This window comes from Vanellus vanellus (assembly GCF_965231255.1).
Source record: "Vanellus vanellus genome assembly, chromosome: 4".
Classification (NCBI taxonomy): Eukaryota; Metazoa; Chordata; class Aves; order Charadriiformes; family Charadriidae; genus Vanellus; species Vanellus vanellus.
Window position 1 is genome coordinate 3747254 of NC_138909.1, and position 288358 is coordinate 4035611.

The window sequence follows — 288358 nt, forward strand, 5'->3', positions numbered from 1 at the left end:
CATAAACACTAAGGCGGCCACAGAATCGTGCAAACTACAGCAAATGTTTCTAAATACGGACCTATCGATACAAGGTATGTGAAAAATCTTATCGGCGAAGTACGGCATAAACAGTGTGCAACCGGGCCCTTGGGAAGGGCAGCTAAGAACTAACCAAAAGACAAACTGCAAAAACAAACACTCTGCTTTTCAAACTGCAAATCTGGCTCAGAAGAAACTGCATCTGCATCTCTGACTTCTGAATTCAGAGAGACAGCACACGGTTTCCAATGAGCAAAAATCACAGTTAACTGGGAAATTAAAACACAAGCACGAGATCAGCAGAAATCACAAATTTATTAATCCTTAAATATATCAATCATTTACCATTATGGCAAGAAATATGTACACTGTGTCCCATGGTAAACTGCAGTGTTCCAAAATGACAGAAGAGAAGTGTGTAATTCCATTGTGGTGGAGAGAACAAATCACAATTTCCTCACGTCTTAGTGTGGAAGACAAACTTGGTCTACAGTAATACGTCAACACCACATGCTATGTTAGAAGTATAAAAAGAAAAAACCACCCTACACCTAATTTGTTAATTTTAAATACAGTTATGCCACTTATAGCCGCTTCACAAAAAAAAAAAAAAAAGTAAAGAAATTAATGAGAAAAAAAAAATGAGGCCATTACTTTTTCACAGATCCCATTGGCAGGTTAATATGGCTCAACACATTTATTGTAGATGCTTATTTTAAATATATATTGTTTAAAATCATGTAGTAATTATCAGAGAAGCTTAAATCCACCTACCATACATCCACTAGTAACAACATCAAAATGTTTAAGAACTGCTTTTGATTAGTAATCAACACAGAAAGGTGAAATGGTACAAATTAGGAAGCTTTCCCGTTTTAAAAACTTCAGGCTGTCGCGTGGTAAATTTTTCACCGCTAAAAAGGACATTGACTGAGATATCATGCACTATACAGCGCTGCAGAGAACAGTTAGCCCTGTTGGTAATAGAATAACTCATGAATGGAAAGAAAATAAAAGAAATGACCGATCCTTGTATTAAAACCGGAAGGGAATAAACCTACGTGTGTTTTCACAGCAACGTAAGGGAAGCGAAAATAGTCCCCGCAGCAAAGTTTGGGTTCCGCAGTGACGCAGCGAGCGCTCCCCGTGCGGCGTACAGGCGCTGGCACCGACGGACCGGGGGCCAAACCAAGTCGGTAACGCTGCAAAAATTGTTGTCCTTGACACTGTGCACTGCGTGAGGGTTTTAAGAAACCAAGGGCAGGTTGAGGGGGGAGAAAAACCTGTGGTAAAAGCGGTAAGAGTCTTACTAGAAAACTGGTGTATCCACAATACATTTGCAGAGGAGCAACAGCAGCAGTGTAAAGAAAGTAAACTCTTCATACTAAGCTTTTAAGGCCTAATATTTCTCGAGTATATGAACCACACAACTGGTCTACAGCTGAATTAAAATGTTATATTTTTTTAAAGCCTCCTTAAAAAATTTACAGTATACCCTAAAAGCGATAAAAATATGTCTTTCCCTGTTCTTCCATTTTAATCCTCAAAACCTGCCCCTCAATCATCACTCAGTTCCTCACAATTTTTAATTTTGCTTAATCGTCCAATAGAAATTTTCAATTAGCATAGTAAGAAAACAAAGGTAAAGACTCAAAAGAATAAAAAAGAAGCTGCTGGCTCACCAGAACCGTGACGGTTTAATCCTGAAGTGACCAAGCCAGCAAATGATGAGATTTTTCCAGTTTACACAGACTAATAAACTAAGAAGGCTTCAGCTGGTACAAAGCCAAGATATTATCACTTCCACATTTATCAGTGATTTCGTCCATCTACATGCTGTAATAAAAACCTGTTTTATAGTAACGGAGCTGCCAGCGGAAATCCTAACCGTTCCTACCAGAACCAAAGCAAATCCTGGGACTCAGGGGAAAAGGAGGAGTCAAAAAACAGTTCTTAAAAAAAGAAGGTAAAACATACTTTTTCTTTTTTTTTTTTTTTTTTTTTTAATAAACAGGGTATTTTTTTAAAGTTGTCTGTCAAAACTTGGCATAAATGGAGAAAGTGACAAATGTATTCTGTATCTACTGCTGTCCATCAAATATTTCTTTTTTTTTTTTTTTTTGTCTTTTATGCCTTGTTATTCTCTATTTGCATGGAACATCACCTTCATTGAAATGTCAACAGTGTACAGATGGAATATACAGCAACACGGTGCATCACAAATGTGTTACATGAAGAACCTTCACAACTTCATGCACTCAGAAACATGCATGAAGAGAACGGGATGGCCAAGATGGTAATCAACCAGGTGCGTTGGGTACAGAAAATGCAAGAGCGGCACCGCTGATATTTTTAGCTAGGAAGAAGAAGAAGAAGAAAAAAAAACAGATTGCCATTACTGAAGTAACATCACCACCAGATAATAATACATGCTCAAGTTTTAGCCAATACTATTAAAAAGAAATCTTCTCAAGCTCATTTAACACAATATTGTGAAGAAAACCAACGGAAAAAATAACCCCAAACGCTCAGGCAAAGCATTCTTTTATATTTCAAACTGCTTTACAGTCATTTTCCATCTTTACAACATGCCAGAGTGGCTGTTAGAACAACAAAAGGAAACTGAGGCAGGAAGCCAAAGTCCCTTAACAGATTTCTTAAAAGAGGGAGGGCAGAATTCAGATGTGAATCTCTGCGTTTAACTTACTTCCTCGGCATGTACGTTACAGACACTGCCACAGACCGAGATTCTCACACAAAAATTGAAGCAAGTAACAAGGAAGGATCAGATGTCATTTACATGCAGGACATGCTAGAGCCATATGCAGAGAGAAAACAAAAGGAACGTGTAAGCCAGGAGTTAACTAACTGGGCTTATAATATCATTTGTATTACCGTAGCATCTAGGGGCCGAAGTCGCGATTGGGATCCCGCTGTGCTAGGCACTGTACAAACACAGAACAAACTCTTTACTTAAGTCTTCCTGCTGGTTGGTATTTAACTTAGGAAAGCGTAAGAAGGTGTAAGGTGTGGTGAGTGAGGGAATTGAAGCCTGGAAACCTCAGGTCTGAATTTAGGTTTGGGAGGCAGTTTTAGGTCCTATAGCCCTTTGACTGCCCATATGAGGCAGGTCAATTCTCTGTGTGTGTCCAGACACGGTTCTGCCGGAACACATTAGCACAAGTGCTTAAGAACATGGAATACAGAGAAAGATACCCTACCCTCAGTCATTGCGCTCAGAGAAAAACAAGGGACAAGACAGAAAGCAAAATTTCTCTCGTCTGACTTGCAGCAAAAACTACAAATAAAATTTATTTATAAACAAAATATATATTTGTGCTCATATTCTTCTCCAAATAAATTACCTGCTAGAAGAAAACACTTCCATATACCTACAGCTACCAAACAGCTCAGTTCTGCCCTTAGACTTATGCACGCTCCTTACTGTAGTCCTGAAAACAAACACACTACTGAGCTTGTACAGCAACTGATTTGACATAATCTGGGATACTACGTTTGCAAAAGCTGATCACAGCTACAATTGCTTTTGCAAGTTTATTAGATTTGAAATTCTTCTTCAGACATTATCTGTAAGGCACTTTTTTATTATGGAAGTGCCATTATTAACTACTATGTATTGGTAATAATTAAACAAATAGCTGTAGAGTGTATAAATTTCAAGTACGAGGAAAGAAAGGAAGGATAACCTAACAGTATTTTAATTACATTTCTTCTGTAGTTTTCCAAAATGGAGTTACTGGTGCACTGCTCCTCTGACTGGGAGAAGTAAAGGTGAAGTTCAAGGCAGTCTCAAAGACGGTCAGGAGGGGTTACAGAAGGCAAGTTCTGGCATGGCGCTACCTGTGAATCTACCAGTTAAACTGGAGAAGACGGGGATTAAAGAAAGAATATGTAAAATAACTAAAAGAAAAATGACAGTCCTTGGGCTGAAAGGGGAACTATCAGCCTCGAGGAGACTCGCTAGTCTTTGCCGATGACCTGAGCACAAGCAGTAGGACTGATGTCACGTACCATGCTTACGCTTCGGTGGAAGGCACTATAAATACAAAGGAAAACAGGAGTATTGCGCAAGAAGAACCAAAGAACCTTGAGGGCTGGGTAATCCAGAAATGGTACATGTAATAATAGGAAGTACGAAGCTGCATGCTCAGCAAAAGTTTCTATATACTCGTTGGTTGGAAACGACAGTTGAGGATAAATACATGGCTGACTTGGATGATCTGCTGATGTGATGAGGACAACAAAAGAGCAAAAATCGTGCCAGAATGCAGCAGGTGTGGCATTCTCAACAGGGAAAAGAAGGACATTGTGAAGTTAAATCAAGCACTGCCCACAACTGTACACGGTATTTCAGAAGAACCCAAGCTAATGAAAAGACAAACCTCAAACTAAAAAAAAGGCAGCAAAGAGCTATTATGGTAGCCAGGAAAACGGAGATCCTATCAAAAAAAGCCAACCAAGCTAGCGTTGTTTATTCACTCCACGAAAATAGAAGGTGGGAAGTGATCTAATTAGCCTTCATATAAAACAGCTCATGTTTGCGTGCCTATCCCCAGAACAATGATGAAATAAGAATAGTCAAGGATACATTGAATACAACTACAATTTAACCCGGAAAGTTAAGGTTTCTAACCATCAGACCCGTGAAATTTTAGAACAGTGATACGAGCAAGTCCCAGAAACTCCTCTGAGCTCAAGATGAGGGTTAGGTAAAGGATTTATGTGATGTTGCTGCCAGTGCTACCATGGGGGCTGCGTATCTAGGGCCCATGCTGCAATCTCAGAGCATCCCTCCTTAAGCCTTCGCCATGCTTTAAAGGCTTTGAGCCCCTACTCCTCCCCTGTGACCTTTCCAGCTGGGACACCCTCTCGCAATCCTGAACTCTCCTCTGTCTGACCCCAGAGGCTCAGAACCGACACAGACACAACCCTGCAGTCTCAAAAAAAACCCCTGATCTCTCAGCTTCTTCTCCTTCCATCCTTAGCAGTCCCAGAAATCCTTATCTTTATCAGAGAGCATGAGCAGCTGTAAAGAACTGACATGGCACGAATACTGAATAATTGGCACTGCTTCTGAGGGGTAAACCTCAGATCTGTGCCTATGACTGCATTCCCTTGCCTGAAGGGCCAGGAGTCGCTCTGCGGCAGCTAGTCCCTTTGTGTTCCAGAGGAACCACCTCTGGTGAGCACTTGTAGGAGCAGCACGTGTCACGGCAGCCCATCACACACGTACGTGTTACGTGAACTAAGTATTGAGGCACCCGTTACAACACCGTGCCTCAAAAAGAGCTGCTATAAAGTCTTACTGAATGAATTATTACAGGAATTATTGGGCAAATTCTATAATCTTCCATGAAAAGAGTAATAAGATGGCTATTTTTTTGCCTTCTGCTTTTGGTGTCTAAGAGTAAGTGTCATAAATTATCTTTTAACTTTAGGATTGTTTCCTATAAAAACAGTTATGTTAAAAAATATTATACCCCCCCAAAAAAGACCCTTCTCAAAAAACAAAGGGAAAAAGAATCCCAAAGGAAAAGATTAAATAATTCTCTAGTCCAATTCACATCATTCTGCTATAAACACTTAGGCACTGGCATAGGTGAACCTGTTTCCTTTACGCTTTCTGGCTCTACACATACCCAGGACAGAGCCCTTGACACAACACTCCTTTATGAAAATATCAAAAATCAGCATAACGCTGCACTTCAAGAAAATGTAGCTACTCTTTCAATACTATCGGTTTAAACACAGGCAGTGCAGCTGGAATGTGAAAAACAAAGGATGACATGCTTCCTGCTCCCACTGGTTTCACATTTGTAAATAAAATATAATAGTTATCACTAGTAATTGAATTAGTTTCTTCCTAAAAAAAAAAAAAAATTAAAAATTAATCCCCACTAAAGTTTAACACTTCATTCTATCGTGTTTCTTACTTCATCAAATACTATTTGATATCGAAGAACGGTGTGGCAACAAGTAAAATATGGGACATGACAAAGTTTGAAGGATGAAAACTAAGCTCTTATCCTCCACGCCAGGAAATTCAGCCACTTTTCACGTTAAGACACCTCACCCAAATGTAATTATATCCTACAGAGAGGGCGTGCACCTGAGCCAAGCAAGGCCTATACTAATTAGCTGCCTAATTTGGAAAGAGCCTAACCTAAGCCAGAAGTCGGTGAGGTTGGGCTCTGAGGGACACAGGGGCATGAGCGAAGGCTGCAAGCAGAAGAAAAGCAAAGGAGCGGAACAGAACCTCCTGAAGAAGTCGCGACTCTTTCTTTTGTTCCTGCAGCTCTGAGCATGCTGGAACGTACGCTGCCGAAAATCTGGCTGAAGGAATTGAGGTTGAGTGGTGGCATGACTCCGAGGGGATGAGAGGGCACGCAGAGATGCCCGAATGAACAGAAGAAGAATGTGACAGGTACTCGTATGACTTAATTTACAAAAGTAAATACATAAACTGGCTCAAAAATCAACTTGCCTGAGTAAGTAGAGGTGGTTGGAAATCAAAAATTACTCAAACAAATATTACTCAAACTCCAGTTTTTCAGAACCATGATACTTTTTTCTTTGGAACTTTCTGGTCAGCTCTAACAGCTCCATGTGTCCTATTGCTTGTTATGTTTTTCAGGTTTTCCTGAAATTCTATTTCAGGTTTTCCAATCCTGTTTTGCGTGACTTGTATCTAGCCTTATCTACACGAAAACATTTTGCTGCTCTTCAAGCTGTCAAGCTCAGGGACTGAGTTGGATCAGTGGGCATCACAGTTGAAAACATCAACAAAACCAAGCATTATTTTTAAAATATTTGCACCCGTGCTATATGCACAGTACTGAATATAATACACACCACATAAACGACCACAAGAAATTACGCTATCAAGAGGATGGTTTCAAAGTTTTTAAGGCCAAAAGCAGCTATTAGACTCTCTGGTTTGACCTACACGGTTTAAGCTTGTGGTCTGAATTGTTTCTTACTTGATAGGTACTGTTGGCGACCCTGAACGGTGAAAATGAACATTCTGCCATTTCCCATCACGACGGTGCCAGACCCGCGTCTCCTCTGACTGCATCGTCTTTGGCATCCCGCTCCCATCCATGTACTGCGTGAGCCGTATATATGCAATGCAAGCAGCATCGTCACCCACAAGGTGGACATGAGGATTGAGGATAATGGTGTGGATTGGCTTATTACTTTTGGATAAAGCTAGGAGACAAACACACACACAGAGGATACATTGAATTTTCTCTATGTAAGCCAAAATAACTGACCTCACCCCATTTTACAGAACAAAAATCTCAAGCTTTGCAGATACAAAATAATAATTATTGTTTACTGATAATCACGACTGACAACCAGCTCAAGTACGCTGTAAAAATGAGCACAGTCACAGCATAAAGTATGTCTTCCCCTTTCCTATAAGGAAACCAAGCAAGTGTTTAATAGTCCGTATTATTTAATCCATGTACATACATGGATTAAATAAAGTGGGCACCACCATCTTGAGTATCCCAATTCTTCAGTTTCACTGCTGTGTCTAATGTCTAATGACATTTGTATTTAGCATTTTCAGTTAAAATAATTCAGCTTTTACCTCACTCTTGTGACATATTTTATTAAGTGCCGATATCTATGTAAAGTAAAAAGCAGCAGTAATGAAAAGAAACATTTTAAGGAAAAATATGGAAAATGCTGTTTTGGAGATGGAAGAGAATTTAGGAATACAATAATCGCATTTCATGCTCAGACATTTCTCAGAAATTACTGGATAAAGTGATACCTTCATTTGCAATATTTTATTTCCTTTTGAGTCAAGTCTGTTCCAAAATGGTTACTAACATTACATGACCCTCTAAAACTTTATTAGATCCACTCCACGGCTAATTTTTCTTTCTTATAGCTGACATGATTGACAGAAAGGGACTACATATATTGATGTGTTTATATATGCGTATATATATATACACACACTCCCCAATACAAAAAAGACAGCTGATGAGATCCTCAGCAGTACAGACTGAGTGACGACGACGTCTTCCCCAGTATCCCCAGTACATCACATACTCACTGGAAGTGCTGACTGCGATCACTGTAATCACACAATTTAGTGACCTTTCTTTCATGTCTACTCACAGCATGATTTTCTCTTTTCCCCAATGGGAAAAAAAAAAAAGTATAGGTCTGAGAATTACTTATCTATGGTTTGTTTGGTTTTTCTTTTATACACCTTGACCTTCTCTTTCCAAATACCTGAAACTTTCCTCCGCTATCCAATGTGCACGTGAATGAGCGCAGCAGAAACAGGCCGAAAAACACATACAGCAGAGCTCTGGAAAAAGTAACACTCCCTTCCCCTGCCCAAATCAATTAGCTCCCAAAGGAAAAAGCTAATTAGACCAGAGAAACACAATCGCAACGAACAGATGAAGATTCACAGAGATGAAAAAGGAATGTTTACCATTTTCAAAGTAAAACCGGTGAAAGTCCATCCCTTCTACTAGATTGCCCAAAGCTTCAGGTTCAAAAGATGTAAGGCCTGGATCACAGATTTTTCTGTGGAAAAAGGAAATTCTGTAATAAACCCACGTGGTTATGTGACACAACTTTGGAGAGATTACTTTTAAACTGTTTCCTTTATTTCCATCGGACATGTTACTTACCTGTGCTATCACACCAGAAAAGAATGGAACTTAAATGGGGAGAAGTAATGGAGTTCTGGTTTCACCTAAATTCATAAATTTGGCAGCTCACTTTGGGTGGACTAGATTTCATATAAGTCATCTTTTGGTAAAAAAAAGACTGCCAAAGGCCCCACAAGTCAATGGTATTACAAGTAGGAATTTTTACTTGTGACTCTGAAAACTGCTTCCCTGCAATCCAAAGGATACTTTTTACATCCTGCATCATTATTTAAGCAACATTTATATATATTTTTTTTGTACACTGCAAAAATTTCGATAAGAATTTGGAATAAGTTTCCACTTGACAGCTGTGCCATAAAGGTTTTAATGTGATCGCACCAAACTAAAGTTTAGTGCTGGCAAGTCTTCAAACAGGACGAGCAGTGTCACTGTTGAACTGTGAGGCTTGTGCTGCAACAGGATAGAATCCATCCAGAGAAACACAGGAAAATTTCATGGTTTTTTTTTTTTTTTTTTTTTTAGGTAGGAAAAAATGGAATTGCAGCTTTCCAGAGAAAAGCTGAGAGAAATCAGTCCACTTTCCCCCAGCACAGTGCTCAGTAGAGGCTGGTGGAACCTAAATTCCACGTGGTCTTTCACACTGTAGAAGACAAACGGGATTCTAGCTAAGATCAGTGTCTATGGACAATAAAAAATTTCTGTTAAAACAGGCTTCTGGTGTGTTTTCTGGATTCTAAATCACAAACATGACTTTACTTTCGTACACCAAGACAGATCACTGCATATTTTGTGTCAGGATTATGGTCCTGTCTCGGCAGAGTAGTAAATTGGATTTACGCTAGCAGCTCCTCCGAAATTGGCAACCAGGCTCGTGTAAAGCCGGGGCAAAGCAGCAATGACCACGTCTGGTGTTTCTTGGGGGCATCTGAGAATGAACTTCAACAATACGTAAATACAAACACACGCGCTCCTATATAAATATGCGTATTTACATATACAGTGTCAAATACATCAACTCTCCTCAATCCTTCTGAAATGAGAAAACTTACGTGTAAGCTTCGAAGTCCCCATTGTTGATAGCTTCAATCAACTGCTCAGTCACCTTGATGATCTCCTGCTTACGAGCTAGGGAGAGATACAAATGCAAGCTATAAGACGGAAGGCGAAGTGGAAGGCGATGGCTGAACGGCTGTCAGAAGCACAGCCGGAACAAAAGCATTCTGTCGCTCCCCAACTGGCGCAATGGCCACTGCTCTGCCTTTTCTATGACTGAGGGACGCGACGGTAAATTGCCGCTTTACGCTCTTTTGGCTTCAGTGCGCTCCTGTATTCATGAGGAAATTAAAACACGTGACAAGATCAATCCACTTTCCTATCATGCTTTTAATCGTCTTCTCTTCACTGACCGATCTGCTGTTTAAAAAGCAAAACCAAACCAAACCCAAACCCCAACTCTTAACTTCAAATTAAAGGGAACTGATTATTGCTCTACAAGCGATGCTCTAACGTTTCATATACACACGGGGCCTTTACCTTTTTAGTCTCTGATGCTGATTTTCAGGAATCTCTGTGACACTTGGGGTTTTGCTTTGGCCAAATGTGTACGTTTAAGTAAAGATGAATTTAGCTTTAAGCCTATAATTAAGACGGCCTTGTGCAAAGCTCGCGGATTACATATACTGCACACGCATCCAGGCAGGTCTAATCACAGCAGTGTCTTTCAGCTCCGACTTCTCTGACTGCGCCTGTCCTTCACTTGGAAAATGCTTAATGTATCTATAGTGCAATAAATCTCTATTACTACAGTACGTCTACTAACTAATAATAATAAATGCTAAATAGTAACAGAAGAATAATACATTAAAAGCAACAAGCAGAATATGTATTTCTAGTAAGAATACGCAAACTCAACCAGTGTTTGCATACGCCTCCAAGGCAAAAGCATGTGAAACAGGTTTTCCTCTATCTGTCAGTCAAGAAATAAGCTCACAATACAGTATTTGTTAAAGTTGATAGGAGTTACCCTAAAACAGTGCAGAGTAAACACATTCCTGCACAGTGGTATGGTTATTACTAACCCCAGTTACTCCAGGAGGGCAAGGTTTGAGAGACTTTATCAAGATGGAAAATCTGACTTTGCTTTGAAAATGGACTTCTGCTTTTAAAATCTTGGGTTTTTTTTGAGGAAGAGAGGTTCACATTTTTGCACTGTATATTCATTGTTTGGTAAAGTTTGACCTTGTACTGATGAAGTTCAACCAGAGCGGCATTGCTCTCAAATACAGATTTTTGTGAGTTTAATGCTAAATGGGTAAGGGAGACAGATTTTACCAGTGTGTTTGCAAGGATTTAACTTACATTCAACTCCTTATTAAACCTCAGAAAATCGATCTGGAAGACCAAGCTTGAAATAAAAAGAAATGCAAGCAGCCAGGTTATAGTAGCTGTCTTGTGCAAGCAGTAGTTGTAATTATCCTGCACCCTCCTACGTGTGGACTAGACTACTAACACACACACACACACACAAAAATGCTTGGAATGTTAAAACCAAAGTACTGGGAGAACTCACATTCTTCAAAAAGAAAATGTTGGGGAGCACAGGTACAATGTATGTCTCAAATGCTGTACCGCAAGAACTGACATCGTGGTGTTAAAAATCATAGAATCGCTGAGGTTGGAAAGGACCTTAAGATCATCAAGTCCAACCATTAACCTACCCTGACAAAACCACTTCTAAACCATGTCCCCAAGTACCACATCTACTCTTTTTTTTAAACACCTCCAGGGATGGTGAATCCACCCCCTCCCTGGGCAGCCTATTCCAATGTTTAATAACCCTTTCAGTGAAATTTTTTTTCCTAATATCTAATATAAACCTCCCCTGACATAACTTGAACCCATTTCTTCTCGTCCTATTGCTTGTCACCAGGGAGAAGAGGTCAGCCTCCACCTCTCTACAACCTCCTTTCAGGTAGTTGTAGAGAGTGATAAGGTCTCCCCTCAGCCTCTCCTCCAGGCTAAGTAAACCCAGTTCCCTCAGATGCTCCTCATAAGACTTGTCCTCCAGACCCCTCACCAGCTTTGTAGCCCTTCTCTGGACACGCTCCAACACCTCAATGTCCTTCTTGTAGTGAGGGGCCCAAAACTGAACACAGTACTCAAGGTGGGGCCTCACCAGTGCTGAGTACAGGTGGATGATCACTTCCCTAGTCCTGCTCGCCACACTATTCCTGATACAGGCCAGGATGCCGCTGGCCGCCTTGGCCACCTGGGCACACTGCCGGCTCATATTCAGCCGGCTGTCCACCAACACCCCCAGGTGCTTTTCTGCTGGGCAGCTTTTGAGCCACTCCGCCCCAATCCTGTAGCTCTTCATGGGGTTGTTGTGACCCAAGTGCAGGACCCGGCACTTGGCCTTGTTGAACCTCATACCATTGGCCTCAGCCCATTGGTCCAGCCTGGCCAGATCCCTCTGCAAAGCCATCCTACCCTCAAGCAGATCAACACGCCTGCCTAGCTTCTTGTTGTCTGCGAACTTACTGAGGGTGCATTCGATCTCCTCATCCAGGTCATGATAAAGATATTAAAGAGAACCATCCCCAGCACTGAGCCCTGGGGGACACCATTTGTGACCGGACACCAACTGGATTTAACTCCATTCACCACCACTCTCTGGGCATGGCCATCCAGACAGTTTTTTACCCAGCGAAGAGTACACCTGTCCAGGCCATGAGCAGCCAATTTCCCCAGGAGAATGCTGTGGGAAACGCTGTCAAAAGCTTTGCTAAAATCCAAGTAGATAACATCCACAGGTTTTCCCTCATCCACTAAGTGGGTCACCTTATCATAGAAGGAGATGATCTTCAAGGTCCCTTCCAACCCAAACCATTCTATGATTACAGAATATGGTTCCAGCAAAGTTTCTCTGGGCAGTGCTAGCAGAGCTGTATCTGCTGACCTGTCCATGGGATATAAAATACGTTGATCAGGAAGCTCTCCAGGCCAGCAAAGTAAGTCAAGGAGATTACAGCAGTATCACTGGCTCAAAGCAATCGCTGTCCAACTCCAGCACTAGCCTCAGTTCTTCCAGTACATGTGGAAAAACTTTGCTGTTCATGACACAGACCGTCAGCAACAGAAAGATGTTGTCAAATCATCTGCCTTCTAACTCATTTACCAATTTCTCTACAAAATCACAAGCACCACGTGAAACTGTATGTGAAAGCAACTACACTACTCTTCCCTTTCAGCAACACACGAATAACGACACACGTATTAGAAAATCAGATTTCTTCTTATTTAGTGATCTGATTTGCAATCTCACTGGCAGAAAATGACTAGGAGCCAAAGACAGAGATGGAGCATAATTTAGAAGCTAGAGTTCCAGAAATAATTTATGCTGTGTGCCAAACCCTCCGCCTTGTTCTCGGCCCTTACTCGTTTGAATGCGAGAGTGGTTGAGGGAGGTGAATATCCCCGCTACTCCACTCTGGTGAGACCCCAGCTGGAGTACTGTGTCTAGATTTGGTGTCCTCAGCGCAAGAAAGACACAGACCTGTTGGAGCAAGTCCAGAGGAGGCCACGAAGATGCTGCGAGGGCTGGAGCCCCTCTGCTGGGAGGACAGGCTGAGAGAGTTGGGGTGGTTCAGCCTGGAGAAGAGACGGCTCCGGGGGGACCTTAGAGCCCCTTCCAGTATCTGAAGTGGTTACAGGAAAGCTGGGGAGGGACTTTTTACAAGGGCATGTAGTGATAGGACGAGGGGGAATGGCTTCAAACTGGAAGAGGGGAGATTTAGATCAGATACCAGGAAGAAATATTTCACTCTGAGGGTGGTGAGGCGCTGGCCCAGGTTGCCCAGAGAAGCTGTGGCTGCCCCATCCCTGGAGGTGTCTCTGCCCATGGCAGGGGGTTGGAACTTGATGATCTTCAAGGTCCCTTCCAACGCCAAACCATTCTATGATTCTATCGTTATGACAGAAATACGAGATCAAGAACAGGCAGTATGGAACACTCAGTAAGATCAGACATCAAAAGAATAGTTAAAAACCTCAGTAGCCACTGTGATTTTACACAAATCTCATACTGATTATTTTGGGGTATCTTTTTTATCTTAGCATTTTATACTTTCTGCGTAGCCATGCGTGTGGGTGCAGGGAGACAGAGTACAAATAGAGACCAAAAGCATTTAAGTGGATAAATACATTGTCTAGGAAGCAGAGGTTTAGCCCGGGAGGAAAGAAGAGAAAGGAGACAGGGAACTGGAATACAACAAGCATTTGGAAGGAGATTGGAAAGCAGCGTGAAGCAAAACGCAGCTACGACTCGGTGGCCGCGTGAATCAAGTCAAATACTTGTGCTTTTCCTTAGGGCAAGGGAAGAAACAGGGAGGGCACTGAAGAGGAACGGATATTGGTAGGAACAAGGTCCTGCTATTGCAGACAACATCTGACAGAAATAATTGGTGCTTATTAAAGTGGTAAGAAAATGACCAAAATTCCATTATAAATTTGATGGACTCCACGTAACATATGCTCTTCCAAATCTCCAGTATCATTTCCCATCTAAACACCCATTACAAACTACGCAGGACAACAAGCGGACACAGGAGGCATGAGGGAAGAGGCATCTGGCCAGTTCCCATCTGCCAGATAACCGTTGCTTACAATCACCATTTTAATTTTTTTTTTTTTTCTTTTGATCCAATAGTAAACTTTGCTTGTATTCAATTCTAGGAGAACTATGCTGTTTAACATACAGTGGCAATTTCATACTATTAGAATTTTTATTTGATGTGCAGTAAGAACGTCCTAAATAAACATACTTCAGCTTTGGTTAAAGCCGGCCAGAGATCCGTATGCTGTCGCACAGTGTGATCAGACAATCAGACCGAATCAAAATGCGCTGTTTCTTTGGCGTTATGAGCTGTGTGTATTACGGCTGTCTTATTCCCTCCCTTTAAATACCATCACGTGTTCACGTGCAAGGAATATATCTAATCTTACGGCATGTAAGAGTTTCTGATAAATGACAAAAAAAAGACACAGGAGAAAAACTCAAAAATTGTAATGGGATTCTGGTAAAACTGGTTCAGCTACTTTGTCTAAGAGGTGCCAGAAGTGCCAAGTGAAAAATTAAAGCCTGACCCATCTATACTGTCTTAGAATATAGCAATGGCTGCAGATAGTACAGCGGAAAGCTGCCACAAAATGGCAAACTTGAGTGGGAAAGATGGCAGCTTTTACGTTCTTAGCTCAGAATACGGGTAAAGTAAATCCATTAAAGAAAAGACCATGGACCTACTCTCTAAATATAACCTTTACCCCTGTAGGGACAGTGAGTAAAGTCAGGAAGGTATCAGCAGTTCAAGAAAATACGACCCCTGCTTTGGCAAGCGAGTAGGTGTATGACTAATACAAAGGCAGTTCAAGCACAAATATTATGAAGAAAAGCTATAAAAAGACCAAATAAGAAGAAAAGAAAAGAACAAACCAGAACATTTCCTGGCTAAAATGATTTCTGCAGCACTGCTGTAGTCCATATGGTAACTTTAAATGAATTATTAACCTCTACCTACATTGCACTACTTTTTTTCCCTGCTCAGCTACAGGGTGGGGATAATCTTTCAGAGTTAAATAACACCTTTAACGCTAATAAATATCTAAAGAACACAAAATAAGCAAGGACACCATTTATTCAAAAAGCATCTAAGACTATAAATGCCTTAAACCCACCAGGTGGAGTCTCACAGTTAGTGAAATCAAGTATCACAGGGAAAAAAAAGTACAAACCAGCAGCAAAACCTGTTTTTCTGGGAGGAAACTATGGGGCTTTTCTTCCCTTCCTGGAGCCCCAAGCAACGTTTGTTAACCCAATCTATGAGAATCACACAGAAATGACCGATACTTTGCTATTTGAATTGCAGAGAGAAGGTGTAGAAGAAAAACGAGCTGAGGATACGTGAAAATGAAGTGTTCGGAAATACACGTACCAGAAACTTCACGTTTTGTGAAACACAAAAAGGAATCTCTGGTAACTGACTGACCGCCATATTGCCCATGAACTTTTTCAAAACCGGCACCAGGATTTTTGTTCTCAGTATAATAATTTAAAACACCTTATGCTTCGTTCAGATACTGGAGTATCTTTCTACTGTTATCAATACTCTAGATGATTGACTATGCAATTACTATACTGGAACAGTTATTAACTACGCCCACTGATCTTACAGAAGTAGGAATACGCTTTTTTTATTGTTCTTGGACATATTTCTTTTAACACTAAATAACCCTAGGAACAGTCAGCATATTAGCCAAGTATAAACCCAGTATTGTTGGTCTTTCAGAAAACAGCTCATCAAGTAAGCGCAGTGCAGGCAGCGCTCGCAACAGAGCCTGTGAAATCCACAGCAAAGACAAAATCACCTTCATCTTTCAAGTAAGACCCCAAATCAGGGAATGGCGTACCCCTGACTGCTGTTTGCTTTGAAACAGTGTGATGAAATCCCCGCTGAGCAGTAAAGCACCTTTCCAGAAGAATGAGGTAGCCTGCTTACAGATTAGCACACGAACTCCAAGATGATTAACATGATTCTGCTTCTTGCTCACGTGTTGTTTCTCCAGGAAAAAAAAAAAAAAACACCTTAAAACTTTTCAACTCAGTACTCTCAACTATATTTCTTGGTACACATCAGACTGGATTAATCTCACAACGGTTTGGACATGCATAAGCACAGACAAGTGAGTTTGTTCTCTCAACTCCCCTCTCTTACAGTCAATGGAGAGAAATAAGCACTTTCAGGGCACGATTCATCATATCCTAAAATAGATATTTGAGACAAGTGTGACTCATCTGACCTATCTGCGTTGACTAAAGGGAGTCTAGACAACTAGCTCAAACAGAGCTATCTACATTGTGGAGGATGTCTGAATCTGGGGAGACAAATCCTACCCATTGTGCTGTCATTTTAAAGCAGTAGAGTCCTTACCAAAGTGGCACTGGGCTGCCGAAATCGAATGGCACGGTATGGGGGGCCCTTGCTTCATTTCTAATCTGAACATCGTCCCAACTAACAGCAATTAGGTGGAAAGCACACAGCCACCGATGTTATTTCTAGACTCTGAAAATAACCAAAAGTTTGAAAAGAAAGAGGAAGAGACTAGAAATTTTATCCTGTGCTGTACAATGAACTCCGGCCACGTGGATGTCCCAGATGTCATTCAACTTTACAGCGCGGACTGCTACCCTAGAAGCAGAGGAATACAGCAAATGTCACAAAATGGTTTTCAAAACCATTCTCTTCACACCGCTATGTGAAAAATTCTCTGCTGACAACTTCTCTTACAATTCATTCCACAAATATTCCGAGGGAGTAATTTCTGAGAAGAAAATAAAAGAAGGTGCTGCATGCACAAACGACTGATTGCATCTCAGATCTACACAAAAAACCCCCTCGCCCCTCAGATGACAAGGCATGCTCCGGGGGACTTCTCATTCAACAAGTTTATCAAAATTTAGCGTATGTAAGATCAGAGCTTTTCTCTCACCCCACCGTTTGACCCGAAACTTTGATATGAACTAAGACATCTGAGTTGTCATCTTACACATAACATCTCCTTCCTAGCGCCTGCCGATTCCAAAGATTCACTCTGATTCAGCAAATTATGATACGGGTGGACTGTTTGCAGAATTTTTTAAGGTATCGACTGTCTTTCACCTTGCTGAAAACCTGTAAACCTGCTACTTTGCCTAATCAGAAAAATTTAATTCATTAGGCACGCAGACAAACATCTGAAAAATTATCCCAGCACTTTTCCACCCTATATTGACAAAAAAAGATCAAACAAAATGAATGCATTGCCTAATTAAACCTTTACCAGAATGGGATCTTAAGCAACTTGTCACATGCCCTCCATAGTTGCTTCTTATTTATATGAAATTAATTATTTCTAAAGATGCTCTCTCCTCTTGGAGCTACCATACAATTACACTAATATTTATACTCCGAGGCAAACGTTGGCAAATGATTATTTCATGACAAATCACGTACAGTCTCAGAACAAAGCTCTATCATGGTCACTGCACTTACAAGATACTGCACTATGGTTTTTCAACGTGTTACATTAACCATGGAATCTGGCTGCTGTCTCAAGAAATGATGTTTAAAGTCTTGATAATGGAGACATTAACAAGCTTTGCCGCTGAGCACATTTTTATTTAAACTGTGCTCCTACCTAATCCCTCTAACAATTCAGAGAAATCTTGTTGCTGTCCAATAGCGTTTTACAATGGGAAATCAATAATAACCCTCAATTCTACACGTCTTTCCTTTTAAATAAGCTTTAAAAAGCAATGAAATGTGTTGGGATCATGATGATGATGATGATGTTAATAACAGTAATAGCAGCAATAACAACAACAATAACAATAATCATCATCATCGTCCCCAAGCAATAATTCCAAGAAATGTGGCATTTGCCTATTTTACTCATAGGCAAACTGCGTTACCTTTAAAAATATATTCCTCAATACCTCAAGCACCTAGGGCTGGAATGGAGGTGGTTTTATTCTCCAGGACCTACTTTAACTATATGATAATCCTTCCTCAGCTTGTCTTTTCTCAACACTCCACATTTACATCATCTTTCTCCCACGTCTGCGACAGCAGATTAAAACCTATCCAATTTACCAGCTAAGAAAACAGTATTTTTCTTGTTTATAATTATGATGTACACTGATAATTATAATAACTGCTACTTAACAACAAACAGAGGGTAAATTCAGTTTCCTACTGCACAGAGATAACACCGTAGACTATTTTGGCTCCTACCTTCTTGCCACCGTGCAGTCAGGACATAGCTGTCAGGTACAGGTTTTCGTCCAGCTCATCTTTGGAGCCCTCCTCATTTCCCAGACACTTTTGATGTAAAGAAACTGCACGTGCCACTGACCACCACCTCCCGTCCTCAACTTTGTAGTCCGACTTCACGGTATAGTTTTTTTCTCCTAAATTCTCAATTTTGCTCTTTGAAAACGCTGACTTGAACTCTCCCGTGATGTAATTTAAAGCTCAGAATCACTTGAGCCTATATCATTGTCTCCAGCAAGCCCAGTAACTCCCGTGTAGTTTACCACAAAAGACTCAGCAGTATTAACTTTCACTGATTTTTTTAATGTTGCCCACTGCTAGCGAAAATTATTCATTTCTAAAGCTGTTTGTGGCAGTTTTCTTTCTTTCTGGTGAATGTACCTCTGCCAAATGTACGCAGCTCCAACAGCCTCTTTATAGCACTACTGCAGAGACCTCTATAATGGCTATCAGTATTCCGAAACAGACCGTTAGACCTATCCCAACAAAACTCCGCTTCAAAACGATGTTGGCACAAACGCATCTTCCGTTAGCCCCACCGGCAGTTTTTACCCTAACAGCCTATCGTGTTCCTAATGCCTTCTCTCAGCACCGAGGTTCCTTTTACTTGTACTTGAATTAATCCTATCCTTGGTAGACGACAACTACTTTTGGTTTTTGGAATTTTCTCACGCCACAGGACTGCTGAGTCCTATTGAACGTACAGCTACAGAAAACACAGCGTATCGCGGCCATTTCTAAAATCATATTACACCAGAGTCGCACATTTTTAAAATTAAGTTGAGGACAGGTGAGGTTACGGGGACATTACAGTTCCTTTGGTCACTAAACTTAGTTATTTAATGAAATTAAATATTCACGTTACTGGGAATATTTAAATATACTCGTTATTTTGAAGCATCAGAATGAAAAAATACGAGCAAGTCTGGTACATATTCAGATACTGGGTTAACTTCTGCTGTTTCGCCTACTGGTGTTTTGGCAAATTCTAAGTTTCTAATCTGTCAATCACTTAAAGAAACCTGAGTTGGTAGGCTAACTACCATATGTAGCAGTACCACCATGTCTCCACCAAGGAACTTTAACAGAATAGTTTCACCTAATGCTTTTCCTGCCTCAGAGCAGATGGTTGTTTAATTTGATCATTGTTACATTCCTTAGACCGAATTCTATCTGCACTTTTTTAGAGGATTTTTGAGAAGTCTATTTTGTGGAACAAAGCATCAAAGAAATGTGCTTGTTTCTGAAGCCACAGAATGAACAGAATAAATACAAGATTGTTCACTTTCTTAAAATATCACTGTATATACGTACTATGTCATTTCTGCACCACACTCTTGCAGGGAAACTAAAATAACCTGCTTTTTTTTTCCAAGGAAAGCGGTATTACCTGCTGTGCCTCTGTTCCTAAATTTGGTAACAAAATTAGTAATGAACATTTATGTTTAAACATTAACGGTGCAAGGTCTTGGCACTATTAACTACCCAACGAAGCAGGAAATGTGAGGCTGCAAGCACTCGAAACTGAAAATGTTGGGTACGTACTCGATTTTCTGGGGATTTATACTACGGACGGAATAAAAGCCTTATGGCACGTGTTACTGATGTGTTAGCTTTGAATGTTATACAGGTCTTTCTTATTAATTCCTCTCTTCTTTAAGGTTCTGTGCAGTTTGCGCCGTCGGTATTTGTAGTTCTAGTTTGATGTATAGTCATCTATATATTGATATAGGCTATCCCGCTCCTCCCTTGGAATGAAGCCTCTCTTTCGACATTACCTGTCAACACCCATGACTGGAGGCAGCCCATCATCTCGGGGACTGATTGCCTTCTCACCTGCATTAGTTGCACCTACCAAAAATTCCACTCCAGTATAAAATAAGGTTGAGGCCAATTACACCCAGCCCGTTTCCAAGGGCACATCTGGATCTCGCCTTGACCAGTGCAAACGCCCATTCGTAGTACCAGTGCAACTGCCCTAACGCACATGGGATGCGGGATGAGAATCCCGCAAGCAGAACCTGCGTCCCTGGGAAGTCATTCCCCATTCCGACTCACGAGGTCCCTCCACTCTATGGAGAATTGCTAAAGTTAATTTATAATCAAGAAACGCATCTACCCAGGCCTTTTACTTTCTAGCAATTCACAAGCTACTAACACAAGGCCGTTTTCCTCTCATATTTAAACTGCTCAGACATAGTCTCCTCACCCTAAAGATTTCCTTTGCAGTTAATTGGTCATTAATCGTCATGGATCTCCTCTTAAGCAAAGCATGAAACTTTTCAGTTGTCATGAATCCCTGCTGCAAGCTAACAGCTGTCACAGCAGCTTGCAGGTTGGTTTATCAATGGAGATGCTAAAGAATATAACTTGATGACATACACGAACGTAACAGGTAATTAATCTGGAGACCCCATCCAGGATCCAAGCCAGAGGGGAGAGTGAAATCTATCTCTAAGTTGAAAACCGCTGCAAAGATTACCTCTGCAAGACACAACTTTCTGAAATGCATACCTATTTATACTGCTGTCACAGCTGGCAATAGTATTTTTACAATTCATAAAACCGGGCCAATAAATAAATATCTAAAAAGATCTACTCCGTTCTTCTGCAAACCCTAAGAAAAGGTCATTCCTAGATCAGACAGATCACAGAACTGACCTTCTTTGTACTACTGTCAGGTGATGGGGAGGGAAGAGAAGGAGAGACAAAAGAGATCATCTGAACTGATGAGTCTCAACTTACACAGCACAGAGGAAGGAGTGGAGTGGGAGAGCTCAGACTCAAGCGAATGACTCTCCAAGTTTGCATTTTTCGTGGACTTGCCCGCTGAATTGATGGAAAGAAACACAACATATGAACAAACAAAGATGAAGAGGTAGAGTGTGATCAGACTCCTCAGCAGGCACTGGCAGCAGGAGCGGCCGCTGGGGCACGGCAGGGGTGGTGACCAGTGGGATGAAGAAGCAATGGAAGAGGAGGAGTGGCGTGTGGAACATAACCTCTCCATGTCACCCTCCTTTGTGAGAGCTGTATGAGGGTCAAGTAGAGGTGAAGGGAAGAAAAAAAAAGAGAAGGCCAACAGAAAAATAACGATAATTCAATTACAAGCAGCGAGAACTTATAAAATCTTTGAGCAGACAAACAATGTTAATGACGTACTTTTGGGAGGCAGTGTGGGTGCCCAAGAACAGCTGCAAAGGTCGTAGCCATAAATGACTCTGTTCAGATGCCAGCGCAGATTTATCCCTCTATCCAGTACTGAGGTATACAGGGTTTTGGAAGAGCTTTTAAAAAAATGTTCTTAGAAATTTGAAGGTTTTTCTTCAGGAAAGGATGTTCCAAATGGATTAGTTTAAATTGGTTTCTTTCTACTGTTAAATAAAATTAAAACAACAGGTATGAAATGAAATAAATTAGCAAAATATATGAAAATTCATGCCTCCTGAATGGTTCATGTTTTGAAGCAATGTACCTTACTGATGTGTTAAGTAGCACAGATTAGCCAGAATTTACCCAATTTGTAAGTGCCCTGTAACGCAGCAATTCTTCCCATCAGGAATCGTCACTCTTACTAGCGTTTTCATCAATTCATTTCCAGGGGCAAAAAAATACCATGAGAAATCTGGATTTCCCAACCACAATGAATTTAACAACTCGGCTTTATAAAAGCCTGTGTGCATTGCTGGCAAAAATAACGATGGTATTCTATGGCATTATTGAAAAAAACGTATCCACCTCATACCAAAGAGATGCTGCCCAAGGGTTTCAGTCTCATCACCGCAGGAATGAGAAGTCCCGCAAGCAATCCCAGAAGGCGGCACTACCTATTGTCCAGTTTTCCATATGTTCTTCTTGTCCACTCCTTTCCTTATACTCCTCTCACTGTCATGCAGATAAGCCCGTGATCAACGGTTAACGTCAGAAATTTATGTCAGCAAGGAACCCTCAAGTCATCTCAGACTCCAATTCTAGAATTAGCTTATTTCTTGAATTATTACAGCCCGCTATTGTTTGCCAAGCACTGGGCCTACTAAAAAAAATATGTTCCAGTCCTAAAAGTTGTAAATGCGTACATAGGCAAGGCAAAGTTACAGACACTAGGATTTTCAATAAATAACAAATCACAAGTAAGCCTGATTTTACTGATTTCAGGTTAAAATATCTGCCTTCAGAAGTGAAAACGGTGAGATCCTGACACGAGAGAATACTTTATGCATTCCCTGACAGATATGAGGTAAGAATCTGTTCCTAAAAACACATTTGTGACAGCTGATTTAAGACCTTTTTTTTTTTTTTTAATTGCTACCTTTCTTAATGAATCACAACATTCGTAATACTTCGTACAAACATGCACATGCACACACACACTCCCACAGGGCACACAAACCCCCAACTGTGCTGGAGATAGTATATCCCACACAGACTCACATCATCCACACAACTTTAAAGAGCCAAATCAATAAAAAATAAGAAAACCACTTGATGCAGAGCTGAACGTTTTAACTATGTCTGGGCTGGTGGTCTGTAACAAGGAAAGAACCTTGTACGTGTTTGTGTGGTCTAGGCGTGGTTTTAGAATAACTGGAGGAAGAATGAAGTGCACAGATCGCACACTTCGGCAAAGAGTCACATCCCATCCCCAGAGGTGTCCAAGGCCAGGTTGGACGGGGCTGGGAGCAACCTGGGCTGGGGGGAGGTGTCCCTGCCCAGGGCTGGGGGTTGGAACTGGATGATCTTTAAGGTCCCTTCCAACCCAAACTATTCTATTATTCTATACTGCAATACTATAAAATGCATACTAATGTTACTTTGCAATCACAGAGTGGCATCCCCGTTTCCCTTCCCCTTTGCAGGAAGGAGAAAGCCTCTTCCCATGCTGCCAAGAAAAACAAAAAGATTTTTAAGGTCCTTGATGACCTAAGGTGGGGAACATTCCTTCTAGATCTCAAATTTGGTGACAAGCATCATCTTGAGCATACACAAAAGGACCCAGACAGCCAATAATCAGAGAGAATTCATTCTGCTTCCTCTGAAATCCATCCATCCGGATCAGTATCTTGTCTCCAGCTGCAGCCAGCCGCTGTTCCTGACAAGAGAACAGCTTCCTCACTGTTGTCCTAGAAAATCTACATCCAGGAAGTCAAGTTTGGTGAAGGGGGAAAACACCTCTCCTACGTGCCTTGCTACAGCACGAAGCTTGAGCTCGTAACAGCTGTCAGGGTTGCAGGACTGCCTATTCCCTGCATCATTCTAGAAATTACACCCTCGGGGTACCGTTAACTTTAATTTATAATAAAACAATCTGAAAGGCAGCCTCCGGTGGAAAGACTGGAAGTGTGAGAGGAATACTAAAAAGCGAAAACCAAGCAAGCTTGCAAGCAATTAACGACGGGGAGGCTATATTTGTTTTTTAAATAAACTGAAGATGAAATCCCCGTATGCTGGAATAAGCTGTGCCCCCGGGGAAGAAGGTGGTGGTACCACCGGGTGTTAGGCCACGGACCCGATGCTGGAACAGGTTATATCGTCATCACCCCAGATGTCAGCAGTCCAAACCGTCGTTCCCGGTGGGGAGGAACCATCCCGCCTTCCCACCAAAGCAGGTAAAGAGCAACACCCCACTTGCTCTGCTGCCTCTCCTGCAAGCACAGTTAACATCTTTCAGCTCCTCCTCCTCCTCCAGTCTCCAAAAAATCGGCAATGCCGTGGCTCTCTCAGCGGGACAGCCTCAGCTCATCTGCCTAGCTCGCTCGCTTCGTGCCCTTTGTACCACTAGCACGTAGCAACGGGTCAGGAACCTACAAATCACAGAAAACTTCACCCAGTAAACGTCTGACATCTGCAAAAGCAAAGAGACGGACACGCTCAGCTTCTCGACTCTCAGACCCGCGATCCTCTTTTCTGGTTTGGGAATAAAGTACATCGTGGCCATCCAATCTGAGATACCACAGAATCACATAAAAGAATCAGGTGAAAGGATTTTGCTATTGTTTTTCTTGTAATTGTATTCCTGAGATACAATTCTGTGCGCTGAGCTTCAGAGAGAATGTTGTAAAACTCCCACTGTTATAACATCACGCGACACCACCACGCGGAGGCCCTATAATTAAATTATTCATTTAATGAGGTTAGTTGCTAAACTACACATAATGGTTCGAAGGAAGAAATACAAAGTGTTACGAACAAAGGTAAATTACACTGTATTTTCCTCTGCATCAGCTGCAGATACCTGTAATTGTTCTCCAAGCCATTACTCCGCATTAACTCAAACCGCTATCAGTAGGTTGTTATTTAAAGTGAGCGGGTGCTGCCTGTTAACGCAGCCAAGATTTTGTTCAAGCGGAGGTGAAATGATTCGCTGAAACCCCTGAGAACAAAGCGCCAGCATCAGTGACTTAATTAGAGCTAAGCGCAGCTCATACCGCACTCTCGGTGACAATTTACAGCCGCGTCGCCACTACCGGCGCGGAGAAAAATCTCTCCGCCGAGGGAACACCAACTATGCAAAAAGTAGAGAAAAATCATTGCGGACTGTAGATATCGGCCACTACACCAGCCGAGATCCTCAGCCTTGCCGAAAGCAGCGCGCCGAGTGGCAGCGGACACGGGACGCTGGGCTCGGCCGTGACGTAAACGTCCCATACGCAGCATCGCATCGAAATCTGCGCTTCCAACACGGCGCCCCTTGGCCGGCCGCCGGCGGCGGGCTGCGCTTTCGTGCCGACACTGGCAATTCACGGCCCCGCCAATAGCGGGGTTTTTTATCAAACACGCAGAGCACCCGTTCCACCCTCAGAAACAAAGCACCACGTATTTTTCATACCACGCTTACTACTTTATGTTGGAATCTCTTCTAAATTCTAAAATGCTCCTCGGCTCTTCAGAGGCCAAAGAAGATTGAGCAGGTTCAAGTCTGTATTTGAGGGCACAGCTTTGCCAACACAAGTTTTTAACAGTGACTCGGGCGTTCTGTCACTTCCAACGTGAAGCAAACCCCACGTTACAATGGTTGACTAAGAATTCGCTTTTCTCTTCCATTTCCACATTTTATCTTTACTATCATCTCTGGCCTGTGTTTCACTGTACACATAACGTTCTTCTTTGAGGCTGAAAACCAGTCTTTTCTGTGAACCGGAGATACGCAAACCTAATACTGTTTTTTTTTTTTTAAAAAAAACTTTGTTTTAAAACACAATGTTATTAAACTAAGTATGAGTAAAATCACAGTATAATATTTAGAGGGGGAAAAAATGGAAACAAACCCGGTATCTGTGAAGTTACAGAACTAATTTTATAAAAAAAAAAATCGATTTTAGTTTTTTAAAGAATAAAAGAAGATTAAAATAAGTGTATGGACAGAACAAAAGAGAAACGTGAAAAAACACTGGCATCTGAACAGAATAAAAATTAAAACAGTGACATAAAAAAAAAAAAGCAAACCCAAAACACAAATGCATGCTAAAAGTACATAAACTAAGTAAGGGTTACAAAGCACTGACTTACGCAGATTTAATCTACTACTATTATTACTGGAGCTAGTATCTTAGTTAATAAGCCGTAACTTTATATTCCTCATTCCAAAACATCATGGCAAATGGTGTTTTGGGAAATGACAAGTCAAAGCTAAGTCGGAAACATGTCAGAAGTGCGACAGAAGGTAATTTCTTTTAAACAAGGAAAAATATTATTCTCTCTTCAGGTTCATTAGGAGTTTCCGCGTTTAATGACCTACTGAAATACATTCACGTAACTCATGTTATTGCTTCTCCAAACGCTTCAAATTTAAAATCGTACCTTTCACATCCTCATCTTCAATGGTTGTATTGGAACTCTCTGTTGATTCCTGTTAAGAAGTAAATATAAGCAGAATGTATAAAACAAGCCGAGCCTTATTTGCGCGCCTTTGGAAATGACAGTTAGTTACAGATACCATGCAAAGCCTTGAAGCAGGGTGGGATGGAATTCACAAACAAATGGTCACACACCGATTAAGACGTTTCCACCCAAAACCGATGTCAAACATTGCCATCCTCTACAGTAGGGACCATAAATACATTTCCTGCTGTCTGATGCTTTGACTTCACAGGAATGTAAAGGAAACTTTTGTTTTTTTCTTTAACATCTGACTGTACAAAGTCCATCTGAAATGCTGTATGAATCACCTCAGCCAAGCAGGAGAGCTTGCCGTTTTAAGCTTAGTGATTAAACCAACTGTGCAAAATCAGTCATTCCACTCCAACTTCTAAATACGCAGACTTGCGCCTGCTACAATTTACAACCCTTTTTCTACTGGTATGACTTATGCGAAGTATATTAAAATAAAGCCTCCCAGTGATTTTAAGATACTGGATCAGGTTCTGTCATTTTTATGCAGTTTTTGTGATTTAAAAAATTTGGGGAAGGAGATGGAGAATTGATAAATAGATGATAACAAGTTTGACAAACTGAGGTATCTTTGTAGTTGTAGTCTTCAAACGACCAGTCGTGTAGAGGAATGACTCATCTATCAGACAGTTTATACTTAAGCCACCACACTGTTAAAAAGGCAAGGGTTCTGTAACTCAAGTCTTTCATGAATTACCAGAAACATGAAATATTACGGGCAAATTCACCAGGGCACTGTCAAATCTAATAGCTACGGTTTTAGAAAGCCTCAAAGTTTTTAAACTTGATTTTTTTTATCTTGAAAAGTAGAATCAATATAATATTTTTTTTTAATTCACAGCTCAATAGAAAAAGGATTAACCTGTCTATTTTTATAGGAATAAAGGATTTATGGATTTTATAGATTTGAAGGATTTTACAATTAAATAATAGAAGGTAAATTTGACAGTGCCCTTTATTTAGTGTGTCCTCACAAGGCTGAGCCGAAGGAATGTTCAAAACGGTTAATGCATTACTTAGACCTTAAAAAAAAAAACCAAACACAAAACACATGTGCATCCATAAATAAAACTACATGAATTAATTCACAGGCAAACAAAACTGAACAAATCACCATGCTTTTCCTGAACTGGCTGGTGTGAGACGTTTCGCTCTACACAGATGTATCATGCTCTATCACTTGAAGTATTAGATCAAGTACTCATGAGTAAACAAAACCCCCACACAAATACAAGTTGTAAACACCATGCACAAGCTCACACGGCAGATGTAGCCTGTAATATCGAAGCATCCACTCCAGTTGCCATACTATAACGATCAGTCTTTCAGACAAATTTAGGAGTTAACTCTCCGCGTTAAGTGGTTTGCTTGCCTGCTGTGACCTTTTGGGACATTGAGTATCTTAATTGCTACGATGATACAATAAAGTCAAGTAGATGTAGTCATGCCAATATTTTATCTGGGTTTTCTGGTCTTTAGTGGACTTCAGCGATAAAGATTAGACTAGCGTTCAAACACAGGCTGTCTGTTGCCTAGGAGTTTTGAACTTGGGGAGCCGAAGAAGTAATAACATGAAAATAAAAGCTCTACGTTCGACAGATGCAAGGGACATGAAGGGATGGGATACACCAGCACAATACACGCCATCGGCACTTTCATGCTTGAGAAATGTCTGCATGCATTATTTTTTCCACTCGGATTCAATCCTTCTCATATGAAATAACCACAAGTAGTTAAGACTACATAAATGAAATGTCATTTCTTTAAGTCAACGCTGTAAACAGTGACATTTATGTTGAAGAGTAAATTCTTTCCAGGAAAACTAGGAACATGTGCTATATGTAAATGATGATATTTCCTGGCCTTTTTCAAGTCCATGCATGAAAAAAACAAAACAAAACACGTTTTAGGAATCAGCTGCCAAATGCAAACATCACAATACACAAGAAAAAAGAAAAGAGCATGAAGAAAACGTATTAAAAAAAAAAATCAAAAGACCTCTTTATCACTTGAAATGTTAATTTTTTTTTTTTTTTTTTTTTGAAACTGCTCAGTGATGTTATGGAAGAAAACCAAAGTCCTGTGCAAAAGATGTCACAACACGGTGTATGCTGCGAAAGAGCAGATGGGATAAACTGAAATGACATCTTTATCGAAGGTGACGACTGCAGATGAAACTCATCAGTAAAATCTCACCACGCTCTGACAACAGCGTTCTTTGGTTTTATTCAGACCGCAGCATTTTTGGCTGAAAGGAGAGCGAGCCCCCCCCCTGCCCCGGTCCCCGGTCCTGGTGGCATGGGGGTACTGAACTCTGCCCATCGCTACCGATTCCCCCCGGGAGCTTCGGCAGCTCAGCACTCAGCGGGACGCACGGAGCAGGTGAACGGAGATGAAAACAGGCTTGAAAGACACCAGGCGTCAACAAAACTCAGGAATGAGATTTTTTTTCCTTGATACATTCCTGGAAGGGCCCTATTTTGCTGTGGGACAGCGGATGGAATGTGTGGTGTGGTAAAAAAAAAAGCAAGATGGAGTTGATTCTTTCTGAATACCTTATTTCCATCAGGGTTGTGGATTACTGTAGTTTGGGGCTCCTGAGCGAGAACAAAATAAAGAGAAAAAGAGTTCCCGTTGGTAAATACATTCTCGTTAGCGTGAGGGAGTGCAAGAAGAGCCAGCTCACAAATGCTGAACACTGACAAGAGCTAAAACAAACGTTAACTGTTGCCAGAAGGTGAAACTGGATGTTTTTAAAACAGATTTCCTCAACAGCAAGCCAGCAAAAAAAGAGCACGTCACCTAAAGCAGCAGCATGCAGAGACCTTATTCATGACCCACGTAGACAGGGCTTTGAAGCTCCGGAGATCTGCAGAGGCTCTCTTTTGCACAAGGGCATAAATCACCTCTTTTCTTTAAGCGTGTTTGCTTGTATTAGTATTAAGTCATCACATAAAAATACAGATGAATTGATAAGGATTAAGGGCGGGTTAACCACCTCTAAACACTACCGTGTTTTGGAAGATGTGGATTACAACCAACTGCTGCCCCGGCAAAGCAGCATAAAAGCAAGCGAGAGAGATCTTTGCGTCATTTTAATTTGCCCAAATCCTTTTCCTTTAAGAAAACAAACAAACAAACAAAAAAAAGATTAAATAATCTTTGAAATGGCAGTTAGCCAGCACGCTTACAGCGCAGACTTTTGTGCACGGCTACATCTGGGAACAGACCGCCGCATACTCACGCACAGAACCTGTTAACCGGTCCTTAGAAATGACTTTTGCAATGTATGCAAAAAAAAAAACCAAACCAAACCTCAAGAGGAATTATCCACATTTTCGAAGCTATACATGCAGGCACACGGGAAACAATACCTCACAAAATTAGGTACTTATGCACCGCTGTTTGTATTTGTGAGCCCCCGTGATACATGTATGCCTAAGGAATAGGAGCTACTAATAAAAGCAAGACTGCAATAAAAACTCTGATTAGTAATGTTTTCCTAACAGAGCTTATTCATGAGTAATGCCTCCTGCAGGTTTAAATGTGAGAGCAACAAGCAAAAGTGTTTAGCACTAGATGCCTCTCGATCCTAGTGAAGACTTGCAAAGTCCTGCTGAGTTTTAGGAAATACGGGATGAAAATCTGAATAAGGTCTATTTTATGGTAGCCTAGCAATAATCCTGTTAGCTCTCCTTGATATCAATACTCATACTATGACAAAGCAGAGAAAATAATAGAGCTTTTTTTCTTTTTTTCTTTTTTTTTTTTTTTGTGTGCAAACGGTTAGCATTAAAAAGATGGAAACAGTCATCAGGCAAAGAGCTAAGAGCAACATAAAGCGCATTCTACTCACTTTCTGGCACAGCATGCAAAAAAATTCCACTACGGTTACAAACGCTACGACTCTACCGCATCCAGCTTCCATGTAACATTTTCTATTAATAAACACGCTCTAATGGACTTCCTCACAAAAAAAAAAAAAAAGAAAAAGAAAAGAAAAGAAAGCATAATTCAAACAAAAAGATTTTTCCAAAACCTGTTTTTAGAAAGCAAACAGAGTAAATGCACGAAAAAGCAAGAAAAGAAGGAAGAACAAACAGAAGACAGTCAAAAACTTCAAGATAGCAGGAGAAGGAAGATTCCAGGTATACCAGCGCCGGGGTAGGAATATTTTCCTTGGGGCTGGTTACCACGTTCGTTTTGTTGTTTATCTGTAGGTATGCAGAAAATAGAAACAGACAGGCCTTAGAACTGGCGGTAGGCACCGTATCTATATCTCTCTGTATAGAACATCTATATACAGATATAGATATCTATATATAGATATAGATATGGAAATAAAGAATCACAGAAAGATGAACTTATGAACTTGAACGAATGCTAACACTAGATCCGATAGCTCGCTGCAACTCCTCCAAACATGCTAGCTATGGCTTTTCAGATGCGCTATACGCCGGTCTCGATAAGGTATAGATGACTTCGGCCGTGACACTTAAAAGAACAGAGCGCCTTTAAGCAGCAGCTAATCACATACATGAAGCATAAAGAATTAGTATAGGTTTGGAGAAAGTCCTAAATAGCCATTGCATTTTCTTGACGTGCAACAGTATTAAATAATTGCGCCCGGTTGTTCTTTATTGCTAATTACCTATCACCACCATGAATAATATTTGATTATTCACAGCTCTCCAGAAACCTATGGATTTGTTGTTTTTTCTGGGAACAGATTTGAATAAATATAACTGATTCCAAAACTGAATAAATACAACTGATGCTAGAAAGAGACTGGTGCCCCTTTAGCTTTTTTTTGGTGTTATTTTAGGCAAAAATGACCGAGAGCTGTGATTCTTTGCCATCTCAGGAGCCCTGCAGTAACTGCGTATCAGCCGTTCAACTTTTGGTACTACAACCCGAAAGTGGAAGGTTTCACACTATCGTATCTGTAGTCTCACTCCACAAATCAGTACGTCTTATCTGCTTCGCTTTGCACATAAGTCATCATGTTAATTCTTAAGCTTAGCACGGTACTACACCTTTACAAGACTTTTGGCTTTGACTTATAACAACTTCTAATTCAAATTAAACCGTTTAGCAGTAAACTTAACGGTATCTGATTCTTTAAATCCATTTTTAAGATTCAGCTTTCATAAATACAGTGGTATGAAAAGAACAGAAATACTAAAAAGAATGTACCGAGCCACTTTTTACATGCACTAAGAAGCAAGATTAAAGTATAGTAAAACTAGTTTGAAATATGATTTTTTTTTCTTTAACAATAATTAGGAAAAAAATATTACGTACATTTGGGTCATGTCTAATTTTAACATGAGCAGTCCGAAGCGGCATGCAGAACTGGCTGTATAGATATATATCTTGTCTGGAAACACTTTGATCAAAAAAAAAAAGTTCTACTGAACCTCCTTATCAGGGTACTTAATACTAAATGCACAAAACAAAGGAAAAAAAACTTGGAAATTGTTGAGTTAACGGATTTTTGGTAAAATTTAATTGATTTCTTTATTTAAAGAAACAAACTCTAGCATTTTCGGGGTCAAAATTTGGCGTTTTTTCTTTTAAAATAAGAAAAACCTTTCTAACCCCATTAGAAAATGGTGCTATGCTAAGTAACATAGATGAAAAGGCATAAAGAAGGAGGAAGCCCTAGAATGGTGGACCAAACGGAGCTGTGTATGAACCACCTGACTCCGTAGTCTCAGACGAAGTACTCGGCAGCTCAGCCACGCAGGCTGACACGGAACAAGGGCAGAGGTTGGCACCCCTGGGCACGCTGGTGGAGCTTCGTGTCCTCAGCAATTTTCGATGATTGCTTTGCTCTGGTACAGGTGCGGCGGCTGACTTGCGGACTGCAGGAACCAAGCCTGCAGTTGAACTGAATCTTACTTAGAATGTGTCGAGATTATGGAAATGTCGACAGGATTTGCATTAATTAACTACAGACTGCAAATTTCCTTATCTTAACCAGCACTCAACTGGCTTTGAAGAATATAAAGTCGTCTCGTTAATGTCAGGAACATTATCTCGACACTAAATGTTATTCAGTAATATCTGCGATAGGAACTATTCTCCCATATAGAACAAAATGATTTTTCTTTGATTTAAAATCAATGTTCACGGTGCTGTACAGCAGGAAGATGAAAAACTGCGTTGTTGTTTTTTTTTTTTTAACAACAGTCTTTCTACAGAAATTGTCATTAGGAGAAAATACGAGTCATTGTTGAGTTCCAAGTGTTTAGTTTATGCCCCAACTTGGCCTAGTTATTGCCAAATAAATTTCATTTATCTATTCACAATTACAGCCATAAGTTGCAGGGGTGTCCGAGCTCAAGACAGGGAGAAAATAAATACCTTTGTGCATAAAGTCATTCATGGGGAGCCATACGTATTAGCAAGTATTTTATGTATCAACTAACTTGCTTTGACATTTATGGGACTGCGCGATGGGCAAAAATTGAACTCCTTACTCAGGAAAAAACTTGAAAAAAACCCAAACCACCCACGTCAGTAAATCAAATTTCTACAGGAGAAATGTGGAGTAGTGAGAACACATACAACGCTGCTTGACGGCATACTACGTCTTCCGAAACAAGAGAAAAATCACATATCAAGTTGTATAACTACAAGTTTGTATTTTTATGGCAGCGTAGTCATCAAGAGACTACGAATAAAAAGGCCCTAACAAAAAGCAGATAGACATAAAGCAAAAACACGAGGAAAGAAATGAAGATTTCACCAGATTTCATACAGTCCTATTCAGTAGTAGCTTAATACAAAAAATAAAGCGATATGCCAAACGAATGCTTGCTGTTGAATACATAATGAAAACGGGTTAATCAAATTTCATTTCCAATTTTGCCTGAGTAAGGAGAGCAGGCTTGGGTCCGTACTCCCTTGGTGAAAGCCCTACAAAAATAAACAATATCCATTACAGCTACTGCTGAAAACTGCAGGAAATATATTCAAAACTTCTTAGGAAGATACCGAGAACACAGCATCCATTAGCACAAGCAGTAAGAGATAATGTAATTCAAAATACAGTGATTTCTTCTGTGTCAACAGGACTTGGTGAAACCCTTTGAAACGGAGAGAAAACAGCAATAAGCCCGTACGCTTTCTCTCACAGAATGTGTACATGTGATTTTATTAATATATGAACACACATGGTGTATATTTTGCATATATTTTTAACAGCAAACGGAAACGATTCCAAAAGGAGTGAAGGATTTTCACACGGAAGTTAGTCTGAACCTGAACTGTGCTTAAGCGGTGACCTTCCATTTGTTGCGAAGAAGGAAAACTTTTCTATCACCGCCGCGCGTGTCAAAGGCCACTCTGTGGGGTCTGACAGCAGCGCAGGACAGACACACAACCGCTCCACACAGCTGGGCACGACTCTAGAATCACTACTGCTCTTCTGGCCAAAGATTATAAAAATATTTTAAGAAACAAAAACCTCTCTCTTGGGCCTTAACCTTTCCCGTGCTACTTGTGTGACGAAAAGCTAAAGCACACCTCACGTCTGGGATACATACGAGGAATGTCCCCACCGCGCCTTCCCGGTGACCCTCACGTGGACGCTGCTACCGCCGATCCTCTGTCACTGAAATTCTACGTTCCCCCAAAGAAGAGACCATCTACCTGTGTAACTACAAGCCTGCTCAGACCTGACCAGCAATTTTTGCTTTTCGGGGAGGGCTGTACTTCCCCAGTGAAAAGTGTGGATGAGGGATATTCGCCTTCTCGCTGCCGGGACCGGCTGGGACGTGACAGCTGATCACCACCGACCTCTCGAAAGGTCGAACCCGTAATAAACAGGAATAGAGAAAGTTGCCGCGTGGGACCACAGAGGCCAACCGAATGCAAGGCTGGAGAGTGGGTCGAGGAGGAAGAGAAGTTATTGAGGCTGACGGTCAGCTGGGACATTTCGTGACAAAGCCCTGCGCCGTGAAGGAGGTTAGCTGGGAAACTCTAGTGCGGAAAGGCTGTGAAATCGGTTATTTTTACTCCTGAGCATTTAGCACAGCATCTCGCTCTACAGCGGCTCAAGTAAAGCTATGCTATTTCGCTGTGCAATGTGGTTTGTGTTACATTTTATGATATTAATACTATTAGCTTTTCAAGTAAGGAGGTTTTAAAAATTAATAGAAGGCTGTTATAAGATGACCGTTTTGTTACTGTTTTTATTTACTAAGGACAGCTGCATTGGCCAATGTTACATCTACTTTTTTTTTGTTTTCGTATGTCCCCAGGTTAAAAAAAATAAAAAAAAACCTTGCTTTAAAGAACTGCAGAACAATTCACTGTGGATGGCATATAGCAACCGCAGGCTTAAAATTCACAAGGTTGTACTTTCAAGTCTTGCAGCTTCTCACAGTACGTTAACAAAACTGAACGCAACTGCTTGACTTCTAAGTGTGAATGTTTCACAGAGGAAAAAAAAAAAAATAAAAAAAATCTGTCGATAAAGATCCTCACCATCATCTGAACACTCGAACTGGACTTCCTTTTCTGAATTGACCAGTCAGAGAGAAAGGAAAAGAAGAAAATGTGACTGGTTGGATTTGAAGTATCAATGCACGGAGTACAGTATATTTCTGTTTTGGCTTTTTTTTTTTTTTTTTTTAAATAAGAAAAAGACAGCTTAAGCTGTAGGAAGGGGTGGAAAAATGCTACGGATTATAAAGTATCTCAATAACAGAAATGACAAAAATAGACTTCCCCAGATTTACTCCCTTCGCTCCACATGACCATGCAGACAAACAGCAAGACACACAAAATGTGCTGAACACCAAAATATCATAATCCCAACAAGTGTAATTTAGGCAAAATTTTGGCAACAGTTGTTTCCAATATTATAATCAAAATTGAGATATAACGAATACCATTGTAGACCTGTAGGAGGAATGATATTTAAAAAGGAAAAGCTGGTAAGATAAGAGTACATAAAATTTATGTATATCTTCCACAATGAAACCTGTTAAGGGTTTTCCAGAGGAATGACAGGGTAGTACTGACTGTGTGCTTCTCCACGGAAGTAGGATATCTACTGCTTGGCAGTGAGAAGCACTGAAATCGTAGTGTACTCACTTCAGTTTAAGTCAGTCTCATGATTTTTTTGACAGGAAAAGCGTGCGTATGTGGGAGAACAGGAACAGATATACCGTGAATCTGGTATTTAAGTATACAATGTTTTGTTAAAGCAAAAAGTTAAGATTAAATAGAAAATTAAAATTCCGGTCAAACACAACACGTCTGAGTAAACACACAGAGCAGAGAAGACTATCTTTTGAATCATATAATGAAAGCTCGAGGCACTTATTTTAGTCTTCAGGGGTCCTCCGAGAAAAGAAATATAGTATTTTTCATTGCTGAGTGATATTTTTTTTTTCCTGGCTGTTTTTCAAAGTATTTATCCAGAACGTTCATTTGTGAAGCATCTCTCCTCCTGCAGGATCTGGTGACACGAGAATAGGAGCTCTCAATCACGTATGAAAGCTGCCAAAATGTTCCCTTCTTGGCAAGGTCTATTAGTCAGGACGAGCTGATTTGTTGAGATAGTGAACCCCGCAAGTTCTGCCAAATATAGCAAGTACATCTGGCAGAAGACACCTCATGTGGAGCCAAGCCTACCAGTAAACTTTTGGTCTTCCATGAAATCAAATGAAAAGCCAAGGGGAAACACAGAGGCAATAGAGCTGCAGATAAAACACTGATGCCTAAAAAGCTAACAGGCCCACCACCAAACCATTATTTGTATTCATAAGCTAATTAATAACATTGGGTCATTAATGACACAATCAGCCTTCATTAAAATAGCAAGACAAGCTTTTTTTCCCGTAGCTTTATATCTTCCACTTATGAAATAAATATTTGCAAAACAAGCATTTTATTTTTTTTAAGCTTCACCTACTAACTTCAATCACTTCAAATATACAGTAAAAGAAGCACTCGTTAACAAATTCTATAAAGGAGAGAAGTTAACAAGAATCAATTCTAACAACTGGCAGAAGCTACAGAGAGGTGGTGACTAATCAAGTATATTTTAAAGCGCGCGTTTAACCTACCTTAACTCCATCCGGCTTTTTCAGCAAACTCTTGGCTGCTGCAAAACGAGACAAATAAGTTCAGTGTCAGGTGGTTACCCCTGAGGTCAACCGGCTGCGCAGCCAACCCCCGTTGCCTCCCAGCCGCAGATACCTTTTTCGGCTTTTATTTCCTCCTTTTGTTGCTCCCAGTGTAGGAAACGAAATATTTAAGAAACTACAAATACTCAAGATGATGATACATCTCTTTTTCCGCTGATTACAGCGGTAGGGTAGCTGCACTTGCACAAGGAGAGACCTCCTTGGGCGGCACAGAGGAAATGGAAGCGGGGTGGGTTTAAAAGCAGCAACTTTGGATACGTTGATTTTTTTTCAGCTGCGATGTGTTTACAGTATTGATGGGGGACAGTTTGATACCACTATGAAAAAGTACCGTGCTGATGGCGGGGACTGGGACCCAGCATCTCTAGAGCCCGTTAGCATCTTAATGATGCTGTTAATACGACAGTGACATAAAAGTCACCTACATCGGATCAATAAGGCACCTACAGAGCGTCGTGGGGTATAATACAGTGAAAAGTAAACTGGGTTTTAAAAAAGCACCTCTGAGCAATGGGGTCTTTGGGGATCTCCCACCACAAGAGCATCAGTCACCTTGCGTGAAAGGTCGGGAGAGTTGCAAATGGGAAAGGAAGAACAATCTGCTAGCGAAGTGTTGCACTGGGGGAGCGCTCCCTAGGAGGTAACGATGGCCCCTGGGAGGCTTTGCTTCAACTTCTGACGAAGCAAACCTGTTATTTTCCGAATCATGTCACACGCCGATCAAATTTCATCAAAGCGGTGGGGACTACTGGGCAAAATTTCCCTTGCCACGTGTTAGGGTTTAAAAAAACCTTAAAACCAGTGCCAAGAATGGGGCCAAATCATTCCAAATTACCAAATCTGGAGGGCTAATGTGCCAACAAACACACTGCAGCTCTGACCCTGAGAACATCTGCAGCAGAAATACAGGCTGCAGGACCTACCACATTCAAATAAACTAGTCACTGAAGCGTAAAGGCTTCAGGACTCACTGCCGCAGACTTGAAGAATAAAAAATTACAAAACAAGCCGGGTGTTCTTTGGTTTTTTATTGTTGTTTATAACCCGATCTTCCTATCAGGAAGTGCTCCCATCTTTACTGCCATCCTCTTTAAAAAAAAAAACAAAACAAAACTTCAAACCCAAACAACTGGAGCCTGCAAGCCTAAGGTTGCTCAAACTAGCTGAGGATATCGGGAGCTATTGAGTATGCGGTTTAGATTTGAAGTTAATTTTTGGCTTATTCTCTCGCTACATCTGCTCGTTTAGCTCTGGTTCAGAGTACGGAGAATGTAACATCACCTCGGAAATGGTAGAGAAATAAATAATGTCCTTTATTGTGTTGTTCACAATAAAAAAACCTGGAAAGTGAAGCCAGGTTAATGTTCAAAAATTCATTAATATATCACCCCTCCAAATGCAGTTTATTAATTATGGACGTCAGCCAACACTACCATTAAAACTCTCACAAGGCCCATGATTCACAATTAAAATGAACAAAAATAAATTTGCCCGTATTATGCAACAGGACCACTGCATGTTTTTGTTTATGGAAACATGTAAATTAATATTGACATAATAAATCGGTTTGCGCGTATTTTTGAGATGGGACACAGCCTGCTGCAGTGTGTGCTTACAGGACCTGATGCAACACGGCTTTAGATTTTACACCACCACAAATATTGCGGGCGCTCCATTAACTTCAGCAATTCATTTAGGGAAAGCGAAGGGGAGGAGCTCTTTCTGAAACCTAAGGCCAAAAAACCCAGAAGTTCGTTGCTTTCGAAGCCCATTTTATACCATTAGCCCTTACAAAAATATGGGAAAACATAAATTAAGACTTATAGCCCGCTGTTCATAACTTGGCCCTTTTTGCTAAATTTGTGCATAAAACTTCCGAGTTCTTTTAATGGTTAACAAACATTACATGTTGTATGTAGACAATTAAATGAAAGCCAGTAAAACGAGGGCACCAAAAGCAGTAAGTACAAGTACTGTGTTTATGGCATTGCCCGCGTGTCCTTCGAAATGTGCCTAGTACGGATTATTATGCAGTATTTTACGTTATAGGACATATTCCGTACTCAACTGCCTTTGTCGGTTTTGGTTTGGAATGTATTTTTAATAACGTTTTGATGCATCTTTCTTTAAGCACAGATACTGCATACAAATCAACTATTTGAAGAATTTGCAGTAGCAAAGCAATTAGCATATTCTAAATTAAGCCCACAATGAAAGATTTCTTGCAACTACAAGCAATAGCTATAAATAAAACCTGAGGCAGCGCTAATAGGCCAGAAAGCAGACGGGAAAGAAATGGTGTTGTGACAACATGTAGAAATTAAAAGTGATTCAGGACAAACAGCAATTTTGATTTAGAAGAGAAAAAAGATGTTCCTTTCACGTGCTGAGGGTCTTACCTCACAAGAAATACACATTCCACATAAAAGGAAGAAAAGAAAAAGGAAAATAAAACACTTTTATAACCACATCGTTATGGACAAATGACCTTCAAAAGCATGCTTTGCAATGAAATACAATGAATAAACAACTTGAAAAAATAAAATGTCACCAAGGAAAAATATGGGTCATTACCGTGTAAAACAGAGATGATGGGTGAAAACAAAATCCAAAACAAAGCCAAACCCCCTGTTTGCTTTCCACGCCGAAATACTCTTTTAAGATTACTTCAGCTTTTCTTGGTTCATGAAAATTGAAATTGACCCTTACATATATAGACAGTGACAGTTATGAAACGTGATGAGAAACGATGTCTTTGTTTGATATTTACTAATAATTCGTATTTACAAGATATGCAGCCTACAGCATTCCTACCTTTAAAACGAATTGGCAGATATTGGAAATTCATTAAGCATTAAACCAATTTTCTGTAATTTACAGAAGCGTAGTCTTCTGTGTCACAGGTGTGTATCAACTATAGGAACTTACCTAAGAAACTGTTTTTCAGGCACTATGCAAATTGAACGAGTTGCTCTTGCATTCGTGATTATGTAATTTATTTTGGATGATTCAGTGCTTATTATTATTCAGAACATGCCCAAAGCACTATCATGTTTTTGTCTGCAAATTAATTTACATTACACTCCAACAGTTACGTCACAGAGTAGGAGGACATGTAAAATGACTGATTTTTAGATCTGGTGTTCTTTTTCACTAGTCATTTGAAATCTCAAATGGCAAAACGAAAAATTCAGCATAGCATCAAAGTTTTGGCAATACTACTGTTGAGGACAATTCCAACTCTACTAACAGCGAACTTATTTTAGTTTTTCCTATTAAAATTTGTTTAGTAGAAAGACGTAAATCTCCAAGGATATCACTATCAAATTATTTCATAAAGAAGAAACATCTCCTGTTATATCAAGCTTGGCATTCGAAGAGAAGGAAAAGAAGGACTCATTTTACTATGTTTCTTACTCCTTAGCAAAACAATGAAGAAAGAACGTGCATTTATTATTATTATTATTATTATTATTATTATTATTATTATTTTTAATACAAGATGCAACAGAATCCTGGAATGAGATTTCAGGTATATAAAAATAAGTTGTTTGGTGATACTTATGCATGTGGAGCTATAGGCATTATTTTCAATTTTCCTCCATCAAAACAGACAGGGGAACGCAGTCTTTTAACAGGTAACACTAAAAAAGTCAAGAGAAGGAACTCCCACTCTACTAAAAAATTAGACTGTCATCTACAAGAGGTTCTATTGGGCCCAAAGAGTTTAAATTCTCTTGTTTGCTTCTGCAAAAGAAACAACTTAAGATATATCATATTTAGATGCTCCCGAATAACAAAGATCTTTCTGTACTAATAAATCCTAATTAGATCTTAGTCATCACAGACATGAAAACATAAAGACCGTATTACTCTGGAGCTCAATGAACATACCTGAGAAATTTCTGGTAGCCAGCATAGTTGTCAAAATGGCCCCCTGTGTACACATACATTTTCTCAAATTAGCATCACACTTGTGTAAAATTCTGAATGTGAACATGACATAACAAAAAGGAAAACACACGTGTAAACTACATCAATTACTAAATTAATCCTAAAAGAATGGATTGTCTGCGTATTATCTATCATATGTGATGCCATGAGTGCATAAATTGTAATTTAGTCTTAACTACACACCTACCAGCAAGCCTGATAATCTCAAATATTTACCATTTTTGAGTACGTAATGCGTGAACCATGAGTGCTCCCAGGCACAGTAACTGCCAGCAAAATACACAGCTGGATACGAAACAGACTTTACTAACGTGCTTAGATTCTTTTTTAGGTAGGAAGAGGAGTTTATTTGTAATGTGCTAATTAGAAAAGTTCACATCTGCAAAGTTATCCTGTCTGGTCAGGAGAAAACAAAGGATAATCTAAAAGAACAACCTTAAGGCTTTTCCTTCAACGAAATATTTTTAATGTGTGTAAACAAAGATGACTGTTGTTATTTTTAATCCAACCAAATTATGCTATGTTCTGTTCACTTTTGTGAAAAGTTTAAGATCCTCGCGTTCAAAAGCTGACCATCTATCTAATAGTTCATTTAAGCATAATATTAAAGGAAAAAATTTGCTTAGGGACCATTTGTTTTACACATGGAACACAAGCCAAGGTACTTTCCTCTTTCCAAAATTAGCCACTCCTTCTTGCAGAAGTTTTCGCTCTTACCTTTAGTTTTCTCCTTGCATTGAATTTCTTCAAGCAATCTACAGTCTCTTGTCTGTGCATCATAGAGGCAACAGTAGAACGTTGCTAAGAGAAGAAGAAAAAGAATCATTTTAACGCACCCAGGCAGACATCTAGCATTTTATTTACTCTACAACATATGCATTACAACCCACGGGGTGCAAAACTTAGGCCTTTCATTTCTACCCTGTCTGACTATGCCTTTGTGCAGGTTTCTACACATTTGGGGAATTGCCAAATCAACAAAACCAAGGTCGCACTTTACTCAGGCTTCCCCACGTGTAAAGTCCTCTTGAAAGAAACAGGGACTAAGAAAACCACAAAATCTTAGAACTTGGGTTACGCAGTATAATAATCAAAGTAATACACTGAATGATGATTTTGGAAAACATCTTTTAAAACAAGAAGGAAACTTTTCTTCACCGTTAGTGATATTACATGAAGTACAGCAGCAGAAAAACTTTCAGAGAAAGTTCAGCGGGACTTGCATTTTCCCTGAAGCTCCACCTAATCTGCAGCCTACTGGAGTGAATAAAGGGTTGGGAAGCAGCTGTACCGCTCCAACGGTATCACCCAGACTACCCGCAAAGTCAAAGCGTAGAACGTGCTGCCAATTAGAAAGTAGTCCTGGATCCAGTAAGAGACAGGCAGCCTCTGCTACCTGCAAATTGGCTTTTTAAAGGTCCCCTAATTTCCTGCCTTTACATTTCATGCTTATCGTAACGGTTATAGGGAGATGAAGACGTAAAGCATTATCTAGCTGAAGATAACTTTCTTGTACATTTTTTTTTTCCTCTCATAATTTAAAATAAAGCTCTGATTTTGGAACTTCTGCACCGCAAAGTCAAGGCAAAGGAGTTCGCTTCTGCAAAAATCGTATCCCAGGCTGAGACCTCGATACATGACACTATCGACTGTATCTGTACAATTACAGTTTTACACTGCCTTAGTTACATAGCTGCACAAGTACAGACAAAACCTGTCCTCTGAACACCTTCACTATATGCTGAAGTAAACCGTAAGCTGATTTGTCTGCCAAATGATCCTGTCAAATCTGTGGAAATTACTTACACAGATCCATGGATGCTTTAGTGCTTCTGATGCTGTGATACGTTTTGCTGGGTTGATGGTAAGCATTTTATTGATAAGGTCTTTTGCTTCAGGAGTCACTGTATCCCATTCTGGTGAGGGAAACTTAAAGAAAAAAAAAAATACGTAGGTGTATATTATCTTGTATGATCTTAACACAATTTTACCTAAGTATTTTTATTGATACTATTTCTGTAAGATTAATTGCTAGCACAATTAACCAGTTTTAAGGGGAAAAATGCAATTTACCAAAATTAGAAAAGTGTGAATTAGCCAGTTTTATAAATACTGTTTTTCTCCTTTACTACTTTGACCTTTTATTTATTGGTTCAAATGCACAGCATTCCTATATTTACAATAACACGATGCCAACTGAAATTCATAGAATAGAATAACCACGGCAGACAGAATAACAAATGCCAGTCATGACAGGCATATAGTCACACAGCACTTAATACAGTCCTAGTTTCTCTTTTATTAAAGACAAAAATAATTAGCTTTCTTATTCAAACTCCTTGTTTGGTTTCTTTCTTTGTAAATCTTAATGCTAACTGGATAGTTACAGTATATAAATCCAACTAGTTGTCAATTAACACCTTCCTGCTCAGTAAAATATTTATACATGCACTCAAAAGCCTCTGCTCAAATAAAAATGGCATGAAAAAAACACATGCCTTAAACTATGATTACTTGTTCACTAGGAAGAAGACTTGACAGACCGTAAGTCTATTTTCACTAAAAGGCCATAGCGTAACAACTCCCTTTCCAGTCATCATCCTCCAGCACTGGATTCAAGTAAGAGCTTCAAAATTACAAGGTTCTGTCTTTTCCTCTTCATCCTTCACAAATTACTTTAATCTGGGGACTGACAGCCTTCTGCCTGTTTAATGCGATATAAATGGATGATGTTGCAAAATTCACAATGTCACCAAATCACCAGTTCTTACTTACCAACGGTTGTGATGCTTTTTGTTGGAATACATGTAGTTAATGCAACTATTCCTGTTGAAAAGCTCTACAGCAGCTCGTATTTCCAAAAGCGGGCAATACAACAGCATCGAGGTGTGTATTTAGGAAGCTTAAGACTTCTTCAAAACAATTTGGAACAACCGACTGGTTGAAGTGATAAACCACAAGGAAAAACACAGGCCCTTGGGAGCTCACAGAGGTCTGAACAGGCTCGAAGGGATAACACAAGCTTGCGTGATTTACACAAGGACCAGACAGCGAAAGCTTGGAGCCACGGGGAAATTAGACTTAAATTATCATAGGACGTTCCCATTCCAATAAGGTTCATGTTACTCAAGCAACATTTACTATGTTGAGTGGCTCATGAAGATAACCAATACAAAAAAGATTTAGGAAATAATTCTAATGTCACTTTTCACTCTAGAAAACTCCCATTTAGAGTTACAATTATAAATAATTGAATAGACAGAGTATGGTACGTACATCATAAGCACCAGCCTTGATCTGCTGGTAAAGCCTGTGCTGGTCTTCATCCCAGAAAGGAGGATATCCCACCAGGAGGATATACAGAATGACACCTGCAGAAAGTTCACAGTGGCATTAAGTGATTTTAAGAAAAAAAAACCCAGAAATTAATTTTGCATCTGGCAACCATGTAAAACATGGTTCGACCGTATTATCCCAGCTACTGAAAAACACTGACTGCTGATACTGGAGAAAATAGTAAATATAGAGTTCGCAAGATAACCTCCTATGCGGAACGTGGGCAATAATGAATATCTGACACAACATCAGATCAGGAACACTGAAAATGTCTAGCTCGCTGGAGAAATATTTTTCAATGATCACGGATGTTCTAGGAAAAGGCACTTTTTAACCTACCGTTTTATCATGGTGTGTACTGGTGTCTGTAAGATTTCGTTTTAACTCATCTCACGCAAAGAAAATTTGGGCAACTCAATTTATCAGTATAAATAAACGGTCAGTAGGAAATTAAAAAAAAAATCCATCTGCTAGTCTTACAGAGATGATTCACTAAAGAAAAGCGCCTTCATAAATACAACCAAATAAGCGTGGGTAGAAGTAAAATAAGGAAACCACCAATTGCTCTCAGGCTGGTAGCTCCCTCTTCCCAGTACCTTAAACTACACCATTTCACGAACTGGATGATAAAGTAATTGCTCCGTACTCCACAAAACATTTAGTTTCACAGTTTAAAACTGCAGTTCTATTATATTGGTCAGATCTGATTTTATGCTGCTTGTGAACCAAAACTAAGGGCCAGACCACAGTATGAGCTGTTATGTTGTCTAACTAGTTAGGCACCGTGTGCCTGCAGCTATTTTTTGTAATACTTTGTGAAAGTGCGCTGTGTAGACATGGCCAAGAACGCCGTGGTAACACACCTTCACGAATAATAATAATTAAAAAAATACGAAGCTAAAAAGACGAGATGACCTCCTCTAAAAATTAATATTGAATTTTACTAAATACGTATTATGTGATGCAGAATGGAATGTATTCTGGGAATCATCTCTCTCCCTCAAAATACTTTATGGTGGACTGAACGTCGTCCTTCAGAACAATTTCTTACCACATGCCCACATATCCACAGGTTTTCCATAAGGATCTTTTCGTAACACCTCTGGAGAAAGGTATCCCGGAGTACCAGCAAAGCCTGTCAAAAGGCAAGGCAACTTAGTCTCAAAAGCTGTACGTGTTCCAAAAAAAATCAAGTAATTTTCATCTCAGCCCACAAGACATTATTTCCCAAGCCACTGACCACTAACTTCTTCGTTTTGAACTTTTCTTTTTATGGCAAATCACCTAGAGATAACAATAACTCCAGGTTCACCAGTGGGGTCAAGGATCTGGTGATGGTGCCACAGGGGAAGGTGTCCAGAAAGACTGCAAGAGAGCCAACGAAACGTCTTTCCTGACTTCTGCATTTCTCTAAGTTGTAGAGAGACATCCAGTAGTGAGGCGCAAATACAGCTGGCTCGGGGTGAAGGCCAAAAAAGTTGGGGGGGGGGGAGGGGGGCGTGGGAAACATTAACTGAGTGATCACCCTTGGAGGTACTAATTGAAAGACAGAAAATTCACACCACACATACCAAAGACTGTTACCGGTTTGGTTTTTTTTTTTTGATCATTAGCCTAATTTAGGCTATTTTAAAATAGCCCCAAACTATAAGAATCAAGGCTGTAAACGTGACTTGCATGGGACTTCTCGGAGCCCATCAGCTGTCAGCTGTGAAGACTGTTACCACACACAGAGTACTTCCACTGACGTTTACGGGGAACTCATTAACAAAATAGAGGGGCAGCTAAGCTACAGTATCCTAACTATAAGGAGCATTTAAGGAGCGCTGTCCAGTCTTACGGGAGGGCAGATTTCTGAGTGAACACCACGTAGGGCTAGATTTAAAAAAAGCTTACGATCTCTCATTTAGAAGAAAAAAAAAAGAAAGTAAAAACACTGTTCAAATTTCTTTGCACAGGGGCGGAAACTCAATTCAGCCAATGCCAGACGGTGGCAAAGAAAACGTTGGGAGATGTCCAGGATTACATTTCACAAGAGCACAACCGGCTATTACTTGGTATGAAGACCACCAACTCAGGGCTCAGCCTTCGCTGTTCCTATTTCACCCAGCTACTTCTAACACGATCTTTCCACTGCAAAACTCATTTCCATTAAGTCGTTCCACTTCTGCAAACCTCCTTGCAAAAAGCATCTCCGAAATAACCTAGCCTTTAAAATTTGTATGTTCCTCGTTCTTTATTCATTACCAGCAGCGCCGCTTTCCCTTAGGAGAAATGCGAAATGTAGGTATAAACGTAGACTTATTCTTAGGACGCTGTAAACGATAAAAACTTAATGTCCAATCGCACTGTGTACTCTTTCGGTTAGTACATCTCTTCTTTCAAGCGTCTTTGCCTAAAATACGTGCTTGGGAATTCTTGAAAGGTGAGAATTGGATGGCTTTCATGAAGTACCGCATGTCATTTCTGAAATACCACACTGGATCCCACAAAACTTGTGAGAGATGGTGATAATGTACAAAGCGTACAGCTGCAGAAAAAGGAAGCCTCTGCCCTGCAGCTGGCAATCATTTTGGGGCGGGAGGAGGAAATGAAGGGACACATTTTGTATATTCTACTGAGAATATAGCTAAAATATTTTCACGAAAAATAAGCTTGATTTTTGCAGTCTCCTGATACGAGAGCTATGAATTGTTAAAGAGTACTATCATACAGGAAACACATCTTAAGCTCCTTTGAGAAGCTAAAAAATATATGCTCTAAGTAGCTTTAAATAGAGTGATGTTTTGTATCTCTTCTTGGCTGTAGTGCTCTACATTAATATTTTTGTTCATTTTACAGGGGAAGTAAAGTTGTCTCGACTTTCAAACTTACCATAATAAACATTACTGTGCATCACTTGAAAAGAAACTTTAAAGCGAAAATAAATATAGTACTTAGCTAACTTCATCTCTTGATGAAGATACAGAATGGGTCTAAACAGAAATAACTGGTATGGTTTTAATACCTATTCTGATGTTGTTTAAAGCAGCAAACACAGAAGAGCACATGGTCATGACTTCAGTGAAAAAGAAAAAATAGTCAACTGTTATTTACCAGGTAATTCTATAACAGGTCAGAGGGATCCCAGTACGAGCCTGTGCTTTTCAGAAAAGTATTGCTAAGAGTAGTAATTACTTCAGCAAAAACAACTCTGGAAACTGTCTGTGCAGCGTCTAGAAAGGACCGCATCACCTTGTACTCCGATCACCGCGTGATTTAAGTAGGTATCCAGAGGCCCAAGACAAATGCTCAACTTTGAACTCAACCTTGTTGAGTTCAGTGGTGCACGGGCACACGAGAGCGCAGGTTGCTCAGCCTAAACAGCTTACGGGCTCAAAACCCTCTTATGCAAAGATTACATATATGCTTAACTTCATAAACGGTGAGCATGTCTCAAGTCAAACCCGCTTTGAAGGTTAACTACCATCCCACAACATAAACTTAAATTGAGACAGAGAGGAGAGATGTATCTTGAGCACACAGCAGAGGAGGTCACTGCAGTAAGATCTGCCCCGGGCTTCCACCGCCCCCCGCCAGACATACAGCCTCTCAGCACCACTCCTGCAAGGGTTCCAAAATAAAATGGCAGAATAAACCACGTTAGGTTAAACAGCGCAAGTTGTCCGCTTTTGCTAACACGCCTCCCTTCGACTCAAGAATGAAAACTCAAAGGAGCAGACCGGTGAGAAGACAGGGAGAAGGTGGCAGCACGGGGACAGGAACAAGCAGCTGAGGGTAAGGACAGGGCAGCAGCCTTCTCCTCCCGCACAGCCGGATCCAAAAATACAACCTGCATTTAATGCAACTAGCACACTAATTCAGCGAAGCTACTTTCAACGACTTTAGCGGTGCGTATTTCAGTCCGGGCTGCAGGGCTGGACTTAAGATGAGATACAACTAGGACTAAATCCGGCTACCAGTGAGTTAACTGCAGTCCTTCCACTGACTTCTGCCAGGGGGCAATGAGTCACCTGCCACTTGCCCGGTACATTGAACACCTGCACTAGCAGGGTGGGGTGTTGCAACTGAACCCTCCAATGCTTTTCTACAAACAAACAGGCAAGGAACAGGTTTGGTTTACAAACGCGCAGCCCAGGAAAGTACTCCGTTGCATCCGAACAGGCAGAGCTGTAGGTAGTTTCCCGCTGAGGCAGAGCCGTGGTTTAAGCAGAAAAGCGACCGTCACACCAGAGGACTACACCCAAAAAAAAAAAGAAAAAAAAAAAAAAGAAAAAGAAAAACATACTGATGCAGAGCTATAATTAGAATCAGAGCACGCCATGAGTCACTAAGTGCTGCAGAATCCAGTGGAAAGCAGAAAAATCTTCTGGACTGAAGCAAGAAAAAGTTCAAGATGTCGAACACATCTGAGTGTGTGTTTTGCCTTGGTAACGCAGCCATAAGACGAAGGCAGGCACTCAGACCGTTACGGAAAGGTTTTGCAGAAGAAGTTCCAGAAAAAGTACAGAACCCACTAGTCTTATTGAATACCACAATTTAAAAAAAAGAAAGAAAAAAAAAAAAAGAGCCACACTAGACTACTTTCTTTCTATTACCTCGCTGCCAGATTACCTCTTCCTTACATACATATTTTGAAGACATTCTGTTCCATCTCCTTTCTATCAAGTTCAGCACAGCAATCCTCATGACGCTACGAGTCTAAACCAAGCACTTCACGAGAACCAAATGACCAAAAAATAAAGTGCAAGATTTTACAGGGAATTGCAACCTCCAGTGCATCATCTGCATCCATACAGATGCATCATCTAGGGAAAATATCCCCGAAGCCAAGTTGATTCTGCCGATTTTTTTCTGGAGATGCTTCCTGTTTACCTGATGCTTTTGTCATTATAACCAATGACTCGTGTTTTGTCTAATTTCTATGCCACTCCTTTTGTACTGTGTATTTGTTAATGTGCAAGAGCAATCTCCTCTGTCTTTTGCGGATTATTGAAATCCATTTATATAAAGGCTGGGATTTAAAACAGCAGGCTGGCTTATAAAGCTACCAACATATGTCCAACGGTACTGCCTCTGCATCCACACGTAGTTATATCCTAGATTTCAAACACTCCAATCTCTCAACCCGCTGCCTGCACAAAACCCTTTGTGCTTCTATTCTAAGCTTTGACAGCAAGCTCACAATCACTTTGTTCAATTTTAAACTGCGTTTTCTAGCTGCTGTAAGTGAGAATAGGTAGCTGCTATAAATATTTTATTCTGTACTTTTTCCCTCTTGGGATTTACAATAAATTGTGTCCTGCACTTACTTCACATCCGTCCCAAGAGGGTGGTATGTAAGAGAGACTCATCATGTTTGTACATTCCTATTATTTAAAATGACCAGTATTAAATCTTTTTCACCATTTTCCTTTGGGCATCCGTTAACTGTAACAAACAATCTGTAATGAGCTTTTTTTTTTTCTTTTAAATTAACAAAAAAAAAAAGGAGTACTTTACAGTGGAACTGCAGAGAAGTGCATAATATTTAACTCACTGCCCCCCATCCTCTCATCATCTGAAGCGGAGCATTGTACAGGACACTAAGATACACCGCAGGTATGGAGCCCGGTTTGCACTGTCAGGTGACACCCCCAGAAGGGCAGACCCCCGCCCTTTCCAACATTTCATGAGCGGGAATGAAGCACAGAAGGTGGTCACATGCACTCATGCGGTTTGCTTCCACGCTCCCATACATCTCTGTCACCTTCACCACCAAACAAGCATACTCTTGATCCCTTCCAGGCGAAGACAGTGTTTTCAAGATCACTGAAGAGGCTGAGAAACTCCAGTCCCAACTTCAGAAGATGTCTGTAAGCTGTGGATAGACAACCCTTTCCGGACTACTGTGCAACGTTCCAGGTGCTTTTAACCACCCTTCACCATCCTGGGTTTATTATCTACTATGTAAGTTGCTTACTATATTAACGATTGTACCTTTTTAATAAGCCAGCTGATTTTGACCTCAGTGGGTCAAAGAACAGTTTTGCGAACAGTTTTACTTGCAGGTGTGAAGGGGCAGCCACCTCTAGGACAGCAATATGAAGAGCTGGGACAGGTCACTTGTACTGTCACAGGAAGATCTGGATGTGGGTGACTGTCTACAGCCGCAGGTACTCACCCCCCCCCCCTTTTTTTTTTTTTTTTTTGCATTCAAGTCACATTCCAAAATGCTTCAGAATTAAATTGTCAGGTATTTCCAGCTGACAGACAACTGTTCAGACAAAGTGTTTTGATGGCTGGGCGGGTACCTTCAGCAGTATTAACCTACGGTCTCACTCCTCAGGCACACGAGCACCTGACTGGAAACCAGCCGTCTCCTTCCCGGCTCTACACCCCTATTTCCTTCCTCTAGATACACAGGGGAAAGCGGGGGAAAAGGGGCTTGCGTGCGCCCAAGTCAAAACTTACTCGCTGACAAAAGCTAGGACAAGCCAGGAACCAGAAAACCTAAGTTTCAGGGACAAGAAAAGTCAGTGGCACTCGGACTACATGCAAAAGGTGCATTTGTAAAGCTATATTTACTAGAAGCACGAATTTAAAAACCCTCTCCCTCCATCCTACCTCGTACCAGTACTGCTGTGTTGGCAGAATCCCCAGTATGAACACGGCTGTGCCAACAGAAGAGACCTCTGCCCATTTATTCTAAGTGGTTTGGTAAGGTGATTTACCTTTGCTAGTGAAGAGGAGGCTATGGGGCAGAGACACTTCTTGTCTAAGCGAGCGCCGAGATTTGGAAATGTAGCCACGGGTCACTTTCGAAATCTTGGTGGTTTTTTTTTTTTTCTTTTTCTTTTTTAAACAAATAGGTTCTGCCGCCAAGCTCTGTTTAATTCAGTGAGAATTACAGATAACATTCTTCCTGGATAAAAAGGTCTAAAGTGTAGCCCCAGCTGTAGAGATTGAACTATGAACAAAACACCTCTTAAAGCTACATATCAAGTCGCCGCACAGCTCTGCGTTTTACCCTAGGGTGAGAGCTGGGCGGTTCGGGAGGCTTAACGGCTACGCTGAATAAATGGCGAGAAAAAACCCAAATATTGACTTACCAAACCAAGCCTGTTGTTCTCCTTGGACTTCTATAGCCAATCCAAAGTCCGCCAGTTTTACTGCTGCTCCCTTGGATTTGCTAGCTAAAAGTAAGTTCTCAGGCTTTATTCAGAGAGAGAAAAAAATTGAGATGAAAAGATAAGTAAATATATTTTAGACAGGTTTTCACTTTTTTTAGTTATGGTAGTCTGGAAAAGAACAAATACTTAGAGGAGTGAAAAAGACAAAAAAACCCCACGCGTTTTCTCCATGAAACTGCAAAAACTGCACTTTCCATTCCTATTTGGAAAGAACCGCCAGGCCTGTAATCAGCCTGCACGATCCCATGACAGCAAGACTAAGGACAGTGTGCAGATCGACCAGATCACATGGAACCGCGACACCTCTCTGTGTGATAGGACAACTCGGAGACTCCTAAGAGCTCACTACCGGAAAAATGCTGCAGAAAAGCCCCCAAAAGACACAAATTCTTTGATCCCCGATCCTATGCAGTTTGCAGGATTAGGCACCTGTAACTGTCAAGCGTAAATATGTTTTGCATGACAGCTTAACAATAACAGACATATTATTATATTTGTATTTAGAGGGCAGGTGTATTTACATTGCAAATCTTTCAGCTTGCCCACCTTTGTGCTTGCGGAGAACCTATGACAAATAACGATGCAAGTTTGCAGAAGTTCCCACTTTGCTTTTCTTTTTTTTTTAGGGTATGTTGGTCACGTCTGAAATCAAATGCTACGGTACACTCACACAATTGAAAGGGAAGGGTTTGAACACGACACTGGTGTTCGTTCTACTGTTCATAATGTGTCCTCTTAACTTCACGTAGCAAATACATCAAATGCAAATTGTCCAGCTAACTTTATTCTATGCACCTTAACCTCTTTTTAAAAAAATCCCCAACTTACAAAATACAGAACTACAGATTATTTCAGAGAACTCTGACCGCTATAGTATTGTCTTGCCATTTCTTTCTTTTCTACATCCATTATTTTTTAAAAAAAAGGTTCTGTTCTACATTTACATAATAACCAAACCTCACTTCCGAGGGTATTGCTGTGACTCTCCCAGAAGGAATTTTTGGAGTGATCTATAACAAGGGAATGCACTATTTCCAGTCTGGCACTGGGGACCCAATCCTGCAAACTCTTTTACGCATATTTCCTTTTAAACCCAGCAGCAGCCATACAGGTGTCCAAGGGACTATTTATGTGATTACAGTTAATCCCACACAGGTACTGAGCTTGGAAACAATTAAGATCATAAGCTTCTTTCAGCAAAGGCTATCTTTAATACATCTGTCAAGTATCCAGCAAAATATGCTTAAGCCTAATTAACACCTCAACCACTGTGACACTTCTATTAATTAACAACACAACTGGCCCCGACAAACTCTTTAGTCTAAAGGTGATTTCTTCCCCTCTCACCAAACTGTAAAGGAACATTTTTTTCAGCAATTTACAAACACCATTCTCTCACTCATCCCTTTGTTGCTATGTCGTAGAAAAGACAGTATTAAAACCCCTTCATCAGTAGTTACTTGATGAACCTTCTATTTCCACATTTTTTTTTTAAATTGAGACTAAGGCCTCGCAGAATAAAATATAACTTTTCTATTCACTTCAATTATCAGTAATCAACTACAGTCTATCAACCACTGACTGAACAGCTGAGGACTCTTCTCTAGGTTCATCAACACTGATGTCAGCAATGTCACGCTGCTTGTCATTTCATTACACTAATTTCACCACAATCCCGTAGTTCTCGAAGGTTTCCTATCAGAGGGAGAGAAGTTTACAGTTAAGTACTTCCCGGAATGCACTCCTTATATAAACCTCTTAAAGCAAGGGATGATCCCATTTGGTTGTGACCTTCAGTGAGCCAAAAGCAGTGAAATGCCTCACCCTCTCGGTGGAAACACAAGCACTAACCTACCAAGCGCGTACCACTTCCCAACACCCGATCCCATTCGAAATAGTAGTTCTGTGGTTTCTGCTGCTGAGGATCTGAGGATTTTTGGCTGTTTGCGTTTTTTTTTTTTTTTTTTTTTTCTTTTCCTTTGGGATTTGTTTTTTTTTAAATTCCATTACGTGTCTTTGCTCTGCCAGTCAAAGTGCTCTGCAGAAATGCCATTGTACAGGTGAATGTGTTTCAACAGAAGCTGAAGCAGATTTCCCGATTTACTCCTGTGCCAGACACCAGCCTTTTGGGCAATGGTTGTGTGGGACTATGCGCTTAAACAACACGCAGCTGTCATTTCGGGCTGACGAGAGGCATACTACATAATTAGCATGCATTAACTTAGAATGACTGCAATTACTTGGAAAACATTAACAGCCCAGCGCGGGGCACTCAGGACTCGTACTTTGGATTCAATAGTGTCACCTTGTGTCACCGGTAGACTGGCTGCAGTCAGGCACGTAGAATGGCACTGTTAACGACTAAAATGACTTACAAATACGTTAACATGATTTATGTGTTATTTTTTCCAAAGTTCTTTAATTCTTAGAGCTCCAGTATTTATGCCTCTGTGTATTTTTCCTTGAATATAACTAGAGCATTGGCTTTTTGGGGGGAATGTATTGAGAGGGTCATATTCATAGAGCTTCACAAAAGCAGCAATGCCGCTGACTGCCAAGAACCGGAATTCCTACCGGGAAGCGCGCTTTTACCACCTGTTAAAGCCAGACTGCCACTAACAGGTTAATTTTTTCCGGATCTAGGACCCACCAGCACCCTGACTTATACCAAGGATTACAAACAGAGCAGCAACAAGTGCTTCCACAGGTCCTAAGAGGCTGCAAAAGCTACGCTCCGTTTGCTACTAAATTACACTAAAAGGAAAGTTAAATAAAACGAGATTGCCCAAAACCTCCTCCTCTCGTTGCCCTCCCCGCCCTCAAACGTGCCATCAAATTGTGGTCAGAGTTATCGGGGAAAAAGAAACCCATCAAGTTTTGCAGTTTAAGGATCCACGCCAGGCCATAACCACCTTCTACAGGTCTTGCAGTTCTCATCTTGGGCCTCGGCATCTTCTTTTTGGTAGAGAGAGTTCTGCTGGGATTTCTCCACAGTTTTTCATTTCACTCTTTGGTTTTTCTCTTTTGCCACAAAGTAGTCACGGAAGAAGGACGGTCTTCCGCTTCCTGAAGTTGTCACTTTCAGAAGTGAACCCGGGTACTCCAGCTTGGCAGACGCCTTTTTTTCCTCATACCGTTTCTCCTAATTCATCCTGAATTTGCCAGGGTAAGAAATCCACACACGGTTTGGAGCAGGGAACAGCTGGATTTAATGCATTTCCAAAGAAAAAGCTACTTTGCGTGAATGTATGAAAAGTACTAGAAAGCATGCCTTGTTCTATCAGCTTGCACAGCTACAATCCCTTTTTCTCCAATTCCTTTTCATGCTAGAAGCGTAGCACTGCGTGTACGGTGAGGACAGGAATCGCTGGAGCAGCTGCACAAATCTGACAATCCCTTCATTTAAACTTGTTCCGTGTTATCCGCCTGCCACGCAAGATTTACGGGTTGGATAAGAGACTCATCAGCCTCCTGTTGTACAACCGTGACACGGGGAAATCCAGAAGCACAAAACGGGGAGAGAATTTTGTGTATGTCTTTGGAATCCATCATGCTCTCTGAGCTTTCAGAGCGTAACCCTTTACGTCCCTACAGGACACCAACAGAGACTTTATAAATTCAGACAATGACTACAACACTTGTTTACTTGGGAGTGGAGGATGGCAAGGAAGATGACGGCATTCTGGTTCCAACGTTATTACTAATGATAACCACCAGACAACTCCTATCCTAGGAGGAAACTCCAGCTCCCCATAACTCACTCAGAAAGGAAAAGAAGAGACAAAGAAGCTGTGCCAGAAGGAATTTGCGTGTTTCACTGCCTTCGCCCACCCGCCATTTTTTCTCTGCCTTTGTAAAGGACCTGGTATTTCAGACAGTGCACTTCCATTTGATTGCTAAATAAACAATCTTCTTTTACTTGAGGATCTTGAAGCCCAAGTGCCCAAATTAAGTCCTCTCCCTTATCCACACAGCTAGTTTCCTACCATCTTTGAGACAGACTCGTCTCCCTGAGCTTCCCAGTAAAAGATGATCTTTACTTGTTTCTTTCCATGCCAACATGCTTTAAACGCAGAGAGCATTTCCGCAGCAGGTGTCTCCAGCCAGTTGGATAGATGTTCACGGTTAAGAAAGAGGCAACACTCTTCTTAAAACAAGACTTTGCTTTCTGAAGCGTCTATCCCAACGCTACCATTTGTCCAGAGGGAACTCCACTCCTCAGGTGATCATGGTGAGAACACAGTAGAAATTCCCGCTTTCTAATGATGTTCTGTAGCCCAGCCATTGTCTGGAGGAGAGAGAGGTCTTTGTGCCAGCAATCCCACAGCAGCTGGCCTTTCATCACTAAAATGCGTGACATGCAAATGCTAGTGTGCTTCCCAGAAGCACTCCCAAGTTATGCTGATGCAAGACGGAAAGTTCCCCCCACACCCTGCCCCAAAAGCTCTGGATGACAGAGAGGAAGAGAGCATATTGAACGAATAGACCAAATGCCTGAAAAGCAACTCCTGTTCTCCCTGGTACTGACAACGGTTGGACTTGATGATTTTAAAGGTCGCTTCCAACCAAAAGGATTCTATGAACTTGATGATCTTAGGTCCCTTCCAACCAAAAGGATTCTATGAACTCGATGATCTTAGGTCCCTTCCAACCAAAAGGATTCTATGAACTCGATGATCTTAGGTCCCTTCCAACCAAAAGGATTCTATGAACTTGATGATCTTAGGTCCCTTCCAACCAAAAGGATTCTATGAACTCGATGATCTTAAAGGTCCCTTCCAACCAAAAGGATTCTATGAACTCGATGATCTTAAAGGTCCCTTCCAACCAAGAGGATTCTATGATCTTGATGATCTTAAAGGTCCCTTCCAACCTAGACGATTCTATGATACTATGACAAGAGGTGCCAGCAGACTCTGATGGACAATAAGGTATTGGCAAGCCTGTAGCAGATTTTCTCCAGTGAATGTTAGCGGTTTGTTCTTGTGCATAGGTGAAACGAAGTTAAAAAACCAACCAAACAAACGAAAAAAAAAAAAAAAAGGGAGAAAAAAAGAATAAAAAAATGGGGGAAAATAAAAAAGAAAAAAAGGAAAAGCGTTTACATTTCCACCGGTGAAGGCTGTGTTTGGCTAGGGTTTGCTGCTCTCCGCTCTGGCTGGGGAGGGCTTGGCGGGGCAGCAGCACTCACCTTGAGGTCGCGATGGACTACGCCCATCTGATGGCAGTGGAGCACAGCCTCCAGGATCTGCTGAATGCAATGACTGCATGCAAAGACCAGGGGCGCGGGTTAGTGCCCAGCGTGCGCTGCCCGCCCGCACGCCCGCAGCCCGGCGCGGGGCCGGTGGCGGGGGCCGGGGGTGGCGGGGAGGGGACCGGGGCCGGGCGGGCACCGCGCTCCCCGCGCCGCGCTCCCGTGCCGCACCGCCCCGCGCCGCTCAGAGCACGACGGCCTCAGGCTGAGGGACCCCGCCTCGGAGACCTGCTTGTTTTAGGGGTTTTAATTTGGTATTCTTCTTCTTCTTTTTAATTATGTGTTTTAATAAAAATTGTCAGAAAAGCATACAAATTTTGCCAATAATTCGTTGACGGGGTCGTATTAAATACTTGGCATGCTCTGTGCTTTTTCCTCCTTTACTCAGAGGCATCAGAAATTACAGCGGCCGCTGAGGCAACAAAAAAGTACCCCACTCCAAGCGAGGTGTTTTAGGTAAACTATTAACTTCTCGCCGTCCAATTTAGCCGGCAATTAGCATCACTTGCCTGAGGGTTCGTCATACTCTAACGCAGCAGCGTGCGACCGGTTTGTTCTGCGACTGCAGCCCGGGGTCTCAGAACAGAAGTGGCGTTTAAATCTGCAAGCTGACATACATCACAGCCAAAGTTCACCTCCATGTGCGTACACAGCGATACATGGACAGCCGGAAGAGACCACCAGACACGTTCGACAGCATGGGATAAATCCAGCGCCTTGGAAGGAGACAGGTTTTTTTTTTTGGCAACCATTCCCCCTTTTGCCATGATGTATATTAGGCCTGTAGACTTGCAAACTGGAAAGAGGCGTCATGCATTATTTTGTTCGTCTAGTTGTTTTGAGGGTGAGTAGGATAGGCAAGGGAACATTGCAGACAACCCACCCTCTGCCCCTACCCAGCGGAAAAAAAACCAACCCAAAACTCTTATATCCAATTGATGGGCACCAGATACTGACCTTCAGGTCTCTGTGAACTATGCCATTTAGATGACAATGATTAACACTTTCTAGAATCTGCTGTATACAATGACTGCAAAGATACAAGGGCAGAATGGAAGGGAGAACATTTTAAAGGCACATAATCACATTAAATACAAAATAAAATAAAACTTAAAAAAATTATAAAGAACAAAACCAATTTTACACCTCCTGACAAGTCTCGATTGCACATTGAACTGGAACAAAACAATGTTGAATATAGAGATATTTCCAGCTCTAACACATCCAAAAACCAAAGCAAAACAAAAAAGAAAAACCCAACCAAACCAAACAAGACAATTAACGTGGAACATACGACAACTACGAGACAGAATTATTAGACTGTATTTTCATTCAGCAGTGTGGAAGCTTTTTTCAGTTTCCAAAAACTGCTATAGGAAAAACAAAGTGGAGGCAATAAAACAATTAGTGATATGTTTTGGTTTTTAAAATTTTTTACAGTGAAGTTAACATTGCAACAAGCGCTAAAACAAGAAAACGCTCAGAAATGAAATGATATGTGGAAAACAAATGAAACAAAGAAAGTCAAAAGCTAAGGAAAAGCAAAACATTTCTCATCTTGAATCTGATGGTTTCTTAAAAACTATTAGTAGCACAAAGCCAAGTCATTCAAAAAGGTGGCATACATTTTCATTTAAAATATCGTCAAGCACTAGTTTAATTAGGAGTCACTCATGAAATGGAAATCCACATTAAAAATGTAGACAGATGTTTTATTTTGGTGCTTTGAATAATTCAATTAGCACCTGTTTTCCCATGCCCAGGTTTGCAAGTTTTGGCCACCCTACACAATGCCAAAAAGCACAACTAAAGTATTCATCTTTTAGAGCACCGGAACATTTTCAGATGTTTTTCGGCACCACAAGAGCTTGTAACTTTTTCTTTTAATAGATATCCTTGTGGCAGAAGTCAGTGACTGTAAGTCATCCACAGTAGTCAAGGGCCACGGATTTGATGCTGCTCATCCAGAACGTTTTGACCATGGAATTCAGAAGGAATGGTCAGAAATCAGTAACTGGAGCCCAAGCCTGAAAACCCTTTCTTATGCCAGTAGTTCACAACTCATTGAACTGGACTGCTTGTACGAGTAACGACTACTGGCGTGAGTAAGGGCTTGCAGGAGCAGACCAGCAGTACAGTCCTAGGATAGGCATCTGTAAAGTCCGTTAACTATTTCTACAGGGATACACACACACAGGCACTATATATATAGATATAGATATATATATACACACGCACATGAATATATATATAAATATATAAAAATACAGAGATGCACGATAACTAGGTATTTCACTTATTTGGTCAAGTTTTTACTGAATATATAAAATGCATATATATATCCTCTCTCTATATATATGCATAGCCCCTTCCAATATGTCGTAATTCTAGAACAGAAAAAAAATCATTGCAATTTTTCCTTTTAAATCACAAGTATCTTAAAAAACGCACAATGACACCATATGCTGGCCTTTGGCATCAATATTAGAAATTTTGCTTGAATCGCAGCAGGCACAAATTCATTCAAAAATGTTTTAAACATAGCCCCTCTCCTTCCACCTCACCTAAACGACTAATTTTGTTTTCTTTTCTACAGCATGTTTTGCTATGTGTCGTTCCACATTTAAAAGCTTAAAGCAACGATGCTTCTACCATTCCTACAGAAATTAGTGAGAGCAATAAACAGTGGAAGCTTCCTAATATGCAGTGTAACTTCTTGTTTGTTCTTTATTATCCTACCACTGTCGTTAGGGACACTTAATGCTTTCCGGTCATTTGCCAATTAATTCCAAATATAAATGAAGAACTGAAAATTATATGTACTAAATATGTTATCAGTGGTGGTGTGTGATTACGAGCACACAAAAACATGAGGCTTCTTTAAATTTACTTTGAGATAAATTTTCTGTGAAGTGTAGTGATAGAACATATTTTCTTTCAAGTAACTGACTGCAATGTTTAAGATTTGTAATTATATGAGAATACTTAAGATTTATTATTATATGAGGGCATACAGATTCGGAGATGGAAAAATGGTCCTGATACTTTACGTCAGCATGCAAATTATGATAATTGTCAATTTATTCTTCAAGTTTTTCAACAAGCACTTGCAGAAAATTGCTAGAGATTTCAAATTTGAGCTCAGACTATGAGATGCACAGTATAATTGCTTGTTGATGAAACACAACAAAAATGTTCAAATATGAAATTAGTACTTCTGGACCAAGAACAAAAATGGTATTTAATGTAAAATTCTTTCAAGACCAATGTATATTTCAAATTTCGATCAGCAAATGTAAGAATCCCTATAAGATACAGCTGAAATGTTACTTCCAGCTTTGCAGAGGAGAAAATCAGGTAAGATTTTAACAACTTCACAAGTTTACAAAGTTTTTAATAAACGGAGATCAATTTCATCTCTTCCAGATCAGCAGACATCGAGACTTCACACAAGTTCTCCACCACACAGTCGTGAGCTCAAAACGCCAAAGTGTGCCCTTCCAAGTCTAGGAGAACTCTAGCAGAACTCCAAGAGTCCCACAGGCTGGGCTAGTGAAACTGATGCCAAACACCATGAGATATTTAAGTCGCTATCCTAGAATTATTAAGGGAAACTTTAGAAAACCAAATGACTTACCTGGCATCTGCTTCACTATAATATTCTCTTGCAACTATGTCTTCAAACAATTCACCTCCAGTGACTCTGTTCGAAAAAGCAAGATGGGAAAGGAGATTTCAGAAGTGAACAAGTGCATCTTAAATTAACTTGACAGGAAGAAGTCAGAGAGAAATAGCTGAAATATTTGTACAGAAACGCAAGAGGTCTTGACCAGCAAGGTGAAGGAACTAAAGTGGAAGGTTTGTCCATCCAAATCATTACGTGAATAAAAAGGATGCGGGGGAAGAGCAATCATAACTAGAGAAGGAAAGCAAAGAGCAGCAGTTTATTGGGCGAGATGCCATACGTCGGTTAAGGATGTCAAGAGTAAGCAGTACAACTACAAGAACAAAGGGAACTGACCAGCCAGGAGAATTGTGGCCGAAGTTCAGAACACTTTGGGATAAATTGAGAACTGCAATGTAAGACACGTAAGAAAGGAGAAAACAATAACGCTGAAGAGGGAGAAGGGTCTTTAAGCATTGGTCAAAACAACCAAGGTGCACTCGTGTGCCACAGTGCTTTTTGTGCTTTTGCTAGAAGGAGCATTACTGAGTTGGAAGGAGAGTATCAGCAGAAGCGGAGTACCTTAATCAGTTTAATGGCAGGGTTTTTTTCCTAGAAAATTTTCGGTTATCGTTGTTGAGAAAGTAGAAGCAGTTTAGCGAAAGTGCCACTTAAAATAATTTAAGAGGCATTAATAGTACGAGGGAAGAACTGTATGATCCGGAGGACCAGTAACAGAAGCAACCGTGCCTGGTTGCTTACTTAGGATTTCATTGTACAACCAGTGGTTTAATAGTAGGAAGTGGTTAAAAAGAAATAAAACCATGTTGTTATAACCCAAAGATGACAGTCCAGAATGAGTCACCAGCAGGACGCTGCCACAGTCTTGGAATACATTTGAACTAGGGTGACAGCAACGTCCTTAAGTACAGCAGTAAAATCCCTCCTCGTATTGTATGCCGTTCTGGCCGCTCACGTTCAGAAAAGGGAATCGAAACAGCAATATGAGCAGAAAATTGCCACTAGGCTATCCAGTCACTTACTCACCGTAACTTCGCAGAGAAGCAAAGTCACTTTAGCTTGGCGAAACAAAGTTTAAGAGGGATGAAAATAAATACTGAAGACAAAGAGCACAAAGCGTGGTCTCCACGGAGGAGCGTTGGAAGGGAAAATATTGGTACATAATAACTAAGCATACAATACCTGTGAATAAATATAAGGTTAAAATCCACAGAAGTTTTCTAACAATCATAAAACTGGTGTAATTAAACAGGTTTTGGTAAAGTAACCGAGAGAGGTGCTCTATTTTTAAAATGAAGATTGATGAGCTTTTAAATAGAATCATAAAACTTGGCTGCCTGTGGAGTGGACTCAAAGAAGCTGGAGGGACTTTCCTGTACTGCACTCTTAACGTTTCTCTTTTATGGCATACACTGGTGTACTTTCACAGCTAAATGCAAACGTGCTGCATCGAACGGCTGAAAACAGACGCGAGCCTTGAAAACGCACAGGCTGGGGAGTACCCAAGCGCTGACCAGGGCACCCGAGCACAGCCTCCACAGAGAGGATGCACGAGTTAGTCCGATTCCTGCTTTCCCAAACCTTGATCCTATGAGAAATTAATTCCTAGATGGCAGATCCACGTTCGTATTTCACGACCGTTTATGAATGTAATGAATTTTCATATAGCGCGTGATATTCTCAATAATTTGCAAACATAAAAACGAAGTGGGCTACAAGGTGCTTAAAGATTAAGCCGCTTAAAAAAAATCTATACTACAATAAATACAATTACTACTGAATACAATTAAGTTTAATGGGATTAAACAATTAAAAGTAAGGATACTTGGAATCTCCAATACCATAACATTCATTTGCACATCGCTGTACTAACAGTGCATTGTAGATCCCAGTTATTCCGTCACATTAGGCGACGACAGAAATGACCTGCTCAACCCCCAGCATAGCTCCTTTCCTCGAGAAGGCCAGTTGAAGAACTTTAATTTCATGTTTCCATTTCCATTTGGGCTACATCATCCTTCTTCTGAGTTAACACCTTACTGACTTTGAAAGTAATCACTTTCAGGTAACAGAATGCTATTTTGTACGAAAGTCTGCAATAAAATCCGGAGGAGGTAAAATAGCTGGCTGCCTAATTTGCATTCTCTTTCTTTTTGCCTTCTACCTTCCAGAAACTGACTTTGGTTGCTGTAACACAAAATGTTTGATTGATGCATATTTGATACCTCCTTTTTGCAGATATATTTGTCTACCACAGTTCTGGTAAAGAGGAATAATTCTCACTTTGTGATGAATGAAAAAACAAAGCATCCTTTGATCTTATTCTTCCCTAAAACACTCATTTTTGATCTAAGCCAAAAAAGAAAAGAAAAAGCTTTTGTCATCAAAGTGTGTTTCCGTGGGAGAGAACACCAAGCTGATGCTTGTTCTTCTCAAGCATTGAGGAAAGAAGTTGATATGCATTCTTATTTGCTGACACTAAATGTTTGCTTGGAATTCATAACCATTGTTAAACGATGGAAACATAAAAGCAAGAACAGAGCAGGCGAATTTCACTGACAACCAAACAAGCAGTCAACAGTTCCCATGCTCTGTCACTCCGATGGATACATCAGGAATAACTCTCAGGAGGCAGCTAAATGGCCATAATGAAGGAAGGTAGCACAGGGGACCGAGAGGCCAGAACTCACCTGCACCTCCTGAGCCTCTGACTCCGAGAAGACCATTATAGCTGTGTTAGTGGCCTTTGCTCATTGAGCGTGCAACAGCCCTCTGTCCTCGCAGCAAATAAAGGTCAACTGCATCACGATACAGGATGGCCAGGTTGAAGGACACGATCCTTCCCTCCCATTTGGCACTCCCGAGATCACACCTGGAGTACTGTGTCCCTTTTTGGGCTTCTTGGTACATGAACGACACTGATATAATGAACTGTGCCTAATGGAGGGCCACCAAGACGGGCAGAGTTGGAGGCACGTGGAGAGGTTGAGATAACTGAGTTTGTTCACCGTTAAGGTGGGAAGGCTCAGGAGAGATCTCATTGCTGCCTACAACTCTCTAATGGGTGGATATGCAGAGACAGCACGAAAGGCTAAAGACAAGCAGAAACACCAGAAATACCAAATAGATGTAAGGATTTTTCTTCCTTTATTCTTATCATAGTTATTTACTATGCACTTGTTGCTCAAAGAGGTGGTGGAATCTCCATCCTTGAAGATGTTCTAACCTTGACAGATCCCTGAGCAACCCGATTCAACTGGACCTTGTTCGAGAAGGGGGTTAGACCAGACAACCTCTGGGGATCCTTATCGACCTACGTTATTCACTGATTTTATAAATAAAGAACAGAGCAGTTACCAATAAACTTTTTATACTCCATATAGTTTAATACCAAAGTGACTACAAAGCATTCTACCCCTTATTAGATGTCATTTTGTTAGGTGGATCTTTTTCCCCTGTGTCTTCAGCTATGAAACACAATGGCTAGGGAAGGGCATGAGAAATCTATCATGAATAAAGACTACACACATAGAAGAGAACCTTAGTGAGGAGGTTCTCCCTGCCTAGTGAAGGCCATGACCTGAAATGAAAGTGCGATGTCCTCTTTGGAGGACGCACGGCTCTGTGCTACTGCTCTGCTACCAGCAGGAGCTGGTAAAAAAAGCCTCTGCTGCTGATCACGCTGGTGTTTCCTCCTCCTAGCTTACATTTCTTATTTCTTAAATTGCTTTCATAACGAAGGTGCACGGAAGCAGGCTCACAACATTACAGTGGCCATATACTTTTTACTTTTAGCTGTGACCTTTCTACTTCTGAAAAAGAAAGGTTCAGGCACTTACCCTATGCATAGATCGTTCTGCAATTAGGCTTTTTTTCTGGGTATTTTTGTTTCTTCTACACAGTACACTCCCTCCACTTGGAATTCACCAGCAACACCAGGGTTGTAAATGTGCCAATTGTTGCGTCTCATCGAGTGCGTTAAAATGGGAGACACTGAGGAGAGAATCTCATTGACTTGCACAAGAGAGTCTTCAAATGCTACAGATGTTTCCGTTCAGATACAGCAATTAATGCTGACAGAATTGATTGGATTTGAACTCATCTAACATCATCATTAACGCTGAAGACAATCCTATTCATGCTTAGCGACTGAAATGGGCCAACAGAGAGACGCAAATGCTAACTACAGTTGCCTTAACCAGTAAGGGGAGTAAGAAACTTTGTGGAGTCCATTACTAACCTTACCATTCACACTTTATTGACCTGCAAATCACTTCACTATAGCTACTGAGAGAAACATAACAGGAGGAAGTCCTCTGCTTGGGAGAAGTATCACAGAAGGCTATCTTAGTTAATTTTCTAAAATACGTAGGAGCCATCTCGGTAGATCAGCGAGATGCCTCTTTTCCTCGGCAATGAGATCTATAAGACCTTGAAAATGACAATTTTGTGTTGTCAAGTGCAAAACAACTGCCATTGTCCAGAATGACACTGCCAGGTACATATTTCAGATGGGGAGTCAGCAACCAAAGATAAAGTATATATATATATATGCCAATACTTCAGCGCATCTGCTTCTCTCATATGCAGGGCTCCTTACAGGAACACCGCAATACTGTATTTTATCAGAAAGAACATAATTCGTTGTTCAATGTCCAGTTTTCACATGGATTTTAAAAGACTTCCAGCTTCCCATTTTGACACTAGAGCTCTTCACCCAAATGCACACCTCTAACAGAGTACATTAATCCCTTTTTTTCGTCCAGATAAAAGCACAGCTATCACTGAGGTATACAAGTGAAGCAAAAGGCTTCTCCTTCAGATCGCAGACATCTCTATGACATTAATTCAAAAGAGGTTATTAGAAATTCAAAATAGAAAGTGACAATGATTGGGTAGTTTTTTTTTTCTGTTCACAGAAAGGCACTCTTCCTCTTCACTTTCTTATGTGGGATGCAGTCTAAAAGAAATTTCTAAAGAAACAGTTGTACTGAATCCCACACAGTCTGAAAGAAATCATTAAGATAATGACATAACGGTATGCGTGGGTGGAGTGACAGTGTTACACCACAGTCAGGCTCCTGTTGAATAAAAATTAAATAAATAAATACAAGCATGCACTTGGCCTTCATATTGAAGAACTACATATGGCACCTTTTTTTTTGTGGCAGCTCTTTTATGTACATTTAAACGAGCCACCAACCCACGTATTTGTAACTGCAGTAAAAGATGAAGTTTCACTAATAAATAGTATTAGTGAGCATAATAGCGTATAATATAAATAGTATTGGTATATAGTATAATATAATAGCATATAATAATAAATATAATATAGTTAGTGCTTTAAGCAATGTCTGAGTCTGAATGAAAAATTACCTGTGAACAGCCCTCCTTACTAATCAGGCAAAAGTTCTTCAAGGATGCAACACGCTGCTTTTCCAAAGACAACTACTACCAGTTAGTACAGTCACCACCTCTACCATTCAGATGTTTTCTTTTTTTGCAAAAACAATTCATTTTGACAAAAAACCCAAACCACATCATTAAAACGTAAAAAGCTGCATGTATATACATATATGTGTATATATATGTGTGTGTATATATATACATTGAGGCCCTCTTTCTTTGAGGAGGATGAAAAACAAAATCATGTGGACTGTTCTAGATGAACAGCAAACGTTTGAGTCTGTTCTTATGTTTGTCCTGAATGGGACTGACGGGGAAACAGAGGAAGTTCCAGACAGCGCAGAATGCTTCCTGTAGGATCTAGTTTTCTGCCAAGACGGTATCTTTGGGTTAGGTATTAATTTTTATTGCAGAATGGAGGCTTCTATTTGTTCTGTTACTGCCGAGATCTACAACTTTGAAGTTGTTCAAATGCCTTCTAGTTCACATTGCAATCAATCTCCTGAGATACGCCTGGCATAATATATTCAGTTTAAGGCAGAAGCGGACTGACTGCAATTACAGCCTGCCATAGTTTCTAACAGGACAGTAGTACAACAAAACAATAAGAATGCCTCCGGTTTATAAAAGGGATATTGTCCCTAGAACTAAAGAATTCTGCATGCGCTTCTTGGAAATGTTCAGGATTAAGAAGATTTTTCCAAATCCACATAGAAAGATTTCCTTTGTAGCCCTTTAAAAAAAAAAAAAAAAGGGCAAAACAAAGCCCAGCGCATATCAGAGAACAAGTGTGCATGTTGTGCCCTGGATCCAACAGTCAGAGCACTTACCTGGGATACATACAAATCAGATACAAGTTCCTGCTGAGCCCAGTTAGGATTTGAGTACTGAACCCCGAATGCCTTCACTGCAGACAGACTATTTAATGTTTTTGTATTGCTAGTCTGAAACCTAGTCCCAAAGAAGTCTTCATGGATTTCTTTTAAAAAAATTAAGCCAGAAAATAAAACAGGATGTAACCTGAACATGAAAGCACACCATTGATTATGGAAGGTCCAGGTTGTAGCTTACCTATGCTGAATGCAAATATTTCAGTTTGTATGCTTAGAAAAGAGCTATTTCATATTTCTAGGGGAAATAACGTATTCTCATTCTAACCAGCAAAACCATGTTAGGCTCTTGGGGGTGGGGAGGTGTTGTTAGTCAAAACCATAAACTGCCCTGGAAAAAACTGCAGTTGAAATACGTAATTTGACTTAAATAAGTCAGTTTTGCAAGACAATTCCTAACCATTCATGTTTGCCCGTACCCAGAATCAAAAGCAGTAACTTTTCAAGTGAGTAGAAAAGTTTGCCTGTCCCAGGGAAGAATGAAGAACATCGGTGTCTCTTTTTAAGTTAAGAGTCTGAGACATGTAGTTGATATTGTCACCATCCCTTCTTCCACTAAACAGCCTTATCTGGAACAGACACGCTCCACATACGCACAGTCACTTCATGAACAGTTCACAGACTGAAATTCCTGAAGTAAAATGGGAAATAGGAAGGAAACTTCCTTTCTACATGCTGGGTATTTTACATTCTGAATGGTGTCAAAATGAACTGTTCAATATATCAGTAAGGTATCAAGCAGAAATAAAATACTGAAAGAGTCTTTCCCTGTAGGAAACTCAGGCTTACCTTTCAATCCAGCAACGGAGATTTTCTGCGGGAAACTGCTCTTCCACACATTGTTTTGTTTTGGGTTTTTTTTTTTTTTTTTTTTTTTTTTTTTTTTTTTACAGACACTGGCCTACAGCAAATTATTTTTTCCGAGTCGTATGTTCGCTTGGCTTTGGCAGATATCACGCAACTTTTACTTACATATACCTACATTTTATATTAAAATTGACTTCAACAGTGGCCCTGCTTATTCAAAGTTTTTAATATGGAATTCTTGCAGTGTCACTTACACATCAGTTCTTGCACATGCAAATGACCAAATACATTCCTGTCCTTCCAGCTCTGGTTACATCTCTTTGTTCAACTCACTGCACCAGAACCGTGCTTTTATCTTGTATTTACATCTACAAGTTTGAATACCGCATCCCCCAACATGCTAAATGTAGGCAAAACTCATACTTACAAGTCAAAGACTAAGTAATGGAATCCTTCTTCTGATATGCTGTCATGAAGCCGCACTATTGAAAGGGGGGGAAAAAAAAAAAAAAGATAAACACCAGTCATCTTTTTCATGTCTTTAATGTCTGTCTTTGATTTGGGGGGAGAAGGGAGGATTATAATTCTACTGCAAAGCTGGTATTGCATCTGTGTCTGTTCTCATCTGTGGTGGTTTTATTTTTTTTAATTCTCTACCCTCAGAACTGTCTTTTTCGTAAGGTGAGATAAACAAAGAAACCAAAAGACCGCATGTGTGGCTCATTGTACAGTTATTTTTAAAGGACCTCTGCTGTTGCTGTGCCACAGAAGAACGCTGCAGTCATTTCCGACCACCTCCTTGGATCATGACTAAACAAGTGCTAAAAGCACAGTCAGACATATATCTTAATATATTGTATTAATATGATTCAACTCCCTTTTTCCTAGGCAGAACCTACAATGAATCTTTTAAATAGCATACACAGGAGTCGCCAGTCACTGGACTTTTATCATCTTAAACAGCATTCTTAATGTCATACAACTATTTTCTCAGCAGCGTTGCACCTTAAAAGTTGCAAACAAAACAAGAGGGGGGAAGAAAAGCCACAATTAATCATACATTTCAGCAGAACAACAAACTTTAAGGGCTGTGTTAAGAAGTTTCATAATGAGACAATAGATGCTGATTTTGAAAGAGAAAGCCTCATTGCAGACTAAAAGCATTTGACTATACTGAAATAAACGAAAGCAAAAGTGCACATTCAGTTAATAATTCAAGGTCCTTTCTTAACTAATAATTAAAAAGGAACTTAAATTAAAAATAAAATCACTGTCTGCAGTCCCTAGAGTACTTTGCCCTTTTTCAGTCTCACCTTCTCCTTATTCTAACTTTTAATTAAATGTCTTCAATTTTAGTTGAGATAAAACAGTCAACTATTTAAACAAGTCAACTACTGAGACAGTAACTAATTTCACCGCAACGCAGTCAGCTGCAACCGTATAAAAATACAGTACATCTCCTGTTGAAAGCCACTGGAAACATCTTAATAATAATAGTAATAATAATAATAATAATAATATATGCTTGTAAGTGAAAAATGAAAAAGTTGCACGTGACTTATTTATATTCCCCTTAAAAAAACCCAACCCAACCAACCCCAAGCTGCTCATGCCGTCCCTATCAAACAAGGACAACTAGGTAATAACCAAATCCATATCACACCACTGAGAAAAAGTCTCCCAGAAGAACAACTCAAGCCTTCATTTCTTATTTAGACTCCTTAAGCAAAGTAAGAACACAACCATGAAAAAAAAGAGGGGATATTCTGGGTATACTAATATATCTGTAAGACAGAATCCATAAAATACCGATGCCCTGCACTCATTCAGACGTTGTACCCATCTGCAGCGTATTTTTGTGGCGGGATGTCTGTGCATGGGAGGCCAAAAAAAGATCAGTGAGAACCGTGAGAATGGCAAACTTATCCTTACAGGTTTAGTTAGCTTCGTTGAAAGAGTATTAAACATAAGCCTGTATTAAACATAAGCCTTAATTTTAAAAAGTTTTACATTAATTTATGAAAGCTGACAGCTAAAATAAATAAACCTCTCAAACCCCAAAACTAGACGCATGTGAAGCTGCTCAGAGAAATGAGTTCGATGAAGAAGGAATTCTCTCACTGCGCATCTGATGTGTGCTGCAGTGGTGAAGGGTGTGCTGGTTGGAAACTTGTTAATAAGGAATACGGATGAGAAACCACGAGGGAGCTCAAGCCTCTAGAATTACAAAGCGCATCAGTCTGAGAAAAAAGAAAGCTCTGACTGAAAGGGTGGCAGACTTCGGGTAAGAAAGGCTTTCCTTTCTCAAAAAAAAAAGGAGAAAAAATAATTGTCCGGCATCAAACAGCTCCATCATTCGCTTCCGTCTCTTAACAGACACTTCTCAGTGGGGTCAAAAAGGGAATAAGCTATCTTCCTGCTCATATTTCTATTTTTATAGATATATATTTCCCTCTAATCTTCTTACCTGCCACTCACTTCAACCACATGAACGGTGAACAGTCACGAAGAGATGAACCTACCGGCAGATCGATGCCCACCAATCTACGCTGAATTTCCACAGTGGCACCCAAGACCAGAGCTGAAAGACCAAAGACCGGGACTCCCCGTGCAGGAGGGGGGAAGCAGCAAGCGCCGGGGGGTTGAGAGCTCGGCCGGGTAACTGCCGCTCACTAAGCCACCCCGAAGAGCGATTTCTGGAAAGACTTGCCAGAAGCAAAATGATGTGATGCCTAGAAAAGAGTCATTAGACTTTCTGGTGCTTGTCGCAGCCAACAAACAGCATCCAAACCCCCAGGTCATGTTTACATACACCTATGGATCCATATGTAAAGTTTTCCCCGAGAGTGCGCTTGTCAGCTGCAGAAATTCATTTTGCATTTTAAGAACTGAAATCACATCATGGTAGAGCTATAAATTAAGTCCTGTGGTCTTTCTTAGTTATTTTAAATGAAATGGCAATTTCCAAAGCTAATTTTCCCACAATACACGAAGCTCTGTCAGTAGTTTGATCCAGCTCATTATCGCTTATAGAACCAACCAAAAAAAAAAAATCAGGGTACCCTAAAACTGCTTTGCGTTCAAAACTGAGCCGATGAAGAAAGTGTGAAAGAAAAGGATTTTCATATTTCCCCAGATGGCAGCTTTATGTGTTAATAATTTTTTACACAATACATGACATTTTAAAAAAATGAAATCAAATAAACATGACTTTTTTACTTAATAATATTTAGCCCAGGGAAACATCTTGTGTTTACACAATACTGAAGAGAAAACCAGCTCTTGGCTGACTCACTGCCCAGAGCTCGTGATGATTCAGAAGAGCCAAGTAGGTCTAAATCAGAATTTGTGGTTTTGGCTGGTTCTACATTCTAGATTTGTCTAAGTTTTTACGAAGTGCAAGCCTTGAGCATAAAAGACCAAGCTAGTACATTGCTGCCAAAAAAAAAAAACCAACCCAAAAACCAAAATCAACTTTCTTTCAGGTTGTGTTCTTTGAGTTGAGATTTCAATACTCCCAAATGTCTGAGCTTTAAAGCAAACCAATGTGAGATGGGACAGCAAGTATTAGCCTCGAGCAGTATCCTGAAATTTCTAGCTCAGAAGAGACCCCTAAAACATTTGGCTTTTGAGTGCACTACTTCGTGCTGCACCATCAAAGATACTACTCATCAATGAGTGCTCAGAAACGGGATTTAGTACAGACCCTGGGGTCTATCACAGCGATGCAACATAACCCTAAAATAGTAAATTTTGGAGTGCAGCTGGTATGTTTTGCATATGCCTCTCCAAAGAAGTTCAAAACTTTTTAAGATTTAATACACAGCAAATTATACCTTTTGCTAAAAACTGCCTGTTTCTGAAATAGATTCATAAGAATTCAAAGCACGGTTTTTCTGTGAACACTTTTTTTGGATTCAAAGCAGCATTCCTCTCCTCGCTGCTCGCTAACAGCACTATATTCAGCCAGGCAGAAGCCTTCATATTCGATTTCCCATATCATGTAGGGATATTGAGAACTACCAAATACTTCTGGTGAGGCAGAATATTTGCTGCCAACTGCTTTCAAAGAGTTCTGAAGCGCGTAAAACACACAGATTTTTGAAACGTCTTTAGAGAATTTAACCAACGTATTAAATCTTAAAATTTAGAAGTGAAATCCACCTTTAAAATATTGCTTTGGTCTTAAAAGCAGACAGGCTTGGCTTGAACTCGTGGCTACAAACCAATCAACAGCTTATATTCATACAGACTTACTCAGTTTTCATGGTTCACTCCTACTGCTCCGGAGTGGATTTGCTAGCAACCATCTGAAGCAAAGGACTGTAATTCTTTAATTACCGCTGTATTTTTTAAACACGGAATGACTTTCTTACACACATTCATGAGAAAGTCACCTCCTAGGTAAGAATGAAGTCAACGTGAACCTACAGTCGTTACGGCACAGTTGTAAAACTGTGACCCTGAAGTGACAAAGTCGTAGGAGAAGAATAAGCTGCATTTCATTGCCTTTGGTTCAAGGCAGTAAAAAACCCCTCTCTCCCTTTCTTTTTTTTTTTTTTTTTTTTTTTTTTTAAATAATTTTGTCTCCCACTTCCCACTTGTACTGCTAGGAATATCTCTCGTTAAGCCTGCGTTAAATCCTTCATATTTATACAGACTGAAATAAACGCACTAGTACAGCTGTCACATATAGCTATCAGCAGCTCCATACAGAACAGTAGCATATTCCTACTCTGTTGGAGAAGATAAATACTTTGCCCACCACCAAAGAGCATATCAAAACTAGAACCAAAAGTACAAGGTTTTATCTTGGCTAGAGGCACCTCTCATAGCCCTGGTACTAAGCAGACCAGCACGGCACCATGTGAGCGGGCTTCCAGAGCTCCACTGCCTGCCTGAAATGGGAGGTGCTCTCACTTTGTCACATCCTTTGCTAGAAGAGGGCTTCTTTGTTTAGTGGCGCTGCAGAACCATAGCTCCTTTCTGACTAGAAAAGGATTGTGAGTCGAGATCAGAGAATCATAGAATGGTTTAGGTTGGAAGGGACCATAAAGACCATCCACTTCCAACCCCCTGCCATGGGCAGGGATACCTCCCACCAGCCCAGGTTGCTCCAAGCCCCGTCCAACCTGGCCTTGGACACCTCTAGGGATGGGGCTGCCACAGCTTCTCTGGGCAACCTGGGACAGTGACTCTCCACCTTCACAGTCAAGAATTTCTTCCTGATATCTAATTTAAATCTCCCCTCTTTCAGTTTAAAACTGTTCCCCCTCATCCTACCACTCTACCCCCTGACCAAGAGTCCCTCCCCAGCTTTCCTGTACCTTTAGAGACTGGAAGGCTGCTATATGAGATGACGGACAATGTTTTTTCTCAGCCTGGTGGGGCTATTTCCTTTCTAGCCAAACTCTAGTCTGACATGTCCATGGGGATATCTTCTTCCAGGATCACATTCTTTCTTTTTCTTTCCTCCCAAATGTCTGAATCATAGAAGTGTGACAGGACAAATCCTTCTCCGAATCAGGATCACATGCCCCTGATTGTCTCTGGAAAGGAAAACGGGTGGAGGCAGCCAGGGAAGATCAAAACTGCCTTTTGGCAAGTGGTTACGTTGGCTCCTTCAGTCAGTTCAGACACAGTTTTATGCCAGTAAATCTGCTAGGTGAAAATCCCAAATAAGCATGGGCAAAGGAGAAGAATACGTGAAGACAAGACAGCCGGACAACTGGGAGGTAAAGGGTGCACAACAGCACGGAGCCAAGTCCAGCACGGCCCAGACTTTGCTACTGCATTCTGCCTGCGACTCACCTTTTTGCTGGGAAAGACAAGGGATGTCGTGATGACAATTTGAGAAGCCATTCACAAAGTTTAAGAGGTGACTCACTACAAAAAGTATTCACGCATTCATCGCAAGCATATATAGTTCTCTACACACACGTATCAGGCAGGATTCAGGCACGACAAACCAAAAGGCAGCAATTACAAAGATTATTCATCCAATATAAGAACTACCATCAGTAACCCACACTGCAATTCCTATTTCTCCAGAGGCACAGAAAGCATTCATCAGAAGAAAAAGTTCCACTTACCTCTTTTTGAAAAGATTTAACAACCTCTGAGAACAAAGTTGCTGCTCTTCAGCAAACCACTTGGAACGCCTGATAGGAATCCAGGGAGCACACAGCTCCTTCTTTTGGAAAAATACTATAAGCCCACAAAAGATCAGGAGTATCCCTTTGGCTTCAGCACTGATTTTCACCTGAAATACTTTCCAATCACCACTCTGCGATAATCATTACAATCATTTAAGGGAGAATTCCTATTAGCTGTATTAGCTTTGTATTTAGCCGTTAGTGTGGGCAAGCTCCAATCAGATTGAAATGTAAAATCATCTCTTTTATTTGACTTTTTGTGCTGAACTACAGTATTTTGTGTCTAATCTAGAGAAAACAGCTTGATATAGTAGCCAAGCAACCTTATCTCCTTTCTGAATTTCTGTCTTTAAAGAAAAAAAATCAAAATATGAAAATCAATGAAAATCAAATTCTTCCAGGTTAAGAAGACAAGTCAAACGGTAGATAAAGTTAGCTAAAAATTCTTCAGGATAAAGATATCTAATCACATCTAAAACTATTGCCTAAAATACTTACTTTTGTGAAACTGCTGAAGTGATAATTTTGATAATCTGCTATCTAAATTAGTTCACATTACAAAGGCAAAATATTTGAGAAGATAACTTCAAACAGAAGTCACGGTCTGTGGTCAGTGCAGCAGTGGCACAAACGTGCACGGAGGGGTCAAACTGCCTGAGTGCCGCTCATTAGGGAAAAGTCTTTCCATGCAATCCTAATCATCCTGTTCCTTAATAGAGTATGGCAAGTGGTAACGCAGTTAATGGTAATGAAGTTAAAGACACTTATTTTCCTTTTGGTGCTAAAGATGGGACTCCCAGAGGCATGAATCCTGTAACTCTGTCGAGCTAGATGCCTCAAGTTAGTGTGCTGTTAGGAAGTTATAGGGCTCATTCGTCTCTAGTACGGGTTTAAAATGGGTTTGAAAGTCATAAAAGCATGCCATAGTTGCTGAAATATGTAAATTATTTCCTCAAGTTCTGGCTTCCCTGCACAAAGAGTGAAATAAAGGGAGAGATGTGCTTTCCATCCATTTCACTTCCAAAAGTGTATTAAAGTCTTTATGCAGTTCTTATGCAAATCACTCTTATTAGGAAAAAAAAAAAAAAAACAAACCTAAACCAAACCTTAAAAAATGAACTTAATTACTTACTGGAAGGAACTTAATGGAATGACTTCACTTAATGTTGGGCTTTCTATGAATTGGTATCTGCCTGCCACTAGGTATGGGATAAGCTGTGCCATTTGAAAATAAAGAGGTAAACCAAAAACTGAAAAAAACCTCACTGAAAAGGTATAACCAGCTATGGTTTTTAGGTCATATTTGAACCACTCCATTTTCTATTTCAAAACACTTGTCTACAAGCATTTTCTGCTCTCTTGTCTCTGACGAAGAATGCCTCGCGCTCAGCAAAACCGCTTGGCTGAAACGTGGAAGGTCTGCAGTGGCTTAGTGCTGTCAGGACTCAGATCTTCCTGCAGAGTCACCCTTTGTCACCTTTCCTGTTCTACTAAATAAACCACGTTGATGAGGGATAGAAAATAAAGCTACTGCTAGAACTTCCATCAGAAACTCACACGGGGACCAGTGCAGAAGTCATTACAGCAGTGGCAAGAACTGAGACCAAAGGCAAAATTCATCCTACAGCTTTTAGCCTAGACCCCAAGCTAAAGACGCTTGGGATCCCAAGCTAAACACGATAAACACAACACTGCCTACAGGAGCAGAGATGCAAAAGCTTGCGAACCACTGCTCAGGAGTGCTGCTGTTTGCACGGATCAGACATCTGCTGCCTTCAAAAAAAACCCCATCTTCACTGCAACCTCATTCTCTACACCTCAATGCTCCACATTTTTCCATCACTGTTGCTACTCCCTCTCTTTTGATGCACAGTATAAATAATCTCTGCTGAGCAACCAAACTCCTTCAGTCAGTGGTGCGTAACACAGTCACGACTATAGCCTCCAGACATTAAACTGGATACAAACCAACCCTGCTTAAGTCCACACTGTAGTTACTGCTGTGGCTACAGCTCCCATTTTCTGCAGCTTAGATCCTTCTTTGAAAACAAGCAATTATAAGTATCAGTCAAACCTAGTAAGAAAGCTGGATAAATATTCAGGTACTCGGCACTGAATCGCTGCCACCATTCACAGGAGCGGAAAGCTGATCTATGACCACAGAAGAGACCACACAGACATACTACTGCCTGTACGAGATGAAGCACAGTCGGCAGCTGTGTGGAGCAGAGGTCCACGATCATCTCCCCAACATAAGAAGGACACGGACCTGTTGGAGCAAGTCCAGAGGAGGCCACAAAGATGCTCTGAGGGCTGGAGCACCTCTGCTGTGAGGACAGGCTGAGAGAGTTGGGGTTCTTCAGCCTGGAGAAGAGAAGGCTCCCGGGAGACCTTAGAGCCCCTTCCAGTCCCTAAAGGGGCTACACGAAAGCTGGGGAGGGATTCTTGATCAGGGAGTGAAGCCATAGGAAAAGGGGGAACGGTTTTAAACCAAAAGAGGGAAGATTCAGATTAGATAACAGGAAAAAATTCTTTACTGTGAGGGTGGTGAGACACTAGCACAGGTTGCCCAGAAAAGTTGTGGTTACCTCATCCCTGGAGGTGTTCAAAGCGAGGCTGGACAGGGCTTTGAGCACCCTGGTCTGGTGGAAGTTGGATGTCCTTCTCTATGGCAGGGGGGTTGGAACTAGATGATCTTTAAGGTCCCTTCCAACTCTAACCATTCTATGATTGTGTGATCTGCTGAGCCACAAGATGAGGGATGCCCAAGTCACGGAGCAGCACCTGGCTCTTGCCATGGGTGATAGGCCACGTGCCTCGCTGTGGGGGGAAGTGTCCTCTTCCCCTTGCTCACCCTTCAGGAGCTCAGAGTCAGAAATCTAGGCAGCGCCGTTAAAGCTGATTGCTCCTTATGCTTATACTTCCTCACATACAATACTATTCTTCTGAGACCACGAAAGCCTGGGGCCCTCTATAATAAAGATGCTCAGTTACAGTAGGAAGAACTTTGCAAATATTAATAAGAGCCATTTCCTAACAATCTGAAATATTTAGAGGCTAATCTGGTAAGATTAGTAGAGCGGCAATGCTCAAGGGCAGCTGATTTCTGAAAGACATTAAACATAGAGTGATGCTTTGCATATCTAAGAAAATAATCCTCCCCCATGCTGTTAAATACACAAGCGGTATACTGTAACACTTACCATCATTAAATGACTATGCAAGTCAGCAGTGCTGTGGATGCCATTAACAGGTCTCTATTCAGCAATAGTGAATGAAAACTATATAGCTTCCGAATTCATTCAAAAGATAAACAACTTTTTATGAGAGTGCAAATTCACGGCTATTTAGGGTCAACAACTTGAGAGACAGGTTCCTGTTAGTCTGCATGTGTAGTGGTACAACGAAAAATGATGGGAAAAAATAATTAGGCAATTTAATATTTGGAAAGACTGCATTTGTCCCCAAGGCACTGTAACAGTAAGCGTTAACTAGTATGAACAAAATGCCATGTAGTATAAAAATACTCATTTGTGACCAAACCCCTCCCCCATCAAGGCCCTCACACAATGAACTTCTGTATTGTGATTAAATGCCAGGAATAGTTACATTCACGGCCTTCATTAAAACCCCTCAAGTCTAATGCGTGCTTCGAAGTCAGTTTGCCAAACTGTTAACTTCAGTAAAAGATTCTTGCTACCCAGAAAATAAAAAATTGTTTGCCGAAGTTGATGAAAGACCAGATTTTGAAGTGAGACCGAGTCAGTCCAGGTACCGCTATCAAAGCGGATGGCCTCAAATTACCAGCTCTTTTGGCACGATGAGACTCTTGCTTCATTCCTGCTGGATGACGACTGACAGTTTAACCAGGTCATCAATAACGTGTTGCGGGAAATGTCAGGGAGAGAGGAAAAAGAAAGAATGCTTTAGAAAAAGTATGTGATCAGAGGAAGCTACTCCTCCTTTAGGCGTTTACTAAACGCCCTAAACAAACCCAAGCAGCTTCTCAAGTCTTAACCAGCGATGGGCAAGCACAGCCAGACCCGCAGGTCCAGATTCTATGTATGCTGCAGGCACTAAGTGCTAACAAACGGAACTTAAAAAGACAGAAACCAATTCAGCCTAAATGTCAGAAATCTGGCTGCTAAAAATTAAACACCCCAAACAAAATTAACTAACTAAAAAAAAACCCCGTAAACAGGTATTCCAAAACATATCGTTCTGTATTAGTGATCTCCAGGGAGAGTAGCTGTAATAACTCTGTCACTTTTTTCTTTAACCAACAGGTTTTTGTTGCTTTTCAGTGCACATCCGCACAGAAGAGTACTGTGGGGAGAATTGGGTTTGTTCGGCCATGAGAACAGAAGGCTCAGGGGAGACCCTATCACCACGTCTCCCTTTTTACAGCGTGGCTACGGAGAAGATGGAGACTCCCTTTTTACAAAGGAGTCACGTGGAAAAGATGAGGGGTGATGGGTACAAGTTACTCCTGGGGAGATTCCAGTCAGACACAAGAGGAAAATTTTCCCCAATGAGAACAATCAGCCGTTGGAATAATCTCCGCAGGGAAGTGGTGGATTCCCCATCGTTGGACACTTTTAAGATTCGGCCGGACAGGGTGCTGGGCCATCTTGTCTAGACTGTGCTTTTGGCAAGAAAGGTTGGACCAGATGATCCCTGAGGTCTCTTCCAACCTGGTGTTCCATGATTCTATGAATCATATCCTATATCCTTGAAGTTAAAAGGAACAGCTAGATTTACACAGCTTTAATTATTCGTATACCAAAATAGCAAAATTGTATATAATGGTTTAAAAAAAGAAGAGAGTACTAAAATGTACACCTGTCTCTTTACGTCTTCATTTAACATATAATCATGTCACTTACTAGAAATCCTGTATTTCGGGTTGCACTAATTCCTCTTTGCAGTTAAAGCCCTGACTTTGTAAGTTTAACAAGATATTTTACAACACAACAAAGCCTTACCAATGTCGTCAGATTAAGCCTTACGAGGATAGCTGCACAGATTAAAAGAAAGTCTGACATAAATTTTTGCTAAAAGCAACCTGATGTCTCAGCTGCCAGTGTTGATGCTTTAAGCATTAACATTTTTTAACCATTTTAGCATTCATCAGAACATGCAAGAAGAGGAATAATGACAATCTGCACAAGAATTTCACCAAGCGTCAACTAATAAAAGGACAAGCTGTAACATAGAGATGTTATATTAATTATCATTAACAGGTTCAGAAAACAACGCAGCATACTTTAATGGAGGGAATGCAATTTGCTTCATTTTTCTAAAAGCAGGGCCTAGTTCTCAGGCTAAAGCAAGTCGTCTTTAAAGACCAGCGCTGACGAAACTGCCACAATGGTTGGGCAGTTTATCGATTGCCAAGAGTACTTATGCAGTGACGTACAGCGTTTTAGCAATTTGAGAAACCGAAGTGGTGGTAAAGATCAAATGAAAAACCACGTGAGATCTGCTCAATGCACGGAATTTAACATCCTAATTAGGACAAGCAAAAGAGGCTATTAATCCCTGCTGGAAAGATACAGTCCTGTATCTTTTTGATAAATACTTTTGCCAAATGTAAACGTGGTAGAAGAATTGCCCAATTGTCAAAATTAGGCTATGGCCCTTTTAATACTTACTGTGCTGGCCAACATTGAAAACTGATCTATGGAAGTGATATGTAGGACTTACATCTCTACAAATTTGGATGTTGGGGGGGGTTTAATCACTGGGTGGGACACAGCCTCCCTTCTCGGCTCTTCTCTCTTAAAACACATTAAACACAGAAACACAAACCATTTATATAATCACCACTCAGAGAAGTATGTTTGTTTATTTTCGCAATACTCCCCTTTCATGAGGGCTAGGCCCCAAGGTATTTAAAGGCATCAGCTTAAGAAAACAAAGTCATTCTACTTTAAATATTTTAAACAAAAAGGAAAACAGAAAACTGTAATCCTGTGGCATGACTCAAGAAGTACCACAGAAAAGAAATGTCACCTGCTCCACTTGGCCCGCGCCAAGCAGCTTTAGACGGGGTTTTCGAAGCCATTAGCACTGTACTTCAGGCACCTTTAGTAACCATCAACTTTCAGAAAACCTAGGCCAAATTCTTTCAGTCAGTAGCAGCAATTACTATAGCTAAATTTCCTAAAACTTTTCATTTTTAGCGGTTTTTTCAATTTTAAAAGCTTGTTCATTAGTTTATCAAAGACCATCAAGTAAAACCAAAAGGGGATGACTGTGTATTGAAGGTAACTTAGTAAAGTTCTTCATTTGAGAACTGTGATAGCTTACAGAAGTAAGAAAACATAGAAGATAATCTTCACCGATATTTATGTCAGATACAGAATTTTTTCTAACAACTGAGCAATAATTCAATTCTTGTATGCGATTTGAATTCAACGACCGCTCCTATGTAACTATCCTAACAAAGAATATTTGTAATTAATCTGAACTATTGATTTGACCAAGGGGAATACTGAAAAAGTACTATTTATATACACAGTCATTGTTTTTTGGTCTCGCTATGCTTTAGGAGAACAAGGGCTGTAAAGTTTTCAAACAGGTCAATTCTGGCAGCCGGAGATAACTAATGCGTGAAGCTATTCTCCCCACGATTATCTTTCAGATCATTGTACTACATCTGCTTTGTAACACTATGGAAATGCAGCAGGGTTCAAGAACCAGCTCTATAGTCTGATGAATATATTAAACACACTGTAAATTGCCATCTTGCTGTTAGAAACCGCATGCGAATTTACCCTAATTGAATTAGTGAAGCTACAACAAACATCTCGCACCCCTCTCTCTCCAAAGGCTGACTGAAACCTTCACATTCCTGCCCACTTCTTCCCCACAAGATGCATAGAATTTTTCATTTTACTAGTAACACTAAAAAATAATTTTCGGCCTGCAAAAATGGAAAAAAAAAAATCCAAACCCCAATACTGATTTAAAATACAAACATTCATTTTGTTGAAGGACATATTTTCAGATTTTTGACAAAACAGGCAGTTTCTGTGTAAAGCAAATATATTATGGAGAAAAAAATGAAACTCAAATGTTCTTGAACTCATTTAGAAGAGCATCCCCATCACTTTGGTGGAATAGGTTCAGTAACGTTTGGTAAAGAAGATGCTTGCAAATGAACTACATTTGTGAGAAATTTAATAAATGATGATGTAATGGCACAAAGAGCAAGATGGGCTTTTGTTATTTAATGCAATGCAAACCTTAATTATTAAGGATTTCATTTCCCCCAGCTGTGATAAAAATGTCCACAGAAAGTATTCCACTTCCTTGTGCCAAGGCACTTAATCACTTCAAGAACCTGACCAGAACAAAAATCTGTAACAAATATGCTCATACAAATAAACACGTGTAAACATTTGCAGAAGTCCTTTCCATATGGACTACATCTGTTGGGGAAAAAAAAAAATAAAAAAAAAAGAAATTTTGCATGCAAACTCATTTTCCTGTTGTACTTTTATATTCCATTATTCCAGTGGGTTCCACAGATAACAGAGCCTTCAGACTACTGGCAGCTTCCATCCATCACCCCCATCCCAGCGACCCAGTTACACAAGGCTGTAGCTCTGCAGTGAGCCAAAGGGGGCGACAACTCGGATAGTCACATCTTTGAAACCCCCCTAAAGTCACTCAGAAGAACGTATATACGATGGCAGTTCGACCCGCTATCTTCATCAAAATGGTCTCTCTGATTTCTGCATAAAACATCTCACAACGACCCACAGGTCACTAAGCCTATTAAATACACTTCCATAGCTGCTTCTAATGTAAGTGATAAGAATCATACACACAGATATATGTTTTAAAATCACATTATTCATCCTAGATGTAAAAAACTGCACTGCAAATTGGCTTTTAAAAGTAAATAAGGAAGACTAATTATCCGTGCGGAAACAAATCCGTGATACTTGCGATTGAGGAATCCCAGCAGATTTCATTTCCAGCTATAACAAAGAACCGGAAACATATTTCCACGAGGCTAAACTTTGGAAACTTTCCCTTTCCTACAATACTTCCCAAACACGAACATGCTTTTGGAGAGGAAAACCTGGAACAAAACAAATTTTACTGCTAAACCACTACTGTGTTAGGGGACAGAAAATACCTCGTTCAACTCCCAGTGACATCCCACTGCCAACTGGGGAGAGTGAACTCGGGGGGGGGTGGGGGTGGGTGTGTGAACCCTGTCTGTAGGCTGCTGCTGTGGGGAAGCTGGACTCCGAAATGTGAACGCGCTGGGATCTTGCTGCCCATCACTCAGGGCAAATCTTCCAGACGAGGAAGCAACAGCCCAGCCATGTGCCGCTTCGAACATCCCCGTGCGTCTAATCCTTGGGAACAAAGGGCTTCTGAGATGTCAGAAGTTCAGCAGGTGACAGCACAGTGTGCAAGGAATGCTCCTCTTGCTCTTGACTGTTGTGGGGATGAGGGTACAAACAGCCTCCTAAGCTCTGGCCTTAAATATATGTTAATATATGTTAGAGGCTATGCATAAAATAGGTTGAATGTAGTTTTTCAATAGATACATATACATGTCAAAATTATCATTACTTCATTACTGTTGTGTTGATCTCCCAATAATAGAGAAGTTCAGAAAAAGCTGCTACTGTGCTTTGGTTTGTTCCCGCCCCCCCAAATCATGCTTAAGACCTTCAAGTAAATTATGAGTAACTATAAAATTCATTTTACCTCAAGCTGGAATGAATAACCTTTTAGAACGGAAACTTTAATATTCCTGTTATTACAAAATACAAATGGATTACAGAGAGCCGAAAGAGACCTCAACATTATTTCAGCTCCCCGGTTTTCCCAGTGGGAGGACAGAGGCCGAAGGAAGAGCCGGCTGCTCCCCAGGCAGGGACACCCCAGCCCCTGCTACCACCGGAACAGAAATCAAAATAGCCCCATCTCGTTTGATCCATAAACAAATCCATACCTTAGTTGTGACCAAAAAAAAAAAAAAAAAAAAAAAAAAAAGGATTTAGTTGGTTTACTCCATTTTCTCTTTGCCTTTAAAGCTTTAGCTTCTTTTCAAATAAAATTGTCTTGCGGAATTCTTGCCACCCCTCTCAGTGGGAATCTTGCCATGCCTCTCAGTGGGAAGATGACAACAGAATATACAAAGAAATTTTATTTTCCCTTACTTCTTACTGGAGACTCTAGAGTATTACAAATACTACTTGTTAAGACCTTTGTCTACAAGAGAAAAATGCTCTAGTTTATGCTGTGTTGTTCGCATAAAACCAAAGTTTATGCTCTCTTAATTCAGCTTAAAACAAAATATCAGCTAATTTAAACTGAAACAATTTCCCAGTTTACAGAACAGTAGATAGCCAGAAAAACATAGTTACATCAGTTTAAAAATAAATCAGCTTTTGATTAAGTTGGGACAGCTTTTATATACAGATAGACCTAAAATTCTACTCCCTACGTAGTAAGTTTAACATTAAGTACCAGTGTGCTAAAACTGTTACATCAAATGTAACTCCTACTGCCAGCCCCTCATGAAAGGTTAAAACACATTTAATCTTTATCTTCGTGGACAACAGAAATCAGCGTGATCTTGAAATATTTCAGATCTGCAATGAAGATCGTGCATTTGTATCATTATCTTTTCTGTAAGACAGGGAAGTTTAAAACACATGAATTACGTTATAAACGTAGTCACACTTTTTAGTGAAGTGGTTATGAACATTAGACAGATAGATCTGAGCTGATTTTCTGAAGACCTACACGCAATGATCTTTCTGCAGCACGACCACCAGCAGCGCACACCGATTCAATCAATCACCATAGGTACCACCTTTTGAGGTCATTTGGCATTTAACGACTATTTAATTTGGGAACAAGGCAACCAAATCACTTATCCTCTATTCCAGGCACTAAGACAGACTCCAGGCACTTTTGCTTGCAATACTAAATATCGGAATATGGCATAAAAATGGTGATATGAGTATTTTCCCAAATTAAAACTGTAAGTGAAAAAAACCCACAACAAAGATACCCAGTCAACATTATACCGAAATTATTTCTTGATTATGCTGTTTATTATTTGAATGTGTGAGATCAGAAAATGACGTATTCTGAAGCCATGGCAGCATTTGCAGGCCATGGACCCGCTCCAGCCCAAAAGCTAGTTCTCAGACAATAAAGCCGACTTCATGGAGGAGACCCACACCGCTATTAGAACACATATAACCTGTCATTTCCTTAGGAAGCCCTTGAGCTGCCATGGTTGGAGACCAGGGAAGTGTTCAGGGCAAATATTGCTATGCGCATCTCCACATCTTTCCCAGCCTTCCACAGCTCCACACCAGCCAGACCGGCTTTCGATCTGATGCAAGGCAGCCGATCCTACACATCTCGCACAAGCAAAGGACCAAATGCCAACAGAACACTCCTACCTTTTCAGGTTTTGCAACTGTTAGTATATCTTGCTACCTGTATTTTGAAGATCATCCAGTTCCGACCCTCTCCTGCCATGGACAGGGACACCTCCCCCCAGCCCAGGTTGCTCCAAGCCCCGTCCAACCTGGCCTTGAACACCTCCAGGGATGGGGCAGCCACAGCTTCTCTGGGCAACCTGCCCCAGGGGCTCACCACCCTCAGAGTGAAAAATTTCTTCCTGGTATCTAATCCAGATCTCCCATCTTCCAGTTTGAAGCCATTCCCCCTCTTCCTATCACTACATGCCCTTGTAAAAAGTCCCTCCCCAGCTCTCCTGTAGGCCCCCTTTGGGAACTGGGAGGCCACAATAAGGTCTCCCCAGAGCCTTCTCTTCTCCAGGCTGAACACCCCAACTCTCTCAGCCTGTCCTCCCAGCAGAGGGCCTCCAGCCCTCGGAGCATCTTTGTGGCCCTCCTCTGGACCTGCTCCAACAGGTCCATGTCTTTCCTATGTTGGGGACTCCAGAGCTGGACACGGTACTCCAGGTGGGGTCTCACGAGAGGTATTGTCTTCCAAGTGAACCGAGGCAAAAGGAAAGATCTTTTTGCCCTATTATCATTTCACATGCTGTATTTTGGGGAATGAACCTATTATTTTCCTATGTTACACATTACCACTGTAAAATTGGCTTCTCTGTGCTCTTATCTGATAGCTTTTTTTATATCTGTGCATGAAAACAAAGCTAAAGCCACTTTCATAGGATCAGGACCCCGAACTCTGTGCTACTAGCTTTGAGGTAAATGACCTAAAATGGATGCAACAGACCTAAAACATAATTCTAATCACACCTCCGTCCCTGGTGTCCTCTTTCACAAAGATCGGTCCAGAATATCCTGAACGTGAGCAATACGCTCAGCCTGGAGACCAGCTCCGTGCACGCCGCTGCAGTCTGGGGTACATAGAACTCAGACCGTTCCTTACAGGTGGAAGAGCTGATCTCCTCCAAACAAGCGGCCGGGCTAGAGCTTCCCGCAGAGCCAGCAGCTCAGAAAGGGAGGCTTCCAGCTAATGTTGACTGGTTCAAGATGTTTCCAGAGATTATTGACTTTGCAGAAATATTTCTGCTGCTACTTCCCCCTCTCTTAGCTGGGCACGATTTAGCACACAGCAATTACAGATAAGTATTTTCATTTGTAATTGTTATAGTTACAGCATGTTTCCTAGGGCATGTCTTTACCGCAAATGGGAACATGGTGTAGAGCTATCCAAACTGACTTTAAACAAGCTGGTGTGTGCACCTCTGTTAATTTAATTCTATCAGCATGACTTATTTAACCTGCTGTTTGACAACAGCAAAAATCAAAAAGCAAGCCAAGGCTTCTTTACACTATGCCACAGGTCACAGGGAAGATGCAAAGCAGTCCGTTTCCTATACTCACTACAAATCTGAAAAGGCAGACTGTGGGAAAGGTCTCAAGGAATAAAATCAAGGTTATGGAACTGGTCTCTTAGTTCTAGCTATCTGTATGATGCTGCCGACATCCATACAACGTCAAATGTAGTGAACAAAAATCTGCCGTAACCTAGATAACCAAATGCTTCTGCAATTAATCAAGACCACATAAAATAAGCAGAAGCTTTCAGTAACTTAACAGAGCGTAAGACTCAGAGATTCAAAGTACTGTACCAAGACAGGGTGTTTCCATAATAATCCCACTCCCTCTCTGTCCACTGGGCTGAGCGCAAAACCATCTGTATTATTTTCTGAGTGAATGTGGCTTCCCCCTCTATCAATTAACTATCGCAGTAAGTCATGCTACCAGAACTGCCGACAACTATAAATTACTATCATTTTCCTAACGTGCAAGTTTACAAGCGAATGATGATCCCACATGACTGAAAGGGTTTGTTTTACAAAAAGCAGGGAATGCATATTAAGTAAACAGATGACAAACTTGAGGCTTATGATGAGAAACTGCCATTGTCTTTTAATCACAGTCTCACAATAAATGGAAATTAGAGAGTTTGTCCTGTCCCACGGGACCATTAGTAAGATTGTAATTAGCTCAGTGACAACCCACATAAACTTGGATGGAAGAGAAGCTGCAACAGAGAGCTGGAAGCCAGTCTGTATTCACAAAACCGGACTACTAGTTGCAGTTGAAGCCTCTCTCTAAATATTCCTCCTACTCAGCACATCCAGTAACTCCCAAAATATATATCCTACAGAAGATAGCTGGAAGCCATTCAGCTGCAATTATGACTTTACATCATCAACCAATTCTTTCCCAGCAAGACTTCACAGCCAAATTCAACATAATCCTAGCAGTGACACTATCGACATTGGACCAAGGATAAACTGATGGAATACAATTAAATAACTCTCAAGGTCACCTGGTAAATAAATACGCAACAAATAAATTAATCGAAAAGCACTGCTTGGATGATACAATTGCTGAGGCACACGAGTGCTATTCACTGCTGTGCAGCACAAGAGCAGAAGCTGTGGATTTGATTACAATACAATACCAGAACATCTTCAACATACAAGTATCAGGAACAGAGTGCCACGCTCGGCCCAGTGTGGCTGTAATGAGAAGTTGGGTGTATTTAAGGGAGACGGACATCTAAAGGACAAACTAAAATTAGAAACACATTCCCATGGGCAGTCCATGAGAATACTAACACTCTGGTGAAGCCACTAAAAACAGAACTTCCAAATTTGGAAGGTGACTGGGAAGAGAGAGGTATCATTAAACCCCTATCAACTGGAAAAAATCCCAGATCAGCAGTTTTGTAGGAGTAAGAAAGCCTTCAGTGCAGAAATCTGCAAAAACCAGACCGAAGCGAGCAATCACAAGGTATTTATCCATTGCCAACGCTGGAGGTTAGTGGTATTTGCAGGGTGGGAGCATTCACTCTCAGTTGCAGCATGCGAAAAGCCGTGAGACCAGCCCAGCCAGCATCCTTTGATCTGCCATGGCTCGGACACAACAGCCTCCCATCACCACACAAAGCCAATTTGTGACTTTTTAAAGGCAAATCTTTTGAAGGAGCGAGGAAAATCCTGAAGGACAGCCGAGATACTTGCTACAAGACAGGGGACGGTTAGGGGGACAGCTGTCAGCCTGGAATGGATCGATTCTGTCTCCTCACCCTCCATCAGCCAGGCTGGCTCCAGCCACTGGCACACCGCTGCCATGCAGGGGGACAGTAAAGGGTGACATCCCGGCAGAGCTACGGACGTGCCAGGCTAAGCAGGCAGTCCTGAGTCCTGATAAGGACAGACCTGTGGCTACTTAAAAAAATAAAAGTAATAAAAAAAAAAAAAATAAATCACCATTTTGCTGTGGTAAGTAGTTTACAAGAGAATTCCTCTTTGGAAAACACAGACGTAGACAAGAAGTCCTTCAAAATCTACAAGTTTTCGATGATTTTTGTGAGATGTACCATCCAGCAGTCTCTAGCAGGCAGTTGCAGTCATCGCTAAAATCACCACAAGTGACCACAACCTGAGCAAGGAAAGAAACTGAACTATATGGTTTTTCCTCTCTCGTGACTTCTCCGGAACACGACAGTGGGATAATTTGTACTGCCACTACTCATCAGGCGCATTTGCATAGAGAGAGCGCATGCCCTGGCTCTGTGCTGCTACACAGAGAAAGAGCCATGGACTAATGTTCAACCAGCCTCCCGCTATCACAGCGGCACACAGTTTCACTGTGCTCTCTCTTCATTATCTTCTATGGGAAATTTTACATTTTCAGTAAGAAACCAGCTTTTCCATGTGCTCTTCTCAGTATATAACATCCAAGATGTTATAGAATTTCTTACTGAATGGGCATTCCATTGGTAGAGATGCAGGAGATGCGTATGAAATGCAAAAAGCAAGAGGAAAAGGGATTTCTGCACGTGATGCGACACAAACAAGTGCAGCCTATAAAATGTACTGCCAAACGCACACCTTGCAACCAACTAAAAACTGTATTCCACAAAGTCAGGCCCCGTGTCCAGTTTTTAGTCAAATTACACTTTCATTAAGAATTTACGTCACAATATTTAAACATGAAAGTGGATGTATTTTTAAGAAAAGGACAAAAACATCCTAACAGGGATGCAGCTGTATGCAGGAACATCCCCTTTTCCCCCCAGTACCCTGTACTGATCAGCAGGAAAGAGTTAAGAGAACGAAACATCGCAAACGCCGTGCTCCTTGCCCTAAACTCTTTTTTTCTGCAGCACCTTACCCAGGAAAGCATCTCAAGAGCAGACTAATGCAACGCTCAGATCTCAAGTTATGAGCATGAAAACAGACCATACCCTGAATTACACTCTATCTTGTGCCTTCAAAGTAAGCTGTGACATTAACTTTTTACTTCAGCCCGGTCTAAGTACTGATTAGGACAGCTTAATTTGTTGCTAGCTAATTATTTCCCTCTGGCTGTCTCCAGCAGACTGGAGGGGCTGGCTCGGCTGTAAGAAGGGAAGGCTGGAATGCACCCCGCTCCTGCCACCGGCTACCAGCGGGCAGGCTGTCGAGATGGCAGAGATGGTCTTCTCCATGGTGCAAACGGCAAGATGAGAGGCAACAGACACATGCTGGAGTATGGAAAATCCCAGCTAGGCATAAAGACACGTTTATTAAATTATTTATGTTGACAGGAAGGTGATCAAAGACTGGAGCAGGGCCTGGAGTGGCCATGCAACCTCCTTCCCTGGAGATTCTCCAAACTCAGCAGGACAGGCCCTTAGTAACCTAATTTTACTGGACATGGCTTGAGCAGGGGGTTGGGACTGGATAACCTCCAGAGATCCCTTCCAACCCACATGATTCCATGATTTATGATGCTCTTTTTTCAGGGGGCAGGGTATGTAAGTAAAGCAAGATGTCTGGGCAGATGGGAGCAGCCCAGAGGATCACCTCTCCTAATGAGCTTCCTGGGTTTGGGAGGGGAGCTAAGACATTCCTAAGCTCCAACAGCACGCTCCCAAAGCGCTCCTTCCAATTTATGATCGTTTAAATCGAAACATGAGCTACGGTCCAAAGTCAGGAGACCTTCCTGTCGCCTCTCGCTGCTCCCAGCTCAGATCGCCAGCCTTCCCCCATTCCTTCACTCAAGTGCTTCCTCCTCCCCACCAGTTGTGTCACCTTTCCTCCTTTCCTGTTCTCTGCCCTCATCTCTGAATTCATCCTTTTCTGCACATCACAGGGAACTGAAGTTGGGACAGCAGAGAGGAGAGGTCTCAGCTGGGACTCAGCTCTGAGGTGGTACAAACAGGCAAACACTTTCCCCTTGGAGAGACCTTCTCCAGAAGCAGGCACGTTCCCATTCCTCCCCCAGCCTCCCCGCTGGTAAGGGTGACAGCCCACCCTCCTTGGGGTAGGTTGCCAAACGCTCCAAATTTCAGAGATTTAGGCTGCCTGGGAAACAAATGCTGCCCGAATGATAATTCTCTAGTTTCTCTCGGGAAAGGGAAGAGGCAGAGGCGAAAGTGTCCCACGGAGCGGGTTCAGCCCACAGCCACAAATGTCAAGGCCGGAGCTGGGTTTATAATGGAAACTACCCAACAACCCTTTCACCGCCCATACAGGAGTTGCACTAATGCAACACCCATCCACGCTACTGAAATATACTGTAAGCTTTTTTCAGTTTGGGTTTGGGGTTTTTGTCCTCCCCCCAACTCAAGTAAGAGGTTCAGGGTATTTTTTTCCAGCATTTGGGTATTGATCCAAGAACCGGTGCAGAATTCACCCATTAAACCGTCAACAACGTCGTCTGTACAAAGCAAAGGGAACAGAACTTACAATATCCCCTAAAAATGCTCTAAAAATGTCTGTGCTAGCTTTACTGAGAGAAAAAGCTTACTTTAGCTTAAGTAGGAGAGATCTATGTTTTTGGAGGAAAGGGTCCAGAGGAAAATTACATATTTGTGGTTTAGCTGGGAGTCATGATGTCTATCCGTATGCATAACACGTGGTTGCAGAGTCATAATAAACAAAGCTTTCAAACAACAAAAAAAAAGTAAGTTCTCAAAGATTCATCTTGTGTGTGCAAAAAGAGCAATTCATTTTAATCTAAGCTTATTTATACGGTTCTTGAAGTCAGCAATGCAATTAAGCAACCCCTCCTTCCAGAAAGCCTACGGAGAAAGTAAAGCAGGACGAGAGAACGAAATACGAAGGGGAAGGGTGGCAGCCGCCCTCGCGCTCACCCCCTGCAGCAGGTTCCTCAAGAGAGACATTTAAATTCCACTTCCCGTTTCTGTGGATTACTCCCCTTTTACATTTAAGATGACTGGCTACACAAGCGTAACTGACTTTATGGGAAGAAAAAAGTGTTTAGAGGAACCTGGACATGCTATGAATAGAATTTTCATGCATTTAAGAAAATGTACAACACCGGCTAGAAGCAGGCAAGGCAAATCCTTCAAGGTCTGGTTCGCACTTGATTTATACTTTATCATTACCTATTTTGGTGCAAATTACTCATATACTTTCTGGGGCAAAAAAAGACAAAATTTGTGGCAAATCTTAGTGAAACCTCATTTCCTCGGTATATTATGGATGTTGCTGCAGTTATGAGGGATATTACAAGCAGCAATGCTTCGCTCGAGCTACAATAACCTTGTCCTCCATTAAAAGGGAAGAGAATTAACCTAGTGTGGCAGAGTAGTGTCATTGTCTCTAGTAAAAGACATTTTCATGCTCCACAGTAACCCAGAAGAGTACACCTACAGATTCAATGCCGCTCTCACCAGAATAAAAGGATTATGCTGAAACCGAAACAGAGACAAAAAAAAGCCCTAACACTGAATAAAGCTGCCTTTGCGCTTCTTCGCTTTCGCACTCAGACAGCCCACATTATCTGACACTTCATGTGTTACATGTTGAAAATTACTGACATGTTGATTAGCGCTCAACAACTTACAGTATTTTAACTACGGTATTTTTGTTTTTTCGTATTTCACTCACTGTTAGGGCTGCCAACAGCTCTACAGAAAGCCCAAATTCTTACAACATCAGAAGTGAAAACTTTTGGTCTCTTCAGCTTAAACATCAACCAGGCATTCACAGCAAGGTCACTAATTACGAGAGATCAAATGCACAGTAATAACAAGAACTGTTGAGAATGAGAAATTCTGCAGAAAAGCCAGTTGCAACAAACCCCACGCTGCCCTCCTTGTGTCTTCTTGCCTGGTTCAGTCTCGTTGCAGTACATTTAATTTTATAAATAGCTACTACGAAACCAGCTTCTGTTTTCTGTTGCTGCACTTCGCTATTCAGCTACAACTGAGTTTAAACACTGCATGTTATTTTATAATCCTCGTTAGATTGGCTTTTACATTACATACAAAATCGTATTATATCACTGGCTTATTTGGTTTATTGATGTTTTATTTTAATTCTTTCCAGGACTACGGTTCACTTTATTCATCACAGAAACTACAAATTTAATTAATTCAATAGAATGGATGAGATTTGAATTGTGGAAATGATCGGCTCATCTAAGCAATAAAAATAATTAAAGGAAGCAAGATCTTCTACAGTCATCGGTCCCACAGATTTCTGGTTTCTCTACGAGCTAAACAAAAGTGCTTTTATATATATATATATAAAATCTATATATTTTATATACATATAGTTAATATATTCCCGAGGAACATGTTTATTAAGCATAAATTTATATAGCTGAGGATTTGTTTGATTTTCCCTGCATCAGCAAAGAACCGTTATTACCTTTTAAGTCTGTATTAATATATTTTTAAAACATGAAACCTGAAATTAAGCTCAGAAAAAATATTATGCTAGAGAACTACATCCACCAAACCTGAACAGGCCTGATTTTGATTCCATATCTGATTTACACAGTAACCTAACTCACTCCAGCTGAGCTATTCCCGACTTTGCCACAGTAAGTCAAAAGAAATTCAGAAGGGATTTACTAAATCCACGTTTGCTGCATATTAATAGTGTTTCTCTTCAGATTCTTGTGAATTTATGGGAAGTCCCATGCAAAACACTTGGTGAATATAAAACATAAGGGACACAACGTCTTGCATGAAGGACACAAAACCCACATATCCTTAATCACCCTCTGCCCAGAAAGCACAAGACAATATAAAGTTTCTTATTTTTCCCCCCACGTGAAGGATTTAACAAATTCTATGCTCCTGTTTTGTGTTACTGTGGGGAGAGATGAGAAAACCCCCAAAATGCAGGCTTTTCCTCCCTTCCTTGAGGCATAAGGGCAGCCTCCTCAGTAAGTAAGAGTTTGGGTGCTATCAATTGCCTCAGCAATTAATGAGAAGATCCCAGCTCCAAGTATGGCAACCTGAGCAGACTGCAAATAGACGCCAACACATTTATGAAATCACTTTAGTGATTTGTCTCTTTTTTCCCGGTGTCCCAGACTGCCCTGTACCTAGTCTGTCTCTCGACCTGCTGCAAAGCCACCCTTCCTTGGGAAGATGCCGCTTCGTATTCCTACGTGCTAGTCCAGACATAGTTCTTCACAGAAGAAAGACTTCTTCCCTCCAAAGTACGGCCACTCGTGCTGGCCGGCAACGCCACAGCTCCACAGGAGGTTAGGCGAGCGCATCTGCACACAACCAGCTCCGGACTATTAGAGCTGCCGTTCTGCTTGGCAGTCCTACTTACCTCGAAATATCCTGCCTCACAAAGCCATTCAGGGACAACCTGTCCTGCTGCCAAGAGGACTTCATTTATCACCTGAAGGGCCGCCACATGTCAGTAGAATCTGCTGTGGCCTTTCGGGAAGACTCAGAGTCAGACTTGAGCCTGATGTAGATGGCTAATGGATCCTGTCTGCCCGCCGTTATCTTCTATACCCTCTACAAAGCAAAAGGAGGAGACAGGAGCAGGCAGGGGACGATGTGCTGTAATGAAGCCAGATGTGTTAGCGCTGCCACATGAAAACCAGCAGATTCTGGTTACTTATGTGATACTACTATGCTGCAAGTACCATTTTGCTGTGTACAGCTTTTGACAAGTGGGAATGTAAAGACAGCAGAAGCCTTTCCAGGAGCTACAGAGAGAGATGGTGTAACTCTTGAGTTAGGAAAACACTACCCAAACTCAGCACGAACCCTGCAAGAGCAAACTCAACCTGGGGAAAAAAAAAAAACCTATTCTTACCAAGTTTGAATGAGCAGTTTTCCAGACTGGGTCATCCGTTGGGACCTCATAAACCAAAATTACCAAAGCAGGCTCTAAATCAACATCAAAAGTAATACTAAGATGGAGCGACAACATCACACAATCAAAAATACGTGGATTACTAGATTAGAAATCAGAGTGGTCAGAGGATAAAGGCCAGAAGACAGGACAATGAGAGTGGATTTCTTGGTGAAGAGATGATTATTTCCCTTACAAATTTTCTTTCCAAAGTACGAAATTAAAGAATTGGAAGCATTAGTACACGTCACAGCTGCAAAAGCAATAGTTACACAAGACGACCAATCCTTCATGGGTATTTGTTTAGCAAAGGAGGTAAGCTTTTAATATAACTTGACGTGTAATCTTACAAAGCAAGAGCACTGGGTTCTCCAAACATTAAGGCTTAACCTATATTTGCGTCTTTCATTTTAAACTCCCTTACATTAGCAAGCTGTAATAAGTAAAAAAAGAACACACATGGATGTTTTTACAGTCATCTCATCACGGTAAGAACCTGAGAAATAGAGCAATGCTGAGAATCGAAGTACTGCAGCCCAGCACAAGCTGTTGGAACTCCAACTAACGGAATTTGAGTTATCTTTGCTTAGAAATTCCTACCACGATATAACAGAGGCAGCAGGCCAGATTACTCAAGAAATGCTGTAAAAGGAGAAAATACCAGTATTGCCAAAGACTGATCAGGAAGAAAGGACTCCGACCCCCCATGAAGTTTCCTCTCAAGTTCAGCTAATGGATTTTGCATCATTTTAATTCTCACCGAGACTGCAGGAGAAAGGACTGACAAGAGCATACAGAGTCCTGAGCAAGTATGCCTCAATGGAGTACTGTTATACAAAGGAGGATATTCCACCTTCTTTCTTATTTTTGCTTGTTTATCAGGATTTTTTTTCTTTACTCCTCTTAATATCCTCGGGCTATGAAGGAAACAGAATTTTACTGCCACTGCAGACAAGGATGTTTACATACCTCTGAAGCATTCCTGAGTAAATAATTTTCTACAAATAAATAATAGCGATGAAACTCCTCCCTCCCATAAATAAAAAGTTACAAGCTGAAATAGCTATTGTTTGTAATTTTATGCTTATCCAGAGAAAAAGCATACAAGACGAAATGAACACACGTTTTCTTTTAAACACAAAATTCAGCAGGGCTCACTTTCCACTACCATTACTTTCATACCAAGAACTGAGGTGAGAAGAGGTAGAAATCACAACATAAGCAACGAGTATTGCTAAGGAATAATTGTAGGTGAAAAGGATGAGGAAATCCTGTTTTTTTTTTTTTTAAACAGACCTTCATATATACATTACTGAAGTGGGAAACGGATTTGAAAAAGGAGAACAGGAAATACTATTACTAACCCACTTTCCTTTTAGACATTTTTCCTACAGCATTCATTAGGCATCATGACTACATAGTTGGATAGGGAAGAAGAAATCATGGATTTCTTCACATTAAAAAAAAACACTAATAAAATGGAGAGATGCTGAAACACTAACTGAATTAGTTATATGCAAAGCAGTGTCTGGACAGGGATATTCAGCTTTTTTTCTGGAGATATATTTGTACATGAAGTGAAAACGTCTTCGTCAAGGAAGATTTCCATGATGCTTCTGTGCTGGATATAAACACAACCAGTAAGGACTGTCCAGTCGCCTAAGCACTACAGAAACAGAATCATTAACTTTCAGTCTTTCTTCAACAATATTCAGTTTTCCAAAACTAGTGGCCTGTACACAGTTCTGAATACCAGGAGTATGTACACCTCCAGTAACAGGCAGTTTTAGTATAAAGCTTAAAAAAATATAATCCACACTTCAAACCAGAAGACATCATACCCCTAAGTCAGTCTCATATTGTCATTGCCAAAACCCTAACACCTGCGTTTAACTTCATCACTATAGTCATGTTTCTTTTCGCCTTTTTCTTGGATAAATAACATTTTCTGGTTATCCTGGTAGAGCTCCTCAAATCACCCCCTTTACCTCGACCATACTTAATTGACACGCGGATGCCAAAGCTCAGCACAGTACTCTAGAAGTGACTTCTGTTGGCAGACACAAAATAAATACTACTTTCCTCTTTCTGATTGCTACTCCCATACATCTGAGAATGGTATTTCCCCTGGGTGTTCCGGCATCCCAATGAGATTTGTGTTCAAGGAGTTATTTCCTGTCACCACAGGCTTTTCAGAGTCACTGGGTTCCAAGATGCAGGCACTCCTCTTTTAAGACTGACACACATTCTTTGTTCTTAGATACGCGTGCTCACGTCTCTTGCCTGTGAGGCTCCTTAGTCCCACCATATCAAACAGATACCTCTTCATTTTTCTTTTCTTTTAATCTGCTGATAAAAATATTGAATGAGAGTTCTTTAGAACTCCGCCACAGATAATCTCATCATATGAGAACTACTGTCTTCCATTTTCATTGTGGTTATCTGTTTTCCTAGTATTGCTAATAAAGAATATGCTGATTTTCCATAATAAAAAATTAGCACATAATACAGCAGTAAAACAAATGCCTTACAGAAGGCAGTTGACTCTAGTAGCTAGATTCATGACTTCATTAAAAGGATATCAAGTGCACTTGGCAAGATCTGTTTCTGAAAATAAATAAATAAATAAATTTGCTGCTTCTAAAAAGCATTTTTCAAATGACCCGTATGCTTCTACAGGCTTAGCTATGCATAAATATATGTATCCATATCAAGCAATACAACATCTGTGTACCAAAATGAATTATTGTGGATTTCTTCAATTGGTAAGGATTCGGAAGTGCCAGAGAGCTGGATTTTGATTTAGTTAGCTTCCCTTCCTGACTCTGGTCTAGTCAGAATAATCATCAGCAATTTAAATTTTGATACATGAATTTGGAACTTGGTATCTTACCCTAGTTCAAAATCATTCTTTCTGTAGAAATGCCTCATAGATAATTTGGATGAAGAACTAAGCTCCCTCTATATTCACTTAAATGCTTTATTTGTGAACATTCAGTATATACATTGATTCCTGAAATAATAATCTGATGTCATAAATAATTCCAAAAAGGCAGCAGAAGATATGTTTGTTTCCTCTCAGTTTTTTTTTTTGTTGTTGTTTTTAACATTTCACAGCAACTACTTGGGGAGATTCAAATAAAGAACTGAAACAAAAATATTTCCATGTGTCCCCTTAATTTCCAAATTTCAGAGTTTTATCCTTTTGAAAGAAAGCGTTCTAATTTAGTCTTCTGTTTTTTCCCCATATGCTGTGCTTTTCCACATCTTTTGTACAAATTCTACATTTTTTTTTAAAGAAAGTAAAACACTCACCTCCAATTTCAAGACGACTCTGCCACTACCAGAGGAACTTCTGAAGTTTAGTGTATATGAATACAGACTAAAATTGAAAGTCTTATCTAAATGTCATCCTAAGATTTCCTAACTGCATAATGGCACTCATTAAATAAAACCACCATCAAATCAGATATGATATGGATATAAAAATGGTATTGTTGGGAAGCTGAAAATAGGTATGTTGATTGTTAAGAAGTTTAGTTCTGAATTCTTTCTTACCCTGATGAAATAACTAAATACTAAATATTTTTCCGGTTAGGTACAAACTGGAGACCTACCTTGGAAATACAAAACCAGTCATCTGTAAAAGTTTTTGATAATTTGTTATTTTCTCTGGAAAGATAACTGGAAAATATTTCCAGTGGTTTAGAATGTGTTTTAAACTCCGTTTCTCCAAAGCAAAAAAATCTTGCTCATATGAAAACTACAATGTGTTTACTCAGGCTGAAATCTCAAAATGCGATTCAGCACAGCTGTGCTGCTTTAAACTGACTGGAGGGAAAGTACGAAAAAGGTCACTAAAAAGGGCTTTTCACACTGAAGTATCTGGTACGGTCTTAAGACTTGAAAGATAATTAACCAAAGAGACCATACAACACTCTAAAAAGGAGTACTATTATACGTGTGTTATCTTAGAAATAAAGTTAACCTGAAACCGACACCTTTACACCAAGTCACCTTTAGAAGGGAGACAATCAAGCTAACTTGCACGAAGAAAGAAGAGAGAAAGGATTACTGAATTCTAACTTCAGAAATCTACTGCCCTGCAACAAACACGTAATTCAAAAAGACAAGTAACTAAAAAAACCTACATTGGAGGAAATCAAAGAAAACCACTGAGATAATCTTTGAGAAACCGTTCAATCAATTAAACTAGATTTCTGCTTTCCTATAGAGATTGCATTTGAAAAAATTACTTTTTATATTTTTCTTCTTCATTTTCTTAAATTATACATACTTATTGTTAACATAAGCTCCTTTTCAAAAAATCTTTTATTTTCTGGGCTATTAGAAAATTAATCTGTGGCAGTAAATTCAGGAGAAAATATAGATGAAAAGCATGAATTCTATATTCATGGAACTTGCTTAATATTTTGAAACACATACTCTTTGGCATGCACGCAGTGGATGTAAAACTTGTTTACAAGGGTTAACCTTTACTGTTTTGACACATATAACACACGCTATGATCTCGGCTGTTACCTTCCTCGGTTATACTTCCCTTTTCGCTATTAGAGCTTTCTAGCGTGATGTAGAATTACCCAGTAGAAAAGACTTTTTAAAAAAAGGGATGTGACAGTGACCTAAGAATAAGAGAGTCCATTGGGTGCAGGCAGCAGGAGCCCAGAATGATTTCAGGGCTAGCACTTAGCTGGCTGAGGCGATGGCTGCAGGAGAAGGGGTGAAGGAGAAGGTTGGCACCCGGCTGAGGTGGAGACTGCACGGCATGTAAACATAGAATCACAGAATGGTGTAGGTTGGAAGGGACCTTGAAGATCGTCCAGTTCCAACCCCCTTGCCATGGGCAGGGACACCTCCCACTAGACCAGGTTGCCTAAGGCCACGTCCAACCGGGCCTTGAACACCTGCAGGGATGGGGCAGCCACAGCTTCTCTGGGCAACCTGGGACAGTGTCTCACCAGCCTCATAGTGAAAAATTTCTTTCTGGTATCTAATTCAGATCTCCCCTCTTCCAGTTCGAAGCCATTCCCCCTCGTCTTATCACTACATGCCCTTGTAAAATGTCCCTCTCCAGCTTTCCTGTAGCCCACCCCCTTCAGATACATCAACCTCTTCGGCCCCATAGCTTACCCGATAGGACTTCAAGAGTTACCTTTCTAAGTTTAGAAAAAACTTTTCTCGTTTTCAGACCACATTTATGACCTTTCTCCAAGAGAGAAACCAGATACAAAGTGGCCTTCAGTCCAGCAATTATGCAAACAAGAAACTATTGTAACCATGCTAATTGGAACAGGTTTTTTTCAGGCTGGCAGAACAGCTGACAGTAGAAAGTGAACGATGACAGAATATAATGCCTGCTGCCAAACCCCGGCGTGTTAATTCATTAAAATCTTCTCTCAGGCACATCTAGAACACGGCATCTTTTCTGAAACAGCAGAAGAATTTGTCTATAATCCTTTGACTGAATCGTGCACCTTGGTGTGGGTCGCCATGCATGGAGCTTGTGCTGACTGACAGAACCCCACATGCCTGTCACCAAAGCTGTCACCGCCTGTCTGCATTTCAAGTCATACGTTCACAAATATAGACACTGTACGTGGAATAGCTGGCCTGCCAGAGAGGACCTCGATGACATCCTAATATTGGTCCAAGCTACTCAACAAACCAAAGGCATGCCATCGCACGAAATCAATTTAGACATTTGTTTCAACTGAGTTCTTCTGTGCACTTCAGCTCTTCCACCTCATCAGTTTATTATTGGTTTTTATTCATCTTCCCTGGCTTGTTCAAACTCACGGATATCCTCTAGTGACAGCAAGGCACAGGTAAGCGACCCTAGAGTCAGACTGGCACCGTCCGTGCAACCACTGCTTTCCATAACTGCAGAAGAGCTGCTCCTCCTCTGCACAACGAGCTGTACATTCCCTTGTCCTGCATCACTTTACAATGCAAAAATTGTGGCTGGGATAAAATAACACAGATAAGACTATTCTTCCTCTTCAACCAAATTTGCATGTGAAACCTCTAAGCCTTTGAGACTGCCTTTTTCAGAGATTTGACATTTCATTTTGAACTGTGGGATGTTTGTTTTCAATTTATGATTATTATTAAAAGGAAGGAGCTGATTCTTTCCCAGGAATGTAACAATTATATTAGCCAAAAATGTCAGGAATACCAACATTACTATTTTTTCTGACAACTTTTAAGATGTACATGGGGAAAGAGGAACGAGATAGATGGGAAAATCCCCCCCTTCCGCAGAAGTCTCAGGTACAGCAAATATTCTTGTGATAGAGCAAATATTCTTGTGATAGATAACCTTGGCATGTAATTCAGTGTTCGAAAAACCCAGACACAACTCCTTAAAGATCAAGGTACTTTTCTGTTTCTACTGCTTCTAAAGCAAGGAAACAGACACCCCTCACCCCCCCAGGTATCTTTTTTTGCTTTCCAAAACGCTTGAGTAGAAATAATACACCTCTGGAAATAAAAGGAGCAGAGCTTTCTGCATCTACCTATCTTTTCTACAGAAGAACAGAATCTCAAACACAAAATAAACCATGATAAAATAAGCATTTTGGTAAAAACAACACTAACTCCATCGACATTGGTCTGTCTCATTTTGCAACATATGCTGTTAGATGAAATTCTTCTGCAGGTCTCAAAAAGCCATGAGCAGTACTGGAAATAACTCCTCCTACACGCTGCTCAAAAAACCCCCAAACACCTGGCATAGACAGCTCATTGACGGCAGGGCAACAGCTCAAAGGAGATGAGAACAGAACATGTTGCTTTAGGTAATCTATTGGGATATTACATCCCATAGCAGAATTAGAAAGGAGCACTGCATTATAAAGAAATACTTTTGCCTGGTGCTATTTCCACTTGGCTTCTCTGAGCTGCTATTTGTGTTTGTTACTTTGCATTTTCCCTCAATTTTCTAACCTGATATCTACCATATAAAGCAATTGAATGTTCCTACCAATATTGGGATGCTTCAAGAGGCGACAGATCCTAGCTTCTCTTTCCAGTTTCTGGTGATCTGCAACAAAGGAAAGCAAAACAGTTGCTTTTAGTATGATGATTAACGTAGTTCAGTGTATTTGCTTTACAGAAGCAAAAAAACCCCCATCATCTGATACGGTCTTTAAAAAGTACCTCCTTTATTTAGATCCATTAAGATTTTGCATTCAAACTGTTTGTGATGTTGAATTAGGTTACTGCATCCAAGCACTTTGTTGATGGACTACCACAGGCACTGTTCCATTAGAAAAATCAAGCTGCCAATTTATCGGGGAGAACAGGAAACATTCATGCCACGACCTGTAATTATCAGGCAATAAACCACGTTGCGACATTAATCAAAATAAGGACAACCTGAACCTCTAGCGTTGCCTTAAATCCCACCTGGTAACTGCTTTAATGATGCCTAGTGCACCAGGTACACAGCTCGACAGGCGGCAGCCCCCCGACAGAGTGCCACCGCGCGCTCCCACTGCAATACCAGGCTACAGCAACTTCTCATAACTAATGACCAACCATTATTATTTTCCCAGCAGGGCTAATCTGTCTCTCAGGCTGATTATTCATTAACCTGAAGATGCCCTGAACATGTAGGTCCAGGTGTACCATCTGGTGGCTCCCCCCTCTCCCGGCCAGTTGGTTCTTTTTAACCTTTGGGTAGAGCAGCAGGCTGTAGGTCTGAACTTGGTCACCACCGAGCCCTAATGACACTTCTGGAGTTAAAATACTACTGCTTAAGCTGTTTTTCTTTTTAATGTAGCTCCAAACACCACCATTTATAGTACTACTTCTGCTGCATTTTGGTTAACATCAAGTAATATAGAACTTGTTTTATATAATACATATGAGAGTGTTGGAGGGGGATGCATAAATTATTTATACTGGCAATACCTGTTTAGTGTCGAGCAGTATAAAATACACACAGGTAACTCGGGTAATAAAATACATAATTTGGTGATAATAAAAATAGCCAGCTACTGCCTACTGTAATCCTGTATTTCCAACAGACTTCCAGTGCATTTATCTTCACTTTCTGCAACACAATTTCTATGGCTGCTAAGAATGCTAAGCTTTTGTCAAGACACAGAAAAACAGCACAGATTCAATTTTATAATATTAGCTAAAAATATTTTTTCACAATTAGAAGAGAAAGAAACTGTAAAATATTCTTGGAGATAAGGCTCTTCTAGCTCAAATTTGATATCCAAGGATATTATAATAAGCAATCCTTCATAGGGACTCAAACTTCAAATATTGTGCAACCACGACACTCTGCAATCCTAATTATTCGCATTATGTTTGAGAACACTCCTAACAACTGAAAGGGGAAATTCTTAACTGTCCTTCCACCCCATAAAAACAGTAGTCCGCACAGTAAATTTTGAGTTGAATAACCAGCAATTAGAGAAGAGAAAAAAGTTTAACCTATAAAAGAGTATTAGGTGTCAAAATACTAGAGCAAGAATGAAGATACGTGTTTTTGCAATGCAACTCTTAGAGATCTATTAAGGTATCTGTTCTCATAATGCCACCAGTGTAATTAAGCCATCTTTCCAAGCCACTAAAAATCATAGTTCCTCTGATACCAGTTTGACATCGCAATCTGTTGGACATGAGTCAGAATAGGGTTGAAGGAAAAACTTGAATCCCTCCTCCCAGGTGTCTGAGTACGTGCAGCAGTGGGATCCTGACACCCTCCTCCGAGCTGGTGCTCGACTCCACGTGCTGACTCAGCACTCCTCCTGCTACCTTTCCCTTCTGCGGGAAGTCCTAGAATCATAGAATGGTTTGGGTTGGAAGGGACCGTTAAAGGCCATCTAGTCCAACCCCCTGCTATAAGCAGGGACACCTCCCACCAGCCCAGGTTGCTCCAAGCCCCGTCCAACCTGGCCTTGAACACCTCCAGGGATGGGGCATCAACCACCTCTCTGGACAACCTGGGGACAGTGTTTCACCAGCCTCAGCATAAAAAGTGTCTTCCATATATCTCATCTAAATCTCCCCTCTTTCAGTTTAAAACTGTTCCCCCTCGTGCTGTGGCTCCCCTCCCTGATCCAGAGTCCCTCCCCAGCTTTCCTGGAGCCCCTTTAGGGACTGGAGGGGGCTCTAAGGTCTCCCCGGAGCCTTCTCTTCTCTGGGCTGAACAACCCCAACTCTCTTAACCTGTCCTAACATACCCTGTTCAGGCCGACCACAATCCAGAAGCTTCTCCTTCCTAAATCAGCCAAAGGACTACAGGAAGACTTGCAGCCACATTTAAGCAGCAGACAGTTACCAGGCTCTGTGGAAAGGGCACCTCCAGCTCTACTCTTTCCAATCAAGCATTGGGTGCTCCTCCTTTTAGAGAATTTAGATGACCACATCCTATGCATCTTCCCAGCAGGCTGGCGGCTCAGAATTACTTTAATATCTTACAAAATTACTTATATATGCTGGTTGTTCCAGCAGCTTCGACCACTGAGGACTAAGCTGGGACCTTGATTGCTGTTTCTCCTGCCGTTGACTGTGTTCATCACCAGTGGTCCTGCTTCAGCAGCCTGTCAGCACAGTGCACGGAACAATCGGCTCCTGACAGCAGGCACAACCTCCTAACTGTGATAATGATAGGAATACAATGACCAATAGTAACACTTCCAACCCTTTGGCATACTGCAGTGCTTATAAAAGTGATGACGGCTAGAGGAATATATCAAAGACTAACTTATTGATGAACTGCGGAAGCTGGGGTTGGGGTGCTGTTTGGTTGTTTTGGGGGAGTGGTGGTGGGGTGTGTTTGTTTGTTCCTAAAAACTCGGGCAGGATCCCAAAGGTTTATGAATATAGACCCAAGTGTCACACTCTGGCAAAGCATAAGCCTGGAACTCTGAAGATAACTAAGAGCAACCAAGCTGACCTCTAGAAAGTGCCATAATACAGCCTGAAGAGCACGGTCTGTAAATCAGAAAATATAAAGGCTTATTTAACACAATCAATAAGACGGCTCTTGACTACCGTGTTTAAAAGCACATGGGGATCGAGGGAGAAGCTGGGCAGGAGAATCCTAACCTTCTCCTGTAGCAGACGTCTTGGGTGTAGCATGCACCCTCACAGCAGGGAGACACATGGCAGACAGCTCCAGGTCCGAAACATTCCGAACCAGTTCCTTAAAGCTAACCTCACACCAGCCCAGGAGAAGTGAGGCAGACTGACCTACTTCACATATATTTGGGAAGCAAACTATTAAATCATATCAAATAGTAATAGAAGAAATAGATTAAGTCTCCAGCTCTCCTGACAGACCTTGACAGCTTAATATCAAGTAATTGTCCTCAATTAATGAGCATTATTTTTTCGGTAATTCACTTCATCCATCCAACTGTTTGAGGCATAATCAGTAAAGACTTCAGTAAGCACAATTAATGATGTCAACAGAGAGGTCATCGACAAACAGCAATGAATTGGAATGTGAGGAGTCCTCTAAAAATTACAGCTGTACTCAACTACATCAAGAAATGCTAAACTAGGACAACTTCAAGAAATAGGGGAGGGAGGCACACATTGTCATTATCCACTGAATTTCGTGCGTTAGACCCAAGCAAATCCATATTTGTGACACAAGCACTACTGGAGCAGCTCCAGCAGAAGGGATACTAGGAGAGGGATGCCAAAGCCCGGCTCTGAGAGGAGCAGAGTACCAAGTTTCACACACAAACTGGCTGGCAACCCACCAGAACAGACCTGAAGCGTAAAGAAAAACACCAAAAAAAAAAAAAAAAAAAAAAAGAGGTGAAAACAAGCAGTAACCATAACTGGATTGCTCAGAGACATTATTTTATGCAGAAAATATAAGCAGCATTTGTATAGGGCTTTTTCAAGAATCAAGAGAGAATCTAAATCAGAGAATCACGGTATGCAAGAATAAAGAGACAGCAGAAATTATATTTGGTATGAGTGTCAGAGAAACATAAAAACATCCTGGACACAGCTGTCAGTAACTATTACATACTATAATAAGCAAACAAAAGAAATAGGAGGACACTGATAGAGAAATATCCAAAGAAATTTCCAAAGAAAAATAAAGATAAAGTAGGCACTGATTCAGTAGTAGAGATTAAGGCAAGCACACAAGTTCTGCTGCTCTGGCAACTCTCCACAATAAAGGGAAAAAACAGTCGCATTGCAAAATGTCAGCCTCTACAGGCAGAATTATTAAAAAAATAAATACAGAAACACATAGAAAAATATACTCCCTCAGAAAAATCCGAGTATTCAGTTTCTACATTGCAAATCTAACTTAATATGTTGACAAGAAAAAAATGTTATCTCTTTATTAGAAAAATAAGCACTATCCTGCAATACATTTGAAACAAGCCGGAGTAATAACTTTTGAAGGCAAATAACACACAGCTTAAGTGTCTTTAAATATCAATTAATTAGAAGGGAGCTCTGCTGTACATTTTCCCCTCTGTTAGGGATGCTAGTCTCATAGTTTTTTTCATAGTTCAAAAATACACAAATAAAACACATAAAAAGCTAGTAGCTTTCATTCAAATCATATCAATGAAGACATATTTTTGAATACAATATTCTTTGCTAAAAGAAAAGTTTCCAAGACTTTTTGAAGCCCAGAGATGTGCAGCATAACTCAGTTTGTTTTCTCTATAACAACTGTACTCTTTTAAATAAAGTATGTGAATATTAAATTATAAGACTCACTATGACGCAACTACAGTAAGTGTCACAAATTTCCCAAAATACTAATTTTGGAAAATACAACTGTTTGGGATGTAAAAAATATGCTACAATTAAAATACGGTGCTTTAACCCTTAAATAAAATTATCATGTGTTGCAACAATTGCACAGTAAGGTTAGTTCTGAAAATACTAAGAAATGAGCAAGTTTAGAAAAAATTGCTATGGATGACAACTCTTAGAGTAAGCAATTTAGCATCAGATGTTAGAAAATTAAAAAGCTCAATCCTTACAGCAAAGTGTCTGGGTAGTTAGATATATATGTTTAAAAGAACTACAACAACAGATTTAAAATAAATATTAAAGGTAAACCCCATCTTTAAAACAGTCAGCACTTTAAGTTTGTAAAACACTTCTTAAATCTGGAGGAAAAAAAAACAAGAAAGGAAACTTTGTTACTTTTTCTGTAATTTGTACTTCCCGGTATTTTCAGTCAACTGTAACAATAAGAACAATTGAATCACTTCTACATACATTAACAGTTCTGATTATTTTTCTATTCTTTTAAGAAATACCCAGTCTGCTGCTCAGAGGTATAGTTCTTGAGCTAGTCGCCACTTGCCAACTGAATTATCATAATTCTCCATGCGGCCTCAAAGCCTATACCACCTGCATGAGAAAATTTGTCAGCTTAACCCTCTTCTGTCTTTACTTTATTGCTAATTTAAAGAAACAAAACATTAAATTTCAGAAATTCAAAATACAAAAAAAAAAAATTTAAAAGTAGGCAAGACAAGCTCAAAGTTCTTTTATAAACTTAATCTCTTCCACTGAGGTTTTATGTTAAGATTTTTAAATTCAGTTGCAGCAAGTCTGAAACACAAGCACAGACATATACAGTTACAGCTTCTTAATGCCCATCAGCTTTGGCTGTAACTTAATCACGGCTCGACCAATTGCCATATTATACACAGCACACAGGGAGGCGATCTGAAATGCAAACTAAACAAACCTTGTTTTAGAAGAAAGATGGAAATACGATCGGTGTCTTGGGGAAAAAAAATAAAAAATAAAAATCAAGGGACTATTGGTCATTTGAGACAAGAGGTCTGTCTCTGGTGCACCACCAGCACTAGTTTAAAAGGCTATTCTGCATTACCTCAACCTTTATTTACGGGATCAGCCAGCATGGCTACAAACCTGGAGGGTGCCTGAGATTCTTCGACGAAGTGCTAAATACATCCTATGTCGACTCTTCAGGAACACCGCGGATATAATGCAGCACTTCATCTCTGATTTTGCATATAAACACTTGGCATTTCTTTGCTATTAACTACTATACCAAAGCTTCTGAACTGATGCTGTATATGATTAATTTGTCACATACACTAAACATTTTCGTCGGTCATTTAATTGTTACCATGCTACGCCCACAGCGAGCAGGCAGGGACCACCCTGGTAAGGCAATCTCGCGTACTAACCCATACAATTCGTGATAGAAACGTTCCTCCTGCTCTGATGGGCAGGCAGTAAATTAAACAAGATGAAAAAACCAGACAGGTAAACATCACTTCACAATTTACTAGGGGAAATAAACTCTCAAATGACAGAGCATAAACTAGATGGAGCTCTTTCATTTAACCGAGAACTTTGCAAGTCTAAATCTGCAAGATTCTGGCAGCCCTTGGCTCCCACTGATGTCACCGAGATTTTAGCATCAACTGCATAAAAAAATAAAGGGTATCTGCACACGTTTATGTACTGACATACTCTGAAATGATGGTCACTGTAACAGAACAACGTACTTCAGTCATTCAACTACATAAATTCTCCTTGTGTACTGAACTTTGTATTGCTAACTCTGACGCTTCAGCCAGCGCACTTCTCTGAAAAAAATAGCTTTCCATCTTAAGTTAATAAACTAATACCATTTCTTATAGAAGAAGCTTCACATTGTAAGGCCTGCCAATGAAAAGCATATTTTTGTAAATCGCAATAAAAACATCTTACTCAGATATGCTGCTGGAGGCACTGCAATGTATGAAGGTTACATCACCACCATTATTATTATTATTATTATTATTATTGACTGCATAATATTCCCAGATTTTCACCCCAAACTTAACTAGCATACTGACTGGTGCCAATTAGGTGGTATCTGGTGTCACGTAAATTATAACAATAAGCTGCCTGCATTTACCTCATGAAGTTGCTTGTGTCACAGTAGTTGTTATTTTACCTGTTACAAAAGGAAATGCCAAGTCAATGCAGATACCTCCCACCACACCCATTGGGCCATGCGGCAGCAGAAAGAGCATTAAATACTCCCCGAGTCAGGGGTTTTAGCAGACATTAAGGTTCAGAAGATCACAGCTGCACTTTCAAAGAAATAAACTGATGTCAGGTGTGTCAGAAACCTTCTGAGTAACTCTGCAGTATGTAAGGTTTTTTTTGTGGGGGGGAGGAGGGAGGAACCAAATGCAAATGTAACCTCGTGGGGTACCCAAGATAATGACTCTCCTTTGAAGTCTGCATGTTTCTTCTACGTGTTTCAGGAAATACTACGTTCTGTCCTTCCTCCGCTCAGTTTATTTACAAGTACATCCAACTGCAAACACTGTACGTAAATATCTATTTCTGTTACCCTGTTTTCAGCCAGGTTTCAGTTACTGGCGATCCGAAGGTGAATGTCAAAGGGCAGGTCCAACCGAAATACTTGGAGCGCTCAGCTCCCAACCACGTGAAGTGTGAGAAGGTGCGCTGCCGCACCAAGAGCTGATTGGGAAAGAAAAGTCCTGCCACGACGAGTGCAGCCAGAGAAATCACCTAGAAGGCAGCAAAATCCCATGAACGATGAGAAAGTTTGTGCCAGCGCGTAGTGTAACATGTTCATGCTACAACAGCATCAGAGGAAAAGCTCTAAAAACAAATATATTCGATGGTAGGTCACTTACTAAAAAAGAGAATAGGCTAATTCCTCTCATCCTTCATCAGCTAAAACTGTTCACCTGTCAGCATGAAAAGGGAAAAATGATTGTCAGTAAGAGGAAGCCAAGCTTTAAAGCCAAACATACAAGAAAACTGGAACACGCGAGTACATTTATATACTTGCTTCCTTTGCTCTCCTTTAATTACCTATACTTGATTACAAAAAGGTCTCCTACACTGTCTACCTAAGAAACCCCAAGAAAATGAAATGAAAAATACAACTAAGCAGCTCAAAAAGCAGCAAAGCAAATGCAGAAGAAGGAATGCTCTATAAATTCTAGACTATTTTATGAAAGCAAGTCTGCATTTGTGAACAATGGCATCTGCCACAGCAACAGCTCGTTATCAAGACTGGAAAAAGATCACAGCCTGGGAAACACTGATACAATCAGAAAGAAGGGAGCAATCAGAATAATACAGTTTTATTAATGGAAAAAAACCTTGCAGCCAGCTACAAATAACTTTAATGTGACATGTAGCCAAGAAAAAGAAAAAAAGGCTCTAATGCACCGAACCATGAAAAAATCAGCCTTCACAATAACTAATGAAATTCTGTGAAACCTAAACCAGAATATGGATGTGTAAAATTTGGGGTACTGACAGACTGTATGATTGTAAAGACCTGAACTAATCCTAATTCACATGATGATATTCTAATAGAACAAAATCTCATATTACAAGTTAGGTCATCTGCTTCAGAATATTTGACTGTAGAGAGTTTATATCAGGTAGGCAAATAAAGTAACAAATTGGTATCAAAATGTAGTTTTTTAAAGAAACTTACATACATAGACTATACCTATTTCTTAGACTAAGTCATAATGCATTTTATAATTGAAGAGGGATATAATTAATATCTCCAGCATAAATCTCTTCTACTCGTGTCATGATTCTTAATCTGAAGTGCTGATCCTGCACGACCACCCAAATTGAGCTTATCACCACGGCCGAAACGCTTACCACTAACCACCTATCCACATAAGCATCTAAAATTCAAACTTCTCCAAAGCAAAGCCTCTTTCTAGCAATAATCTGTAGTAACTTTTGTGGTTTTCCTGTTGGTATTTCATTATTAGAGCTTGCAGTCCACAGCGAACAATGGAAGTGCATCTCCCCAGTATTAGCTTTTATATCTTTAGCCCCTTCCGTTGTCTGTACATTTCTCCCCCCCCCCCCCCCCCCCCCCCCCCCCCCAGTATTTATTGGATATATTATTATTCAGTGTGAGATGATGTATGTTTTCTCACGCAGCTTGCTTTACCTTTCTGAGGATGGTCTCTACGAGCTGCTTCCTACTCTGTGCAATACAGTGCAACACTTTTCTTTTTTTTTTCCATTTTTCTTTTTCTTTAGAGAGCTAAACGAAGAGAAAACAAAGAGCTCGAAGTCCCCAGAGGCTCTTCAGATCGCATACCTTAAATCCCACCCCATGCCACCCTGGCCCTGTTACATTCTCCCATGGAAATCAGAAGATGACTACAAAAATTCTGTCAACGGGATGTGCTAGGACACAGCTGTTCTTTCTCTCTCGCATTAGTGTTATTTTGACTAAAAAAAAATTTTCTTTTGCTCACTCTACTTCACAGGAAAACAAAGCTCCTATTAAAAGGAAACCTTGCAATGCATTAAAATCTCTCTCTTCGTGCTTTTTTGGTTTCTATTAGAATTTAAAGATTTGTCATCGCAGAACGCAACCTCTGGGCAGTAAAATCTCACCAGAATAAGAGAGATCAAGAGACTATTCCCTGAGACAAAAGGTGCTTAAGGTCCTTGAACTGATAGCGAGCCAAGCGTCAGAGAGCTCTGACCAAGCCCTTCGGCAGAAACTCAAGCCGTGCTCCACGTAATTTCTAGGCAGTTCAGTTGCCAGGTAGGACCTTACCCACCCAAACCTTTTAGCAGTTTCTGGGCTGTGCAAAGACATACCTAACACCAGGTGAAATTTAGGCAGGTAGCTGTTGAGTGGGCATTTTCATGGGCACAATGTAGGTGTGAGGCACTCAAGGTCTGCTTACACCCTATGTGATCTGACCCTCGCTTGCTACACACAGGAGACTTGTACAATTAAGGGTTTAGAACTTAAAAAACAGTTTAGCAGGTCTGGGAACGATTCACTGAGGAACAAAACCTTTTCTTTGTGGTCCTCTGTTGTACGAGAGCCAGATTTTTTTTAACCTATGTGAGGAAGGGAGGCACGAAAGTGGGCTGTGACTCCTCCTACAGACTTGCGCAGGGTGTAGTCATTGACACACCTTCCACACCACGCAACAAGGACACAGCTCTTAAGGTCTCCCACCCCAGACTGCAAGTACGTGTAGAGCTGCTAATAGACTTTCAGGCCAGGACCTCTCCTGCTTTGCACGGGTTCCCTGTATTGTTCTTTTTTATTAAATGATTCAAAAGAATATATCTTGCCAAAGTAATAGTTCTGGGGCCGGTCACAAGTTGCATCAACACCATTAAGAGTCAAGAAAAGGCAGATTTACCGCCCTCTTCCCAGAGCAGCGGCAGAGCCTGGCCGTACGTGGGAACAGGAGACAGACCACGCTTTCTGATGGGGGTTTTCCAAACAAACCTTCCTCTCTCACTTTTGAGGAAGAAAAAAGGACTGGCTGGAACAAGTCTACAGATGATGTTGCTACAATGCAGTGGTACAGATGAAGTTAATCAAGCTCTCCCTTGAAAAATGAAAGTGCTGCGTGTAGTAAAAATATGTAACATTGAAATGTTAAGTTTACGATAAAGCCTTCCACGTATGCAGATTTTAGGCCAAAAAACCATAGAGCTGCAAGATTTTCTGTGGGGGAAAGAAACACAGCCCATCAAAGAAAGCTTACCTTTCAGTACTACCAAAATGTCAGATGTGATGCCTGGCTGACCTGGAACACCAGGCATATTCTTTCTATACGTTTTTCCTTGGCAGTTACGCAAACCGCCTCTTTGTGACCCAGTGGAGGAGACGCACAGGCTAACAGAGCAATACAACTTCCCCCCCACACCCTGATTTTGTCGACTTCTCCAACAACCATATAGAGCACAGTGAAGTATTCATAGGAGTTAGCAAGGCTCGTTGAAAGTGCTTTGGACTAGATTTGAAGGGGGAAAGGGATAAAAGCAGGCTCGCTACAGATAAACCTAAGGGCAGCACGTCAATGTTTGAGGGACAGTGTGCTAGCCAGGTCCTCCATTCTGCCATCTCAATGAAGGCAGTGGATGGAGTTCCACGTGGCAGCAAAGACACAATGGTTATTGATGTGTTAGAACCCACCAAAGTGCCTGAGAACGGTCACGTAGGAATTAGGGCTTCTCCCCCCAGCAAGGTGGCAGGACCAATAGCCCGACTGAAGTGCATTTACAGCAACGCACGCAGCATGGGCAGCAAACGGGAAGAGCTGGAAGGCTGTGCAGCAGGAAAACCGTGATAGAATTGCCATCACAGAAACATAGCGGGATGACTCGCACAACTGGAGTGCTGCAATGGATGGTTATAAACTCTTCAGAAAAGATAGGCAAGGAAGGAAAGGCGGTGGGGTAGCCCTGTATGTTAGGGAGTGTTTTGACTGTCTAGAGCTTAACGATGATGGTGATGATAGTGTTGAGTATTTATGAGTAAGAATCAGGGGGAAGACCAACAAAAAAGATTGGGGGTACTGACAGGCCATATGAATGTAAAGACCTCAACTAATCCTAATCCAGGTCCTGCTTGACTAACCTGATCTCCTTCTATGACAAGGTGACTTGCCTAGTGGATGAGGGAAAGGCTGTGGATGTTGTCTACCTAGACTTTAGTAAAGCCTTTGACACCATTTCCTACAGCATTGTCCTGGAGAAAATGGCAGCTCATGGCCTGGATGGGTGTACGTTTTGCTAGGTGAAAAACCAGCTGGATGGCCAGGCCCGAAGACTGGTGGTGAACAGAGTGAAATCCAGTTGGTAGCCAGTCACAAGTGGTGTTCTCCAGAGCTCAGTACTAGGGCCAGTTCTGTTTAACATCTTTATTAACAACCTGGACAAGGGAATCAACCGTACCCTCAGTAAGTTTGCAGATTACGTGAAGTTAGGTGGGAGTGTTGATCTGCTTGAGTGTAGGATGGCTCTACAGAGGGATCTGGACAGGCCCGATCGATGGGCTAAGGCCAGCTGTATGAGATTCAACAAGGCCAAGTGCTGTGTCCTGCACTTAGACAACCCCATGCAGCACTACAGGCTTGGGGAAGAGTGGCTGGAAAGCTGCCCAGCAGGAAAGGACCTGGGGGTCAGTAGCCAGCTGAATATGAGCCAGCAGTGTGCCCAGGTGGCCAAGGCGGCCAGAATCATCCTGGCTTCTATCAGAAACAGCATGGCCAGCAGGACTAGAGTAGTGATCATCTCCCTGTACACTGGTGAGGCCCCACCTCAAGTACCGTGTTCAGTTTTGGGCCCCCCACTACAAGAAGGACATTGAGGTGCTGGAGCATGTCCAGAGAAGGGCAATGAAGCTGGTGAGGGGTCTGGAGGACAAGTCTTATGAGGAGCGGCTGAGGGAACTGGGGTTGTTCAGCCTGGAGAAAAGGAGGCTGAGGGGAGACCTTATTGCTCTCTACAATTACCTGAAAGGAGGTTGTAGCAAAGTGGGGGGTTGGTCTCTTCTCACACACAATAGGACAAGAGGAAATGGCCTCAAGTTGTGCCGGGGAGGTTTAGATTGGTTATTAAGAAAAATTTATTCACTGAAAGGGCTGTCAGGGAAGTGGTTTAGTCACCATCCCTGGAGGTATTAAAAGATGTGTAGATACAGTGCTGAAGGACATGGTTTAGTGGTGGATGTGGCAGTGCTAGGTTAACCATTTGACTTGAGGAGCTCAAAGGTCTTTTCTAACCTAAATGATTCTATGATTCTAGGTATCATGGAATGTAAATAGCTGTGGCTTAAGGGTATATTGTGTAAGAGGAATGGTGTAGCAACAGTGACTTGCTTTAAGCCTAGGAATTCGGTTTTTACACAATCTAACTCCATCAAATACATTTTTTAAACTCTGAGCAAGTACTAAGACTCTGGAAGAAGTCCAGTTCCATTTCTTAGAACTGATCATTTTTGTAAATGGAAGTAATTTGTGGGGACCAACAATATTACCAAGCCCCTGATGGAGCTGGTTCTTATGACAGATAATTTACAGGCTCTTTAGCACTTTGCAACCTAATCATTTTCAGCCTATAAGAGAAAACAAGAACCACATTTATTCATATAACAGTACAGCACGCAGCCCTTTGAATTTTCCATTATTGAGTTCATGCTACAGAAATGCTCACAGATAAACCTCACTTACCCTCTCCACTGCTCTTAGAGAAGGTAAATCCTAAGGAATACAGTCCTTCAATTCCCAAAAGCACTTTTTTTTTCCCCTCTTTAAAATGAATGGTCTAGAGTTCACTACCTGCTCCTGGGGAAACATTTGAAAACACAGTCTTTACTTACTCCTCTCTTCCTAGTATTTATACCTAATAAGTGGGACATTCTTTTAATAAACAATTAAGACACTAAAAGTACTCATCTGACCCACCCCTCCTAATGTTTCCTGAACCAAAGCACACACCAGGTGTTCATTGTTATAAAGACAGCTTTTCCATGGATACCCGGGTCCGTAATGGATAAGAGTATGCAACAACAATAGCAGAGCCAATTCTTTTATTAGGCCATTGGTCAAAAGCATCAACAGACCAGAAATCAGGGCACTGAGTACGCCTCCAGTCATTTCTGTGGCTATGTTCGCATACACACTTCTATTCCATCAGGCTTCTGAGTATCAAGGAAAAGCAAAATATATTAATCCAAGAGGCTTTGTAAAATAATGAATAAAACCCACACCTGTTGATTTTCAAATTCTGCCCCGGGGCATTAAGAAAACAAAAGGCACATTTGTGTGCAACTATGAAAGCCGCCAACAACAGCAGTCTCCAGTTGGCTAATGTTCCTGTAGGGCTTTCTTCCACTTCCCACCCACTTTTGTGTTAATATTTTAGCGTTCATAGTGTGTGCAAATTTGATAAATAGATGCAGCGATTTCATTCCTACCTACAAAGCCCAGATTACAGAGTCAGAGATGGTACAAAGTGTCTTCAGGCCACTCTACAAAGACACTTCAGCCCCAATTTCTATGACAACTGTGACCAAAAAAAAGTGTGGGTTATTGATGCATTTCTTCTGTTTCTAGCACCGCTGCTGAAATTGAGGAGCGCATGATTTACTTAAAAGCAACGTGACAAAAGGAATAAAGAGAATACATGACGTTAATAGCAAAGCACTGAGCCAAGACGACTTTACTTTTTTTTTTTTATATACGATTTGTGTTTAGTGATGTCCAAAATGAACAGAAGAGACCAACAAAATGATTATAAGAATGCAGACGGGATTTTACTCAAATGTTGGGAACTGTTTAAAAGTTCCTAAAGGCATGCATTCAGACAGTGCTGAGTTCAAGCTAATAAATCCTATTTTTTTTTTTCCCCCTCTTTTTATACTCTAATTTGCTGTGGATGTAAACAGCCAGCTGGTGATTCACTCACTTTGCTCTTCTAAGAAAAGTAACTTAGAAAAGAAGGAAGAGCATTAGTAAAGGCCTGAAACCGCTGCATTGTCCCAGCAAGCCACACCGGCACAAATGAAAACAACTTTAAATAACGGTCCCTAGAGAACAAAAAGTAGCTATTGTTTATATGCATTTTACCTATTTCTGGATTAAATGCTCTCATCAGGTTAGAAGACATAAATCTCTACTTTTAAAAATGATATAAAAATATATGCACAATTATATATATACTTTTATATATATTATATAGTTTAGATATTCTATAAACAGTACATCTACTGAAATTAATACGCTGTAAAACTCTTCAGCGCCAATGCAAACAGAAAGGCCCCGAGAGCCAGTAAATGCAAGTTTGATCACCCGGTCACATACAACTGTTTGCCAACCAATCTTCACCTGACATTTAACTCTGTTTACTGTGTGTCCCATCATCTCTCCTCCGTATCACCTCTTTTATTCTGATATTCTGTCTGCTCTTGCATCTTGTACCACGTCCCTAACACATATTCATGGAAGACCTACATTTGCCTTAACGGGAAAACCTAAACGCACTTCTCATAGCATGTTTAGAGGTGGAAGGGACCCTAAAGATCATCCAGTTCCAACCCCCCTACCATGAGCAGGGACACCTCCCCCCAGACCAGGTTACTCCAAGCCCTGTCCAACCTGGCTTTGAACAATTCCAGGGATGGGGCAGCCACAGCTTCTCTGGGCAACCTGGGCCAGTGCCTCACCACCCTCACAGTAAAGAATTTCTTCCTAATATCTAGTCTAAATTTCCTCTCTTTCAGTTTAAAAATATTTCCCCTTTTCCTATGGCTCCACTCCCTGATCCAGAGTCCCTCCCCAGCTCTCCTGTAGCCCCTTTAGGTACTGGAAAGGGCTCTAAGGTCTCCCTGGAGCCTTCTCTTCTCCAGTCTGAACACCCCCAAGTTTTTCAGCCTCTCCTCCTAGCAAAGGTGCTCCAGCCCTCAGAGCATCTTTGTGGCCTCCTCTGGACCTGTTCCAAGAGGTCCATGTCCTTCTTCTGTTGGGACTTCCAGAACTGGAGGCAGCACTGCAGGAGATCTCACCAGAGCAGAGGCACAGAATCGCCTCCCTTCTGCTGGCCACAAAAAGCTGGGCTCGTCCGGGATTTGAACCCGGGACCTCTCGCACCCTAAGCGAGAATCATACCCCTAGACCAACGAGCCGCTGTGATCTGTATGTGGAATCTTGTTACTACCTCTTTCTGGCCCTACAGCAGCATATTTTCCTTTGTGACTCAAACTTGCAAATTCTTACAGCTGAACAGTCAGCCAAATCTTCTTCAACCCTTCCTCTTTCTGGACCACAAGTTGGTCTTGGCAACAACCCTACGTGCAAGACCTCAGCATATTTAAAAGCAGAACAGTAAGGCTTCTTTTGAGACTGGCCACTTTTTTCCCCCCTACTGCCTCGGTCGCAGGTTCCTACCACTGCTACTTCACACAGTACGGCCTCCCCCAACCCTTGTCTCCCCTCATCCGGCACCTCAAACCAGCCGCTCCCCACCGCCTTCTGCCAGGTGACCCTCCCAGAGTCCCTAAATTGACTTTTCACTTTTTGCATGATATATATATACTCTGTTTTGAAAGCTCTTCACATTTTGTCCTCCTGGCCATTTGCTCTCTGCGTTTTCCCCTTCCCTCTCTAAACAAACGGTCGTCCTTCATCTCGCATGCTGGGAACTCGTCCTTCACTGCCCTCCTTTCATTTTTGGTTCTCAATTTTAGACTGTACCTCTATTTTTTTTTTTTTTTTTTAATTTCTGCTGATAAATATTTGAGTGCGTACAGTATTTCTCATTCTGTTCTATCTTCTGCTTTCTGTGGGTTTCTTTAAATTTTTTTAGGCTCCACAGTCATGATTCATATTTGAGTAGTTCAGACATTAAACATGACAAGTTATATTCCAGAAAATGCAAGCTTATTCCGCTTACTCTCAGTGGGAGTTAAAGCAGAGCACGCATCTCAGCAGACCAAAAGCAGCGAGACTGCTTTAGGACAACACACTTCAGCCAAAGGGCAGCTTCCATTTTTCGGATTTTACAGAGGAATATGTAACAATTCAAGCATTGGAGTTTCAGGGTGCTTACCAGCAATTTGACAGGTGTGGAAAATGAGATTAAAGGAGAGCAATTTGAAGAAAACTCTAAATGCCTCATACATTCAGCTGCTGAAACTAATACTGAAATCACTTGTAATTACAAAGTGCCACTGAATCAGCACTTTAGTTCCACGAAGCATCTGTCTGAAAGCCTTTCTACACATCCCCTTGGGCCAATAGGTGTGAAAGCTATATGACGTCTTCACAAGAAACACAAATTTGGTTTCCTGGTTCAGTCAGAAATGCCCGAAGGAATATATGCAGCAGAAGCGCGTCGGCATGTACAGCTATCGACAAGGACAGCTTCATCCCACGCAAGGGGACACTTCAAACTTGCGAGCAGCTTGATGACTGGCTGCTTTTAAAATGGAACTTGATAAATTTATTAGATTTGTATAACACAGCCGTCTGATGGCTGCTATATTAAGTACAGAAGTTTTATTTTCCAGTCCTATGTGCCAACGAGTTAAAAGGAAGAGAAGTCGGTCCGCAAAACACTAACTCCTTGAGTACTTGCTCCCACGTATTTTCACACACCCTGCTTATAACACCAGCACCGAGAAAGAGTGTTACATACCCATTCCTGAATCAATAGCTCTAAGCCATAATTAGGGAAATATTTTTTTCCCCATTTCTTAACTCGTTTCCTGCAGAAAGTTGCAGTAAGTTTGCAGGAAACAACAGTATTTGGAAAAAAAAAAATGTCAAAATTGGAAGTAAGTTTAGAAAACCACATTCTATATAAGAGATGCCTGGAATTCCAGGCGTCGACTCAGCACTCAAACAAGCACTGAAGCATCTGCTTGCCCTCAAATTCTTCACTGGAGAGGGATGGGCTTAAGGACATACTTGAATGCCTTGCTGAACGCCAGTCTTGCAGCCCCCATCTTAAAGAGGAACAGGTCAACTTATTAAATCCATTAAGAGCATTATAAACTCTGTTCAGACTTTTGTTTGACAACTAACATTTTGAGGGCACCTTCAAGTATCTAAGTTTCTAAAATAATGCTGTGAGACATACACCAGACATACTCATTTTCCCTCCACATCTTGATAAAACAATATTGTCTAATAGTAAAAACAAACAAGCAAAAGCAGCTTACTAGAAACCCCCAAAACGCTGTCAGCTACAGCAATGTGTAAACTATGGTAGCAAATGAATTCTTAACTTGAAATAAATCATGACCTACTGACTGACACTAGTTAATTTTAATATAAATGACTAATTACTACATGTAAGCCACCAAGTTATGACAACTGCCTAGGATATCCACTTGGCTTGGACAGATATGAGTAAGTTACCGATTTTGAAGCTGCTGCAAAGATCCACTTCTGAACTCTGACTTTAAGTTCTTCACTTTGGCAATGTTTATTTTTAGAAAGCATATCAACGATCACTGTCTTTTGCCTCGATGTCATTTCTAGAACAAGATATTGCATTAATTGTTTGGGAGTGAGAAACTTTTATTTTTTTTTTTTAAACAGAAGATGACCAGTGGGGATGTTCAGTTCACTGGCAGCTTAGGGATGCTGGAGTGTTCCGTACTTAATAGTCAGGGAAAAAGAGTAGTTAAAGGCAGAAATTCCATTGTGCAGAAAAGGTCAACAACTTTTATTTCTAACATTTCCTGTAGTCACTGTCACTTTAAAACTAAGCATTACACATGACTTCTTCTACCAGAGACTAAGGGCTTCTTTTATGCAAATCCACTTGAAAGCACTGACATTTATCTTAATAAAAGCTCATGGACTTTAACCCCCTAGGAGGAAACAACTGTAGAACAGAATCAAGTCCAAAAAGAACAAAAACAATGGTTTGGCAACTATCATTATGACTCAGAGGAAATTTATTAAGCACATCAAAGCCAAAGCTTTTCATAACAAAGAGAAATGCTAAGAATACATAAGCATATGGCTACAGGAATATTTCTTCAAAAATAACAGTGGGTTGTACTAATACTATAGGACTAAAGATATTATCGCTTTAATAAAAATATCTTAATGACTAAACCTTGGTATTTACCAAATAACAGGTCATAAGCAAGGCAGGTATTTATTTCTACATGACCCATAAAAAGTGAAGAGTCATAATAATAAACTCAAAAAGTAGTTACACATTAAATAGTAATTTGACTATCCTCCTTCCATTAACTTATTTTAAAAGTAAGTGGTTTATGACTAACCCACCATATTAATTTTCTCCTGCTCTGCCAAGTTGCTCAGTCTTTGCTCATAAGAATAACAAATCTCCTCCTCAAATACTATGTGCGTGAATAGGTTTTGACCCTCTGACACTTTATATTACAGCAATCTTTTATACCAGGATCCTGATGCCATGACCTCCAAGCTACAGGAGCATGGTCTTATTTTGAAAGTAGAGCATCTTGACATTGTTTTTAAAATCACTGTCTTGTAACTTACCGAGTCTGTAAAACCAATTTAAAAAAAAAAAAAAAAAAACCAAAAAACAAACCAAGCCTATTAGTCTTGCAAACACATACTACTAAAACATAGTGCTCAAACAGTCTTTTCTTATAAAAAAAATAAATCTATTAGGATTATTACTGTTACTCTAATTTACCACAGTAATTTTCAGTCAACGCTAACTGGTGAATCCTTTACTGAAGGTTAGTGGTCTAATTTCTATCAATCTGTAGCTTTTCCCTGAGATTGAATAGATCTCTTATTCTTTCAGTTTGATTTTCTAACAACAATGCAAACCCACCATAATTGACTGAACCACAAAAACACAAAAGCCTCTGATACTCAAAACAATTGATAAATGCCCAAATCCTTCAAGTGTTTTGCCTCCTAATTCCTCAGTTGTCTTATTTCAGTACCATGCCTAAATAGCTTGCCTGATTCAACAGTTGCCATCATTTCACTCTTCCTACAGACGGTCAACAAAGATGCTCCCAGGCAAGTTAAGTCTGAGGCTTTGGGATTTTTTTTTTTTTTTAATTAAGGTGAATAAGAATAAACAGGATTTTTTAAGACAGCCACAAATAAGAGTACAAGCAAGCATTACCAGGTATTTAAACTTTTTCTTCTGACAAATTTCTGGGGTTTATTGTGTAAACAAGCTCTCTTCCTAAAACGTGTGCTTTCATTAGCTTCTGCGCTCAGTGCCATACATCATACCCAGCAGATAATCAAAGCAACCGTAAGCATCTAGATATCCCGGATCCGATTAAGCCATCTAGTGCTGCAAGCAGGCAGCCCCATGAGGCAAGCTCACCTCTTTAACGGGCAGTGGCTGCATGGAACCCGCCTAAAGGGACTTCAGCTTTTTCCCACTATTAGAGCAACTAACACTTGGGTATTTGCACATGGAGTGTTAATTCCCAAGCTGCTAGCCTTTTCCCTAGCTACTGAGCTCCTTGGGAAACACTATAAAGCTGCGTTATCTCTCTGTTGGCAGAGCGAACAGGGTAAGTGAATCGTTCGCTGCCTCAGGAAACTAAAAAGATCTCAGAGAGAAACAGAGCTGTGAGGAAAAGCTGTCAAAAGGAGAAAAACCCATTAATCCTACTACGTAAAACAACGCTTGATGCGTTTCAGTTTCTCACGGTGTCAGGTTCATCCCTGGTACAACTTCAGTAGTAAAGATACAATCAATCTTTTAAAAAAAAAATCACACACAGCTTTCAGGGATAAAACAAATGCAGACAATAGGCCATTCTGGATAATAAATGTTTATCCCTTGTTTCTGTAAATAAAGACTCCAGGGAACATATTCTAATATTCCAGAGAGTTCTAATGCTGGCACAGTGACTAATATTAGATATCCGAAAGGGTAAAACTGGACTATTTTAAACTGTAATCATTGCACAGTATTTTATTGATATTACAAAAGATAACAAGAAAGCAATCAATATAATTGGGAAAATACTGAATTTGATTCGCCTGATGATTTAGCGAAAATAAGTATATAAGAATATATTTACAGCAACATGATTTGTTCAAAATACCCACACCCTCACTTTAAGTCAGGAATTTTATTATTCTGATTAGAGATGGTACGGTTGAGGTGTTCTACTGCTAAACCCCAATCACTGATGCAAGTCTATCTTTGAAAAAAAATCACAGCACAGGGCTCCAGCAAAAAAAAACCAACCAAACAAACAAACCAAAAAAACCCCACACACCCATAATTCCCCCCCATTCCTCCCCCCCAATGAAGCCCAAACCACACCTAAACAACAACAATAAAATATAATTCAGAGTGAAATGGAAGAATTTCAATTTAGTCGGCAGAAAACCCCTTAACTAGATAAAGGTTATTTCCAACAAGGAAAAACTGGTGGTTTGTTCAATTCCAGTTCCCTCTAAGTATCAACCTCTGGTATTGTCATTTTTTTTTTTTTTTTTTTTTCTAGCATCTGCTGCATATCTGAAAAAGTTATTTAGTGGAAATACTTTAAGTTATGAATGTTACGTACCACTATTATTAAACAACCAAATTTAATATAGTTTCCGTGGTACAGTTGAATATTCTACTTACCATATGCACTTTTCCACTAGCTGAATCTACTGTAGAGAAAAACCTTTCTCTTCTGCAACTGAGGTAAGAGAACCGGAGGAGGGAAACAACCCAGCCTCTGGTTGTGTTATTTAATCAAAACTGCCACTTCTAATTAAATTGCTGGCAAAGCGCTGGGGAAATAGTAGCACTGTTATACCAAGTTTATAAGACAGAAATTCATTACTCATATATTGTATTTGCCCACAGCCCTTTCAGCTGATTCCAAGAGCTCACAGCCAGTACGCGTACTGAACAGCTCTGGGAGGTGGGAAGGCTCAGCAGTTCAGCATAGAAAAAGGACGACAGCACTTTCACTTTGCTTCTAAACCATCCCCGAGAACTGACACAGAAAGCATTGATAATGCAACACGAAAGCAAGTCTTAGCAATTTCTGCTTCTTCCCAATACAGCTCAAACCCAATTCTGCATTTTAGTGCCTTTCACCACCCGTCACACAGCTGGACGTAGCCTAGTTTCCAGGGCAGAGAAACCTCTGGCAGTGTTTCTGTCAGCTGGCTATGGCCTTTGAGAGAACAAGTCTGACAGGAAGGCAGTTTATAAAATGAACTCTTCAGAATAATTCATTAACAGGCTTTTTCCTAATACTTCTAATGAGTGCTATGGGGGAAGGGGGAGAACTGATTACAGCCAATCTACAGAATCATTCCTAGTGATAAAGGCATATACTATGATCCAGGCCCTGAATCTGAAAAGATGCCACAAAAGACACTTTTTTTTTTTTTTTTTTACAAGCCCCCTTACAGACAGCATAATAATGGGGCCTGCTAAGATACCTGTGTTCTTCTCCTCTTTAAAAGAAATACAGGTATATTTTAAAATTTTACTTTTCTGTCTTTCCTCTTTCCCTTTTTACCTGCACACACCTTTTTTTATTTTGTCTTCATCACCAATACCCCTAAGTAGGGGCAAAACTAGTTAGGTGTATTTTAGCCAACCTTTCTTAATTGGAAATAGCTGAAGATGTAATTAAGGGCAGAGTTGCCACTGAGCCAACATGTGCACAAAACCCTGCGAGGACAACAGAGAAAGTTCAGTAGGTGAGGGGAGTTTCATACAGATTTCTTTAAAATCAGTCCCCTCCAAGACAAATTACTGGATCCTCTATAGACATCAGGTAGAAAAATGGGCCAACTTAAACTTTCTCTTTTTACTTGGGATTTTCTCACAAGCTTCTCACTAAGATCAAATGGTTTGCCATTTACTCTGCTGTTTTCTTACATGGTGGAAACCAGTCAACCACCTTCCCTCTTACCCAAGAATTCCTAGTTTAAGGCACCTAGGATGCAGTGCTCGCCTTCCATCAGAGATCTAAACACCCCCTAAGCAAGGCTGCAGCTGCAGGCAGAGGAGGGTACCAGCTCAGCATCACTTCTGTCCCATCTCTGCTGGTCAGAATAACGCAAATCCTTGGGCCTTAAAGGCCCAGCCAAGGAAGTTCACACCAGACACAGATGACTTACTGTGTCATTGCTAACTCAGAAAATCACTACCTAAACCTAAAGACAACCAGGTGCCTCCCTACCTGTACCGCGGCAGAATTTAAAAGTCCAAACAGGGACTGAGGCACCAGGGAGCCCCCACCTCTTGCCTAATGCTCACCATGCTCTAGAAACCGGTACTGAAGCCACCTCATGAATCTGATCCAGTTTTGTTTTTCTAGAGCATATTTAATATCTACTGACTTTTAAAATGCCATTGTAAATGTTTTCCCTTTTTTTTGCTTTGGTATTTCAGCTATTAACAGCTAGGGCATCTCGCAGGAAAAGAGGATTTACTGTCCTCTTTAGATCAGCTGCATTCACAGCTCTATTCCAATTAGGAGAACGGCAGTATTTGAACTGGACGTCTCACACTGTTCCACCGAAAATGAAATCACCATGAACGTTGAGAGAAACAGCAAGCAAAAGGCAAAAATATTTTGTTGCTGCTGATGATGACTTTTACTTAAGAAACAGAGATATCTCTGCTGCTGCTGCTCCCCCCCCCTCAGAACTACATATTGAATTTTGTACTAACCAGTAAAAAAAGGGGGGGGAAAAAACCCACCTCCAACTAATGAGGTCCTGAGAACCAGAATGTGTTCTCTTAAGACCCCTTCCGCCTCCAAGACAGTCAGCGCTTTTTTTTTTTCTCTCCAGTGTCACAGCTTCAGTTGGATAATGTCCTCATGCCAGCCCCGACCATAAACCTCACTGTTAGACAGAAAGTGAAGATAAGCCAGGCTGGAGAAATTGGCTGGTAGGAACCTCATTCATGGTGTTCAACACAGGGAAGTGCAGAGTCCTGCACCTGGGGAGGATCAAGTCCAGGCACCAGGACGTGCTGGGGGCCAACTGTCTGGAAAGCAGCTTTGCAGAGAAGGACCTGGGGGGGCTGGTGGACACCAAGTTGAACACAAGTCACCAACGTGCTCTTGCAGGGAAGGCTAACAGCATCCTGGGCTGCATGAGGAGCAGTGTTGCCAGAAGGTCAAGGGAGGGGATCCTTCCCCTTTACTCTTTGGTGAGGTCCCACCTGGAGTGCTGTGACAAGTTGTGGGCTCCTCAGTATGACAGCGCTAAGGAGCTACTAGCGAGAGTCCAGTGAAAGGCCACAAAGACAATGAAGGGACTGGATCATCTCTTCTATGAGGAAAGGCTGAGAGTGCTGGGACTGTTTAGGCTCGAGAAGCAGCAGCTCATGGACGATTTCTCAATGCATAGAAATATCTGAAGGGAAGGTATAAAGAAGATCAAGCCAGGCTCTTTTCAGTGGTGCCCAGTGCCAGGACCAGAGGCAATGGGCACAAACCGTAACACAGGAGGCTCCCTCTGAACAGCAGGAAACACTTTTTTACTGTGAGGGTGACCAAGCACTAGCACAAGTTGCCCAGGGAGACTGTGAAGTCTCCATCTTTGGACCTATTCAAAAGCCATCAGCATGGCCCTGGGCGGGCTGCTCTAGGTGGTCCTGCTTGAGCAGGGGCATTGGACCAGATGACCTCCAGAGGTATATTACAACCTCAGCTATTCTGTGATTCTGTGAGCCCTCAGTGTGAAGAATGCCTAGATGCTGGATAGCCCACACCAGCTGACTGTTACGTACTACATTTGTCTTCAGTGTCTTCAAACACACGTGTTTCAAATGGAGATCACAACCCTCATTCCTTCAATGAACAGTTGTAGATATTTTCCAGAGAGGCTTCCAAAGTCTAGATTGATATTAAACCAAGCTCTTCAACGCCAATTTCAAAAGACCCATTTAATGCCATCACAGGAACCAATAAGAGCACATGCATTCCTAAAGCCCTCTCGCCTCTTGGTACATCAAGATTCCACTTGTGTAACCTAGTAGATGTTTCCCACGTATCTTTTTGTGCTTAAGAATGCGAAGAAGTTTCCTGCTTAGGTAATTTTTACTTTATTAATAACAGCCTGACTAATCTGCCATGAACTTCCTGCTCCGAGATTTCCAAATTAGTTGCAATCACTCCACATCTTTACACATCATACTATTTTCTGACTCCTTAGGTAACTACATGGCAAAGCAAGCTATCCATTAGGTAAACTGGATGTCCATCATGACAAGGAGACCAGGATTAGGCTGATAGCAGAAAAACCATTAATACCCCAAACTATGGTGTTGACAGATGTCAATTTCTGGCACTTACTGTTGCACCTACTAAATACAACACACAACGCTATCTACTACAAATACAGGTGACCAGATTTTCCTCTGCAATCTGCCTCCTTTTTGCTCCTCTAGGTGACACAGAGTGTCTGCACATCAGAGGAAAATTTCTTTAAATAAAAAGAAGGTCTCTGTTTCCATCTTTGCTCCAAGTGTTCACTTAAATGAATGTGTCAATGATGAGAAAGTATTATAATGAGGAAGCATTAGTATGCTGTGCTGCACCAGTCTAGCCCGGATACACTTTAAGTTAGCTGTCTATCTTTAAAGCACACTAGGGCTAAAGCAGCTTTCACAATTAGCAAGTCCTAAATAGCCTTCTTGCACCACCCTTTCGCTTCCGCGTAATGAGCACGACAAACTCCCTTACGCTATGCAGCAGAACTGAGTGACGGTGCCATGGAAAACATTACTCTGAATTGCCCAACTTTCACATTCTTAAAGTCTGATTCATAAACGGTATTACTGGCGAACTGTGTGCAAGGTTACTATGCTCCATGTATGAGCACAGTTGTCTCCAGTCTTCATCCACCCAGCTCCCACAGGTACGATACTGCAAGTAAAACCCCGTGCTATGCAAGATAAATACTAAGAATCCAACTGTGGCCTGGAGGTACGAGAGCGTGCCAAAATCTTGATTACTGCTGGAAACGTCAGCAGCACAATTATCTCCTCCACAACAATGTCCACTGATACCTGCACGTTCCTGAATTTAGTTCTGCACAAGGACAAACACTCTTCAAGAGCCAGATTTTTTTTTTTTTTTTTTTAATTAAGAATTTAGAGGAGCTCTTACTCGGAGAAGAGCTAAAAGGCACCTCGGTAAAGCCACAAAGCCAGATACTGGCACCCTTCCTTGGCAGAGGGCCAGCCACCGTAGTCATTATCCTGGGAGAACTCTCACTGATGGAGCTGCTCCTCGGCACGCAAATTATGAGTCATGCTACAAAAACTTGGCTCCTGTAGTTGTTTCCCATCTAATTAAAATTCACTCAAACATCCCACAATCTGGCTTTTACCACAACAATATCAATATCTGTGTCCGCTGCCAAAAGACTGTTCAGCACCACAAACTGGCTCCAGAGGTAACACATACACATAATACTGAAAGAGACACCGAAAATCATCTATTTTGTTGACTCTCTCCTCAAGCGACCCAGTTACAGGCAGCCAGAAATCAAACTACTGCTTTTTTTTTTTTTTTTTTTCAAAAAAAGAAATCAATTGAAGCAGCAGTAGTACAGTGTAAAAGAAACACATATGCACAAAGTAAACTGTTTCCATATATTACAGGCTAGCCTAAAAGATTTATTGAACATGGCTTGCCTTCACTTTTTCCTCCCACAGGGTTTGTAAAACCCCTTCTGTTGCCTTTTATTTTTAATTGGATGTTTTGAAGCAATGTTTAGTTCATTTATCTTTATTGGTTTTAACTCTCTTGAGTACTTCCTCAATTGCTACTTCTATTTTTAAAATGTAGTCCAAAGATATCGGTGAAGATTCGGTGACCTGCACAACTACCAGGCATACAGGAATAAGACAACTGAGCCCGAAGGGGTCAACATGAAGATTCTTCTCTTGCAAAAAAGATTCCTTAGGTTTGTCTGTTTATGCAACCTTGTGGATCAGGCTACAACCAAAGGCAGCATCACTGTCACATAAGATTGTCAGATGGCTGCCAAAACAAAGTTACACTCAGAAGTACTTTGGTGTCTTACTTGTGCATACAGTTTCTTCAGCATGCACTAATCACAAACGAAACAGATGAAAATACTTGATGGTATTGTCTTGGCCTTTGAAGAGAAAAAAGTCCAGTCACCATCAGCAGAAATACACAAAAAGTAAAAGCAACATTCCTACTGAGAATAAAAAACTAACCCAATCTTTTTAGCTACAATAAAATCAAAGTATGGAAAACTTAAAGAACAGACACACCTTTGAATCCCACATTATCAGAGGTTTCTTTTACAAGCCCACGTGCTCACTGAGAGAGTCTTGCCTTTAAAAACAGACTAGCGTGTTCTGCTATTTTAAAATAATGTCCTATGCTATCACAGAATTAACTAATAAAGGAATTAAAATCCCAATGCAGGAACACTTCCCGCTTAATGTTAAAACCAGAACAAAACAAAACCCATAAAAATCCCTGAAGGCATGGGTATGCTGTGCGTACCTAAAGACAGAAAGCAACGCAGAGGAACACAGGCTGGTAGCTACACCTCCTGTCCCATGCCCACGACTCTGCTCCCAGTCCTCACATGGGCGCACAGCAGCCGAAGGCTCAGTACGCTGGCTGACGTCCCTGCCGCACAGTTACGCTTTGTTTCAAGTGATTTAGCAACACGCTAGGCTGAGGAGAGAGGAAAACTATCTCTATCTGCTGTGTCTTTTCTACTGAAATGTATGGGTTGAGAGCCACCTACATTATTTTGGGGGGGGGGGCAAGCTTTTTCTAATACTGACATATCTTAAATTCTGTGGATTGCAGGCACATGAATGGTGTTAATGACTCTCGCACCCAAAATACAGGCTGACAGTATCTTGGTGTATGCAGTGCCAGCGCTGAAGGCCAGCAAGAAGATACAAACTGGAGAGGAAAAGTATGATTTTTCTGTAAGACTATAAATGCTGTTGTTTAGACCTTTAAAATCCAGAGGCAGGAAATTGACTCTTTAAGATTGGGGTCTTTTTAGTCTGGAGAAGACTGAGGGGAGGTCTTACAAAATCATAGAATGGTTTAGGTTGGAAAGGACCTTGAAGATCGAGTTCCAACCCCCCTGCCATAGGCAGAGGCACCTCTCACTAGATCAGGTTGCCCAAGGCCATGTCCAGCCTGGCCTTGAACACCTCCAGGGATGGGGCCTCAACAACCTCTCTGGGCAACCTGTGCCAGTGCCTTACCACCCTCAAAGAGAAAAACTTCTTCCTAATGGTCAATCTGAACCTGCCCTCTTCCAGTTTAAAGCCATTCGCCCTTGTCCTATCACTACATGCCCTTGTAAAAAGTCCTTCCCCAGCTCTCCTGTAGGCCCCCTTTAGTTACTGGAAGGCCACAATAAGATCTCCTTGGAGCCTTCTCTTCTCCAGGCTGAAGAGACCCAACTCTTTCAGCCTCTCCTCACAGGAGAGGTTCTCTAGCCCTCGGATCATCCTTGTGGCCCTCCTCTGGACATGCTCCAGCTGGTCCATGTCCTTCTTATGTTGGGGACTCCAGAGCTGGATGCAGTACTGCAGGTGGAATCTCACGAGAGTGGAGTAGAGGGGCAGAATCACCTCCTTGGACCTGCTGGCCACAATTCTTTTGATGCAGCCCAGGATACGGTTGGCCTTCTGGGCTACGATCGCACATTGCCAGCTCATGCTAAGCTTCTCGTCAATCAGCACACCCAGGTCCTTCTCCTCAGGGCTGTTCTCCAGCCATTCCCCGCCGAGCCTGTATTTGTGCTTGGGATCGCCCTGACCCAGATGTAAGACCTTGCACTTGGCCCTGTTGAACTGCACGAGGTTGGCTTGGGCCCACCTCTCCAGCCTGTCCAGGTCCCTCTGGATGGCATCCCTCCCCTCCAGTGTGTCTACCTCGCCAAACAGCTTGGTATCATCGGCAAACTTGCTGAGGGTGCACTCGACCCCACTGTCCATGTCGCCGACAAAGATGTTGAACAGTACAGGCCCCAGTACCGACCCCTGAGGAACACCACTCATCACTGCTCTCCACTTGGACATCGAGCCGTTGACCGCAACTCTTTGAGTGCGACTGTCCAGCCAGTTCTTTATCCACTGAGTGGTCCATTTGTCGAATCCGTGTCTCTTCAATTTAGAGACCAGGATATCATGTGGGACAGTGTCAAACCCTTTGCACAAGTCCAGGTAGATGACATCAGTTGGTCTTCCCTTGTCCACTGCCACCGTAACCCCTTTGTAGAAGGCCACCAAATTTGTCAGGCATGACTTGCCCTTGATGAAGCCATGCTGGCTGTCACCAATCACCTCCTTCTTTTCTATGTGCCTCAGCCAAGTTTCCAGGAGGATCTGCTCCATGACCTTGCCAGGCACAGAGGCGAGACTGACTGGCCTGTAGCTCCCTGGGTCTTCCTTGTTTCCCTTTTTTAAAATAGGGGTTATGTTTCCCTTTTTCCAGTTGGCAGGAACCTTGCTAGACCTCCACGACTTCTCAAATATGATGGCTAGTGGCTTAGTGACCTCATCTGCTAGCTCCCTCAGGACCCGTAGATGTATCCCATCAGGTCCCATGGACTTGTGCACCTTCAGATTCCTCAGGTGGTCTCATACTCGATCTTCACCTACAGGGGGCAGTTCTCCATTTTCCCAATCCTCGTCTTTGCATTCTGCATCACAGGTAGTGTGGCTGCAGTCCTTATCAACGCTTATAAATCCTTAAAGGGAGGGTGCCAGGGGGATGGGAACAGCCTTCTTTCAGTGGTGCCCAGTGACAGCACAAGAGGTAACGGGCACAAAGTTGAGCATAGGAAGCTCCATCTAAACACGAGGAGGAACTTCTTTCCTTTGAGGGTGGCAGAGCACTGGCACAGGCTGCCCAGAGAGGTGGGGGAGTCTCCCACTCCGGAGCCATTCCAAACCTGCCTGGATGCCGTCCTATGCAACTGCTGTAGGTGACCCTGCTCGGGCAGGGTGTGGGACTGGGTGAGCTCCAGAGGTCCCTTCCAACCCTGACCATTCTGTGATTACTGGCAAAGTATCTCATTCAGCAGCATAAACATTTCTCATCGTGTATCATGTCCAAATTGCGCTACTAATTGAATTCTAAAGATTAGCCACTGCTATATTTCATTCAAGGGCACAGTTGCCCTTGCTCCTGACCCCTGGCTGTTGCCAGTCAAGTTAGCCTTGAAACGGTCACACTGTGACTATTCCAGAGCCATAACAGAAACTATGCCAACATAAAAAAAGTATTTAGGTATTAACATTAACATTAAGGCTTCATTGTTGCAAGGGCCATGTAAGAACAGCAGAAATTCTTTTGCCAGGCTTTCAGAGATATGGTGCCATTTGCCATCACTGTCCATTAATCATTATGGGCCAAGAAAAAAAATCACAGTACGTATAGAATAAGAGCACAAGGTCTAGTGAAAAGACCACTAAAACTTGCTGCTCAGTTTCACAGCAAATGAGGTTTAAGTATACAGAAGTTCAGCTTCAGTCTGCTGGGTTTTAGTGCAAAATCAGTCAGGTCCCCCGTATGTCCACTGCAAAGCACTCTGTTGTACTAATCTATTTGCAACCAAAAACTGACTTGCTTTTTGTACTGCCTGATGTCCTACACCAGGAAGGAGTCACAATCAAATGAACGAATTTATAATTCCTCTAGAAAATAAAGTTCAAGAAAAATCTCTCTCTCAAAACAAAGGTATTTCTTATTTGGAATCCATTTTCTCAGGATAAAATGTGAAAATATTATCAGCAATCAGTGAGCTAGACAGATAGCAAAGGTCTTATGCGAAGTGACAGATTGTGGATACAAGATTTGCATTTTCCTCTTAATTCTCAAGCTGGAACAGCTTTATATAAAGCAAAGCACAACTCCGTATCCCATTCCTAGGACTTCCCTTTCCCAGCTACAGGCTTTGGGCCTACATCCACTTCTGTACATTTAGAAATCTCTGTTCTACAGTCATAAACAAACCTACCCACAGGTAAAAAAAATAAAATAAAAAAATAATCACTGCTTCATGAGAAGTAGTCTATAAGCAGCTGTGGATGCAGAGGCAAAACAAATTCAGATCTGTCTGAAGAGATAGAGAGCTTTAAAATCCATTAGGAAAGCTACATAAAGACAACAGCAGCAGCACTTGCTTCCTGCAATTTAAAGGGCTTTTTCAGGTTACAATAATAAAGGACCCTACTTCAGCAAAGTATTCTTCTAGACACTGATTATTTTTTTAATCTAGTTTCTGTACAGTCACTGAAAATATTGGTGATAGGAAGGAAAATGAGAGGTATGAAGTTTACCAGTTAAGATCTTATGCTTACTTTTGACAAAACTGCTTTACAAAATGTGCTCCATTTTGCAAAATATACTAGTTCTTTATTCCTCCTCTACTAACAAGACAAGCTACTTCCTTTACTATTGAAGAAAAAAAACCCAAAACAATAATAAAACACCACAAAAAAAAAAAAAAACACAACACAAGGAAACCCACCCAAGCCAGTGCTTTTCTACAGATAACAGCTGTTATCTGCATTTCAGGGAAAAACAAGACAGATTGAGAATTTTATCTCTAGTCTTCCACTAGGTAGAAGACAGCAATACAGAGAACTACATTTTAACAACTTAACAGTGCTACAGAACACTTAACCAAAATTAACTTGACACCAGAAGCACGATATTGTACTAAGATTTAAATATTAGCGAAACTCCAGGTTGATGGTGTGTTTCTATAAAAAAAAGTTTCCTCAGTTCACAAATAGCAAATTTAACGTTCAGATCTCAAAAGAGGAAAGCTGAGTGACAACCCTTCTGCCTTGCTAAATGCTGTTACAATTAAACACCAACTTGAACTCTTTCTCTCCTCAACTCTCCAGGGTGTAGTATAATCCAGAACAGAAAGTAAATCCCGTAACTGTTTAAGAGCTCCAGTACTAGATACAAAACAAAACAAAAACCCCAAACCAGAAGCCATTTTCAACCCAGGAACAGAGTAAAAGACTTTTGCTACAGAGGCAATCACTCTCCGAGTCAGAATAAGCTATTTGCCTATAACATCTTTCCTCACCACAGCGGAATTTCCCAGGGAAAAAAACCTTCAGTCTATAGCCTCATTTATTTATTTTTTAGTATGGAACGCCAGGCTCTCAGAAAGTAAAGAATACAGACATCTAGTAATTTGTACTTCATAACGATTAACTACAGTAGGAAAAAAAGAAAAGTCAACCTTGAAAATACTCTCCTGTTTAAGTGTGTTTTAAAACGTCAGTGACACAAGCGTGAAGCAGCTGGAGATGGGGAATTTGCAAAGATGAAATGACTGAGCAAGGGTGAAGTGCAAACTCGAACGTCAGAAGCAGGCAAAAAGGGCAAACGCAAACCACAGATGTGTTAAGAGCACGGAGAATATGAACAAATCTAAGAAGTGCTTGACTGCAGTGCTAAAAGTAGTAACCAGTGAATGGCTCCCAGTTCACCTATGCACCTCAAGCTAGAGCAGTCTTAAGAAGAGAGTATTTTCAGGCATTACGGATTCCGAGTCCACTGTGAAACTGATTTTTTTTTATTGTGGCAGCTTAAACACTCCCACCTGCCGCAGTGGAAGAGACAACGCTGGAGTTATCTAGCACCAGTCTGACAACTTGTCACTAAACCCATCCCACAACTCCGAGTTCCCTGATAGCAAATTCCACAAATCCACTTAGTTGGACTAAAAGAACAACATAACTCTGTTTCGACCATCTGGTACAGCAAGTTTTCTAGCTTTAGTGAAATTGGTTTTCTTGTTGTCTCAGCTAATAGCGCTGAAAAACCCTTCTGGAGCCAGGCTTCAGGGCTAACGTGATGTGAGTCTAGCCAGGGAGCGTGCTTCCTCCCCAGGTATTGCAGGCACTTCACCAAAATTAATTATGGATAATAAAAACCAGACTATTTCTTTAAACTTTAAAACCGCTTTAGGCAAACAGCTTTTGAGCAGCATTAAGAAGGAACTGCACAAAGCTACAAACACAGACGATTATCACTCTCTCCTTAGATGGACAGTAAGCAGGGAAATAACTCAATCTCTGCTAATTTTGAGAAGACCTGCGCTGGCTTTTGATTCACGTCACTGGCAAACGCAAAGAGAATATCTAAGTCGTAATGAATTTGAAGGGAAAAAACCTGAGATTACATAAGTAAAAAAATTAAAAGGAGACACACACGCACAAACACACATTTCCCCCCACCCTCACCCCGCTGTTTTTACAGTATAGTAGACGAATATAGAAACACGCTTTCTTACAGAAAGAAAGGCCTGGCTGTTGAGAATTTAAACAGGCAAGACATTTCTCTCAGGGAAATTAATCTATAAAAACTCAAGCAAAAACTTAAAATAGAACAGCTGCAAAGCTAAATTATTTCAGTGAGACAAACTACCGAGACTGCCTATGGCACTAAGCGGTCCTTTAAAAAATAATACATGAATTCAAGGGCATTTTCAGCAGCCCTGGTGTAAATGCAGTTTTGGTAATGCTGTGACATTTCTTTCATGCTTTTCTCATTATTTTGCAATAAAATAAATGCTTTTTCCTAAGCAGCAACTTTTGGTATATATTTCAAAGGCGGCTGCACCACTCTCAGTACTGGAGTTTCCACATTAGAAGTATCTGATTGCAGTATTCTTGGATGTGTGAATTCTACAACAAAATCCAAAATTTAACTCCAGTGATTTTTAAGCCTGAATTCAGAAGCAGTGCTGCTGAAGAGAGGTATTTTACAGCTTCAGGTGTAAGCAAAAAGCATTTTAAGAGGCTGCCACCCACTATGTGCAGTTTTAGCAATTTATCTTTTTAAGATTAAGAGACACATTTATTTTTATCCACTTAGCATCTTCAATAGATTATGAAAATTAGCAGCTTGGCTGCGAGTAGCACATTACTTAAATGTGCAGTTGCTTTGTCAAAAGGCAAAACAAAAATGTGTTAACGAGGCTTGTGTTTTCAGTAGCTATATACCCATAGGAACATTTTAAGACACTAAAAGGCTGAAACAGAAGCACTGAAATACTTCAGTAGGACTTGTAAGCACTCACAGCTTGAAGTGTCCAGCAAATGAAACTAAAAGAGAATAGAGAGAAATCGATGGTCATGGCCCTTGCTGAGCATTCTGGTACAGAAAACACGTCTGGTATTGAGTTGCCAGGGCAGAGACCCAGTATCATTTACGGCAAGGGAATGTGAAGTCAAAGTATCTAAGACACTCGAGTCTCATTTCAAAAATTATTGAACCTTCCTACATTCCTGGGTTGATCTTTTTACTCCATTACTATACTATATTCACTTGCATTTTAGGCAAGTAAGACATTTTGCAAGTGATCTTTGAAACCCAACGCCCGCTACTTTTGAAAACACAAGAAAGAGATTTAAGAAAAAAATATCACCAAACTGCACATAAAAATCCTACCACAGTTTGAGCATCCTTATGTAGCACTGTTTTCCATTATCCAAGGTTATACCACCCCTCTCGCTCCCTTCTTCTCCTGCTCCTTCCACCTTTTTCTACCACAAACTGCTCTTAAAATTTCTACTCTGCTCTTGCCAAATAAATCTCCAAGTAAACCTCAAAATCTTCATTCACAAAATCAAGTTTGTTTTCTTTTTTTTTTTTCCAATCAAGAGTTTTATTACTTGATATATACCCATCCAAAATTCAGGATGAAAAAGTGGATAAGGAAAGGAGATTGCTCTTTTTCTTACTGTTTTGGGAGGTTCCCCCATGTTCTTCACGATACTCAATTAACGGTTCTAGAAGAAACCAATTCACTGGCAGCTTCCCTCTATACCCTCAGCATTTTCTGTCATTTGAACGCGATACATAGTTTAGTCCATGAAGTAGTTAACAACACACCATGAAAAAAATATGATGAACTTTACAGTCAGTGGTGGTTCACAGAACAAGTGGAAGTTTGTGGCTTCATATAGGCACACAGACACACTATACCTTCAGAGCAACACCTGGCAATGTATTTAAGTGCTCATGTTATGTATTTAAGTGCTCACCAGGACTCACACAATTCCAGTTTCGTTTATAAGTATGTTAAATAGAGCATACCCTTTCAAAACTTGCAAAAAGATCAACTTTCTGTCACAAGCATAGGCATTTAGAGGCAATTCTTCTCAAGGCAGAGATCCATAAAGGACAAGTAGTACCTCAGAAAGCATTTTAACTCTACATAAAGCTCACACTGGTCAAGCGCGTATTTATGCGCTTCCGTATGTGTCTCCTGACTCTCGCTCAAATACTGCAAACACAACCTACAGATTTTCAAACTTGAATATTTCTGACAAAAATGTATAATCTCAACACTGAAGAAACAGTCACAGATTTAGAAATCTAAATTTGGATTTTAGCATCGGACTTCATGCTCAGAATTGAAAGCACCAATTAATAAATTAAAGATTTAATGCCAGAAATAAGGCATTCAAGCCAATAATTATCTGTGTCAAGTATAACCAGGTTAGCATTCCACTTGGTAGCATAACAATGCAGATATGCCATATTTAATGTTATTGCTTTGTTCCCACTTCAAGAAGAGCTTTATAAAAATAGCCAAACAAAATAAACTTGCCTTCCCTTGGCTTCTATATCCACAGTCTTTGCAGCAGAATTAACATTTTTCTGGAATGCAATCTTGTCCCAGAATTCAAAAATCAAGTTGTATTATTACCAAGAACAAAACTTCAGCCAACAAAATTGTGTCTTTCTTTATATTTTTGCCTGCAAACAACATTCTCTGTGCAACTGACTCTTTATAACGTAAGGAATTAGGCCACTATTTTTACTGCTGATGCACATACAGAATCACAGACAAAAAGTTTTTAATATAATTCCCTGCAGTAAAAACAGGAGTGAAAAGCAGCAGATAAGTATTATTGCCCCTTGAGATAGCATTCCTGATTAACATACCTCATTCAAAACTGACTAAAATTAATCAAATTACTCTCAACTTCAAACACCCTCAAAGTTACGAACCCCAAATCTCCCTTTGAATGATCTAATTGGAGAATCATTAAGAATAATTATTCTCTTATTCTTTAAAGACTGAAAGGCAAGATAAGCTCCAAACAGACACATGATTTTAAACGCAACCTCTTCCCAATCCCCACTTATGAGTACTCCACTTGAAAAATAACTAATCATAGAAAAGTAACCGATCTACAATTACAAAATAATGTTTCTTATCCTGCTGACTACATCAAGGCACCAAAGAGCGATCTGACGCACCTCCAGGACAATGCGCCGCACTGCCAGCTGACTCAGTGTACCAAGCTTGGTCACGAGCGCTGACCAAATATTGCCACAAAACTACATCGCATGTCTCTGCCTCATTCCACTTGTGCTTGTGCCACTTCCTCCCTTCCAGAGAATTAATGCTCCCAACACATACAGGGTAAACGTCCCGCACTCCACCACCACTCCTACGCAACTTCTTACCCTGCCCTATCGACAAGGAAAAAGTGGAGGATGTGTGGTCACTCTCCCGAAGATGGTTTTACTCTCCTACTGCCAGCATCCCTGCAGATGTGTTACACTTAAAAGACTCAACTGACAGCTGTTACATTGGCATGTGACAGTTCTGCCTAACTTCAATGAGCTTCATCTAACACTTATGGTAGTCAAGAATGTGTTTAAAAAAAAAAAAAAAAAAAAAAAAAAAAAGAGAGAACGGAGAAAAAATGCACAAAGACCTAAAGGAGAAAGGATGGCTGACTGAAAGATGGCAGAAAAGGCAGCTCCTGCCCCCAGCTCCCAGAAGGAAGAGCAGTACTTTAATTTTGGAGGCTCCAAGAACAAAGAGCAGTAGTTTTGAAGCTGTTTCAAAGCAGCTCCACTGGTCCTTCATGGCTAGATCAAAAACCAGAAGGTTACCCCACTCTCCCAAGCATCTTCCTTTTATTGTTGTTACAAGTGGCTATATAACACTTGTAAAACCAGAAAGATTTTAGAAATTTCTGAAGCCATGTTAAAGTACAGAGAGAGAAACATGACTTCAGGACTCCATCTCACAGACAGTGTTATCCGCACACATTACCTAAAGGTGCTGAGATCCCTACAGACCCTTGCTTCTGCTAAAGAGCATTCTGAAGAAGTGAATTTAATTATGGTGAGAAAGCATCCATATGGATATTCAGAGATGTGTTTTGATATTAGGGGAGAGGCAACTGGGAAGATTTTGAGAAATCAGACCTAAAAATGAAAACCTATTAAGTTTCAGATTTTGATCTATTATGTTTCAGAGTTCAGATCTGGAAACATTTTTTTTTTTAAATAAAAAAAGCTAATGACTAAATACATTTCTAGTTTGGTACAATTGGTGAAGTCAGAAGACAGCTGACAAAGGAAAAATCATAGTGCCTCCTGGAGATTGATGATCAGCTCTAAGCAATCAAATCCAACCAACAATTATTTATAGCCTAATCCAAATGCATGACAGCATTCCTCCATCAGGATGTTGGATTACTTCAATATTATGTGCAATAAACAAAGTTTTTAATGCTGTGGTATCGAAAACAGCTAAATTCTCAAGTACATTCATTCCTAGAATATCACTCTCTCCAAGGATGCTGTGAGGGTATGCCATGCTTCTGAGTTATCACATAGTGCATAAAACAGCGTTTCTCAGGGATTTTTATTCACGTTACAAGCTTCTAGGCATTATTGCCCTTGCACAGCTCTTCTTTCTCTTTCTTTCCATTCCCCCATTCCCATCTCTCATACTAAGGAGGAGAAGGCAGTTCACAGCAATTACAACCAGTTTAACGTTCATGCCCAAGATGAACTCAACTTTTTGCCAGCCAGGAAAGGGAAGGGATCCATCCTCCTCAGCTCGCCTTCTCCCAACAACCTTTGAATCCACTCACCACTCATCCCTAATCCCACCACACCAAGTCCACGAGCAGCATCTTTTAGATGTAAAGAATGACTCAGCTGTAAGCTGCCTCGCTAAATAACAAGAATATTTTAAACTGGAAACTCCCCATGTCACTCTTTCAACTAATAAGCATTTTCTCAAAAAAAATAATACCTCCACCAGCAAATTTATGACCAGGTGTGCCCTAAAGGTCCCAAGCTGAAGTATGAAACAAGCTTATGTAGCATGTAAATTGCTGACCACATCTTGCATGCTGTCATTTCACTAAAGTAGTACAGTCTCTTTTCGTAATTATTAGGCTTAAATTCAGTTAAGGAAGAGAGGGAAACCCTTCTGGATTGCCTTCAGGATGATGCATCTTAGAACTCACAGAATTCAACTACTAAATATTGGGAGTTCATAGCTTCTCTTAAAATGTCACAGAACTGTTAGAGTTGGAAGGGCCCTTACAGATCATCCAGTTCCACCCCCCTGCCATGGGCAGGGACACTTCCACTAGACCAGGTTGCTCCAAGCCCCATCCAACCTGCATGTTCCCTTACAAGAAGCCGTTTGACATAAGTCAGTTATTCTGATGATCTTCCTAACTAAATTTCAAGTGAGGTGTAAAAAAAATAAAACTAAACAGACTGAAAAGTTCCACGAATGAAATGGATGAAAAGCGTGCGTGGCTGTATATACATGTATGTGCATATTGTTTCTCCAGCCACTCTGGCAGGGATTTCCCCTTCACATCTTTGATTAACACTCTACTCGTTAACAAAGCCACTGCAGAAAAATGACAGGTTTCCTAGGAAGCACCGCACCCTGGAACAGCACTGCAAGGGTAACACCAAACACACGAAACTGCTGTTACCAAGGTCTACACTTAAAGAGACTTTGGTTCAATGTAAGGTTGCACTTCAGAGGATGCCACACAAGAAAAGGACTTCCCAGATCTCAAAGGGGTGAGGAGTAGATTAAGCAGCTAACTGGCTAACCGTCAGCTATGAATTATGAGCAGTAATTCTTCTTTTTATACCTAGAAGCATTAGTATAGAAGATGAGACTCTTATTTGATGCCATACAATATAATGTTATTACAAGAAAACAAATCCTAACTGCTACAAATTAATTTTAAACCATTATACTGAAAAAGGTAATGTACAGCTGACTTGTAATAAGTACTTTAATCCAAACTTGATTACCTAGGAAATTCCCATTGTAAAATAATACAGTAACTCAGTGATGTCCATCTTCATTTAAAAAGTATTAAGACCGACATTCAACTGGAACAAAACACAACTCTTATTCATTTGTTTATGGTAAAATAAGGTAATCCAACAATAATAAAAAAGCCATAAGGCCTAGCCAATTATAATCCGCAATCAGAATTTCACTTAAGGTACACAGCATTATGTCCTGTCACAAAACAAAAGTCATACACGAGTAGAGAGAGGTATGGTCAGGTGATGTGACAGATTTAATTACAAAATTTATTTTATATATTTAATTAATCAAACAGATTATTCAAATCTGGGAAGAGGGAGAACCTTTATCAGGAGCTGAAAAGATAAACATCTTAAAAATCAACTTCTCTGCCAACAAAAGCACGATAGACCAAAATGTTGTGCAGTGTTGGCAATGGACCACTCTGCAGACAAGGCCCATGGAAAGTTGTATGTGGAAACAGGCAATTTTGACCCGAACTAGGACAACAAGCGCTCAACATACTGAAGTTTTCTAGACAAAAGGTACAAAGAGTCATAAAAAGGTCTTGTTCCTCACTGCATAGAAGATATGGCTGTTCTAACAGCACACTTCCATTTTTTGCCTGAAGCAGCCGCTATCTGACTGACCTGCAGTTTTATTCCTTAGAAAAATGTGCAGAAAGTTTTGTTCAACATCCAGAAGTGACACCTCGGTAAGAGAGGCTGAATAGAACACAACTGTTTAGTTGCAACCTGTATTACCTGCAAATGGCCCAATATTTGCCTTTCCTTTGGGGAGCCCTCTTAAATTCACACAGGAAAAAAAGAACACTGCTTATCCTGTTTTAATTATCTGAAGAGCTATTTGATACATTAATCATTACAATTGCTAACATGAACCAAAGGGATGAAGCCTTTGCAATAACATATTACTAAAATAAACAGTATACCTATACAAGGCTCCTCATCAGTTAAACTAAATGAATTTTAGAGTGTTTCTCAGCATTCCAGAAAAATACTTACCTAGTTAAAACCCTTCTGAAAAATGATGTTTGCACGCAAATACAGAGATTAATCTAAGTGATACAAAACATTACAATGAATAACAAACTTACTGAGAACTTCAGCAATGCATCAATTTAACTACACTAGTTAATGAATGCTTTTAGTAACTGCATTCTAATTAGGAGCTACTGAAAGTATCAGTTCGCAGTTCAGAAATCACATGTGTTTTGCTGTCAAGTGAGCAAACCATTTCTTGGGTAAGTGAAAGATTAGAATTTACATTTAAACCAGTCTCTCCCCATACCTCCCCTTTTAAAAATTATTATACTGAGACAAGCATTTATAATACTAGTGAAATATCAGAGAATTTTTTTAAAAAAAATCATTTAATCATTGCTTGCATAATTTGCACACGTTTAAATGATCAAGTCTGCTACAAAGGACATGTAATTAGTTTGTCCAAAACTTCTAGGTTTTGAACAGATTTGGATGAGTGCCACAAACAGTCCTATCATTCTATTGCTTTATAAACTTAGCAGAAAGTAAATAAGGATACAAGTCTAAAGATCCATAATGCCTAGCTCAAGACCCACAGTAGAAAAATAACACTTAGAGAAAAAAAAACAAAAAACCTGTCTGAAATGCAAACCAACTCACAACTGTTCACAAATGATAAGTCTCATCTGCAGGTAAACTGCTTTGGTTCTGAATCTCACCTAACTTTCCTTTCTCTCTCTCTCTTTTTTTTTTTTTTTTTTTTTTTTTATAATTTTAAAAATCTACTTTGGCTACTGGCAGAATGTGTAATATTCTGACCCGCTGTCAGTTGAGGAAACCTTGATCCAAAAGGAAAGAAATACTACATAACTCAGTTAATTAAATAACTACCTATTTATTTCTCCCTCCAGACTCATGAATCCAAGAATAAACTTATCCCAAGCTGAAGTTCTCCTCCTGTACAAGGCTTGTCAGCTCATCTGAACTCTCCTACGTAGTTCTGAAGTCTCACTTGCAGATACAGCTTCTAAGCTACACAATCTTTGCTCACATTGATATCAAGTTAAATACTCTTGTATGCACATACTGCTATAAGGAAGGTCTTAAATATTCTTTGTCAATATTTTTTTCTCTGGGCTCATTTACTCCTCCTAAACAGCAGAGTTAAAATCCTTACCCCTTCCAAGGCCACAAAATTATTCTTCATCAACTATTTTACAGTGTAGTAAACTTCAAACGTTTTTAGGGCTATAGTTTTGGAGGTTCGTAATTTTTCTCCACCAACCTAAACAACATTTCTGGAAGGGAAAACAGCAACCGGACACTAATGACCTGCCTGCATGCCAAAACATGCCTGAAACTCATTCCAATGCACAACTGAGTGCAAGTTGCTGGCTACTGCCTGAAGACCATCTAGCTGAGTATAGAATCTGTATTACTCTTGTATACAGCAATTCATAGATAACAGAGGGAATCAACTACTGTTTATAAACTTCAATTCTTGTGTAAGCTGTCAGCCACATTGGCTCTATACTTAAGTTTTTACAATTAGTCTTTTTTTTTTTTCCTTCATTTAAATCAAATAGGTTTTGCAGTTAATTTGGCAACAGTCATGCAATAGAGTTGTTTGTAACACTAATCCCATTGCATCAACCAGTATTTTCCTTATTTACAGAATTAATACATCTAATTCACCAAGCTAAATGATCTGTGGTTTGATTATACAATGCTGGTTTACTCTAAAGTATGTATGTAACTAGATGTTATTAAACAACTAATTTTATTCACCATTCGCAACCTATCAGAGACTTTTGAAAGCTGAGAAGTTTGGGCACCTTTGGCATTGCACTGGTGTTTTAACATCTGAGCTGACGTTTGCCGTACATAAACAGAAGACTGCCACAAAGAAACACAAGCCGACCTTTTGGTCCCTGTGTAAGCAAAACAGCTGTACAAACCCCAAATTAATGGGTTTACACAATGCAACATCATCAAATGAAACAAATGAGTACTTAAAATTCAATTTAATTTAATTTATCTAAGTAGTTTATCCGGACAGCACTTTATTCATGTCCCCACTTGACATGTTCACAGCTATTTTAAATACAAACAAGCTTAGAGAAAACACATGGTAGTTATTGTTTGCTTTGACGTTGTTAAGCAACTGGAAGTTTATCAGGTTTCTACAGCCAATTAATTGTCCATCCCAACTTAGCAGAAAGCAAGATCAATGGGTCAAACCCTCAAATAGCTTTAAGCTCTGCACATAAAGCTTCGCTTGCTACTACCAAAGAGAGCTCTGATAACTCGCACAGGAAAAACAAAACAACAAAAAAAGCCCCCACACCTTTACTGAGATTTCCCTCTGCATTTGTACTTCAGTTTTTTTAGCAGAGAAGAAACATGGTCCACCAGGACAATTTAAGCTCTTCTGATGTAGGAATCCATCAACAGACGCAAACGGCAATAGCAACAGCCAACCTGATTTCACTGTGTCATGCTGCACAAGAGCCGGAGCAGAGCGCGTGCAAGAAGAAATCACTTCGCCCAACACCACCCTAGCTGGGACTGCTTTATGGCACTGTGCGTATGAGTGCCAGCAATGAGCGACAGCTTTAGGAGCTTTATTTTTACTTCGTTAAACTACAGAGGGAGAAGAGCTATCACTATATATAAACAAATTAGTATAGCTTAGGAAAGGAAAGCAGGAACTAATGTTTGTTTGTTTTAATAGGAACTCATTGTACCAACTTATCAGTAAACACACACCAGTCCACAGAGCCCATCATCACATTTTCTCACGATTTTCATAAAAGATTACACTGAATTACAGCAGCATTTTTAAGAATACATTAAGACTACATTCTTTTTAATTAGGTATCCACTAAGAAAAAAAACCACAACACTGAAGCTCCGCAGAATTAACCAAGAAGGGTACTGAAGCTACAAATTAGGTGCAGCATATAATAGAATAATGTAAACTCACTGCTCCATGGTTAAACTGGTATAAAATTAATAAAAGTTCTCCCTCGATCTTAAAGTCTTTGTTCAGAGTGTAATAATAGGAGATAATATCAACCATCTCTCACAGACCATTTTAAGTTCAGCCTTTCACTTCTAAATTACTTCAATAAACAACAAAGAATTTAAACATGCGTACCTTTTTCAGATGTACATCTTCCATCCTTCCTTATCCCCACTTCTATTTTCTTCGCTATTAAACTACTTCAAGAACTTTAATTTCCAGTTTCACTCAGCAAAGAGAATTCCAAGCTACAGTCTGACAGTTTGCTTAATGGGCTGGATACCATACAGATAGCACTTCTATTTAAAGATACATTTTTAATTGCCCGCTCATATCTCAGTTTAACATATCTGCAGTTAGAGGTCATGTGTCAGTATTTCTGCTTATAGCTCAAATTAGATAGTTCAAAACGTTTAATGGGATGCAGAAGAAAGGAATCCAGTCTGAAAAAATGTGTCTATTCATCAATAACAATGAGATTTTACTCCTTTATCTCTTTTCTAATGGTTCTAAAAATTCAAAATAAAGTTCCAAATTCTAACAGATAAAAATGAAATGTGTGTGCTGATGGCAATTAAACATTGTACATCCACGCATTTTAGAACTTTCCAACTACTACCTAATCATTTGCGAACTCAGACTTCAGCTCATCAAAGTGCTCTCAACGCGATATTCACAAAATGGCTATGTTTGGTTTTCAACACACTGGGCCAGTCTCACTTTGGCTTCAGCAGCCCCAAACCTCTCTGACAATTCCCTGGTGCAAATGCTCTGTCAGTTACATCGATTTTTGGCAATGATACCCCACAGGCTTTCAAAACCAGTTCTGATATCCCATTAATGTAGACAGGTGTCTTCCTCTCTATCTAGGAGACAAAGAGGGAGGGAGACAGAATTTAAACAACAGAGAGGAAGAAGGTTGTCTTACTGGCATCTTCTATTGAGTGATATACAGAAAAGTTTTCATTGCAAAATCTTAGACTGAAGTTGAAGTCAACAGCTGAAGAAAAAAAACAAACATCGTGCAGCAAGAGAACCTGGAAGGACTGGCCATGCTTACTACTACACAGTAGATAAACCCAACAGTGAAAGAAAATGGCGAAGATCCAAAGGAAAAAAAACAGGAGAAAAATACTGTCAAAAGCAAGTATTTCAAATCTGGACTCAATGAAGACAACTCAAGTATCAACAGGACTGGGATGTCACCCAAGGACTCAGACCAGGTTGAAACATGGGGAACTTTTATGCTTGAAAACCATTCCAGGAGGCACCAAGAAAAAGACTCTTAAAGAGTGAGTTAATCTTTGATCAGAAAAGCTTGTTTAACTCGCATCCACTCAGTGTTAAAAGTCTTTGGCTCTTCAGATGACTCTAGAGATTAGCACATCAGTAAACAGCCAGTACAGTGAATATTTTAGGAAGCATTTTCATTCAGGCTACAAGAGTTGTTAAGGTAGCTTTGCTGAAAATCACATTATGATCATAACGAGAAAGGGAAAAAGAAAACCCAACAAAACCCAATCTACTTCTAAGCAATAATTATTACTTTTTAAATTATGAACTATCACGAATATCTGAATAATTTCCCTGCATTTGAGCAAGCTTTTGGGGAGCTAGAGGGACTTCCTATTTATTTACTTTTTCAATAATAATTATATTGCCATTCAACCTGAACAGTTGCTAGTACTTAACATGTGAGGTAGTAGTAGGATCAAAAAAGCCTAAAAAAGGTAAAGGCATAAATTTGATTTATTCAAATTAAGGAAAAAGGCCTCTGGTAGAGAACCTGTTAAAAAAAAAAAAAAGCCTACAAAACTAAATCAGTCATTCAGCTTTAGTGACTAGACTGGCATTTTTCAATCACTAGAGATCAGAATCACACAGTTCAATACTTATACTGAGAATGTAAAGATTTTTAAATTTCTTTCAACATATTCATTGAAGAATGTGTTACTCCTCTGCTCTGCTTTATAATTTTTTTTTAATATGTGGCTGGTGCTTCTTTATGACCTATAAACATAACCTGCCCAAGGTAATCACTTAACTTTGCATACAGGACAGACTAGGCAGAAATATTATTCAGTTCCTTGAGGCTAAGTAAGATTTCTTCTTCAACATCCAGGAGAATATTAACCCCAAAATACAGCAGCTTCTTCTACAAGCTTAAAAGGAGTCAAGTACTCATTCTGCCTGGACAGAAGAGAACAACATTGCCCTTCAGAAGTCTATTCAGTTCCTTCACAACACGTGAGAACTACAGTGTTTCCCATTCACGTTCCTCCATGAGCAGTTCAGCAAGATTTTGGTTCACAATTTGGGCAAAAGATATCAAAGTTTCTTGAGGAAGTTTCTCACTTGTCCATTTTCCTTTAGAGGAACTGCCATTTTTTTCTGTTGCATTTTTGGTTTTGTTTCTCCCACCCCTGTCGAGACAAAGGGGAACATCCCCCCTTCCTTTTCCAAATCCGAAGAGCTTGCTCAGCATGTTTCATTGCACTTCTGAAATTTTCAAAACTTTACACATCTCTTCACCTCCTGACTTCTTCAGAAAAAGACTATTTCACCTAATTAACCCCAAAGAAGCTTTTCTGCCTTACCCATGACAAAATTTTTGAAGTTAGTAAGGTACTCATGCAGAGATACATAGCTTCATTTACAAGTATAAAGTGCACAGAATTCTTTTACCTAAACTCGCTAGCCATTCTGTGGAATTATTCTATAACCCAGTGATATTCTGTCATCCTAAGAGACCAAAGCTGCCTCTGTAACAGCGAAAAGCTTCATAAAGAGAAAGCATACTGGAAAGTCTAAAAACTCACAACACGATTTATTAGGTAGCATCACTGAAGCCTTTCTTACATTACTGCTTTTACACCAAGTCAAACAGCAATGACGTTTCTGCTTTTAGGAAAAAGACAAGATGTATTTCCCAGTTTAGCCAGAAAGGTAAGAGCAGCGAGGATAAGACTTCTTTAAAATAACCTAATATTAATAGCTTAACAATTTCTTTAAGAACAGTTTATGCACAGAAATAATAGCTGAAGAACTTCCTCAGAAGACTTGTACATCTCTGCAGTAACTAATGATCGCTTACAGGCACACTTAAGTATGGAAGGAACAGTGGCCTGAATATTTAATGTGAAAATGACCTTAAGCTACATGTGAGAGACTTCTCAATGAAAACCAAAGTGGTAATTTCTGCTTTTCAGTTAAGTAGCCTTTTCAGAGACTGTTGTTCTTATCTTTTACACGTTCTTTTTACTGTCCATCCAAAAAGCATAATTTGATTTGAATGCAAACAGTAATATTTTCAAAGAGTTTCTTGTGAAGAGATTGTGTATATATAAACATAGGCTATGTCCACTATAGCAGGAAAACATCCTTTCCACATTACAGTCCGCTTCCTAGAATGAATGTGTTCTTGCGGTAATTCTGTGCAGCACAAGGACATTTGCTGTCCCTTGAAGGTTGATTCTGTAGTGTCATGGCAAAGCATCACAAGCAACATGAAGCAGCTAATAAGCTTTCACAGATTTCCAACATCATAAATAAAAACCCCATGATCTCGTTACATCCTCGCCCCCTCCATTTGCTCTTTTCTCCTGCTGCATTTTCTTTAAGTTCACAAGCCACCTCTGTCTCATGCAGAACGTAGATATGTGGGAAGAGGGGCAAAACAGATCTAGCAGGGCCACTGCTCACAAGAAACAAATATCCCATAGGGCTCTGTATGAACATCTTGCAAAATTTAAAAGACACCCAATAGCTGAACTTCCTTAGCAGCTAAATGAGACTGTAAAAGCCTATATAAATACCCATTTCAGCCCTTTAAGATGTTGTTAATGCTGTACCTATAAATATCTTGAGCGAATAGTTGTGAAGGAAAAGGCCTGTGCAGAGCAACTAAGGAGCTTATCAAGACAGAGATAATCCCTTTCAGGAACACGCAAAGACATTGAGAAAGGTGAACAAGCATTACAAGATGTGTATTTCACAGAGAACATGTGGCACCGCTGTAGCGTAGGTCTGAAAGCTAGGAACCACGGCAAGCATCCCATGTCAGCAGCTCAATTTGGTAATCTCCTCTGCGTGACACCTCCTTCACTCACAGAAATTGCGTCACTTACAAATCTCACTGCAAACAGGAATACATTGTCCCAGGCAGAACCACGGCTCGTATCTCCAACGAGTCTTTTGCAGCAGTTAAGCTGCACATTATTTCCCGACTCTTGAGAAAAATTCTGTCAGAAATAAAGAACACTGTAGATGTTTTATGGTCATATGATCAAACAGTCATCAGTGTGCCAAAGCTAAACAAAATTAGGACAAAAAACAAAACAGCCTTTCACCTTTCATGACTGTTACCCTCCCCCCTCATTAAAAAAATACTAAGTATTTTCAACATCAATTACTCCTAGTTTTTCAGGTTTTAGTATTGATCAAAGCATTTCATCCTCTTCAAATGTTGAATAGTGCTCCAGGCTATTTTTAGTCAACTAATGGCATAAAAATTATTCCATTTAAAGAATGTTTTAATATGGTATATGGCATAAAGACCAAGAAGCAACACAGGTGAACGCAGTATTATAAGGACACCAGAAGTAGTTCATTTCTGAAGACTTTTTAATCACTTGGTTTTGAAACATCTTAGAGTAAAACAGAAGCCTACATTTCCCTTCTGTGTGTTGTCAAAACTCAGAGATGCTAATCCAAAACAAGACATTCTGGTACTACACCTCAGCCCTTTCAAATTTTTGCTGGGTTTTATATAATAGTGTTTAAGTGAAGCTTATAGGGGCTGTCACATTTGAGCTTTATCAGCAGCAAGAGACAAATACTACCCATCATATCACTGTAGAAGACCCTTAACATGATTACACCTGAAGCTGCAGCAGCTGTGACAGGCAGGCAGAGTACCAGCAAGGTGCCGAACACGAATATCTTGCTTATTCTTCTGTTAAAGCACTATACAACCATTAAAAATCTCGCAGTCTGCTTCCTGGTGCTACCTGCAAAGAATTTCCCCCTCTCTATGTCCCAAAAGGAAAGGCAAGAAAGAGACTTAAAAGCTTAACAGGAAAATCATTTAATCAAACCAGCGATCAGTTTACAGCTCACAAGGACAGTTCGCACAACAGCATGCGGGAAGGAAACTAACCTCAGTTCAGATCCAGGGACAGAAATCTCATTTCTCTTCCTTCCTCTCAATAGCAAGTCTGCCACGTGGCTTTTCAGTTAAGGGCCACGTTCTAATAAGGTTTTCAGTACTACTATACAAAAATAGTTCTATCATTAATAAAACGCACACAGCTTTCTTTGCCTCTTAATTTTTATAGTAAACATAAACAATATCCATCAAGTCTAAATTACCCTGGTAATTGTTCCATGTGTTATAGAGATACACGAAATGTCACATTTCAAATTAATCAAGCTACCAATTGCCATTATCTGCCAAATCTATCACATACACTAATTACCTGTGCTGCTAATACACATTTGTTCTCATTAGAACTATTAAATCACTGAGCAAACCAAGATGATCGCTATTCTGGGTTTGAAATGGATTTGAAATTATGATTTAGCAGAGTACGTAAACACAAGCAGACTTAAGGTTATGTTTAGTCCCATGGACTATTTCAAGGCTTCAGGATACAGGATTACTCATCATGCTGAACTAGGATCTAAAGTTTCCTAAGTAACACTGTTTCACCACCTTACAATTTGATTTTCACCATTGTGTAATATCAAATTTCACTATCACTAAAAGCACTATCACAAAGTCTTCAGTAAAATGACAGTGTATATCTCTTTCTTGAAGTAAGTCTTCTTTCCAAGCTGCTACTAAGTATCCCATACAATACAGAAGATTTCTATATTACTAGTATTTTAGAGGTGGGAAGATAGTAGCTCTAGTTCTTCACTTTAAAAATTAAAATTCCTCATTGGAAAGCCCATGCAAAACATGAATCAAAAAGCCTGGCAGCAAATATTTTTAAAAAAAAAATCTAAAACCTAGTGCAGTTCGAGAAGTTGAAAGTGTACATTATTTTTGTGGTCTAAGAATGGCTGGCTGGATATAGACCAGATTTTGGAAGAAGAGCGTCACTTGGGAAAATTACCCCCACCATGTTCACTGCAGAAGGAGCAGTAAGACAAGCAGTACTTGGCGCTGGGTGTAAAGGAGAATGAAAAGGGAGTTTTAAACAGACGGTCTGAAAATTCTTTCCATAGTCCATTTATTAGAATCAGTGAACACGCTGTAGTAATTGGAACAGTTACAGATACCTTTATTTGGCTTGATGCTGCCTGGATGAGCAGCAGCAATGCTATACATACATAACATGTTTGCGACATACTCTGCAATTTTCCCATCGGCTCCGGTGTTAAGGGGGACAAAACACCAACAGACTACTTCCAGCGCTCACTTGCCGCGTAATGTCATTCCGAATCTGAGAAATGTACAAGTAATTATTAAAGTTACACGTATGTTCTTAGAAAGGAATAGAAATGGCAATTTTACAGACAGTCACCTGTCAGCATTCCAGTACAGATTTCACCCACATGTTCCCTCCTGGGATTCAGCCGAAGCTGCTGAAGAGATCACCCTCAGAATCCTATGCTTGGTTTGACACAGGATGCAGCATTACAAGCACAGAAACAGAGTTACTAACATCATTTCAATCGTTCGCTCATTTTTTCAAAGACAAAAAACCAATTCTGGAATCAGCCCTCTATATGGTGAATTTTTACAGTCTTCCCAAAGGCAATTATCTGGTTCCTAACGTTCAAGGGAAATCATTGGAGAAGTACACAAGAGTGAAAAAATATAACAACTATTTCCTAAAAGAAACATCAGAAATCAAAAGTTAAAGGAAATACTTGGTCTTCTATTGTAATTTCTTTGGCAGAGGTTATAAGACAGCCATCTGCTGTTTTATAAGCACTGCCTCCCCATCTGTCCTTGGCACCACACAATTGTATAAATCCAACAGTTTCACAAGTTATTCTTTCAAGTTAAAGGTGCTGAGACAACGAATCAGAAAAATGCAGTCCAGAGGAGGAATTATGTACCATTGTGACTCCATCAAATACAGCCTACCACAAGAGTACCACAGAACCGCAGCACTAAGCGTTGGTCGCGACACTGGTGAGAAATACAGCAAAAAGTTGTCATCACTGGCAACAATCACGCTGCCCTACCCTTCGGCTCTGACAGACAGGGGGGATTACGCTCAAGCTTGTAAGGCAAACATCAGACAAAGGAGAGTTCATTGTGGATTCTTCCCAGAGCCCCACCTTGCTGCGCTCCCAAAGCTTTACAAGTTTTTGCCACAGATGATCATTTGGACATTAAAAGAAGTTCTTACTAAGCTGTTGCATACTTCAGCTTTCTAGCTACCACCTCTGCAGCAGAGAAAGACTAAAATTTCAAGAAAACTACAATTTCTGAAATTTTTCAAGTTGTTGTCACCTAACTGCTACAGTGATTGCTGCTTGCCATTTGTGTCAAAACACTAAAAGTTTCCATTTTAGACTTCCTTATTAGTGGGGTGGAGTTTTCTTTTCATTTTGTTGGCAATAAGAAAACCAGTGACACTCAGGTAACGACAACAGACTGACACCGAACAAGTGAACAGAGGATATTATTTTTTCAGTTTAGCCTCCAAACACTGGGCTGTAGATTCTTCAAGAAGTTATTTAGTCCTACCCAAAAAAAGAAAAAACCCAAACTGATGAAGTACTGTTTCAATCAAATGCTATGAGCAGGCAATAAAACTTTGCACAGTTAACTATGAAGCTAATTTTTTCTACCATCTTTAAAAATTGCTTTTCCCCTTTTATAATCAACCTTTGCAAATTTCCAAGTCAATTAAAGGAGGAACATTACAAGTACTCAAACCAACTCTGAGAACTTGATGACAGGTTTGACAACATCGCTCACTCCTGCGCAGACTTTCATTTTTATATTAGGCAAGAAAGCTTAGTCATTAAGGAAAACTTCAAGTGCATTTGCAATGCTTGTCACTCAACAATCCACCACAGAATATCAATTTGTTTAATGAGAATCAGGTTGAAGTAGTGGCGGACCATTTTATTGAGCTGTTTCATGAAAATATGAAGAATCTTCCCACACTAATAAGGTAAAGGTATCACTGTTAATATGCAATTAAAAGTTAGCTATATTGCCAAGTCTTATTCTGCTTCATATTTGGATGCGAGATCATTCAAGATAAGCCTTTAATAGTTCACTCCCAAATACTCTATTAGCAGCAGACATTTCTTCTTGGTCCATTTTTCTTTAACTCTTAGGCTAGAATGGCAGGATAATGGGATGCCAGGACAATATTTTCACTTCTTGAAAAGGGCAAACTACCAGGAAAAAACAGGTTAAATGAACATCACGCCTTCCAGATAAGATAATCAGCTTTCTCCCCCTCCAGATTTTTAGTCCTTTAAAATAACGACGAAGTTTTCTCTCTTGGTGACTACTATCCATGCCAATGCTTCCTTTTCTCTAGAACCTCTTCTCCTGTATCCGGCAGGTAGTCCATACTCGCACAAGGTAAACAGAAGAGCCCCTGGCACCCCACATCTTATTTTGACATGATTACAGGTAGGTTAAAACTGAAAGTCAGAAAGCTGAACTAAAACTAAAGCAGCATGGATTTCTGGTAGGAATGGGTAAACGTTACTGTGAAAGAAAAGCTATCACATGCTAAGGATACATTTGTAGTATTGGAGCAGACTTGAGTTCAAAGAATAAGAGTGTAAAATAAAACCAGAGCAAATCTAAGCTCAGAAACACATTTGTAGTTTCAAGAAGAGTTCTGGTATAAGAGTACAGTTTGCAGTGGTACTAACTGCACATTTAAGGTGCTTAACTGCTGTATATGAAATTATTTTGGTCAATACATATGCCCAAACTGAAATATATCCAAAAACTAAGCAGATTCAATTCAAGTAAGCATGCATTTTAAAGGAGGATTTTTCTAACATTTTAACTACAAGAACTTTCGTTCCATTGACTATTCGCGTAACACAGAAAAGTTACGTGACAAGCACATTTCAAGCAAAAGGAACAACATGAAAGAGACAGCATTTAAAATAATCAGACTACCCCATAACAAAGTCACAAGGGCCCATCTCATAGAGATGGGATGTAACAATTTCAATCCAAAGAAAAAAACCCAAACAAAATCCACCAAAACAAAAGCAGAAAACCCACCAAACCTACACATGCCAAACTCAGAGGCCTATTTTATAAACCTTCTCAAGCACAGGGCTTGAAAACAACAGTTCTCAAACCAGGGGCTATTTAATGTCTTAACAAAAATCAGCGGAATAAGACTGCATGAGAAGGATGTATGAAGAGCACAGACTCTGAAACTATCCCCATCCTTCTATTATCTCACCAGAAGTTGCTAAGAACACAGGTACTAGACTAAACAGCTCCCAAAAGAGCTGGCACTCTCTACTAAATAGCAGAATTGTTGGGTTTTTTACCTCTTATTTTGGAGCCACTGAGTAATTCAGATAGGTGTTGGATATGTCATTCTCGTGCTGTAAATGCATTTATGTAATACAATTAGAGAGACTTGATTTTTTTTTTTTTTTTTTTTTTTCACAGCTCAGATTATTCAGTAACTGTGCTATGAGATACAGATTCAGCTGGGTCAACTTCAGATATCTGAGCTTTGATGCATTCCTAAGGTTTTGAGAGGAATGGTACATAGCTCTGCTCGCATGGTCATAATCCTGTCTTCGATACAGAATTTGCATGGTCTGCTGAATACTTAAGAGATGTAAATAATGCACATCCAATTCAATTGGCTTTTGCTGTTGAAGTCTGATAATATTAGCATTAATTTGGTATGACTGTAGAATTCTATTATTTACTAAAGGAGCCAGTGCTAAGTCTGAATTACCTTAGACTTGTTTCATATTTCTTGTTTAATTTCAATATGAAAACAAGCTATTTTTTTTTTGTCCGCCCTTTTCTGTAGAACTATGTCTTGCATCTTGTAAAATGTCCTACAAGGAGGCATTTCTGTCTTTGTAGAGATCTCCTTCCCTTCCTCCTTCTAAATGAAGATGATCCAGGACAGTGAGGGGGCAGGGAGAATTTCAATAAATTATCAAAACACTTTACAAAAAATAATGGGAGTTTTGTTTGTTGTTTTGGTTCTTAATCTAACATCCCTTTTTGACCGATTATTATTAAGATTCATTATGTAACAAACCCAACCTCAAGGGACACAATTCTACTTTAGAAAGTTAAATCAGTCAACCTAAGTATTTACAAGAGCAAGGAAGCTTAATACTGCATTCATGTAAATACACACCTCCTGTATTTATAAAAACACTACTCAATTTTTTTTAAAAAAGGTTATGCTGAACGGCACGTGGCTTTATGTGAAGCTTTCTGGTTTACAACTAATAAATATTTTTGTTTGAAAACTTGTATAATATAGTTTAATAAAAATGACTATTTTGTGCATACGAAAGTAAACGTAACAGATGCAAACCCAGGTACTGATCTCATGAATGCTTACACTTGTTATCAAAATTCAGTATGTTAGCTGTCACATTTACCAGTGTTGCTAAATACACAATCGCTGTTGATTCATGTAAAATCAGCTTATTCTCAAGATCAGATTGTAAAGACTTGATATAATTATAGTGAACTTTTCTGTTGCAAAAAGACACATTCGCCGAGTTCAAGATTTTAAACCCACCTACTTAGACTTTATTTCCAGATGGTCTAAATGCACTTTACCATGGAATTGGAACGGGCATCAGGTGCCCAGCTCCAGTGGAAGCTCAGTGAAGCGAGGTGCTGCCCTCACCACAGTTCCCACCAGTCCCTCTCCCAGAGAAAGCTCTAACGGGCAGTGACACGCAGCACCAGTACGCTTACCTGAGACAAGCGGCATCTTACCCAACCCCTCAGAACAACATATTCACTGGTAAATACCAGAATTTCCTTCACAAAACGCTACAAATACAAACCAGCCAAGATAACTACACACAGTGCAATCCACATAACAAGAAGTCCACTCATTTTCCCTGTTCAGGAAGTTTCTGCTGTCCACTATCATAGCTTTATGAATGTCCAGTTGTCTATATAAACTAAAGTTTGAGAAACATTAATGGAAGGGACCTCTAAGAGGTAAAAAAAAAAAAAAAAAAAAAAAAAGATGTCCATGCAACGCACTCTGAAAAACCCTCAAAATCCATATCGAGCTAGTTAGGCACTTTTTACATGCTATATTTTATCAACTAAACCAGTCAACAACAATTAGCAACATTTTGAGAACGTCTCAGTTTATTTAGTGCATAAATCAATACAACTTTTCTTTAAACAATGTACTAAGCTGTTGTAAGTACACACAGTTTGCACATTTTTCATTTTCTTTTGCCATTTTCTTGAATAGATGAGCATCTGTGGTTACAGAAACAAAAGCCAACACTCTACAGAAACTACTCCTAATTTAGCTTCATTTCATGGAGCTATTTTCACAGCAGTTCCCACTTGACCTTGCACAGAGGTGAGAGTAACGGCAGGCTGCAGAAAGCTACGATGTCAGAAAGCAAACCACAAGCCTATGATGGAAGGAACTGGTTTTTGACTTTGACTTAGGTATCAAATATGCATGATCTTGAGAAATGGTACAAAAAAAAAAAAAAAGAAAAGAAAAAAGCATGTATCTACATCTATGCATATCAGTTACTGGTTGGGTACAGTAAGTCCTCTAAAACATTGCTACAGGGAATTTTTCCAGGCAGGGATCAACACCTCCTGCAGGGCTCCATTGTTTAAGATGCAGAAACAAAGAAAATGATACATGTGGGGATTAGTAAAAGTGGAGATTACCAAACTAGCTTTGAAATTGGTAGGAAACTGATAAAAGGGCTGAAAGGAAATGCAGTGATGAAAGAAAAAGATGAAGCAAAATCACTAAAGATGTTCCCTCAGAATCAGTCCAATTAAACTGTAAATAAACACTGGAATTTACCAGACAGGATCCTATCTGCAGACACACGTGACTACTCAAGCCACTCATGTGATCTCACCTGATTTTTTTCCCTGGTCAATTCCAATCCCCCATTCCAAACATCCATCCATATATATATATCTATATATTAGCTTAGACATAAGGGATAATGGCCATAATGGCAAATCTATCCTACAGGAGGAAGCTAAAGGAAGACAGCTGTTAAAAAAAATATATTGAAAACAAGGTTGTCCTTGATAAATACACTGATGAAAGATGAAGTATTCTCTGAAGGACAAGCTGGGTACAAACAACAAACACTGTCCATGAATAAATTTGGACTGTAAATCAGAAAAATCTTCAAAGTAAAAGAGTGCAGCACTAAATTATCTTCAGTAAAGCAAGAAGAACTAAGCCTCTCACTTCCCCAGTTAGTTTTAAGATAGAGCTTGATTACTGAATGAGATTGCTTACTCTTGTTGAAGGACTCAACTTCACCTTGGATACACTTTATTTCCCATTTTTCACCCAAGGCCAACCCCAGGTGACAGATGCCCTAATGTTCTCTCATCTTGTAGCAGTCTGACAGTGGATAAATGTGATTTGAAAGTGGAAGGTATCAGTTTTAGCTAAGCTGAACCTGTTACACAAAACGGGAAAGCCAAGAACAGACCACTGAACAAACAAACAAAATCTCATGTTAAATTTGACTTTCATTTTGAGTACTGGTAAATGACCAATTCCTACCATTCAAAACTATCTAAGCGAGAAGATAGTTAGGGACAGAGGGGAATCAATCGTATTTAAAGGGTATGGAAGGGAATTAGTCCTATTTAAAGGACAAAGGAAGTGTTTTCTCAAATATTTTGTAGTTTAAGGAGCATGAGCTTTGTTGCGATGTAAAAACTTTGTGAGATTTACGTGGCTGCAAGAATGTTCTCTGACCAAAATAAAAGTAATTTGACAAACGTGGATGGAATATTAAACCCCATAATTTTGAGACTAAAAAAACATACATATAAGAATACATCTAATTCATGAGCCGTTGTCCCCTTACTTCAGGTTTTGTAAAACCATTTCTGAAAAACGCTGAGATTACCACCATTAGTATGCAAGGCTAGCTGAGCCATCGATCTGGTCCCCAAAACATCTGTAATACTAACACATATCACCTAGGAGAAAGGACGGACCACACAAGCAAATTCTACTCTGGGAAAATTAATCTCATTAGTAAACATGTTTTGATTAACATGGCATTGAAAGCAATTTATTACTTAGTTTAGATAGATAAATAATGTTAACCACAAATAAAAATTTAGAGACACCGATTCTTGCCCTCATTACAAGTAAAATTACTTTAGTTAATAGGTCTTTTAGTACAAAACATTTTCCTACAGCAAACAAGCTGTCTGGGTAGCCACAAGCTCTGCTGAATCTTTTTCTGCATCTAACGTGCCCATGCACACACACACACAGAGCGCAATACCAGCAGCCTTTTTTTACTTCCTTTCCTCCCCAAAATGCAACAGCCATGAAAGATCATAAAGCGCTATCGGCATAAAAGAAAAGTCACTGGGTTTTGGAAGCTCTTCCATCCGGTACCAGTACACATCGTCTTATAAATCACACACTTCTCCAGTATTAAGAGACTACTGGGAGGCTTTAATTGGAAGAGTGAGCAACTATAAATGTTTTTAACATGCTAAAATTGACTAAGTATAAATGATGAATACCAGCAAGACCACCATGGAAAGATGAAGAAATTCGATTTAACAGAAAACCTCCTCCCCTACCCCACCTTTGGGGTGGTGATACTAAAAAGCCCTGAAAAAAAATGTTCTTTTTTAATGCCATGATCAGCAGAGCATTCAGTCCCATGAGCATATCTCAATGCAATCCTAACCACAATTTCATAGCTGTCCATGCTGCGTAAAGAAAGCAAATACTAAGCAATCTACCTTACACCTTTCATTTTTTAATTTTAAAAGCAGCATACACAAGTATAAAAAAGCACCAAGGTGAGCTTTATATTTTCATATAGTGTTTCATAACTAACAAAAAAAATAATAGTTTTTGAAGGTTGCTTTCTGTACTGAAATTTACTCGCATCTTGGAGACACTTAACATCTCTGACATCCTTCTATAAAAAAAGGTGGAAAACAAGTCTTAAAGCAAGTTTTCATAACCAAAATTCAGCAGCACCTGGACCTGCCCCAAGGGAAACCAAAGGTCATCCGCCCTACAGTACAAAATCCACCTTGCAAGTCCCACAGCAAGTGAACTCTGTCCATTTACACCACGTTTTAACTGAATATAATATACATCTTCACTTACTGAAAGATATGAATAACGTCAGCCAAATGAATAAGGTTTCAAGAGAAATCTTTGAATTTGGTGACTATTAATTCTAATAAGCAACAGCCTATTAAAATCATTCCTACAAGAAGTCTCCCAAGCCAAAATCATACCTAAGTGCTAGCTTGAAATCTGCTATGCAATACAAATAACTTCAAGGCCTCCCTTGACTGATTAAATCACAAACCTATCTCTCCAAGAGGTTAAAATTTAAATGAAAGCTTAGGCTTGGCAAATCCCATCAGATTGTCAAATATGGATATTATGTAGGAACCCCATCTGTTCATGCAGCAACATGAATATGCAACGTGACTGTTGCTGCAACACTTGCATCCACATTGCGGAAAATTTACAAGTAAGCAGTTCCTGATTATAATTAAGTCAGGAACAAAGTTCTGAAAACACAGGCAGTAGACTGCTTGCCACAAATATGAGCTTCAATGCTGTAAGTTTATGTTTCTCTTCCTCTCAAGTGCTAGGATGATGCAACTTTACAGCAGAGGTGTGTTATCCTTTCCACTTACATGGAGGTTTGTTAATCTTCCTTGTTGGGCAAAGTACACTGTTCATTGTAGTGCAGGGAAAGGAGAGTATGTGGAAGACTGCTTTCTGCCATGGGACCCAGCGCATTGCATGTAATGCTCTACAAATCAATTAACAGTTTCACAGGTAAGAAGAGCTGCCAGCTGGAGGCCAGAGGGTTGGACGAGTTGTTCGGCAGGGCTGTATACCTGCCTGCAGACTATGCACACAACAGTCGTGAACCAACTTCACCATCTGGGTTTGACATAGCCTTCAATAAACCTTAAATCTGTCAGAATTCATGCACATGCTCACTCAATCCAGCAAACATTCAGTTTCTGAAGTTTTTAGTTCTGCACATTACCCAAACCCATCTTCAGTCAGAGGTGCTTAAGCTCTACATCCAGTGGAACGTAGCTGCAGCCATGCTTTCCACAGCACTGCCAAGTCTGTGTTGGCAGAGTAAAAACTGATGCAGAACTACGCAGCACATTTTGGATGGGGAGAGAGGCTGTCCAACTGACAACCCAATTGACTGATTTGGCTGTAACTGAGCAAAAGACACCACATGACCAGTCGTGAACTTTTTCCACAAACATGCTCTACATTCAAGGTGAAAGCGACTGCCAAAACATAAATTAGTTCTGTTTTTATGGATGCCAGACAGTTCTCTTGGAAAGCAAAACCAGGATGTTAACTTGTTGTAGCACTGCATGTATTAGTCGTTAATGGTAAGAATTAAAAGAAAAAAAAAAAAGCCCCCCATCACAAGACAAAATGTTTCATCTTGACCAGCAAATATCCACAGCACCACATTTCCATTATTAAATACAACCTACTTTGTTCCTTTTGAGAGGTTTTGGGGGTTGTTTTTTAAATTAAGCCTGCACCTTTTAATCTCCAAGTTTCCTGTGAAATACTTGCTACTTACGAAAGGTCAGGAATTCACTTAATAGAAACTCCCTCAAATCACCAGGTAGGCAAAAGCTCCTTTCTACCAAGTACAACCAACTTAAACCAACAGTTCACATAATCTGTAATAGCTTGCTCAACATATTAACTATCATTTTCTACACTTAAAAACCTAATTACAAAAAATAAATATATTGTGTAGCACAATTTATGCTTCTCCAGTTCCGCTAAAGAGGCCCTGGATTAGAATAAAAGCTTAATCAGGTATAAGGTAGATTTGCAAATTCGCATGAGTTCCCCTTCCCCAGCTTTTGAGTATATTACTCTTGGCTATAGCTAGTATTTCTATCTAGTGGCATCTATAGAAGCAGCAGATTCAAGAGAAATTAAGTAACCTCTCAGTTCAGCTGAATATACCCAGCAGCTTCCCATCAGACGCAACAGCAATTAACAGGGCTGCAAAGCTTTAAAATGAGTTTTCTAATTCAAACAACGGAAACTCAATGCATTTCAGAACAAGCTGACAACAATCCAGAAAATGACACTGGATAACAGCACAACTGGCCCCCTTGGAAGAAAATACTAAAACCGTGTCACACAAATTCTCCACTCTCTCTGATACCATGCACAAGACATTTCTCATAATGTGAGGATTAAACAGAGGAGGAGTTTGTACAAACATGCACATGAAGATACACACAGAGCTCAACACATACAAGGAAAAAACCAGACAGATTGGATTTCTGCGTCTCTCCAAAACATAGCAGATGTTCCTTCAAATTCAAGGCATAATTATTTTTAATAAGCAGTTAAACAAAAGGAACTACCGCCTTTAAGTGAGGGGTTTGTTCTCTATTAACCTTTTTCATCAAACAGAGGAAGTTACATTTCTCACATCACCTTTTAAAAATCCCCACAATCTCCTTACAAAGCATTTGACAAATGTGCAATAAAGGCACATGAAGGAGGAAGCTGGACCCTGACATACGAAACACCCTGGCCTACATTTCTCACGAGGTCAAATGAAGGACAGATACATGAAAAACACTATTTTGGCAGTATTTACATTTGAAAAGCAAAATATTTAGCTGACTTTTATTTCAATCTCTCAGATCAGGCACTTCCCAATTAAATTAAAAAATAAAGCACAGCCTCCTTCTATCTTCCAAGCAATAGCCAAAATGGTCACCATAAAAAAAAAAAAAAACCACACAACAAACCAACAAACAAAAATGATCCTCAAAACCCAAACCCAGACCTTGGAATCATAAAAGTGTAAATGAAAGCAGCAGAGATGACTTCACATACCACTAGTCATGACCAGATAAAGTGAATAAATAATTTTTAGTATTTTGACAAATACATACCAACATATGGTAGGACTTTCACATTATAATACCCTATTTATTTTAGTTCGGTTTTAAGGCTAAGAAAGGATTTGAAATTAGGTGCAGAACAAACCCTCAGAAATTCAGTCTCAGTTCTTCCAGGAACAAGTGTATTTCTACCTTGATGTCAATGAGGACAGATGCAAGTCACTGAAATACATAAAACAACGTTTTCCACGTGCAGTATTAGGAGCAAACAGAGAGAACCGAGCTACAATAAAGGTTAAGTGTTTACCATTGTGCTTATTTCCTTGTTTTCATATTTGACCAAAAAGGTTTCATTTGGAAGTATGATTTGGACATAAGTAGTAAAACATTACCAGTAAGCACAACCTCTATCAGACCAGGAGGAAAAGAACACATCCATATTTTGGTATCCAAATGCAGATTCTCAGGAAGCTGAGTAAAGGTATTCCGTTCGTATTTTCCCCTGAGTCTACCTCTCCCTTCTCTCCTCAATAGAAGCAATTCCGAAAGCGGAGCTGTTCAGATGTGCCTTTAAGTCTTTAGTTTGCAGCAAATGAATGCACAAATCTGAAGCACACATCAGTGCCAGAATCTGCAACTTCTGACAGAAAAAGGCAGGAAGGGGGGGGGTAGCCAAGTAAGTCCCCAAGAATCCCTTTGCTGTTAACGTTTCAGTAGAAGAGATCTGAAAGCAGAGAGGGGGTCCAGGCCAAAGTAGCGGTGAAACACAATGAGGGAAAATGGGAAGCTCCCAAGAGCGACAGATGCATTCAACTGATTTATAATTTTAGGCATGCTTAATAATCTTGGAGTTCAGACAGAAAAATGTCTGTGTTCCCCCCCCTCCCCGAGCTTGGTCAAACTGAGATGACAGACGATGCACATACCTTTTCCATTCCCCATGCCTCCCCCCGAGTTATTTTACATACTGGATTTGGGTCATGTGCCCATTGCAATCAATGGCTACACTTCCACAAACTTCACCTTCCAGGACAACTTGTAAGCACTGTTCTTAGAGTTTCACTTCAAACTATGAAGCTACATGTCAAGGACATTTTTCTGAAGCATGTGACAAGAACAGAAGCAGAGTATACAAGAATTCCTTTCCCCCCATCCTCCATGTGGAAATATGTTAAAGTATGCACTACAATTTTAACTGTTTCTAGTACATACCTCCCCAGTAGGAATACTAGCAACAAGCTCTAATGATAACAAGAGCAATACATGCATATTCAAATTCTGATGAAATTTGTTTAAGCCCATTAGTGTATGAGGTATGAAGAGAATCTCCTTTCGTATGAGTAACAACAGTCACAATGCAAAGAATTTATTTTCTCTTTTCAAAGGAAAGCAGAAGTGGCATTATCAAAATCATGTAATATTTGCTATGGATAATTTAACTATGAACTCCCAGGAAAATCCATTTCAAATCTAGTTTTAACTGTTGGAATAAATTACTACCAACTAACATTCATCGCAATGAGTTTCAAAGTCCTCATTCTCACTGGTATTTGAAAGCTCTTCAGAATTTCACTAAAAACAAAATATCGCAAAAGCACCAAACCTTCAAAACAGAACATCTAACCAAAAATCTGATTTATTTTTTCTTTAAATAACACTCTTATGAGTGCTCTCTACTACTCCGAGCTTTCTGAACAGACTCAATTTTAACAGATAGAAACAGCAGCCTGCTAAATTACAGTAATTTGCAATTAAAACAAATACTTGCACATAAATATGCACACATATCCATGTTAAATCACAACATCTATGTCAAACTGAAAAGAATGCCATGACTAAGCTGAAGGACAGAAAGAGTACAAAGGTTAAAAAAGGGCAAACACATGTTAGCAGGTCAGCCTTCTTACATACTATGGGAAAACATTTTTTAAAGCATTCTTAACACACAGACAAAGGCAAACATACTGCTTCTCAACAGGCAATTAACTTGAGAAACTGACTAGAGCAAGATACAGAAGAAAACAGCTAAAAATCTCAAGCTTAATTCTTCTCCTCACAAAGACAAAGTCTGTTGCACTGACAAATAAATGTCCTTAAGGATAGTACTCTATGTGTGGGAATAACTTAACGTGTACATAAAAAGAAAAATTTACATCAAAAATACACGTGTTATAATAAATTTGCACAGGTAAATGTGTGCTTCAGAGATAAAGATCTTCAGCTAGATTAGGAAGAATTATTTTCTCTGCCTATGGAGCACAGGAAGCCTTATTAGAGCTTGCCTTCCTGTAAAACATCAGGCACTAACTGACACAGGCTACCTCACTAAACAAAATGTTGGTCTAGTGATACAACAAAACCCTTTACCTCTGTGTCATGAAAAACTACGCTCAAAAATACTACCCTATATGCTTCACATTTCATTCATCTCCCTAATGTGTTTTACACCACTGTAGGGATCAGGAGGTGCTCTAATTGGACGGCTTTAGACACAGAAATACTCTTCCCACAGTAAGATTACTCAATCCTGCCACCAAAATACTGTTCCAGAAGGGTGGGGTTTCCAGCCTCCTCACCCATCAGAGCTTGTTGCGGGGAAGTGCAATCAGTCCTCTCACCTCTGGCTACGCAGTCACAAGCTCGTAGGCAATACTCTCTTCTTTGAGAGATAGGAAGATGCTGAAAAAAGATTTGGGAAGTTTCCTACTAAGAAAGAAGATAAATAACCAGTGAAGCCTCCAAGGCTTAGAGCTCAAAAGCTCACCGAAGCTAATGGAACGGCTGGTGCCGGAAAGTTCACGAGAGCTTTTTCACAAAGGAGCGATAACCTCCAGCTGATTCTTACATTACTCTTAATAATATGTACGCTCATAAACAAAGCAGTTCGTCTTTCTGCTGCAGCAATCTAAGGGCTGGGAGAGGTGTGTCTAGTCAGTACTTACAAAAGCAGCCTAGAAAAGAAAATGGACTGGAACATCATCCTCCTCTCACAGATGCCATCAAAGGCACGGCACTTTTGGCCACTACAGAGACAAAGTCAACGTGAGTTATTGGCAAAAGTTGCACTCAATGAAAATACATTAGTAATTGATCTTTTCAAGTACGATCAGAGAAGCGAACACTTAGCTAATTTTTTTTTTTCCAAGTCAGAAAACAAGGTCCAAAACTGTGAAGAAAATGGGACCGGTTTATATGAAATCAATTTGGACAAAGCCACAAGATTCTCAAAAGAGAAGATAAAAGATGCACAGATAATGACAAAAAGAAAAAGATGATTTCTTAATTATTTGGTATTTGGAACAGACAGGGGAAAAATAAAGTCACCTCACAGAAGTTCACTTTTATCTACACTGCTTTCAACACAAGAAAAACAGAGAATCCCCAAACAGCACACTTTAGAAACTGAGTAATAAGAAAATCCCACCAACTTCATCAGATGAAACAATATAGAAAGCAGAATAAACAAATATACATTCTTCACTTGAAGTTTTCTATGTGCTTGCTCACTGTTAAACTTTAGAGGGGTATGCTACAGACCTATTTTTTCCCCTTTTTAAAAATCAGCAGCATAATGAAATCATGCAAGTTTGTCTAGAACATACTCTTATGATGCAAAACTAGCTGTTGATATTCTAATAGCAATTTAATACTTAAGGTGACTTAGTAAATGCAAAGTCAAAGCTCAGGACTTTTAAGAGCCACTTAAGAGTACTCTGAGAATGTATGTTATTCTAATAAGCAAAGCGGTTTTGCTATACTGAAATACAGAAATTAAAATTGCAAATATTATTTCTAGTATTAAAATCAGGAAAACATGGAATTGCCACATAAAGTCAAATATTTAGTGTCATTCTTTCTTTAAGTGTTTTTATTACATTTCAGACTACAATTTGTAAGTAACAGCATAGCAGACAAAAAAAAATGATCATCGACTTAAAAGCACAAAAGGTACTTCTGCTAGAACAGGGGGCGTCGCTTCCTTTCCCCTCCAAACTAAAACCAAAGCCCGTGCCTCTGCACAGATACAATTAGTCTGAGGTTTCCCTGTAACTAAACAAGGAAACAGATGAGAACACACCTTCACTAGCGTAAAGTCTGTGGCCAGCTCAGTTCCTCAGTTTAGAAGTACTAAAGTAAGGATTCAGGTAAATCTCCAAGAACGCTTACGGCTGAGGTGAAGGAGGGATGGGGAGACAAGTGTTGTTATGACTGGAGTGAAGCCAGTTAACTAACTTTTAATTTCAAAGCTGCCTTAAGGACGTTTGCCTCCTCTGTATTATACATTGAAACTGCTCCTCTTCAATCAAGGCAAGGTGGCCCAAATTTGACATTGTGGTTAGAAGACCTCCAGAGAGCCAAGCACTGTACAAGGGATACGTGTTTCCAAACCAAGAACCCCTGAAACAGTATCTTACTTATAAGCTGTACAACTATTATCAGCTAGGAGAAAGCACCACAGTTCAAAGTTTTTTAATGTTTAGTTTTTGCACCACAAGTGCAATTAAAGCACACCTTTCTGCAATTAAAGAATTGCCGAATAAGAATCTGTAGATTTCTCTAAGCAGTTTCCTCTTCAAAAGCTGTTTAGTAGATTTCAAAAAAGCTAAAAACCAATACAACCACCACAAAAAACAACCAAGCAAATAAAAAACTTCAGATATTTCTGGGACCTCTGAAAACAGAGATGGAAACACATGCCCTGCATTCACGGACAGAGCATCACAGGTGTTCTGATACAAAAGGATATTTCAGGGTCCAGCTTTGAAGCATAACCCCTTTCTTTATGGGTTTACATGCTAAACCTGTAGAAAAATCTCTGTGTGAGTTTTGCCTCGTTCCACATTACGAGCCACATTCTCCCAAACATGCTTCCACTCTAACAGACTACACCAAAGACCAACTTGGTCCTGCATGAACAAGTCAAAGAAGGACAAAAATTAAAGCTTGAAATATAGCACGTTCCAAACGATGACTTCTTGGGTAGACAACGTTTTTATTAATTCAGTCCTGCATTTCAAGATTTATCCCAGCATACATAAAACCCATGGCACATAAGTAACCTGGTGCTGATCTTGCTACAGCTTCTCAGGTTGAAAAGTACGTAGACCTATGAAATCACACGGAATGTGGCTGTTTATTTTACGCATCAAAATTCAACAGATGACAGCAGTGCGCCAACAAAAGAAAAAAAGGAAAATCTTTTCTAAACAAACTTGTTAAAGTATTTTACCTCAAGTATTATTGTTTTCTTAACCCTTCTCCCTTTAATTCCTAACTCTACAGAGTAATTTAAGTACCTGTTGAAAAACAGAGGAAAAAAAAAAAAAAACAACCTCTCAGTGAAAGTATGGAGACTAGAATTCAGCAAAATGTAAAAAGTAAATTTTCACACAACCTTCATCAGCTGAAAATAACAGTATTGACACAATGTTGAAAGATCTTTATCCTAGAGCATGTTACCAGAACAAACCATAGTGTCTTATGTAATATTTCATGTTTAAATTTAAAGAATTAATTCAAATTACTGTTTACCTCCAGTGATGTCTCCAGCAAACCAAGCCATAAACAGGCTGACACTGTTTGCTTATTCACTTCCACGCTCTTTACCACACCACAAATTCATATCAAAACACAGATAACCTTAACGGAGAATAATCCTTAATCCCCGACATCCTAGCACAAGCACTCTGACTTGGACTTAACAAGCAATTGACATATCACCATTAAGGCTCACTTCCGACAACAGTAACCCACAGTATGTGTATATTTCCCTCAAACGTATCATAAAGACATATCCGCTGATACTGAAACCATCTGGGAAATATACGCGTCACACGGAAAGTATAAACAAGCTGTACAGCAGGTATTACAGTTGGGTTATGACAGTAAAATAGTTTGTCGCTTAATCAGAATGACTTGCTTCACAAACAATTCACAAAATGTTAATTTTCTTCTTTAACATAATTTTCTTCTCATAACAAAGTTTAGCGTGAGGTAGAAGTACACGTTTTCTCATATATTCACAGTCAGAGAAGCCGTGATGTTCATGTTTAAATGCAATGGAAACAGAGAATTCACCAAAGCTACAGCACTTAAAATAAAAGCTATAATGGAGACTTATTATTTCCCAACCTTCCCCCCCAAAAAATCAGCTTGCAAGCTGGTATTCAATTTTTAGACCCCAAAAAGGAGGAGGCTGCGTTATGTTAAATTGTTTGGGCACTTGCACATCTTTTCTTGAAATGCTTTACCAGCAACCTCAGACCTCCATGCAGCCAAATCCATGAAACATTTAACCCAGAAAAAAACAAAACAAAACAACAACAAAACCAAGCACTAAGGAAATATTAAAAAAGAAAAGAAGGAAATTTAAAAAAATGTATTAAGAAGCGTATTAAATCATTTATCTTTTTTTATTATTTTTTCTTAACCCTTACCATAAGACTGTGAAAAAAACGGGGGGGGGGGGGGAGGGGGGAAGGAGGTTATGGTGAATGCCAGGTTAAAATATACCCACCCCTAGCCGAGAGCTTTTTGGTGTTGATGATTTTGGCAGCGTACTCTTGCCCGGTGGTGATCTTCATACACCTCCTCACCACGGAGAACGCCCCTCTGCAAACCAAGAAGCGGACAAAACCATCAGCCCTACCGAAAAACCTTCCCTGCCGTTACCGGTGCTGGGCTTCTAACGGGTTTCATTCAGCCAAAGGTGTGATGTCGGCAAAATTAATTAAGAAAAACGGGATTGTTTCAGAGAGTACCATCCAGCGTTCATTTTATTCACCAAAACGGTAAACTCTGGGTCAGGAACGCGGGTACCAACCCCGTGTGCCCCAACCCACCCCCGCCTGCAACCGGGCGGAGGGAGGGCACGTCTCCACACACACCGCGGGGTCAGCGCGGCCCCGTCTGTCGTGTCGTCCACCCCCCCCCCGGGTGACACCGGCGTCGCCCCGCCGGGCCGCCAACATGGCGATCGGGGCCTCGCGCCGCCTCCCGCCCCGCCGCCAGGGGGCGCCCCCCCCCCCAGCCCCGCCCTAACGGCCCCTCACCGAGCCCCCCCCCCCCCCCCCCCCCACCTCAGAATAACATAAAATAATAAATAACCGGATGGCCCAGGGCAGCTTCCCCCGTCGGGATGGAGGGGGCAGTTCCCCGCCGCGCCGGGGCCGTACATACCCGGGGAAGGGGGAGCGGGGGGGACGCGGGGCCCGCTCTCACCCCCCCCCCCTCCTCCCCCCCCGCCGTGAATAACGGCCGAGTGTGGGGCTGGAGACATGGCGGCGTCCCCCGCCCTCCACAGCCCCCGGTGGGAGCGCGGCTTCCAGCATCGGTCAGGCTGAGGCACCGAGCCCCTCACAGCCAACGGTGCCTTCCCCTCCCGCCACCACCGACACCCCCCCACACCGGCACCGCCGGCTTTCCCCAACCGCGCCCGGCGGTGCTCCCGTCCTTACTTCCCGAGCTCCTCGAAGAGCTGGTACTCGTCGGTGAAGCGGGTGCAGGTGGCGGTTGAGGCCATCATGAGGGCGGGCGGCCGCCGGTTACCTCCGGCGGCCGGGGACGGCGAGGCGGTAGCGGGGCTGCGAGGCGAGGAGAAGCGAAGCGAGGCGAGGCGAGGGGAGGCTCCGCGCCGGCTTCTCCCTTCTCCTCCTCCTCCTCCCTCCTCCCCCTCCTCCCGTGACGGGGCTGCCTCCGCGCCCTCCTCCCCGCGCAGGTCTCCGGTCTTCCCCCGCCCTTGAGGGAATCAAATAAATAAATAATAAACCTCTCCCCCCCCCCCCCCCCCCCCCCCCAAGCCCGCCGGGGGGAGGCGGCACCGAAAGGGAAAGCAAAAACGGGGCGGGTGGGGGGTGTTAACGGCTGCCTCCGCCTTCCGCTCCCCGCTCCCCCCCCCCGGCCCCGGGGCGGGGGGGCCGCCGCCACCGCCACGCCTCAGCCCCGTCTCTCGGTGCCGTGCCTCCCCCTAGCGACCTCCCTCCCGCCCCGTCGGGGGAGGCTCTGCGGCCGGGGGACTCCCGTACTGCGGGGGCTGGAGGAGGGGGAGGAGGGGGGGGGGGGGGAACCCACCGGGAACGGAAAGGACCGGACACCCCACGCACACGCACACCCCCTTCGCGCCCCACCGAAATGGGCGGCGGGAGGCGCGCGCGCCCGGCGCCCCGAGGAAGCGGACGCACCTGCGCCCCGTTCCTCGGCGACCGCCTGACGTCATAAACCGCCGGGCCCCGCCCCACTCCCGTGGCGTCACGCCGGGCTTGTGTGTGTGTGTGTGTGTGTGTGTGGTTGAGGGGGGGGGGTGTGTGTGTGCGTGTGACGGACGGCGCGTGCGCGGGGAGGCGCGCGGCGCGTCACCGTGCAGCTGTGCGAAGTGACGCGGGCTGCGCGCGCGACGCCGGGCTCCCCTCCGCGCCCGCACGCCCTCAGAGCGCGGCGTGACGACACAGCGTGACGACACAACCTGGCGGCCACCAGCGGCCTCGGCCTCCTCCCTGCGTCCCCTCTCCCGCCCCCCCCCTCCCCCCCACCCCATTTTCCCGATATAAAATGACGTCATCGTGGTGCCTGACCGGGCGCAAAGCGAGGGGCGACGCGGCCCTGTGGGGTGCGGCGTTGGGAATTGGGGAAGAAACGCGGCGCGCTTCCAACTGGGGAGGGCTGAAGGCGCCGTTGGGATGAAGCGTTGGCGTGTGGGAATATTATTTTTTGGGGGGGGGGAATAAGTGGAAAAATGGGTGAATGTTTAAATCTGGGTTATCCGTAAGATTTCCTCTTCCAACATACGTCGAAGTGGTAGCGGCAGGCGAAGAAACGCAACTCGTTGGAACTATTAACGGTTTTCAACACCAAAACTCGCGGTTTCCCAACTTTTGATGTTTTCCCGTTAAAAATCTTCCCTTTAAAAAGCTCTGTGGCCGCGCTCTTACAGCTCTCCACAGCTCCGCCCACGATGACTTCGCTTGGCTTTGGGCACGTCCTTCTCGTTTCACGTTTCTTCCTTTCTCATCAACTTGAGTGGTGGCGGGAGAAGTAACGAGCCGGAATTATGGCAGATGAGTAACAAGTTAAAATACATCCACGATGGGTTCTTTTTACTTGAAAGCCACAGAGTTTTCCCCGAATGGGGATCCAGAGCTGTGATCTTGTTGGAAGAGTTAAAAACCCGCCAACTCTTCCCCAAACCCGGGTTTCTGTTCCGAGACCACCTGGTGGTAATGCGAGCGTTTATCGAAACCCAACGTTCCTCGGGTTTTCAGGCCGTTTTCTGTCTGGAGCTCTGCTGTAAATGGCTCTTGCGTTTCTCCACGAACTGAACAGGCAATATTCGTAGCAGTCCTCCTAACGAGACGTCTATGTAAGTGACCTTCTGAAAGCTCCTTCAGAGCATAAGCAAATCGAAAAATCTGTATTTAGAAGATGAGGAATAAAATAAAAACCTCACTTTGGCTGTCCAAAAGTAAAGCCCTATGACGCAAAGACTTCATCGAATAGCAAACCCTGAAAATAAATACAATTTCCTTGGCCGCCATAAATGTTGTTTGAGATTCTCAAGTCGAATATATCACCCGTTCCACTGAGCTGTAACATTTTGTTAAACTGCAGGAACTTGGGAGGAACAGTTTTTCAGTTTCTTGCAGACTTGAACTGCTTACTGCCCTCTTAAAAAAAAAAAACAAACCAAAAAAACTTCTGGAGAAGGGAAACGTGTTCTGGGAGGGGTTTTTTTTTGGTTCGTTATTGAGATCTGACTTTCTGCATCCACGCAGATCAACCACGGATTAATTGTTTCTGTGGCCTTAATAGAAATGTGAAGCTCTACAAAGCTTTGAGAAGTTCTCCTCCTGGGCCACCTCCTTGGCTGCCATTCCGGCTGCTCTGGTCTACTCCGGAAGAATTTGGAGAATGGATGGAGCGCCTTAACGGCAGCTACAAATTATGGGTTTGTTTCAGCTCAAGAGCGAACTGCGTTTCAGAGATGATCGTTGTAACACAAAAAAAGCCTCTGAACTGAAGTGTTTCCAAGTTATTCATCACTTCCCCAGTATCTCTCCTGATGGAAATTCTCCAAGTCCTACAACACAGATCTTGTAAACAATTATTTTCTTCCCTTAGCTCCAATAATGAAATTCATGTTTGATATTTTTCTCTCAGAACTCCTTGGCTCCATCTTAGGACTTTTTTTTTTTTTTCCTCCCAGATTGGGAAATGGGAAAAAACCCAAAATTAATTCTTTTAAAAAAAAAAAACAACCAAAACCCCCAAAAATCATCTCAGTTTGGATCATGCATCCTTATAATGTCATTAAAAAACCCCACAACCAAACAACACCATCCCCCCCCCAAAAACAACAGCAAGGCAAGAAAGTGAATTGACTTTAATAATTTCTCCTGGACGTTTTTTTATTAATTAAATAAGAAAGGTGTGGCACAGTACTAACACACTTTGGCCAAATGCTTGTTGTCAGAATATACTATTAGGAAAAAATGACATAGGCCAGGGGAATATGTTTAATTTTGGAGCACCTATGTATAGATAAGGAACCTGGCAGACCTGCCCCCGCAAATACTCACAATCATCAGACCACTCTGGGGTTTCAGGACTGCTGATTGCGTTACTTATGCAGATAGATACAAAGTTATGCACAACTCATTATATTTTTGTTGGAACTAAAAAATACACCACCGCTCTGCGTACTTTTTAATGCACGTTCGTAGAATGGAAGATGGAGAAGAACGAATAGACTTACTCTTGTGTCAACGTACATTTGTCATAGAATCATAGAATGGTTTTGGTTGGAAGGGACCTCGAAGATCATCCAGTTCCAACCCCCCTGCACTGGGCAGGGACACCTCCCCCCAGCCCAGGTTGCTCCAAGCCCCATCCAGCCTGGCCTTGAACACCTCCAGGGATGGGGCAGCCACAGCTTCTCTGGGCAACCTGGGCCAGGGGCTCACCACCCTCGCAACCAAGAATTTCTTCCTGGTATCTAATCTAAATCTCCCATCTTCCAGTTTGAAGCCATTCCCCCTTTTCCTATCACTACATGCCCCTGTAAAAAGTCCTTCCCCAGCTCTCCTGTACACCCCCTTTGGGTACTGGAAGGGGCTCTGCGGTCTCCCTGGAGCCTTCTCTTCTCAACCACCCCAACTCTCTCAGCCTGTCCTCCCAGCAGAGGTGCTCCAGCCCTCTGATCATCTTTGTGGCCTCCTCTGGACCTGCTCCAACAGGTCTGTGTCTTTCCTATGTCGGGGGCTCCCAGTCTAAATTTGCTGGTCTAAATTGAAGCGTCCTCCAGTCTTCCGGTACCTGTGCTGCTGCATGCCACCTTTCCCTGGAGAGGAACAGCTAGAGCAAACGCTTGGGATGATGGTGACCTAAAGGCATGTCCTAATGCCTTCTGCTGGAGCAGCTCCCTCCCAAACACCTTCTGATCGGTGCTGACTCCAGAATCTGGTGCCAGTCCCAGACATCCCAGGTCTCCAGTCAGTCATAACGAGCCGTGGCGGAGCTGCTGAGTGACCTGTTTTCTTTCCATGGAGAAGCTTCTCTTGCGCAATCCCTTGCTGCACTTGTCCCACCATGTGCGCATAAGCACTCAGAGAAGTAGATCCTCGAAGGTTCCCCAAAGAAAATTAATTATTTATCCATTATTTACACTCCTGGCAAGCACCTTTACTACCCGAGTACAGCAGTGTGCGTGCTCGCTCTTGTTCTCCTGCTGGAGCGCTCTTACGTAGGATTAATTTACCTTTCACTGAAGCAGAAAGATGTTGGCAGAGTAACCGATTTGATAGCTCCGTGGTTCTGTCACGCTCTTGGTATGCAGGAGAGCAAGACTTCTCTCTGGCCTAAAAAAGCGTTACTCCTGACAGACCAGGAGGCATTGCTGGCCATTTAACTCCTACCTCTAGAAGCACTACGGGGAGAACTAGGTGAAACATTAAAAAAAAAAAGAAAAAAAAAAAAGGATTAATGTAATCTTTAATGTGGACAAAAATCCAGGCTTAGCAAAACTGAGATGTTTTAATTTCTTTGGAAAGTTTAGTTTCTTTTGGAAAGGAAACAGAAATGCTCAGATAAGATGCAAGTTTCATCTCAGAATTTTAAAAAATGCATTTTTCCTTCTCTTTTATTCGAAGGTATTTTCAATCAAGAACGTTCCCTTAAAATAATGCTTTTGAAGAGAGTGATTTCTTTTTAACGAGATTGAATTGTGAGCTGGGTAATTTTTCATGAATTCCTAGCAAACCAAATATTACATTATTTACGTAGCTCGTCTTACAAGCAAGTAGCAGAGTCAACAACGCTCCCAAGAATTACACCTTTTGCCACTGACTTGCATGTTGTGGATTTGAATGATAGATGCTATGAAAAAAAAAAAGATATTTCAGGCTGTGAATGCAATTAGTCAAACAGAGCAAGGACTGGAAGGTGAGAAGGAAGAGCAGAACACGGAAAACCGTGCAGGAGGTCGCTATCTTTTGCACTTAATGACTGAAACCAATGATGCCGAAGTCAGGAATTCGGTGACAAAGCCAGCAAACGTCACTGCTCTAAGGAATAATATTTGGAATCCTCCGATCTAATTGAGGAAAGAGCAGTGATTAACTGAAAGCGTCCAGAATGCCCCAGTAACGGTATTATGAACTGCAACATTTCGGAGTATTACTGTATAGTTACAATATATTTTTTAAAAAAAGGGAAGGGGATATTTCTCCTTCTCAAAATCGAGCCGTTGACCAGCTGGATTATTACTGGTTTCATCACCAGTTATATTTATCTGTAGGCAAATCACCCTTCCCACATGAGTTGAATAAGGACTTATTCCAGTAGCTACTAAAGTTAGTGGGATTCTTTTCCGTGTTTTCAGTAGATCACCTGGTGGACGTGGCAAAGAGAACAGCTTGGACAAGGTGGGCTGTAAATATTCGTAAGCAGGCAAGCTGAGCTTACAGCCCACCGGGGTTAATGCTGAACATCAAAAGTCATTTTGTAGAGGAAGAGACTTTTCCAGACTGCCCGTTTTTCTTCCGGGCACGAGAGCCACAAGAACCCCCAGGATGAATTCTGTGAGACCTCACGAGGCTGTAAACCGCTTATTTGTGATTCCTACGTACAATGTCTGGGAGCCGATATCCCAAGTTCTGTCTGTATCTATAGGTATCTATAGATATCTATCTATATCTAACTATATATCGGGGCGCACACCCACACAGATAGACAGTACAGCGAGGAGCAGGCGAGCACAAAAAAAGAAATTAAATGATGAAAATTTTCCATACAGCGAAAATACCTTTGATGTTAATGTCAAGAATTAAAATTAAACAATTCCAAGATGCCATTAAAGCGTTCGGGATTTTCCTGCCCATCAGCGGGCTAACATGGTTTACATTTAATGACTTCAAGACTTTCTTTGTTCAGAGTTGCCAACGTTAACAAAAATCTGCTCTGGTCTGAAACATAGATGTGACAAAAACAGACATAACCATTGCAAATTCCTCTGAAACTCATATAGTCCCAGCCGTCGTTACATTCCTCCCTGCTCGCCTTTGAGGAGGAACGGGAAGGAGGTCTCCCACGTAGAAGAATCAGCCGTAGGGAAGATGCCAGGGAGATACGTCACGCTGATGAAGCTCCTTTCTAAGGAAAGGTTAAGGAAGAGAAACGACAAAGCTCACCTGGATCAGACCCCAGAAACACAAGGTACTTTTGGAAAATCGCTCCCGAAATCTTCGTCTGTACAAGGGTAGAGGTCTGTTCCTGACAACGCTCGTTCCACGTGTAGGAGCAGCTGAACTACTTGAAGGAAACTGGTGTTGACAGATACAAGCAGATCAATCATTTGTGTGAGTGGCAGCTTTAGGGTCATTGCAAGCTCACTTGAGGAGTTTCCAGGAGGCCTCAGGCCTCCAAAGTGTGAGCAAAAAGCTCAGCAATTTTGGAGGTGGTGTGCTAGAGGAGGTGGCACACGTGTGGCAGAAGCTGAAGGAGCAGAGAAGGGATCCCCTGGCGGGTGAGCACTGGCTCCGATGTGCTTCTGTAGCCTCCTCTTACTGCTTTTGGAGAGGTTTGTTTGTTTAATTGATTTCTGTGGTTGCTTTCCAAATGTTTCTGGAAGTTTTAGCACCAGCCTTGAGCCCTGTATGACTCAGAAAGGATAAATATACCTCCTTCCAGAGTTCCCAGGGGTTTGTTACTTTTGGTTCAGTGGTGACAGACTCTGAGATATACATGTATTTCTCTGGCGCGGCGAGAAGGTCTGATTTTAAAGTTATCTTGTCGTATAAATTCAAGAGAAATATATGCATCTGGAAAAGCTGGCTATGACAACCTCGATATCGTCAAGATTATGAATTAACTGTGATCTCGGCTGATGTACTGCGCAGAAGCTCATGGGCCTACAAATGAAGTAGGAAACACAGGAGTCTGCACTCGCCCATCTGCTGTGCCCCTCGTGCATTAAAGGCTCCGTAAAGGCACGAGAGAATGCAGGCAACCCCAAAACGCTACAAACCCACCGTGACTGGTCTTAGGAATCCAGCACCACAGCTCCCATAAGAACTGGAACAGGAAGAGGCAGTGAAAAGGAATGGGAATAACACGATGTGCTTCCGCTATCCCTAAGTCACCCAAAAGCCTGCTGGATATTATTGCCAGTTGTCACAACGAGGTGCAAACCTGAGGCTGGTCAAACAGGGGACCGAAAGTCAAGGATCTATGGTAAATGATCAAGACATCTCGATGCATTTGGTAGAAATCGCACACAAACTATTAAAGTCATGCTGAATCTTCATTCTGAATGCTTTCTGCTGATTGCTTTGTAAATATTTCCAGGCATTTCCCAAAACAAATGAGGGAGGTGACTCGAAGTAATTCAATCTACCGTACGTTTGCGATTCAGCACATCCTGTTGATTTTGGCAGGGTTAGGTTGATGGTTGGTCTTGATGATCTTAAAGGTCCCTTCCAACCTAGACAATTCTATGATTCTATGATGAAGGTCAAAGACGGCAATTAATAACGATGTCCCTTGCTTCCCATACACAAGCGTTCCCAACGTTGGAGTTGTTGGGTTTCCAAGAGGAGGTGAGGGCAGCACCAAGCGGTAATGGAATTAATCAGAGCAGAGAAAAGAGCCAAGCTTGAATTTTATGGGGGAAATAAGTCAATGCTGAGATTTCAGAAGTAGGGGAACATTCGCAGGGTGGTGAGAGAAGGGAAGCATTTTGATGGCAATAGTTTGGGCAGATTGAACCGAAGAGGGGAGAGAAGATTAGGTCAGAAAAGAGGAAGATCTTGTGCACAGGCTAGTGCTGAGACAGTGTTGCCCAGCAAAAAGGCTGACTTTTGAGAAAAAACAGAGCTGTAAGACTTGTGGAGGCTTTAAATATAAGTAGAGGAGAAATGCAGTAACTGGTTTCATGACCTAAACAGCAGGGAGTGCTAATAGTAAGAGAAAAATGAAAGGAAATAAGAATAAAGCTTATGTAGCACTTGCAAACAGCTAGCCTGTAGACTAACGTAACTTTGCCAGAATGCCGTTTCTTACGTCTTTACGTATTACACTCAACATACTTCAGACTACTCAGAGCAACAAATATATCCGTATTTACTGTCCAAAATATATCGAGCACAAATGATTCCTTGAATTAAGTGCAAATTGTCCAAGTCAGTTCACTGGAACAAAACTATTTGAATAAGGGAAGTTTCGGTTTCCTTTTCAAGGCGGAGTTACTTTGCAAAATGTAAATCGGTAATACAAGAAACCCCTTTTTCTTTCCTTTTGTTTTTGTTTTAATCATTTGCAAGAGTGACGGCATTTCCCAACGTTTCCTTTACCGTGTTATCTCGAGCTCCACAGAACATTTATTGTCGTAGCGCGAAAGATCTTGATAAGGGCCCGGCTGGGAACGTGACCGCTGTGTATCAGTTCCGTGTGACATGGTATTTGTTCTCCCTGCTTCTATGCTACAAAAGGCTAATGGAATCATCCTTACCGTTCTCTGTTGATTGAGCAAATTAAAGATGATCCTGTCAGTTCTCTAACCGAGACTTTACTGCCCACATTCTCTCCAGATGTACATTAAAGCGCAAAGCGTTTGCTTCTGGCTTACATCTGGGTCAGTGGAGGGCAAGTGTCTTCTCCAGCCTGGCCCTTCTCCACCCCCTTGTTTGAAATGAAGAGGGACGTTTCACAGTGGGACATCGGACCGAAGGAGAGCATTTCCAGGCGAGGGGCAAAATTGGGAATGTCAAGATTTTTTTTTCCCCGCTCACCTTCGCTGTTGAGAAGCCGCATGGACAGCTTACAGGAGGAGTGAAGGAAGGGTGGCCTTCAACAGAAAGCAATGCCGTACATGAGCCTCCACCTCAATCGGAATTAATAGGCAGCTTTATTAGACGCCTGTTTGGAAAAAACAAATAATAAATAACTGGCTCCAACAGCTCCTATGTCGGTGTGCCCATGTACCTGCGGAGCACCAGCGGAGAAGCTCAGAGGCTTTGGCTCACCAAGTTTGGGTGGGATGGACACCCCTTGCTTTGGAGATTGGAGCAAAACAAAGTTGTTGCAGATAACTTTTGGAAAAAACTGTGTTACAGGAAGGAACTTTTAACTCAGCCTGGGTCTTTATCAGCTCTACAGCACTCTCTTCCTTTCCATGTATCAGCACCAAATAACTTGTATAAATAACCAGAAGGAATTTTTCAGGCTTGCAGCACTAGTTTTTCTCTTGGAACTGTGAAATATGATGGATGTGCTACTATCGTTTTTATTGCAAGCAAAATTGATGGCCAATACAGGGCATAGAAACCTGCTGAATTAGTTTCATCTCCTTAATTGTATCTAAGCTTTGGCTCGAGTCAATATTTTTCTAGCAATTATTATGAAATATAGCGTGATTCATATCCCAAGTAATGATTAGACATATGCAATGTTTTCATTTATGCTTTATGTATACCTTTAGTAGTTGCTTTGTCTGTAAATACAGGTTTAACACATTAATCAGCAGAATTAATCAACTATCTTTTGTTTTTCCATTTCTTTGTTTGTTTGGTTGGTTTGCCCCCTAAATACCTTTTACCACACTCAATAGTACTGGGCACCAGAAGTGCAGTGATAGCCGCAGTCTGTACTGCAGGAGCTGGGTAGTTTAAGATCAACAGGAATTACTTGTGTACGCTCTGTTTTTTACCCTCACTTAGGATACGTGAATATTCAACACTGTCTCCTCCAGTTGATACAAGTGATAGATAAGCTGCTTCCCCATCCGGACTGCTATCTAGAGAATCTTTCTGATGCAGAATTTCAGGACGGTCTTTCCGTTTATTAAAATAAAATAAAATAAAATAAAATAAAATAAAATAAAAAGACCTGTTAAAAATCTAGAGGGAAACAAAAAATGGAATTTCTTGGATGATATCCTGCAGAGAAGTAGCTTCTCAGTTTCTCCATCGGAAAACCATCTTTCCTTCGGCTCATATTTTTCCCTGTGTGATTCCACCTTCCCCGGCTGGGTACCAGAAAGGAGAAAAGAGCACCTAAATAGCTTAATCACGCTGGAAGGCTTTTCTGCCCCAGCCTTAGTCACGCTGTAGTCACGACCTAGCTAATGTTTCTTCCTTTGAACGATAATAGCAGAAGGCCAAGGAACAGTTTGGGTTTTTAACACACAAGCTGGGTTCCCAAAATAGCATCAAAGTGATGTCACAAACAAACTAACTACTCTTCCGTGCAAACAAGTAGTTGGACTGCAAAATTATCATTGGAAGTTAATGGTCCATTCACTTCTCTCATGAGTTTTGGCCATCAGCATAAAATGCCAGAAATCAATTAAAATATGACCGACGCATGAAACGAAAATATAAACCCAGCAGGAAATGGTAACTGATATTAATAGACAAACAATTCTTATGCGCACTCACCAATGAGAAAGTTTGGGTTGCCATACCCTGGGAAAAACAGGGATGAGCGGTATATAGAGGGAGCTGGTTGTAGCTAGATGTACCATCACTGCCGGCAGGCAATGCGAAGGGTGGAAAAAACACTACTACAGAGGGAAAAAAAAATTGACATCAGACACAGGGAAAAAATTTCCCATATTTAAACATCATTTAAAGGTAACTTTCAAATATCTTTAAGGTATTTAAAATGTAAACAGCGTTTAAAGATTTAGAGAGCATTGAAAGTATTTTTGACGTTTTTGAAGTATTGCAAAAGTATAAATTTATAAATTCATATATATAAATTCAGGATAATTGAGAATTAAGAAATCATAGAACTGCGAATGAAGTTTGTAGGTCTGATGAGCACTGTCCTGCAGTGACATGGGTGACAAAGTAAGTCTGGATCCTACTGGAACTCTCCGGTACTACCACAACAGGAATATGCAATAGCGTTACTACTCGGAGGAGCTGCTATATCCCTCTTTCTTCTCAGGCAAGTGAGATTACAGAAGAGGAGTAATCATACAGACAAACTATAGTACTAGCAAAAAGATGCATTTAAGAGAAAACTCATTTCATCTGATGTGTAGGAGTAGGAAAGCGTGCCGCTACTTAATTTTAGGAGAAGATTCTGGTATTATTTGCCACACTGTGATTCCAAAATATTCTAATGAATTTAATAGTCTGGAGAGATCTATATATCTATATATATATATTAATGCACACTGATATATCTATATATCAGAGAGTCTAGTGCTTGATAATTAACTGGATGCATATGGAAGACATCTGGACCACCCAAATTCCTGCTTGGTTTCTAAAACGCCTTGTTCCTTTCAACAGTTGCTGAATCCTGAGTTACGACAGCTTCTCAGGCATGCTTGCTGCAATTACTGTGGCGCTGGGACACGGTGCATCAAAATCTCTGTAAGCCCTTTGGCTGCTCCCTCCGGGTGCTGTAACAACAGAGGAACCGAAGTAGAGTTTTCCTTTATTGATATAAACCCTTCCGAACATACTGTGCTGGATAAATCAGGGGGTTTTATCATCACCTCGACAATGTAAAATGACAAGGAGCGGAAGATAACGTGGAGTCAGCATGGCTTGAGCATAGCATCTGTTGCCAGATAAAAAGCAATAAAAGCATCCCGCCGGTTGCAACGCTGCTGCAGATGCCAGAGGCAGTCCATGCGATGACGCTGCCTATAGCTGCGTGTACGTAGGCTGTGCCTGGCGCGTGCGGGACAGGATATACCCACTCTCCGTTTCAGGGGCTACATTCCTTTACGTGCGGGTCACCGTGCTGCCGCCGCACCCGGCTTTCCTTCCCGCGCCGCTGCTACCGCTCGCAGGGCTTCCTGACATTTAAGAGGTGACTCAGTTGGAAGCAGCTTCACGCCTTTCTCTGCACAAACGCGAGGACGTGTGTTTGTAGATAGGCAGCCGAAGCGTTCATCAGATTCCTTGTGTGAGAATGCCGGGCTCCTTCGTTAAGGAAGCAGGTCTGGAGTGACAGCCTTGATTTACCTGGACAACAAAAGGTTAGAGATAACGCTGGTCAAACAACAATTGCTGGCACCGTGCATGTTGAGAGGTAATTTCACGGTCAAAGATTAAACCAAGAGGCATTAAAGCGGTGCTGTGTTGACCAAGAGTTTTCCTCTCTTTAAAGATTATGATATTTATTAAATCCTTAAAGGGAGGGTGCCAGGGTGATGGGAACCGTCTTTTTTTCAGTGGTGCCCAGTGACAGGACAAGAGGTAACGGGCACAAACTTGAACATAGGAAGCTCCATCTAAACACGAGGAGGAACTTCTTTCCTTTGAGGGTGGCAGAGCACTGGCATAGGCTGCCCAGAGAGGTGGGGGAGTCTCCCACTCTGGAGACATTCCAAACCCTCCTGGACACCGTCCTGTGCCACTGCTGGAGGTGACCCTGCTCGGGCAGGGGGTGGGACTGGGGGAGCTCCAAAGGTCCCTTCCAACCCTGACCAGTCTGGGATTCTGTGATAAATAAACTTCTGGAGGGATCTTTCTCATAGGTTCTGTATGCTGCTGCATTTGATGTACCAAAAGGAAAATAACCTCACAACTCGCAGACAGTAGTTGGGTTTCATCTGGAGGAGAAGTTCCCAGTGCTGTACGCTGCGTTAGTGATGCCCACCCTTCAGAATAACCAAGAGCAGAGGCGCTGCAAAGGGCCACCCCAGAGAAAAGCTTCTCTCCTAATGGACTGCAATTTCTTCTCCTTCTGTGTGGCAGGGAACAAAATGTCATCCCCATTTGTTGCTCTCTCCTTTTTTTTTTTTTTTTTAAGTTACTTAAAAAAAGTCAAACTGTACAGGTACATCTGTATTGTCATTTACAAAAGTAGAGATCCATGCCTGATCCTAGTACGTGATTTGTCTCGGGGAGTGTCACGGATCTTTTCTGGTCATTCTTTCTCCTTAAACTATATTCTGTCCATCCTCATTCAAAGCCCATTTTTTTAACAGGAGAAAAAAAAAGAAGAGACTTTCTGAGATTTCACAAGTCACAGAAACAGGCCACTTTGAATTCTTTGTCAGTATTTGCAGGGCAGGTATTAAAGAAAGGTACTTTAAAGTTCCCTTTGAACAGCAGATCTCCTGCATGATTCACTTCCACCTCGTTTCTACTGAAATTCAGATAAATGAATTAGTTTTTTTTTTTCCCTTTTTTAATCCATTTTGAGTTTTGAATGATCGGTAATTATTTAGTCCTTGTTTCATGTTAGGTATTGCTAACCCTGGATTTGTTTGGGGTTTTTAATATTGTTTTTAGAAAACAGAAGGTGTCAAACCCAAAGTAGGTTTCATAACAATGCCATTACATAACCACCCAATTAGTAGCTCGTTCGCTGCTATTAATAGCAGCTTCCACATCTAAATCCCTTTGTGTAGTACTACAAAAACTGGCAAGAAGAGGCTTCATATTAGTTATCCATTCTCTGAAGAGAATAAATGAGCTTCAGGGCAATTTATTAGATGCAGAGTAATGTGATGCTGATTAGTTGCCAGGCTGCTGCCTGCTCCAACGCTGGAGATGTCCAGACCCGGTGGGCTGCTGTTGTAAGCCTGGTATGTACATAGAATCATAGAATGGCTTAAATTGGAAGGGACCTTGAAGATCATTTAGTTCCAACCCCCCTGCCCTGGCCAGGGACACCTCCCACCAGCCCAGGTTGCTCCAAGCCCCATCCAGCCTGGCCTTGGACACCTCCAGGGATGGGGCAGCCACAGCTTCTCTGGGCAACCTGGGCCAGGGGCTCACTACCCTCACAGGGAAAAATTTCTTCCTAATATTGTATCTAAATCTCCCCTCTTCCAGTGTAAAACCATTCCCCCTCATCCTATGGCTCTCCTCCCTGATCCAGAGTCCCTCCCCAGCTTTCCTGTAACCCCTTTAGGGACTGGAAGGGGCTCTAAGGTCTCCCCGGAGCCTTCTCTTCTCCAGGTGGAACAACCCCAATTCTCTCAGCCTGTCCTCACAGCAGAGGTGCTCCAGCCCTCGGATCATCTTTGTGGCCTCCTCTGGACACACTCCAACAGGTCCAAGTATTTTCTATGTTGGGGGATCCAGAGTTGGACACAGTACTCCAGGTCTGGTCTCATATATATCTTATGTACATCCCATACAGAAGGCTACCAGAGACAGAGCTCAGACTAGGTAGTCTGAAGCCTGGAACCCTTTGAGGTCTTTTTTTTTTTTTTTTTTTTTTGGAATAGTATCTATAATTTGGTATTATGTTTCATATTTACATTGACTGATGTAATTAATTCTCCAGTGATGGTGATGGTTTGCTGTGGTTCAGCTGGAGTTCTACCCCAAAGTTGGTTGTCATTGTCCTCTACCCCAAAGTTGGTTGTCATTGTCCTCCATTTCAGCTGTTTCATAATGTCGTCTATTGCTGGTTGGACGTTTGTCATGGTGCAGCCGCTCGAGCACAGACACATACACAGGAGGAATCTGAACTCTCAAAAAAAAACCTCGACTGGATTTTTGATTGTATTAAGCCACTTCAGCTGCTGACCATGGAATCCAATCCAGAATTTTTTGTAACTTCCTGTACCAGACTTTTTTTTTTTTCTCAAAGAAGAGATCAGATATGATTTCTATTTTTAAAAAAAGCTACTTTAAGGGTTGCAGCATGTGAACTAGTTTGATCTTACATTCCTCTGTTCCTGAATTCCAACATGGAAGGAATGAATTAATGAAGAGATTTTTCCATGGCCTGATGGCAACCTTCCGCTCTTCATCACCGAAATTTCCTTTTATATTAGATCTCTCATCTGATATAAAGATGGGTCAAATCCAGTTATATACATGCTTCTAAAATAATTTCTTCTCCTGAGGTCCATGTTCTCCTCTCCTTGGGTATCATCTCCACTGCTCCCGAATTTCAGACTGTTTGAGGTTTTGCATCACTCATACTCTCCATCTCTTCACTGTATCATGCTCCCCATCAGCTGCCATCTACAGGGCCATAACAGGCTCTTTGGCTCCTTTTCCCTAGGCACAAGTCGCTTCAGAATTAAGAATCTACTTACATCAGTACAAAATTACTTGCATAATTAATGGGCTTGGCTGAATACTGATTCGGGTTTCTGTTTCTGCGTTGCTTCCTTGTTGATGTAGTTGTTCTTCAGACCCTCTTTACTTGACCTACAGATTTACGTCCTCCCTGGGGAAAAGAAAAAAGAAGAAGAAAAGAAGAGATACATTTCCAGAGTCACCTGCATGAGCTAGTTAAGACACAAAAAGAACATGCACATTCTTTCATGGGCATATTGAGCCATACAGCATAAATCACTAACAACGTTTTTTCTTCGGTCTGTCATCTCAATTATTCCTCCTATCCATGTTATTGCTTTCCTCTCTCTTCCTGTAAACTATTTAAAGTTAATAATCAATGTAAGATATAAAACTGAAATATGAATATAATGTTAACTCTTTTCATGTGTCCCTGCAAAATCTCTAGTGTTCTGCACAAGTATAATAATAAATATTTTTCTTGTCTTTTTCTTGCTATCATGGCAATGTATTAATTTTGTGTGTTCGCATCTTAATCATCCATTTCAATGCGATTCATGATATATTTGGCCCTTTTTTATACATTTATCTAGCTGTAGAAGACACGAGTCCCAAGTGACTTGCATACAATGATGGTGAATAAGTGGTCTCTTCACCTTTCACATTCCCGGCTAACTCTGCGTGAAGCCAGTTATGGCTTTTTTGGGTTGCTGGTGGGAGAGATTACAGCACTTCATGTACTTTCACACGGAAGGTACAACTACTCCAATGTGTGAAAATGAACAAATGTACAAATGGCAAGCTGAAAATCTGCTGTTGCCATTAACGGAATGGTAATCTCTTGATATCTAATGGAGATAAAGCTTCCTTGTGGCACAAAATTCCTGCCCTGCCTGCTTTCGGAGCCAAACTAAATGCTGCTCCAGTGCCTGACTCCTTGTCCGCTGTTCATATTTCTGTCTTCTGACTTCAGGGCTCGGTAGAAAACAGCAGTCAAGTTTTCTGCCTGAAAAGACTTTAAAAGATGTTGCCTTGGTTTTGGCAAATTTCATGTAAAGAAGTGGGAGAAGACTAAATTAAAAGCAAAGGAAGATTTGAATAAGAGATCTTCAAAACTCGGCGAGCCATTCAAGAGCTGGAACAGTCTGAACAACTCAGAATCCTGTCTGAGTTTCAAAAGAGGCATTGCAGGGATTGCATTAAATTAGGCTGCTATTCTCCCATTTTGCTGAAAAAAAAAAAAAAAGAGTGTCATTTTTTGGGTAGAATACCTGGGTATGATAAGCTTTAAAAATGGCTGGTACTTGGCATAGAAAAGCAGGCTTCCCATTTAAACCCCGCGAACAGGATTCACCTTTGGGGTAGATGTGTCGAGCGAGAGACTGACAGAAAAATGCCTGTGACCCATTTGGTTTTATAGAAAATGCGGCTCCGATGCTCAGATAAAGAACCATGCATTGTCTGAGTGCTCAAAGCTACTTACAGAAGAAAAGATTGCTCTGTAAGTAAGGATCTGTAGGATCAAACTAGCATAAGAAGAACTGCCCCGCTGCGTCAAACCATCCAGCCCCGAAGCTTCTCCCTCGCGGTGGCAGAAGGAAGAGCCACGCAGGTGTCGGAGCACAGAGCCTAGTCCGGTGCCGTCCCCAAACCACAGGCACAGCTGGCTTTTATAACAGTACAAGTCGTAGGCTGCGTATAGGAACAGTCAGGAGGGGGATGGGAAGAAAGCAAGGGGATAATGTGAAATTTCCCCGTTCGCAGAGAACTATATTGGGTCTTAGAAGATCATAGAATCGTCTGGGTTGGAAGGGACCTTTAAGATCATTGAGTCCAACCATCAACCTAACACCGCCAAAACCACCACTAAACCATGTCCCTCAGCACCATGTCTACACATCTTTTAAATACCTCCAGGGATGGCGACTCCACCATGTCCCCGGGCAGCCTGGTCCAATGCTTTACCACCCTTTCAGTGAATAACTTTTTCTTAATGTCCGATCTAAACCTCCCCTGGTGCAACTTGAGGCCATTTCCTCTTGTCCTATCGCCTGTTGCTTGGAAGAAGAGACCGACCCCCCCCTTGCTACAACCTCCTTTCAGGGAGCAGTAGAGAGCAATAAGGTCTCCCCTCAGCCTCCTTTTCTCCAGGCTGAACACCCCCAGTTCCCTCAGCCGCTCCTCATAAGACTTGTCCTCCAGACCCCTCACCAGCTTCATTGCCCTTCTCTGGACACGCTCCAACACCTCAATGTCCTTCTTGTGGTGAGGGGCCCAAAACTGAACCCAGTATTTGAGGTGGGGCCTCAGCAGTGCTGAGTACAGTGGGACAATCACTTCTCTAGCCCTGCTGGCCACGCTATTCCTGATACAGGCCCGGATGCTGTTGGCCTTCTTGGCCACCTGGGCACACTGCCCGCTCATATTCAGCCGGCCGTCCACCGACACCCCCAGGTCCTTTTCTGCTGGGCAGCTTTCCAGCTGCTCTTCCCCAAGCCTGTTCAAAGCACTCACAGATAGTTCATTCGATAGTTTACTCAACTCTTGATACGAAGGTCACTTTAGCCAGCGTCACAGCTGCCAGTTTGGTAAAACACGCTAGTAGCCCACAGCAACCATCGTATATATATATATATCTCCATGTAATTGTCTGGCTTACCCTCCTAGACAAACTCATTTCTTATTCCGCGGTGGGCTCGTTTGCCAGCCATCACTAATGGGCTCGTTAGGGGGAACTGCACGTGCTGGGCTGGTCCTCAGCCTCCACCGTCGCCTGTCTGAACAGTAGCAGGTCAGCTGGGTGTCTTGCAAGTGAAAGAGGCATCACGTAAGCTTTTGGGTGTCTTGACGCTGGCTTTATCTGCTTTGTATACTGCAGCGGTAGTATTTCAGACACAATTAAAAGTTATCAAACCATTCACAAGCTGCTTTTCAGCTGACAAACCTACAAGTGGAGGATTAATATGCCCCAAGAGACTCGGAGAGATAAAAGCTTTGTGTTTAGTCCAACAGCCCTGCCAAAAGGTTCACAAAGGCCGCTTCCGAAGCGTTAGAGTACAGCCCTCATCTGCATTTATAATTTAACATCTCGGGAAGCATGAACAACAATAGCTTATGAATAAACTCACCCATCATCTGTAAAATAATAAGTTTATCCGTGATGGAAGGTTGCTTCTTTACTTCAGGATGTGGAGATGGGACTCTAGTCCGTCTCCTTTCTTTTATCACCTTCCCAATCTCAGCTGAAAAATAATAAGACACCTATTCGACCTTGAAACCTCTGACTTGAGGAAAAGATATTTTCTAGGTCATTAAAGCAAAATAGTTCTATGCGGTTCTCTGCCCTCCCTGCAGTCATTTTCAAGGTTTACTCATTTCTTCTCAAAGCGGAAAAAAAAAAAAAAAAAGATTAAAACCACCAAGTGTCAGTAATGGTGTTGGCTTTACCAATTACGCACATTTTGGGAAGCTCACAGAAATGTTACGAGTTTCTGGTGTGAAAAAGACACCTGCTAATAATAAGAAGGAGGGGCCTCCGGTTGAAACTCAGACACTTTCTCAGAGTCTGTTGTCCTTAACAGGTAGGGTTGAATATCAGCCCCTAATATTTTTTTCCCACTGCAGCACATTTGCTTTGCCTTTCAGGCTTTTTTTTTTTTTTTTTTTAAGGTGGATGAATACATTTAATAACTGAACTACTCATAAGGGAATTATCTCACGTGCCTCTATAGAAGGAAAGCGTATGCTTTTATCCAAATTATTTATAAGCAAACACCATAGTTGAAGTTACAGGCATTACAGATACCGCTTGTCAGTTGAAATTTTTGATTGAGTTGAAAATTTAGCTTCCCGTAAGCTAGTCAATGGAATAACACAAACCACGGAGATTCAAGGCAGAAGTAGCTCCCAGTTTTCCTGACGATTAAACAGGAGGCGAACTGCTCAAGATCCGCATGTTTTATCTTTTGGTGCTCCCAAGACGACAGCGGCTGCTCTTCTCAAAGGCATTTTCATCGTATCCGCGTCGCTAGGCGCAGTTCAGAGCTGACCGCGTGAAACGTAATGGTCTGTTTTATGGAGGTGTCAGGCACGGTGATCTAACGATCTCTTCTGGCTTTAATCGCCGTGACCAGAGGATTTAAACGTCGCCAGCAGGTAATGAGTTTATCACAGAGAAGCCGGCTTTTTAGGGCAGCCTGGGTTCAGTCCTGCTTGTGATTAATCGCCGGCTTCCCAGCCAAGTCTTCTGGAGAGGTTATCTGCTGAGAGCTACCTGGTCATCATTGACACTGAAAGAGCTCATTTGGAAGGACAGTGGTAGGGAATGACTGGGCTCCCGTAGGAAATCCTGGATCAGAGAAAAATAATCCAGTTGATGCGTAATTCAGAGGTATACAATCTGCAAGGATAATCATGTAGGAAACAGATAACCCCCGCAATGGATCTGAAGCCAAGAGATGATTGGCATGTTAAGCTTGTGGCCAACGTTTTTAGTTAAAAACTAAAAATAAAAATTTTTTTAGAAAGAAAAATATTAAAAAAAAAAAATTAAAAACAGCATAAAACCCCTGGGCTCTATCCCCTATTGAGCCAGGAAAAGGAAAGGTCTTTCTTAATAAAAAAATGGGAAATAATTGAAGAAACGCTGAGGGTACTGCTGTACAGAAAAACACATTTATAAGGTCATTATATATTTGTATAAAGGACTACTTTCAGCTTATGAGTTTTATATTCATTGCAAAGATTCAGGTAAGTTTTCTCAGCAAAGAATCACCCAAGTATTCTTGATAGAATTTTTCAAATATACATTTTTAGGAAAAAAATAGGATTCTCTCTAACAAATTTTATACTGAAAAAGCGTGAATAAATTGATTATGATAGTCTATACTGGCCTAAAACAAAAAGATTGCTTGCCACCTCAAATGCCCAAATACACAAGATGAGTTATAACGCTACCAAATTAACGGCCTCAGAGGGGGAAAATGGGAATGGGGCTGATGAAAGTAAAGCGCGTAGAACAGAAGTGGTTCTATTTCACGCCATCAACATCAGTCTGTATTTGCTCGCTGTCCCATCTGTAATTAACTTAGAAATAACGCTTGCTTAACTGACTGTTTGCCAGCTTGTTTCTCTTTGATCAGTTTCGTAAAAATGAACGGAGTGGACTGAACCTATGGAATCGCAACGTGGATGACACCATTTGAGGCAACAGGAAATCTCAGCAAAAAATTGATGAGCTCCTTGGGTTTATTTCCAATTTTTCTGATCCGATTCCTTTGCAGGTAAGCCTGCCTACAGCCCTCGTCTCCGTTCTAGGCGTTTTAGCCTTTTATAATGTGGCCAGGCTTCACCTTTCATCTTCCTCTGCTAATCAGATTGAAATTCTCCTCCACGCCAATACAACATTAACGGTTCGAAAACTTTGCTTAATACCCAGCCTGTACATACCCATTTTCAGCTTGGAGCCATTCGTTCTGTTCCAATGTTGTCCTTTAATTTCCATTAAGCTTATCCCCAAATGCTGTTAATACCACTTCTGCGCTGAGAGTGCAATTGTATCCTCTTTCGGTCTCTTTCTAGTCTCTGATGAGGAGAAAGGTTTTCTTTTTCCCTGTCATTCTCAAATCTTCCCCTGGCAGCTGTTCAGATTTGATTTTCTCTTTCGCAAATGTGGTAAAGCCAAATTCTACGTATTACGTACAATGACATGTCTGAATCTCATTATAGTTATAATTTGGGGGGGACATCTCACCCGCCCTTCTCAATTTCTGCTTAAAATCTAAAAACGTATTTATATCTATATCTATTCTGATAAATTGTAGCACCTCAAATCCCATATAACCATCACCTGGGTAAGAGAAAGCCAAGCCTGTCTCCAAATAGGCGCTTCCAAGTGATGAAGGAAACTAGATGCTCAGACATCCAACTAGCCAAGATCCAAAGGGGATTTAGTCCAAAAGAGGAAACTGCCCCCTCCCTGTGAAAAAAAAAAGTGAGTTTGGACCGTGGTATGAGTAGAGTAGAGTAGACCAATCAAAGATTCATCAAAGTTTGTCCTCTTACCTGCGTTCTCCTTCCGCTCGTGAACAGTGATCGACAGAAAGAAATTGTTTCTGTTGGAAACAGTTGTGTTTCTGTCCCCCGTTTTGGTTAAGACAATCTACATAGTGGGTTTTTTTTTCCCCATTTACTGAACTAGTAGACCACTTCACTGTACATATATTGCATGTATATACACACAGTGATATATATCATACTGATATATTTCCTAACTAATCATTTCTTAAAAATAGTCTCAAGTTTCTGCTGTACAGCCTGTAATGAAATACCATGGCCCCAAATCCCATTTTTTTTCCTGACTTTAGCAGCGTATTACTGTATTTCCAGGGGAGATATATATGAGTTACGAAGTTTGATTGTGCAATAATAGCTGTCCAGGGATTTACAGCCCTTGCTATCTCTTTGTTACAAAGGTACCTGCCAAACACGTGGGATTTTCTTTCAGGAGAAACAATCAGCCATGCATAATGGAATCATGGATTATTGCTATTTTGGAACTTTTCCGAACTTCTGGCAAGGCTGCTCTGGAGACCCATATAACCTCTCACTGCAAGCCTCTTGATGGTTGGGACCCTATAAATATCAAGGTCAAGAGCAATCTCTGCTTATAATTGTCCAAAGAAATACGTTTCTGGCTCCTTTTGTGATGTCATTGACCTTGAGAAAAATAATTGCTAAGGTTAAAACGTCCCTTGGTGATCTGTCGAGCGGTAAAATTGCTTACTCACAGTCATGACAACCCCCCCCGGGCCGGTATTTGTGACCTGCCCAACTGCCTGATTGCGACTATTAGTTTTGGAGGTTGGATGGTTTAGGAAAGATTAAGATAAATTCTCTGCATTGATCTCAGATTGAGAGGAGAAATGCCACTTTTTTATTTGGAGATGGATCAGTGGAAATAATTTTCAAATACTGCTGATTATTCATGAGCTGGAAACAATCGCTAATTCCTTGCAGCAGCAGATTTTTCTTATTTAAAATGAACATCATTGTTCAGAAATAACTCCCAAATTACCATCTCATTTGCTTTCCCCAAAAGGTATTAAATGTGATCAGTGTGCTCATATAGGGAATCAAACAAATGATAGAAAATTAGTCCGTAGCAAACAGACTGACTAATAGGCATTTTGAAGGGAATGAAAAGATGCACAGGGCAAGTTTGCTTTCCTGACTTGGTTTTAAGCTGCGCAGAAAATATCTCAGAAGGCTGACGTGGGGGATTGGAGCGCAGAGACCGATAACGTGCAGCCATGGACCGCTGAGCATCCCAACCCGAGAGAGTTCAGCGTGTCATACAACGGACTGGGATTAATTATGGATTCTGCAGTAAAAAATAAACCAGAAGGAGCATGAATGGTCTTCCTTGAACAAGGACATGTGGTCAGTGGAGAGGAGTGGTACGTTTCTGGAGCTAACGGGCAAATCTGTATCGATAATAGTGCCCATCGGCATTTATGGCCTCATAGTAAAAATTCAGATAGCTCAGAAAAAAATGGAAGAAAAGAATATTTAAAGGATCCTATTAGAAATCCTCCCTGCCCCACAGGAAAAGAGAAAATCCGCAAGTGCACTGTTGGCTGTGTAAAAAGTTTTATGGCGTCTTGGCTAGTTCTCACGTTATGGTGAACCGAAAATATCAAGGAGTCACTAAGCAAAAGTGAAGATGTACTTTACATCTATGGCAGCGGATAAATCGAAACAATTGGAGTTTTGTGTTAGTTAGCATGCATCCATTTTAGCTAGTACCACTTGCACCTGGTGGGGTTGGAGGGGGTTGGTTTGATTGGTTTTGTTCTTTAAATCACTTGTTGGAGCCAGAATCAAGCAGGTGACAGGGAAGTGAGATCAGTACCCTATAAAAAACATAGGTAATTGTGGCCTGAGATGACAACAAACTGGACACTGAACGGTCTTGAAGAAAGCTCTACAAACTGAAGCACAATGTGGAATTCACCATTAGTTTCTGCTACAAGAACGTCCTTGAGCACTAAAAGTAGGAGTAAGTACCTATCTGTAGTTTGAGGGCATCCCCTACTACTGAAACAGCCTTGGGATATCTACAAATTCTAGAAAAGTCCCCAAACTCAAAAAGCCATTTCCAACACTGCATAATGGTATATTTTAGTTGGTGTTTAAGAGACAGTTTTACAAGCCAAAACCAATTTTATGCGAAGTGAGATGCGAGAAAAGGAATTAAACTGAAGAAAGTGACAGACAATTGAGAGCTTAATAAAAAAACCTTCTAGTGGATGCCCCCAAAACCACAGGCTTTGGCTGAAAAAAGAAAACTGCAGGTTTAAAAAGTAACACGGCTTTGAAAGGAATGAACGTCACAATAAAGCAAGATAAATATTGCTACTTTCATTTCCTTGGAAGTCAGGCCGCTCCTTTGAACAGCGTACCCTTCGTTCCCGCGCATGGGCTAACCCCAAACCAGGAGACAGTGATCGAGGGGAACATTAGCGATAACCTGCACTTTGAAGAAAAGGAAGCAAAGGGCACAAAAATATGTACGCGGCAAGCAGAGCTGGAACACTGAGAGCTCTTAAAATGTACTCTTGGTCCCTACGCTGCCCATGGCAGTTTCAGACCAGTTTGGGAAGCAGTAACGGGAATATCGCTCACGCCGCCCCAAAAGCGCTTTGTTTCCGGGAGTTGTGTGTATGGCAAGATGAGAAGTCGTGAAATATCAAGGGTAGGTTGCATATTAAAAAGCGAAGAGCGGCAGCCTCCCTCTTCTGAGGAGTAGAAATGAAAATGTCATTTTGCAGGTAGAAAAATATAGACAATTTCAGTAAATGCTGCTGCCCGGTAAAAAGGCCCAAAGCCTTTTTTGAGCTTATTAATGTCAACGGCAGGTTTTTGAACCTGACAATGAGTGAAGACACTCCTTTTCTGGGCTGATGTAAGGGTCCGTTTCTTGGACAGAGGAAAATTTTACAGTGAGGCCATGGGGTGACCTTCAAAGCTGTCTCCTTTCCAGAAAGGACTGTAAAGGATCTTCTGATACGCCAGTCTCAAGCGGAAGGTCAGCAAGAAAGCAGCGCACCGCAGTGCTTGGCCTGGGCTCCTTCCTCTTGCCCGAGTCAATTATATATAAATTAAATTGGGCTCCTAACTCCTCCTCGTCTCCTCTCGCAGCCTTTCGTCAAACAGTTATTGAAAGTAAGTATTTCCTTCCTCCGTCACTTGCTAATGTTTGTCGGCATTAGCTGGAGTTGTCAGCCCACGGTGAGAGTCAGCTGAGAGAAAGAACGTCGTAGAGCAGGATCCACAAGGCTGCCCGTTTCTTCCGAACTCGATGCTTCATTTCAGCAGCTCTGCCGGATCCCACTCTTTCAAAGCTTTACGTTTCTTGCCAGCCCAGAGGCTCCAATTTCAACATTTTCTTTACGCTAACTCCTAGTCGCGGCAAGCCAAATGTACATATTTTTCAACATAGATAAACCCCCCTCACTCGCATCTGAGAATGAGACTAATATGTGAGCGTTCAATACATCCTACTATTAACATGGGTACAAACAAGGCAGCCAAGTCAATAAATTACATGAGATAGGCTTCTCCCAGAGGACGAGAAGGAAGTAAATGAATAAAGGTACATATGTTAGGCGAGGCTGAGTCCCTAACAAGACATCTGTGGAAGGGAGGGAAAGAATAAATCTTTTCCTTATTCTCAGTGGAACTGCATTAATCTGGCCTCAATTAGGCTTTTCTTACCTATTGCTTTCCCCCCATGAGCGAGCAAATAGAAACTGTAGTAAGGAAGGAGAGAGGAGAGCCACAGCCAAGGTAGAAAGTTTAAAAAAAAAACAAACAAAAAAACCTGTAGAAAATTATTTTTTCAGAGCAACAGACAGTTAAAATACTGTGATTAAGCAAAGCCCTGCTTCTCTCTGAACAGTTTATGAGTTTACACAGCTTCAGCGCTACATTTTCTCTGCCCAGAGCCAAACAGCTAAAACCAGAGTGTTTTATCAAACAAGGAGAACGAGGTGACTGAACGAGGTGAAGAACGGACCCCCACTTGCAGAGTCCTGGTGCCTTCTTAACGCAGCCCAAAAGGCAAAGATCTGCTTGTTCCTCCCTCCCACTCTATTCGCTTTGGATGTCTGAAGAAAGATTTTTCACTCGTGTAGTGTACGGACTGGATCTCATGTTCAATAACAGAAAGACACAGTCACTTCTTATGTTCAGGGTGCCCACTTCACTCTAGTACTCATCCCTAGAGGTGTTCAAGGCCAGGTTGGACGGGGCTTTGAGCAACCTGGGCTGGTGGAAGATGGGTGTCTTTGTCCATGGCAGGGGGGTTGGAACTGGGTGATCTTTAAGGTCCCTTCCAACCCAAACCAGTCTATGATGCTATGAAACTCCTATGGGCTGTGTACTGCAAATGATTCTTCATTGTGGAAGTGTCTTTATAAGGTGCTGAGAATTAGTGACCTGCTAATCTAATAATACAAGGGGGTGTGTTTATACTCCCATCGTAAAGGAGGTTAAGAACACCAAGACGCATTCATATGTGCCTTAGGTGTGTGGAAAGTATGGATTTAGAGGTGGACCTTCACTGGCTTCAGAGGGTAACCTGCAGATCCTGTACTCTTCAGCAGTCTTGAGGCATGTTAATCATCTCTGATGAGCAAACGAGACAGCACGCAGAAACAGCAACAAAAGTTATTCACAGATTTCTTACCCAAATGCTGTTTGCATTTGTTGAAATCACATTCTACTGCAGTCAATGAGATCTACCTTTCCTGTTTCTGCTAAAAAAACCCACCAACTATCTATATCTTAACCTCTCCGTCCATCTATCTATCGTCTTCTGATCTATCATAGCACCACAAATCCCTATAACCATCATTGGATTAACACAATGTTCACACCAGGTAGGACCCAGCTAGTACCTTCCTTCCTCATCCTCACGCATCCCTTGGCAAAGCCGGAGCCTGAAGCCCGGCAGAGGCCCCAGCGCCATGCCCAGACATGCAGGCCTCTGGGCAGTCAGCAGACGTTCTCTAGCCCTGACCGAACCCTCCCCATCTCGGCAAGATCGGCCGTTTCCTTCTGCCTTGCTTTGCGATTCCCCCCACCCTTTCTCGCCAGTCCTCTGGGGTGGTCCCAAATCTTCTCCTCCTTTCGCCTTTCCCCTGTAATCCCCTCCCAGGTAAAGCGCCCTGGAGCAGAGGGAATAAGTCCAAACGCCCCTCGGTTTTACTGCTACAACACCGTTCTCCTCGACTTGGCCTTCCACCACTTTCCCCACTCAATTTCTGTTTGCAGCTTAAACAATTTGAGGCAGGAGCTGCCTCGTACTTGGTGGTTTCACACTGCCCAGCGCAACAGCCACTTATTTCGCGGCCTTCAGATGGTCCTTTTTTTTCGTCTTTTGCTTATATAATGTGTATGATTCACTAATATGAAGTCTCCCGTAACACAGAAACATCTGTTTGTTTGTTTTTTTTTATTTAAATCTTTTCCTTATTCTGCGAAGTTGTCAAGTCAGCTTCGAGATATTTTGTCTAAACTTGATCCTTAGAAAGTTGATGTAACAAGGATGGGAAATCCTTTCCAATTTCATCTTTCGGGGATAATCCCATGTTGGTATATGTTATTTCCTGATTAGATGTTTGTCTTAGGAGAACGTCTTTCTTCGTAGTTGCGTCTGTCGTTTGGTTTTGGAAAACATAATCCTCAGGCCATTAACACTTTCTATGGTCCTGTTGAGCTTGGCAGAGTTTTCTTTCCTTATATTTCACAGCAATTTTTTTCCCCCTATGTATATTCCCTTAAAAGGTTTCCTCCATCTGTTTTGTATTTTAATGCTTGGATGGGGCTCTGTATCTTGGGTGATGCGGCCATTTCTACACAGAGCATTATCTGTTTTGCCTTTAAAAATGTACCAGCTTTGCAAAGGAGAGGCTAATGATTTATAGCCCAAATGCCGCTAACTGTCTCATTACTGGTCAAACAATGACTTTTTTCAAATGTCAGATGACAGATGGCGAAGAGAAATTTTATTTCCTCCTCTTGCAAATCTGCCATTTGAGCTAGCAGGGAAAACGCGGAAGAGGGGAGAGCTGGACACACGCTTTACAGTTTAAACATATTTGGTTTTAATCAGCATTTGACTGTAGAACTGGTCAGGTTTTAAAGGTTAAATGCAATTTTTCCCCTATTTTGGTCAAAATTTCATACTCTCAAATCTGATTGAAAACTGACAAACCGCTGCTTTATAAAGTTCATCTGCTTTTGTCTTTAAGACGTAGTGATGTCAAAATACAATTGGTAAGTTACTTGAAGGTTTTAATCATGAAAACCAAATTAAGCTACCTTGTAAAAAATGTTGGTTTGGGGTTTTTTTTTTGTTTTATTTTTCTTAGCATGGAATTACTATTGCTACAATTTCCTTGTAGCAAATTAACTAGGAAAGTTCTAGGAAGATGAGGTAAACAGTTGAAAAAAATTTCTATGGGATACACTTTATAATCCAGAATTTTATGTATAGTCTAGAAACATTGCCTAATATTAAACATTGCATCAGGTAAGAGATAATCAATACTTACATTACATCTATATAAAATGGATACATATATTTTTGCCCATCAGTCTGTCTCTATTAGGTTATTACATTGCTGGCGGTATCCCGAAGATAACATACGTGAAAAGTACAGTTTGCAGCAGACACGAAACGGTGGGTCAAATTTAGCTCAGACTAAGCCCTGTTTCGTTTGGACAAGGGTGGTACTTCTGAAGGACCGACACTTAAAGACATGTCTGCTGCTGCTATAGCCTTCACCACAACCTTTGTTTGGATATCCGCGTGCTATGCTGAATACACGCGAGGAGAAATACGCTGTATTCAGCTGGAGTCAACAGCATCTACAGAGGGACTGACAATACACTGCGTTCTATTCTCTGAACATCTCTGATAAGACTTGGGCCAACTAGGTGGTAGGGTTAAATGTGTGATTCTTCTAATTAAAATTGTTATCCATCATGAAATCCTCGTAACAAACTTCACAGTTTTAAGTCTTTATCAAGATCTCTGTTGATGTTATTAGGAATTTTACTTGAATATATACTGAGTAATTGTTAAATATCGGACATTTATAAATTGGCTTGACCTTGAAAGTAACTCTGTATTTTATCGAGAAGCAAAGTAATTGATTATGATAAGAACCATAATAACTGTGTAACTGATTATATAGTGGAAGACATCTTAATGTATATATCTTGCTATCACAAAAAAAAATTGTATATAGACAAAAAGAAGAAGATGATAGAAAAGTCCCACCTAAGAAACGCATGTTATAGCTGTGCTACAAACCACAAGGTTCGAAGAGTACATGAAATTCTCTGGAAGGATGGGAACCAAGACTGCCTAGATTATTCATCTGCCTTTTCTGATCTATTTTCTGAGTTGTTTTGTTCCGAGAACAAGGAAAATGTTTGTTTTATTCTTGTAGTTAGTGCTGGAGATTTTTTGCGTACATTCTCATTTTTATAGCAAAACTCTCCTGTCACGTCAAATGCACCCACCTTTTGCATGTTCTCAATAAACGTCCCTCCCGAGTAATGAAAATGTTCTGCCTCGTTTTTGAGCAAACCGTGGCAACATCTTCTGCTCACTTCTGTTCCAAAACTCTCCATTAGTGTAATCTGAATGCCTTCTTTGCTACCTTGGATGGAAAAGGCCGGGGAAAGATTTAAAATTTGTTTAAGTAATTTAAATAAGAGCAGCAATTCTTCATCTTTCTCAGCCGCCTCGGCCAACGCTTATCCTAACGCTCCTCCAAATACTTGTATCCTCCCCTGCATATTTAGCTGACGCTAGCAGATGCTTAGCCTGCGTGTCAGCCCTCCGGGGACGGAGCCATAAACACATCCAGTACCATTCCCCTCGCAGCAAAACTTAATGGCTTCGCATAGGAATCAAAAAACCAAACGAGGCCCCTCACTAAGAAGAATTCAAGTTATAGTTTACTTTCTTACCCTTGCTTGAACTCGGCCTTCTGCGACCGCCAAAAGGCTTTCTTCTCTTTGAAATTCATCTATTCTGTGGATGGTGCTCGGAGCATCTTCCTGCCAGGGATGAAAGGCAACAGGGCAAAAACGAGCCCCCAACAACCATTTGGTTCATCGCCTTGTACTGAGCAGATCCGTGACCAAAGAAGGGAAAGATTTTCCATTAAACTGAAGGCAGATGAAAATAAGAGGATCGAATAAAGTAAGTCTAACGTACGTGAAGAGAGTGGTCCAAATGGACAGGGTACTGTTCTTGTTGAAAGCGGAGAGTTACGTTTATAGCAGGTGGCGGACGACTGAGTAAGAGTCGTGGCATTAAGTGTTTTATCAGTGTTACGGGTTGGGGCGAAGCTTAAAATGTGCTAGAAAGCAGAGGGTAAATGCAAAAATATGAGTTGGTTTTGTTGTTTGTTGTGTTCCCCCCCCCCAAAACCCCTCAGTTTTAGCACTAATCCCGTGCTTGCGAGAACCTGATTCACGATTTCTGCGTGACTGGGTTTGGCAGGACTCAGTGTTTGTTACCCAGCGCAGCGTGGCTGCGGATGCTGCTAACATTATCCTGAGCGATAAAACAAAAATATGATGAATGATATGTTCTGAAGATTGAAAATTTACTAAAGAAATTTGACTGGAGGAAAACATAAAAACATATTTTCTATTCGTTTTGGTAATGAAGGTAAATATTAAACTCAGGGGAAAAAAAGTTTGCTTTGAAAGGTAGGATACACTGTTAATAAAAAAAAATAATAAAATCAGATTATAAATACCAGATCCTCATCTAATATAATCCACTTCCCTTCCATTGATTTAAGCAAGTATCAAATTGACTTAAAGGCAGCGATGTCAACTTCTATCACCAAGGGGTTTGGTTCCAAATACGTAAGAACTTGATTTCTTAAAGTCCTTTATATTTATCATTCCCATGTTGCACAGAGAGGCTGATCACATCTCAGCAAAGCGCGGTCTGCCACACAAATGAACAAAACCCAAATCCCTCACCACATGGCCTCAGGTTGGATCATTCTGTGTCAGGACACATAGAGATATAGAAGTACATTTTATATGCATCTATCTATCTATATATAAAAGTGTACATAAACAAAATTACGTGAATAATTTATGAAATTGTATATATAAATAGGTTCAAATAAAAATTGCAAATTCATTATGAGGACTTGATCCCATGCCTTGTCTTTGCCCGTTCACATGCATTCATTCACTCTCCATGCTGGCTTGCCCCTGAAGTAACAAGGTCTGTAACCACAAAGAGAGTAACTTCTCTAAATCTCAAAGTAAAGTAATCTGGGATTTAAAAAGTAAAATGGTACCGTTACAGCAGATAATTGTAACTCTGGAGAGACAGGTCAGAGCCGCAGTTCATCTCAACACTGCTACCAACAAACGAGGTCAGGCTTTGCTTTCTGTTGTAGTGCCGTTGCTTTGAAAGAAAAGACCTTTTTTTGGTGGTTTGGTTTTTTTTTTTTTTCTTTTTCCTATAGTGATAAAAATACCGTATTCCCAAGCAGCAACACTAGAAAAGAGAGGAGTAGAAATTAAATCTCTGGTCTGCGTGGCCTTATAGCATCCAGTCCCTCCTCAAAGAGTGCTGGTGCCGAAGGCTTCCCGCATCGCCCATTGTGCCTTCCACCCAACGCACGCGCAACAAATAAATCTTTCCCTGCTCTTTGTAAATATGTCTTACAAAATGATGTACATTTTTGCAATTGAGTAGCATACGGCATGGGTGAAAACACAATAGCATTTTCCAAATGTTCTCAGTGGAAAGAAGGATAAACACGCAGGCTCATCCGTGGCATCCTCTGTCACCGCTCTGGTTAGTTGTTAAAGAAACGTCGTCCCTACAGAAGTACTACAGGAAATGAAACAAAGAATCCCAGAATTTGCTGTAATTGCTTTTATGGCACGGAGTCATTCAAGAAGGAATGTTGTGCAGCTGGTAAAGGCGGCGCGACTACAAAAAAAAAATACAGCCTTCCTATAAATTCTCCCTGATCCCTAAGGAAAGCTCAGGAAACGGGCTATTGCAATGCAGATTTGCACGGTTCCCCAAAGAATACCCACTTGGACAAATCCTCCCCTGAAGAGATTTAGCTTTTCAACAGTTTACACTCAAGTACGATGACTCTTGAGGGCCCCGGCACACTCACGAGTTTAGATTTCATATCAGTTACCATAGGAGACTCTTCCTGGGTCACTACTTTGTGATGGCTGTACTTACTTCGTAGCCGTCTTCATCCTCTGTGTAAATGATAAGCTCGAAGCACGCCGGTCTCTCTGAACCCGCTGAAATGGAAAGAAACTGCCAAAACCCAGCCAGTTAAGGTTTTTTGCTGTCAAGTACTGGAAGCGTGGAAGAAACACGCGGACACCTTTCTCTGTTCTACATCGGGAGATACAAATTCAATTTTGATTCAAATAACAGACCTCGTGCCTCACGCTGTCGGTGTGAATAATAAGCCCCACTGGCAAGAAGGCAGGTGAGCCACTGCTACAGTCTTGTTTGCAGGCGTTTACTAATTCACGCTTTTTGGTAGCGGCGAGTGTTTAGATGGATGTTAGTATTTATGCGATTACGCACGACTCGTCAAAAGCTGATCAGCTGGTGCTAGGAGGGACCTGTTAATTCCTCGCTGATTAAAAAAAGTTTATCTTATCAGGAGCCATGAAAGTTTGCAGTCAAGGTTTTTTAAGTTTCCTGCTTCAATATTCATCTAGACATATACATCATCTATTAAATATTTACAGAGGAAACCTCTTAAAACAATGAAATATAAATGAGTCATTTGGTGGAGGCAATGCATTTTTCTGCCAAGTTTTAGCCAGACCGGTATTTGGGGTTATTTTTTTGTGCAGGGATAGGATAGTGTAATGAATCTGGCAAAGGGGAATCAATATGAGAATAATTAATTTAACTTCTTCTTCTGATTTTTCAAAGTGACAGATTGAGGATAGGCTATGAAAAAAATATTAAGCATTATCATTTTCCCTCTACTGTAGCCAGATTAGGTAAAGATAACTGGTCTGTAGCCATTCCCCATCTGACACAGGGATCTTTCTACAGAAAAGTTACAAAGGCTTCTGGGTGAAAATAATGATGTTTAAGACGGTAAATATTTACACTTCATGAATGTGTGTATTTTAAAGTAGAAACGTAATATATCATCGGGTCAATACTTCATTGTCTATAAAGATTTCAGAAATGGTGGCTGACTTTCCTAATTTAATACTTGAGCGTGCTGGTCAGAGAAGAGAGTTCTGACATAAAGGAAAACGTGCAACTGAACAAGTAAGAACCGGTAATAGCAGGCGAGCGGGGCTGTTCATCACATCGCCGTGAGCGATTTGGGAGGAAGAACCAACAAATGACAGCTGTCAGTAGTCATAACCGTGACATATGCGGTACTTCCCAGAAAAAGCCAGAGAGATTAAACCATAATATTACAGGACAATAACGCACATCTGCATTTGGTATGGTTCTTTATTTGTATTTGACCCCATTTATGATCCATTTGAATTGCTGTACTCAGAAAGTATAATTATTTTCCCTACAGCTTCAATTTTTTATTTTATTTTATTTTTCCCCCAGATAGCCTCCTCTTCTTTCTCTCCTTTCCTTTCAGTGTAAATAATGGAAGGACTGTAACAGCCATACCAGCTGCTTGTTTGCTGAGGAGATAAAGTAAAAGCACAAGAAACGCAAATCACCTCGTCAGCCTCTAGTGGAAAGAGCGCGACTGACTCTGCCTGGGCTAAGGATAATTTTAACGCTGAGTCGGAAAACATAAATAAATTCCTGGTGTTTCAAGTAGGATAGGATTTTCCCAGCCATCACCCGACAGAATGGATGTTTGCTCTTGCCATTTGCTGTGTCTTGTTCGGGAGATAAACGTCATTGCCGTGTTTCCCATCGCGGGAATCAAAAGAAAACTGAAGCTGCGGTAGAAATGGAGTAAGTACGTCTCCGGCATCACTCGGTGCGGGAAGGAAAAGCATTACGTTTTTGCAAAGGCTGAACGCAGCACGTTCGTCCTGTGGCTCTAGACAACATCCTCGGCCTCCAACGTGAGTGAAGACACCCAGATGCTGAAGTCTCAGTAAAAGCACTATTTTAGATACCTGCTTGATTTAAACGTAGACATCAAAGCAATAAATGAGGGGTTAAGCCACCACTGGTATATTCATTCTCTCTCCCTTTCTGTAGGGATAGTCAGTTTCTGACATTCTTGCAATTATATAATATCTTTCACTTACTCTCTTTCTGCATTATTCTTGACTATAAGTATTTTTGGACGTTGTCTCTATCCCTACGTGCAGAAGTTCCCTTTAGCTTTAGGCTTCAACAACTCAGCGACCAATTCTATGAAACCCAGAAAGCCTAACAACCCGTGACAGTTTACATAAACTCAGTCGCTCTTCCACTGACATTTGATAGAAAATGCTGCAGTAGCAATATCTGGATCACTACGAGAATTAACCAAAGGTTTGATTCACCTTCTAGAAATAAACTGTACAATAATCAGTTTCCTAAAAAAGTGCAAAGATAATAAACTGGGGGTGGTGGTGTATACTTTTTTTTTTTTTTTGAATAAATATTCCTCCCCCCCCTTGATTAAATGAAAGGAAATAATAAAGCTTGGAACAACGGTGATAGTTTCAGTTTAGATCACTCCGGGTTTGTGAACACTTTCAATTTAAAATACATGCTCAAGTAATTTCTCTCGACCAAACGCAAAATACTTTCCTTTACAGCTGCCCAGAATAATAAAGGATTTGAGCTTTCTTAACTCTTACTCTCCAAACTCCAAGGGGAAAATATTATTGCATGCTGAGAGTCATTATGGCGATTCCAGCCAAGTTATGAAAAAAACCCACCACTTTTACTAGTCCAAACTTATACTTTCTGAGCACCAATGGAGATTTTGGAAGTTTTTTTTGTAGATAAGAATTTCTTAGCAGAAGCGCCGAGATGCCGGTGCGGTCTTGGTGCAAGCGTGTGGGTAACTGTGTCAAACGGCGGCGTTTTGTACCTACTCCAACGTCTGCAGAACTCATTTGTAGCTCTGTTTATTTCCAAGGGGTTTCGTGTTTGCAGAAGGTAAAACGTCTTTCTGAGCCGGCAGGAAGAGCCTGCTCGCGTGTAGCGCTGAGGAATCGCCGTAGGAAAGCTGGAGGTAACCTTCCAAAGATGTCAGACTGCGTTTTGACCAGGCTGTCCCTATTAAACAGAAGCCTCCTAATATTTTAGTCACGGAGAACCGGAGTTTGCCATCTACTACAGCTCACCGGCCTAGTGAGCACCGGCCTAGTCTCAGCATTTCAACCCCAACTTCTCCCAAACGTTTCTCCTCCTAAGAACGAGTGTCTCCGTTGAAAAGCATCGCCGCTCCCAACTTACCACTCCCCTGCTTTCTCCCCAGGAGAAAACCCTCGATTAGATGCAACGTGTGAAAACGATATTAGAATGTATTTACCATATGCGATGGATATAAATACGTGGTAACTTTTGCCTATTACAACTCATTCCCTTGGCCGTTGCGCTTAATATTACCATCCTTCGCTGCACGAAGATGCTGCTTTCGCTCTGTACCTGGATTGTCTCTGCTCCGGCGTTTGCCGAGCCTTTGGGTTAGACCTGAAGCGGGCAGTCACGCTTCGCAAGCAACATTACCAGGAGGAGATACAGCTTTCCCCAGATCTGATGCTGCTCTCACCCGCGTCTGCCTCTCGGTTTCAAAGTCGCAGCAATAAAAACAAACACATAACAACCCTTTCCTAGAGTTATAAGGGAATCGTCAGGCATCTTCTTCACCCCTCTGTAATTTGGTACAATCGCTAACGCGAGAGTACGTGTACAAGTCAAGCACGACAGTTACGTCAATGTAAATTGCCATAAAATGACACTCAAGCCGTTGCTGAAAACCAAAGTAAATAACTTCGATACACGTAGTAAGTCTTGAGGGTACCCTCTACCACCAGATAGCTCTCTCCTTCCACTGCCTATCGTGTGATTAAGAGTTTTCAGTACTTACACCATTACTGTTCATTTTCGGCATAGATGATTTATTTTACATAAAATGAAAACAAAGAAAAAAGCAAAAAAAAAAAAAAAGTAAAACCTTAGCAAAAGATGAAAGCGCATGTTAGTTTCCTCTTTGTGATGTTATAACCACTCTGGGAGCAAAAAAGGTTATTACGTCTCTTTCACCTTGAATATACGTAGTAAACTATCTCTCTTTCTAATCAGTTAACTTTTTCCTACTTCACTGATACTTCACAATGAACTTTACTGAAGTCTCCGAGAAACGCGCGGTTTGAACAAAGCATTCGCAAGATGGTGGGATGCGTGAGAAATAAGCAAATAAATAAGACAAAAGTTGTGATTCCTTTATACGAAGCTAAAACGCAGCCCCCGGCCGCCAGTCTGTACCCCACGTGCCACCTCGCGTCATGCAGCGCGCTGCAGAAGGAGTAAGAGGAAAAAAAAGTGATTAAGGGGCTAAAAAAGCTCTGGTTTAATAAAAAAGAAAGAGATGGAGGCTCTGCTTTCTGCAGAGAAACTCACAAGATGGATATGTTAAAGCAAACCAGATAAAGAAGGTGACTCAGAAGCTTCTGTCTCCGCACCTCGCCGCCCAGGAACAGGATGATATTCCATTAAATTAAAGGTGCGAAAACCAGGACTGACACAAAAATACCTCTCCATAGTAACTAAACCGTGGAACTCGCCGCTACCGCAAGTCGCCAAATCCGACAGCTTAGCAAAACTCACAAGGAGGGAGGAGACGTTTATAAAGACATCAAGATTATTATTATTGAGGTTTTATCCTATTAAATGCCGTGTGCAGTGATTTAGGCCAATACGTATCTGTCGCAAACTACAGGCAGAGCCAGCACGGAAAGCTCCAGGTACGGTCTTGCATCTTGTCCTGAAGCATCTGGCACAGGTACTAGAGGAGAAAGAATAGAATTTGGTTTTGAAGTAAACGAATAAGAGAAGGGCATAAAGATATTATTGCATATTTGGGGTTTTAACGAACATGTAAATTTACTTATTTTCCTTGCCGTATCAGTTCAGTTAATATAAAATATAACTGCATAGAATATGCCTTTCTTTTCCTAACAGCTTGACCAATATGCTGTAATTCAAAGATTTCGTGTTTATTAAAAAAAAAAAAAAAAAAGTAAGGAAAGCGACTATTAACAACAAAAGCTGACTGTTGGTAATTTGTTTGTGTGCGCACAGAGTACAAGAAATAATATTCTTTGAATGCCAGAATTTTTACAGGACCTTTTTTTTTTTTTCCCATGTGTCAATTTTACTGCAAACATAGTATGTGTGTGTGACTATTTTTTTGGAAGATAATACAACTGGAAAAAATGTATACTCCCTCTTCCCAATGTTTTCCCCAGTGCTCTATATAGCTTGCTATATATTATTTCCTCAATAACGAATACTGTTGTTCTAGCACAGCTATCTTCTAACTGTCATCTGGTTTTACTTAAGTCATTCTGAAATACTTTTTGGGTTTTTTTGGTTTTTGTTTTTACACCCATTTCAACTAGCAACTCATAACACGCGGATCAGCTAAGTGAGAAAAAGAAAAGGTCACGACAATCAGGAAAATTTTTAAAGAGGATTATTTAGCGCAATCAAGTATTTGTTAATGCTTTCTCCTTCTGCGTGATTACTATTTTCTGTTTGAAAGTCATTTGTTGCAAGAAAATTGTCTCTCCTGTTCCTCTAATACCTTAAGAATGCATTTGGATATTTTCTTCGGTTTAATCTATTTGGAAACGTTGTCTCAGAAGCACATTAGTTGGCTTTTATTTCGTTTTGACTTACCTACACAGCGTGACAGAAGCCTTCGACGTAGCTATAATTAAATGCTATTAGTTACCTTCTCTCTGCCTCGAACTGGAGCTGAGGCATCGCAAAATAAAGACAGGCTCCAGGACGCCTTTTTGGAGACAGCGCCGTATCCTGAAAAGTTGGAACAGAACTGTACCAAAAATTCTATTTGTACACGGGATTTATTCTTAATGCTGAGGCCAGATTTTCTTCCCGAACCCCGTCCCAGTTAAGACTTTACCCCATCAACAGTCATTCTTACTTAGAGATTACGCTTTACTTACAATGAATTCACCAGCCCAGAATTTGACCATTTACTGCATTTTTCTGGCGAGCACTACGGCATTCTAGCTAATCGAGCCAAATCGTCGCATTTTCTCAGAAGTTTTACGCAGCACTTAATTCGCCTAGTGAAATCTGTAGTATTCCAATATTATACACTAGAAAATAGTATGTCAGACTTCTGCATAAAAATTACTGGTAGAATTACTGACGAACTGTCTCCCGATGTGCATCACTCTTTACACGTATACACAATCACACCGCTATACAGTTATTTGTTTTAAACTGTAGGAGACCTCTGTGATGATTTTCCCCTAAATGAACACGCGTGGGTTAAATAGCAAGTTTGGGGTTAGGCGGTTATTACAGTTGCCAGCATTAGAAAGAGACACCTGTCAATTCCACGAGAGAATCGAGAAAATTCAATAATACCAATGAATAAATAACAAACCTTCTGCCTAAGAACAACGCAAGTCCAAAGCAGTGGACTTCAAAAGTGGTAGTTGTATCACAAACTTGAAGCGAAACTGGGATTAAAACCAAACAGAAGGGCAATTATGCCGGCATACTTCTCCGTATATCTTTGGCTGTATTACCTTTCCTTTAGGGGCACCCTGAGGAGCTTTGAGAACTGCAGCACAGTATACACCAGCCAAAGCTGAGTTTGTGTGTCGCTCCAGGAAGACAGCACTTAAGCGCAGGGTGAAATCGGCGCATAAAGTTCTGAATCGCGTTTATTCCCTTTAAATTCTTACGCCGTTTCCGCGCTGAAGCCCTCTGCATTTTAACGGTGAAGGCTGCACGGCTCGGCCTTTTCGGGAGGGAGTCGGGTCTTCACAATGCAGCCTTACGCCTCCTCCACCGTGTCTCCTCTGGGGGAATAATCTCCTGGTCAAAACGGGGTGGTGAGGACCCCTTCCATCTCACAGACTTTTTTGTGGTGGCGCGTTGAGCTTAAGATGATAGTTAAGAACTTGTACCGGTAACAGACTTCATTCCATTCACTGATGAAGCCAATATAGCCGTGCAGTAAAGCTTAGCAGCTAAATTAGGCGACCTGTAAGAGTATTGGAAAGGTTGACTCCCCCATAAACGCGTATACGCTCTTTCTTGACTTAAATATGCTTTCAGAAAGTTAACCCATGATCAGTTACCAAAAGCACATCCTAAACCAGACCTCACTGCCTCGCTAGAACGGACGCGGTGGGACAAACCAGTGCTGGAGGCAAACGGGAGAGACAACCCTACCTTCCTCTTCCCAACAGTCATCCCTCCGCCGGCTCTTCTTCACTTACGTCTGCCAAATGTGGCCGCCATCAACAGCGGGGACGTGTTTGCCCCGAATAACCTTTCCCCTTTGCTCTCCTGCCCTGCCTGTCACGCAGTAACTGCGCTATACAATATTGCCCCCTTTTTTGCTTTGTGAAACTTTTCTCATGGATTAATTGTTCTTATTCCCCCCCCCCCCCCCCCCCGCTGTATTTCAGCAGGTTGCGATCGTGGCATAACTTAATTAAACTTTCCCGGCCCCAGGTGCTTCTACCTCAGCAAGGTCCTGCAGAAGGGAAGGGGGCGGCGTTTAGGTTTGCTTTGAATGTCCCTGCAGCTGCGAAACGTGGATGGCAGCGCTGCTGGAACAAACTCTCCTGTGAGGTTTCCTGTACTTTCTGCTTGCAGCGTTGCCAAGAATATTCCGGAGGCAGCTTTCGCACGGTGGCTTGGAATGTCACACTCCAGATGAAAGCAACGCAAAAGCAAGCGAGAAGCAGAGTTCGAAAGCAATGGAGTATTTCAGGTTAGCTGTGTTAAACTGAAGAGACGAATTCATGAAATTCCAGGAAAAGATTCCTTCTTTTTCCCTCCCTTCACCGAGGAATAATTTCCTACTTAATATTTCCTTCTGATTTCCCTGCCATCCGTCAGCTGTGGCACAGAAGTACTTTATCTGCTATTTTCTGGCAACAGCAACTCGACCGCTCAGACAAGAAGTCCCTGAGTGTGCAGTTCACGGGTTTCAAACGGCCTCTGGATCTCTGCTTGTGGCTGGAAGCCATGGGAATGGCACGGCAGCACAGCCGGCTTATCCATGGTGAGAGAGTTGGGGGTGTCCAGCCCGGAGAAGAGAAGGCTCCGGGGAGACCTTAGAGCCCCTTCCAGTCCCTAAAGGGGCTCCAGGAGAGCTGGGGAGGGACTTCTTACTCGGGCACGTAGCGATAGGATGAGGGGGAATGGCTTTAAACTGGAAGAGGGCAGGTTCAGATTGAACATTAGGAAGAAGTTTTTCATTTTGAGGGCGGTAAGGCACTGGCACAGGTTGCCCAGAGAGGTTGTTGAGGCCCCATCCCTGGAGGTGTTCAAGGCCAGGCTGGACGTGGCCTTGGGCAACCTGGTCTGGTGGGAGGTGTCCCTGCCTATGGCAGGGGGGCTGGAACTCGATGATCTCCAAGGTCCCTTCCAACCCCAACCATTCTATGATTCTATGGTTTGTAAAAAGTACTGTCCCCTCTTAGCCTGGGGGAATTTAGTGCCGCGGGGCTTTATCCTCCGCGTGTTTCAGAATTCAACACCGAGCACTGTATCGCCTTTATACCCACAAAACTGCAGGCAGAAACCAGCAAGGCAGCTCTGCTCCCCACCCCCACCCGTCAGAAAGGTTCCTGGTCTCCCCCGAAACCCACCACAGACGTGTTGGGGTCAGCTCTGGACCTGCTGCCGCACTCTCGCAGTTCACGCCAGGGAGTTACTCCGGCCCGTGGGTCCCACGTGCGATACCGTCTGTGGCGCAAGCGGGAGAAGGGCTCCCCAGCCCTGCGGATTTAACGAGGCTGAGCGCGCCCCTCGCAGCCCAAAGCGCAGCAGCCGGAACCTGAAACAAATACCCAAAAGCTTCATTTCCTAAGGACCAGGTGTATAGAGGAGGGCCTAACGCTGGCGATAAACAGGCAGCAGCTGTCGATTTAGAAGAATGTATGAATGGAAAAGTAAAGGCGCCCAAATCCCAGGGTCAGGTTGCGTAATACAACTGTTTGTCTTGCTGTGAGAGTAACTGTGCTAACATGGTACGGTAATGCCCGGCTCACCTTTTACTGCCTAAACATCTTTTATTGTACTAAATATGGACATAGACAGCGTGAACTGAGAATACGTGTTTTAAACAGTCATCTACGGGTGTAAAAATCCAGACCAATGCTTTTGTGGTTTGGAGGTCTTCATTCAAACACAGACGAAGAACTGGATGAAGCATCAACATCTTTCCTGCTTTACACGATCCAGTTATATCTGTGCAGTCACCAACGTATTTTTTTTCCCAGAGGCCGAGCGCGTAAAGCCATGGCCTTCATTTGCAGGGAAACGAAGAGAGCTCCGTAGACATCTTCCTCCTCTTGCTTCTCTAATCCTATTATTCTGCATTTCACAGCCCAGAAACTTTAAGGTCCAGCTGAACATTTCTCAGAGCGTGTTTCCTTTTGCCAAGAGCTGATGTATTATTCTCCGAGAGGTGCAGAGAGTTGGTTCCAGATACCACATCAGCTTTTCTCTCCTGCTGCTCAGATGGCTGTTCTTTACAGGAGCTGCTGCTGGACTTCTCTGTGAGAAACACAGGAGAAAGAAGAAGTCACAGCCACAGTGTTCATGGAGAATGTGAAAAGAGATATTGTACTTTTCAGGGAAGAACACAGTTTGGGAGGGAATGAGAATGAATCACAGTGAATCATTTTCACTGACAATATAGTACAGAAATGGGGGGGGAGAGGGGGAGGAGCACGCAGATATTTGCCTCTATCATTCTATAAAGTAACAGCAAAAACTTCTCAGGACTCCTTTAAAAGCTGTATGAAACGTTAAGGGTAGCTACGCTTTCTGTACAAGCACTTAGCAGAGCAAAATATTACAGGAAAAAAACCCCACGGGCTGATTTAACAGTGGCAGATGACAGAATTTGGGACACGGCATCCAAGGTCTGGGCGGTCCGCGTGGAGAGAAGCACTGCACAAATCACCACGTGACATTACAAGGCAGGCAGAGCGACACGACTCAAAGCTAAGAGGGAAGTCTTGTGATGCTCGAGCACTTCTCAAAGGGCGCAGGAGGGATTCTCCGCCTCCCCCCAAGCATAATTTAAAGGAAGGCAATTTGCCCTCTGAGGGCAAAGAGCGTATCTGTGCCCCCAAAAGAAGCCCATATAGATATATTTATCTATATTCTGTGTGGAAGGGGGGAAAAAATGCAATATTCCTATAAAACACTTTTACACCACTGTAGAAGGGATCAGGGAGACGTATTGGCTTAATTACGCTCGTGCAAAATCACATTAACAAATTATACTGGCACAAAACGTACATTTAGAATGGGCCAAACAAGTACAGTCCAACTGAGCACGAGGGAAGAGTGGAGAAACTTCTCTCCTAAAAATTAAAGGTCTTTACTTAATGCAAGTATCCCCTGTATGCCTAGTCTGGATCGACTTCTGCAGAGTGAAAAAGTTAGCTATACGAACCAAGAAACACCTCTCGTTTTCTTTTCTTTTTATCTTTATTTTAAAAAGTTATTGCTTTTAATTTAAGAATTTTATGAAACCATTGGAATAAAGCACGTTTTGATAAAAGTTACACTGGTAAAATAGAAAATACCTCCAAGAAGATAAAAAGATAACCTGGCACCTTTCTAAACTGGAAATCCTTTGAAAAGAATGAGCTAAACTCTTTCTTTTTCGTAAAAAGTGCTAAGTGTAGGCCTGTGTGGCGGTGACATGCACCAAAAGCTGCAGAGGAGGAGGGATGGGAACTGGAATTTGCAGGGGTAAAAGTTATGAGGAGAAGACCAGCACATGCCCTAGGATTTCAATTAGGAGTGTTTAAATACCTCCTCGTCTCAGTGGTTCTCGGATGAAGAAATAAGTTCAGCTGTCTCTGGAGACACGGCAGAAATTCCCGTAACCCAGAATCATAGCATGGCTAGAGTTGGAAGGGACCTTAAAGCTCGTCCAGTTCCACTCCCCCTGCCCTGGGCAAGCACACCTCCCCCCAGCCCAGGTAGCTCCAAGCCCCGTCCAACCTGGCCTTGGACACCTCCAGGGATGGGGCAGCCACAGCTTCTCCGGGCAACCTGGGCCAGTGCCTCAGCAGCCTCAAAGTAAAGAATTTCTTCCTAATATCTAATCTAAATCTCCGCTCTTTCAGTTAAAACCATTTACCCAAGTCCATTTTTCACTGACTCATCTCCACACTGTGTTGCTACAAGTTGGCCTCTGCTCGTGAAGACAGCTTGGCAGGAAAAAGATTCCTCTGCTTGCTCAAGGTCTTCTTACGGACTAGCAAGGGCCAAGTTCTCTAGTGGGGCTGGAAAACGTGCCAAGAAGCGTAACTCGGTTTGTTTTTCTTTTCTTTCTCGGTCATAAAAAGGAGCTGCTGCCCTGCACCACAGAAGATGCAAGTTAGGACAGTACTATGATTCAGACTGGGTAGGCGGAGGAGAAAAGTATGTGCTGGATGCGTGGGGCATGGTGGCCAACCCAGCTAGAAGAAACCAAAGGCAGAATGGTTTGCTGACAACATGAATGAAAAGGAAGCCACCCTACCAGGGGGAGGGGAAGGAGAGCTCCCCTTCCCACTCCTTCCAAGACAAAAGCCAAGAGCTCCAGAGAGGATCTTCCCAATAGTAAGGACTCCCCCCACACCCCAGCCCAGAGCTCTTCGTTTCCTCCTCCCTGGCCCCCACTTAATTTAGAATAAAAAGAATGACTTCACCGTTTCTTTGAAAAAAAAAATAAAAAATCTACAAAGCACTTCAATGACAAATCCATACTGAGATGAGTAATTCTTTGCTGGATAACAGCACACGAAGTCGGAATTTTTCGTGTTTGGTCTCAATCTGTGCACACCTTCATGGGTAACACGGGAAGAATTGTAATATGATCCGAGGGCTAGACCGTGAAATTAGAAGAAAAACGATTAGAAAGAGGGTGCACGCTTTTAATGATCTGGATAATTAAACATTGGAACAATTTAGCAAGATTGGGGCGGATTTTCCATATGGTTTAACATGTTTGTACTTAGACTGCTTCCTAACGTGGTATCTTGTTGCAAATTTGTAAACACAGTTTGGTAGCACAGATTTTTGCTTCAGCTTGCAACAAGTGCATAAACAGATTTAAAATCATTAACAGGGAGGCTAATAAAAAAAAAAAATAATGCAATCACCCTATCAGCCACCCTGCTACTCCCACCCCCACCCTTCACACAGTACAGGGAGATTTCGAGCAATCTCCAAAAGGGCAGATTAGGTTAGAAAAAGAAAAGAAAAATAATATTCATAAGAGAGTTATAATTAAAGCCAAAGATTCATTTCCGTTCGAAACAGATGGTCAGGCAAAGGCATTCTGGATAATTTAGCAAAAGCCTGTGCTTCAACTAACTAACAAAAGCACTGATTTAATCTTCCATCTAGTTGCACAGGGTAACCTGTTCATGGCATATCGCGGATCAGGAAATATCTGCATCGCTTAAAAACGACCGCACTTTCAGGACCAGTGCAGATCCAGAATTATGACCAGCAATACCGCTTTTAATAAAAATAAAGTCACAAGTGAAGAGAAGGACAAACGAGACTTATAAAATTCTAGAAAAGAAGGAGAGATTGAGGGCTGAGTGAATCGGGAGCAACCTAACGTGATCATAATGAACGGCAGATACCTAAAATATCACTGAGATGTTGTGGTAGAAGTCATGTTGGGTAAATGCAGTATGTTTGATAGACAATAAAAAGTAAGTTTTTCTTTGTTTCTTTAAGGTAAACTAAGGAACCACCACGATGCAGTTGCAGTATTGGATGGCTAAAGCCCAACGACAGCACTAGAAACACTTTCATACCTTGGGGAATCTTCTATCTCAGCAGACAACGCAGAAGGGAGTCGGTGACATGTCTTTTCCTCTGGGAATAAAAGAGAGTGTTGGTAACATTACGCGTACAGTGTTTTCTCTTCCATCTACCCTCCCCATGGATAAACAGATTCCAATTTTGGTTTACTGCTGTCACGTCTACCGTAGTATCATTCACAAAATGCCCGTTTAAGCCAGTATCTCACCCGGACCTGTAAACAGCAGTAACTACACACTCTCAGACCTGCCTACTCTCATTATTAAAGCTCTTAATATTTTCCAGCAGTACTGATGCTCTTGCAGTACAACTCTACTTTTGTTTATATTTTCAGAAAGTACTCGGTGAAAAAAAAATAAAAATGAATGATCTTTGGGGAAATAATATCACTAGACAATTACAGACTGAATAAATTCTGGAATTTGATGACAGTTCTGCAAATATATTTGATATTGTCGCAGGGAAAATACTACCCATCGTGTCGGATGCAGCGAATGATTTTAGGATGCAAATTATTAAGTCAGCCTGAGTGTTACCCTACCCTCCACTCCTCCCAACCGAATCATGGGCACAGGTAGTACCTGATTTTAAAATGTGACCTTCGCCTCCCCAGTCCATGGGGATGATGGTGAGAACGTCCCAATCTGCTCTTCGTCTCCACCCTCAGCACGCAGCGGTTAAACCGGGCAATCGAGAGGCTGCCATGGGACTCCTGCGCACTGATTTAAACGCTGCTGCTACGAAACGCCAGTAGAGCACACTTGATGAAGTGTTTGAGGAATGATGGCCTTAGGGTTTAAACATCAGACCCCAATTCAGGAGATCCGGGCTTTTGCCAGCCCTCCTCAACGACTTCCTCTGTCACCTTGGAACAACCTAGGTCTTGTTTTCTGTATGTAAAACAGGGATAGAAAGAATGCCCTCCACTGCAAACTATGAAGGAAAATTTAGCAAAGGTACAGAAACTGCTCGAAACCAAGAGTGAAGGCCAACAGTGGAAGAAATAACTGTCTATCACAGCAGCGTTTCAGTGGGATGGAGTGAATTTCACTGTTCAGCAGCGATAAACCAGCGTGTCGCACTCAGAACCAGGAAAATCAGACTGAGGATTTCTCCACAGCCATGGAAATGGAGCAGCTATTTTATGACATTGATTACTCACCTAAATGATCTTCAACACGTTCTGTTGGGAAAATTCAAATGTTAAATCACTTCAGTTATATGTGCTACCCTGAAGGCTATATCTGAATAAATGTATCTGATTTAAATAAGTATGAGTTAAACAGTGCCTACCCTCTGGAATCACAAGACGTGAAAAAGTGACTTTTGAAAATTTTACTCCTTAGAGGTGGACGTCCATATTTTCCTCGAATTGGACATTATAGGCATGGCTGCTGTTAGCATATTTTGGTACATAAAATATAATTAGAGAGTTTATTCTGTATCCTTTTTATACATTTTCATCTTCTGTTTTGCACGGGGGGCTTTTAGAAAATGGCTGTAGAAGTTGATACAAAGAATGGATCCGCTGTGAGAAAACATCAAATCCTTTTTCCAGGACAGTTCAAAACTGGATTTGCCCCCCCTTCTCCCCCCGTATAAGAATAAAGAACACATTGTCTCACAGGAAACGACAAAAATAAACACAAACTACACAGCCAGTTCCCCGCCTTTGGCTCCTTGACTGGGAGTCATCCTACGAGTGAAGCAGCAGGGGATGCTCTAGGCTCAGCGCAGGCTGCAGGGCAGGGTTTGAACATTGCAGCTACCTTCCATCACAGGAGATTTCGGCTTTCACGACTCCTGGATGCCAAAACGTTTCGCTATTTGAACCAAGCAACCAACAGGTTAAAATAACTCTGATAGCACCAGCAGAGCATACACCAAATGGCATCAGCAATGGCCGACTGATGGGCCGCCAATGTAGCTGTCAAAGACAAGTCATCAATTAAAGGAGGTGCTTTCATGGGAAGCAGTGTTGGGTCCAGCCCGTGCAAAATGACTGCAGACAAGATTCGCAGGTGACACAAAGGCTGCTGGAGCCGTATACAAGGAGGAGGACAGGGCAACCACAAAGCGATGCAGGTTACCTGAGAAATTCATAGAATCATAGAACAGAAATTCAGCCTCTTCAACAAAAACACGTTTTACTGAAGCCAGCTATAGACTGAGGCGCAGAACACGTGTAACAAGGAATGAAGGCATACCAGGAGAATGGTTGGAGTGTTGAGAAACCTTAAACCAATATTCAATATTCCTTCCTTCATATAGCTTGATCTAAACTAATACTAGAATACCGTATTTACTTTTGATGTCCACATTTTTTGCGGTCTACTGAAAAACTGGAGAAGGTGTCCAAAAAAGCCTCGGCTCCTACTCAGGAACTGGAGAAAGCGTCACACAATGATTAGACTCTAAGGACCCGATCTGTTCAGCCTCTAAAAAAAATTAAATTTGGAATCCAGATGTACAATGATAAGAGGAAAACAGCAGGTGCCAAAGAACTCTTAGTCTTGGGGATAAAGACAACATAAGGCTGGAATATGTAGCCAGACCAAAAAAAAAAAAAAAAATCAAATTAGAAAGAAGGCATATATGCTTTTAACTCAGATATTAACTATTGCAAGAGATTTACAACGGGAAGGAATAGATTCTTTATATTTTTATGTTTTAAATCAGAACTGGATGTTTTTCTTTGTGTTTATTCAAGTAACGGTTACTTTCTAGTTAAACAGGATTTACCATGTTTGAGTAATGAAATGGGAATTAAAGAAAAGTATAGGAAATGGCAACCTGGCAAGCTTGTGTCTTGAGCAAGACACTGTGTAATTTAACAAGTCTCCTGTGTAAGCAGACAGGACAATGAGAGCAGTTATGACCTGTTTATGAATTTAGCTGAATTTAGGATTACGTTATATGAAATGCTTTCCTGCGCACCTCTGAGGAACAACTGTGACTAACGCAAGAAAGACATGATTGTAGCTGGACTTCGAGGACTTCCTTTTAGTACACGTCCTCCTGCTGGTCTTTGCTGGCATGGATGAGAAGGAAACAGATGTCAGCGAGATCTCAGCCTGCGGAATCTGCAATAGAGAAAACTTTCCACTGATTTCACTATAACCATCCCACAAGTTTAGTCAGCACATGGAAGTAAGACACTGATTGGAAAGAAAGGACAGGAACCAGAAAGGGTATGGTTTGATCTAAACTTGCTCATTATCTGGCGATAACTATTGGATAACTTGGCATCCTCGCATGCTAAAAAGTTTAATGACGTTCCCATTAATGACTGGGTATAGCCGGGGCTGCGGGAGGCTGAGGAGATCGAGGGGAGTGGAAGCGGCACGACGTGTTCCTCCGGAGGCAAACCAGGCACTTCTTGTTCTTCTCGTTCTACCCAGTCTACGCAGGGGGGGGGTTCCAAGCAGACTTTCACAGCCGATGTCGAAAGAAAAATTAATCATTTGGCTTTTTTCCTTTCAAAGAGAAGGGGGGAAAAAAAATAAAAATCTAGCAGTAGTAAAAATCTCAAAGAAACCACGTTTAAAGACAAAAGGTTGTGAGGTGCTGAAGTCGTCTGGGCTGAAGGCCAGGGCTGCGCGCTCCCCTCTGCGTCTCGGCAAACCCTTCTGTGCGGAGGGCAACGTTTACGTTCCTCTCCTGTCCAAACAGAACGGAGATGGTGCAAATGTAATTTTCAAACCCTCCATAGCTACACAGTAATTAGAGATCAATTATTTAGGTATATTAGAAATAGGTCTTGCTAAGAGCTTGCTCAGCGATTACTTGAGAGCCTAAACAATTTGGTAAACAACACCGACCAAAAAGCTCCAATATGCTCTTTGTCAACACTAACTATATTCTCTCCATCCGGAGCGATAAAATGTAATGAAATCTGCCAACGAAAATCCAGATAAAACGGGAACCAATCACTATAAAAAAAGCTATGCTGTCAGAGGAAGACTTCAGAGGGTTGCCCAAAGGTAAAACCCTTGGCCTTAAAGTTTTGCCAATATTCAGAGCTTTGAAGGTTGGGTTTTTTAAGAAGAAAAACAGATGATGACAGATGAAGTATTTCTTTAATGACATTTGGTTCACTTTCCCCAAACGCTCCTTTTAAGCAACTCGTTATTTCTTCATTCCATGTATGATATCAGTCACAGTTTGGTGCTCTTCATTTTCTCACCAGGACACGTTTCCCCTCCTTCTCGAGCAATCTTAAAAAATAAAAATATATCTTGGTTATCTAAAAGGAATGAAGTACTCTATCACGTTAGCTTTTGGCACATCTCCCCAAATGTAGTGGATTCTGGTTCTCGTGATGTCCTTTTCCAAACTGCGCTCTACGTACTAATAACGAAGAGTCGTTCTGACTTTTAGAGCCCCTCTGACTTTCTCCTGCGCGCAGTTCCCTGCGGGCTAATCTCAACCAGCAGAAGCACAGCTGCATTTAAAGGAGGAATAAACACGGCCTCGCCAAGTAATTCTCAAAAGTCATCTTTTTAAGCAAATCTAGGGAATGACAACAAACATCATGGCCTGCACTAATTTTAGGTGATTAAATACTTGACTTTTACTGAGACTCTGATGTTTATAAGGAATTTAAAAAAATATATTTTTCAGGCTGTGTTGGTATGACATTTCAGGACCCCGTTCTCCACTCGTTATGGAAATTCACAATAACAGCGATTAATCAGTTCTCTTACTTCAATCGCAAGCTGAACTTTAGCAACATTGCCCTAATGGAAACGCACGGAATTTACGAAATAACTTTTAACCGTATCGTGGAATATACCTTTGCCGCAACATTAATTCAAATCCAGGCACTTAATTAGATCTTCTTTCGTGCTGTTAACTGTATTTCTAGCTATTATTATTAACTTGCTCGGCAGAGGTGAAAATAAGCATAATTCAGGGAGAGAGAACATTTTTGTACTTTCACACTTTTACCCAACCCCTCCATTTCATCAAGATCTTGACGTGTTCCACAGAAATGAAATGATGTACACTATTCAGTACTCTGCTGAACAGCAACGGAATGCTAAAGTGAAACTTGTATTATCTAACTGCTAAATCAAATCTTGCACTTTTTTTTTTTTTTTCCTGAGGCAATATGTATTTTCTGCCTGTTCTTGGAAACCAGAAAATCGAAGATTGAGAGCCATGAAAGAAAAGTTACTGCTGTCCTGAGAGTACAGTTCATTAAGTCAGTAGTCAACAGGTATACTCTTCATTCGAGCGTCTTTCTCTGAGCTAATGTTATCTTTTGGAAAAGCAGACCTAAAATTGATAGTGTAATTTATAGCATATGTCGTATGAAGCAAATCTAGTAAACGAGATTTTACTTGCTTTGCTTGAACATCCCTGATGAATATTCGCTGGGTTTAAAGCAAGATGACAAAAAGAAACTGTAGTTAGTCAGTGAATTTTCCATACTGAAAATTACCAAATATTTTTGCCAGGACTTGGGTATAATGCACAACCGTAGTCAGCAAAGGTACAATCCTGTGTTCATAGATCTCCACGTCTGAAAGAAAAAAGCCCCTATAAAACATACAGTATGTTATTTTCTTCCTTTCTTTTTCTTTCTTCAGAAATTTTCTGAACCGCCTTTGGAGTAGGAGCTGGTAGACCCAGCACCCCCAGTTTTGCACTGAAGAACGCCACGGGGAGGAATTCAGTACCTCCTTGTAGTTTAAGGAGAATTCAGACATACTCATTTCGTTCGGCTAATTGCATAGTGGAAACCACTCTTATTCTTTACCATCATCCAAATCTGAAAGTCCTTCAAATGAAAGAAATTTTAACAGCAAGCCCGTTCCTAGTTTACTCCCTAGATGCTGCAGCCCAGTACCTGACCCACTATGTTCTACCTTTTGCTGCTGTCTCACTTTCTGTTGCAGAAAGCTAACGCTCTTTACAAAAGGCAACTTTGGAAACGCGGATAGCTGTGTAAAAGCGCGATTGTTGGCCGCTGAACGTGCAGTGGGTGAAACACAGAGAAAGAAAAAGCAGCTCGTTCTGTGCAGCGGGATCACAAACCCCTGAGTTTGAGTGTTGTCTGGACGATACCTCAGATAACCCATTACCTGTCAATCCTGCACGGATGGAAACATGAGTGCTCTTTCATCAGCTCGAAATCCAATCAGCACCCATTACTTCCAAGGAGAAGGAGAAAGCTGCTGGGTTTAATGGCCTAATTCACTTTCCAGAAAGCCTGACGTCCCAGCAGATAGCGGAACCTTCTGGATGTCTTCAGACACTAATGACTCCATTAGTTACTCGTATTCCATGATGGAGCTCCACAACCGCATGGACTTTCCCCTCACATCTTACAACATGTCCCATACGCAAAGATTGCCGTTTTAGATGTACGTACCATTCTCGGCGCTTCCTTCGCTGGCCTTTGTCTGCAGCCAGGACAGCGTTCTGCCTCCAACTTTATGTCAAACTAAATAACAACGACGCAACAACAACAACAACAACAATAAGTTAACATGATAAAATTATCTACCTATTAGAAAAGTCATTCAAAGAGCTTTAGAATAAATTTAGAAAACCTGAAAAGGACAACACAAATATTTTTCACAGTTGCAACATTTTAAAAAGCAATTTGGCGTGACATACTACGTTCAGGGAGCACAGATCAGAAGTCAGAGCTTCCTCACATCTGGTTTGTTGGGGCTCTTTTTTTTTTCTGTTCTCAAGTTTTTCTTTCCCTTTCTCAAGTTTTTCTTTCTTCCTCTCTTCCCTGCAGTTAGCCTTCTCATTCTTCAGGTTGTCTTGGTACAGAAAAGATGATCCAGGGTCACAGCTAGCCACAATACAGGGACAAGGAAGAAATACTGTGTCCCTGCTCAGGCTGGTCCTCCGAGAGGTGTGGATGGCGCTAAGAGCAGAGCAGAGCGTTACTATCAGACTTCCCTCTTTCTTGTACCCATACAGCGTGTGGCGAACAGAAGGCTTGAAACAACTTAAAAATAATAGGTAAATTCTCCCTGCCTTTCCTCCCCCCACCCAGTCTTCTCCTAGATCTCTTAAAAATGTGGGCAGAGAGACCAGTTACTGACTTTGACCAAATGCCACTTGGTTTTCAAGAATGCCTTTGCACCAATACATCAGCCCAAAGTAAAGCCGTAACTCCCTCGCTATGTCTGCCCAGCAATTAGGAGGGCTGTAGGGTTTCCCGCAGAGGACAGGACTGTGGTTCCAGTAAGGCTAGTCGCCTTGTCTTGAACTGTCTGCAGTGTTTACCTCTCATACCTTCCCCCAGATTGGGCACGTAACACATTCTGAGACATAAATAACCTGTGAAATCCTTCTGCGAGAGCGGATGAACTACCTAACGACTCTGTAAACAGAAAGTCAGGTTCGAGAGCTATACGGCATCACCAAAAACTAGAGACCATCGTATCGCTGGAGTGAAAAAAAAGAAGTATTGTGTGAAAGCAGACAGGAAAACTGCAACACGGTGTTTTCACATCGGGATCTTTTCAGCAAAGGATTCAGGAAGGCTTCCAAATTGTGGGTATCTTCTCGCTCACTCTAAATCCAACCTCTGCCCTATGCCGGACTGGAGTACCTATTTCAAGGGCATCAGCCTAACTAAGAGCCAGTGCAGCCTTAGAAAACGTTCTCCCATTGCGTACTCTACAAACGCTTGCTCTTGTGGCACATTTATTTAATTTACAGGCACGCAGGAACGGATCCACGGTTCCGCTTTGCGCCAATTACTTTCAAGGACTCCCATTTTGCCTGCGAGAGAACAGATATAAATAATTACAGAATAAAATGTTGTCAGGGAATAATGCTCTCTGGTTGCGTCAGTCCAATAAAAGCCAAAGTAATCATAAAACTTTCACGGCAAAAGGGCGATCAATGATTCTATGAGGATAACGCTTTATTACAGCGCCTTGTTTCTATGATGCCAAAATAAATTAAAATATCTTAGTCCTTCTTCGTGTATAGTTTAGCTTGCACATCTAATTTTGGCCTTTTTTAAATGACCTTGGAGAGTCAGAAACGTTACTCTTCCTTTCTAATGCTGAACTCCGTGTGCAACACAGGGGTATTTCAAACATAAACATCACGATTTACGTGCTAAGTTGTGAACGAGACAGTATAAAGTTTCAGAATCAGTTCCCGCTCCCTTCGCCTCTCTCCCAACGCTTATTGCTGAAATGCAGATTCCTTCCCAAACTACAAAAGGTACATAATAAAAAAGTCATCGTTTCTACATTTGTCCAGTTTGTATCGATAGCTGATCCAGACTAAATTTTAAAAGTCTCACTTTTTCTTAAAGACAAAAAGAGATGTATATTTTCTCAAAGACATGAACTGTATCCATCACATTTTGCAGTATAATATCTCAAGACGTTATTATCACTTCTTTTAAGGACATCAAGGGTACATTTAAAAAAAAGGTGAGAAATTAAGAGAACATTTCAGTTCCTGATTACTCATTGAATAGTCTGGATCTTAAGTAAAGCTAGACAGATTTCTAAGAAAATTAATTAGTCCACAACATGAAAAATAACAGTGACAGTATTAAACACTTATGCAGATACACATCATCCTTTTATAATTATTATTTATAGGTAACTACCCAAGAAGTCCATTTCTGTCTTCTCCCCGGTATATTCATTACAAAAGTAACGCTAAAACATGACTCACTTGTTTCTAATTGTTCGTTAATGACGGCTTTATTCTGCTTTAGAGCTGCAAATATGCAATTTACTAGGTTTGAGCAGTATGTGTCTGCAATTAGTTTCTTTTCAAAAAAGGTCAGGGGGTGTTGGAGCGTTGGACATGATTCAGATTTTAGCGTGCACTGATTTTACGAATGTTTAATTTTTCAACTGTAACCCATTTATATAAATGGGATTTCTGAGTCAAGCGAGAGGTAGGTGAACAGCATGCTTATTTTGAATTTTACCAAAATATGCTATAGCTATTTAACAGATGAATCATCAATTTTACTGAACATAATTCATCTTGAAACTTAAATGGGCGTATGTATTGTACCAGTTATCACAGATCACCAAGAATATGCAGTCAGTACCTCCATTAATCATTCATGCAGCCACCTTGGAAAAGGGCAAAGTTTGAGCCTTGTCTCAAATTACATACGTATTGGAAGAAGAAATTCTATTTCAGAAGCGAAATGTCATAAAATCACCCCTGCAGCAAAAATAATGGCAATAAAAAAAGCTTACTGAGTTCATTTAAAATAAACGAGGTCAGAATTGATATCTTTGATGCAAAAAAGAGGCAGACTACTTTTATGAATGCCATAAAAATAAACTATTTTAATAGATACATAAATAAAAGGTTTAAAGTAGAATTTCCCCCCCAAACATAAAGATGGCCTAGCTTCTGTACAGAAACTGATCAATAGTCACGTGACTACTAAATTAAATAATCACTTTGTTACATTCAAAATAATTGGAGGCAAATACATAATGAAACGATGCACCTGAATCATTCTCCTTCCTCATCCTAGCAGTGTATACAGTATTCTCTTGTTTTACAGTACTCTGAGGATACGGATCTGTTAAATAAAACTCTGAATGATAGAGTGGAAATAAAATTAAAAATCAAAGGAACACTCCCCCCTCCTCCCCCCCCCCTCCCCCAACCGACCCTAGCACCCAAAGGGGTAGCTTGCATCACCCAGTAATTAAAGTTTTAACGGAGGAGAAGTAAGTATTGTGCTGTAAAATAAATTATGTCGTTTACATATTGTTGTATAGTTCTCTTAAAGTGTTTAAATATTACATTCACTTTGGTGATGTGTTTTTTGTCTACGCCTATAATAAATTACGCACGGCGTGTGCTAGCTGTTCATGGGTGTTGAATAACAACCTTCTGCTTTTACTGCAAAAGGGGGGAGCTTAGCACATCTAGGAAACTTTAAAAATATTTCTGATTTATGTAAGACAGACAAAATCTAATTCAAAGCAGCTTTCCTCCTATCATGCCCCCCTCCCCAGCACCTCTCAAAAGCTACTCTGACGGGTTCATGTTTTTGCTGCGTTGTATCAAAAAACGTCATAGGCTGGTGACTAACACTTTCTGACCCACAGAGGTTCTCAAGTTTTGTTTTTCCTTTCTGTCCATGAATCATCTGTCGGTTTGAGAACATCTGGCATTAACATCTCCATACTCTCCAAATATTCCAACTAATTTAGGCAAGGAATCGCTATTTGTCTATCAAAAATAAGTTTACCGAAATTAGGTGTTACCGCCGGTGTCCTCGGGAATGTAGCTGTGATAGGTGAGCACCATTCATCCTGTAGAGGAGAAAGTTTGTCATGTGGACGTTTACGTGCACTCAAGGCAGAGTGTTGGGATATCTTGTGCTGGTGAAGTCAGAGAAAAAATTAAAAGATGACAACTTTTGTCCATAGTGCAGAGCTAGAATTTCTAGTATATTCCGTCAGAAGTTCAAGAAGTTTGGGCCAAGCTGACTTAGACTTGGTAAAAGAGCGTGCTTAGAGTCTATCCACCAGCAAGACGTGAACGGCAATGTAACGATTGCCCTTTTTTCCGATTTGCTTTTTTCTTGTTCTTGTTTTTCTTTTGCTTGTTCGCACTTTTGCTTTTATCTGATTTCTTTTTCTTTTCGTCCTCTTTAAACCACGGGCCCCAGACTCCTCCGTTCAGCTTCGGGTTACTCCGAGGGTCCTTAGGTGGGTATCGAACGGGAACCGCAGTCTTATTGAACTGTGAAAGCCTCCGCAACAACTGCTTCACCACATCTGGATACCTCGCGGAGAGGTCCACTCGTTCATACGGATCGGCGGTTATGTTGAAAAGCCACACTGTTTTGCCAGCTGACCATGAAACGCGTTCATTGTGCCAGCGGTTGGGGCCCGCGTTACTGAAGGCCTGTGGAGGTACCCAGTCGCTATATCCCGGATTTCCCGTCAGTAGTTTCCAATGATTCACTCTGATGGCGGACTGAATCGCCGTGTTCCAGATCCCATAGCCAGCTGCCCAGGACCCATTTTTGGCTTTGGTGTAAATCGGGTCAATGTTGTGTAGGATATCCACCCGTGGAGAACGTCTACCTTCGCTAATGGTTTCCCATATATCGTAGCCATCCAGCTGGATATCTTCGTCGATCTGCCCTTCTGCCAGCGTGATCAGAGTGGGGAACCAGTCTGTGATGTGCACAAGCTCCTTACACACAGACCCTTTGTTTTTCAGAAGGGGGCTATGGACAAACCCAACAGCACGGATGCCTCCTTCCCAGTAGGTCCCTTTGCTTCCTCGGAGAGGCCAGTTACTTCCTCCGGCCATTGGCTGCCCACCGTTATCTGAAGAATAGATGATAATGCTATTCTCGTAGTAACCATACTTCTTTAAAGCAAGGGTTACGTTGTTTATGGCTTCGTCCAAACAAGCTAGCATCGCAGCGTATCTTCGCCTGTTGATGTTATTTATCGACCGATAATGTTCAAAATACTTGCCCGGCGCCTGAAGAGGCGAGTGAACAGCTTGGTAAGCGATATATAAGAATATAGGTTTCCGAGGGTTATGAGAAGCTAAGATTTGTTGCACTTTTTGTGTGTACATCTGCGTCGAGTAGATGCCGTTGTCATGATCCCAAGCCGCGTTGTCGTTCTCGTAGAGGTCGTAGCCGCATATCCCAGGGCTGTCACATTTGAAGTGAGTGTAATAGTCGCCGCTGCCCAAGAGCGAGCCGAAGAAAGTGTCGAACCCTCTCTGCGTGGGCATGCATTCTCTGCGGTAAAACCCCAAGTGCCACTTGCCAACCATGTGCGTTGAGTAACCGACCTCCTTCAGCTTCTGAGGTAGCGTGACGTTATCCAGAGGTAAGCAGTTGGGTTGGGTTGGCCGTATAATGGAGTGCTGGAGGCCGGTGTGTATCTGGTACCTGGGGGAAGGGAGGAGACGGTCATCAGGCGGGGGGGGGGAAAGAAACGCTCAGCACGGACACCCACACGCATAACTGTGACGGAAAACATTCCTATGCACTCAGCAGTTTTCTCTGGAAATATTTTGAAGTGCCTACGTCAAAAACTAGCGAGGTCATGCTATTAAATCTGCTGAAACAGGAGACCGGCATCTGTTCCGCTTCACAAGGGTTTAAGAGCGGTTTCACCCCCTCCTTCGGCCAGTGGGCAACAATACCGAACAAGAAACAGGCCACAGCAGCATCACACACTTCTCTCCCTGCTGGCCTCATCCGTAATGTTTTAATTTCCTTGTAGCTGTGAGCAACGTCAAAGGATCTCAGTGGCCCATGAACCATTATTTGGGCACGACTATTTTAAAGCCAGCAGTCAAAACTGCGGACCTTTCCGGCATCCCTTCTGTATTACGGTCATCCATCATGCGAGACGCATACGGGCCATGACTTAGCAGAGATATTACCAATATTACAGCAACCCAGTCAGTCATCGTCGCGCACGTGATGGAACACCTACAGTCCCACGCTCCGGCATTTATCTCCTGAGTAAGAGGCGTAAGCATGCGTGAAAAGCAAGTATCCTGGCCAAAACTCAGAGAGATGCACACGCCGTTCCAGCGAAAGAGGTTTATGAGCGATTGCTCGAAAGGAAACGATAATTTCATCCCTGGATCTCGTGTTCAGCAGTGGTTTTCTGTCTTCCCCTTAAACCGTTCGATGAAAAGTTTCCCTCCATGAACTGAGCTAGTCAAAATACCTACTCACACAGGAGAACAGATATTTAGAGGTACTTTTTTTTCTCCTCCACAGAAAGCTTTCACATGTCCCTATTTAACAACGATTATAGAAGATTACGTGGATAGATACAATTTTTAGAATGCCTCATAATTTCCTAGTGGTAAACATATCTACGACATATAAATATGCTGGATTTTGAGCACGTAACAGCAGTATATTTAAAGGATAGGACAATAAATTCTTCAGTGCCATACAGTCTATGTGTAAAGAATACATATGGCCTCCATATGATTAGAAAATGAATTCAGCATGGGCAGTAGTATCAAAAATCAAGGACAAATCTGTTTATACCAGTTTGACACTAAAAAATAAAACGTTACAGCACGTCGTAAACCAAAGAAGACTTCTCCCCAAGTGTGAGAATAGATGAAATTCTCAGTCATGAATAGGACAGCGAGGTCCACCAATACTGTGAATCTTCCCCCAAAACACTTTTTTATTCATTTCTGGTAGTAGGAGTTGGGACTTCCTGACACATTCTGCTAGCATTGCCAAGCTGATGGGCCTCCTGAGCTATCTCGAAAATTAAAAACACGAGGCTCTGCCTGTCCATAAATAACTCGAAGTCTGCTTTTATACGATGTCTTCCTGGCCAAGATCTTAGAAGGCACCATAGATGTCTTCAGTGCCTGCCAATCTGTAATAACTGTATAACTCCCATTTCATTCTCAAACTTATTTCCACAGAACCAGAAGCTCTACTCCAACTAATTTATTGCAGAAGCTCTGGGTGTTGCACGCCTCTGCCTGAAGCTAGCCGGTACCCGGCGCGCTGCAGCGCCGCTGCTTTGCTTTCTCTCTCCGGCGCTTCTTCCGAGCATTGTTCCTGTCGCCAGTTTGTGGACCTGGAGCCCCGCCACCCAACTGTCCCCACGCTCACAAGCCGGTGCCGACACAGGAGATGCCGCGGGAGTTAGCGGATACTCTCAGAATTACGGGTTTCTGGGATCCACGCTTTGCTTTTGCAGAAGAAACGGCACGCACGCAGAAACTACGGGAACTATGGTCACAAGACATTTCATTCCCTGCCCCTTCTCTTCCCTCTGCCTTCTTCAACTCTTGCAGTAAATTCCCTGTATTTGATCCAACCGAAAAAGTCCTGCCCCCCACCCTGCTAATTTAGTAAATAGCTTCTGCTTTCCTAAACCTTGAGAGCCGCCTCTATCTTGAGATCAGCCCCCAATCCCAGGCGGACAGTTTCTCCCCCGATAAGCTCATTTTGCTGGAAGTCAGGATTTTCTCTAAAAAAAGCCGTGTTGCTGTATCAGAGATCCTTCCACCCTTCTCCTGGGGGGAAGGGGCAACAGGATTTGCGACACATTGCAAAGCAACGTGCCTCTTGACAAAGCCTACGGAGAGAGAGCATGATATTCATACAAAGTTAATTCTCATAAAGAATTAATAAACAACACCTATGCCCCAGGGTTACATATCCGAGCGTGAAATTCCCCCGCTGTTAATCTGACAAGCACCGAACCAAAAAAAAAAAAATTTAAAAAAATCGAGAATTAGTCTCAGTTATACGTATTCTTATTAGTAAAATAGTCTGGCATACAGCAACGTCTTTTATTTCAGCGGTCCCCTGGGTAAGTCGTTCAATACGCTGGCTACGTGTCGCGGGCCCGCTTCAGTTCGCCGCCGCTGTCTGTTTTTTCATAAAACTTTGGTGTGTTCCCCATATGCGTGCTACGAAGCATGCTATTTACGGCATAGCTGTGCTTCTGAATACACATATATACACACGTCCAAACGGATACGCTTCTTTATATTCATATATGTAAAAAGGGATCTGCAAAACAACCGAATTTAAGTAAAAATATTTCAACTATAGGAACGTTTCAAAGAAATATCAGCCTCTCATCATCAGAATATTCTTCGCTGTTACAAAACTGGTCAAGAATTGTTTCACTTCTCTGTGCCGCACGCCTTCCTAATTGATCCATTATGTGCCAATATTACTTTTTCGGTGAAAGTATTTTGTTTTCAAAGGACTTGCGGATCATTCGTGGGAAAACAAAGTAATCTGAGCAAAAGACAGTTATGATATGGAAGTAAACGGCATAAATAGCAATAGGAAAGGTGTCTCAACATCACTGTTTTGAAACTGTATTTATACGGTGCGAGGGAAGGAAAAAACCTGAACAAGGCAAAACTTCAAGGAAATAAGAGGCAGATGCTGATTTAGGGGGAGTTCTCTAGAAGATAAACTCGTCAGCCCACGAAATGTCTGTGAAATACTTTCTACAGATTTCATCGCTTTCCGCCGCAAGACTAGCTAATTCTTTAGAATAAATTGGTTGAATTTAATCCCAAATGCAGAAAGCAAGTTATGATGATGAACACTCTGGAATTCATTATGATAATTACAACGCCAGTAAACAGTTAAATATAAGCAAATGCTGACAGGCCACAGAATCTAGTTTTATAGTTTTTTTTAGACTCTGACCTTTAATGGACAGTATTTACATAAAGGCAATAGAGTGATAATATTCCGTGTAAAGTATCTGGTTCCAGACTTGTGAACACTTGACGTGCACTTGATGTGCTCTCTTGCTCCCGACCCCTCCGAGTTTCTAGATCACGTTTGCCTCTGTTAGATACCTGGAACGCAAAATTCGCGGAGCCAGGAACTAAGTAAAACTTATGTGAAAGGTTCAGCTAATAACTGAAAATTAATTTATCCTCTCTACACGGGGAGGGCTCTTTGTGCTATTTCTACTCTTACTTCTATTTTACTAAGAGGGAAGTTGTTCAGATGTTTACACTAAAAACACTGTGATAACTGCTCCAGCCAAGGCAGCTGTTTCGCGCTAGTTGACCGTTACACCGCTTTGTTTACTTGTTTGTAGTGGAAACTTTAAAGCAAGAGACTCCCAGAGGGAGTATCTTGATGACTTTAGAGGCCCTTTGCTGCTTGGATGCCCAGAGAAGTATTTCAGAGGTTTCTGAAAATAAATGAACAAACAAATAAGCCCTCCATCCTGAGCCTGAGCTCATGATACCGCTTTCCACCATGATTTCCCTTCCTGTTTTGATCTAGAAAGACACAAAGCTGAGCCAGTGGCTTTTACATTACTCAGCGCTGGTGAGGCCACACCTCGAGTATTGTGTCCAGTTTTGGGCACCTCAATACAAGAGAGATATGGAGGTGCTGGAGCGAGTGCAGAGGAGGGCAACAAAGCTGGTGAAGGGCCTAGCAGACAAATCATCTGAAGAGCGGTTGAAGGAGCTGGGACTGTTTAGTTTGAGGAGGAGGAGGCTGAGGGGAGACCTCATCACTCTCTACAACTATTTGAAAGGACACTGTAGAGAGGTTGGTGCTGGTCTCTTCTCACAGGTAATTAATGACAGAACAAGAGGGAATGGCTTCAAGCTCCACCAGGGTAGGTTTAGACTGAACATTAGGAAAGAATTTTTCACAGAAAGGGTGGTCAGGCATTGGAATAGACTGCTCAGGGAGGTGGTTGAGTCACCATCCCTGGATGTGTTTAAGAGACATTTAGATGTGGTGTTGGGGGATATGGTGTAGGGGAGAACTTTGTAGAGTAGGGTAGATGGTTGGACTCGACGATCCCAAGGGTCTCTTCCAACCTAGACAATTCTATGATTCTATGATTCCTACCTTCAGCCTGGATGTGCAGAGACCATTAAGTTGTTAATGGTCAACCGCACCTTCAGAGCCTTTGTGGATGTAAATCCTGAGCTCCAGGAACGCACTGACATTTGGAGGCTTAATTTCCCCCTTCTGGTATGCTCAATAAAGCTAAATTAGTTCCCCGGTTCTCATCTGGAGAGCAAACCGAAGTAGAGAAGTGGCTCAACGGCAGTAACCTTTGCACGTTTGCGCTACCGTTCCCCTGAAGCAGAGAGCGGGACTTCAGGCCTGTGGAGCAGAAGAGATTCTCCTAGTGTGCCTCGCGTCCCCCCGGTGCTCTTGCAGTCTTAAACATATGTAGGCCAAACCAGCTTTCCTTAAAAAAAAAAAAAAAAAAAAAAAAAAAAAAAAAAAGTTTCCCTAAGGAGTTTTCTATTCAGTGTTTTCCCCCTTAACTTCGGGGTGGGTTCTGCACTGAGAAAGAAGCTGGGATGTTTCTAATTTGGTCATGTGCATGTCCAAAACTATTGATTTTAAGCTTTCATAATTTTAAAATACTGCGTGAATTGTCTTCAAACTGAGATTCTTTTAAGGCTCACTGAAGATTAACAAAGCAGCACAGTTTGAAGTTTCTAATTTCAGGAACTTTTGCTAGCACAGTTCTAGTTAGCACATGTGGGAAACGTATTTTTATTACGCTTGCATAGCTCAGGATACGTTGAATAAATTTTCTCAATTTTTAAAATAATAAACCCTAGCCTAGGACTTAGAAAAGAATACTTTAAATAAAAAAAAAAAAACACATTTGCCAGAAGGAGTTGCAAACAGAGCGATAGCACTGAGGTATGCATGCTACGTTAATTAAAGGGATCGTTAGGGACAATTAAGCATGTCCTTGTTAAAAATAATAAAATACGGCAAGAAGCTACCAGGCCATAAAGCAGGTTTAGGGACTGCTAAAGAACAGCCGTAGACATCCTACCTGAAGCTGTTTGTATAGCACAACAGCTCCAAATACCGCCATTCCAGATGAGTAAAGGATACAGAAATCGATGACGTTTTTTGCTTGGAGGTTCCCAGTCCTCAGCGGTCCAAGGTAGCGGGGAGAAAAAAAACTCCCTAATTTCCCCCTTGCCCCTACCAAATCATTAGGCGCAGGGCTCGATGACCAGTAAGAGAAAATAGATATAATAAAGACTTCTTTATAGTAGACAGAGGCTTTAGCGTGGAGCCCACAAACCCTAATTGTCAGAAAAAACTTACTTTGGGCAGACAGGTTTACTCTCATTTACCTCGAAGTCATTTTTGAGCCCTGTAAGATGCTCCCGAGGGAAGCAGAAGCTGCCCAGCAGCTCCCCTGCTTTCAGCCCTCCAAACTGGCCGGCGGAGAGCATGGCAGAGAGACGCCAAGTTCCTGATCACACACGGACCAACAGGAAGGAAAGAATCGCGCAAAAATGATCTCGCAGCAGAAATATTTTCCATAAAAACTAAGCGTTTTACGCCGAATCTGCTAAGCTTTTTAAAACTAAAATCGGAGAGCAAAGCTGGAAGAGGGGCCGGTTGATAGAGGAGACGCTGGGGCAGAGACAACAAAAGCCATCGCCTGCAGCCGCAGCGCTTCTTTCTCATTGTGTATTAAGTAAATTTACCGATGTTTTCTAAATTTTCACGTCTTATTTCCAGTCTTTTCCTAACTTAGAGAGGAAGAACAAGCCTTGCCTTTGCTAATTTCCCCTTCCCACGCTTCCACGAGAGCAAAAGCAGGCAGTGGGCATCTCAGCACTTGTTACGGCAGAGAGTTTGGGTATCTGTTGTAGACCAGACCGGGTTAGCTGAACTCCAGCAATCACAGTTCTTCAGTATTGATGGTCTATGGCAACTGTGTACTCGTCCATGGGACATGTTTTCTAAACGCTAGCGTAAAAGTTTGGGTTTTCAGGCAATATAGGCTTCTCGGAGACAGTGTGAAGAAGCGTTGAGCCTACGCCACGTAAGTCACAGTTTGTCTTTCAAAAAGAGGAGCTATGTAGCAGCGCGGGAGAAAGTGGGTTTTTTTTCTGCCCTAAGTTCCGGATACTTGGTTCCAAAGTAAAGTTACAGCTAAGGCTTCGGTTCAACATATAGTTTAAATAAGAATGTGATTTCAGCCAGGTAGTTAGCTGGCTGAAACAGGTCCAAAGTAACCAATTGGAGTTTGTGCCATGAACACGAGTGATGCTGTAGGTATGGAAATAACTCTCCAGTCAGCCGTGCAGCATTTTGTCCTGGTTAAAATTCTGACCGCCACCAAGGAGTGAAGGAAATGCCTTCTACATTAGAACACGATCTGTCAAAACCCATACCCTTTTGCTGAACAATATAAATTAAGGGTAGGAAGGATGTATTGGTTTACGCTGCCTATTTTTCTACCTGCTTAAGATTGTGGGTAAGAGATTTTGCACATCTACAATATTGTCCCAGTGGTTTGAATTAGACGTCAAACAAATTTATTGATATGTGCAAATGGTACTATAGCGAGGGAGTTTCTCCTCTGAGATGGTGGGGGCACGACTAACAGAAGAAAATCTCGGTGCAGAAAAAAGAAGAGCAAAATTTATTACCAGAGTATGGAGGCAGTGCCTCACTGGGATATGAGTTATGGTTGGAGGATTCAGATGAGCTCTGCTGCAGCGAGTGACATACAGAATACTGTGCCACAGCCTGACCAACGCTGCTTAATTTTTTTAATTTTTTTTTTTTTAAAGAAATTTGAGGGAGGCAAATACTGTCCATTTTCTGAAGTAGGCACGATCCCTCTGGTCCCCATAGTCCCGGTTCCCGACTATTCACCTGGCTGAACACACGCTGGGATGAGCCCTGGCTGTGTGTCGTTGCTTCAGGTTCCCTGCTGTCCCTGGGAAAGAAACGGAGGTGTGCGGGCAGGGAAGCCCGAGGGAATCTGAACAGCCCCCTCAGAACATTTTCTCTGCCCAAGTCTTCTGCCACCGTTAAACGTATGCCAGCAAAAAACCTCTAAGAATCTATCAGGTTGTGGCTGCCCCATCCCTGGAGGTGTCCAAGGCCAGGTTGGACAGGGCTTGGGGCAACCTGGGCTGGTGGGAGGTGTCCCTGCCCGGGGCGGGGGGTTGGGACTGGACGATCTCTAAGGTCCTTTCCAACTCTAACCATTCGAGGATTGTACGAACATTTAACCCTTTTTACCTCCTAGCTTGTACCTTTAAGATTTTTGGGGGGACAGGCGGGTTATGAATGTAGATGGATCAGAGACGCAAATGCAACAGTAAAGACAGAACGTGAGCTCTGAACCTTTGCAGACTTTCACTGTGTCGGCGCACGTAAAACAAACCTGAAGTTTTCACACGCAGACATGCCCACGTTCATGTCATCTTCAGCTGTATTCCTTGAATTTTTACATGCTTATAAATCAGAGCAGAAAAATATCCAGTTCTAAGCCCAGCGTTTACATACAAAGTCTAACTCCAATTATTTACTGTTTTATCACTCTGGCAGTGCTGCTGCAAACGTTGCACTGGAAAGAATCTGAATCTTGCCCCGCTTTCCCGTTTTTCGGGGTGGTGGCAGGGCTTTCTGTGTGTTTAAATCAGCTAAGGCTCTTCCATCAAATACAGGAAAAGAACAGGAAAAAAGTAGCGATTTATTCGTGGACTGATAATGTTAGTTTTGGTCCAATTACCTTTTTTCAAGGACCTACAGGAGTCGAGGTATCCTTGGGTTAACCAAACGCCATTTGGATTTCGACGCATTAACTCAACCCCAAAGTCATTTGGAAACTCTGACCTCACGCAAGCCCTGACATTCGGTCATTTGAATGACGCCCTTACACCGCTGCATCGCTTATACTGCGAATGCATTTTTAGCATCCGGCACCTAGAAATACCACCGAGAGTTACATGAACAAAAATAAACATTTCTCAGGAGGGACTTCCAGCAAAATCCTCGCGGCGTTTCAGAAGCCCCGGCACAGCGACGGACCCCGCTGCTGGAAAACCAAGGCAGAAAATCTAGAGGTTTGGGGGTTTTTTGTTTTTTTTTTTTGGTTTTTTTTGGTGGCTCTATAATCTGATCAATTTTGCATCTCAAGGGTATGGACCCTCTTTTATCTTCCCAGCTCCCGCTGACGCAACTGGCACCCCGGGAGCGAGGCAGAGCTCGGTGAACAGCAGGAAAGAAACTCTTGTCTCCTGCGCAGCTCGCTTTAAAGGGAAAATAACCAACGGTGGAACCAAGCTGGGAGAGAAAAGAAACACAAACCTTTATCTGCGCTTCCTCCGCGTTACTCTCCCCGGTTGCAAGGGCAGGGGGGGGGGGGGGGGGGGGGAAAAATCATATAATGAAACTCAAGCAGAAGTTTCAATTTTAAATCACCCCACAAATTAAGTTGTAATTAGTATTTTCAGACACTAATTCCTTTGTTTGTTTTTTTTTTTTTTTTTTTTTTTTTAAAGTTATTAAACTGGCAGCATATCCCCCACTAACCTTTCCTGTCATTGAGACAATTTATCTGCTCAAATGGGAGGGCAAAAAGGATAAAGGAGGACGTGGGAGTCGGCAGCAGCTGGAATGCAGATGTGTACATGCAGCTATTGTTTTCTTTGCTCCCAGTTCGCTGCAGCTGTGGAAACAGAGCACAACACTTCCAACTTTATCACTGAATGTTATTCACTTAGAAAAAAAAGGGGGGGAGGGGGGAAGTGTGTGATTGCATAATCGGCGCTCTCGGTTTCATGTCTACATGTAAGCGACATGAAAAGAAAACAATCTGACTACATACTTTGCATGCCAACCACAAATCCAGACGTTGCCGCCAAATTCTGGGCCCTCAGCAAAAATAGATCCCGTCGGATATGACACCTAATCAACATGTTACAAGGAAAAGAAACGCAGCGCTGGGAGTGCAGGAGTGTACGGGAGCTACACCGGCAAGAAGAGAAGGTTCACATACACACATTATCCCTATTTCTCTGAGGTTAAGGCAAGGAAATGGCAAAGGCAAACCAATTCATTAGTAAGGGATGAATTTTTTAGTCCCACTTCAGTAGGTTTTTTTTTTTACAGGAGGAAAACTAGAAGAAAACAGAAAAAAAAATAAAATGCCATGTACTCATATGAAATATTTTTCAGCTAAAATTCTCAAGGCTGAAACTCTGTGACAGTTTAGGAAAATTAGTTCATCTTTATATAAGAAGAATTTATTCCGTGAATAAATCCCCAAGCTGAGGGATGTGAAAGATATTCACTGTATCTTTCACAAGAAGACATCTTTCACAAAAATGACATACTTGATAGCGGTCCTTAAGGTAGCAGCCAAACAGTTATTTTCTCACCTTATACTTTAATTAAAGTACCCATTTCGACCATTTATTACTATTTCTGAATTAATATTGTCCTTATGTATTATTCATATATCCAGTACTTAGAGTCGATATCAACCTAAGAGCTGTAAAATGACCTTGAATTGACGGCAAGGATGACCGAGGACAAAACGATAAGATGTGAAATATAGGTTAACAACCACCATACCATGGGTTTATATGATATCATTTGAGAGCGATAATTGCTTTATAATTAAAGAACATTATGACATTGAAAAAAATAAAATCAGGATTATTTTGGAGCTTCAGAGACGTCTCAAGTGTTTTAGATACCTTCACACAACATCCAAACTTTGTGAAAGGTGTAATTTTCTATTAAGCATTGAACAACTACCTAAACATACCATTTCTGAGCCTGACATTGGAGAACGTCACAGTTTCATCGCTTTATCGAGCTTAAGTATATCATAGGCCATTAAATTTCTTTTGAAACCTTAGATTAGTCTTTAAGACTCTAATTTAAAATTAGAGATAAATTATTATTGAGTATGCTAATCAAGCAGTAATGGCCACGATCTCTCTTTAGTATTTTTAATATTCCTATTACCCTGTTCTATGATACGGCTGAAGCTCAACTGTCTCAAAGCACCTATTACAGGAAAGAGAGAACAGATTCTGCCCCCCTTAATCAATATGTAGCTACTTAAATAGAAGGATCAATTCCATCAACTTCAGTTGAATACTCTTCTAGATAAATTTCTGCTCAGCGTCATGAAAATATCAAAACGACTCCCTGAATTAATGCATGAAACCCCTTTTCCAGTGTAGAGATTCATCGTGAATGCTGAGTAATTAAGAAAGATTCTGGGATGATTATTTCTGTTTCACCTCAATTTTGCTATTCTATTTGTTCTGCTCAATGCGGTCTATCATATAACATTATTGTAAAACACCTACACCATTGCCTCAAAAGGAAATTGTTATCTCTGCTTTCATCTCCCGTATCTCACGCAACAATTCGGCACAGCAGGATATCCACCTACAGCGACGCCACATAGCTGAGCATTCATGTTTAAAGCTTAATTACACATTTCTAGGCGCTTGTAACTGATACTGCTGACACAGCAGTTGCGTATTAAATGATAAACGGTTATTCACAACTGAAAAAGTGAGAGTGCACAATCCTCTTAATCCACTTAATCAACACAACTTTAAGTTTTCCACGACAGCGACGCCCACCCCGACACCTCCTGCTGAAGATCTTTAACGCCATCATTCTTGTCAGCAAGACAACGATGGTCTTCGCTGCTGTCTCTACAGGTATCCTGGGACAGACACAAGCCAGAAATCATTTCATGCCACTCCGGAGCTTCTGCTAGAACGGAGGCAATTCTCCAAGAGAAGCTACAAGCCCTGATAATATGAGGAACAGCTTTATCTGGATTGAAAAAAAAAAAGAAAAATGCATTTTGACTTTTCAACAACATATTTTTCTGGGCTGACGTTTACTGGCAACAGGAGTGGCACTGAATCACCAGCAAAAGGAATAACCTTGAGGTGAAGGAGAAGGCTGGGAGCCAAGAGACACGCTTTCTCCTGGGATCTGCACAGTTTTCAGCCTGAGCGTTGCAACTGACCTCTAATTCTTTCCTCCTCCTGACACTTTCATATTAGTTTCTGAAGCCTTTTGCGTTTCTCATGCCTTTAAGCAGGGATGGCACCGTGTCCGTTCTACGACACGGCTAATGCTCAAAATGGGCTTTTTAACCTTCTGATAAAAAACAAAACAAAACAAAACACTGGCAGGATGCAAAGGAGCCTCACCCTGACGCTAAAACCAGTTTGTAACCGAATTTGTTAACAACACAGCACTTGCAAGCATCTACTTATTTACAGTGATTACCGGCAGTTGCGTACAAATTCAGTCACGTACTGCTGGCTACGGAGCCACCTCCTGCTTCCTCACTAAATTCAGACTGTCGTTAGCGCTACCGGATTTTCTTTTCTACTTCCTAATTCACTTGAGAAATATGGTATTAAACCCCATTTATCCCCGGAACTGACCACAACACGCAAAAGGCCATTTTTGGTTACGGCGATGGCTGATGTCGCAGGCGCCGCACGCAGCTCCCAACGAAATAACGGATGGAGGCGATGAAGGATTTTGCTAACCTGGGTCCCAGGCGAGAGGTTCCTGATTGACAACGTGGGGAAATGAAACGTCTTTGTTTACTCACAGGGGAGATTCAAACGTGGACGTGAAATGCTTTCGCTGCCGTTACCTGCGTGGATGTAGACGTGGGTGTGCTTTGGTAGCAAAGGAGGAGAGGAGCGGGGAGCGGTGTTTCAAGGGCTGTCAGTCATCTACGTGACAATTTTTAACTAGCACAGCAGAGATATCGCATGCTGTATAACAGCGGTATGAAAAGGCGAGTAAAACGTCCGTATTCAAAGCACGGCGCTTTTCTTCAGGGACTTTCAAATTTCTGCAAAGCAATAAAAGCACGAAGACAAATTTAACTCTTTCCCCACGTAACCCCAAAGGCTGTGGTCATCAGTTTCTTTGTCTCTTAAAAGCTCCGTGTTTTGGAACTCAAAAGGAGCAAAAAGACCAGCTTCGGCAGGTACCGTGCCCAGCTCACTGCGACCCATCCCTTCCAACCGGAGTAAATTAAAATGCCCCGAGGTCCAGCCCCCGCGGCCGCCTCCGACGCTGGCCGGGGGACGCCGGGAGCTTGGTGCCTCCCAGGGCTGTCGCCTGCTCCTCTACCAAAGGGACGCCAGTCGCTCTCTTTGCGCTCCACCCAAACGGGGCAAAGGCCAGCAAAAAAGGCGAAGGCTGCTGTTACGTAGCAATCGGAAAGCCCTCCGTTTCGGTGCTTGACGGCAGCCCACGCGTTCGGCGGCTGCACCGTGGCAGGGCACGGGGGGCACCGGGAAGCCTCCTCCCACCATCCTCCTTCGCTCGTCCCGTCCCTTCCCTTCCATCTCCTACGGCACGGAAGAGAACAAACTGGAGTTAATAAGGGACAGAGGTTAACAGCACATCTGTTTCTAGACCTCCATGCGACTGAATAATGAAGTGATTTGGATAAATGCTTCTTTACTTCCCTCCTAAATCCGGCTTAGCAAAACAAGTAGGGCTATCTTGGATGTCACCGCTGCGCTCTCTAATCCTTTCTAACGAGCGGTAATTTCTCATTTATACTCTTCCGAGTGTCCAAAAGCCTAAAAAAAACCTGAGGCCGCAGTGCAACAGGCCTGGAAATAAACCGGAGTCTAAGATAGGGGGTGAATGGAAACAGGTGCCTCATCATTGTTAGTCCAACAAAAATCCAGAAAGCGCGTCTCTTGCATGTATAGCAACCATGCCCAAAACCAGGCAAAGCATACAGAAAACATTTTCTACAAAATGTCAATACATTCACGAAACCGTGCCTTATTTAAGATGTTAGCAGGTGATTTTGATCCCAGACAAAATACCACAGGGATGACTCATGTAATGGAGTGAGTTGAATAAGCATAAGGAAGGTGTAAATCGGACACACACAAAGTTTTGGCAGTCCGCATTCAATATATTAAACAATTAAATCCTAGTACGTTCGTGGAACCTATGTATCAGTGCCAACAACGCTGTACGCCTGTCTTCTGTGGGGCTTCCCCCCCCACCTGAAAACATTTCTTTCCTAAGAGTACTATTAGCATCACATACCCTGTGAGAAGTGATTTAAGGACAGATACTCTCTTGAAAATGTAAACCCCTCACATTGAGGTAGGAGGTATACTATTCTGTATGTCTCATATTCTATACTCCGCTATGAAAGAACTTCAAAGCAAAGAGTAACTTGGCAGAGGTGGATGGGATTATCAGCCTGATTCAGACATCAAAGCTAAGGATGAAGTTTTCACTGACTTCCCGGAGCCCTCGCTCAGACCTCTTATTTTGGTACTTTGGAGGGAGCTGCCCTTTCCGCACTCGAAGGCACTCAAACGGGCCACTACCAGATGGACACCTGAGAGTAACCCATTTTGTTCCACTGTCAGACCAGACGATGCTCTTACATGCAGATTTCCCTCGTTCAGCTGTATGCTGCTGTTCTTCTCGAGTTCACTACATCCCACCCATGTATATTACACAGAAGGAGTGAGCATAAATGATGCTGTTGTGTTACTAATTGATTGCATATATTGTCATAGCCCGTAAATTTCCATTGCTAACTTCATCAGTTGAAAGACAAAATCAACATAATATTGTAAATTAAAAACAATTAAGAAAAACTCGAGTAGTTTAAATTGTGATCTTTTAGAATGTGAGGCATTTACTTTTTCAAAGATTTCTTTTGGAGCCTTCCACACCTGCTTAAATTCCTTGGAGACAGAAGAGCTTTCTTGAACAGGACGGATTTAAACAACTGCCTGTTCTTGAACTGATGCTTAAGTGCGCTTTCAGACTTTGCAACATCACAAGAATTTTAGAAACCAGTCTATAAGTGTTGTTACAGCTAAAGACAAATAGGCGCCTAACGGGATTCTCAAAAGCATGTCCCTAAATCTCCATGAAATCAATACAAGTTACAGCAACTAAAAAAGACCACTGACTCCCAATTTGCATTATTAAACTTCCTTAAAAAAAATAAAAAATAAATGCGGTCCTGCAAGATTTTTTTGTAACCCTTGCACGCCCGCCAGGGCAACTGAATTGATTCAGGTGGGTACAAACTTATGTATACTCGCGTGTGCACGCGGAGGTCTAATATGACATCTAGGTGCTTAGAGTAGCACGGCAGCTTTTTTATTAGGACAAAATATGTACACCGTCCAAAACGCTTATTTTGACAAAGGAGATCAGTAAATTATTCTCTGTTTTGACTTGTAATCCTCTTGGCCCAGTAGAACTGTATATTGTTTAAGTAAATACATGAACGACGTAGTCCTACCCCCTCTTTTTGCCCTTTTGCAAAGGGCATACTCTGTTTTCTCAGAGGTTCCAAATGATAATATAATCATCAAAGAAAAGCAACTTGTACACATTTGATCTTCAACCTCAGGGTTTCTTGTAAGAGTCGAGTATTTGTTGACAGAGACGACAGGAAGACCATAACCCATCACTCCTTTTCAAACACCACTAACGACATGGAACATCGCTCAGTGGCAAACAACTTGTGGCTCCCAAATCACTTACGTCCTTTCAAGGTTGTGAAATTACGAATTTCAGTGGTTAATAATGATGGCAATAACATCAAAATTAACAAAATGCTGTAATGCCAAACAAATGGAGCGTCGTCATCGTTTGGAGTCTGTTCTTGTTATTGTCACCATCCATCTCCGCGTGGGGAGAGGAATGTGGGAATTGTGGGGACTGCAAAGGGAAAAGAGGGAAAGAGAAGAAAGAAGAATCAGGCACGCTTCGTATCTGTCATGAATGAGAAGACAAAATATTTCTTCTCTCTTCAGGAGCCAAGAGAGTTCAAGGAGGGGAAATTCGGCACAACTGAACGCAGGCACAGTAATTTGCTGACATTGTATAGTATTGTCTGCATTACGGCTGTGCAATACCACACAGAGCTGATGAGTTGTGACAATACCACAGAGCTATCTTCATTTGGGAGAACGTGAAGATGTTAACAAAACTGCCGAGTATCAGAACATCGCATCTGTTCAGTTTTGTTTGTACGACGCTGTTCCACTCGCTAAACAAATCTGTCTTCTCAGTGCAGCTCTAATGGGTCACATAGGAGGGAAGCAGCCCAGAAGAAGCTGTAAACCCTTCAGGGAGCCTGTCAGCTAACTCACTAACACCACTCTTATCTATATTTTCCTATTCGTAATAACAATATATAACTGGTTTACACAGCTTTTCCTTTTCAGTCTCAAAACGTCCCACAAAACAGATAAATCAACATCCCCGTTTTAAATATAGGCACTGCGAGACGAGGAAGAACGACGCGTCTCGCAGAAGTAACCCGGCACACCAAAGGCATAACTGTAGAAAGAGCCCTGGTCTTCCCAGTCTCAGCCTGGGGCTCCACAATGGCATAAGAAAAGTCCACGATTTGGGTCAGGGCCCCAGAGATGGAAAACAAGAGAGCTCTTAAGAAGGCAGCCTCGCACAAGGGAAGGTTAGAAAGGCAAGAACATAGCTGGATGCATGACACGAACGGCTTTTCACTTCCAAACTACATCAAGTTTGTCTCTTGACAACTTTCTCCACAGACTTTTATCCATCTACGTTAACCAAACCTGAAACTTCCTGTACTGCATTCCCTCGCTACGTACAACCGGAGCATAAGTCATCACCAACTTTGCAAATGCCGTCTGAGCGCAATGGCCTTATCGAGGATCAATTAACCAGGTTTCTCACAAGAGTGGGTGCACACTATAAAACACATTCGCAACTTGTTCGGGGAACGTGCCCCCGCAACTCAACCACGCTGCCTAAACGCACCAGTTCCTCACTGGCCGTCCCAGTTGACTTGTTCAATGTTCAGCACATAATATATTTTGGATTCTCGTAATCTGGCTGCGCGACTGTAAAATTCCTCAACAGTTCGTTTTATGCCCAGCTTTTCCTGAGCAGTGCTCTATAAATTGCAGGACCGACTTCTTAGCTTTTATTTGCCTTAGCGTCAAACACGTGCTTTTCGAAACCAGGCTCACGTACGCGGGTTCAAAATCAAAACGCAAGAGAGGCGGCTAAAGAGTCAGCAGCAACAAAACGGGATGGCAGCAAAAGATCCCTAAAGCCTTCGCTCAGGTTCCTTGGCGAGCTCAGAGTCCGGGCTAAACATACATTTTGGCTCTGACGTGGGAAAACGAAGTTTCTTCTATCTTTCTGATAGAATCTGTGCAACCGACAGGGAACCAGTACTGACGGTCATTTGGGGAAACAGCATCAACCTCCCCCGGTAAGAACGGCGACTGCTGCACCGTATTAGGAAAAGAGGATATGAAAGAAAGAAGGGAAAGAAAGAAAATTCCAGTGAGACCACATTAGAATCGGAGCGGAATTTCGTGATTTCATTAGGGCTTGATCCAGTTATTAACATTACCCGAAACTTTAAATTAAGTCTTTCATTACTTTTTGTACGCTTTCCTTTACAGTTTTCCGTAAATGCTGTTTTAGACATAAAGCCAGTGGTAGGTATTGTTATATAAGTGCAGTATTTTAAAAACAAATAGCTACTTATCTAAAATCAAACAAAATTTGAAAAACATCTATTCTAGACACAACAATATGTAATAACAGTGTAAAGGACACCGTGAGCTCGCTAACAGGCAACATTACCTCTCAGGCTTTTGCTGCCTGGAAGTTAAGACTTCTTTTCTGCTTTGGGGAGCGGGGGGAAGATTTGGGGTTGTTTTGGGGGTTTGGTTTTTTTTTTTTTGGACTGTCATTCAAGTTTTGAAATGTCCGAGTTGCCAAATTTACCGTCCAGTAAATTTTCTGATGTCGCTTCCTTCCTGCCCCTTTTTCATTTGCAGATTGCTTTATTATGCAGAAAAAAAACCCCAAAAACAAAAAAAAAACCCAAAACAAACTAAAAAACCTTGTGGCAAACTAGTTTTCTGCACTTGGTCACAATACGCATAGCTCGGAAATGATGCATCAGCCTAGGAACAATAGAATAGCAAAGAACCGAATTATTATATTTGGGAATGGCACACACCCTGGGACAGCTGCAGAAAAGCCACGGCTGGACACACTTTCTCTTGAAATATGCAAGTTAGGTTCAGTTGTGGGATGTGAAAGAAAGCTTTATGCTATCTCTTCGCTTCTTCGGTATGTTACCTGAGCTCCCTTTCCCCTTTGTTTTCACAACAGCACATGAATATTTTACGAACTACGGGTCTTTGAACTGTGTTTCTCTGTCCCATCGACCGATTCCCGTTTGTCTCTTTGAAACTGTATCTCATACGCTATGAGAAGTTCATCGTCCACCTCTGTCAAAAAAAAAATCCCCACCGAAAAAAAAACCGCAACAGCAATTCTGTTTGTTGCCAACGCTACACGTCAACTCGAAGGACAATAAATTTCCGCTTAACGTTAATATCAAGGTCGAGTGGAGACAATTGTATTCTGATATATTAGAAGCAGTAAAGCTCAAACAGCTTTAATTCATTTTTTATTTACCTTAAGTTAGCCGCTCCCAAAGACACAATTTAAAAGAGGAATACAGGAAGAGTATCTTCTCTTTCAGCGTGGATTAATGTCAATCCTGTTTTCCACCAGAAAAAGGAAACCATGGCTGTATATGTCTATGTATCTTACCCCATATCTGGAATTGGGGATGACGGTGACACGGGGGCTGTTCGGGGGCTATTCCAGGCTGACATTCAGTGCTTCATAACGTTCACAAGGTTCTGCAGCGTTATGGAAAGATAAATTTCTAATACAAGGCATTTTATACAGTCCATCAAAGTATCTCAGTCCAACATAGCTAAATGGGTCCGCACTAATTACACTTTCTAGAATCCTCCAAACTTTTCCTGTTCAGAAGTGCCTTTTCCCCCCCCACCCTCCATTTTTTCCCATCTGTCTTCATTCTCATTCCTGCGGGATGAAGGAAACAAACCCCATGCTTCAAACTACAGTCCACTGCAATTTTAGCATCTCAGCTAGTATGATTGGTTTGACAAGGAAATCTCTGCTTTCCTTCTGAGATTACCTGCGTTCCCGGTACAAGATCTGAAATATCTGTTCCAACTCTTTCCGAGTTGAACTCGAAATTAAGATGTCAGCTTCACTATGATTTACAGCACTTGCTTGGGCACAAACCTCCTTTTTATTTCATTTGCTCCAGGAAACTCTCTCATCGGTATTCCTTCTGAGCATATAAATATCCTTTGCATCAGCTATATTTAAGGATTTTATGTGCTGGATAAAAGCCTCGCTGGGTCACTGGGACCAAACTAATATGAGCTTCACAGATTCACCTACGAGAAGTTCCGATTTCACCTTCTGCTCTTGTTTATATGGTTTTCTCCCGCATGAATGTCACTGCTTTGCCCGAGTTCACCTATTTAGCCCTCCACGAGGCTTCAGGAATTTGGTGCATCTTCTACAGGTTTCCCACATTTCAAAGAGCCTACCAGTAGACAGTCAGGATAGATATTCATGTTCCTATCTTTTTCTGCCGCATGATAGACTTCTCCAGCACACTAAAAGCACTTTTGAAAAGTCAGAGGGATTAAATCTGGTCAGCTTTCTGGTGAAATAATATTTCCATCAAAAAAAAAAAAATCATTAAAACAATCCAGGGAAAACCAACCATTTAGTGGAAACAATAGTACCAAAAGTTTAAATTGGAAAATGTCGTAGAAGAGCGGACGTGACAGCCTTGATCATTAGCACCGTGGCCCGAGATCGTAAGGAGCCCGCATCTCTATCAGTTGCTCTTTTTAACGCGTGCACTGAACAGGGTCTTGAGCTACACTGCAGGTGAGAACTCCAACTATTGCTCTGCAGACTCAGTCTCCAAGTCAAAGAAAAGGGCAGCAGCTTTAATGGTGAGAAGAGACCCCTTTTTCTGACAGCTACAGGGCTTACAAGGGATATCGGACAGGCAGGGTTGAGTTCCTGCATTCAGGTTCCTGATTCTGATCCCAGTCTCCAAACCATGTCCTTTAACACTAGAAGTTAAGAAGTTTGTTATGTCTTTTGCAGGAAAAAAAAAAAAAAAAAAAAAAAAGACCAACACCCCAACTCTTGTTTTTCTCTTGGTCTCATGCATCAGCACGAGGTGGGACACTTTTCAGATCTCAGAAGAAGAAAAACGAGAAAAATAAACCTCTAGCTCTACTACGACAGAAGGACATAAACAGAAATGGCAAAACAGGAGTTCGATGGTGGCAGGCGCAGTTCAGACATTTACACAACCTCTGAAACAGCTGCAGATACTCTGGTGGTAAGAAACAGAAACCTGGAGCCAACAAAATCAAAAGCACTGTGTTTTGCTCATCCACCTGTTTTTCTTTTGCTTTTCTAGCTGAAAAAATATTTTTATTTTTTGCTATCTTCTGTTGAGATGGAAAAAAAAACCCATAAATTCTCATTCTCTCCTTGAACCTGCAATTTCCAAGGTGCGGTACTGAGACAGGAAAACGAAACAAAACAACAATCTCACAACGTTAAAAATTTCAAGACTATTATGGAGCGCTTGATTAGCCTACAGATGGAAAAGATAGATTTAAATTAGCTTGCTCAACAAGTGGAATCATGCGAAGCATACTATACCTTTTAATACCCCCCCCCCCCCTCCCCCCCAACGCATATACGCTATTTCATGCTCTCACCAGAAAAAATGATTTCTCCCACTCACTCCCTCAGGAATGCGCTTACAAAATTCTGCTTCTCCTGACTCAATAACTCCTACCTTCAAAATTCTTCCCAATTACGGCCACGCTTTCAGCTGCTTGTTTAAAAAGCATTTATTACCTGCAGATAGTTTACTTTCTAGAAAAGAAACCAAAAAAATGAAACACTGTGCCCGCACCTTTCCATCCCAAAGTAAACCGGCAGCTAAATAAGCAAAACACAGATTGAGGAAAGGTGGAAACTCTCTGTTGATTTGTTTCAAACTTCCCTCGAGGCGTAGGACGAAGTACACAGGACTCCGACTCTATTAAACAGTGACATCCTCTTGAGATCCCGTTGTCTTTACCCCCTCTTGGAGGTTGCCCACCCCAGAGAAAATTCGCCTCGGTCCTAGCAGAAACCATAACCTAGCAGAACCCAAAACTTCAACCGTAGTTTAAGCTAATTTTGCCCCGCGTCAGCACCGGCAGCCCGGGGGGGGGGGGAGGCGGCAGCGCCTTCTCCCACCGAGAAGAAGTTTTGCTCTTGGCTCCACCCCCGGTTGCCCTCTTGCTTGGCCGGCCCTGGCGTTATCAGCCACCTACACAAAATTAAGACGTGGTTTCTTCCCTTCCTCGCGGCCTTAAATAACGAATTGCCGAGGTGCAAATTGAGAAGCAAGCGGTATCAGCGGACGCACGCAGCCTGTGAACGTGGGTTGGTTTTTTTTTTCCTTAAGGACTAACGGCTGTGTGCCGTGCAGAGTAAAGAGGTTCATTTTTATTTTTTTTTTGGGGGTATTACCGCTTACCTAAATTGACCGTCTGGGTTTATTTAGATTTATTTAACTAAACTAATTTAAGGAAATTCACATGGTTGTTTCTAAATGGTATATCAAATTATAGCTTTAAGGGAATGCCATTTTATGTTTAACAAATTATTTCTGTTTTAATAAGTCAGATCTTTTCCATCAACCACGGCAAAACCATGGGTGTGTATTAAATAAAATCTTGTTAAGAACAGCTTCACCCGCTCTTAAATTTAGGTAACAAATCCAAGACACATTAATGTAAAAACACACTAGTGGAGAAATGCTGCTTCCAAATCGTACACCGAATTCTAGGAAGAGTGGAGTCATTAACAATCAAGAGAATTAGTAAACCACGGTTTATCTGACGTTACTGACGTACCACGCTATCTCTGGCTCCTGACCAACCTTCTCACACTGCCCCGAAGAATCACGGTGAGTGTAGAAAGTGTAAACGTCTCTTATATGATGGTATATCGCCTTTTTTCCCCCCCCACTACTTTCTGCAGGCATGGAGAGGCGGCTGCCGCGACAGGAGGTGGCGTGGGCTGAGCACGTTGCGTTCCCAGTCCCTGCCGCTGCCTGAGCGTCACTTGTGCGGCAGCATGGGGACACAGAGGAAAACGCGAAGCTCGCTTTCCCCCGTGAGTTACACACTCCGCGTGACCCATACGCCCAGCACAAGGGTGGGAGATGAAGTGCAGTCACTGACCGTCTTTGGCAAAAAAAGAATGAAATAAAAAAAAACACATAAAGTAATTCTTAAAAATGACACTTCTGAACTGCAAGAACCACTAAAAGAAGTCTCTGTTTGTAATGATTTATATTTACAGTAAACTTTTCTAGGCTGCTTTTCCACGCGCTCTCTTTCCTTCGCTAAGGTTTCCTAACAGGAATGATTGACATTTATTATATGAAGCCTGCAGTGTTTGGGCCATTTGCATAAAATATTTTAGTATACTTTTAAAGGATGCGAAGTTAAATTTATGCTCTGCGTCTAGTTCATTTCGACTGAGAATTTGAATACTTTCCAATATGAAGTCACTAACTAGTCTGCACTGCGAAGCCAGAGTATTTCCATTCGGGTCAATGCCATTGATGTTAAGTTATTAATTGTGAAGGGCAGCAGATTTTGATGCACTGGAGGTTTGGGGGCGAGACGAACTGACTGCAATTAAAGCATAGTTGTTAAAGCCCAAACTGCGGAAAGCTTTCTTTGAAAAGAAAACTGTTTATGCAGGAAAATATTTTTAGTTTGGATGGGCGTGCTACAGACAGACACAGTTTCTCTATGGCATTAGCAGCTGATAAGCCTAGAGCAGACGGTGGAGGGGAAATATTTTAATTCCATTCCTGCCTGGCCAGTGTTGTACCAGCACCAACTGTTTCAGACACTTCTGCAGCGTGGTAATATTTGCAAGCATTTCCTTCAAAAATGTGCAGAATTTAATTCCGAGTACGCAGGACTGTTTTGACACAACTTATCAACTGCTACCAAACAGAGCAGATTCAGACCACGCTCGTTCCATTTGCTAAATTCAAAATTTCCCACATGCTAGCCAAGGGAATTAGGCGAGACAAGGGTGGGGTGGTTTTTTTTTTTTACGCTTTTGTTGTTTTTTCTTTAAAGCCAACTACTATGGCCATGTACGTTCGTTGCCAGCAGATTGAAAGTTCAAATGAGACAGCAAATTTATTTTCCATAGAAGAATGGTGGTAGAGAAAATGAAAACTTTTATGTCTCCCTTGCTAATCTTTTTCTAGATACCAAAACTTTACTTGGCTTTCAGCGTTCCCTTATTTTCCCTTTTCAATTGGACACAAGACAGTTCTTTTAAAAACTTCTTTTAAAAAGAATTATGTACACCATCATTCGGTATAAATCATTTTAAAACTAGAAGTCTTCTGCCATAATTTTCATTTGGATGATGATTCCTAATACAGTAGTCGCACTTTACAAAAATTAGGTCAGGCAATACATTAAGAAGGCCAACAGATGTCTATTCCACAGCCTGTTCTATCATCACTGCAGGGAAATGACAGTATTTCTTTTTAGGAGTAATGTATTTTTGAGCATGGAAGTTCTTCTTCTAGGAAGCCTTTTTTAAAAGGTTGGGGACTTCTTTAGCACTTAGTATTTTTGAATAGCGAAGGTTCAAAATCTTCAGCACTCTCTTCTGAAAATTAAGAGTAATGCTGAGTCGCCCTAAATTACAGTACCGTGCACAGCATCTGGCCAGTTCACAAGGATGTTTTATTAACGTTAAAAAAAAAAAAAAAAAAAGACAACAAAACCTGTTAACATACAAAAAAACCAGGAATGCCTGGCTGAGCAACAGACACTGCCCTCTCCAGTAATACCAGTTTAAATGAAGAAACTGTCAATTTCAACTTTTTGTGATACAATCTTGGCGGTTGCAATCTAGCAAGGGATTATTTTTCCTACCTTCTTCATCATAATCCCTGTTCTTTGGAGAGGCAGAGAAGAAAATCTTCCGCACAATTAAGAACACGCGTGGTTTATTCCTGAAACCAAAATCCCATTCGCCGATAAGAAGTGACAATTCCATTTTGCTAGACGTGATTCGAAAGAAAATAAAGGTCATATTTCTAATGAAAACAGGTATTAGCTACAGTAGGGGAACCACCTGGAGCGTACCTGATTGGTCATCTCTAGTCTTTAGAACCTACTGAGGCCCCAACAGTAATTTTACAGAAAACGGCCTTGCTCTTAAACACCGCATGTCTACTTCAAAAGACCTGAAAGGCACAAACGGTCTTTTAAAAAAAATGCCTTCATATATTAATGTCCATTAATTCATCAGATTGTCTCTCTGCTGAGGAAAGACCAAAGTAATGAGAATATTAAAGCGTCCAAGTGTACTTGTATGGTTGAGGCCGTACCCGCCTCTCAGCTTTCTGGCCCTGCCTAGGGTTTCTCGTCACCTTGATCTGCCACACAGACTGGGTTTTTTTGTGAAGAAATACACTCGCGCAACTTTATCTTGAAGGTCTACGAACCTCAAGGCTCAACCCCACCTATGGAGAAATTACAGCCTGTAAAAGACGAACCCTTCGTTGCCCACTATGGGAAGTACACAACTGGGAGTCAGACCAGGACAGCCTGGCTTCCCGGCGCTCTGCCAGCTTCAGCCCAAGAACACGGCTACAGAGAAGGCCCTGTCCGCTCATTTGGGTAATTGTTTGCCTCATTCCTTCAGAAAGATATAGAAAAAAAATTAAGATCGGACAATCAACCTATTCCTATCTTCATTTAATACCTGCAGAGGACGTCTGGTAATCCTCTAGCATAGCAGGATGCATCGACAACGGCACAGCTCAGTCGACACTCTGACACCAAACCCCGAGATAATTCTTCTGTTTGATGAACCAGAAACACAGAGAAGGGAGAGCAGAAACACCTCAAAACCAAACCGAACACGCAAGGCTCCAAAAGCCCAAGGCTGAAAAAGGCATCGTGAAATGCCCGTATGATGCCTTAACTAATCCCGGAAATACATTCGGCAAATACAGTTTCAAGTTCTAAGATGAAGAATTTGGAATAAATGCACCTAAGCTACAGGCTTTTTCATTGTTAAAATACATATGTGAGGAATAATAAAAGCGACTGGATTAATTACATTTATAGTGATTATTTTCATATGGGTTATGAACACATTTTTAAGGTCAAATTTATACATAATACATTTCATTACCTGTGCAGACTGAACTTGCGCTAGGAGAACTGCTGCATTGCCTTCTGGAGAGCAGAGTTGAAATTCAAAACGAACTGGAATTGGAGGAACAGCCTGAACTAAAGAGAAGGCAATTCACTTACAACAACTGCAAAGTGGTGCTTTTGGGTAGGAATAATCAACTGTACAAACTTGTTTTCTCGCAGGAAAAAAAAAGCTGTGGGGCTTATGGATAACCCAACCTGAAGCTGAGTCAGCAATGACTCGATGTTGTGAGAAAACCCATCATCTAATTGGGATGTATAAAAGCAATCGGTTAAGTAAAACATCCGACGTCCTGTTTCAAGGAAGGCAATAAAAGAGCTGAAAATTTTTGAGGTCTATCAGAGGAAAAGGAAATGCTTTTGCTTCGCATCCAAACATTCAGAGCAGAGGGGTCATACCTCAAACTTGGCCGTTATCTTCGTCTGGTTTGGGGTGAATTGAGCGCACTTTGACCTACACTGCAGCAGAACGTGGGTGTTCTAACAGGAACAAACCCGTAAGGATAATCATCTTGCTTCAATTTAGAGATCGCAGCCTAACTGGTAAAAAATAGCACAAGATCTGTTGTTCTTCTGACATTTCCTACCCATCAGCAGTGGAAAAAGAGTCATAGGCTCGTTGATACACAGATGCTTTGGCCAGATTTTCTGCTGAGGTACATTCACGCCAGTAAAGGAGCTGATGTACTGCCTTCCAATTACTCAACAGTGAAAATATTTTAGAAACTTTGGGATTTGGAACAAAATATCGAGGCAGTACTGGTCAAACTACAGCTGGAACATTGTGACCTGTTCTGGGTGTCGTTTCTCAAGAAAAATAGGCTCAAATATATAAAGTTCAGAGGAGAAACATTAAGAGTCATCAGAAATATATAAACTAAGATCTATGTGGAAAGAACGGATTTTACTTGGGCTAGGGAAGGGAAGAGCAGGGACATGATAATAGACTTCAGACATATCGGAGATTTATCGCCTTCTTGTAGCAAAGTGAGTTCTTCACTTGGGAATTGGTAAGAGATCGTAGGCTGAAACTGCGGCAAGAAAGATGGAAGTTAGACAATTTAAAAGCTATATAACTGAAATTACAGCTAAGACTGCCTGGGGAAAGTGTGGAAATCTTTGCTGAAGGTTTTTAGGAACAAGTTATTCCCACATATTCTAACAGTATTTTTGTCACAATTTCCTAAAGTAGGAGGGGTTAGGTAATTTATTAAGATTTCCTAAATCCCTGTTTTCCTAGAGGTACTTCTACGGATGCAAAGCAGCAAATGCCAGTTTGTTCTCTTCGTTCCCAAATGGAAAGACAGCGAGTTCCTCCCCACTGCCGGAACACTGGCAGCGCCTGCGGGAGCCGGGTCCAGCAAAGCATCTCCATCGGGGAGAGAGGCTGAACCCAGGACGCCGCCGTCGTAAAAAGAACATCTGCTCGACTTGAAAACACCTTGTTCTCCTACCAGATTGCGGGCCGAAGCGTAACGCGTTCCCCTGCGCTGCTAAGACAAGCTGGCAGGAGCAGAGAACCAAATTCCAGGACTCGTCGTAAATCAGCGGAGCCCGGTTTGGTTTGAATAAAGCAGGGTGTACTTAAAAAGGTGAATAATCTTGCCTGTATATCACATCACATCGCGTATCATATCATGTCATATCTAATTAGAAACCCCTGAACTGTTTCCAAGTGCCTTAGGTTTGTTTTCTTTTCAAACATTCTTGGGATTAGCACAGCCTTTTGTAAAGTTCCTTCTTCTCCCTGTTAGTATCACCTTTTCTCTTCCAGTTTTACAATACTACGCCGATAGCAAGCTACAGGGTAAAAAAAAAAAAAAAAAAAATTTATCTGAAAATCTCCTTTGGCAGCAGGTTTTTAAACCGTTTTAAAATATTTTCAGAACTATGCAAGGAGTATTAACTATGTATTTACTACTGTGATCAGCTACAACTAATCCAGCCTTAAAATCCTCTGAAGAGGCAAGTATAAATGTTCTTACCTCACAGACACAAAAGCTGCGTGCACGCATGCCGGCAACTGGTTAACATGAACATAAATTCTGATCGTGTCTGAAAGATACATCCAGCTTGCTATTCAGCCAAAAAAATACCCGTCGAATTAGAGAGAGAACTGAAGGACAGGGCGATACGACCCCTTCTTGCGGAGAAGACTTGGTTTGGCTCCCCCTTCTCTTGGTGCTGGAGACAGGATAAGGAGGGAAACGAAGAAAATGGATTAAAGTCTGGGCAGCCGAATTGATTGGCCTTGGAATAGGAGAGAAGACTCCAAAAAGGACAACCTGGTGGGCCGGTATCCAGGAAAGCCTAGAAGGTGTTTGGGGGGCTGCAAAGGTTTACATCTGATTCTGGAACAACCCGAAAGGCTCAAATGTTTTCTGGGAAGAGCGTGAAAAAGGTCAAAGAGGCGTCCCGAAGGACGGGAGGGAAGCGTTGCACAGAGAACCAGCATTACTATGGACACCATCATTTCTTGCGCTTATCCCCCAGGAAGACAGGAGATGGCAGAAGGAACTGGCAACTTGGCCAAGTTAATAAACGTTGATTAAATTTCAGACACCCTCTCTGCTCCAAACCTGTAACAGCGACATCAGAAGAAGGTTCACTGATGCAGATGTAAAAACTGAAGCTTGGACAAGTTATGCTGCCTGCGACCACAAAGGCAACCCAAGGGGAGATTTAGACTGGGACAGATGTGGTCACCCTTGTAGTATGCTCCAGCTACCACCCCACTTCTCCCCAGCCCCGGTGAATAAACTTGCTGTTGTCCTTCTTGAAAGAACTTTATCCAGCAGAACTCCGCTGCGTGCGGCTCTCCATTTGTTATTTATTTCTCTCGCTGTCAGAAAGCACGCGCGGTAAGGCTCAAAGAATTTTATTCAGCACATTTTACACACAGGGGGAGCGGTCGTATACTTTAGGTACGTAACTAAGGTGTTCTGAGCCACCTCCTCAGAGATGTCCATTTATTGCCACTGACTGGTGGTCCCAGCTTCGGCGCTTTCATTTGCACGTAAGTTAGATGTCAGGAGTAGGGTACGTGTAATGGCTTGATTACTCCCTAAGGGGTGGAACTTGCACAAAAAAAGCTGGTTTTCATGGTGCTTTTCAGCCATATTATTTTCAACTACAGCTGTTTTTCCTACACAAAACTTTGCATTTAGGAATACCAATATTAAGGTTTGGCACAAATACCTGAATTTGAAAACATTAAAAATGTTTGGGTCTTTTGTTCTCCATTTGTATGTTCCATATAAGAATTTAAATCAACGATTCTGACACAGGAACTTATTCTTAATTTACAATTACCATCAACCTAACTGCATTCGGTGTCAATTAGAAAAAACACCTCTTCTCCCGCAAGCGTCCCTACCACCATGCCCGCGCCTTATCTTATTTTCTAAAACATGCACACACATCACAAGAAACACAAACCAGGAAAGAGCTTTCTCCTAGTTAACAGAAAAGGGAAAGGAATTGTTCATTTTTCCTCTTATGCGACGGGCACCTTCACCCTACGTGGAGGGCTTCCAAACACGTGAACCTGGGCAAATCATCCCAAGGTCAGAAAGTAAAATCTTTGTCATCTGACTGACCGCTTACTTCCCCGCCCCCCCCCCCCCCCCCCCATATCTGCTTCTGATAAATACATTTATTATGAAGATCAATCATTTTTTAAGCAGCAGAAACGCCCCCCAAAACCCAACTGTGACATGAAATCATTTCACACAGAAATGTGTTACTCTGATTTAATTTTTCTTCTACGATGTCTCAGACTGTGACTTGTTTATTAAGAAAATCAAAGCAAAATAGCCCACAAACTTAATTTTGCCTCACCTAAGCTAAGTCACCATTGATTAATAGTAGCAAAATACACATTTTTGTTACCGAAGTGAGCAGGTACGACTCAGTTACGCAGAGGAAGCACGTTGAATAATAAAGCGTCACTTTGACATGACAGTTTTTCAAATTCAAAAGCACTATAAGGACTTGGGCAGAAAAGCTACATCGACACAAACAAAGCCGTTAAATCAGCTTACTGGTAAAGATCATGCCTAGTTAACCAATGCAGTGTAGGAGAAAACAGCTCGAATTCAGGCTATTGAACTCCAGTGCACGTCAAGATCACATTTTAGTACCAGCGGGCAGAGTATCTAAAGGATGCTGAGGAAAGGCACTTGGATTCGAGTAGCGACACAGATAAGAGCCTTGAGATATAGGATAGGAGACATGAACACGCCACTTGAGCTACATTTCCCCAGTGGAAAATAGCCAATGTTTTTGCATGGCAGAAATATAACGTAGTACTTAGAAAGCTCCGAGCTCAAAGCAGGCAGAAGCGTTTCTACCAAAAACGTCTATGAAAAATATTTGAAATATTGGAGGCTAAAAAAGCCCGCTGCTGCTGGGCTCCAGCTCAACCCTGGCGAGATGCGCCCTACAAAGCCTCGCCACCACCACCACAGAAAGCGGCCCCAAAATTTCAAATTGATAGGAGGAACACAAAAACAGAAGCCGGGAACAATGGAAACCCGACATATAAACCATGTCGTTGTCTCAGGCGGCAAAAAGATACAAAACGTTGAAATCCACAGAGAACCTTGAAACTCGGAGAGGAGCTATGTGCAGTTTCACCGTGGGAAGCACGTTACTGCCAAAGGTTATAAAATGAAATCTGTGACAGGGTAAAGACTCAGCAGGGCTCTAACAGTGCCAAAGAGTATTACCTAAGCTCTTAATCATTACCGAAGACCGCATCACTTACAGCATATATACCCAGTATTACCACGGTGGCCAAATATTCCTCCGTTTATCACAGAGGCTCATTCTTTTTAAGCCTAAAGGAAGCCTTAAAGGTTTTGCAATGTAAAAGGGCCAAAATCGTACAGTTACAAAATTAAGAACCAAGGAAATATTATCTTCCTTCTGCACTGTATACGGGGTCGAATTCCCATCTTCCTATTAAAATGAATTCCATGTTGTAACAGCAGCAACAATGAAGTTAGGAAGAAAGAAGTCTCACAAATTGTATAACTGCTTTAGTGAAGTACACAGGTGACACATGTAAGCGTCTGTCTTTAGTAATGTATATACTCCCTGCATAAACGGGGCAGAAGTACAGGCGACTGTTCAGAATTTGAGACACAACGCTAAATTCAGTGGCGTTATATTATTACCCGTAAGCTGTGTTCTTCAAGAAGCAAGACCTTAATAGGGCTGTAATTACGCTGACTCAGGAGAGCACGTGTTCAGACTGGTTAAAAGGGCCACAAAATAAACAGGCAAACACTCCCAAGACTTTATTTTTTGGCCTAGAGTACTTCTGCAGGGGGGACAAACAACACAGAAGTTGCTCCGTATTCCCCTCCCGCAGGAATTTTATTGTGGCGAATTAGAACCATAAAATAATTCAAGCTGGAAGCGACTTGTGGAGGTCGTTTGGTCCAACCCCCTACAAAAGCGGGGCTAATTCCAAGCAAACCCGGGTTGCCCGGGCCACTCTCAAGTTGACTTCAAATTTCTTCAAGAATGGAAACAGCGCAACCTCTCTGAGCAGCCTGATCTAGCCTCGATGGGACCAGTGCCCATCGCCTTCCTTGCTTTCCCCGGACACCTCTGGAGGAACCTGCTCCTGCCTTCTCTGTCCCTGCCCGGAGGCAGCTGAAGAGCGGGATGAGCTTTCCCTCAGCCCTGCCTTCTGCGCGGTCACGAACCCAGCCCTCAAAGCCTGCCCTCCTCCGTCAGACAGCGAGAAGACTGAAGAAAAGCATCCTGTAGGACAGCACATTTCAGAAGCAGACTGCAAACCAGAATGAATTTGAAACGGTGGGAGTAAGGTAAGTACCTAAGTCAAAAAACTCTGCTGTAAGAGAAATCACCAAACACGCTAGAACAGCTTTCTCTGAAGTCTCTTGAAAACAGGACCACGGACCAGGTAAGGACAGAGCTGTCATTATGCTGTGGTCATTAACAAATTCACTAATTTCATCAGTTGGCCCTTAAAAAGAAAAAAAAAAAAACCAACAAACACTCTCTTATTTTTAAGAGACGAATGGAAATATGAAAAAAAGTTCATGGAAAAGTTTTCTTAAGTTTACTAAAATTGATAACCTGTTAAAGCTAGGGAATTCCCTAGCAGCAGTCTAGATTACAATTTCCTGTATACTTTGCAATATTTTCTTATTTCCAGGAGGAAACAAACAATAAAAGAGAGTTTATAAAGTCAGTGTGTCCCTGCTGTGTAATCTAAGTTGGCAGGAGGCCTAATTAGACAACCTCCAGAGGTCCCCTCAAACCCAGTTTTCCATGATTCTACGAACTACAATACATGACAACTGAACCCAAGTATATAAAATGCGATGGTAAGTATTGTTTTGGCAAAGATTATTAAATTCAGAGAGGCACAATTTGTGAGGTAACTATATCTATTAGAGCAGATTTAGTCTAAAGATACTACATGGCTTCCCCCTACCCGGAGACTAATTTTCTCCACTCTCCCCAGCTTCACGTTTTCCTCAAATTGTAGTGTTTCTTCAAACTTGTAATTTTCTCCTTCTTCAAAACAGAAGGGGACTTACTTCTTATGAGAGTTTATTATCGCAGAGATTGCCTCTACAGTAACATTTTGGTACCCGCTGATGTTCTATAAACGTCAAGAAAAAAATTACATAACGTTATCTCATGATGGTACAATATTCCCTACCAGGGAAGAAACTCTTTAAAATGTGTAAATGAAGAAAAAGATGGACTGAGCCTGAAAATGGACACAAGGGATTTATCTAAAAAAACAACTACTATTCTGGTAAATGGATGTACAGGAATTAAAATGTACTCCAAAAAGCTGAATTAGTATTTCAATTTTTTTTTTTTTTTCAAAAAGTAAAACTAAAAGCAAAATAAAAGCCAGAGCAATTTAGTTAGAATCCTGCATTTCTCTAAAACCGGATTAAAATATCCTCAAGAAATAAGGACACTGTTTTGCTTTTAGTACGAAATATCAGGTACTTCTAATAATTAGAAGAAATACGTTTGATTCTTTTGAATATTTGAATGTTCAACAATGGGAAATTTCAGATATCCGCTGTCCATCACAGAAAGTGCCTGTATGCCATCACTACGTGCCATAATACAACAAATGCTTAAGAGGAAGAGATCTTGACAGCACTAAAAAATCATATTTTGAAATACCTTTATCACGTGGATCTCTATGCACAAGATGCTAATCAGAGCACACAACAGCTGGAAACTGATAACCCAGCAAGACGCGCTGCAAAGGTTGTCTGCCACGTGGTGTCATAAGCAAACTGAGACAGAAGGAGGGACTTTGGGCCTGATTCTACACGTCTGCTGAGGACTGTCACTTTCACAGAATCATAGAATAGTTTGGGTGGGAAGGAACCTTAAAGCTCATCCAGTTGCACCCCCCTGCCCTGGGCAGGGACACCTCCCCCCAGCCCAGGTTGCTCCAAGCCCCGTCCAACCTGGCCTTGAACACCTCCAGGGATGGGGCAGCCACAGCTTCTCGGGGCAACCTGCCCCAGGGGCTCACCACTCTCACAGCCAAGAATTTCTTCCTCATATCTCATCTAAATCTCCCCTCTTTCAGTTTAAAACTGTTCCCCCTTGTCCTATCCCTCCCCAGCTTTCCTGGAGCCCCTTTAGGCACTGGAAGGGGCTCTAAGGTCTCCCTGAAGCCTTCTCTTCTCCAGGCTGAACACCCCAACTCTCTCAGCCTGTCCTCCCAAGCAGAGGGGCTCCAGCCCTCGCAGCATCTTCGTGGCCTCCTCTGGACTTGCTCTAACAGGTCCGTGTCCTTCTGATGTTGGGGTCTCCACGGCTGGATGCAGCAGTGCAGGTGGGATCTCACAAGAGCAGAGTAGAGGGGCAGAATCACCTCCCTCCACCTCCTGGCCCCGCTGCCGGGGATGCAGCCCAGGCTAAGATTTGTGGGTCCTTCTTTTGTACTTTGTTTACAATATCATTCAACGCTTCCAAATATTGGAATAAAGACTTCCATACTTATGCTTATAAATCTTAACAACCAAATATATTTCTATGACTTATTAATTATATGCCTTTCAAAGGAGGCATTGGACAGCTTCTTCCTCCACCGCGTGGGATGGGAATGCGCACTTGGTGCCTCAGACGTAAACCACGATTAACTCCACGCTGCGGCACGCTCCTCCCTCCCCTGAGCACTTGCCGGTGCCAGAAGTCGCGCATCCTTCCTCCGGCCCTTCACACCCCTGCCCATGGGCCAGATGCAGGTCCTCTGCGGGTCACGACCACCCACCTACAGACACCACGTGCCACGACAGGGAGGGAGAAAGCTGCCATAGCACAAACGGCTTTATTCATCAGGTTTTTAAGTGTAAGAAAAATGAAGTATAGGTTTGCTTCCTATACATTGATTTGCTGCCCCTAGGCTGAAAATAAAGGCTCTGGGGCCACAGCATACTTACGATATTAATAATATCCACTTCAACACTTATTATCTAATACAGTCTCTTCGTATATGCATTTGGGAAGATAATTTCGTATTTGGAGCATATTGAAAAGCGTTTCATGATCCCAGATTTGTTTTCTAACTCTAGCAATGTTTGCCCCCCAATCCTAGAGCTTCATAATATGGTAATAACAGCCTGAGTTAATAAGCAGGTGACAGCTGACACAGTTAATGAACGTAATACAATTGCAGTTGAACTAGCATCATGAAACACGTTTAACTTATTTCTTATTACGAGCCAGCAGGTACAATAAAGTACCCTATTTAAAATTCTTCAATTTCATCACAGACCACAGAAGTCAAAAGCCATTTTAGTCAAACCTCAACGGTTAAAACATCTCTTATATTAATATTTTAAATTTGTTACCCATTAGCCTTATCTCTGTTTCTTTCTGAACTCTTTGTATTGCATTTCAGCCTCCCAATTTACATTTACAGAGACAAGCCGACGTCACCAGCCAGATCTACTGGCTTTTAAGTCAGACAACTAATAGGTTGGGCAGCTATCATAAAAAAAAACTACTGATATAGAGAAAGCAAACACATCCTACACAGCATCGCTCACACAGGCGCAATCTTCGTTGACCTTGTACTATTTATATTAATCTAATGAATTAAGGCTGGTGAAATGACCTCGTTCATTCTTAAGCGTACATTCTACAACTAAGCAAACTCACCTCAGGATAGAAAATCTGACTATGAATCAATACGAAAGGAGGCAAAAAAAAATAGAGGAGAAATAGGAAATCTCAAAGATTTGCACCTCGGACTTAATGAGAAGGTGCTAGCTCCTCACCCTGCACGGGACTGCGCTAGGCTGGAGCAGAACAGGAAAAAAGCAGCAAAGTGTCACGCACTGAACACTGAAGAGGCAATCGCTCATGTGTACCAAACGGTATCCATTAAACGTAAAATTAACATTTTACGTTTAATGGAAATTACCAGATTCCACAACAAATTGTAAACTTTTCTTATAAAAATCAATTCACGCCAATCACTACAGTCAGAGGAAAAAAAGTAACTAACTCCTCAAAATTTAAAATAGATTATTGCATTAGTTTTTCAAAAAGAAAAAAAAATATCAAAAGATAACAAGTGTGCTGAATAAGCAAAATTCCTTCATTATTTTAAGCCTAACTTTTCCACGGAATATTATTTCTCTTTTCCAGTTAAAAAAAAAACCACACCACCACCACACAACCAGAAAACCAACAAACTCCTCAGAGTACTGATAATTTACAATTGCAGATTTTCGAAATTTATTTCCAACCGCGTTTTCTTTAATTTACTGCACTTTTTATAAATTGGACAATGAAAAAAAGAGAGTGAATCCATTTCCACCATCTAATTAATTATATGTGTCAGGTAACGCTATGTTTGTCTTATAAGCAGCGGACTTAAACTATCAAACAATATTCTTAAATGTTACCAGAAAAAGTTATCACAAGGTGTGCTACACTTTGCTACTTCCTCCATGTTTTGGGTTTTTTTTTAATCTTTATTGTTTACATGGACTTTCCTTTCCAACTCTTTCCTCCAAACAGTCCTTTGTACGGTGCATTAGTAATTAGAGTGATACGGACAGACTTCTTATAGCTTAAGACCATAAAGCAGTTCAGTACCCGGATCTAATTTTCCGCAGAACAGACTGAGGAAAGCGCAGAAGCAGAATGACACAAGGAAAGGAAGTGCTTGCATTTAATTATTTATTCGTTCCCTCTGTACGCTCTGCGTGTGTGTATATACGGACAATGTCATCCAAAGTAAAAGACATAACAGGAACATGGAAAAAGATACCTCAACATCTTTGGCAGCAGTCCCACAAATTGTCCTGAAAGAAGTCAGCAGAAATAAATAATGACATAGCGCAAGAGTTATGAAGGCCTAAGGGGAAAAGATCTTGAAAATTTTCAGAGAAAACGAGGATATGGATAACAGGAATTTCTAGGGGAAAACTGAAATGAAACTTTCTCCCAGACTAATTTCTCAGAATGAAGGCTGAAATCATTTCTCGCATTTAAAAATATTTTACGAACGCTCTCCTTCAGCACGCCTTCTGTAGTTAATATGTACTACAAATGAGCCACAGATGACTACAAGCTGGAAGAGAAGCCATCCAGTTCTAACCCTTTTCCCCAAGACAGATTCAACTACATTATGTCATTCCTGACATATTTGTCTTGTCTGTTCTTAATGACTGCCAACAAAGAAACTCAGCAATTTCCCAAAGCTGGCTACTCCAGCCTTTCACAATCTTTAGCATTTGAAGGTTTCCCCTATTACCCAACCTGAAGTTTTTCCTCTACTCGAGAAAGCCCCTCATTTCTTCTACCACCCATCATGGCACTGAAAACACGTTATGCCCTTTCTCTTTGCATAGCTCTTAAAACCCCGAAGACTTATCGCGTCCCTTCTCATTTTTCTCTTCTTTAGACTAAACAACTCCGTTTCTCCTGATCTCTTCTCCACCGTTATCTTGCTGAGATATCGGATCGCCCTTAGCTGGACACGGTCCAGTTACACACGTTGCACATCGCTCTTGGAGGGCGATGCCCAAGTTTGGGCACGAGCGCTCCAGCTGCAGAGCAGAAGCGCTGCTTCTCCTATCTACTAGGCTCTCCTGTTTATACAAACTGGTACGAAGTTTGCCTTTTTTGTAACAGTGCGATGTTGCTGACTTTATATTCAGCGCGTGATTCACTATAATTCCAGCTACTTCTCTAAAGAAATGCTGTCTAAGCGTTGTTCACCATCCTCTCCTTGTAAAGTTATCCTTGCTCCAGCATAGTATCTTCTACTTATCGCTGCTGCCTTTAATTCTTTTCTTTTTTTTTTCTTTTTCAGATTATTTCTCTAATTTGTCAAGATTATTTCCAATATCACTACGGTCCCTTAATGCTGGCGGTCCCTCCTATCTTAGTGGCATATTTAAACAGAACATTTTATTTCATTGGGTTCTTAATGGAAACACTGATCAGAATTAACCTCAGGACCGATGACTGCCAAGTCTCTCTGCTTCAGAGCAGATCGAGTATCAGACCATCTCTTGATACTTAGGGCTGATATTCTGCAGTCCTTCATATTTTATTAACTACAAAATAGGGAATATATATAATGGAGTGTTACATACCATTTCCCAGTTTTCCCATCAAGTCTCTGAGACCCTTCATTTTGACTCTGAGCGCAGGAGATAACTTCCCCGGCACACACCATCGTCCTGGATCCTTCTCGGAGCAACTGACCCGCTGAAACTGCGGTTTGGAGCATTATGCACCCAGGAGGCAGGGAAAGAGAAGGCTCAGCAAGAAGCCTCAATCCCCAGAACGCAGTATTTCTGTTCGCCTGCAAGACAGCTGCAGTGCTTTCCATTCAGAGTACTTTAACTTTCCTCTAGTCTGCTTCTGTTTGTCAAAATAACTCTTAGTTTGCTGAGAGATTGTCATTTTTAATGGTGAACTATGTATTGCTACACAGGGATGCCTACAAGAGAATACATACTAGCTAGCCATATATAGCTGTATATATTTATAAATGTGTACTATTTCTATAATTAGATAACAGATATAATTATTTATATTAAAATAACGCTTTGATCATGCTTACTGATTATGCAATCTATTTCCGTCTGCTTTGGATGAGCAATTTCTCAATATTTCATTTTATCCCAGGGGGAAAAAAAAAAAAAAAAAGGATTTCTTTCCCCAGACCTTCACCATTGCTCAACATCTTCCACCTCCACATTCCACCCATCATGCAAAGCTCATTCTTGAGATCGGTGCCGGGCTTCCACGATTCATAAGCGATCGCTGTACAAGGGAATTCAGATTCCCTAGTGATGCATAGCGCTAGCTGTGCTTCGGTTTCTACAAACAGAGATCCCTACGCTTGCGTAGGTCGGGAACCTTCCCGTGGCCCAAAGGGATTCCAGCGCACGTAATGCTCCTAAGTCTGATGGTCAGCAGAAAACTGGGAGCCTAGAAGAGGAAGCAGGCGTCGGCTGCCCACGTAATGCCAAAAACATTTATGGCATATTACATCTAGATTCCTTCTTTTCTAATCAGTCAGTCCTATTTCTCAAATTCCTTTGCTAAATTAAGTATTGCGCCAGCAAATACAACTACATTGCATAATACCCTCTATAGAATTGGGTCAGCTGCCCCAGCAGATGTTCGTCTAAGCTTATAGTCTTTTTGCCTCACCAGCTCAAAGGAATACTCCTCCTTTTAGTCATAACCTTTCAAAATTTCTTAACCTCTGGGAAACTGTCCACGCACCGACTACGTTTCAATAATTCCTCACTTTGAAAGGAAATGACTCTTCATGATAACGTAACTTAACAAATTATCTAAATAAGCAATACCACATGCGACCATAACAAATCAATCTTACCCTCTCTACCTCATCTCAGTCAACTCTCGTACACGCGCATGAGGAAAACTTCACACACAAATGACCTCAGATTTTCTTAGTACGGGACGTGACCCGTATTGTTCCAGAAATCAAGATCACCTTAAACCGCACTACCAAACGGGTCTACCAGATTATTCATGCAATGAAAAATCATCAAGGCTATTAAGCACGCAGATCCAACAGCTAACTCAATAAGTGCTTGGCCAGCCGCCTGCTGGGCGCCGGCTGAGTGTCCCTGTGTGTTCTTAACCCCCTTTCCTAAGGGGGAAGAACTTGAAGACTTGAAGTCTGAGCCACTGTTTTATTTTTAATCTTCTTCTATATAAATTACAATAACGTAAACAACAGAAAAGTGTTTATTTTTCATTTCTTCCACGGATGAGTTAAAAAGTAGCCTTTTAGTTTAGCTGTGTTCTGTACCACATTCGTGCCTCTTTATCTTAAGGATGCTCCAGCACAGCCGACGTATGCACATGCACAAATTTCTTCTCATCTAACTCAGTGCCCATCTAAGATAGGTTTTGCCTCAGCACTAGCTTAAAGCTAGGTACCCTGAGCTATTCTGCTTAAATTGTTTAGTTTATTGAGGCACGGCTATTACTTTCAAGGAGAAAACAACAAAAAAATACTGTATCACGTAATAAAATTGGTCTAGAGGACACCTTGTGCTCGCTCACATCCTTGGGGAGAAAAAGAGCCCAAAAGCCAAACAGTCTTTCTACAGTTTATCAGCAGGTCAAGAACCGCTTGCGTACGCGCAGGCCACTGCCCTGCTCAAACCAGCACAAAGCAACGCTAGGGATGAACCTCCAAAACCCACCCGTTTTCAAATTTTCAGTGCAGCTGCGGGAGCACAGAGTGAGCTGCTTCCCGAGAGCCTCCTGCTTTACCTCCCTCCCCACGCCGCCGGCCGAGCGCGTCGCACGCGGCACTCGGCCCACTGGCTCCCGCTCTTCCTTCTCCCTTCCCAAGCTTCAACCCAACTGCAACCCCCTCCCCACGCCCATAAATAAAGCCCCAAATCAAAAAGCTGTGGGAGCCAGCCTTACTATGAGCCCAAAAGCAATAGCTTTCGGTGGAGTGAAGGGGCAAAGAGGTAATACCGGTGGAAAGCAAGAAATTAAATTAGGCCAAAGCCTCAAGCATCGGCCGTGAGAAAGCAAACAGAGGGAAGTAGAAGTGGTCAGAAAGACGGGCTCGCCAGAGCGGTGGTATGGCACGAAAGGGAAAAAAGAGCTAATTCTACCTCTTCCTTTTAACATGTCACCTCCAACCGCTTTCCCCGTGCTCATTTACTGGCATAGGACAGCTACCAGAAGAAGGGTCTCTTTACTGGCACGAGCCCTAGAAGGACTGCCTGGAGACCTGCGAAGAATCTGGAGCATTCGAAGTCTCTTTACCTGAAGTCTAACTTGCACTTGGCAACGTGAGTCGGTGCTCCCTCACAAGTCTGGTGTACACAAGTCCCTCTGTTTTTCACAGATCAATCAGGTAATGTTTGGAACCCGTTAAGCGTGATATGTGTACTGGGAGGCATGGAGCATCCAGGTGACCTTTCAGTGGCCGAGCAGGTTTTTGGCCTTGAACTAACACGTTTGGGAATTCAAGACGTACCAGTGCTTCTCCTGGATTAGAAGTTTCTGAGTCCTGGCATTTTAATTAAGGTGCCTCTACTAGGAAAGCATTAAAAGTCGTTATCTCTAGCATTTACCTTCAGCCAGCACGGATAATAGTATCCTCTGAATCTGCCTTGTTAATATTCTACCCAAGCCTATTAACCCCTCACCGTTCCCTCCCTTATTTCTCAGTCATGCGAGGCAGTTCCTTCTGCCTGACGCTCCTTTTTCCCAAAGTAAAACAACATGAAAAAAAAAAAGTTCTAAGGGTTTTAGACCAGCAGACTAAGAAAATAAAAACGAAGTACCAGCAAATTTCTTTTTTTCCTATGAAAGGTTCCAAAACCAAAGTAGGCAGAGTTGCAGAACCATTTCCGCCTGACGAGCCGACAAAAAGCCCAGGCTTCCTCAGAACATGCCTACCTTTTACTATTAGTATGTATTTACATGCAAATTGCTCCGTATTTAAAGAAAGATTAAAATAGTTGAACTGAGTTACTGTTATTCCTTGCTTTACTCTTCTTCTTTTCCATGTTTAGACAACCTCCGCGGTCTCCAAGAGCCAGCACAGCACCCTGGTATCCCTGGAACCCCATCGTCCCATTCCTCCGGCCGCTGCCTGAGTCATTGTTGCGCAGCACGACATTCCCTCTGTAAAGCACTGGTTCCCAAACCACCGTCCCTCAGAAAGCTGGCTGGCCCCACGCTGCTGGCGCAGGTCCTTGCTTTCCAACCGCTGCGCGGCTTTAAAGACAACCAAGACTCATTAAACCCTGTCCTGATGCACACTTCCCTCCTAAGCCCTTCCTCGAGTTGCCGCAGGGCAACTATGCCCTCGTGAATGAGTGAGTAGGTGTCTCCAAATAACCTCCTTCCTAAGGCACGCGCCACATCAAGGAAAATAAAAAACAAACAACCCCAAAATTAATGTGGGGAAGTCTTGCTGTAGGTAACGCGTCGGCTCTCCAGGCAGATCTCTCTGGCCCAACAAGTAGTCTGGGAACTAGGCCGAGACCAGGACTTATCTCCAGCTCTACCATATGGAGATGCAAGACACCAGGCCAGTTGCTTGTTTTATTTAAACATGTGTTTCTTTTACCAGCAATATTAACAGTGCCTCGTTCCTGTTTATACTGCAGGAAAGGAGAAAATAAACCAAGTAACTTTTTTCCTCTCGTTTTCTTTTGCTCTTTTAAGAGTTCTCCGGTCCTGTCAAAGTGAGTTAAGCTAAACAGAAACAAGGTGGTTTTGTTCCAGAGTAAATGCGTCCACGCTTGGAGATATTTGGGAACTGTATCTACAGTTCAAATGCATACACACACCCCCAATTAACCTTCCCGTGTAAGGAAGCCCTTAGGTTGGGTAATTAGTTAATTACTTAATAGACCACAGTAAAACACAATTTACCAGAGACAGCAAATACACAACACCGACCCACTGCTTTTACCACTGTGGTGAGGCCCCTGTTTTAGTGGCTTAAAAGTTTCTAACGCATGCCAAGAGCGATACTGCGGTTCAGAGGGTCCCGACGGAGAGTCCCTGCGCTCATCCCTGTATGACACACTGGGGAACCATCCCGTAAATTCAACATAAACCTCAGCCAGAACTCGCGTTAGGCTGAGGTTCAGAGAGACCCGTGATCCAGCTGCAATGGATGCACTGCGGAGAACGTAGCGCTTTTCGGTTCCCCAACACGGACTCCTCCTGTAAGTCGCTCTGAAATCGCGCAGCAAATCTAAGCCGATCGCTTCCCAGTAACAGCAGCGTTACTTGACAACTAGCACGTATGTGAGTAACGCAGTAAACGTAAACGTGCTATAGCGCTCCGCGGGGGCAGCTCACAGTGCTGAATGCTTCCCGGCTCACGGAGTGCGCGTTTTTATTTCGCTATTTCAAACACATTAGAAAGTACACTTTGTTCAAGGTTTTTAAGTGACTCAGAAAGGCACCTCTCCGCCTCCAGGCTAAGGCAGAGGTGCTCCTGGCCAGCTTCGACCCCTGCTCTTTTCAACAGGGACAGCGTTTAAGCTGGTGAGGGGAATGATGAAGGAGTAGTAAACTTACTTTCCCGTGATAAATTGGCTTCTGGATGGTGTGCACATAGGCTGAACATAATAGTTCTCCAGCTTAACCCCTTCAGCAGCTAGCTTGTCCAGAGTGGGCGTCCTGATCTCCGATCCGTGGTACCCTACGTCTCTGAATCCCTGATCGTCAGCCAGGATGAAGACGATGTGAGGCTGCGAGCCGGGGTCGCTCACCCCCGGTCCCTCTCCCGGCTCGCTCCTGGCGGCCTCCGTCTCCCCGGGGCCGAGCCCGAGGCTGTCCCAGGACAAGTAGCCGTAAGTCAGGAGGCTGAGCACCGAGAGACCGGCCAGCACCCCTACGGCCAGCATCTTCCCGGTGCCGGGGCGGCGAGGCCAGCTGCACCCACCGCGGGCCATCCACCTCGGCTGGAGCAGGGGGCGGGATGCAGGAGAGAAAGGATGATAAAAAGAAAACAACCAACCCCCAAAATAAAACAAAATAAAATAAAAAAAATAATAATAAACCCCACCAAAGCGAAAGAGTCTCCGAGGCGGGGGGCCGTCAGGGGTCCCGCCGGGCAGCCCCGCTCATGGCAGCCAGAGCCAACTTCCAACAGCTCCGGGAGGGGATGGGGGGGGCGGCGGAGACCGCCCTGCCCGGTGCCGGTGCCGGTGCGGTGGGCAGGACCCCGCCGGGGTTCACAGCATCCTCGGCCCGGCCCCGGGGCGCCGCTGCCTGCCCCTCCCGGGGCCGGTGCCCATGGCGGGGCGAGTCCCCCGGCGCAGCGGGACGGGACGGGACGGGACGGACCAAACCGCCGCCTCCTCCTCCTCCTCCTCCGCCCGCCCCCTCCGGCGCTGCCGGGCCGCTCCCGCCCCATCCCCATCCCCATCCCCGCCCCTCCGGCTCCCGGAGCCCCGTTCTCCCCACCCCCTCCGCAAACCCATCTTCCCCCGGCAACTTCTTCCTTACTTTCTTCCCTCGCACCCCCCCATCGGGTGCCAACCCCCTTGTGCCCCCTCATTGCGGAGGCGAACCCCCCGTACCCACCCTCCCACCCCCCCAAAAAACAGCAAAGGGCAGCCCCGCCGGCGAGTCCCACCTCTCCTTCCCAAAGCTCGGCGGTCGTTTTGCCCTTCCCCCCCGCCCCCCGAAATATTGATTGTTTTAAGTGTTTTCTGCAATCGCCACAAACATCTGGAAGGTATGAACCTACCGGATTTGTTTTCAGCCACAAACCAGTCCCAAAGCCTCCCAATTCTGGTCAGGCTGTGGCAAATGCGAGGAATGTGCCTTTTCAAAGTCCTCTATCATTTTTGGAAGATTTGGGTTAAAAGCATGAATTGTGCTGCAGCTGCAAAATAGAACTTTTGCCCCAGTCCTGAAAGACACTGAAGCAAACAGAGACTTAAGGTTCGCGCGTGATGAGGCTAAACCGCAGCAAATGTGCAGGTTTGACCTGTCTAACATGAGTCATCTGTGACAGGAACAACTTTTAGTCAAACTAGATTTTACAAAGCGTTAACTCTTAAACAGCCACAGGGATGAAATCCCAGATTCAGGGCTCCGGCTGCGCCCTGCGGACAGACAGACTGGCCAGCGTCCCTCCCGTTTCTCTTCCTTAAAATCAGACAGATTCTACTGAAAGTTCAGTATACCCTTAAAAGTTCCCTCTGCTCCCCACGGCTGTGTAATACCGCCTCAAACAGCCTTCTGTAAAGGACAATAATATTTTTGGATGGGGAAGGAGCAGAGGGGGGGGGCTTCTTTTCTCATGGAGCACAACTACTGGAGTAGCTTCTCTAATGCAAAGCTCCTTACTATTATCGTATCAGAACAGACGGGACAGCATGGCAGTCAATTTAATGGCTCCCAGAATTAATATTTTTCTCCCAGGTACATCTTCCGATGGACACTTCAGAGAAGTTTCCGCGCATTGAAGGGATAGAGCAGACACAGAGCGGCTTCTTAAGTGATATCTACAGTGTGCAGATTAGATGTCAAATATTGGCTTACACACCTTAATTACCTTCAGTAACATCATCTGGATTTTGCCTGCCGAGATGTCTGCGCAACCGTAATTCAGTTCGTAACAGCACTCGGTGTCCTTCTCGAGAGAAAAAATTAAAAAGTCACACTGTCTTGAGGGAACTTTGGGTCGACTCTAACTGATTTTGTGCAACTTAACGCGAACAGAAATGTCCCCACTACTAAAGTTTCCACTGAAAAAGAGCTGTTCAGGGCTGACTAAGCATTGGGCTGCAGTTTACAATGCTGCAGCAGGGAGAACATGAGTGGATTTAGTGATTTTAACGTGCTGCCTAAGGGCTTGTCCACACTGGAAAGTGATATTGATAAAATTACATCTGCATCGTAAAACCTACAAAGTTTAACTCCTGATGTAGAACATCATCTTCTGAAAACAGAGGAACTTTACAGCACCTGAACTCAAGCTCTTTAAAAAAAAATGACAACAAAAAAATAAGCCTCCAAAACTTTAAACTGAAGAAATCCTTGAATTCTCATATATTGAAACGACATTCTATTTAAAAGAACTCTCTATTCAAATTTTTTACTCCTGCTTTTCCCCCACATTTACAAGACCAAAAGAATATATATATATATATAAATCTAAAACTATAAATGGTAACCTAGTAACGCTATTTTGCCTTTAACCCATCTACTGCAAAATGGCAAACAAAATATGATGTAATAAGCTGTAACAGCACCACAGACCCAGACAAACATTAGAGCATCACATTAAATATCTGATCAAGTTTATACGTATTTTCTTGTAGTTAAATATGTATCTCATTAATTCTTTTGTTTGTTTTAAAAATATCAAAGAGCAGCTATCACGGTACACTTATAATTCATGCATTATGATATCCTCGTATAGTTTTCTGTAACTAACCATGTATCATTTTGCTTTTATAATCAAAATATTTCCAACCCATCCAAAACATTCAGATTGGCAGGAGGTTGGCTAAAGGGGATCATTCCCGAGCAGGTGACCAACGTCAGTGAGCAGAACTACAGAATCATCTAAAAGAGAGTTTGGGATTAAGACTATTTGAATAGTAGGGGGGAAGTCTATCATTACACGGATGCAACAGAGTTTCCCTCCCTAAAGAGCGGAGCTATTAGGAGAGAGGAGGAGAACACAGCCTTGGATTTTCCAGGGCTGCCCCGTTCGCCACCCTACCGGTCCCTGCGAGTCACCACCCAACTGCAGATGCAAACATGCGAGGGCAAGCTCTGTCAGACAGCTACAGCCTTGGCCGTCTTCCTTCGGGGGCCTGACAAAACTTCCCGCGTTTTTTCTTCCCCCCCCCCCCCCCCACTTTTCTAAAAACAAAACTAGGCTTATGTCAGCAAAATGTTCTGCTGACCTTCAAGCAAAGAGGCCTCGGAAGATAACGCGCTATTAATATTCCACTTAAGAAGATATCTGTAGATGCTCATGGTTTATACAGCCCATCCAGGATGCTCAGTGAAAGGAAGAGTTGTGAAAGCTGGAGAAAGGGGTTTTTTTCCCTTAGGGGGAAAAAAAAAAAATACAGAACCTTCATAGGTATTTAAACTTGAATATATTAATTCAAATATACAGTAGTTAAAATCGAATTTATTATATAATTAGGAAACGATATATTTCTAGTATGTTACGCAGTTTCTGCGTGTATTGAGACCCCCAAATTAACTCAATTAAACATGGGCGGAGAGGGTAATTTCAGTTGAAGGCTCACTCGCGGTTATCTTTGGCCAAGGTAGTGGCTGTCGAACATGCCCTTTTCTCGTTGTTTCAGGTCAGGCCGACATCTAACCTTTCTGAGACATACGTATTTGACATACAAATTTAAGGCCAAGAAGACAGCGGCTTTATAAAGTTCAGTGCAGCTGAAAAATTAATGGAGACTGCTCCTTCAAAAAAAAAAAAAAATTAAAGGAGATCATTCCTTCAGAAAAAAAAAATAAATTTAAAGGAGATCGTTCCTTCCAAGCTAATCCCGACGGAGTCAGCAGTAGCATGGACAGCAAAGAACGAGCCTGTTTGAAGGAGTTTCCGTCCCAAGCCTAGGCTCTGAGGATGGTCTGAGGAGATGTGACTCTGAGGGATGCCTCCGAGTCATGAGAACAGGATTCCCTCCACGCTACCGAGCTGCTCGCTGCTGGACCGGGTCAGGTTCAGGGAAAAGTGTTTTTTTTGGGGGGGGAAAAAGGCTGTTTTGAACAAGAGAAGCAGGAATAATAATGGTAAATAATGGTAATAATGGTAAAATAATGGTAAATAATGGTAATAATGGTAAATGAGGCCTTGAGAAGACAGCTTGTAGGAAAAAACAGATTTGAGTGTTAACACTCCCGATGATAACTGCTCTCCTAACACTTAGTTCAGTCTTAGAAAGGTAATTCTTACTAGTTGGAGACTACGTGGGTCTTTTTCCCTTCAGTAAGAAGAAAGGTTGCCATTCAGGATGTGCATTCCAGTGCTCTTCCTCGTTATGCCTGAGGCCAGAAAACTTTGTCTGCTTAAAGAACAGCTTTTTGAACTGTTATTTTTAGCTTGATAGCTACGACTGTAATAAGAGCAAAGCGGGCGTTGGCCTACACACAGGCAGTATTCTTCGTATTTCCAAGAGCGGGAAACGTAACTAGGTATTTTCCTCTTACCCCGGTTAATTTTTGCCCACCCCTGTCCTCAGCGTACCTTCCTAGCGGGGAAGGGAAAAAGCAGGATTTCCCCGCATTCTGCTTCCCAGGTGGCTGCTGTGCTTTTGCCAGGCACTCATCGCTGGAAACGGCGTATTAGAAACATGAATAAAAACCCGGTGAGTCACGGGACTTACATCATTCCCTTTGCCTTCATTGGGGGACCCCGGTAATTAATTTACAGACGTGCTACTTGTGAATTATCAGATTCCACCCATGGCTTACTCCCTGGTTTATGATGACATAACCAGAACTTCGCTGTTAACTTATTCTATATTTAACACAGATTTTCCTCAGCTCCCTGCCGTATTCACAGGCAAAGCTCCAGATTCTGATCTCAGCTGCCTGCAGTGATGTAAATGTGCAGTCACTCAAGTGATGCCGATAAAGTCACTCTGGAAATTTGGGACTTGCCCTTAGATCTACCTCTCACGTCAGTCCCTGTAACGACTGAAACAACACAAGTTGAGGGCCGGTGGTTGCCTCCCCGGCGGACCCTCCTGTTTCCCAGCTACGTGAGGATCACGATCCCAAATGGAACAGAACCGAGTCTTTAATTTGGCATAGTCCTACTGAAACAACTGCTGCTGGAAACAGCAACTGGATGAGATGCTGCCTATTGTGCTTCCTGAGGAAAAGGGGACGTTTCAGCAGCAGATCCCAGGGAAAGCCCTTACTGAACAAAGGGTCACACGGTTCTCAGTGACATTAGAGATGATACAACCCCTCTCAGCACGGAGTGGCTATGCCGCTACACGGCAGTCAGATTTACGGACCAATTAAGAAGCAAAGGAACTGCATTTGCTGCATTCACCCCATCTAGTCGCAGCTAGGACTTCTCAGTCGTAATTAACGGCAAAAGAGGATTTTGCTGCCCCAAGGGCGAGGACAAACCAATTTATTTTGCATGGGCAGTGGAGCAGCTCCCTTTCTCGTGTTTCTGAACACCATCCCAGGCACGTCTCTGGACTGAAAAGCGAGCAGGCTTTATAGACCCCGCTCGGCGCTCTGGCACAGCCGTGCCTGTGCTTGGCCACCGACCCGCATCCCTCGTGTGGCACCAGCACGCTTGAGTCCACCAGAAGCATCCTCGGACAGAGAGGCGCTTTGGCTTACCACTGATACGGGCGCTGTTGGTGGGTTTCTGCTGCAACAACGCCAGTTCTCAGTGAAAGACTGCCCTTAACCTCACATACAAACGTAGACACAAAATCTCCTGTGATTTTTTTTTTTTTAATGCTACAGTCTGGATGTTAGCGAGTCAGGGGTGCGGACATTTTTCTGGCTTAACCAAGTTTCGGAAGAGCCAAATAATGTGAATAGGTTACAGAGCACATTTAGAGGCTGCCACAGCCATCAGCATGTTACTGCTTTGGAGCTTTGGCGCGCTGCTGTTAAAATCTCTTTCTCAGAGAGCAGCTGTAACCTCCAACATAGGTTCCTTGCCACAAATCCTACAGAAGGAACAGCCTCATTTGTTCCTAGATCACGGGTTTTTACACACAAGGTCACCTGTCTTGTTTAAAACTTGTCGTAATATTGGGGCAGTTAAAAAGGCCAGAGCAAGAGAACTGGGGCAAGGCATGACCCTCTAACGCAACATAACTCTGGAAAATTTAAACAGGATGGACCTTTTCAGAGTAACTGAAGTTTTACAGTGGAAGAGAAATCTTTCTCTTTGCAAAGAAAAACAACACTTTTCTAGTTTATGAGGGGTAACCCCGCAGCCTGCCTAAGTGTTTTACCAACTGCCTGTCAGTCACAAAACAGAACATTTTTATTTTTTTTTCCAGACAACAGTGAAGCTGAAAACACAGATTGGGCACAAAAGGGTACAACTGTAGCATAACGTGATTCTAAGTATTGCTTTTTGCCTCCTGAAGTATGTGATGTCAAGGTTAGGGGTGCACAGCTGCACCAAAGCCGTCCCTTTCTAATGCGAGGGATGCTTTTCGCTTTTCGCTTGGAATCCTTCGAGGTCTTCAGAAGGAAGAATGCTAATGAAGCACTTCTAAGGCTCAGGATGTTTTAAATAGTTGTTAAATACTAGAAATGGCATTTGGATGACTCACTGCTATAGCAAGTACGAGCTCCAGGTCACGCACATAGAACTTTACGCGTTGTAACGTCCGAGATTCCTTTGGTAATAAGTTTTAATTATACCTTGCAATGATTACAAGGCAATTACAACAAATCTAAATAATTTTTCAGAAGGTCCCATAGTTCATCCAGCTGTGCCTGACCAAAAGGGAGGTTACAACATAATTATAACAAGCAAATATGTTTGCACACACTTTAAGTGCTTCCCATAGTTACTGTCCTGTACTCACCTGGAGGGCAACGGGAAAGAATTTTCACAGCTATGTCTATCACAGCCTTCATTCTTCATTTCCGCAGTCTAACGTTACACTTCTGTCAGCGGTTCTCCTTAGTTCTTTTGGAAATATAGCCAATAATGGTTTCATCCTTTCAGATGTGTTTAAAAACGGTGACAAATATTCTGGCACCACCCACAGCTACTTTGATATTTATAGTTTCGCCCTGCCCCAAAATGTTTTGGCCGTTGCTGGCCTCTTAGGAATCTACAAACTTTTCAAGCTATGCAGCTGTTGGAACTCCTGTTAAAGATGATACTGGCTTCAAAGCCTCTGGAAATTTCCCTTTCCTGCGAGGAATGGCCACGAGTTGCGATGAGCCCTTATCGGCTGCAATTCCTGACGTTCTAGGTGTGCACTAGCGCAATGCGTTTTCTTCTGTTGCTGTGTTATACTAGGCTGACCGCTGCGCGTTGAACTAACCCAATCATTTTGTTTGCACAGCGCTAATATAACCTCGTGCCATGTTTCTTAGAGCGCTCGTCTTCCCGCCTCCAGCTTCATCTCTGTTGTCTTTGGTAGACCTGCTGGACAGGAACAGCGTTTATGGTGGTGAGCCTGGAAGCGGGGCTTGTCCCACCCACGGCTCTACCCACTTCCCTTCCTTCTTCTCCCCGGCTGCTAATAGCAATCGACCGAACTGATGACATTCCTTCCCCTCTTTCGCATTTAATTCAAAATGACCGACCAGTCAAAAAAGGTTCCAGCAGGGGCACACGCAAACGGCACGAGAAGGGATCCTCGTACGTTTGCTAACGAGAAGGAACGCCATTTGGTGCGTGTGTTGGTGCGGCCTGGGAAGGCGAGCGATGGCCAGAATGGGACGAATCAGCGGCTGCAATGGTTTAGCGCAACTAGAGGAGGGCAACGGCCGCGGAAACGGTATTTCACAGACACAGCTTTTACAGTTTCAGAAACGATGCAGTATGGCAGGGTTGCTCAGCTGAGTTCTAATAGTCAAGAAAAGCTTATAGACAAATTTATAAATAGAAAAAACTCTTGCACGTGCGGTACCGATCGCCTATTGAGAAGCAGACCTAGAGCTAAAGATGAACATGTTTAAGTTTTACTTCTCTTGTGCCTTTGCCACTCCCACTATCCCTACATCATTATCCTTTTTATGCCCTACTGCCCCCAAAATAGCATTTCTAATAAAGACTTGATTGAATATAATAGTGCTGTATACATAAAAGCCCCGGTGCAGGACAAATTGTCCAGTGTTGACATTTTGTTTGGTGAAAAATTAAAACAATTGTGCCTGAACTGAAACATATGCTATTAGAAAATCATTTCGGCGTCACTGATGAAGCGTGGATGCTTAAAAACTAAAACTGACAGTCGAACAAAAAAAAAGCTATGTATGATTGGAGAGAGTCAGGATTTGCAAGTAAGTATTTCATGAAATAGTCACTGCTTACTTGACGGTGGTTGCAGAATGCGGGTTTACACCCAAATAGTTGCCACAGGAAAGGTAACGTGCACTAAGTGGTCACGAGTATGCAAACAGACAGTAGTCATTGACAGAGATGGCTGAGCCCAGACACACGGCAAAGCCGCATCTAGCGGCCCGATGATGCTGACAAAAGGTACGCAGATGTCTTAGGAGACCCTGAAGGTCTATATAACAGCACAAGCAACTCAAAAGATTGTTATTAAATATAGGACTACTTGAAATTCTGTATTTCATCAGTTTGGGGTGGGGTGGGGGGTGGGTTGCTCTTGGTTTCTCTGGCTGTGAAAAAACAATGTGGAAAATGGCATTTTAAATATCCAGCTGGAACTATCAGAGTTGTGCTGGGCCTCATTTTGTACTATATAGACCGTTGAAAACACAGCACTTGCGTTGCTTTGCGCCGACTCTAGGCTAACGCTGGAAAATACTAAGCAGCAGACCGAAGCATAAGCAGTTGCCTGTGTTTACGTTCACTTTGTGCGAAGAGAATACACCGCCAGCCAGTAATACCTGCACGGAATTTAAAGTATGCCATTTTCAAAAGCTTAAAGCCATAACAACTCTTTTCTTTAGACTTGTACTCTCACAACCATCATTCTTCACACCGGTCTGAAATCCCCTGCCTTCCTACGTCATAATACTGATCGTACTCTTGCTTATGGGTGGTGGGTGTTTTCTGGCCCGGCAAGTCGCTCTGTGGACCACCAGACTGGTTCTTTGCTTCCTAAGAAAATCTCTAAAAAGTTCTGAGTCGATCTGAGGTAAGAAATACATATTTTTTTTTTTTAAATTAGTGCATGCACCTGCTTGCACACTGATGAGAGAGCGAGCATATACGGGCAAGTATCTGCTGAACCATGATATACGTGATTTTTTTATTTTATCTACATGGAAGATTAAGCAAAAAATTATCAGAAAGCGTGCTAAAAAAGCGTGACAGAACAATTACTGGGCTCTTGCTCCTGGCATGTATTACTCACATGAACAATATTGGACCAAGTGCTTCCTTTCATCCACTTCTCAATTCTTTTATTGCACGTAGAGGAAAAAACAACCCCACCTTTTTGCTTTTGGTAGCAGTAGTTTAGGTTAGGATTCATACGGATTAGCAGGACAGTATTATTCAAATGCACTAAAATCTTACAGCCCTTCAGAATATTATCTTTTGAATACGTAAAATTGATCGTGGGCCACAATGATTTGCGTAACACAAATGTCTGCAGTTGGACCATCAATTAAGCGTACAAAGGTAGAAAGTTAAAAACAATAGTAAATTTCTCACAAAGATTTTTCCGATTTCTCTCTAAGCTGAGAGTGAATGGTGCACTGGAGCTGCGTTAAATACTTACAATTTCTTGCCGCTTCTTACCTTGTCCAGTGCAATGGAGCTGCGTTAAATGCTTAAATTTCTTGCTGCTTCTTACCTCCTCCGTTTTCTTCAAGGGTAGGTGGAACAATCACCTCGCCACGCTCCTGCCAAAGAGGTGTCTCTCGGTGGGGCTGGGGAGGACTGCATTAAGCCGCTGAATGAAATTAAGATAGATGTATCGAACAGGACAATTTGCTGTCGTTTTTCATCAGATTTTGTACGCTTATTTCAATACCGAACTGTTGACATCACTTATTATACGTTTAAGGAGGAAAGTCAATAAAGAAAACACAAAGAGATCATGGGTTTTACAGGAAAACGCTCTTGGCTTGCTAATATCCTTTCTTTTGTTTTTTAACTGAAAAAGGAAACAAACAAACAAACAAAGCAACAACACCCCCCCCCCCCAGTCTTTCCCCCTCGCCAAAAGAACCCCAACCCCCCACTCCAACTTTGACCAGGCCACTTAGTTCCGCTGGTTTTCAGCTCAGAATTATTAACTGCTAGAACGGCGTTACTGGAGAAAAGCGTTAGGTCATCTGTCATAAATGTCATCTACGTATTTCAGTAATTGGAGCTATTCACAAACTAAACAATAGGACCAAGCTCAGAAGCAGAACTAACTAGTCAAATCGGAAAAACGCTAACTGCATTCCTTCTGCTGGCACTGGAAAAAGCAACGAAGCCTGATCCGGCGTATCCTTATCTGCCTACAGCCGGTAACAATCGCCTCTTGTCTAAGAAAGGGGTTCCTTCCAGCAAGCAGCAGTTTGGGGATTTCCTGAGTTAGAAGCTGCGTCACAATTCACAATTGAAATTTGAAATGATGGAGTTTTATAGTAAACTTGTTTGTATTTTTGATCTTATAGCCGCCTTTGGTGTGAGCGCCACAATTTGGCTAATGCACCGTGAGAAATACCACCTTCTATTTATTTTCAAACCACTGCCTGCTGGATTGCTCTGTGTCCCTTCTTCTTGTATTGCAGGACCGAATGAATGACAGCTCGGTACACATCTGCCCCACAAGATTCAGGACTTTACGAATAACTACGATACTCTACCAGTCTTTAAGAGAAGACCACTCAAAAGTTCATGTTTATTTAGCCAAAATTTTTTCCCCTATTCTAATTAGGTTGTTAAAGAGTGTATAAAGAAAAAAAATTAAAAACATTTCTTTTCAGGACACAAATCCCCTTGTTATATTGCTAATTTGTACCTATATTATTAATTAGTTTATTCGATAGCATGTGAGAACTAGTACCTTCCAGCGGACAGTGTTTTGCTTAGTGCAAGTACACACTGCGAGAACTTTGATTTGAGTGAGTTTAATAGTGAGGTTTTCAGAACAGTCACAGCTGCGCTTAGTGAAAACAGTCAGAATTAGATTTATTTATAGATTTTAAAGATGGAAGAGCCCACCACGATCACCTACGTAGCAGCTCATGTAATACGGACTACAGAACTTCCCTGAATTTATGCTTTTATGATTAATAATAATTATCTGCGCAAATGTTTTAGAAATAAACCCAGATTTAATTTAAAAGTTACAGAGTATCCCTCACAGGCCTGATGCACTATTCCAGTTGTTAATCAGGATCACTCAAACTTGTGTATTTTACTTCTAATCTGGATTCAATACCGTCCAGTCCATGAGGCAACTACTTGTATTCCTCACCCATTCATGAACTCTCCTCTTACGCACGTAGCCAAAAGACAGATTAAGAGACAGAACATGACAGAAGAAGGGGGGAAAAAAAAAACCACCACAAGGCTTTTAAGAAGTGTGCTATAAATCGCTTTTTTGCTATTTAAATAAAATAGCACTTCATGAAAGCTTGGTAAATTATCTAAGCGTGTGTGAACACAGCATATTTCAAAAGAAATGTTATGTATTTTGGATATGAAAATGTACGTTGTTTCAGGACGTGAATTTCCTAGGTTTATTACCCCCATTTTTATGAACTAGGTTCTATCACTCCTTAGAAAGCTCTTTTAGTAGAAATGACCTCTTCATCTACCCACAGCCGTAGCTGGGGTAGCGGCAATGCCACCAGGAGCCTTTTCTGAAAAACGGCCGAAGCAACGCGTTCCAGACCTGAAGTGGAGAGAATGCCTTCAAGACCCAGTCTACACCAAACCTACAACTCTCTCTCTTTGTAGCTTCTTCCCAGCACACTCTCCTGAGCTGGTTCAGCATTTGAACTGGTGTGTGTACAGCGTTTGCTTGGCGTTTTTGGCCATTCCTTCCATGAGGATGAAACCCCGCTACCTATCTCTCTTACAGCCATACACTGACCTCATAGGGCACAGAAATATGATATAACTGGAGATACACATGCTACACGTCATTAAAGTCGCTGTGCCTTGTGAGCCCCAAGTTTACAGCCCACTGGAAAGGGACTTCTCGGTGGACAGGAGTTATCGTTTTATCAAGCTCTTACCTTGCCTTGCGCTGCTACGTCTCTTGCTTGTCATGACTAACAGTCGCAGGTACCTTTTTTGATGCAGGCACTTTTTTTTCCCCCTAGGATGTAGGGTGAAAGCACCGATTCTCCAAAATTAATACAGCAGCTACACCTATAAGTGACTTTTAATCATTTTTACATTGATCCAGACCCAAGTCTGGAAAGCTTCTTAAAAAAAAAAACAAAACAAACAAACAACCCTTGCAACACTAAAATCACTTACGGTATCCAGCAGAACTACTGTATATTTTGTGTCATAAAGCATCAGATAAAGGGATAACTAATTTGGCAGAAAATAATTGTTGCTTAGGAACTGAAATGTAACGAAGAAAAAGAATGCATTCATCAAATTAGACTACAAAAGTTGGCCAGAATGAAATTCAGCGTAACACTGTACCACGCAAAAATGTAAAATCTGTAAGCAGCAGCGTGTACTGAACACCAGGATAATCAAAAATTGCTGATTAAGTTCAATCAGTAATTAAAAACCATAAAGTGTGACCTCTCGGATTCTACAGAGGGCAATAAGTTCCGGCCGAAACGCCGTATAAGAGCATGTCATGCAAATGAGAGCCTCGAGGCACTACTGCAGCGTAAGTAGTAACAATGAGCTTAAATTTTGCAGGTAGGGGGTTTCTACCACTTTCTCTGGGGAGAAAGTTTGCCACAGCTCCATACGTTAGACAGGATTTCAGCTGGGCCTGGGTGATTGCCAGAATTTATGAAAACACACCGTCCCCCGCTTCCCCAAACTGAAGGCGTAATAAATTAAGAATTTTCTGAGAGGCCTTTACAGTGTTCTGCTTTGGTAATATCGCACATATCGCTGCTTGGATTAATTAACTGCAAGCCCAGCTTCGCCCCAGGCTCATGGACGGAGCCCCACCGATTCTCTCTTCCAAACGGCGCCAGCCCCCTCTCCAAATTCCTGCCAAGCACGTTTAATGGCTCGCATCGGGCTGTCTTTTCAATTGCAGGCAAGCCTTTTGAAACATCTCCGCAAGACACCGAACGCTGTGGGGAAAGAGGAAACTTAAACCCTATTTCAGGAAGACCACCGAAAGCAAGCTTTCCTTTACTATGAAAACAAACTTGAGACTCGTCAGCGCGGTCTGTTATCTTGCCCTCTAACCTCACCACGGATGGGCTCTTATCTGTTCTCATTAATCGCTCGTTCCTTCGTCCTCTTCCCAAGCAAGCGGCATTGTACAAGACTCATTTATACACCGCCCAGCTCCCGTGAGAGGACTTTAGGCAGACACAGGCCCGCAATAAAATCCAGTTGCTCTCCCAGGTGGGTTCGCATTTCCTCCGCTGCAGATAGGGAGTAATTGAAATGAAAACCTCGTGTCTCCTTGCTTTCCCGTTGGGGATGAATTACCCATGCAGATACTTCATCGCCAGCTCTCGACTACTGACAGTGTCATTACGCTTAGCTCCACCAGGGACAAATCTTGTTATACACTGAACAGTAATACTTTTATGCTACCTAATGAGTTTTGCGGTGCTGCACGTTACGTAGGGAAGCAAATACCTATCCCTGTGCAGAAAAAGTAAGGGGCAGAGCCTTCAAAGCATACATTGTGAAAAGTCTGTATGTGCTTCTATAGAGCAATCGTTTCCCTTTCTTCGAGGGAAAGAGATGCTCACCAGATAGAACAGGCATCTCCTATTTCATGGCATCTTAGAACGGTTTAAGTTGGAAGGGGCCTTAAAGATCATCTAGTTCCAACCCCCCTGCCACGGGCCAGACACCACGTTTCCTTGCAGTTTCCTTAGAGTTGGAAAGAAATACGTGAGTTTGTGCCACAGGCTGCAGAAGAGTTGAAATTTTGTGCGAATACCCTTGTGTGAGCAGATGGAGGCACACGGACAACTTCAGGTACCTTCCCCAACGCAGCGTCAGAAAAAAAAATCACTTTGCAGTGTGCAACTGAAGAGACGCTATTGCAGATACGAGGGACCTATTTTGACTAAGGAATGGTTGATTCGTCTAGTCCAGAAAAAGCCCCTAGTAAAATCCTTTGAAGCCTGTGGAAGTGGTCCTCTCTGGTGAGCTATGGACGAAGCCCTTGGAATGACGCAAGCCACTGTAGTGTCAACAGTTCTGCAGTTGTTAAAATAATTGCCACAGCTTAGAGGGAATTTTACGACTTTTTTTCTCCATTCCCCAATGGCAGGCCTTGTAAATGGTGTGAAATAGAAACTATCACCACACGCAACAGAGGAAAAGGCAGAGGAAAAAGCCCTCAGACACTCTCATCTCCTCAACTGAGTATCAGCAGTTTCGGTATCAACCTGCAGAAGTCTTGAGTTACTTGATCTACAAATTAGCATTCTTCCCTGGGAATAGACATTAACTGTACGCATTTGGTAAACTCTGTTCTTAGATAATTTGCAGCTGCTGGTAGGTTAATGTTTGTGTGTATGTATATGTATGTACATACGCATTCTCTCTATAAATACACACACACACATATATATATAAAACATGGGTAAAAACCCAGTTGTTCCTGTTGATTTTTGATACTCTTTATTTCATAGGTTCTTTCATCCACGCTATAAGACCAGTAACTCCTGCTACCATAAATCCTCAGAAATTTGAACACAGTAATAGCATGTATGGTCTAAACTTCCACTACTACAATTGCCATAAATTAAAAACAAATTGTATTTTGTGCAATAAAAGTGTGTGAAATATAAGACTCAAGAAAGAATGCCTAAGCGGATTTTTCCTGACATGTAGAAACGTATACTTTTAAGTCCATTAAAGCTGTATCGCTCTTTTGGTTTTGGGAAAAGAGATATTAAGATACAAGTTCGCTTCTATCACTACAGAAAATTCCTTCTAATACCGTCTCTAAGGTAAAGAATTATAAATGTATTCATGAACATTTATAACATTGCCAAAGCTCTTTGCCTTCAGATCGTGGGTCAGGCATCTAATTTTCATGGAATTTTAAAAAATATATTCGTTTAATACATTTTGCATCCTAGGCGTCTTCTGAATTTTGAGTGTTTAATGCACTGTATTTTCAACTTTTTATTTTTTAAGAAAAAAGCTAGACCCCCCCTCCCCCGCCTGCCTCCTATTTTTTTCCCATTAATAATCTCAAGTCATCTTTCTTTCTTCTCTCGCACTCAGGTTTGAGTGTGAGATTTTCAGATGGTGGTAAAATCGTAAAAGCCAATAGCCCAGCATTGAGCTGCATTTCACCTTCTGTTTGCATTCCTCTCTGTGGAGTTTGGTTAATAGAAATACTTCTCAGAGGCAAAATCCAAATAGGATCACCAGCATTAATGATAAAAATAGACACCCGTTTTACACAGAAGCAAAATATTAGGTTGAGAACGATCAAGAAGTAGAAGAAACGCTGCATAATTCGCTAGGTGACCCGTGACTGAGCTAAACAAGGTAAACCGTCAACATCGATTAACCCAATGCATACTTCCCCCGAATACATTTTGAGTGTACTAGCAGTATGCGTGGATTAAAATTAGTTCTTAAAAACCATTATTTGAACGCTCAAACTCATCTGTAAAAATCGCGGTCTGTATTTAGGCAAACCACACAAGTTGCTTACTGAGAAGCAGAGAGGCCTGTGTTTGCTTAATATACAAACCGCCACTGATTAAAGATTGACTTGGCAACCGTATAAATGCGACTTGAAAACACAACTGCCTGTTATGTCAGAAACCTGGAGCCAAAACCTCGGAGGTCTCTTGCAGAACGGCCTTGCTTGCAACCAACTCCTCCTTCTCCCGTCTGGTTTTAACCAGAAGACGGTGAAGACGCTCGTTTCAATGGCCCGGTTTACAGTAAGCCAGGCTAACCTCTTGGTTACAGTAGAAGACCTCTCGCAATTAATAAATATCAAATCCTCAGTTCTGTTCTTAGATGGCTCACTCCAAACAAATATCCCATGGTTGCCGGTCCTAATCCCACAGATACAGCAAGTTGGACATGCTTGGTGGCACGAAACAGGAAACTTGGTTGCTTTCCATATTTTATGACTAATACTGTGGACATATTAATTCTCAAAGGGCAGGTATTGCGCTGATCAGACTTTGATCTGGAGCCTTGATCCTAGTCTACTGTTTCCAGTGTACAGCATAATACTCAGAGAAAGAGTCCCTTGGGTAAAATTTTGGGGTAAAAAGATTTAAGTGTGCAAGGTTAGCTCTAACTCATAGTAACAAGTAATATACTGTCAGTGGAGACTCTTATATCACTTAACATATAGTCGCTGAAGGTTTGCATGTGTAACTCCTATGATTTCCAAACTACAGGACTTTCTCTTCACCTGTTGGTTGCCAATGGTTTCCACAGACTGTTGAACCACAGAATTCCAATATATCACACACAGAGAGCCGTCTGCTTGGGGATACACCAGAAAATTCAATCTGAGTTAGCTGCAGCTGGGAATGGTAAAACGGATTAAACTCCCCATGAGGTCACTCGTAGTCAGAGTTAAAATGACCTTAATTTGATTTGGGTTGCTCCAAGATTGTTTAGATGCGTACCGACATCTGAAAACTGCCGAAACACCCAAGCGTAACTCACCTGTAATTGTTTGCGCTAGAGAGCCCGTCTCTGCTTTTTCTCCTCCGTGGTCAGTTAACATCATTCCAATAGATTATGCTGACTTGGCGAGTTGCGCTAGTTCAGCAAGGAAACCATTATAGGTAGGGGGTTTTGTTTTGTTGGGTTTTTTTTGTTTGTTTGGTTTTTTTTTTTTTTTTTTTTTTAATGAGAAGTGATGGGACCCCAAACATTTTCCGCCACAAATTCTCTTTGAGTCATTTCTATACCTTGTAAAGAGCCATTAGTCACCAATTAGGGTCCTGGAACCTTGTAATTTGCCTGAAACAGGCAACACAAATCCAAAAAAGCTATGATACAGAAAGCTGTGTGCTAGGGACACAGAGGGCTCGCTTTGACAGAGGTTTTGGGTTGGAAAGGACCTTGAAAGACTTTGTCTGACAATGGTATACAACTACGGTACTAAAATGTTTTCTCACGCACTGTTTACCTGGGTCACAGCCAATCACCCCTTCTGAATAGGCCTGTCCCAGCGCACAGGAAAAGCAGTGAGAATGCCTGTTTTGGGGGACACCTCCCCCCTCCACCAAATCCACCACTGGCTCTAGAACAGTATCGACTAGAAAAATGACTTTCCCAGTGGGATTTCACTCAGACTGAGGTTATTCCACTGATTTGCACAACGTTCAGGGCAGCCTTGCAGACGCACATTATTTTGCGCGTTGGAGAACCCAGTGAAATCATGACCACAGAATTAAGGAAACCAAGTATGTTTTATATTTATGATCTTTTTTCCACATTTTGCATCTTAAGTGTTGTTATTTAAAGATTTTTTTGCCAGCTGTTCGCCTTAAGAAGGGTGAACTATAAAACCAGTTTCAAACTGTAGATGGTTTTGTAATCATACCAAGTTCAGGGCAGCAGCTAGGGACAGTAGCACTCAATAAAATTTAACTAGTTAAAGTAAAACCGGCACCAGTATTTTCTCTGTTAATATGATTACCCCTTTGGAAATTACTGCATGACACATTGTGCTCCGAGCAATCTGTCTCCTTTTTTGTTATCGCACTGATCGTAGAGATTTGCCTAAGGACGTATTTATTTGTTTTAGAAATTCTTCAGGAAGAAAATGTAACTGAACACTGATGCAAATTGCTGTAGTACCATGTACCGAACTGATTTTAGTATATGGACGAATATAGCTGTTTCTATGGCAATTGAGCACCAGTTTCTGGAGACGAAAACTAAATTCACATAGGCAATCCCCAAGCACAAACACACACACCACTTGCTGAATGCTTTTGGAATCAATTCAGGATGACTTCTCTTCCAACAGTAAATTTCCTACGCGTGTAACATTCACTAAACAGTGTGAGCACTATGTACAACACTTTACAGGCTGAACTACACCCTGGGAAATTTTTTATGCCAGGATAGAAGAAAGTCAGCCAAAAGGTAAAACTGGGGGGAAAAAAACTCCACCCACGTCCCTGCTTTTAAGCATCCATACTCCTCTTTGTAAAGAGGGGAAAGCAAAACAAGCACGCGTATAAATAACCGCTTATTAGTAACAAATAAGCAACTTGAAGTGAAAAACTAGGAAATCCACTTAAGCAAGGTCCAAGAGAAATCTGCTTGCAGAACACCACAGCTAACAACAGCCATGGAGTTTTCGATGCTCTCTCTCGAGTGACAAAAACTACATATAAGAGGTGTGATTTTGCCAACACATTTTTTTTTGCCTGAACTGCGCAATGTCAAGTGGTGGGGATACGCTAGAGAGGCGGCTTCTAGCATACCCAGTGGAAGTTTTAAGGAAAGAATTAGCTTTTCCTTACACTGGAAGTGGGAGAAAAACTCCACAAGAGGACATGAAACCAGGTAAGTTTGAAGCTGGCTCCTTACTGAACTCAAGCAATTCTATTTCTGGTTTGGCATTTCTCAAGCAGCAGCAGCGGTTTACGCCCATACCGTGCATCACGCGGTTTATGATTGAGACACATCGCAGATCTATTACCTAATATGACAAACTAATTATTTGGGAACTACTGCGGTGAGTAGTGGGAGCAGGATTTGCTTTATTGCCTCAGCATATCCGAGCTGGCAAATGTATTACGACTGTGTCTAATTCTGTGAAGACAAACAACTTGATAGTCATCATTACCGTAGCTGTAAATGCGATACACGCAATTCTGTAGAAATTCTTACAGGCGGGGAAGACACCCATTACAGCTCATATGGAATATAATAGACAAGGAACCTCTTCGGCGTCCCGCTGACAAAGAGAGAAGCAGAAACACTGATGCAATCAGAAAACACGTTTCTGATTTGCAGAAACGTAGCAGGTTCGTGTAATTCGGTACCTGTGTAACCCTAAGGTAAGTCTGTCAGCGTAATAAGGATTTTCACAGTGTCTGAGCGCTGCCCCAAGGCATTTGGAAACACCTTCTCCCTGCTGGCTCCTAACAGCACCTGGGAGGGTAATGAAGTGGAATCTGTGTTCTGCACCATCTCCTTTGCCGTACGCTGACTGTGACCCCAATTCTGCAAATGTTTACATACGTGCTCAAAATTTCTATCATAAACAGTCCCGCTATTTGTGGGAGGCAAGTAAAACCTGCCCGCAATTTCTGGCAGAAGTGGAAGTTGTGCCTCTTTAGGGTTACCACCTAATTGCCGATGGGTTAGGAATGGGCGGGGTCCTTCGACATTTTACAATACAGAAGAATACGAGGTAACAACAAAGTGCAGAATCCATATTCCAATCACAAAAATTAATACCAGCCACACCGCCCTCACTCAGCAGTAAAGATCTCTCAGAAAAAAGTTGAATAAGAAGGAAAGCAAGTAACAGGAGAAAAGATCCAACTTCTACTGCCTAATTAAAACAGATCAGGTCACGCTTTCCTCTGCTTCTTTATGGATGCAAAGTAAATGCAGGAGTAAATACTGGATCATCATTGGCCTTGTTCTTAATTCTCTTTTCTGGCAGACCCAAATCATTCCGGCATGACCGCTTTCTGCTTTTCCAAACACAACCATGGGCTTAGAGACCATATTTGGTAAAGGTGCGAAAGAAAGGAATGCAAAAAAAAAAAAAAAAAAAAGCGCAAAGGGAGCGGTTTACTTTACAAAGCAGTCATGTTCCTCCCCCTTCCTTTTCTCCTTTTACAGTTTCTCCAGCCCGTGCTCCTGAAAGAAAGGTTGTGGCTGAGAAACTGGGCTGGGCTTTAGGGGTTCGCTTCTGAGCTCCAGTATGGATTTTTTGTATGAGGGTGAGCCATTAGGTATTACAACGGTACAAGTTGGTGAGTGTCACCAGGTGAATCATCATGTTCACGCAGATACTGTTAAAAAAAACCCCAAAGACGTGGAAGAAATCTCAGGTATTTCCTAGTTTTAAAATATTTCAAGAATGAAATAACAATTGGAAGCAATTAGTAGCATCGCATAAGAAGAGAGAGCACGTTTGGCACACATTCTGATGCTCAAAGGTGATGCGCGGCGAACAGGTGTGCAAACCAAAAGGAAGGAAAAAAAATGGCAGAGTTTCTCCAGTAACTTGGCAACCGGATAAACCGCATGGAAAATAGGTGCCTAATGAGAGAAAAGAGCCATGAGAACGTTCAGATGCTAAGAAAGTATTATGGCAAAGATAAAAAAAAAAACACCAAACAGGCTTAATGACTACATAAGGAGAAAAAGCAGATCGATTATAAAGGAAAGGAAGTTTTCAGTTGATACAGTTCAATTTCTGGAAACAATCAAAGCTTTTTAGTTTGCCAAATGAATTAGCAAACGAATATAGAATTGCAGAGTTTTCTGGGCCTCTAGAGAAAAATTAGCGGTGCTGGCTGGTACTGCCATTTGTTAAAAACTGTTTGGGGATTCTGCTAGAAACACAAGTAATTGCTTTCCATTTTCAAAGGTAAGCAAAAGAGAGCGGAACAGACTGGAATCACAGATGCCAAGCATTACCTCCACCGTGTCACACTTCCAACGTATATTTAATCCGCTGTGCGAGACCCAGCGGGTTACAGCCAGCCTTACAAACTTGCAATTTGTCACGGGTGGGCTACAGCACAGGGATCACTGACCTGGAGGAGATTTTTTCAAAGAAGGATCGTTTCTTTTTTTTATTAGAGTTGCCGTAGCACTGTGGAACAACCGTAGAGTCACGGCATCATTCTGAATACACAAGGTACTTCCCGAGTAGTGTTTTCCGAACCTTCTCTTCTGTTTGGGAAAAAGGGGTCTCGGGCACTTAGGACCCAATTGCCCCTTCCTTTTAACAAACATACTAGCGATTGCATCTTTTTCTGGGATGGAAAAAAGAAAAAAAAAAAAAAAAAGGAAAAAACACTAGTTGTTTCTGCCAGTGGCATTCTGTACGTTTAAAACTACAACTGGGCTCAAAGTACAATTTCAAATTACGCATAAGGAAGGAAACTGAGGCAACTGCTGGAAAGGGAGTCTCAGTTCGAACAGGAATGACAAGATCTCCAGAAACAAGCAACGGGAAGGCTCATTGGGCACCATCCAGAAACAGCAAATTCTCCTTTCAACTGCAGTAACTCCCATGTAGTTCGTGGGGTTAGCCCTCCTGACGTAATTCCTTCCCATAGACTTCAAATTTCCCTCTTACTTACTTCATTGGGCACAGGCCCCGCATATGTAACGACTCCATCACCAAGTTGTCAAAACCCTCTCGGCTTGCGCGTAACATTAGCAACCTGTATTTCGCTGTAGGAGATAAATCACAAGTCTCCCCTTGCTCCCGAGAGCTCCGTGCTTACCGGGGTAGCGATTCTCAGTTCCACGTTTCCCCGAAAGTAAGGCCGGGTAAAAAAGGGTCTTCCGTCTTTACAGCAATTAACCTTGTGAGCAGAAAAACGCAAGAACCAGGTCTTTGATCGTTTTTCTCTTTAAAGCAGTCAGTTAATATCAGCACATTTAACTTCCCCACGAACAGCGAGGAAGCTTGGGCCTCTACTTTTCCATACAAGAAGAGATGAAAATTTGGGAGGGAGAGAAACTATTAAATATATGACGCTCAAAGTACAGCAATATATTCTGGCACGCAAAACCTTATTAAGTTGAACACGCGAAGGGTCTTACTCACTTTGCAAAGCGGCATTTGAGGAGTTCCTCCCTGGATTTTTTTCATTCCAGACTGCCTGGTAAACGTGGGCGAGACAGCACAGGAGTGAGAACACATCTGCAGATAATGTATTACTACACCGCTTTAACATCACCTGCAATTAATGGGATTTGCAACTGCTAAAGCAACATGGTGGTACTTTTCACTAGGACCAAGAAGAGAGCAAGAAGAGAGCCCAAGGGGTAGATCTCATTGTATATCCAAATTGATACAATGTTATAGAGGAATATCTTTTATGCAACAAATATAACAAATGACAAGAATTTTGAGTATTTTTTTACTCCCTGAGGAGAAAAAGAATGAATGTAGAAATCCTATTTAAAAGAAATAATCAAAGATGCTATTATTTTTCATACAAATGAATTAGGTTATCATTGCATCTTTCCTATTCCAAAACAAGATAGACAACTCCATATATTACTAATTCATTTTTTCAATGAAATAACACAACTTAAAAAAATGAAGACCAACAACTTCCCCAAATGAGAATACATAGACATTAACAAGGAAGAGAGAGTGTTACTGTTACCTAGCTTTGCAGCTCCCAGGCCTTATTTAAGTTCAGGTCACCGAAATGCCTACAATTCCTTTGCAAAGCAGACACTGAGGCTCACAGAAAGGATCTGGAGAAAATTATTTCTTTGTGGTGAGGGCAAGAAACCCTTTCCTCCTCCCATGCTTCCTTTTGTCACTTGCCTTTAAATGACACAGCGACTCGACTCCTCATGGCGAGAAGGGAACGCAAGCCAGGTAAGCCCATGTCTTGTTCCAGCCCCATCGCTCCCGGATCGTGTTAGAATAAATACACCTCTGCTTCCAGGAGCATTTGAAAAGAAAGCATTTCAGCTGCCACGCTATAAGAAAAGCCATTAGGCCTAACCTACTGGATGTCTTCACAGCATTATTGTGACAACCTATTCCAAGAGGTCTCATCATAGGAAAGACGTGGACCTGTTGGAGCAAGTCCAGAGGAGACCACACAGATGCTCTGAGGGCTGGAGCCCCTCTGCTGGGAGGACAGGCTGAGAGAGTTGGGGTGGTTCAGCCTGGAGAAGAGGAGGCTCCAGGGAGACCTTAGACCCTCTTCCAGTCCCTAAAGGGACTACAGGAAAGCTGGGGAGGGACTCTGGATCAGGGAGAGGAGCCATAAGATGAGGGAGAGTAGTTTTAAACTGGAAGAGGGGATATTTAGACTAGATAACAGTAAGAAATTCTTTCCTGTGAGGGTGGTGAGGCACTGGCATAGGTTGCCCAGAGAAGCTGTGGCTGCCCCATCCCTGGAGGTGTCCAAGGCCAGGTTGGACGGGGCTTGGAGCAACCTGGGCTGGTGGGAGGTGTCCCTGCCCAGGGCAGGGGGGTTGGAACTGGGTGATCTTTAAGGTGCCTTCCAACCCGAACCATTCTGTGATTCTGTAAAGACTACCACAACAGGGGTGTGTATGTCCTTTTTTCCACCAGTCCTCTGCAGTCTATATAGCAAATATATTGACATTTCTTTCACTTTATAGGAGACCCTTTTAGTACTTTCCTGAACACCTTTGTAGTTCCTTTTTAAAATGATCACTATGGACACGAAGAGATAATTTGTCCTCCTACTGCCATGTTCTGCTCCAAAAAAGGTATAATATGAAAATATGATTTATTAACAGACTCTGAAGCTCCCCCCAACAAGGATGGCATAAACCTGGTACATGAGAACTACTGTCTCTTGTTATTGCCTTTCATACCCTAGGCTGGTAGCCCATTACAGTTTTATAAGCCCGCAACCCCTGGCTCTCGGCGCATCCTGCGAAGGCTGTTTCAGTCAAGAGGAATTCTGCTGGGATTTGATCCTGCTTTAAATTTTGCTGAGGTCCAAACCAGCTTCAGCGCAGGAGTTGTGGTATTAGATGATACTGTCCAACATCACCCGCACAGAAGTCTAAACCGAACACATTTGTGGATTTCCTTTGTGAGTTACCTTTGATCACATGAAGTTGAAAACCTTGAATTATTTCATCTCCACTTACAACCACCCCATCCAAACCTAAAATCTTTGGGAAAAAACAATGTTTTACCATCATTCTAGTATCTACTAACAAGAAGCAATGGAAAAGAAGCCGTAAATTCAAAGAAAATATTCAGTTACTACACTAAGACAAGCCTTGGCACATCCTAAGGTAAAATACAGAACTGTGTTTGCATTGTAG

The 288358-nt window shown here is 41.6% G+C and overlaps 2 protein-coding genes and 1 long non-coding RNA gene across 10 annotated transcripts; all 3 read right to left on the bottom strand.

Annotated features, from left to right (window-relative positions):
* Window positions 1–317: 317 nt before the first annotated feature.
* CAMK2D (calcium/calmodulin dependent protein kinase II delta) lies at window positions 318–167145 on the bottom strand. Of its 8 annotated transcripts, none has more exons than XM_082482386.1 (22): window positions 166878–167145; window positions 165938–166032; window positions 99899–99958; window positions 67538–67592; window positions 59960–60025; window positions 57280–57352; window positions 50988–51090; window positions 44948–45031; window positions 43837–43931; window positions 42367–42489; window positions 41278–41361; window positions 40501–40543; window positions 36526–36560; window positions 30595–30654; window positions 28996–29037; window positions 26351–26399; window positions 21299–21382; window positions 9737–9812; window positions 8504–8598; window positions 7023–7251; window positions 2917–2966; window positions 318–2377 (listed from the first exon to the last, which is right to left on the bottom strand). In XM_082482386.1, exons 1-21 carry the CDS (start codon window positions 166943–166945, stop codon window positions 2960–2962), a joined length of 1626 nt encoding a protein of 541 aa, XP_082338512.1. In that variant the 5' UTR covers window positions 166946–167145; the 3' UTR covers window positions 318–2377; window positions 2917–2959. The 8 variants fall into 8 exon arrangements, with proteins under 8 accessions (XP_082338512.1, XP_082338518.1, XP_082338514.1 ...); XM_082482392.1 differs by lacking the exons at window positions 165938–166032; window positions 166878–167145 and adding exons at window positions 100075–100239; window positions 107565–107611; XM_082482388.1 differs by lacking the exon at window positions 30595–30654.
* A 40104-nt stretch (window positions 167146–207249) lies between these two features.
* On the bottom strand, window positions 207250–212044 carry LOC309671189. The gene is made up of 3 exons (XR_014269115.1): window positions 211608–212044; window positions 211020–211080; window positions 207250–207738 (listed from the first exon to the last, which is right to left on the bottom strand). It is a non-coding gene; the product is annotated as an uncharacterized lncRNA (long non-coding RNA).
* An 8667-nt stretch (window positions 212045–220711) lies between these two features.
* ARSJ (arylsulfatase family member J) lies at window positions 220712–264509 on the bottom strand (the record flags this gene model as incomplete). The annotated part of the gene is made up of 2 exons (XM_082482909.1): window positions 220712–222928; window positions 264133–264509. The coding sequence occupies 2 exons, from the start codon at window positions 264507–264509 to the stop codon at window positions 221527–221529; spliced, it is 1779 nt and encodes a 592-aa protein (XP_082339035.1). The 3' UTR covers window positions 220712–221526.
* Window positions 264510–288358: the final 23849 nt, after the last annotated feature.

Bases quoted from the DNA above. Each gene is read 5' to 3' on its own strand.
- CAMK2D (XM_082482386.1), bottom strand. From the start codon at position 166,945: ATGATGGCCTCAACCGCCACCTGCACCCGCTTCACCGACGAGTACCAG. The intron at 36,561-40,500 runs GTATGTTCATTG...GTTTTGCAGCAG, and splicing joins GGCTACCAGAAATTTCTCAG to CCAAGAGTTTGCTGAAAAAG. The intron at 30,655-36,525 runs GTAGGTTAAACG...GCATACCTACAG, and splicing joins AAAAGCCGGATGGAGTTAAG to ATAAACAACAAAACGAACGT.